This window comes from Ostrinia nubilalis, chromosome 21, assembly GCF_963855985.1.
Source record: "Ostrinia nubilalis chromosome 21, ilOstNubi1.1, whole genome shotgun sequence".
Lineage (NCBI taxonomy): Eukaryota > Metazoa > Arthropoda > Insecta > Lepidoptera > Crambidae > Ostrinia > Ostrinia nubilalis.
Genome location: NC_087108.1, coordinates 11,948,180 through 12,236,537, shown reverse-complemented (window position 1 = coordinate 12,236,537; position 288,358 = coordinate 11,948,180). Strand labels below are relative to the sequence as shown.

General features: G+C 37.5%; 2 protein-coding genes across 2 annotated transcripts; both read left to right on the top strand.

The window, feature by feature from the left end:
• The first annotated feature begins 140,281 nt into the window (after positions 1-140,281).
• LOC135082500 (nuclear pore complex protein Nup88-like) lies at positions 140,282-242,326 on the top strand. Its single transcript, XM_063977297.1, has 3 exons — positions 140,282-140,548; positions 241,516-241,685; positions 242,155-242,326. Exons 1-3 carry the CDS (start codon positions 140,333-140,335, stop codon positions 242,324-242,326), a joined length of 558 nt encoding a protein of 185 aa, XP_063833367.1. The 5' UTR covers positions 140,282-140,332.
• Positions 242,327-242,667: 341 nt separating this feature from the next.
• Positions 242,668-287,986, top strand: LOC135082499 (nucleoporin 88-like). Its single transcript, XM_063977296.1, has 5 exons — positions 242,668-242,768; positions 243,239-243,355; positions 285,948-286,061; positions 286,925-287,137; positions 287,563-287,986. The coding sequence occupies exons 1-5, from the start codon at positions 242,668-242,670 to the stop codon at positions 287,984-287,986; spliced, it is 969 nt and encodes a 322-aa protein (XP_063833366.1).
• The last annotated feature ends 372 nt before the right edge of the window (positions 287,987-288,358 follow it).

Here is a 288,358-nt window from a genome sequence, read left to right as displayed (position 1 = left end):
TCTATACAAAAAGCACTGTTTATCGTCATCATCATTTCAGCCATAGGACGTCCACTGCTGAACCAAGGCCTCCTCCCCATATGCTTTCCATGTTGCCTGGTTGGTAGCGGCCTGCGTCCAGCGCCTTCCTGCTACTTTTATGATGTTGTCGGTCCACCTTTTTTTAGATTTTTTTAAGAACCTTTAGAATTAAGTCGCCATTTTTGAGTTTTTTTTTTTTTTGTAAAAAAATACACTATAGTTGGTTCCCTCCTGCACACCCCTCTCCAAACCTAATACAGATAAATGTAGTCGGGAGGAGGGATTTTTGATGCGGGAGGGCTCACAACTATTTATATTGAATTTGTTATGTTTGCCTGGAATTTATTATTTCGCGTTTGCTACTCGATTTCGCATATCCATCTCGAGGTATTTCTTTATGTTTCTCCCTTTTCGACTCGACTTACGGACGTGGATTGACGCCAATAATTTTGAATGATTAAATGATTGAGTAGGGTTCTTGACAGTATTTTTGTTTCAGTTAGGCCCAGTTTTTTTTATTAATAGTTAAAATAACTAATTGTTAATTTTTGCAACTAATGGTTAAATATTAACAAAATGTAAACTAAGGCTCAGTTGCATCACCTAACTTTAACGGTAACTATGACGATAACCGGTGCTTTTTATATGGAGTTTGGCCGATTTTTGACGTTTGTCAAAGTTAAAGTAAGATGGTGCAACCAAGCCTTATAGTTTAAAAATGTACTAAAAGTCAAGCTAACCATTGTTCGAAAAACATTTTTTTTTATATTTAGGTAACCACTAGTCATTTGACATCTGTCAAATTTGACTATTGGTTACTTTAACCACGAATCAAAAAACTGGGCCTTAAACTCATTTCGATACTTCAAAATTATTGAGAAATCGTCTATTTGGAGTGAAGACAGTCTTGTGTCTAACGACCGTATTCACAAACGATGCTTGCTTAAGTGAAGCAGAAAATCGAACGCATAGCGTTGAATAGAGAGAGCTCCGTGATTGGTCCGTGTGTGACCCCGTGCGTCCACGTGCACTGTGAGACCTCATTGTAATACTTATTTTTGAATACGAGCGTAAATAAGTATGTAGCGTCTATAGGACAATTTATGTAATTAATGTTTAAATAATGTAATTATCATTGTGATTGATAATATTAAATGTAATTTCAAAGAAAGAGTTACAAGGAATACCCAAGCAACATGCCATAAGCCACAATATAAACTTACTTAGGTATGAATTATAATATGCAAATATTAAATTGACAGTTAAAACCGACGTCATTAAGGCACTCAGAAATCATTGATTTCTATAGTAATGTAGTCTAGTCTAATTTAACAGTTTTGAAGTGCTTTATTCCGGCTTGTTATTGACGCAATGAATTGCTTCTTTATGAGTTCTTGTTACTTTTAATTTTTTAACATCCTTTATTCATATTTTTTCCAACAACAATGTCCTTTTATAAAAAAGGGAAACCTGTCATTGGCTATACTATCAGTCTGAATCTTATAACTAACACTTTCATTGTATCGCTGTTGGTTTCTATAAATAAATAAATGAATAAAATAAAAATAAAATATGGCTCCTAAGTATAGAATAAAAGATTGTTTTGACGTCATCGACTAGTCCTAGACTCGTTTCCACAGACCGTACATTTAATTAGCTCTCCTACATTTCTCCGAAGAAAATTGAACATAAAAGAAGCGAGATGACCAACCTGTTCTGCCCATTCCGCTCACGTCCGCAGAGATTCTCTCCGCTTCCCTCCGCTATCCTTCAAACCGCCGGAATTCGTCACTTTTATACCTTTATATTTACCTAGGCACGCGTAAGAGCCGATACATAGAGCTATGAAAACCTCAGAGCGCGCATTTTCCAAAAAAATTACACGTCAGTCTTCGTTCGTTCGTTTGTTCGTTTCAGCCGAAAGACGTCTACTGCTGGACAAAGGCCTCCCTCAAGGATTTCCACGAAGACCGATCCTGCACCGCTCGCATCCAGGCACCTCCCTCGACGTTCACCAGATCGTCGGTCCACCTAGTGGGAGGCCTGCCCACGCTACGTTTTCCGGCTCGTGGTCGCCACTCAAGAACTTTCCTGCCCCAGCGGCCATCAGCTCTATGAGCTATGTGCCCCGCCCCAGTGGGCGACACCAGTGGCAGTATAGACTGACTGACGACGTGGCAGTCCACGTCGTCAGTCAGTCTATATTTTAGAAACAAATGAAATATTTCATCATTATCATCACCCTGTCAGCCACAAGACCTCCGTTTTTATTCAATAAATAAATAAACAGACAAACAGACGGACAGACAGACAAAAACAAATACGTGGCTTCTATTCCAGAACCTTGCTGCCCCATAGTTGTCAGTTCTGCATGCTTTATGCCCATAGATTGGTCTCCATAATGTTTAAAACCAAACAATTTCTTCTTATTTTTCAATGGAATTTTGTTCCTCTTAACCTAATACCCTATCTTTCCATCGGAACCTCGTGAATTTCAGTTTTTCCCAGTTATGACACATAAAGTATTTAGTATCCTATTTTTGGTACTTCCCAATTTAAAAGGCGTCCACTTGAAACACTTGATCGATTTTTCGATAAGATAACGGTTCTCAAACTTAACGTCACCGATCGTTGACATTAAGTTTGACATTAGATTTCGACGACATCAATGTCAAGGGAATCCCATGTACAGTTCTTTCCCACGGTAGAAAATATGTGTCATTCATTTCCGTAGTTTGAATAAGGCGTCAACAGAAATATGACTTTCACCAATATCATTTCAGACTATGGCAAGTTGGCAACATTGCTAGACGTAAGTCTTACCCAAGGAGCACCATAAATCACTATCTACCGACGAGCCAACTTTCTTTGAGACTTTGGTCTTCGGTGCATCAAGTGGGTAGGGCTATTTAAACAAAGCTTTTTACAAGCTTTTGTCTTCAAATGATCTGTGTTCCTATTAAACATACTATTTAGTTCACCAATCTGTGTAAAAAGGTATAGGATTTTCCACAACCAACGGGTGAGTAATAAAATTTGCCATTAAAAGAATGCATTGCTGACTCATGTCAGTCGCATGATAATACAAAAATGGCATCGGTGAGTAGTAAATAAAATTTTCACTTGTTTTAATTCAAACAATAAATTATAGATGCGGGTTAATTTAGCCCTAAAGTGCAACTTTGACTCAACAAAAAAGTATTGAAATCGAGCAAACTATCTTGCAACTAACTAAAAATAAAAGGCGTCAGTAACTCTATCTAACATTGTCGAGCTATGTCGTTTAACTTCATTGCTATGAAGAGGCGGAAAATTAAATCCTTTTTATTTTGGGGCAAAGTCTCCCCTAGAACTCGGAACTAATCCAGATTTTTCTAAACACCTCTTTTTGACCTCAAAAATTTTTGTAAGCAACTTCACCTAGCTAAAGTTACCTGCAATATTTGTAAACACTTTTTGACACCAAAAAAAAAAAATTACTGGACGATTCTATTTGACTATAAGTCTATCCGAAATAAGAGATACGACAGCACGTAGTAGGCATTCGCAAGGGCACGTTGTATGCTTTATGGTCGGATTGTGGGCACTTTACGAGCGAAGCCGCGGGGCGCGACTAGCGGCCTAATGAAGTCTCATGTGCATTCGGCGAAGTGTGGAAAAATGAACGTGCAAGCATTTAAATAATAATAGCATTGTATGATAGTAGTGTGGACAGGCCACTAGGTGTACCAACGATCTGATGAAGGTCGTGGGAAGTACCAGGATGTGGGCAGTGCAGGACCGATTGCTATGGAAATCCTTTGTCCAACAGTGAACGTCATTTGGCGTAAACATGTTTAAACATTTATGTATGTCGAATAACCATTTATTGATTTATTTATTTATATTAACCGGCAGACAGTGGTGACTGAGTTTGTTGCGGCGCTTCTTCTCAGCACTTGCCAAATGTTGGTCTCGAAGTGCTTGGTAGGGTAAAAAGATTATGAGACATGTAGAGGCTCCTTAAGAGCAAAATATTTGACGATTTGTAAGTATTATTTATATACAAATAAAGTTTTGACTTTTGACTTTGACTCTCTCATAATAGTAATCTATTACGAGTACTGTACATAGGAATTGTTTCTCACATGGGAATTAATAAAGAAAACGCGATTAAGCAAAAATTTCACGGCGAAAATTACAGATTTTCTTACAAAGACCCTTTTGAATCGGTTTATTTATTTATATTAGGAATACCAGGGTTAACATAATTACTTATTTTCGTTTGTTTCAGCCAAAAGACGCAAAGACGCTGGACAAAGGCCTCCCCCAAGGTTTTCCACAATGAACGGTCCTGCGCTGCCCGCATCCAGGCTCTTCCCGCGACCTTTACCAGATCTATTTTATCTTTATCTACGAGTATGTTAGATTACTTATTTTACATTGATTGAAATGATCTAAATACACATTTTAGATTGGAACGAAGAAGACTACTATTGTTCAAAGCACGCAAGGGATGGTAGGGATATCAGCTGTCTTACAAATCACCCCATACAATCAAACCAATACAAACTCCTCAAGAAAAGGCAATACAAAAATCCAAATCAAATCACCTTGAAGCTTTTGCACGACGAATTTAATTTAGATAACATCGTCCAAAATAACAAACGGGGCAACCAATTCCATATCACTTAGGGCAACTCTTATAGGGAGCATCCATTTCCATACATGCGTAAGACAGAGAGAACAGACAGCTCAATTTGTATGAAAATAGATATTTAATATGTATTGCTAATGCATAAAGATAATGTTCTTGTATCTAAAGCCAAAATATGCCTATAGTTCAATTTATTTTAATGGTATACACTATACAGTACTATCGTATATTATACGTTCGTAGCGCGTAACGCTGTTGTATGAATTTATACATATTTAATTCTTTACTTAAGATTGTTAATGAAGAAAATTTACTTAATTTTTTTTATTAATTGTTCTACATTTTATACAAGCGTGTGCATTTTAGTTTAAAATGACAATATCTGATACAAAAGTCCTACTAACCGACTTCACTCAATTTGTTTGGATTTTTAAATACCAATCTCTATAGGACAGTAATACTCGTAGTTCACCTATTTCACTGTACTGTATGAGCACCGCTGCGGCACAGTCTCACTATTTGCATAGAGGAACTTAGCGAATCCTACAAGAATTAACACTGTGGGAAACTGTTATGAAAGACGTCAGAAGACTGGCTTTTATTTCTACCCTACGTCCACATGTCTCGCCTCAGGCCCGCGACACTCGGCAGCGATCCGCACAAATTGAGACCAAATGCCACAAATTACGTTTGATTTTATTTCACAATTTCTTTCCGATTGTATCGACTGAGACTGACGTATGTGGGGCGATGATCAAGCAGAAAGATGTCCAAACTGTAGGGGAAAAGGTAGAGTTTTAAGTGTTCATGGAGTTCGCAGAAATTTTTTTGGATTCTTGAAAACATAGGGATGAATTTGTTAGATAAACATGTGTTTAAGATATCAACAAAATTTCTCTCTCGCCACTCTTGTAGCAGAGTTTTTGCTTACACTGTGTAGGTTTGTTGGCGACACGACAACAAGATGATTAAGAAGGGAAATTCAAATACAAAAACTCAAAATACAATATTATCGGGTAGCAAAACGTACTTAACTCTTTTTGAAAGCTTTATTGGTGACTAGCGGCCGCCCGCGACTTCGTACGCGTGGATCCCGTTTTTCATACGTCATAACATCTACCTGCATGCCTGGGCTGTGCGTTGATAGATCACTGTCAGTCAGTCAGTCAGTCAGTCACCTTTGAGTTTTGTATATTTAGATTTTATTCCGCTTAGTACCAGTAGAGGAGACATGATTATTTCCTATTTTCTTCTGATTGATTTTATTGCGTTTCCCATAACGCATGTAAGGACGTACTTAGGAGTTTTAATGGCATGAATTAGATATAGGCGTCACGTAAAGATGATCATATTCCAAGCAACCTCAAATGATATGCCATTGATCTTTACTAGGTTACAAAACCACCACCTACCTGATACGACTAACTGGGTACGACTAACCATTGTAGAATATTTAGTAATGTACGATACAAGATTTGCAATACCCTTACAGGGTCATAAGTTGAGACTTTAAGTTTAAGATCACCACCTATGTACACTTATGAAGCAATAAATGATTATGATAAGTACTCACGAACTAAGAAGACAAATATACGATAAAAGGCTCATCCTCCTCCTGATACGAACTCAAATCGATTTAAAATTTGGACAATCTTCGGTGTTTTTACCCGAATTTTCTTCCCTTACCCAAACATCAGTCTAATGTTCGATCCATGGTGTCAGACCTCGAGGGCCTTAACGACGTGTTGCCAATGTGCAGATAAACGGGTGCGATTGTACCCTAATGGTGCTGGTTAACTTGTGTATGGTAATGGATGCTACATGTTTGGTGGTAGGGTGAAAATAATGGGGTTTTTGAGCAGTTTACATTCGAAAAAGTATCAATCTAGGTAGATTTTTTTGGACAGAAAGAAGCTTTTGGCCTGCATCTCACCTCATGGAAAGTGATGGTTAGGCCGAAGGTGGAAGCGAGCTTCACCCAGAATCCTCAACCACAGAGAACTGGCTATCTTACCCACAACTGCCGGAACACAACAATGCTTTCATTGCCGTTATTTTATTTTATTTTATTATTATTATGGCAACACACTAACGCCCGTATTCAAAAACGATGCTTGCTTAAGTGAAGCAACAAAACGAACGCACAGCGTTGAATAGAGCTCTGTGATTGGTTCATGTGTCACCCTGTACTTGTACGCCCATACTGTGAGACCTCATAGTAATGTTTGTGAAAACGGGCGTTGCTTCTCTGTCTCAAGCAGGTGGTATGTAAAAAGACTTTGAAAAATACTAATTCTAGTCTTAAGAGCCACTTAATTTTTCTACTAAAATAAACTTTGATAGATCTTTTTCTCTACATATCACAGTTACTAGTTATTCAACGAACAGGCATGCACAGTTAGACAATCCGCGCTCGCATTCCAGAATATAACTAAATCTTACTCAGATAACTATGGAATAAATTCCAGCGAAAGCTCGCATCTCGTAAAAGCAAGTTTCCGCATCGGAAGTAACCCGAGTTCGAAATTCAAATTCGAAAAATACGCTCCTTTCCGCTTCCGGCGTTTGATTTCTCCCGTGATACGACGTTTCCTCTAGTGCAATATTTGTGATCGCAACTCGCGTTGAGGTCAGTGCGTTTGCTGCACTTCGTTAAAAAAACAACCAAAAAAGTTTTTTATATTCATTTTATTTAATTTAACACTAATCTTTTTTTAATCACTTAAATAGAAATTCTGGCTTCAAAATGTGCACATAGGTATACACGTTCCAATATTTCACCCATCGACTCGGGATATTATTTTATTGAATGGCCACTGATTACTCATAATTAGCTCTTATGCTTATCAGAAATGTGTAAATATAAAAATACAGTAATAAAATCGCATAACCACCCGCTGAAAAAAAAATCAGTCCCTTAGCTGGCTGGCTGGGATAATTATATTGTTTGAGTGTCCTTTTTATGCGTCTTAAATTATTATTGTTATGTTTCCGTTTCGTGTCAATTAAAAAATATTCTATCCTATACTTATCTATATCCTTGAAGAATTTGACACATGACACAACCGTGGCATGGCTTGGCGTCACTAATATGAGTATTAGAATAAAATATGACATCAGAATGGTATCAAATCTTTTGTCTTTCACGGAAATGCTCACAAGGACGCAGCCTGGCACCGTTTGCCTACACACGCCTTTAACAACGAGACATTGGGTTTGAAAATTGCAAAATTATATCCTTCATAAATCTATGCTCCGAGCATACTTTGTTGGAGGAGGGAGATGGGAATATACGATAAGATGAGGGTAGAAAGAGAGAGGCTGCTCAGTTTGATCGGTGAATATTATGTAAGTTGCAATCTACGAGTATTACATTTAACACTGCAGTATAGAATTGAAGCTTGTTTGTTACTTGGAACTTTATTTTATTTTAAGTTGTTTATATCGTTTTATTTTTAAAGTCAAAGATTAACACATTCCTTGTCCTCATTGTCCACTGTTCGTTCGATTCTTCAACCAAAAAACGTCCACTGCTGGGCAAATTCTGCTCCCAAGGATTTTCACAATGACTGGTAGTGCGCTGCCCGCATCCAGGTACTTCCCGCGGCCTTCACCAGATCGTCTGTCCACCTAGTGGGAGACCTGGTCACACTACGTCACCGGCCCGTGGTCGCCACTCAGGAACTTTTCCGCACCAACGGCAATCAGCTCTAAGAGCTATGATGACCTTTTTATATTATCCACTGTACCTTATTATATTTCGATGGATATAGCTGATTTCTGAGAAACATTGCTCTAGAATTTAAAAAGGCCTTGCAATCTACGTACCAAAGTAAAATTATTTTTCTTCTTGTCGTATAAACCCACTCAGTGTCAGCCCAAAACTCTGCTACAAGAGTGGCGTTGTCAGTAGCATTCATTAAATCTTCCTGCGTGCAGTTGTTTGAGCACACACGACATCATATGCAAAATTGGTAACTTGTTTTACATAGTTCAACAAGTTTAAAGTCACAAGACTCAGTAAACAAAACCAAAAATATTCTCAAAAGCAAGCTAATATTATTATGAAAGAAAAGAAATATTCTCAATATGAGATATCCATAAAAATACAATATCCAACACCGTCTTCACAAAGTGTCTAACATTTCAATATCCACCCCACGTATTAAATGTTGCATGCATTAAAATTTATACTCCCTCAATCTATTGATATCTCAATTTTATTGGGAGCCTGTGAGATGTACCATTTTTCTCTGTAATCGTTTCCGTGCCTTATGGTTTGTGAATTTTTATTTTTTACCCCATAATTTTGTGGGTGGCACAATGTTGCTTTGATATTGGGGTACGAAATTGGATATTGAAGATCGTTTGCAAACGATTAGGCTTTTTATTTATTGTGATACAACGAAGGGAAATCAATATCTTGTAGGTAGGTATAATACGAATTGTTATTGCGATTTTTGCATATAAAACAGTAACTAGGAGTAAAACTATCTAAATCTGGTGTGACGTCAATGTAGTAAAACCGAAAAACTACATTTAAAACCTTTACTACATAATATAAGGGTACTACAAGTTCGTTTCAGCCAAATGACGTCTACTGCTGGACAAAGGTCTCCCAAGGATTTCCATAACTACCGGTCCTACGCTGCCCGCATCCAGGCTCTTCCCGCGACCTTTACCAGATCGTCGGTCCATCTAGTAGGGGACCTGCCCACGCTACGTCTTCCGGCCCGTGGTCGCGAGCTTTTCTGCCCTAGCGGCCATTAGCTCTACGAGCTAACAAACACCTACAAATAAATGTGGCGCTGTTGAAAAAAAAAAAGACTTTAATTTATTATCTCAGCTTATGTAGCTCTATGAGCAAACTTCTGACGCTTACGTCTCTACAAATACTAACGCCCGTATTCACAAACGATGCTTGCTTAAGTGAAGCAGCAAATCGAACGCACAGCGTTGAATAGAGCTCTGTGATTGATTCGGAAAACCACCCACAAGGTGGACTGAAAACATCATAAAGGTAGCAGGAAGGCGCTGGACGCAGGCCGTTACCAACCGGGCAACATGGAAAGTATTGGGGGAGGCCTATGATCAGCAGTGGACGTCCTATGGCTGAGATGATGATGATGATTTTGATGATGATTGGTTCGTGTGTCACCCTGTGCGTCCACCGCACTGTGAGACCTCATAGTAATGTTTGTGAATAAGGGTGTAAGTGTGTGTCTCTGTCTCTGTGGTCTAGTGGCTAGACCACCTACTTCAGACGCAGAGGTCCCGGGTTCGATTCCCAGTGGGGGCAGATTTTTCTGTTCGGGTTGGTTGGTGGTAGGGCTTGTTCTTAGTCCGCCTGGCTAGCTACCACCATCTTACCTAAGTCTGTCGCCATAACAACAATGTTAACAGCATTGTTGTGTTCCGCCAGTTAGAGGTAAGATAGCCAGTTCCTCCGTGGTTAAGGATTCCGGGTGAAACTCGCTTCCACCTTCGGCCTGATCATCACTTACCATCAGGTGAGATACAGGCCAAGAGCTTCCTCGTTGTGGAAAAAAAAAGTAAGTATATGATCAAATAAAAAAGAAAAACATCTGACAATACAATTTCCTCAATTCAAATCCTTCTTAACATGTGATTTTATTGCTATATCTTTGAAGGATCGGTATTATTCGCTGGATTGAGCCAATTTGGCTTCAACAATCGCTTCGTCGTTTTTTATTCGATACACATCTGTGGGGGATGAAGATTGGATGTTCTTTTGAACGCGAATCGGCGTCTAGTTATTTGCGAATGTTTTGTATGTTTTTATTTTCAGTTAATGGCATCACAGTCAAATACGAAATTCAAAAAGCGTTTTTTCCTAACCTCGGTTAGCTTACGGTGCCAAATTATTTAGTGAATTAAAATAATATGTACTAAAAGACGTATAAAAATATAAATGCTTCAATATCCTAATTAAACTAAAATAAGGTCGACGTCCACCCCACACAAAACGTCTTTCGGCTGAAATGAACGAACGAACGAAGATTTGTTAATTGGTATCTTTCGAGGAGTCGAACCCTGGACTGCTAAACCGAGAGGTTTTCACTCACTTACCACCACTGACCGGTAATAAAGATCACGTAAGGTCCAATCTACTTATAACATTACATTATTACTCAAAAGCCCTTCATTATACTTAATTCAATTTTGTTAATAACTTGGATCTTTTAATAACTTTAAATACCGACTGTTTCCCTAACTAGCCTAACTGTGACCTAACTTTTTCTCAATGTCAAATTGACACGTATATTATATTATTATCTCCATCCATAGCCTTTTCTATAGCAATAAGTATTAACATACCAACGCGAAATCGGTTTATATCCGTCGCGTACAGTCGCGCCCGCGAATTCGTCATCTAATACCGCGTCGTATAAAAACGCGATAAATCACTAGTACTTATCCCGCCGAACGCCGCCCGCCGCCCGCCTGTCGATACAACGCGTGACAAATTCAACACTTGAGTGCGCGACGTTGTTTTATTGTCGGCTTAATTCTAGTGTGATCTATAACACCCGAAGGGGTTTTTTTAGCAAAAAACAATAAAAAAAAACAAAGTGAAGGAACCAAAAAACATAAAATGTTTTTTGGTGCCTTCACTTTGTTTTACGTTAACACTTTGTTTAACGTTAATTATATTCTGCATACGATTAGTTTTATTTTGTAGCTCAGCTGTATTTATAGTACATATTAAGACCTTTAAACATTTTGGTTAATCCATTTTTTATCGCACATTAGGTAGGTAACAAGAAGTTAGCTACTTAAAAGTAACTTAACAATTTTTGTTTAAAATTTTTTACTAATTATTTTACGACATAAATATAGTAACCAATAATAAGAAAAAAAGTACTACTTTTTGAGATGAAGCGTATAACTTGTACCACATTTTTTCCTTCGTATCGAAGTTTAAACTTCTTTTTCCGAGTAATGTATTCCGGATGTGATCGGTAGGATTTACATACATTTAGTAATGTTTGGATGCGCCAATGCAAACAGATCTTTGTTGAAACTATTGGATACATTAATTCTAATACAGGGTGGCCCACAAAGAAATTCACTTTTGAAAATTCAAGGAAAAAAATTCTGTGTAAATTTGTAGAACTTTATTCATCACAATTCAAAGAAAATTAAATGAAATTTATTTTTAAATTTACCTTCATTAAATTACATCGTCCAGGAGATTTCCTTGACGCTTACAACATTCGATCAACATACATCAAAATCTTGAAATGCTTTCGTTAGAATTACATCGAAACCTATTTTCAATTTTTTGCCGAATGTTCAGCTTCAGTTGCTGCATGGTTGTTAGATTATAAAAATATACTCTATTCTTAAGGTAACACCACAAAAAGGAGTTTTCTGGAGTGAGATCAGGGCTTCCTGGTGGCCAGGAGATGTCACCCCTGCCTGAAATATTTTTTTTTGTGGGAACATGTCTCTTATTGAAATGCTCTCATTTGAAGTGTGACACGTAGCCCCATCTTGATGAAACCAAGTGCTCCTGTCATAGCCTTGCGAATCTTGCCACTTTGAAATCAAAAAGCTTTTCAGCATGTCAGTATAGCGCTCTCAAAAATTAATCATCCTTTCGATGCAACAAACCAATTAAGCAGGTGTGAAATCTCATTGCCACTAAGAAGCCCTAATCTCATTCCAGCAGACTTCTGTTTTGGGGTTACATTATGAGCAGAGTATACTTTAAAAATCCACAAACTCTGCAGCATTTATCCATCCTGAATCCATTTCAAGGTAATTCTTACGAAAGTTTTCCAAAATGTTTATATATGTTGACCGAATGTTGTAAACGTCAAGGGAATCACATGTACGATCAAATTAAAAAAAGAAAGTAAATTTAAAAATAAATTGCATGAAATTTCCTTTAAATTACGATAGTTAAAGTTCTACAAAAATTTACAGTTTTAGTTTCCTTAAATTTCCAAAAGTGAACTTTCTTCTGGGCCACCCTGTATTATTTATTCTTCAAAATTACTGATTATTTAAAAACGTGACTTGAAAACTGCTCCTCCTAACCCAACTTTAATTCAGTTAAAGTTTAATACAGATAATTTTCTTAATTCTTTTCAGCCAATTGACTTCCATGCTAAACATTTATTTTATTAAATACTCTTTATTAATTAAAATATTTTATTTGTTCCTGATAAATGGCAGGTTATTTTTAAATAATAAAAACAGTCCAACTGTATTCCGCGAATACAAAAGATGTCAAAGATGCCTTTCTAAATACAATTAGATAGGTAAGTGCTATAAATAGATTTTAATACGTAAAGTAAATACATATTGTATTATTATTACTGATGGGATTGCTACCATGTAGGTAGGTACCTTAATTTTGAGTTTCCGATATTTCGGCACTGTTGCAAGCGCCATGGTCACAGAGTAACTGAGGAAACTTGCGGGTGAGATGTTATGGGCAGACATGTACATAGCAAACCCGTCAGTAATAATAATTATTATGATAGTGACCATGAAAGTTTAAAACAATACATATTGTATTGTTGTCTTTTCTTTTTTTTTTTTAAAAAAACTACCACATCGCTGCATTCGTACATCGCTCGCACGCTCTGGGATGATATACTACGCACCGCGGCTTTGCTTATTGAGACGTGAATGGATGAAATATCGGGCCGACTGTACTCTGATCCGGTGATAAATATGTGCGAATGTACCGGTCTTAGCGGCCCGGGTGGAGAATTTTAAAACGGTAACGCTTTTTAGGGTTATAGGCTGTTGATGGTTTGAAGGAGTAGGTATTTTTGGAGCTTTTTAAAGAAATAGATACGTTGAAGTTTGAAGCCACGATAGCCGAACGGTGAAGGGGTCGGACTGGCCGACTCGTGATCCAGGGAACGCGGGTTCGAATCCCGTCCCCGCTCGACTATCTATACTAATCTATACTACTAATATTATTAATGCGAAAGTAACTCAGTCTGTCTGTCTTGCTTTCACGCCTAAACCACTGAACCGATTTTGATGAAATTTGGCAAAGAGATAGTTTGAGTCCCGGGAAAGGACATAGGGTAGTTTTTATCCCGGTTTTTGAAACAGGGACGCACGCCATAAAGTTTTTCTGTGACAGACAAAATTCAACGCGGGCGAAGCCGCGGGCGGAATGCTAGTTGTGGTATATAAGATTACCAAAATCAGCATTAGTTATCCAAATAGAGTCAATAATGATCAAGTTTTATATTTGTCATTAAATAACTGACTTACAAAACCGTTTAGTTATTAGGAAATCTACAGCGATAATTTATGTAGACAAGATGCACTTATTTTTTAAAATTAATACTTGTAGCATTACTGATTTCTACACCTTCTATGCAGGTCATAATACTCGTAGCAAATGAAGTCACGAGATTCTGACATAGCTAAATCATTATCTCGTTCAATTTACAAAAAAAATCATGCTCGTCATTAACTGCCCAAAATTGCATAATTAAAAGCATAAAAAACAAAACATAACAAATAATTCCGCCTTAAAAGCGTGGTCAAAGCCTTCTCGGTCATTATGGCGGCCAAACAAACTGTGACACTGTCATAAAACCTCTCACAAAGGAAGCCTTCGAATTTTGCAATTTAGAGATCCTTGCGAGGATAGAAAACCCAAAAAGTTGGCTTCTATAACTAAAACATAACGAGATACCCTATTAAATACTATTGGAAACATTTTTTTTATCCACAAAGAGGAAACTCTTGGCCTGTATCTCACCTGATGGTAAGTGACGATCAGGTCGAAGGTGGAAGCGAGCTTCACCCGGAATCCTCAACCACGGAGGAACTGGCTATCTTACCTCTAACTGCCGGAACACAACAATGCTGTTAACATTGTTGTTATGGTGTGATTTAAAATGAAATGGACTTTTAACTATAACTTTATGATCGTGTTTTTTCCTTGTTACAGATCTATTCAGACCATCATCGTCAAGAAAAGGTAAGCATTTAACTTTTTTTGATCATACACTTGTTAAAATGTCTTACTAAAAAGTTAAGTAATCATTTACCATTTTTTTCATCGCACAGTAAAATAAGCGGTAGCAGTATCAAAACTTATTGATGAAATCAATAAAAATATTTTAGAAATTTAGTCCTTTACCTTAGTTACTTAATTAATAGCTTATTATGAATGTGATTGTATAGTTGTGTAGTGTTTTAACTAGACGGAACCCCAAGACATTATCTGTCTAGCACACTTAACTGTATTTTTACGGTAGATGGCATTCTGGTACTCCAGAGTTTTTAATATAAACCGCATAATAAATAGGTTAACATTCGCCTTATGAAGGGAAAACCCATTAACGAGAGGCAAATGTATCAGGGGGCATATTCTGGAGGAACTAAAGTCGACCGTAATGTTTACGAGTACTTTAGACAATTGTGGTGGTAGAAAATTGTGAGTGAATACTTTGTTTACTTTTAACTGCTTCAACGATAAACATTTTGACCTTAGGGATCTTTCAAATAAGACGTTGAGTCGGACATCAGTTGCGTCCTGCAACTGATGTCCGAATACACGCGTACACGAACAAATTATGACAACTGCGTTGGAATAAGAAAAATCAATTTTCTACCAACAATAAATCGTTTCCAATTGGATCCTTTGCTACGTTTTGTGTTTGTATTCTCAAAATAATTATTACTTACATAAAGTCAAATTCAAATGAAGTAATGAGAAAATGATTTCCTGACTACAAAATCCACTGAATTACAAAAACGAAGTCACCACTACTGTACTACAGACTCAAATCATTTTCTCCAACGAACGTTCAACGATAAAAATTTTCGCACACGATAAATACCGCACAATACAAAAATACTCTTCCAAATATTGCGTAAACAGCCAAGATCTCCGCGACAAAATAAAATATCTATTACTATTAAGGGTAATGATCACCGTCTTAAACATGACTTAATATCAGTTGGGAAAAAAATTTGCCTCATCAAAATGACGCCGCTGTTTTTTTCTGCGGAATTTATGATTTCGCATACATTAAGGGGCCTACGTAGTGAGGTCTCTGTGTACAGTCTACACAGCCATAGGGACTGTGTGTTTTAAGATATCACAGGTTTAGTTTAACATCTGCATTTCTAATCTAATCTAAGTGCCTTGTCGTGGATAGGTATGGTTTTTATTTTGCTCAAAAGACAATTTGATTTAGTTTAGAATTTTTTACAGCACATCACAGACTACACATTTTCATTGCAAAATCGCCTCTAATACTAAGGACATAAACAGTTATCGTGATTAGCTTGACGTGCCATCTTCTGTACTCATGATTCATGATTAGGTATAGAAAATAATGTGTGTTGTTCATGCACATTTTTTTAATCAAATCCGGGCAGTAGTTCTGTATGTAATCCCCCAATTGCGCTATTAGGTTTTATGAGTTAAAATTTTAAACCAGATGTAGTGTTTTGAATTCACTTAAGTGTCTACTAGTTGTATTTTTTTGATAACTTCTGTTTACGTAGGACCCTTAATTTTCGCAGGCGACATTCCGCGTAATCGACAAAATGGGAATAGCGAATGAGTTTGGTGATAAGCGCTTTTGTGATGTATCGGGCGGTGACGTGTTTTGTTGATTTATTGTGCCATCTCGTTTTGTTGTTACAAATAAGGGTAATTTTTTACGTAAGAAACAGCAGTGTAATACTGATTGTGTGATTATTCCTCATCAGTTGTTATGTAACAAGTTAGTTGACTAAAAAAATAAGAAAAAGAAGTTAGTTGACGAACCTAGAACGGGACTATTCTCACCTCTTGTTCCCACCGCTGCAACTCCTGTGTAGCCAGGATCTTCAGCTTGACCGCCATAAAAACCCAACCAATGAAAATGAAAAATGAAAATGAAAATGAAATATTTTATTCAGCGACACAGAACAACATCAAAAATATTAAAATATTTAACAAAATTAAAGAGAGTAGGTAATGTGCGTGTCACCGAAACGTTATCCACTCAGCATCATGTCGAGGTGTCGTAAGGGACACCACGACCCTGGTCTTCCGTGGATACTCGGAGTCAATGAAAGTCAAGTTTGTCCCGAGGGAAAGTTAAACTGTTAGTTGACGAACCTAGTGTCAGACTAAAGCTGCTACACCTAGACGTTTGTGCTTTTTAAAGCACAGATCAGTCAACTAGCACAAGCGAGCTATATTTCAGCTGTTTTAAATGTGGATAGGATGTGTATAATAACTTCAAAATGGGCCTTATACTACATCATTAATTATCAAAGTAAATCACCTGCTTCATTCATCCAGCCACCACCAGTTTTCTTCTTAGCTATGGTTGTCAGTCCATCGAGTGAAACGTGTCCTGGTTCTCATGATTAATTGGAAAGTAGAGTTTTTAAAATAACTCAATAATATTAAAAATTATAACCTAGGCGATATCTCGCATTTCTCACATATTACAACTATCCAAATTTCTACATAATATGTACGTACACCTTGACATGCCATCATCTGTAGGAACATCGGAAAATGAGAAATGATTCCTGAAATAACATTCAAACGAAACTGAACGTCGGGGTGTATCAAATGGAAAAAATAATGACATAAGGGCGACCGCTAACGATGCTAGTTCTCGAACAGCCGTTTGTCATCCGTCCGCGGGGCACCTACATGCTTCAATAGTGTAATTTGGACGGTCTGCAAAAAAGGTTTGAGAGAATTTGACCGAATACTTACTAAGAACGGACTATGTGTACTTTTAGATCAAATATTATTATTTTATTTTGCATATTATTCTTTGTTGCGTGTTTTTTTTTCTGAAAAGAAGAACATTTATTTTCTACACCTCCTTTGGTAACGTAAAAGGCGATTAACCTTTAACCGACGAGGTGCGGTCCCACAGACCGCTCCGGTTTTTGAAATTTCTGGATTGCAATGTTCTACTTACTCCCGTGTCCCGAGCGTCTCAGTACCTTCGAGTTTAGTTGCCCAAACGCCATTACAGGTAGTGGTTACATCGACGAGGGCAGTTTTAATAAGATAATTCGATTTAAAGTTCAACAGCGGTCTGTGGGACCGCACGTCGCAGACTACGTGACATTTTTGTGCCATACTGAAATTGGCGTTTTTGTTTTAGACGACTAATTTTTCGTATAAATGATGGATCCTGGGCCACCACAACCTAGGAAAAGACATTTCCTAATGATATATTGATATTTGAACATAATATTATGTAAAAGATGGTAGTCTGTAAAAAAATACCGCGAAACGGGTGGTAAAGCAAACAGTGACATGTATTCTAGGCTCTGACATGCCAAAAAGACGTACATTTTAGTCCACCTAAATTGAAAACGAAATTATCTCACAGGTGTTACCTATGCATTCCGAAAATGCTTGTCATGCGGTAAAAAAAATGTCCTGATTTTGCCTGATGTTTACCCTACGTCAATTTTTTTTTTGTGCATGTAATTTACGTGTCATTTATTTTTATTTTATTCAAGTTCACTATATTTAGGAAGGAGTATAGTTTTTCTTGCTTTGATTAAAATTTACAAGTTATATAGGTATTATTGAGCTCTAGTGTAATTTCAATGAAATTAAGGGTCAAAAAAGTTTAAGCCATATTTAAATAAAAAATATACATTGATTCCTCGCAAATTATACGTATGTTTATTTGTAATACTATAATGTTCTCAAAAAATATAAAACCAATATACTTTTATACAAAAAAAGATAACTTTTTGAGTAAACAGTATAGCGGTCCCACAGACCGCACGTCGCAGACGGCGTGACAAAAAAATCACGTCGTCGGTTAAAGGTTAAGGGTCATATACGAATATTAGTCTGGCGAGCATATAGGGTGTATAGGCCAAATTCTCCATTTTGGTACCTTTAGTAAATTAGAGAGTCCTGCAGTGGACAATAAATGACCTGACAATGATGATTTATTATTATTTTCTTGTTACATGATTGATGCAAGTAGAAAAACAATTTTGTAGCACAAATATAAAGTTTTACGTAGCTATTTTTATTGATTTATAAATTTTCTCACAAACTTTTCAAAAAGTTTAGTAGTTAAAACACTATCTACAAGTTTTTTCTTGACTTACTTTACTTGACTTAAGGTCTTATGTCCCCTATATGGGGCAGAGGGCCTCCACAACAGTCCTCCATCGCGTTCGGTCTTGAGCTTCGCGTTTGATCTCGCTCCAAGTCTTGCCGATCTTCTTCGCCTCGTCTGCTGCGCCGCCAAGTTTTCTTGGGGTGACCATTAAGTTTTTTCTTAAAGATACTTAAATTGTATTCCATTAATCTGCTGACCGTACAAGCGTGGAAAAAGTAGCAAAAGTTTGATCATTATCGAGAGCCACCGTCTTAATCGACGGGAAAACATCTCTGTTTATGCCGACCGTACACGCTCCTCTACTAATGGAGCCTAACAGAATAATAACAAAATCGCGTTATTTTCATTAAATACAAAATAGCCACTTTTTTATTGCCAGCCTGGATTAGCAAGCTGAATTGGCAATGGGCAGGGCACATAGTACGCAGAACTGACGGCCGATGGGGCAGCAAGGGTCGAGCGGAGACCATGAACTAGAAAACGTAGCGGGACCTCATAAAGGTAGCAGAAAGGCGCTGGATGCAGGCCGCTACCAACCGGTCATTAATTGAAATCATTGGCCTATGTTCAGCAGTGGACGTCCTATGGTTGAAATGATGTTGATGATGATGAGCTAGTTTTTATTTTTGACATTGACTTCAGTCTTAGCGTGCAAAAATCATCAGTCTGGTGGGTACATTCTCGTTTCAGCCATGACGTCCACTGACGAATAATTTCCCACCTTCCCTTCCCAATAATTTCCAGACCCATCCGGTATCATGAAATTCTCTATTCCATGCATGGCTTTTAAAAGTTAATAAATCTATATAAAATGCACAAAAAAAAATGGTACTAATATGGTATGGGGTGGTACGAATCTGAAGAGTTTATTTTTTCTTTGCTTGAACGCACTAATCTGAAGAACTACTAGTCCGATTTGAAAAAAATATTTTTGTTGGATAGCCCATTTATTGAGGAAGGCTTTAGGCTACATAACATCACCCTACATCCAATAGGGGCGGGGCAGTAAAGAAAAATATTTCAAAAACGGGGATATTATTCGAATTATTTTCACGCGTACGAAGTCAAATGTTATAAAAGCTACTTCTCTCATAGTAGGGGCCTCAATAAAAGCTTTAGCTACTAAATAATTTATAGGGCGAACTTTGCTATTGTTTTTCGTTATAATTGGTACCAAAGACAAGGAACTCGCTTAGGAAACTTTTGGAGATCAGAGACAAACATGTATCATCTATGGTGCGGTAGCTTTATAAAAGCTTTCCATGGTCGTTAAAGTTTTGATATTGTTTTAGTTTATTGGAAAATAATTATCCATCGTTTATTTATATCGTTCATTTAGATCATCATTGATCATCATCATTTCAGCCATAGGACGTCCACTGCTGAACATAGGCCTCCCCCATGTTCAGCCGTAGATGTGAATGCTTTCCATGTTGATCGATTGGTAGCGGCCTGCGTCCAGCGCTTCCCTGCTACCTTTACGATGTCGTCTGTCCACCTTGTAGGTGGACGTTCATTTAGATGCTTATTTTTAATGTACAGACTAGCTTACCAGGCGAACTTCATCAGATTCCTATGTCCATCAGAAATCATTAGGATTTTAATGGTGAAAACTTTTTTAATCGGTCCAGTAGTTTCGGAGCCTTATAAGATGAGTATTGTTTACGGTACTACGTTATTGGTATATTAATTACAACTAGAACTTATTTGACTTTTCTTCTTAGAGACACACACACCACACGATGCTAAGTAAAAGCTCACAAATGAAAATTCCACAATTAAATGACACAAAAAATAGTTCGAATTTCCACCCTCTGGTTGTAACCACACATTAACGGGTTAACCCCAGCTTAACCGCGTACGCAAATAGGCGAATCAATTTAACCCCCCACAGGTGTGTCGCTGTCAATTTTAATAAACGACCGCACCTGCAACGATTATGTTTGATGGGGTTGACTTTTAACCCTTTTTTTAAATGTGGAAGTCTTCAATTAAGTTACAGGTTTAGTAATACTGTCAAAAAAGTTTTTTTTGTAAATTATTTAAGATAAGGAATAAAACCTTAATACTATGCAGTGGATTCTAAATGAATGACCTAAAATGAATGATGGTTTCCACTCGACTGCACCAGAAAGAGGGTTATTGAAGAAATATTTGTACACTTGGTAACATATTTCTTTTTTCACAAACTTCTAGTTTATGTAGTGTTAAATAAAAATGATTATTTGGTGCCAACAAAAAAAAAGCTCAGTCTCAGCTACCCCAGTATGAAAGTGTAACACAGACGGACACTAGTATTTTGCGGACACCATGGGAGAAGTGTGGACTATTTATCACATTCACTTTTTAATTCTTCGTTCTTTCGTTTCAGCTAAATGATATCCCTGCTGGACAAAGGACTCCCCCAAGGATTTCCTTACCGACCGATCCTGCGCAGCTGCGCTGCCCGCATCCAGGCTCTTCCTGCGACCTTCACCATATCGTTGGTCCACCTAGTGGGAGGCCTGCCCACGCTACGACTTCCAGCCTGTGGTCGCCACTCGAGAACTTTTCTGCCCCAACGGCCATCGTGTCTACGTGCTATGTTGGCTATATGCCCCGCCCACTGCCACTTGATTTTAACAATTCTGCGAGCTATGTCGATGACTTTGGTTCTCCTCCTTTTAAAACTAAGTAAAGTACCAAATAATAATATGAAGATGAATAAAATCCATAATAACTAAATTGACCATCCTAAAAACAGAGTTAGTTCACAGACATGACGTTGATCCCAAAGCGACCAAAACATCATTAGCAACAGGCCATTAACTGCCCTAGTTTGAATACTTCGAATAACTATCTATATTCAACCCTGAATAGGTTGAAACAACAAAACACCAATTTCCGCGGGACCGTTTGCACCAATCGGTCGCATTATCAGCTGTTAACCCTTACGATGAAGCAATTACCCATCGCGGCCACGCATAATGGGTTAAGTCAGTGGCACTCAAAGTTTTGTCACCAGTGTGCTTACAATGAGTTTCTCGCTAGCGTTTGCGTAAAAAATTACATAAAATAAGAAAGCTACAGATCAGAGTATTGACGTAAATTGCAATAATTTTGATGAAAAATGACGCCCACTTTTGCACAAAAATATGTGTGCTGCTGTGTAAGATGCAGTTTTATAATTTCAGTACTAGCTAAGCAATGTTTTATTAAACTAGGTGTAATAAGGCATTAAATCTAATTTAGCTGCCTGCTCCTGAAATATTGCTCTTCAAATGTTTCGTCGCTGATTTAATCCAGAATATTTAATAACGGTTTTATTTCTCTATTTTTCTCCTTTTTATTTTGATAAATGCTCTTAAAAACCGTGCTCTATGATTTTTTTTGTCCTTTTTACAAAATAAGATTTTTTTTAAACTGATGTTACTCTTCAAAACTATTATCCCTATGCTCATCAGTTTGAGAACCAATGTATTTTGTTAACTATTGACTAAAGCACGCGATAGGTCGCATTTGATATCATTTGTTGTGATCCTGGTGGAGTTAATGGTTATAGATTAACGACTTTTAATGGAATAAGTGATGGTTTGTGCGGGAAAAGGGTTAACAGTGATTTGGGAATCGGTATTATTAGAAGTTAGAACTGAATGATAAGTATGATTATTACTTGTTAAGGCACAAGAAAAAACTTTAACTCTGTAACGTTTTTCTTTGAATTTTCCCATCCAAAAAAAAGGTGTTAGATGAAACAACTTTTATTTAATAGACCCTAGATTATACCTATCTACAAATCAGTCTATATACAAGTTTAACCTATAAACGACAAAAACAAAAACTGAAAGTCCTTATAGGTAACTTACTGAGTTTTTTCCGTCACTTCTATTTAACATAAGTAAGCCACATGTTGGTAGAACAAGTTATATTTGGAAAGTATTAAATGTCCTACATAGGTACTAATAAAAAAATGCATTTGGCTTTGTACTTTCTTCTTATCTTTTGAGAAAGATTGAAAAAGATTATGAGACATGTAGAAGCTCCTTAAGAGCAAAATGACGATTTGTAAGAACTATTTATTAGTCTAAACAAATAAAGAAATTTTTACTTTGACTTTGACTTTGGATCCTAACAGTCAAGAAAAACTTATGAAAAGTGCCGAACAGAAACGCCAAACGATGAAATCTATATTTATAAACTCGAAAGGTCACTGATTGCTGACTGACTCACTCACTCATCACGAAATCTCACAAACTACAAGTGCTAGGAGTCTCAAATTTTGCATGGGGGTTCCTTTTAGAACGTAGGTGCTTACTAAGAACGGGTTTTACGAAACTCCACCCCTAAGGGGGTAAAACGCGGGTGGCCGCTAGTAATACTTATAACCTGCCTGTACTGTACGCTACCGGCACAAAAAATGTACCTACCTGTAAGAATTTTATTTTGGACTTGTCAAACTTTACATAGTTCACCGTAATATATGATGGTAAAGGCAAACTACGGCTCGTCAAGAGTCCAGGTGCAAACACACTGATGTTAAATATTACAGGGCGCGTGAGGGCCCCCGGGCTACATATTTCAACACGTTCGACCTAACTATGACGTAAAGGACTAAGAAGTATTGAATGTGGCATTTATACACACCTTCATTTACATAAAATCGTCATCTGTATGTTTCCCAAATCTAAATACATCCTATTCCTATTCCTACTATCTACTATATAAAAATAAGTCGGGTTTTCCTCCCTGACGCTATTACTCCAGAACGCACGAACCGATTTCCACGGTTTTGCATACGTTGGAAAGGTCTCGGGCTCCGTGAGGTTTATAGCAAAGAAAATTCGGGAAAAGGGGGTAAAACAGGATCCACGCGTACGAAGTCGCGGGCGGCCGCTAGTAATATTATAAATGCGAAAGTTTGTGTGGATGTCTGGATGTCTGGATGTTTGTTACTCTTTCACGCAAAAACTAATGAACGGATTTTGATGAAACTTTGTAGTATTATTGATAACCCAGAATAACATATAGGCTATAATTTATGACGATATGTGACAAAATAAATAAATAAGACGTGGGTAAAAAGCGCCATCTATCGTCATTGGTTAAAATCTACTGCGCTGGACAAAAATTTTTGAGGTTCGTAAATGTAAGCCGTGAAACACCATCTATCAACATCATTAGTAATTAAACGAGATCCACGCGTAGTCGCGGGCGGCCGCTAGTATTAAATAAATAATAATTATTTTGCCGCATCCACATCTAGTCCCTTCTTCGATCCAAGTAACTGACCCAATAGTGGACACTTTTGGGCACTCTAATAAATATTTATTCGCTCATATTGTTTGGGCCGCCAAATTATAACGTAGCCCCTTTAATTAGCCTTTAATTATACAATTTATATGTTTACTTGGGATCTGGGATAGTAAAAATTGTTTGGATTAAGTTTCAAACCCTCAGATAACATACAAATTGTTTGTATTTAATTATGGTACGTGTTAATTTACAATCAAACTGAGATTGTTTTGGTTTGCCTTAATTTTTTGGATGATGGTCATCTTATTTACTGACCCAGCGAACTTTGTACCGCCTGTATTCATCAGAAATAATTTATATATTAAAACTTTGATGCACATAAACCACGGTACATAAGGCAAACTTAATGCCATTCGACATTCTCCTCCAGTCAACCTTAGGGCCAAACTGAGATTAGAATAATGTAGGATTCTAATCATTATGAAAGATTAATTTAGTTTCGGGGCTTATTCAATACAAACAAACAATATTATCTTTCCTCTGTATGTATTATTTGTAGATAATAAAGAGGAAGCTCATGGCTTAAACCTATCTAAATAATTTATAAATAAAAATATTATTAATCACGTGATGAAAGTAACTAACGCCCGTGTTCACAAACAATGTCTGCTTTGAAGCAGCAAATCGAACACACAGCGTTGAATAGAGCTCTGTGATTGGTTTGCGTGTCACTGTGAGACCTCATAGTAATGTTTGTGAATACGGACGATAATTACTGAATCCAAAAAAGAGTTAGGATTTTTCCACTCTTTTTCACCCCGACTCTCAATACCAGCTCGTTAATCTCGATCAGGCAAAATATGACGTCAAAAACAACATGGCGTCAAAAGGGAAACCCGAAAATGTGGCTAAACCCGTATTTCACTTAGTCCTTTCTAATTGAGGGATATATTGGCACATTTTTCGCGCCACCGAATGATGGAGTCGGAAAACAAAAACAATATGTGTGCTGGTGTGAGTGGGGATGCGGTAACTGTGTTGTGGATGTATAGTTTTATCATAGGGATAGCAGCTTTTTAATAAATTGTCTTCGAAATGACTGAAAAAAATTTAAGTGTATAATTATTTAAAACAGGTGTATTTTTGTTACAGTTTTTCTAAATATTACCTTTTCGAAAAGTAATTAAAGTCCTACTTCAATAATACACACAATTTCATTAGCATTTTTTATTTTATAGATTTACCTTTATAATAAAACAACACAATAAGTAGCAACAAAAGCAACAGTGAATACGTTCGGTACTAAAACTGTTTATATTATTTTTAAATTCCCATCAAATCAAACAGTCCTATAATCCAAGTTTTTCAACTTATAAATTGTTTTTTTTTTTTAATTTGATACCAGTTACTGCGTTCGTCATCTAGGTACACAAACACAACCATTACGAGCTATCGAAAATGCGAGTGATAGGTAAAATGCGAACGCGCTAATGCTTCATCGAGCTGTGCTCGTACAGTGTACGCGACTGACAAAAATTTAGGAAATATTTTTTTATGTGATAGGTGGCAGACGAGCAGAAGATACGTCGTTATTACAATACAGTGCTTAGTTTCCAATATTTTTTTTAATTTAAAAGCAATCAATGAGTGAATATGCCCGCAGATTAGCTTGAGTGGATTTTAGTTTGTCTTGAATAAAATTGCATAATAGGTAATTATGTGTTTAATACGGGACTATTCCCACCTCTCGTTCCCACCACTGCAACTCCTGTGTAGCCAGGATCTACAGCTTGACCGCCACAAAAACCCAACCAATGAAGGTCAAGTTTGTCCCGGGGGAAAGTTAAACTGTCATTGGACCCGCAACGAAATTAATCAGAAGAACATAGAAGGAGTCAGTAATTATGTATTTGCTTGCATCCCCCATTTCACTAACTTTGAGTTTATTCTTTCCGCTAAAATATATAGACATAGAAGAAGGATATTAAACTACCTATTACCCCCTCCTAGCCTGTCTTCATTTTAACCTAGGCGCAGACCACCAACTTTTAGTTGGCTGATAGTTGGGCCCGATTTTATTTTGTATGAAGAATCGGCCGATACCAAATCGATGTAATGTGCGCACTTTCATACATCTCCATACTGTTAACAACCCGACCCAACTATTGGCCAACTAAAATAATAATAAATAATAAATAAATAGTTTATTTCCAAACCATAACACTTATACAGCTTAAAATCTTAATCACATTAATTAACAAACTTCGTGTTTAAGCAAAGCAAGTTGTTCCCCTGACCTTCAATGGGAATTCTTACAATGTTCTAAGTTAAAAGGCGGTGGCCTGCGCCTAGGCTAAATGGGTAAAATTTTTGTGTTTTACAAAAATGGTCTGGTATGGCGAAGTTTACTCATAATAACTTTGCGTAATCTCTTACTAAATGGATGTCTAAAATATTTTTTTGTTTTTTTTCTCTATAAAACCAATTTTATTCTCATTTGTCCCCACATCTGTACATTTTCCCCTCGCCGCCGCATAAATCGCCATTAGTCGAGTGCGCGGGCGTGCCAACAGAAGACCCGCTGATTTATCGGCCGCATCAATAACGCTGAAGATGCGAGATACGGCATCGATAAGAGCGTATTGATTTATTAGAAAAACTCTTCAGTTTTCGCGCAGTTGCCGCGTTTCTGTTTTGGGCAGTGAGGTTTTGTTGTGGTCTGATATGATATCTTTGTTGGATACTTTTATCGATATGATATTGCATAAATTATTAATAAAAGGAAAACTATTTCAAGCAAAATTTTTACTGGTCTCTTACTGCAACAGCTCTTATTCATTGAAGTGCCTACTTACTGTTATTTAATGCATGAAGTACCTAATTCATTATATCTACTAATGTATACATTTGTCCAACAAACGTGTTTATTATACAAACTATTGGCTACACAGTACAGTCAATCGCATAGCATCCGCGCCGGTGTAATCGCCCGTGACTCCCCAACTTATAGCAATGGTACCCCACTTCTGTAGGGTAGTTTTAGGTTATTGGTTGTTTCGGTGCTAACACGACGGTGTAGCTAGTTTAGTTCCCCACAAATTTGGAAGGGGCAGAGCTAAATTGAAGGTGCAAAAGTTGTTTCTGAATTTTCTTTGTTCGAAAATTGTGTGTTGGTGTAGTTTGGAAATTGTGTCAATTGTGATTAGATCGCTTGATTTGATTATTGTGGAAAAATCGCTAAGCTAAGTGACAGTGTCAATGAGGCCCCCTCGATCTGGTCAGCGTGAAGAGTGTTGACTAAATCATCCATTTTCCTCCGGAAAATTAGGGTCTAAAATGAAATGGCAGTGTTGGGGCATGTAGTTCGTTGAACTGATGATCGTTGGGTTACAACAGTTCTCAAGCAGCTCAGGACCGATTATTTATGATTGTTTATTAATCAAAGAGGTCCAGAAGCTTATGAGTTCAATTATTTTATAAGACAAACTAAGTAGAAATAAACCAACCGCATTAGAATTTTGACTCTACATAATTATTTTTTTGTTTTGTTTTGTATTTAGATACGAGCGTCACTGAGAATCGAACCAAACTTCAAGTCAACGTAATAGTTGATTCGATTTTCCACACCGCCACCCCTTATTCAATATGTCCGATCCGCCCTTATGGCTCGTCGATTGTGTCGGAACACGCCAAACAATAATCAGTCGGGATCAATCAGCAGTCGCCACTCATTTGTGAACTTGTCTGAGCATATCTTCCAGCTTTCCCGACCTTGGGTTACTACTAGCTCTTTCGCCTAAGGCGAAAAGTAATTCTAAGAAGTGTTAAATAAATAAATATCCTTGGACACTGCGCCTTTAGTCCCAAACTAAGCAAAGCTTGTACTAGCTTAAGAAATACGATTAAGAATCGGAGTTCCTTCATCTTCATATCAGGTAGGTACTACCTCAATTGCTCAATTACCTATTCTGTAACGCCTCTGGGTCTGCGGGTGTCTATGGGCGACGGTAATCGCTTACCATCAGGTGATCCGTCTGCTCGTTTGCCTCCTGTCACATAAAAAAAAAACTACTTCTTTGCTCTACCTGGGAATTGAATCCATCATACCAAAGAGCAAAAGTCCTTAACATTAAGATTATTAAGTACCTACGAGTATAATTGAATTTTTAATCATCATTATCGTCATTATTTCAGCCAGACATCCACTGCTGAACATAGGTCTCCCCCAATGCTTTCCATGTTGACTGGTTGGTAGCGGCCTGCGTCCAGCGCCTTCCTCCTACCTTTATGATGTCGATGGTCCACCTTGTGGATGGACGTCCCACGCTGCGTTTTCCTCACTCCAGAACCTTGCTGTCTCATCGGCCGTCAGTTCTGCGTACTATGAATTCTGTTTTCTTTTAACGATCTATAATTACAGTTTATTTTCCACCCCAAGTACCTACTACGAAGACTCTCATTTCGCATGACTTAAAAATATTATTCGCAATACAAAACTCACGTCAGTCTGTCTGTTGCCAATGATCTATACGTCCCACTCGAGCAAAATGACAGCGGAGAGCATTCAATCTTTCAACCGCCATAATTATCGTCAGATATCCTCTTCGAGGCGGGACCGAGATATCAGGATGGCTGGAAACGTCAAAAAAATAAACTCCATAACGTGCCATAAACATTGAAGCCACGATAGTTGAATGATGAAGACACAAGCATATTTAGCTTAGTATGAGGGGCTAACGGGCAGAATTCTTTAAAAAAATCTAAACAACGTTTAAATCATTTCTAGGATAGCAAATACGATGGACAGTCTAAGACTGGGTTGCACCATCTTACTTTAACTTTGACAAACGTCAAAAATCTGTCAAACTCCATACAAAATACACCGGTTATCGTCAAAGTTACGGTCAAAGTTAGGTGGTGGGTGCAACTCATCCGAAGTCCACACCAGCGCGTTGTTATATCATAGATGTGCCGGTATGCACAATACTTAATCTCTTCATATCTTATCTTGATCACGTTTACAGTGTCAGCACATTTATCACGTATAGTGCTGATTCTGTGACGTCATTTACCTTTAATCTATATCGTATAAATAGTCACGCAGTTCGCGTTAATAAACAGACATATAGCAGAGACTAACTACAACCCGTGTCTCATTCATACGGTCTCCCAACATGGCATAAATTGGTGACCCCGACGACGAACCGGACGAAGAAGATGATCCCGACGAAGTTGCCACAAATTGGTGATCCCGACGAAGAAAAAGATCCCGACGAAGTTGGCACAAATTATCGTGCATGCATGAGCATTTTACTACTTAGGTACTTGATTAGCTTCCAAAAAAAAAATACATTTACATGTAAAATGTTGTCAAGACGATACCATAACTGGGTTGCTCACATTGTAAAAATTTATCAGATCTTATTTATGGCCAAGCTTTTGACTCTAAAGCTAAATTTTATACAGTCGGCCGTTTGGTGTAGTGGTTCGAAACGGACTACTATTCCGGAGGTAGCGGGTTCGATTCCCGCACAGTAATTTGTGGGCATGAACATATTTGTTTGTATTGGACTGGGTGTTTTCTATACAGTGTGAGTCACGTTAAAGTGTACATATGAAAGTAGATGAAACTAGACCTATTTTTATCAACAAAAAAGAGGTCAAAAATTTTTTGTTTTTTTTTAATTTTTTATAGAATTTTTTTTTTTCCAATTACTTATTGTAAAGAAAACGTAATAACTTTTAATCTAAGCGGTATATCCTGATAAAATAAAAACAGTAATAATGCTAAATAACAGGCAATACAAAAAAAATACATAAAATACGCGACTGTGCGACGCGCGCCCGCAATGAGAGTGCGAGCGCGACAGCAACATAATTACGCGCGAGCGATAAGGATGGGTAGCTTGGGGTCATTGGACAAAATTCTACGTGCTCACGGACCAGGCTTTATAGAATGCCAATGCCATGCCACATCCAGCGATTCTACCTCACCCCCAGGTGTGCCCAACCCTCGGGTTCTCTTGAAAAAGTCTCAATAACTCGTCGCGCGGAACGCGAATGACATCGTTAGTAGGAGTGGCGTGAAGAAAAGGCACACTATCTACATGGTGCTGCGCTTCCTATCGGAAGATACAGGGTGGGTGGGAAAATGGAGAAATGAATGAAATAAAAAGTACTGAGGAAGCAGCACAAGAAACTCAGTCACTATTGTCAACAGCAGTGTGTTTACCATGAGTTTATATTAAACTAGCGTCCGCCCGCGACTTCGTATGCTTGGACCCGGTTTTACCCCCTAAGGGTTGAATTTTGGGAAATCCCGTCTTATTGAGCACCTACGTTCTAAAAGGAACCCCCATGCAATATTTGAGACTCCTAGCACTTGTAGTTTCTGAGATTTCGTGATGAGTGAGTGAGTGAGTCAGTCAGTCAGTCAGTGACCTTTCGCTTTTATAGATATACTCGCTAGCAGCTGCGAAAAAATATATGACTTATAATAAAGTGTCCCTAGCGATTACTTTCAAGAACTAAAATCCTCATAGATTTTTTCACTCTCTATAGCGATTTTGTGTAGTGTAGGGAAGCTTATGGTAAACCTACAGAACTCAGTCATTATAGAAAGTTGTTATGTCTTAAACTCAACAGCAATTTTACAATTTATATTATGGTAGAAAACATTACATTAGAGATACTAGATAATAATATATTAGACACTAGCTTTCCGCCCGCGGCTTCGCCCGCGTGGAATTTTGTCTGTCACAGAAAAACTTTATCGCGCGCGTCCCTGTTTCAAAAACCGGGATAAAAACTATCCTATGTTCTTTCCCGGGACTCAAACTATCTCTATGCCAAATTTCATCAAAATCGGTTGCGAGGTTTAAGCGGGAAAGCGTAACAGACAGACAGACAGACAGAGTTACTTTCGCATTTATAATATTAGTTGGGATAGTTGGGATTTATTGTAAAAAGTCACCACAATCATATTTTTATTTAATTCACTCTTATTGATTATGGATTTAATTATAATTATGCAGTTCCAATTTCAATGCTATCCATCCATAAACTCGTAACAAAATAAATTCCACATTTCCCAACACCCTGTACATAAAGTATTGGGTAGATAATAACAGCATTTCGTACAAAAACTCCGCGGATGTCATTTCGTGGACTTACCGAAACTTACCTTGCTATTTCCACTTTCCACCCCCAGTCTTAAGGTTCAATTTCCCTTGGCACACCCTTGGCTAGTCAAGTGTGAGTACTAGACGTGATCATGCATCACTCGTCGAGGAGTACCGAGGTATTTTGTAAGGTTTCTGCCCCAATGATGGAGATTTTAATAAGGAATCAATCTAAAGTGGTTTGAGTCGATCGATGAAGTAGGCACTTGGAAGTTAAGTGATACACACTTGATGAAAACAATGTTATTTGCAATAAATACGGTAATACTAGTGTTTTGAATGAAGTGCTCGTTCGATGAAGTATCTAGTTACTTGGAAATTAAAGTGATACATGATAACAACAATATTGATTATAAAATTTTCTGTAAAATTAATTTGGTATTGTTTTTATTTTGAGAAGCTGAAAGTTTTTTTTTATCCATAACGAGGAAGCTCTTGGCCTGTATGCCTGTATCTCGCCTGATGGTAAGTGATGATCAGGCCGAAGGTGGAAGCGAGCTTCACCCGGAATCCCCAACCACGGAGGAACTGGCTATCTTACCTCTAACTGTCGAAACACAACAATGCTGAACACACAACAATGTTGTCGTTCGATGAAGTAGGCACTTGGTCGACCATAATTACAGAAATATAATTTTCACAAAACTTGGAACCAGCCTACTCTATCGCGGTTTTATTTCTGAACGTATCCAGTTTGACTCCACCAAATAAAGTACGACATGAGGAACAGTTTGTATCGGAAACTTAAATTGTAATTTTTATAAAAGTTTTCATACGGATCCTTAACTTTTTGATAAATATTCTATCGCCTTTGTTCATCAGGGATAATGTAAGATTCTAATGATAAAAGAATTTTTCAAATCGGTCCAGTAACTACTGGACCGATAGGCTCTGAAATTCAGAGCCTATTCAATGCAATCAAACAATCAAATCTTTCATCTATTAATGTCATTAGACTTACACAGATTAGATTAATTAATTGACTAGTAATTGAATAGCGTGAGTTCACAAGAATAGGTACTTAACATAGACAGTTTAATATCTCTTTCACTGGATCTAATCATAATGCATTACGAAATTGTCATTTTCAGTATGTATAGTAGGATAGTTGTCTTCAAGTACACATGTAGAGCACAGCATAGATTCCGTAGCGTGTCGTACGCACGTCTGTGTCAAGGTTGGTTCAGGTCGCCATTGCATACGTGCATTAGGAGCGCTGCTTAGGGACACTGGAAGCGACATACTTTAAACAATTTCTTTAAAATATTTGTCTCTAACAGAAAATTTATTATAACACTAGCGGTCGCCCGCGACTTCGTACGCGTGGATCCCGTTTTACCCCCTGCAGATTTTTTCATACAAATGTTTTTTCCCGCTAACTCCCGTTCCCGTGGGAATTTTGCAATATCCTGTTGTAACTAAGCTTTAAGTTTACTAAGATACCTGCATGCCAAATTTCAAGCGTCTAACTTAAGCGGTTTAGATTTTTCATACAAAAGGATTTTCCCGCTAATTCCCGATCCCGTGGGAATTCCTAAGTATACTATAACCTGCCCAGGAGTACGAAAAATAATTGTACCAAGTTTCGTTAAAATCCGTCGAGTAGTTTTTGTTTCTATAAGGAACATACAGAAGGACAGACAGACAGACAGACAGACAAAAATTTTACTGATTGCATTTTTGACATCAGTATCGATCACTAATCACCCCCTGATAGTTATTTTGAAAATATATTTCATGTACAGAATTGACTTCTCTACAGATTTATTATAAGTATAGATAAACCACTGAGGAAAATACTAATTGTGAATGTACCTACTTTGAACTCGCTGCTTTATATCAAACCCTAGTGGTTTTTAAAGCTATCTAAATGTAATTGTCCCAATGTACTGTATTTTTAGTTGTTAAATGAATTTAAAAAAAAAAAAGAAATTTTTGTATGTTTTGTTCTTTGTACATTAATTGTAGGTATACTTAAACTATGATATTAAATACAATTGTTTTTAAAATCGCTTCCTTAGCTCCAGAGATTACCTACGAGGTTCGTAATGTCGTCATTAGTAACAAACTAAGCAGAGTTTGTGAATGAAACGTTTTATTTACGCAGTCAAATTCCACTTGGTGGTTTCCGTGATCTTCATGATTGTAGGAATCACAGAAGCTGCAAACATGCATGTTATAGGTTTTTAGTTGAAAAAAAAAACATTTTAATTGAGTAATAACTATGTAAATAGATACCAAATAACTGCATGAAGGAAGATTTAATGAAGGCTAGTGACAACGCCACTCTTGTAACAGAGTTTTGGGCTGACGCTGTGTAGGTTTGTTGTCGAAACGACAAGAAGAAAAAGATTGACTAATATCTCTACCTTCACAAAGTATAAAATGAACTCTTTTCTGCACATTATAAATGTCTATTCTGACAGTTCCAGTACATCCTCGTATGTCTTCGAAGACAGTTGCCTGCCGTAATGGGGCGATAATGGCGGCGCTTCCGTGTCATAGCGACGCTAAATGACTACTTAGCCGGACTGGAATAGAACTGCAAGGCCTTTGTGAGTCTAGATTTATATGTCGTCTATTTCCTAAACCACTTGTGACTGATTTATATGCTTTGGGTGAAGGATAAAATAATGCCAGTCTTATTACAAAGCTATCTACAGAGAAAGTAGCTGAAATATGCTCTGAATAAAGATAAAATAACGCTGACGTTTTTTGGGCCCAAAAAAATTCACGTTTTTAGTATAATTTAGGACTTATTAACCGACTAGGTGGACCGACGATCTGGTGAAGGTCGCCGGAGGTGCCTGGATGCGAGCGGCGCAGGACCGGTGTTTGTGGAAATCCTTGAGGGAGGCCTTTGTCCAGAAGTGGACGTCTTTCGGCTAGAACGAACGAACGAGGACTTATTAAATTTTCGTGTGTAGTTACTTAATATTTTTATTGCTTCCAGAATGTAGTACCTACATTTTCGTTACAGGTTGAGTTGATACTAAATTACTGGACAGATAGCATAATGTTTATCCATAGTTACAGCTTGGCCACAGATAGGACTTATTAACCGACTAGGTGGACCGACGATCTGGTGAAGGTCGCCGGAGGTGCCTGGATGCGAGCGGCGCAGGACCGGTGTTTGTGGAAATCCTTGAGGGAGGCCTTTGTCCAGAAGTGGACGTCTTTCGGCTAGAACGAACGAACGAGGACTTATTAAATTTTCGTGTGTAGTTACTTAATATTTTTATTGCTTCCAGAATGTAGTACCTACATTTTCGTTACAGGTTGAGTTGATACTAAATTACTGGGCAGATAGCATAATGTTTATCCATAGTTACAGCTTGGCCACAGATTAGAATCTAGTAATTCAAAAAGGTCTTGTTTGACCAAACAATTATTGACCAGATTTTTTTTCTCACAATGATTTCGACGTATTCATTTTTCAGTAACAAAACAGAGCTTTTGTGACTGACATCAAAATAGAACGATTCCTCAAAGGGGCATATCAGATTTAACTTCACGATTCCAACAACCATCCATTAACCCTTGGCTGAACGGTTTTCCATGCAATTCACTTTAACGATCAGCCTTCCAATCACTGCATTTCGCACGCTTCAGTTACAAATCAGCCTGTCATACCGAATTCCCGAAAACAATTCCAGCTGATTTCGATAAATAGTCGTCCATTTTGTCTGTCTGTCTTCCTGCAGTGGCGTGACGGTAGTTAGTAATTTTGCTTGAAACATAAAAGTGAAATAGCATTCTGAAATATGGGCACAATGGAGATAGGTGTAGTAGAATACCTTTGTGGAAGGAAATACGCCTAAACTATTGATTTAACAAAAAGGTTATGTAGACATCAAAAATAGGAAATTTTCTCTAGTTTTAATTTTCCTAAGAATGTTTTATCAAAAAAATAATCCGAAAGGATTTATTTGAAATAATTAACTTTTTTAAAAAATAAAACCGACTTCAAATGCGTGAACACAAAAAAAAACTAAAAATTGAAAATATTGCGTATAAAAAAGTTCATCCCCAATTTTCCACCCTTGGGGGTGAAATATTTTCTTCAAATTCGCATGAAACCACCCTTTTGATAATACCTATTCAACAAAAAAATAATCGTTCAAATTGATTTATAATCGGCGGAGATATTGCGTATAAAAAAGTTCATCCCCAATTTTCCACCCTTGGGGGTTGTTTTTTCTATTATTAAATTTAAATGGGACCACCCTTGAGGTATTACCTATACGCCGAAAAAAGATTTGTTCAAATCGGTTCATAATTGGCGGAGTTATCGCGTAACAAACATAGAAAAAAAAAAAACATACGGGTCGAATTGAGAACCTCCTCCTTTTTTGAAGTCGGTTGAAAAACTGCCACTAGGCAGCATTTTTCCAATATGGTGGCCGCCGCGGCGACGATAGGAGGTCGCAAAGTTGAAATTCGGAAAGAGCACATCGAAATCTATACGTAAATACAAATTTTCATTATTGACTCCCGGAAAACTTTCCAGGTAACCATATTATTTTGTACCAAATGACTGGACTATAAATAGAATACAGTTTTTTGGCGGCCAGTATCGCGCAATAAATGAGACATGCGCGAGCGACCGCAGAAATATGTAAAAAGAAATAGAAATCTATGTTTATCTACATTATTAACGATTTGATCTGATAGAGATTGTTCTCACACTTTTGACTGGAGAGCCTCTACAATGCTCCTATCAACTTTTTTTAATTGTGATCCTACTGAATTGACTTGAATTGTGCCATTGCATTTTAGACTCAGATTTGAAACTAATAAAACATTGATTAGCTTTCACTGGGGCTGAAATTGCCGAATCGATGCACGTCAAGCACGAGTAATAAGGTCACGGTACAACCTTCCGTCGTCTCTAACTATGCAAGTGGGTGTACACTGACGGTCAACGAATTGGATTACTTGAAATTTTCGTGAAACTTATTACGTTACGAACTTATTAAATTTTGAAATAAAAACTTTTAATAAAAAAATTATACATTAAAACGAATAGTACTGGAATTAACTTCCTGCTTCTGTCTTTCCCGAACATTACAATCCGGGCCTTTCAAGGCGAGAGTGAATAGGCACTTAACAGGGCAGATAAATGTACCATCCTAGACTGCATCTCGCTTAACACCAGGTGCGATTGCGATCAAATACCTACCTTGTTATGCATAAAAAAATATTCGGGTATAAAATAATATAAGTGCAAGTCAAGCCGGCAAAGCGCAAATTTTTCATGATATAAAAATGCTTTTTCAAAAACGGACTACGATCATTGAAGATGTTGAGCTTCATAATCATCATCATCAATGAGGTGATTTAGTCTCCAATGCATAACCCTCTCGAATTTACCATTGGTAAATCGAGGATTAAGCTTCTTCTTCTTCTTTCTTCTTATCTTGTTACGCGGGGTTGACTTTCCTACCTAATCATTCATCATCATCATTTTAGCCATAGGACGTCCACTGCTGAACATAGGCCTCCCCCAATGATTCCATAATGGCCGGTTGGTAGCGGCCTGCATCCAGCGCCTTCCTGCTACCTTTATGAGCTCGTCCTAACTTTCGCCGCCATTTATTTCTATCTCGAACGTCTTGTTCTTGGTGAGCTTATTCACAAACATTACAATGAGGTCTCACAGTGCGCGTGGGCGCAAACGAACCAATCACAGAGCTCTATTCAACGCTGTGCGTTCGATTTGCTGCTTCACTTAAACAAGCATCGTTTTGTAATACCTACGGGTGTTAATTTACTGCTCTTTAAAATTAGTCATCCAAGTCTGTACACCCGGTGCCCTAAACCGAAAAGTCGAAACGCTATCGGAGCGTGATCGACACGCGATGGCGACGCGGGCATGCAATAACATCGACTGCACCGCGGATGCCGGCAGCAATTGATTAACTGCAGCTTTGGGTGGGAGTGTGGAGAGCACTTTCGTATTTCATAATAATTTTTTCATCGTTCGTTCGTTTCAGCCGAATGACGCCCACTGTTGAACAAAGGCCTTCCCCAAGGATTTCCACAAACACCGGTCCTGCGCCGCCCGCATCCAGTCACCTCCCGCGACCTTCACCGGATCGTTGGTCCACCTAGTGGGAGGTTATTTCATCATTCATCAACATTTCAGCCACAAGGACGTCTACTGCTGAACATAAGCCTTCCTATGTTCTGCAGTATCGGTTGGTAGCGAACTGCATCTAGTGCCTTCCTGCTACCTTTATGAGTTCGTTGGCCCACCTTACGGGTGGACGTCTCTCGATGCGCTTTCCATTATTAGCTTGCCACTATTTTAGGTCCTTAAAAACACATCTACAGGCTACATTGTATTACTTAAACTGGCACACCTTCTGTGCCTTTATTAATTTTCTACAACAATGACATACTCGTAAAAGACATAGGTTTTTAAAAGGCCGTAATTTTGAAATCAAAAGATATAAGACATAATGTTTTTGACTTTTTCTTCCAAAGTCTCTCTCCACACTTTCCTAGCCGAACAAAGCGAGCATTCAAGGAATGCCCGCGACAGTTGCACTTCTTATCTGGTATTGGAGCGTATATTTTTACTGATACAGGTGACCTTACCACGATTTATGTCGTAGGGCACCTAGTTTATGGGGGTTTATGGCTGGAGAATGCAGAATGAGGAATGGCGTATGATTACGGATTTGTGCTGACCTTTGTGACAGTTTGTTGGATCTATTCAGCTTTGTTGAGGTCTGGGCTGAATTCATTAAGAAATGGAGTACTTTGAACAAGGTTTGATTTCTAGTTTTCTGAATTTTCGAAGTTTTACTACTAGTCGATGTCCTAAGAATTTAAATTCATCAAATTTTAAGAAATATGGTGGATTGGTTTGCTTGTCAATCGGCATCGTAATGATAAAGTGATCGGACGATTCTAAATATTTCAAATATCAATTCCAACCGAAAAAGTTTGAGAAAAAACATTAATGAATCGTTATAAAGTTGAGCATAATTATTTGACATGTTATTTTTACGTTACATAACAAAGCCTCTTTTATATGTATGAGACCTTTGATAGGAGACCTCTAATTTATCACTAAACTTCCCAATAATAATTTTAAATTAATAATTTACCGTTATCTCTATGTCTATATGTTATAACGGTCGTTCGGTAACCGATCTTAGGTTCCGTTTCCTGAGTTTCCTTTTCAAATTAAATTCCAATGACCTTCGCAGATAAGTTTCAGTTAGATTTGTATAAGGAATCTGTGGATACCGAATCAATTTAAAGTGCGTACTTGTTTAAATTTATTAATAGCCCGATTAATTAACTATCCGCCGACAAATCGCAAGTCTGTGGGGACTCTTAATGCAAAGTCGTATTTGTCCAAAAGCGAAAATGATCAACCCCAAAGGACCAAGCTCGCATTTGTCTGCCTACCCGCCTTTATTGGGCCTGTTGGTCACTTCGGAATCCGCGCTATTTATTTATTGTACCGCTGCACTGGCGAGGAGAAAAGTGTCTAGTGGTTTTACTACGGTTTTCTCTAAGGACTACTCTGGAAAAGTTATATTGACACTGTTGAAAGATATACAGTTAGGGTATTAAATAAAATAGAAAATCTAATTCCAGAGATTTAACTAAAGATAAATGTAAAATTTTTAGGAGGCGACGCCTTTGTCCAGCAGTGGACGTCAATTTGCTGAAACGAACGAAATGTAAAATTGAAAATTATACTTGTGAAAAAAAACAAACCTCGCTTTCATTGCGATCTAATTACATCTAGTTTCCAAAAGGACAATTAGAACTTACTTAGTGCAAAAAAAAGTCAAATCATGCTATAGGGTAACTCAACAAAGTTTTTAGCGATTTTAGAATATTTACAGCTCTTCTTCCTCGTCAAATAATTATGTTTTTTTATAAAGGGGGTAAGCTATAATATGGGACGTGTTTATGCGCCCTAGAAAGGGCCTAAGTACTAAATAAATTATTTGATTTGATTTGATAAAACTTTAGTAGAATAAAAACTTGTTTCTCAATGGAACCGGGAGAACAAACTAGTTAATAAAATAGCACTTCTGTGCGTGCCAGTACCCTGAAGTATATTAAACGTGGGTGGAGGCGACTGTCCGCCGACATTTGGTTTTTATACACCGATACTTTGTCGCATTCCCTGAGACTTTTGTATATTACACTGTGTGTAGAGCTAGGATACCGATAGATAGGGTCAATCAATTTATCTCAAACTCTAGCCTGAATGTTTTTTCATCGCACAGGCCGAAACCTCTATTGAAAATAGAGAAAAATAAACCGGAAATTAAGATAGAAGAAAAAATAAGTTTAATACCAGTACGGACGACGCCGCGAGATCATCAGTGTGCATGTTAAGTTTATACTGTGACTTTTCAACAAAGCTATGACCAGCTGGGCTAGCATGCGCACCGTGATATATTCTTATGGACGTCAAAATGTATGGGCAAAATCGATAAAATGGCGTGATAACCGCTTATCGCGGATTTATGGATTTTTTGTTAAAACTCAATCGTCTTCATTATCAAAATATTAAAAACTAGCGGCCGCCCGCGACTTCGTACGCGTAGACCTCGTTTTACCCCCGATAGATATCATGTTGATAGATGGCGCTTCACGGCTTCCCCCGCATGAATATTTACGAACGTCAAAAACAGTAGTTTGTCCAGCGCTGTAGATTTTAACCAATGACGATAGATGGCGCTTTTTAGACACGTCTTATTTATTTATTGAAATTTATTTGTCACATATCGTCATAAATTATAGCCTATATGTTAATCTGGGTTATAAACAATAATACTGTAAAGTTAAAACAAAATCCGTTCAGTAGTTTTTGCGTGAAAGAGTAACAAACATCCAGACATCCAGATATCATGACATCCAGACATCCAAACTTTCGCCTTTATAATATTATATAGTAGGAAGAAGTAACTAAGTAATTAGATAGTATGAAATGTGTATTTCACTTGTCCCCCTTTAAAAACCGTGATGAAAATCATCCCGCTGACACGAGCACAATAAATTTCACGCAGGTAAAGCAGCGGGCATAATGTAGCATGTTGTTAAAAGGCCCTTCTCTTCAGTTATCGAAATAGTCTTAATATAATTTAATATTACAAATTATACTAAAAAATGTCCTTCCTGTCTATTCATTCATAGTCCTACATTCCTCACAGTCAGTCCAACTAATAAGCTTACTCCAATAAATCCACCATAATGTGGTCCCACTGTTATTGATTCCTCTAATTTCACTCCGTCTTCCTGTTTACCCTGGATTCACTTAGCAGCCGGGGTAAACAGCGGTCATAAAGGGAGAATTATCGATGGTATGGGTGAATAACTACCTGAATAACTAGGAAAAAGATGGGGATTTTTCTGTGGAGATAAACGGGGTATAGTTTAAAATGACAATTCTGTCAATAATATTGTCTCAACTTTGTGATCAATACCTATTTGAGACGCGTACAAGGGCCCTAAAATTTTCCTTTATTTGTAAGGATTTTAAATTGAAAAATCAAGGGCAAGATTATTTATAAAATGATCTTGAAAAGTCCAAATAATGCTATCCGGGCATTCAGAGGTTAATAGCTCTTGACAGATACGCATTACAAAAACTGCTGCATTATTCAACTTTGACAATCAAAGTTTAACCAGAATCCGACCAGTAGTTTTTGTTTGAAGGGTTTAACATAATTTCGATTCTAACCAACTTAAAAATAGTATTTGAAATAGGTGCCTCTTATTAAATTTAAAAAAAGATACAATTAACTTGGACTAGGTAATGAAAGGTTCCATTGACATAAAAAACGAGATGTTGCAAACAAACAACCAATCCTACACTTTCCAGCCCAAAATAAATACATCGAGAACGATAAACATTTGGAACGGCCGAAACATACAGGGTGCGGCATAAAATCAGCATTAATTCGTGCGCGCGACGTAGGTAACTGCCACTCTATTGAACAGCCTGTATAATGCTTATGGCGCTTAATCGACTGCAGCTTTCAATTGGGCCAATGGATGGTGTTTACTTGTATGTGTGTTTTGTGAGTTATGTACAGTGAACTTCCACTGGAAGCTTTATTTTTCATTTAATAACTTCTCATAATTCATTAAGTTGAATAAAAAATCTGTAATATCAACAACATAATTACAATATTATGGGTTACATTAGATTCAAGCGGCAGACATCGCCAACCTAAAAAAACGATCAGAAGGCAGTATTAATAATTAATTAAAAATTGTTGTAAGGGTGTTAAACCGAATAACTCATAGCATCCATTGATATTTTAAGCTTTTAATAAACAAATGTGAAGTTTTTTTTTATTTACAACGACAAAGCTCTTGGCCTGCATCTCATCTGATGGAAAGTGATGATCAGGCCGAAAGTGAAAGCATGCTTCACCCAAATCCTCCATAGAAGAATGGGTACTACCTAAAATAATGGCTGTCACTATACATTTCTGATTAGGTCCGAGTAATATTATTTGTAATTGACTATTATTTTTCAATAATAACCTTACATAAATAGTAATACATTGTACCTATCGTCTTTCAATTGTTTCAGTCTACGTTCTTCCCTATTTTGATTAAATTTAATCACATATTAATTTAAAAAAACACTCCATTTCAAAGTGCCACCGCCTACTCATTCGATAACCTCGCTCACAAATTAATGGCAAAAATCTGTTAATACTACCATGACGTCATGATTGACGTGTCATCACATTAACTCCCCTCCACCCAGTCAATTCCAGGATAATTGTGAAGCGGCAAAGGCTATCAAATGAATTTTATATGAATTGATGCGTTTTCATTTCGGTTGTTGTTTGTTGCCAGTCGAATGTGATGTTTGTGATTTTTATACACCGTCCAATCCATGGCTATGGTATTTACGCTCGTATTCACAAACGATGCTTGCTTAAGTGAAGCAGAAAATCGAACGCACAGCGTTGATTAGAGCTCTGTTATTGGTTCGTGTGTCACCCTGTGGGTCCACGCGCACTGTGAGACCTCATAGTAATTTGTTGCTGTCAAAACGGTTTAGAAGATCTTGCTAAACTCTACACTTACTCGTACTTCCTACTAATATAATATGCGCGTATGTGAAAGTTTTTTACTATAAATGAATAGAGGAATGAATGGATGTTTCTAATCGCTTAAATCACTAAAACGATTTTGGTGTTTGAGACACAGGAAAAAACATAGGTTAGCTTTTATCCCAGTTTGCCGAACAAGGAGACTTTCTATGATATTCATGTGAGCGAAGCTGCTGTAAGTAACCTATCTAAAGCCAGCTCGAACACTCACTGCGGGCGCGCGTTGCACAGTCGCGACAGCAACATAATTACGCGCGAGCGATAAGGATGGGTAGCTTGGGGTCATTGGACAAAATTCTTTGTGCTCACGGACCAGGCTTTATGTGGTTATTACAAGTAATAATGATCACATAGGTAAGCTCTTTATCAACCAACTTTCGGAAGAAGATCAATTGTCTATTATCACCACAACCCAAAGGAATAACACAAACACACTTTCACCTCAACAAAAAAAGAGGAAATCCTCATTTATAAGGAAAGCTATGTTATCGGGAGGCGATGAGAGCAATGAGGAAAACTCGGCGAATAATAAAAACTAATACCGCCCCCCATTAACAGTTGTCGGCGATCGGCAATACGGAGAAGCGTTAGCACATGTCGGCAGATAGTGGCGCCACAGTCAAAGAGAAAGGTAACACATGTTCGCACTAGTTCATACATTAGTAGGTACAGGACATGCGTATAAAATGAAATCGATGAGCAAAAGATGCCCTACATTATGCCATGTTTTACCGCAAAAAAAATGATAAACTACAATTTTGTAGTTCGCTGACAGTTCAAATACAATATGTTTGGTCTTCAAATTATTATTATAATGTTTATTATTTCTAGTTTTTAAATCATCAATCAAAATTAATTGCTAAAATGTAATTTCAATGTCAAGACAGAAATGGGTATCCGAACAACATGAGACCCATGTTTGATACATGTATTCCAATTCTTATACATATTATGTATCTATGCATGCAGAATCTTATTTGGGCATTAGCATGCGCTAATTTTTTTTTACCTTACAACACCAAGCAATATTTTGGTTCTTTTTGTGGAACAACAAGGTAACTAAGGGCCTACTAATAACAAATTAATAAATAGCTTCTTCTCAGCACTGGCCCATTTATTGTCCCGAAGCAGTGGTAGGGTTAATATTGGGACCTGTAAAAGCGCTTTTTTAAAGCCCATTTGCAAAAATAAATGAATTTTATTATAAATTTTAATTTTATTTTAATATTCGTAACGACCGGATTATTTACTTTTCTATATTTTGACTATGGTGCAATGAACACCACAGCTACTCCCTTAGGAAAATATTGAACCTTATTGCTTGGAGCAAAGTTACAGATTAACTAATAGTTATATGACCGAAAGATCCTTTGTTGCCGCACAAGACATTGGGCACATGTGGCTTGATACACATATTGAAATTAGTAAATAAATTACAAATATTGAATTAATTTATTGAAATAATTTAGATTAGCAAGCTGAAGTGGCAATGGGTATTGGGTAGGGCACATAGTACGCAGAACTGACGGCCGATGGGAAAGCAAGGTATTTAGTGAAGGTAACGTACCTGGACGTCCTATGCTGAGATGATGATGATGATTATGATGAACGTACCTGAAACCGTAGTTTGAGACGTCCACCTACAAGTTGGACAGACGACCTCATAAAGGTAGCAGGAAGGTGCTGGATGCAGGCCACTCCATCAACCGATGAATTTAAAAATCATTGGAGGAGGCTTACGTTCAGTAGTGCATGTTTTATGACTGATGAAATGATGATGAAGATGATGATCATCTTATACATTTTTTTAAAATAAATAATAATAAAAATAAATATCCTTGGACATTAATTTACACTGCGCTTCTAGTCCCAAACTAAGCAAAGCTTGTACTATGGGTACTAGACAACGGATATAAACATACTTAAATACTTTTTTTTTTGTAAATACATACATAATATTATACATAGAAAACACCCAGTCCAATACAAACAAATATGTTCATGCACACAAATATTATTTTGTACTGTGCGGGAATCGAACCCGCTACCCCCGGAATAGTAGTCCATTTCGAACCACTACACCAAACGGCCGACAAGTTTGTTTAATATTTTTGTGTTCCTGAAAAAAACTCGAATTTTCTCAGATTTTCATAATTTATTCATAATTATTCGCGGCCATAAGATCGAGGGTTCCATTTAGTACGGAACCCGGTTATGACGACAGCAGCTATCACGCCCCACGTGTATTACAAGCCTCAAGCGGTTTAAGTACAGTCGGACAAGAGGAAATGTTAACATTCTATGAGGAAAAAAAGTTTAAATATCTGTAGTAGGAAGTGATTATGCTTTCATTATTTTAGGCTAGCATTAGAATAAATTTCAATAGCATAGGGATGTTTTATTTGATACATGATTTGTAACAACAAACGAAGTTTTTATAATATTTTTTTTATCCACTATTGAAGAGTTTTTTCCCCAATCTCGTCTTACACTAAATCTAGTTGTACCTAGTCAAGGTTAACATAATCCTTTATTATGCTGAAAACCAATCTTATTGCCTTGAGAAGGCATAGTTCCTGGCTATTATTACAGAAAGATAACGAAACCGTCCGTTAAATAACTGCAAAACACTAGAAACAGGCCCATGTTGCGCGAACATCAATAGGTAGGTACCTCTGCTTTTCATTCTATCACTGGTATGATACTGGTCTGTGTGATATAACCCACCACCACCCATGGTTCTTCCTGCCTCACGGCGTACGAACCGAATCTCGGGAGAGCGCGCGGGTACTTGCTCTGGGCTCTTTTCCCCGGGCGCTTTGCTTGACTCCCTACAAATTTCTCTGATCCATGTCCCTTCTCATATTCAATTCTCCCCCTTCTGGGGCTTGACACCACAAATACGGTACTTCGCGTCGGGCTGCTATCGTTGATAAATGTCATCACTTCTTCTCATAATTTCGCCTGATTGTGTGCCAGGAGTGCGCGAACTCACGCAGCGCGATCCAGATACTGCGACTACTCCTGTGAGGTCCTGGTGATAAACAGGTCCTTGCTCGGCTTTCCGTATCGCATCCAGCATTTTCTGTCGAGCTTCTAGGTCTTTGTGATATGTCGCCCCAAAGTGGTGGTAGGGCAAGTAAGCTATATTTGGGCTGTGTATAAGTGTCCTAAAAGCCAACACACTTTGAGGCCATGCTGCCAGTTGGTGTCTTGTGTAGTCAACATTTATTTTTACAGATTAGCGTTAGCCCCTCGTACTAAGCTGAATATGCTTGTATCAAGAGTCGGCCAGTCCGACCCCTACACCGATCGACTATCGTGACTTCTGATTGACTTACAACTTTTTGTTTAAAAAAATGTTCTTGAAAATGCGTCCGAGTGTACACCGGGCGGTCACAATGCAAACAAAAGGGCAATCCCAGCGCGCACAAATCTTAATCTTAGCATTCATTATGGGAACAAAATGGCGAACCTGAATTTATTCTAGGCAACCTCGCCCGACGCGTTTTATGAACTCCGGGTAGCTTCACTCGGTTTAAATTATTATTTAAATTTGAATTTTTATTAGTGCCCTTTTTAGGGCACTTACATTTATATTTGTCCCAAATAATGGTTTGCCCTATCACTATGGTACAACACTAGTAAGTCTTAAAATTAGTTTTCAAAAATTAAACTTGTAATTCATGGATTTCATGAAATTCAGATATTTAGTTATTTTCTTATTTATCGACTAATCAACCAAAATCTTATTTATGAGGCTGCACCTAGTACGGATCAAGATCTAAAATAATTTTAAAATTACATCATTTGCTAAAAAAACGATATAAATAAAAAAATACCATAAAAGTTAATAAAAGTCCCAATTTAAACTAGTGTTCAGCGCTAAAAGTTTTAGGTAACGCAGCGGTCAGAACAAATGATCAGAAAGTGAAAAATCGTAATAAAGATAGAATGTCCAACATTGAACCGTGCGTCCCAGCTATGAAATTGTCAGGAGGGCGCTCCTATCAATATTGGATTATTAGTTCGTTTTTTATTTTTGCCACTTGAAGTTTCAAAATCGTTGGACGTTAAATCTCAATTCCCACCTAAACAAAAGTTCAAAAATCTAAAACATGTTTAATTAACCTCCCCAAGAATCAAACCCGCACCAACAACAATTTACTCCACATGAGTTAAAACATTTCCATTCCGCACAATACACCTGGCGTAGCGATCGCGCCCCACCGAAGGAATATTACCAGATTGGCCCGGGGCATTTTTAATTTTCCCCGGAATCACCTAGCCTTGCCTTTTTCTCTTTGCCTTAATAAGACAGTGGCTCTAAGGGGTAATTTTATTGATTAACTTCGGTATTTTTGAGATAAGAATAATTTTATGGAGATTTTTTGGGGACATTTTGGGGTTGGATGGGAAATATTTTGTTTTAGGTTTAGCAATTATGCGTATAAAAGGCCTATTTGCAGTGGATGTTTTATGCTTGCAATGATGATGATGATGACGATAGAAGTCCCAAAGTTTAAGTGCCATATCTTTATGATTAACGTGAGAGTAATAATGAAATTATGGTAATGATATTGGAATCATAGTGTTAAAAATACGTGACTCAAAAGGACTTAAAGTTAGAATGGTTTGGAGATTTCAATCGCTAGATCGCAGTAGATACGGTAGTACTGTAACTAAATTTTTATAAAAATGTGTGAAAACGTCAATTTTAAATAATACCAAGGCTGGGTTGCACCATAATACTTTAGCTGTAACTACCATAACGGGTGTTTTTGAATGGAGTTTGACAGACTTTTGACGTTTGTTGCAGTTAAAGTAAGAAGGTGCAACCCAGCCTTAAATATTGGAGTAGGCACTCATTGTTTTAAAAGTAAATATAATACTATAACCATTTGTAGTTATCCATCATTCTATAGCTCTTACTATAATTAGTTCTTCATCAATCATAATATCCATAATCATAATCATAATTTCGTGACCGGCAAAACTAAATCCTCTTACACAGCAATAAAAGTGTTGCAGTACCCTTAATCTAAATAAGATGGGCCCATCAATACAACGTACAGCCTTCGAAATGGATGTCTCATCAGGAGTTTTACGACATATAAAAATAATGACACCCTGTATTTTATGATTATACTCATAATTATTATTATGAGCCATAGCTGCTTGTCTGTAAATAAGGAAGTGTGATGGGAATCGAAGGGGATTGCTTGGCTTGTTTTGGTTTTAGTGGGGCAATGACTACGGAATAGCCCCCATCATAGAGGAAAAGCTATATTATTATCTTAGTAACTAATAGTTATCACATTCTGTTGAAATTTTAATTTCAGTATGATTAATTATAGGAATGGGTTGAAAGTAAACTGATGCAATGAGCACATTGGATTTCTCTTATACCTGTGTTTTTTAAAGGGATGCCAACGATTTAAATTTCACTCTGTAGTATAGTAACTGCATGAGTGGTTACTTATTTATTTATTTATTTATTTATTTATTCATTCATTCATTCATTCATTCATTCATTCATTCATTCATTCATTCATTCATTCATTCATTCATTCATTCATTCATTCATTCATTCATTCATTCATTCATTCATTCATTCATTCATTCATTCATTCATTCATTCATTCATTCATTCATTCATTCATTCATTTATTTATTTATTTATTTATTTGAACACCAACAAGGTTACATTGAGGCTTCACAAAAGTAACTATAAAAAATGACACTTGTTAAATGCAAACTTAATTATAGGTGAAAACATCATGCGTTAGAGACTAAAGCAACAGCAATTAGGGGTTAAAAACTGAAAATATTTAATATGGTGTAAAGAAGTCCCTATGCTTGTTCAAATCGGTGAGATTTGTCCAAGCATGTGGACTTGTATTTACGTAAACTAAGGAAAAAAAATATCAACATTAACATTATTGGACCTAGACAGAGCATTGTATTGATTAAACATTCTATTTAAAGGGGAAAACAGACCTAGATTTGATTTGGAGCTCCTGGTCGCAAACAAGTTGTATCGGGATATCCTAGGCAACTTATAGGGAACGTTTAGATTAACTTTTGAGAGCAGGTTAGGGCAGTCAAAAGCACCGTTGACCAATTTGTATAAAATCGAATTATCAAGTTACTCGTCAGTTGCGTGAAGCTGATTTAATGGGCTTCTCACCATGGTGTGTGATACTGCTAGTTAAGAATCCAGAAAGATGTAGATAGGTACAGTGTTATTTTGTGGCCCAAACTTTAAAAAAACGAACAGTAGCGAGCCACCACACATGTAATGCTCACTCGCCTTCGTGAATTGGAACAACTATAACTCAATTGTCTTACTGAGTAGTGTTACCTATCCATCAATATCAACCTTTAACAACTGTTTGATCCCTGCCATTATCCCTTTTTCACAAAATAGATAGTACCAGAAGTAGTACTTCATTTTACATACGCACACAGACGCGTCTCAAGCGGGCGGCATTCGCTCGCACTGGTTTAGACTGGTTTGTGATTATTGGCGATATCGTATCCGAAAGCGTTGTCTATGCATGTATGCGTGTGCTCCTCCTGCTCCTATCTATTTTGTTCCTTTTTTTCAGCAAGTAGTTCCAAAGCCACTACACTTGTAATTGATTCGGTGTCTGGTGGGGCCACAGAGCGCGCGTTATCCGGCCCAATAACAGCGGATGTGTTTACGGGCCCAACTACGATTGCTATTAGCTGGTGCGGATGTGCGAAATACTGTTGGAAGTGGATGTGGTATTTAAGAACAGACTATTAAACAATATGGGAGATGAGCCCGAATTCCATAAACTTGTGTCTCTGCTTATAAAAGTCAAAATTCATTAGAAAACTTCGACGGTTTTGGTTAACTGTCCCATTTAGTCTGTCCTTTTTTGGATTAACCCTTGAAAAATATCAGAAGATTCTTTGACACTTCCTTCTTTATGTAAAAGTAAACAAATAAACTAAGCCAACTAAAACAATATAAAATGATGTGTTCGTAACGTAATGAGGTTAGTCAAATGAAACAAAACATCATCATGAAGTCCGTATGAAGTGCCACATTCTTATTGAAACTCAAGGCAGAGGAAGTTTTTTTTTATTATTCATCATCATCATCATCATTTCAGCCAATGGACGTCCACTGTTGAACATAGGCCACCCCCAATGACTTCCACATCGCACAGTTGGTAGCGGCCTGCATCCAGCGGCTTCCTGCTACCTTTATCAGGTCATCGGTCCACCTTGTGGGTGGACGTCCCACGCTGCCTTTTCCGGTACGTGGCCTCCACTCCAGAACCTTGCTGCCCCACCTGCCGTCAGTTCTGCGTCCTATGTGCCCTGCCCATTGCCACTTCAGCTTGCTAATCATCTATTATTACCCACTTGAATAAACATAATATAACTGAAGATTTTTCTTTCTTATTATCTCGAAAAGTGAATAGAGTGCCAGTTAAGTGCAAAAAAGATAATTAGACTTGCCATATCCATAACCTCCAATATTTCGCACCTCAACGCAATCGACCATATCTTCGTGGAGCACGTAAACACGGTTGCGATCGTAAAAGAAAATGCGTCCGACTGTACAGTGCTCCTCAAATACACCGCCAACTTAAGCTCTAAGCTGAAGACTTAAGGTTCATCCATCTATAGTTGTTTTAATGTGGTTGTACACCGCAAATTGTGGACAATGTATCGATCACTTGCGTGTTCCGACGAACGTTCCCACTTTTCTGTTTGCTTGATGGTGGAACAAACGTTAATAATTAAGGAACTTCTAACTATATACGTTTATTTTTTTCTAATACTTACACTCGGTTGAATTATGATTATTGGCTATCAGATGATCCATCTGCTCGTTTACCTCCTGTCCTCCATAAAAAAAAGATAGTGACGTCATCAGCGTTTCGCCAAACATAATCTATAGAAGGATCGCGTCATGACAGCTCTTAAAACCTACTTGAATAAAATACATACATAGATATAAATAATACAGTAGATACATTTTCTCCGGTTCATGGCCACATAGTAGAGTTTATATGAAAATTATTTTGTATGGCAATACAAGCTGATGACGTCACTATTTTGCCAAATCAGTCAATCTTTGCATTTTCAGTTTCAGAGCAACTGAAAATCTTTTACAGTTGATTGAAAACTTATTGATTTTTTGAGCATTCTTTACTTGCCTAGCTCGCACTCTACCCCGATACTTTTCAGCACCTTTTTCAGTGATTGCCAAATAACGTCCACTGCTGGACAAAGGCCTCCCCCAAAGATTTCTACAACGACCGGTCCTGCACTGCCGGCATCCAGGTGCTTTCCGCGACCTTCACCAGTCTATAGGTCCTAGTCCCCTAGATGGGGCAGAGGGCGTCCACAACAGTCCTCCATCGCGTTCGGTCTTGAGCTTCGCGTTTGATCTCGCTCCAAGTCTTGCCGATCTTCTTCACCTCGTCCGCTACAGTGCGCCGCCAAGTTTGCCTGGGGCGACCAGTCTATGTATAATAAGTAGTAAATAGTAATAACCTAGTATCTATCACTCATTTCTTCTTTATAATCTATAATCGAGTAACTGAAGTTTTCCTATTATAAGTATAACGATGGATACCGTTGATCTTGAGTCGGGAGCGCGATAAAATGCGCGTCGGTTGGCGCCGTAATTTATGCTGCGACACGAACTATAGCGTTTTAACTCCTTCTGAGGAGAGGCCTGGTGGCGAAACCGGGTAAGTTATGAACGAAATTTGAATTTGGACAGATAACTTATTTTTAAAGCATGAATAGTTAGGTAATTATTGAAAGCTTCCGTGTCATTTTAGCACGGTAAATCAAACGGGTACAGCTTGGCGTGCACGCAATCAACTATTTATTACACAATTTGCTTACAAACTTACCATCAGGTGATCTGTCTGCTCGTTTGCCTCCTGTCCCATAAAAAAAATATTTCTCGTTCGTAAATCAAACCAAACACTAGGTGTTCTTCATTTGATTAATCTAGCATTCTAGGAAAAATTTAGTGGTTAAAACGGTTACAGATCAAATCAAATCAAAAATATTTTATTCAATTTAGACCACTAGTGGCACTTATGAACGTCAAAATATAGTAATTAAAAAAAGGTAGCCCTTATGGAGCACTTTACATCTCTACTTATCTTTTGGGCCCTACCAGCGCTTCGAGACAAACATTATGGCAAGTGCTGAGAAGAAACGCCGATTTGGACACAGTTAACCAAAGAACTCTTTTATGACTCAAAATTCAACAAATCAATGAATTACGAGCCTCACAGCCAAAATGATTATCTCTCTGGTTACAGTCATAGTCTTTGATAGTAACTCATGACACCTCTTTATAGAAAAAAAGAATACTTACAAAATTTGGAAAAAAAAAGCAAAAAAAGTGATTTTCAAAAACATTTCTTTGTGACTTACCACCTTTCCCACCTCAGCCTCACTGGCGATCCAGCTTATCCGAAGCCAAAAAGTGTACAGTCACGCCCCGCCCTCCCCGCGGCGGCTAACTTCATAAGACTATGAATTTAAATACGTTACTCGATGTCAAAGGGTCTCGCTGCATCTATTAGGGGTTCTAAAATGGCGCTGGACCAAAATAAGACGTTGCCAATGTTACCATGGCAACCTTTTTTTAAAAAGAAAACATTTTTTTTGTTTTTGTTAGATAGCGAATTTTTTTTCGCCAAAGTCAGCCTTCATCTAATTCAATTTAAAATAATTTTGACACGTGCATATCACCTAAAGAATCCTTTTGGATTCAAAACTAAGACTCATCATAATGACTACCCGTGGTGGTCTATTAAACCAATCAGCCTTTAACTTAACTTTAACCACTTGTTAAAAAACATTCATAAAAATTATATAAAAGTGCTTTTTTAAAGCCTATTTGCAGATATGAATGAGTTTTATGAGTTTTTTATGAGTTTTATACATTTATCGTATCCAAGTAAAAAAGTAAGCTGTTGTAGTTGTATGTACCAGTTGTACGTCCGCTGCTGGAAAAGGGCCTCCACACCGAGGATGCTCCTGCGCTGCTCGCGTCCAGGTACTTTCCTCGACCCTAATAATCTAAGTAACTGTTAGGTATGAGTAAAATATACAAATCACAATTATAGGTAACGTTACATCCATTAGGCAGAGTAAAACAAGTTAGATTAAAAGTCCGTTTCAAAGCGCGTTCTTAGCGCCCATTCGTCCACGAACTTTTCTTATCAACGACGACGGATTGTTGGCACAGCGCGTAAAAATATTCGGAACACGGTCTCTTAGCTAATGTTTGTTAATTGGAACCCTTCGACTTGACTCCATTTGAGACCCGTCGAGGTCGAAATTATACAAGTTTTACGTTTTTGATCGAGAAAGTGAGACTTTAAATAAATAAATAGCTTTAGACTAAGAGCTGGTGAACGCCAGACCTACTTAGTAACTTCTTGATTCACCAACATTATACTTATCCTATATTGGGAGCATACGCTGACAAACTTTCAGCTTTTATAAAATGACGTAGGTCTGGCGTTCACTAGCTCTTAGTCTATTAGTTAATACTATAAATAGTCCCGAACTAAGCAAAGCTTGTAGATACTATGGGCACCAGATAACGGATATAAACAAATATACCATACCTTACAGATTTTTAGACACTTTAATAATATGAAAAAACACAATTCAATTAACGCCACAAACCATGATGTCTATAAGTACAGTCGACAGCACGTCAACGTAAACACTGTGGTATCTTACGTAGTAGCGATAAGGGCGACTTTGCAACGAAAATGTATAGCCTGATGTGCTGTCGTCTGTACATACATATTTAAATACCTATGTAGTCTATGCAAATAAAGAAATTTTGACTTTGAATTTGACTGGCTATCTTACCTCCATTTGCTCAAACACAAATGCCCCTGTTTCCTCGTAGTCCTATTAATTTGTCTTACTAGTAAGACCATCAGAAAGTCTAGTTCCTCGTGGCCCTATTATTGATAATCACATAACATTGTTGTTAATTCGACAGACAAAGGTAAGGTTTCCAATTGAAAAAAGGTTCTTTCACAACATATTAAGCATGTTAACAAATCGTTTACCTTGTATTGCTACACAAACGGGCAGTAGCGTAATTAAGTTAGGGAGGAACCGAACATCGTAAGACATCAGTGCCAGCCCTAAAGACAGTAAAGGGCAGCTCTGACCCTTTTCGAAGACCACTGTGACTTTGGACGTGAAACAAAAAGAAATGTTCGTTCGTTCGTTCGTTTCTGCCGAAAGACGTCCACTGCTGGACAAAGGCCTCCCCCAAGGATTTCCACAAAGACCGGTCCTGCGCCGCTCGCATCCAGGAACCTCCCGCGACCTTCACCAGATCGTCGGTCCACCTAGTGTGAGGCCTGCCCACGCTACGTCTTCCGGCTCGTGGTCGCCACTCAAGAACTTTCCTGCCCCAGCGGACATCAGCTATACGAGCTATGTGCCATGTAAAAAGAAATGATTCTGATGTATTCTTCTACCGTGTGTGATAATAGTGCATTAAAGTCCTTTAAGCCAAGAGTCAGGCTTGAGAATCTAATTTGTGAAATAGAATAAAGAATTTGAATTTGAATTGCTTCATACGTGAAATAGTTAGTTGCTACTTCAAAGCATTGAAAGAAATGGTGGAATTCGTGAACAAAGCTCTTTCTATAATTTTGTAAGCTGTCTGTATTAGACACTATATTTTTTTCTTTAGCTTTACAGTTTAGGATTTTGAAATCTTGCCGTATATTATTTTGGAAACTTACAAATACGCATTTGTGGAACGAAATAGAAAAGAGACAATACGTAATTTCTTAAAAAGGCCTTGAAACCCCATTAAGTCCAAATAACTGTAAAATTCTATTTTATTTGCTTCAGAATCCAACCAAACACCCAGCTCCAAACTTCGAGTGGTCGCTCGCAGCGTTCATATTAGCAAAAAGGCATGAGGGTGTTTTCCGCTTGGTTAGGTGATCTCACGGGCAATTGAGCAGAGGGACAATGATAGTTATCGGCCACGCCATTTTGAACCTTCGATATTTGGATGACCTTAGGGAAGGCTTTAAAAATGTTACGCGAACAATGGTTGGATAGTTGGTTTGAGTTGAAGCCTTTTGGAGCCAACCTTTATTTCAAAACGTATTTGGCATCTCTCTAAATATTAAAAGCTAATCATTTTTGATAATAATATGCAGTCATCTAGGCTATACCTATGTACCTACTTCTTTCATAAAAACTTATTTGCTTTACCTATTACTATGAAAAAAGTTTAAGAAAGATTTTTACGGGTAAAAGGTGTCTTTTGTAACATTGGTTTAAATCAATGGAATTAGTTCGAATTTATCCCTTTTCCATGAAACTTTAAACAGAATTATTGTGTTCTAATACTTATACTACTGTCGTTGGGCCAGAAAAGTTCTCGAGTGGCGACCACCGGCCTGCAGACGTAGCGTGGGCATGCCCCCCACTAGGTGGACCGACGATCTGGTGAAGGTCGCTGGCAGAAGAAAGGATGCGAGTAGCATAGGACCGGTCGCTATGGAATTCCGTGAGGGAGGCCTTTGTCCAGCAGTGGACGTCACTTGGCTGAAATGATCGAACGTATATTACTGTATTGGACCCAAAAAAGTATGTAAACTACAGTTTTGTACTATCATACGTAAAACTAGATATATTTGTACTCCCAATCTACAATTAACTACCGAGCCGTTAACATCACAAATTGAAAGCCGCAACGACAACCGATACACCGATATACAGGGTGTTTTATATCGGAGGGCGGGTTTTACGAGCACCCTGTAATTGGGAATGACCGCTGTACCGACCGGCTGCAATTATGGCTGAATGGCTTTGGATGTTGTTTTCATCTGTCGTTAATAGTTCGGTTTTAATGATAGTTCTGGCTGTTTGCGTTTGAATTAGTTTTTTGGTGGAAAATTGTGGTTTTGAATAATAAAAAGGAAACTAAGTATATTCTGTAATCCTTATGCATCCACTGCCAGCACTTCTTGAGGTCGTCGGTCCATCGAGCTGAGGATCATTTTACACTAACTTTACAGAGACATAGTCTTCGCTAAAGAACTCTTTATTCAGTTTTTTATTCAGTCCTCAGGCCCTTTCCAGGGCGCGTGTACATGTCTCAAATAGCTTATCTAGGTACCACCACTTCGAGTCCACTTCGGGCGGGACAACATATGGGCTGTTGCAGAGAAGAAGTGGCGGAAGAAACTCACGCACGTATTCACAAATATTACTATAAGGTCTCACAGTGCACGTGGACGCACAGGATCACACACGAACCAATCACAGAGCTCTATTAAACGCTGTGCGTTCGATTTTCTAACTACTTCACTTAAGCAAGCATCGTTTGTGAATTTGGGTATAAGTTTTCTGTCACATCTTCTCAGCACCAGCCCATAATGCTGTCCCGAAATGATGATGGACGCCACGCGCACTGTGAGACCTCATAGTAATGTTTGTGATTGCGGGCTTGAGAAACTAGCTCAGTCACCTTTGTCAGCCTCTTTTTCAATCAAATACAATAAATACTTACATTAAATAAGATATAATAAGCAAACTACCAACGTGAACGTTTCTAAAATGGCAGCCAGGGCCGGCGCCTGCGCTGTCACGCGCCATCGCCATCGCTCTCTTTATCGCGGAAACCATGTTTTAATCAAATAAAATGATTTGATTTGAAAGTCAGAGTTTTTATTCAATACTTAGGCTCTTTCCAGGGTGCTTATAAACGCCCAAATAGCTTTTTTTTATCTCCAGCCGAAATTGCCGGTTGCACAAATAGCTTACCCTATCACCACTCCGGGACAACATTATGGGCTGGTGCTGAGAAGATGTGACAGAAGGCTTACACCCGTATTCTCAAACGATGCTTGCTTAAGTGACGCAGCAAATCGAACGCACAACGTTGAATAGAGCTCTGTGACTGGTTCTTGTGTGACCCTGTGCGTCCACGCGCATTTTGAGACCTCTTAGTAATATTTGTAAATGCGGGCTTGGGAAACTAACGCCCGTATTCAGAAACGATGCTTGCTTAAGTGACGCAGCAAATCGAACGCACAACGTTGAATAGAGCTCTGTGATTGGTGTGTATGACCCTGTGCGTCCACGCGCATTGTGAGACCTCATAGTAATATTTGTGAATGTGGGCTTGAGAAACTAACTCAGTCACCTTTGTCAGCCTCTTTTTCAATCAAATACAATTATGTATATGTTACTGTAAAAGCTCGAATTGCAGTAAATCCTAAGATATTCCAGTAAAACCTAAGATCTACCAATTCCTAATGGTAAATGTCCCAAAAGGTTTGCGATTCGAACTCTTACCACCATTTCGTTGGTAAATCTTAGGATTTACATTAATGGCACGGTAAATGATGAAAACAAAACATGTCATTTGTATTTCTTTGTTAAATTCCAAATAGAGAACTACTGATTCAGTTAGATAGATATGATAGAGATTGAGATATTCAGAGATATATACGTTATTAGGGTTCCGTAGCCAAAGTGCAAAAAACGGAACCCTTATAGATTCGTCATGTCTGTCTGTCCGTCTGTCCGTCCGTATGTCACAGCCATTTTTTTCCGAAACTTTAAGAGCTATACTGTTGAAACTTGGTAGGTAGATGTATTCTGTGAACCACATTAAGATTTTGATGCAAAAATAAAAATAAAATAAAAATATTCGGGGCTCCCCATACTTAGAACTGAAACTCAAAAATTTCTTCTTCAACTTCTAAAATAAGAAAATGAAAAATCTAAAAAAAACATATCATCTTCTTTTCATGTCGACAACAAACCTACACAGTGCCAGGTCAGCCCAAAACTCCGCCACAAGAGTGATACATAACATTATTATAAAAACTACCAACGAAAATTGTTTTGAACGAAATCTAGTAAGTAGTTTTTTTTTAATACCTCGTAAATCGTAAACCGCTTATTACCGCGTAATATTTCATACAAATAACTTAATAAAAAAAAAACATAAATCAATGGTACGGAACCCTTTGTGCGCGAGTCCGACACGCACTTGGCCGGTTTTTCAAAATAATTTAAATACTTAAGTTGGTATTAGTTTGTACTTATTACTATCATATAACCTTTATAATACATTATATTATCTGTGATAATACTATGTACCTGTTTTGTCTAATACTTAGTTGATTAAAGTAAGTAATTAATAATTACTCATTGTTTTATTCCTAAAACCAACATTTACCAGCTGACAGAGGTAAAACCTAGCATATACTAAATACGAATGGTAAAAGCTCGAAAAAATCGACGTATTTTCAGAAATACTTACATTTACCAACTCATGTCGTAAATCCTAAGACTTACACTTAAATCTTAAGATTAACCGTAGTTCGAGCTTTTACAGTAACATATACACTAATACACTTACACTAGCTTTCCGCCCGCGGCTTTGCCCGCGTGGAAATTTGTCTGTCACATAAAAACTTTATCGCGCGCGTGGCTTCAAAAACCGGGATAAAAACTATGCCAAACATTAAAATCGGTTCAGTGGTTTAGGCGTGAAAGCAAGACAGACAGACAGACAGAGTTACTTTCGCATTTATAAAATTAGTATAGATTAAATAAGATGTAATAAGCAAACTTCGTACGTGAACGTTTCTAAAATGGCAGCCAGGGCCGGCGCCTGCGCTGTCACGCGCCATCGCCATCGCTCTCTTTATCGCGGGAAAAAATTGCGGCCGCGACAAGTTCCTGACCATAAATTCATTAGACAGTGCCGACATTTTTTTAAACTCACGTCCGAGTTAGCTTTGGAATGGATAGAGCGGGCAGGCAGGAAAAATTGTTACTTCTTACTTAAAGTAAAGTAAAGTAAAGGCAACCTACAATTTTGAAAAGATAAATTCCTGTATTCAGCAATGAAATGTTTACCTGAAGCCGGATTTATATCTGTCTGACGTGTAGTATTGTGTCGTGACGCATCAGAGGGCATAGTGTGAGTTTTCATCAAACGCGCTCACTAGTGAGCGAGTCAAAAAATGACATTAAATGTATGACGGATTGTAGCGCCCCTAGCAGGAAATGTTCAAAAACTGAAATTTTCATACATTTGATGAAATCTCACACTCAGCCCACTAAACAGAATCGGTTTTATACAATTAGTATGCGACACATCAGAAGCCATCATGACATGACATGACATAACACTCTAGTTTAAATGCTGTCATAATAAACATATGAAACTGATTCCGTTCAGATGCGTCATGTCAGACAAATATATGAATCTAGCTTAAATCTTGATTCTCAGTCCCATCATAGAGAGGTTTTTAAAAAGACAGCCATGCCATCTTTGTTTCATCAAGAAAATGTAACTGTAATAAATGCCCTTGTCTATGCCACCCTACTCTACCTAGTCGCCGAGATGAGAGAGCGGTTAAAACCGCCCACTATATCATAATTTATTTATTCTGATGACCTCCCAGTCCGGCCCTGCGCTAATATATATATTACGTTTTCAAAACACCCCACTGTATTTTTACTCTCATTTACAATATGGCACCGCTTTATCTCCTGTTGTATGTCCTTTTTTTGGTTGTAATTAAAAATATTATAGGTATTTATTGCTCGCGGAGGCCATTTGGTTTGTTTATTTGAAGCCCTAATCGTTCCATGTTTACATTAATTAGCTATACTTTAGCACTGTTCCGCGGGTTTATGGCCGATATAAATTTCCAACGGGACTTCGTAATTGAGCATTTTTTGGGAATTTTTAAGATATTTAATTTTTTCCCCGCGAAGAATTAGGATAATGTCCTTAATCACGTGGTGTAATTGCCGAATTTGTTCTGGTTACTAATGTCGAGATAATACAAGCTTTAAAACAAGAAAAATATTTTAGTAAACTTAATTCATTCAATTAGATTCAAGTAGTGCATTAACTTACTGAACTTGAACATGAACATTAAGTGCTCTCAATCGTTTCCTGGACCAAAACCCAAAATGTGACGTATTTGCAGAGGGGTGGAGTACGTTACTAGCAGAATGTTTGGGTTACTGTGAAAATAATCGCATCTGATTTATGTACTTTTCCTAAATTAAGTTAAGTTAAATTGTTTTTAATTACTTAAATGTTATTCTGAGCTTTGTTACGTCTTGTTTGAATAGTGTAATTGGTACTACCGTTCTATTCATGAATAAATAAATAAATAGAAATAAATAAATGAAAATAGAACTTAAAAAAAACTGTTACACTAAAAAAATAAAAATGTTTCATAACTTATGTTTAGATAAACTGATATTTGCCCGTCACACAGAAATTAAACTCTTTAAAAGAGTTTTCTTGTTATAACAAAACTATTTTATAAAATAATTCAGCTATAAACCGTGTAATAATTATAGCATCCTAAAGTGTGCATATTTTTGTCTACACAATGCCAATTCCTCTCAACAGAAGAAATTATTTTAGATTTGCTTTAAATCAACACAAGCTTGTGGTACTACGTAATAACTTCTATTACCAATAGTTAATTAATTGATAGTTTATATTCCATCTTGCATCGTTAGCTGGGTTATCAGGCAAGTTATTATAAGCTAACGAACACTAACGGTTTGATCTTGTATCGTGGGCAAACACGAGGAGATACGAAGGCGGCCGCTGGTCTGATTGCACCCAAAGGCTATTACTGACTATCTCGTACGCTGGTGTACTGCGAACGAGAGGTGTTGATACTTCGTTCATTCATTTCAGCCAATTGACGTCCATTGCTGGACAAAGGCCTCCTCCAAGGTTTTCCACAATGAACGGTTGATACTTGATAAACAAAAATTTGTATGAATAAAATGAACCATTTGTCGAGAAAACTTACGAATAGAATTGTCATGTAAGATTAGGTGTAGACAAATGAATGGTGAGAAGACGAAAGAGTCGTCATACTTGTAAACAAATTAGATACTGTTTCAATATTGTTATGGGATCAAAAAGGTCTGGAAATGTTATGAATGGATGAAGATCGCATTATAAAATGGCTATTGACAATAATAGGTACTAGTAATATAATAGCAGAGCACATCTATAATTATAGATGTGCTCTGCTATTATATTACTATAACCAATAGTTAATTAATGCTGATTATAATCAAACTAAGATTGAAAGTAGAAGAATCTAAACTGGTTGGGGTATGGTAAAAATCATGTTTAGTGTGAGTGCTATAAACAAAACTTAAGTTAAATAGTCTTTAATTAAGTAAAAAAGTATCCTAGGATTCTCAAAGGAAACCAAACTTCCTTCAAGTATCAATCTGCACTGGTCGAACTACACCGTAGGATGCAAACTCGTGACCCAAATGTTGTGATAGCTCCCAATAACAGCCTGGGGCGGTCAATTATTGCCGTTATTAATTAAATGGGACTTACCTGACGCTCCCTTACTTGCTCCTTAATATACACGAAATTTGCAGGCTGGAATGTCTGGAATTGGTTGGATATGAGCTAGCAGGCTCTGGAATAGCCAATCTAGGCTGAAAATTCTGGGTAGTTTGAGATGGTATGCTTCCATGTTACACTTCGGTCGTGTGTTGTGTTAAATACAACATATTAAATTAAATATAAAATGTATGAAATTTGCATTAAAATATGGATAAAATGTATTAAAATAAAACAACTTTTTTTAATCTGTCAAAATGAAGTGTAGAATTTATTTATTTTATAATAGAAGAAAAATAAAAGGTATAAAACCTCTTTGTTAGTTTCCAACATGTTGTAGAATATTAATATCCCATTTGAAATATTTAGTTGAAATGGTTAGATTCGTTCTTGGCAGTCAGTCCAGTAATGATTATACTACTAAATAATATCTTACTAAATAATCCATAACTAACTCTTTACAAAAAATATTTTGCATTTTTAACTTAATTCAACTGTTTTTTAACATTTTGTTGATTTGAAATGTACATGTCAAATAAGATGCTTTACAAGTGGTTAATAAATTAGTAAATAATCTGTGTTATCCAACTCCATTGAAGGGAAGACACAAAATACCCCAAAGAGTCAACACGTTTCTATTTCTTAAACTTCATAAGAAAATGCATCACTTTCTCCACTTCCATTTCATACCATTATCTTTTTAATTTATTATCAACTAGCTTTCCGCCCGCAACTTCGCCCGCGTGGAATTTTGTCTGTCACATAAAAACCTTATCGTGCGTGTCCCTGTTTCAAAACCCGGGACAAAAACTATCCTATGTTCTTTCCCGGGAATCAAACTATCTCTATGCCAAATTTCATCAAAATCGGTTCAGTGGTTTGGGCGTGAAAGCAAGACAGACAGAGTTACTTTCGCCTTTTTATTAGTATAGATAACCGCCTTTATCTATGGCTGAAAGAAACATCGTCGCCAAACCCTTAAAAATCACAAATGAATTATAATATCAGCAAACCTTTCTACTCGATATTCCACAAGATAAACGTACCAAGTGGAACAGAAAGAGAAAGAACCTAATCTATGGGACCCGCATCCAGGCAGACGACACAGTGGAACAATATACAGTAGCGCCAGTCGAATTTGTATTGAACTTGAAACAAAAAAGGACAAAAAAATTTATCATGGTCTATAACCCCTTATGTTTAGCTTTATTTAGTCTACAATGTCCTAGTCAACTTAAAACATATCACAATTTAAAACAAAACTTACTTTGTTTGTGTCTCACTCACTGCACTTTATATTTTTGACAGCGTATATTTACAAATTCTAAACCAAAACATTTTTTTATTAATAAAACACCCGTCTAGGTAGAAAGTTACTGTTTGTTTAGAAAATTTCTTGAGTGGCGACTACTGATATTACCGGAAGATGTAGTGTGGGCAGGCCTCCCACAAGGTGTACCGACGATCTGGTAAAGATCGCGGGATATACATTGATACAGGCAGTGCAGTTGGAGCAGTAAAGTTCTCGAGTGGCGACCACGGGCTGGAAGACGTAGCGTGGGCAGGTCTCCTACTAGGTGGACCGACGATCTGGTAAAGGTCGCGGGAAGAGCCTGGATGCGGGCTGCGTAGGACCGTGCATTGTGGAAAGCCTTGGAGGAGGCCTTTGTCCAGCAGTGACGACCGAACGAACGAACAGGCAGTGCAGGACCGGTCGTTGTAGAAATCCATGGGCATAATCCTTTGTCCAGCAGTGGACGGCATTTGACTGAAACGAACGAAGTAGGCACTGTTTAGTTACTCATTATAAATATTTTATTGATAAAACACTGCATAATTATAAATACTTTTTCTTTGAGTACGAAATAAACCTACTGCTCTAGTTCCACTGTGTCATGGATCACCAACTGAACCGTGGGACGATTAAAAATGTTATCTAAGAAAAATGGCGGCTGTGAAATCGAGCCCGGGTAATATAATTACGAGAGCAGTGGAAGGGTTGCTCGAGGGCTAATATTTTAAAGTTCTGTTTGGCTTGCGGATTAGAGGTGCTTTGAATATTTTGAGGTTTTTTATCTTTAAAAAAAGATTTAAAATACATCTCCATAAGTCTAAGGTTTTTCTTATTAGTTTCTCACTAATTAACTTGTCGATATTTTTTTTACATAATCATAAGATTGTATTAATTTTCTTCGAATAAGTAGGTGTAAGTACACAGGGTGGCACTGGTGGGTCAAACAAATGGGATTTCAAATCTTCTTAAAAAACCTTTTCATGCAAATTGTAATCAGTTGGGGACGCAAATTTTTTGAGAATATTCATATTGGTTCTGTAGGAAAGCTGTAAAAATACGGTGATAAGATCGTCGGTGAAGATATCGTCATCATCATAGGTCATTTCGTCTCCACTCCACTACAACAACACGACCCTCTACAACTCTGCAAATTGAAGATTGTCTACACTCCTCAAATCAAATCAAATTAAATTAAAACAAATCAAAAATAAAAAAAAACTCATTAAAACTCATTAAAACTCTTTTATTTCTGTAAATAGGCTTAAAAAAAAGCACTTTTACACGTCCCAGTATTAACCCTACCACTGCTTCAGGATAATAAATGGGCCAGTGCTGAGAAGAAGCAGCGCAAGAAACTCAGTCACTATTGTCAGCCTCTTTTTCAAAGGTTTACATGCTTTAAAATATACAAAATTATAAATATTTATGCGAGCTAGGCAGTAACGTATCCCAAACATTTTTATCTTTTAAATTATCATCGATCAATCAATATTTTATTACAACACTAACGTCAAAATATAGTAAATAAAAAAAAGGTAGCCCTTATGGGGCACTTTACATGTCTCCTTATCTTTTGGGCCCTACCAGCGCTTCGAAACAAACATAATATGGCAAGTGCTGAGAAGAAACACGCTGTCCAAACCGGTTGTTCAGTCTCACCCAAAACTACTTATAACATTCTTCAAAAAATGACAGCATATAAAATCCACTGCCCTTCATTAATAATAATAAATGCGTGTACCCAAAAAGATTCTCCCCACAACAAGAATCTCTCTTAATTATAATTATTTTAATATGCAAATAATCATAATAAAATTCCGTTGCTTTCGTTGTTTTTGTTGGAAGGGCTTATTGGGTTATACTTAATTATATTTAGAAGGCGAAGGGCGAGTTTTGTACCTGCTTATGCCTTAATTTTTATTTATGTGGATTAGGGACTGCATATTTTAATTATGAGTATCTTTGTGCCCTTAAATAAGGACGGTCGATAGGGTTATGTTATTGTTAATTGAGTGAATTTGCCTAATATAGTCAAGAAAGGTTGCAGTCATTTTACAGTTGGATTAAAAGCTTTTCAGCGATTATTTGAATGGTGTGAGATATTATCGAGTTGGAGTTTTCTTTTTCAAATAATAATTATGTATAGGTAACTGTTTGTTACATAGCCCGGAAAATAGTACCTATTTAATCATACGTCGATTTGATCTTATGTATAATGATTGTTATTTTGCAGTAAAAATGTAAAGTTAGCATGTGCTAACAACACTGCTGTTCTAAGGCTTTTGATAGAATCTAGTCGTCGGTGTCAACAAATAGAAGGTGAAGTAAGTTTATCGATGGTCATATAAAGAACATTTCAGTAAGCTTGTACTCAATACAACAATATAAGAATAAATGCTGCTGTCTTTCCTGAACACTATAATCCGGGCCTTTTCAAGGCGAGAGTGAATAGGCACTGACAGGGCAAATATGTACCTACCATCCTAGACTGCATCTCACTTAACATCAGGTGCGGAGGGATTGCGGTCAAATACCTGCCTTGTCTTGCATAAAAATAATACGATTTTGGATCCAATTCACCACACCACACCATTCCGGTCACTAAAATTTTTATCTTACTTTAAAAAAGTTGCATATAAAAACTTAGGTTTCTGGATTTACTTTAGGCAAACGGCTCCATAAATTGACAACATCCTCATATTACGTGGAATATTTTTCCCCATTTTTCTCGCTCTGGCAACACAAAAAAGCCGTAGCTATTAAGTAACATTCAAAGGATTCGCAAATACCCACCTTTAGGACCCACATAAATTACATTAAAATATAAATTAACACGATCACACTATGGGGAAAAAATAAAAAAATACATCCCTAATTTCAATTCAATGCGAAAAAAATTAAAGCTCAAATTTGTTTGCAGGTAGGTTTCAACCGTAAACTGCCTTCGTTAGGTCCTTTTGATCATTTGGAGTTAATTAAGCCCATAGGTTGTTTGAATAAAAAGTCGATTTTTAAGCGAAAATATCTTTTTGCTTTCAATACAAACTTTTTTTCTTTAATTGACTTGATTCGGATTTTCAGCTAGGTATCTTTTTGTTTTTTTTTTAATATTTCATAAAACTTAATTAGTGTTAGATGAAAAATTAAGGTGGTATCAGTATTACGAAGTTTTACGATGCCAGTTTGTGTCACTATAGGTTATAAATAAAAGTAATTAGTTATGTGTACTATCTGTCACTTAACAAAAGCTGCCATAACTTTGTAAGCTTCTTCAAAGCAAGTAAGCACTACCGACACCCTATATAAAGACAACAAGCCTTAATACAACAAAAATATCCCTCAAACCAAATAAAGTATCGACAAAAAATATCCGCGAACGCCGTAACAAGAAACAAACAAATCAGAGAAGAATTCCCAAGACAACCCTTGCAAGGGTTGGAAGAAGAGGACAATCAGATCATATAATAGATATATTTTGCCCACCAGGCCTCCGTAACATGATATACTGCGAATAAATCGGTCGTGACGAGTCTCTTGGGCGTGTTTACCATCGACGGGTCGAACAGACCCGAAGATTTTTTTCGGAATGTGGAAAGTTGCGCGGAATCGAGAGGGTTGAGGCGAGTGTTCGATTGTTTGTGAACGTAGTATGACAGTTACTGGTTTAAGGGCATAAAAACCAACTTTTTTCAGAAGATTTCAATTAAGTTTCTGATTTTTTTGTAAAGATACACCTTCAAATTGTCATACAAAATCACCTTAATATATTTAAAAACTACCTACGTATTTGCTAATTCTGTCCTTTACTAAGAACTCTGAATACAACCTCATCAGTGATTAGTGATTGACTTCTGAATAATAATTTGACAATTATTAGACTTTCCTAAAGGTTCGATTTCCATATGAGACAAACAGAAACTTATGCCCGTTTTCACCATCAATCCCTATTTTTTCTGTGACCCCTATGGTAACACTTAACAAGCATTTTGTTTTCATAGGGGTTACTTAAAAATTAGGGTTTGCTGATGAAAACAGGTATACCTTAGATCTCTAATTCTATTAGTATGGTCTGAACATAAGTTATGTACCTACTTGCTTGACTGTCTGAAAGTAAATACGAGTAGGTATGATTTTGAACATCGAAGAGCTGAGTTTTGTCTAATGTTAAATTCCACAAAATAGAAGAAAAGATTTATTCTAATTTATTTTTTATTACTTAAATCTGTAAAAAGAAAACAAACTGTAGCTTTATCCAGCTCTATTTTTCTGAAATCAAATAAAGCCACTGAAAATACAACTCGATTGCTATCGATGTCATAAAAGTGTCCATATCCTGGAATCGCTCGCCCGGGGCGCGAACTACTCGCACGATAAAATATAAAATATGATCGGAACATCTCCAGAGAATGTCGAATATTTTGTATTCAGCACAATATAGTGGCTAATACAGTTCGCCCTTTGGAAGTGAGAGAAATATGGAGAAAAAATATTTTGATACGAATCTGTGAATCTGTGTTAGATTTTGTAAGATCTAAATTGTACTCTTTTATGCTTTTATGCTTGTATTATTTGTGCCAATCTAATGAAGACTCTATTAATTAAAAAATAAACTTTTTTTTTATTATATTACAGTATCTTGTATAATTATCGAAAGAACCATTTAATGACATAACGAAAACTTTTATATTAATTTTAAGAAAATATTTAATTTTTAAAGAGTTACTTACTTAGCATTTACAGATTTTTATTTGAATTGAGATTGAAAATTCAATTAATTATTTTATGTATTCGTATGTACATATAACGTACGTTTTTATAATAATTGGAACGACTTATGAGTATGTAGAATGCCTATGTTATTTTATTCATAATAACACGAAACTAATAAATAAAACGAAACGAATAACTAGCGCAGAAGTTTTTAATTATTGAGAAAAGAGGTGTAAATGTCGTATACACCAAAGAATGCGGCAATCCTGAGTTTAATTATGCCTTCATAAATTAACTACCTATGGGGATCATTATCACTTCTTTAAAACGCGTACATACTACGACAACTTTTGAAAAATTGCGATTTTTACATCACTATATTTCTTTAGTAGGTATTTATAATAAAATCATGTTAACATAAAATTAATAATAAAATAAAAATCATTTATTTTCAGACAAAAGTAGTCCATATTTTGGTTAGTAACAATTAGGTCTTCGAGACTATGTTAGTAGAATTAGTAACATAAGTTTTGACTAAGGGTGAAGCAAAGAATAATGAATATTTTTGATACTTAAGATATTACAAAAATTCAGTCGCAACACAAAGTATTAATTACGAGACTATTACTTATTTTGTGGTTAACAAACTAGATATCTTCATAATAATAATTCAGGTTCATAATGACCGATAAAACTTTGTAATATGTAATATATTTACGTATGAATTTTGTTTACGTCATTTTTGGTAATCAATACACGCCCGGTCTGTAACACAAATTTTATTTTGATCAGTTTGTCCTAAAGTACTACTTACTTTAAAGTCTGCATAAACCTTGCTTGTAAAAAGAAACAGCATTAGAGTCTCTGTTTCAGTCGATTTTTACCATATCCTTTCCCAAAGTGAATTGACTTTTACTACAATTTATAAGTTACCATCAAAACCCTTTACCTCCACAGTCGGTTAAAACAATACTCCAAAAGTGAACGCACAGCGCCCGCGGCCCCGACAATAATACGTGACGCATAAATCCTTGGAATGGAGCAATTCCAGATTCCAGAGGATCGGAAAAAGGACCGCCTGGAAGAACGGTCGATACGTGTCGCTGGAACTATGCTTTGGTATAGTTGTTTTATTAGGCAGAGGGTTTTGCTAGTGGTAGACAAAGGATGGTTTTCTGAAAGGGGATAGATTTTTGGATTGGAATTAAAAACTCTTTGGATTTCTATAAAGAATAAGTCATTATTCCACGCGGACGAAGTCGCGGGCATAGCTAGTAATGAATATGTCACCGTAAAATTGTGAATTCCGTCAGATTATAATCTGACGTAGTTAAATTACAATCTAACCTAACCTAAACCCACTGTTAGTTAGCAATCTAACGCGTTATATTATAAACTGACATAGTGACACAAGCATATTTAGCTTAGTACGAGGGGCTAACGGGAGTATTAGTAATTTGTGTAATAACAAATTACTAATAATCTTTAAAAAAAAAAAAAAAAAACAAAAAAAAAAAAAAAAGGATTTCACAATTTCACGTTGACAAATACACTCAACATCAAATAAATCGCACCTTCCGCGACGCGAACTTTAAAGATTTTCTTCTGACACAATTATGGTACCCCAACAATATTGGTGTAATTTGAAAGCCGAATAAATATCCTTAAAGAAAAATACATTTCATTTCTAAATAAATGATTAACATATACCATAAATGTGACTTGAAAATAGACCTCACTTTGCTCTCACCTCTGGGATCAATTAGACCAATTTTTATGGTTATAAAACCAAATAAAGATCTCACGTGTCCTCTTTAACAGATGGATAGTGATTAATCCCAACTTAACAGTTTTATAGTCATAAAAAATGGCTATAGCGTAACTACCTATTTTTTGAAGAAGTGACTCTGGATCCTTGTAAAGACACATTTTTGGGGTAAAAACCTTTCCTTTAATGAAATGAAGTTTAGAACTAGGCTTTCAAATGGTACCAATGTTGGTGGGAAGTGGGGATGCATACGTTTGATAAGTGCTTGTCGCGGGAGGTGCGATTTATTTGATGCCGAGTGTATAATATTTGCTCGCTAGCGGAGTAAAATGGTAGGATTAGTCGATATCAGTTTTTGCTTCAGGCCTTAATATGACGGACAAAAGTTTTTGCTTCAGGCCTTAATAAAATTCTACTGCCTCAGGTGGGTTACACCTTGTTAACTTTGAAATTAACTAATAAAAAACAACCTGTTTATTTACCTAGAGCCTATGCGTGGGTGATTACCGGTGTTATAGACAATCCATCAAAAACTGTACAAAGCGAAGCAGAAGGTAATTTGTGTTTTCTACAATAACCAGGTTTAAATCTTACGTTTCAAACTTCATGTAGATAGAGGTTAATTTACATAAATTATTCATAACATAGGCAAATAGGTCATCACAGTGTTCAACAAGACCGACTTTAAAAGTATTTCACAGAAGTAAACGTTGAACATTAATTTCATCAAACATGCATAGTCGTAGCATTGCTACGATGCTACATCGTAGTCGACTACGACAACGCATTCGTAGATACCGTAGTTGACTGACTACGAAATTACGTAGTCCAGTAGCTACGACGTATCCAATACATTTCTAATTTCCTGATTCTAGATTCCTGTTATGTTAAAAATGTAACTGAATTTGATTTATTATTAGGAAGATTAACAGTGTTTTAATGTGTGATTAACAGTGTTCATAAGTGCCACTAGTGGTAAAAAATGAATAGAATATTTTAGATTTTGATTTGATTTTAAACGATGAAAAATAGTCACTTGAAAATAAGTTGAAATCGAAATCATGGAGATATTTAATTATGTTTATCTGTTATTTAGAGTATTTCTACTATTTTATGTGATTTGTCTTAGGAAATTGTCGTTTTAGCCATAGGACGTCCAAGGCCATCCTTGATGATTTCCACAATGGCCAGTCCTGCGTCGCCCGTATCCAAATGCTTCCCGCTACCTTCACTAGATCATCGATCCATCAATTAGATTTTTTATTATTTATTACACTTGACTGTAGTAGGTATAATATTAAAACCATTTAATTTTCAAAAGAACCTGCAACAAAACTGAGCCGTTTTCTTTAAAACTTTTTATATTTTGAACCAAATGGGGAATCATTTAACAAAAACATTATTTTTTACCAAAAAGACAAATTATTCAAATTATCGTTCGTATCTCCTTAGTATTTATTACCCAAAGCATTTAATGCTACAAACACAATACAGTTTCTCTTGCACGGTGACAGAGGTAATTTTCCCTAAATACTGGAAAAAAATAATTCCCACACATGCATCAAAATGTCTCTTGCGTGGATCGTGACATATTTATGAGTGTTTTTTACCTTTATACTTAGGGATCCGATGGTAAATGAATACTGTAAAAAATTCCTTATTTTATTGCCCATTTCATACCTATAAGAAACTTTACTTAGTTTAGGACCAAGTCACGCAGTGTAAAAAGTCTAAAGATAAGAAACAATTCACTGAATGGGTTCTATTGGTTATCAAGGTGTAAATATTGAAAGTGCAGTGATGAATGGTAGGAAAACAAAATGACCGTTTTTGGACAAAATCGTTTCACAACTACATCTAATGACTTAAGCCTTAAACCAATTTTTGAAACTTTTTAATAAAATGGTCACAGCATCTCCTTTTCACCGGTTACCATAATATTATTTCAGAAAATTTTTGGCTCCAGGTTGCTGTCATTTTGCTTTTCATCTATACTAATATTATAAATGCGAAAGTCTGTCTGTCTTGCTTTCACGCCTAAACCACTGAACCGATTTTGATGAAATTTGGCACAGAGATAGTTTGAGTCCCGGGAAAGGACATAGGATAGTTTTTATCCCGGCTTTTGAAACAGTGACGCGCGCGATAAAGTTTTTCTGTGACAGACAAAATTCCACGCGGGCGAAGCCGCGGGCGGAAAAATTACTTAGTGTTGTACCCACTTCTCTTATTTTACAGCCAATACCATAAAAACGGTTAAAAATACTCACTGCTTATTTGCGTGACACAGTAAGAGCAATTGATACTTTTCGACGGAACCCTTCCCAGGTCTCGCGTTCGCCCTTCACGTATAGTTATTTATGTGCGACCATAAATACGTCTTCACCTACCCTCGGATACGGCGATAAATAATTGTGAGCCGGAATACTTTTAATAGCAAATGTTTTGTGGGACGACTGTACGAGTAGCTGTGTTTGTATCAATTAGATGTATACAGAGAAGAAAAACCAGGAAGGAATAGGTATCTGAAGCAAATAGAGAGAGAGTTAAGGTTCAGCCATACCAACGCGATCACACGCGCTCAGCCGGCGTGCAGCGATGGCGATCAGACTTAAATGCACATTGATCGCCATCGCTGCACGCCGGCTGCCTTTACGCCCGTATTCACAATCATTACTATGAGGTCTCACAGTGCGCGTGGACGCGCAGGGTGACACACGAATCAATCACAGAGCTCTATTCAATGCTGTGCGATCGATTTGCTGCTTCATTAAGTGAAGCAGCATGCAAGCATCGTTTGTATACGGGCGTTAGCACTGGCCCATTTATTGTCCTGAAGCAGTGGTAGGGTTAATACTGGGACGTGTAAAAGTGCTTTTTTAAAGCCTACTTACAGAAATAAATGAGTTTTACTGAGTTTTTTTTACTGAGTTTTACCGAGTTATTGCATACCCCAAGTTCAGTTATATCATTATAATCAGCATCCCCATCATCTGTCCAGTGAGGTTTATTTTTTATTCTTTATTTGATTTGGGGGGCTTTTATCCACACGGATAATATGTCAGCCCCAAAAAAGGTTAGTGGTGCCCAGAAGGCTGGCAGCGTTTCCGCGTTGAGTTCAGTTCAGTTAAAATCCTTTGATACTCAGGTAAAACCATCTTGAAATAATGACCAAATGAATTAGGCAATTAGGAGAATAAGAAAATGTTTATAGATTCGTAGTTTTCATTATATTCAAAGGAATTTGAAGTAGTTAATGAGATTAACACCCGTATTCACAAACGATGCTTGTTTAAGTGAAGCAGCAAATCGAACGCACAGCGTGTTATCCTGTGCGTACATGCGCACTGTGAGACCTCATAGCAATGTTTGTGAATACGGACGTAAGTTTACTGTACACCAGCCAGTGCTATAGGCATTACTAGATTAATTTCAGGATGAGTATTATTCAATAATCTAATCAATAAAACCCCGTCTGTATGTAGACTCTGCCTCATTTATTGCATTTATCTTGTATTCTGAGGTAGCCATTTCACATGCAAGGAAAACACAACTTGTCTGTTACAAGTTTATCAACCGTCCCCTGACCAAACAAAATAGACTAACGCCCGTATTCACAAACATTACTATGAGGTCTCACAGTGCGCGTGCACAGGTCACACACGAATCAATCACAGAGCTCTATTCAACGCTGTGCATTCGATTTGCTGCTTCACGCAAGCATCGTTTGTGAATACGGTCGTAAACTACATTCAATTAAAAATAATTATATTTAAAAATTAACAGAATCTTGTTTTGTATCTCAAAGCAAAACCTCAGTTCTCATTAAAAAACCTACTTAACGCGACACACAGCATTTTTAATTACCAATCTTGAAAGTCAATTACGAGCCACTTACTTAGAGTGAACCTCAAACAACGAATATAATTTTAATTCTGGAGACTCACACAGGGCCTCATTAGGGGTCGTAATAAACAATAACTGGTAGATATTAAATAACTCAATTCGTTTCTAATTTGCCGACAATTGTTTCCGACAAAGGCATCGCACGAACGAGTGCTCGCGAGTATGAAGGAAGTCGGCAGCTAGGGGGCTGAGGGGTGGGACGATAGCGATATATCGATAAAAATATTAATAGTTCTGTAATCCTTTTAGGAATAGAATAATTTCAATATCATACATCCAAACCACATCCGATGGTAAACCATATCAACTACATTTGCCATTTTGGTTCAAATTAAACAAACTATGTAGGTATACTTACTGATATTATAGTCTTGAAGAGGATTTTAGACTAAGTAAAAAAAATCTTTCTCTTTCTTTCAATATTATCGATTTAGCTAAGTAATGCAAGTATGATAAAAGTGATATTCAAAAAGCGCAGTTATAATCGCATAAACTGCTTGAGACATAAATACCTTTTCTTATAAAATCAGGCTAATCAATCAAATCAAAACTTCGATTGTCGTCATTCCACCAGCTCGCGTTTTCCTCTTTTTTAATCGGGGCCTCTTCAAAGTGAAAGTGAATAGGTATTTACAGGGCTGGTATGTAGGTAACAACATCCTTGTTAGGGTCCTAACGAATATTAGTACAAATGAAATAGCGGACTGTATAAAAATAGGTTGCTGTATTCTCGCCAGCCTAATTTACATGAAATTATCAGAGTACGCGGTATTCGTGCGACGACGGTGGTGTCCCAAGGCGAGTGTGTGAGCCGAGCGCATCCGATGATGACGCTGTCGGCACGAGGTGACGATAGTCATCGTACGCTGCTCGCACGCTACATAAAAAAAAAAAGTTGCAGATTCACAGAGAACTCACTTAGTTTTAAGCTACATGTATTAAAATAAGGCTGTTTGTTTTTTCTTTAATAAAGATAAATAAATAAATAAAAGTCTTATTCTCAGACGTAATTTTCTTCTTCCTCTACATGAACATCGATACCACATCGTCCCAACCCTAACCCAACAAAGCAAACGCCATTGCCAGTGGCGCTGTCGGGGCGGTGCGCCGATGCGTTCATAATATTTCATTTATTCATAATAAATTATAATCACGTATACTCCTGCGATGTGACGCTGCTTCTGCGGTGAACGGCAATTAGACGACTGAGGGAATCTAAGATTAAGACGGTAGTTTCAGAAAAAATAGTTTACTAGAAGAAATTAAGTTGGAGATTAATTTTATTACGCTAAAAGTAAACACTGCCTTCAAGTACCTAATTTATAGACATCTATCAACTGTATAGTCTAACTGTTTTGAATGGGCCGTATGGATCTATATCCAAAGCCTTAAAACTTCTAATAAAAAAAAAACGATTTTGAAATGTCAAGTGGCAAAAATCAAAAACTAACAACCCAGTATTGATTTTAGCGCCTTCCTTTAAATGGCATTATTATATGGTTGTCTAACGTGGCAATAATCGGAACTAATAATCCAGCCTATTGACAATGTCATAGCTGGAATGGTTCGGACGGACATTTCTAGCGACTTTATGATTGAATTTCTGCCTGTCATAAAAAGTATTCATTTAAGCAATAAATCCTTCAAACGCTGGGCCGAAAGTAACCTACGAGTATGTTTGAGCCTCTAAATCCAATAAAACTATACATATCAAATAATATTTAATTGGTTCAGCAGTTAAAGCGGAAAAAGTTACCTTTGCATTTAAAATTAGTATCGAGGTATGGATGGATAATGATGCTTAAAGATGATGCTAGTTCATATCGTTTCAGTTAACGTTTAAAACAGTACCTAGCATTTATAACGCCCGTATTCACAAACATTACTATGAGGTCTCACAGTGCGCGTGGACGCACAGGGTGACACAAGAACCAATCACAAAGCTCTATTCAACGTTGTGCGTTCGATTTGCTGCTTGACTTAAGCAGGCATCGTTTGTGGATACCGGCGTAAGTGTCTGAAAGAATGTCAATGATGTAAGGATGTCTGATCAATTTTGTGTTTCATCCTATGTACCGTGTTTCATGTAATAAACAATTTGAATTTGAATTTGAATTTGATGTGACAGACAGTCTTCATGTGTGACCACCTTATTTTCAGATTACCGTCCATCCCATACAACTGACTAACAAAATTAATTAATCGACTCAGAATTTAAATTTCAAAAGTCACCAGCACCACCCAGTGAAGTTCTATCCACTTTTCCCCAAGACCCCCTTCCTGCGGATGTGGCAGTAACTCTGAGCATTGTCCCCGGCCTCCTCAAGGAGCCGCGAGTTGGTACGTCCCATTGTCCCCTATGATATATAGCCCCGACTACTCCTTTGGAGTTGGTATTCGACGATTTTTGCGGGTAATACAATGTTTACGACTTCCGGTGTAACTTCGATTTGACGGTGAGGGTAGGGTTGATACGGCATTCGTTTTTTAAATTATACAAGCTGACAGCTTCTGACCGCGGTTTCGCTCGTGGAGTTTCATCTTCTTACTGTATTTGCTTGTGGATTTCGGTTTTAAGGCCGTATCAAATGCTTGAGTCCCGATGAAAAACATTATTACAAAAAGGATAAATGATACTAAATTTATATGTCGTGGATAAAGATTTATTATTGCAACCTAAGATACCATCTATGTCTTTACAAAATATTTGATAGGTACTATGTATTATGATTTATGATTAATGAGATGCACTAAGTGAAAATAGATAGTTTTATTTTACAATGTTAGTAGGAACACATTATCTTAAATTACATTCACTCATTAAAAAAAATATACTTTTATACTATTTATACTTTATACTAAATTATAAATGCGAAAGTAACTCTGTCTGCCTGTCTCTCTTGCTTTCACACCTAAACCACTGAACGGATTTTGATGAAATTTAGCATAGAGATGGTTTGAGTCCCGGGAAAGGACATAGGATAGTTTTTATCCCGGTTTTTGAAACAGGGACGCGCGTGATAAAGTTTTTCTGTGACAGAAAAAATTCAACGCGGGCGAAGCCGCGGGCGAGAAGCTAGTAAACAATAAATGGATATGTTAAATAATTTAATTGATTAATAAACGATTACTAATCAACAGCTCATATTCCAAGTCATCAGAATAATAGTGACGTGAATACAATTTATAAAAAGTATTCAATAATAAATTTTTATAAAATGTATCCTCAGTTAATTTTTGCTACAACATTCTTGCATCTACTACTTCTGCAATAGTAAAGAATGGTATTATCAAATGATGCCAACCCTACTCGTTACTCAAGAATAATGCAACAATCGTCGGCCGTAAATTAAGAAAGTATGTTAGAAGATGGTAATGCCTCTCCAGAAGTTGGAAGAATACATATTTCGGGTGTGAATTCCGAAAACAATGTTGTTTATGGCATTGTATCTCAAGTTTTACTACATTATAATAGTATTCCAGCTTAGCTGAACACAATGAACTTACAGCCGTAAATTAAGGAAATATTTTCAGTCGGATTTCATAAAAATATACTGAAACATATTTTTAACCACATCAACGGGACTATTCCCACCTCTCGTTCCCACCGCTGCAACTGCTATGTAACCAGGATATACAACTTAACCGCCAACAAAAACCAAACCAGTGATGGTCAAGTTTTTCCCTGGGGAAAGTTAACTGAACGAAATTAATCAGAATAACATAGGAGGAGTTCGAAGTTTAACCACATCAGAGAAACTTTATGCCTGCATCTCACCTGATGGAAAGTGATAATCAGAAGAGGCCGAAGGTGATCTAGCTTCAACCTGGAAGTCTCAACCACAGAGGAACAGGCTATCTTACTTATTACTACCGGAACACTATTGTTATGGCGACAGATTTAAGAAGCTATCCAAGCAGATTTGCAACAATCAAACCGAGCAGAAATTTTGCTCTCTCTGGGAATCGAGCCCGGGACCCCTGAGTTTCAGACAAATGGTCGTTACAGACAGAGGTAGTTAATTTATAAAATGTTTGAGTTAAAAAGGAAATAAATTGCTAATGACTGATAGATTATTGACCTGTTCAAGCAAGCTAACCCAAACTAAAAAACTAACGAATAAAAGATCCTTAACATTAATTTTGATCCAAACATAATATTATTCTATTCCATCCTACTTATTATCTATTATCAATAATATTTATCACAACTGCTACAAGCCTCTGAAATATAATGTACAGTCTGAGACGCGTACCGCCATCTAGCGGGGAGTAGAATTACTAAACATGAACTTGTAGCTCTCTACGAATTTTATTCTTAGTAAAGTTGCTTGCTTCAAAGTTTAATTATGGTAGTAGGTAATGATAAATTGTATAATTTGTATACTTATTGAAAAAGTGTATTCGATACTACGGGATTTTCTACGAATTGCTACGGAATCTACGAATCGTAGTCGTATGACTGACTACGAAACTATGATTGCTATGAGTGTGGCTACGAGCTACGAAATTTATTTGCTTTAAATGATTGAAGATCTTATGAAATTATGTAATTAAAATTATTGTTGATTTATTGACATAATACTAATGAGTGTTCAATGTTCATAGTCAACAAGAATGAATAAATAAATAATCTAAATAAATTACATTGTTAACGAATAGTTTAAAGAAATAAATAAATAACATTGTTGCATGCGCCTAAAAATAAATAAACTTACAATATTAGACTGAATAGTTTCACTTGTACAAAATTTTACGGCTTTTGTCTCAGACTTTTGTGTTGCTATAAAAAACTGTGCATAAAACGAGCCAATCACAAAGGATAGATATGAAATACTATAAATTTAAACTCACGAGTATATCTCATTGCATCCCCTTTTTACGAGAACTAAAAATTAACCCACAAAAGTTTGCAAACGCAGAGTCAAAAACCTAGCAACTTCCCTCGCCAACCCCTTAACGCAATTAATGAAGTTGAAAATATAAATAATAATAAAATGTCGTCGTGGCTTAATATGAAAGCTGTGTTCACTATAATGGATAAAGGAAGTGATATTTATTACAACATCGCCTCCTCATTATAAAATTAGTGCTCTTTGTGTATTCGTTATCTCGAGGAAGGATTTTATGGTGTTCTTTTAAGTTGATTTGCAGGACTAGTGCATGTGAAAACTTACTCTTTTGCTAAAATAAAGTCTTAATTAAGTAATGTAATCTAAATATATGTATACAACTCAAAGGTAACTGACTGCCTTACTGACTGACTGACATAGATCTATCAACGCACAGCCCAAACCACTGGACGGATCTGGCTGAAATTTGGCATGCAGGTAGATGCTATGACGTAGGCATCCGCTAAGAAAGGATTTTACGAAACTCCACCCCTAAGGGGATAAAACAGGATCCACGCGTACGAAGTCGCCGGCGGCCGCTACCTAGTTATTAATGTTAGCTTACAATTGGACTACCGTATAGCTTGGTAGCGTTGTTCGAATTGTTGAAGGTTATGCATTTAAAGTCAGATTTATAGATATTAATTTTAAATTATCATTATTTTACTTAATGGCTATACACTGCTCGACGGATGCGTCTCCCAAGGACAGCACAATGTTCTTCTTCGCTTTTTTCATACTAATTAATTTTTATAAATATTTTCCATGCGAGAACGATTTAATTTATGATAATATAGTTAGGTTCTAGACCGATGTCTTAGTTCAACCAATCAATATTTTTAAGGACTGTATTCTAAAACTGTCATATCCTGTTCACGTTTAACCCAGTTTGGGCAGTTCTAATGAATTAAAACTGCATACGTTTTATCCTTTTCATTACATCATTTCATTATACGTCCTTAAATAAAAAATACATTCTTTAATATTTTAACACCAAACTAACAGCGCGCTATTTAACTCCAAACTAAGTAAATCTTGAACTACTTTCCATCTAAAATTGCGTTTATGTGGTACGGTTAGCACCTAGACCATTACAAATAGTAACTATGTTCATTGTTCATGCACATAAAATAAACGTAACTACCTATTATTAGTGTCGATTGAACCCTTATAAATCTCTGACATACTTCAGTCTGCTAACCACTTCGCCTGGCAACTTTCACAATTCTATCGACAGGTGATTTTTCCACATAATTCCTTATAAAACATCACATGTGGGAGTTTTACGGTATCAGTCTCGTCTTGAAAGAAGACAGCCGACCACGCCCACTCACCTATCGGAATGGTATCGGTTCGATTCTGCGCAGTGACGCGATTGTGTTTTGTGAATCTGCCTTTCAATAACGTCTTTCCCACGGTAACATCCCGTTTTTTGCAGGATCCTGTTTGTTTAGTAGTAATACGTGTTTCTTCACGCGAGCATCCCGTTTGCAGTGTCCCGAAAAAACCGAACGGTTCGAATTTGGAATTCGAATTTCAGACACATTATTATCTGTTCACACGACAGTCCTGTTTTGCGGTATCCTGTGTTATTAGATCCCGCAAAACTGGATAGCCGTTGGAAAGAGCTCTTAGCTGTAAAAACTTTTTTCAGGTTTTTGAGCAAAATCTACAGTTTGTTGTCACTATATGGGTTCGTTAATGTGATGGGCATTGATTGACTGCCAAGAAACACCAGTGGCTTAATATTTCATGTCTTGAACGATGAATGATTTTATAAAAATCCATTTTACTTTCACATTTCTTTTCAGTATTATTTCCATTCTAAAAAGACCTAAGTATTTAGAGTAAACCAAACTCCTTCGCAACCACAACTTAGCCATTGATTTGACACAGACACAGCAAAGAAGCAAAAGGATTAACATATTTTTATCTATAACTTTACTCAAAAGTTGTCAAGTTTTTGTATCATTTTCTTGTAAAGTCGTAATCATATTTAACTATTGTTAACGTACGATCGTTAACTCAACCTTTACATAGGAAGTAGGTGGTTGTTTTCACTTTAACCTTACTTCTTGCATCTTCACTTTCATTTTAAGTGGTGAGATGAAAATTAAATAGGTAGTAGGTATTATTACTTGCCTATACTTGTAATACAATTAAAAGTTATAAAAGCTGTCGCGTCTTCAATGAATGATTCTTTTCAGTTTATTTGTAACCCACATTGTGCAATAGTATAGCCAATCAAGTACTCGTAATTAAAATAGTTGACGATTTGTGAAATGTGAGTTGTGATTATAATTTGAGTAAATGGAAGTCACATAATATTATTCGTCAATTTGACAACAGATATCATGGTCCATAAGTTGTATTCTTTCTTAACTAGACGATCAATAAGAGCGGACAAATAACCTTGCGTTCCATTCTCATCTATATCTACACTGCACCTATCTACCAAAACCTTCCCAATATAAAACTGCACAGGCCGTTAACTTCCAAACGCCCACCCGATCAGACACATCCCACATCGATAGGCGTATCGATAGCTATCGATATACCGATAACCACGCCCCACGTGAGAAAAAACTTGGCTCGAGCGCGCATGTCCGATCGTCGATCGGTTGCTTCGAGAACGGGCTAGCGCGACCTTTGACCGACGCTGGTGATTTATGTCCGCGCGACGCTGCACCCGCGTCGTGGATGCTATTGCGAGTATTTTAACGCGATAGTGTAACGGGAATGGCATTGTTTTAAGGATTACAATTTTAAGTTTGTAATATTTGCAATGTAAATAACAGTTGTAAAAATTTCAGAATTATTTTCTGTGGTGAAGGTAGAGCCATAGGAATTCAATGCACTTTATGAAAATTTAAAGGCATTTCACTCAATGAGAGATGAGACACCAGCTGTTGATAAGCAAAATTGCTGATAATGCCGTTGAACCACAATGCTATGATTCTATACTAAAAGTAAATCCCAAGGCACGGCACAATTATTTAGCCACCTGGCCTGATGGTTAGTGTAGATTGCAAATACTAGACTATAACGCCAGCTGATGTTACGGATTCGAATCGGGGTAGTAGTAAAGTAGGTACTGAATACTTACATCTTCAGCAGTCGTGTATGATAATAGTACATTTATTTATTTATTTATTTATACTTCAGCACACAAAGTAACAAATGCACTGTGGCGGACTTAATGCCGGATGGCATTCTCTGCCAGTCAACCACGGGTCATGCAGAAAGAGTAAGGCGGTGCAAAAAATTTACATTTTTGATAATAAACCTACTTACATAAGATTACATAAAATAAATAACATAATACAAATAAATATAATAGACATACACATAAATACATAAACATATAATAATATTATAGATTATAGTACATCATGTCCATCTACTTAAATATACTTACGAGTAGGTATGTCTGTAAACTTATCTCCCTAATAAAAGTTGCAGTAGAAGTTGAAGTACTGATTGATTTTTAAAGAAGTGACACAGATATTCTTTAATCACATAAGTACACTTATTTAATTAACAACAAACTTAAAATATAGTCCTTGCAGTAACCGTTTGTTGTAATTAGTATAAAAAGGTTTAATCGCTATGTGTATTAAGTAGCTAAGTTACTACGCAGTCATTTGTTCACAACGGCTTCTCGTTTGCCTCCTATCACATAAAAAAAAAAAGAAAATTAAATCATTCCAAATTCAAATCACCCCAACATAATTAAAAAACTGGTTGGTCAGTTTCGAACAGAATCTTTTTCTTTTAAATTCAAAATTGGAACGCTCCGCCCGTCAGGCCAGTGACCGGCGGCCGCTGCGCGCAGTTATTGGGTATCGAGTATCGATTGGTTTCCAATCAGCCAATGGGAGAGGGCCCGACACGCCTGCCCACACACGCCTACCGCAAGTTATGCGAGATATTTCTTGGGGTATATCGGATGGTTTAAGAATTGGGATGCTGTGTGGTTGTGCTGAGACGGTAGAGGTTGTATTGATATAACTTGCTTTTAAACTTTAACTCTAAGGCTAAACCGACAGTAAATTAATACCGTTTTTTATGAAATCATGGTGTTCAGCACTTAACATACAGCTCTATTTGCAACTGTAAACCTGAAAATTTTATAGCTTATTATACTCTTAAGACTGTCAAGTTGATTCAAGTTAGCAATAACTGTTAATCGAATTTTATTTAAATAAAGATTGTCAAGTTGATTTAAGCCAGCAATGTGTAATCAAAGAATGTTATGTATGAACCGAAGTGGAGGCAAATGACACCATTTTAATCTGTGTGGCCCACTTAGGAATCAAACCTGGAACCTTCCAACTCTAATCCTAATGCATATCTTGTCGTTTAGACCAAAACAAACATTCATAAATAAAACTTCAACCGATCAATATCAGCTTATCTCTGATTATTAATAAAGCATCCCCAAACTGAGAGACAATGAAATTTTTCATTAAAAATTAAGCATTCATACAATGGCCGCCAACAATAGTCGCCGAGTGGATCGGACAAACTAATTATTTTCCATCGTCCGTTTTATCTATATTTTCTTTTCGTTTAAAGGATAAAAATAATTACAAGATAAAAGATATTTCCTCCGACGGAGTTTTTTTCTGTTGTCCCTCGTTTTTTCGAAGCGTTTTTTCGTTTCTCGGCGATCCGTCTCTAGCTCATTGTCATCGGCGGTCGTTTGAATAGAGAGGACATTCTTATTTTATTAAAATTAAGTTAAGTATTCGGTTTTTAATCCACGGCAAAATTGTGTTCCTTTCTCATACTACTTAAGTATTATAGTAACTTTGTCTAGCAGTGGACGTCATTTGGCTGAAACGAATTTCTTTCAGGAGATCCTTAAGAGAACTTAAATGACCAAAATAGCCCACAGATATGACAAACTTAAGTTGCAGTGGACCGGGCAGATTATCTAGCTCGTCTCACTCAGTGGACCGATGATCGGGTGAAGATTACGGAAAGCACCTGGATATGGGCAGCGCAGAATTAGTCATTGTGAAAAAACTTGAGGGCCTTTGTCCAGCAGTGAACGACTAGTGCCTACCATACTATAAAAATAAAAAGTAGGTAGCTACCTACAGGGTTGTCACTGGACACAAAAGATGACTATTATTACACATATTACTGAATGTCCATGAAGGAGACCGATTGCATTATTTTATACAATATAAAAAAACCTACAGGGTTATAGAAAAACATCACCTCTCTCTCTCTCGCATCTCGCAGGGCAACATTTATTTTACTACTTTCGAAACCTCGTTGGGTATCTTTTCTCATCTAATTTATTTATTTAAAACTTATATGCATATAAAACACAGTACACAACGCGAACATAATTTGTATAAATACAATAAAAAATCCAAAAACTTAGCCACACTAAGACCACCTTGCTGTTAATTCAATTCCTGGCCATACTAATTAACCCGCTCTTTGCGAACCGTAATAAGCGCCAAATGAACGTTAGAGACAACTCTTTCGTGCCCCGTTTGTAAATAAACACATTGGAGGGTTAATTCTTGTTTAATACTTAGGTACTTTCAGTCACAATATGTATGTATCTTCAAACCGCCTTTCTTTGAAGCTGGAAAGTAGGTACTTAAGTATTAAATAAACCTAGATACTTGCAAGCCTCAATAAGTCCATTATTGTCGCAGAACCAATAAAAATTCTCGAATGTACACCACATTTTGGCAAACGTAAAAGTAGTGTTGGCCGCACTTTACTTGACCAAAAATCATGCAATAAGCTGTCAGATACAAATAAATAAACCTCTTTTATATAATTACCACTATAAAAATCAATTATTGTCCTTCATAAAAATAATTAACGATGAATGTAATAATTTTCTATGTATGTAGTCCTTTGTCCAATAAAACATTCATTATAAATCTCTCCTTTCCATATTTTGAGTTCACTTTTTCGTACATAAGATTCCTTAATAATTTTAATTCAATTAAACGTATGTACATCATTATCTCGGACATCCCAAACTAAAAGGCTTTTTCGTTTCCAAATGATTAAAACGCTTTGAAAGCAAAGCTCATCCGCAACACCTAATTACGGTTCACGCTTGACTACCTCATACGGGCTCCTAATTAACACTAAAAAACGCCTAAAACAAACACTAAGTTGTCGACAAATGGCACCTGCCCGCATCAAAGTTCGAACCCTTTGGGTCATTATGACCCTGCCCCACCGGCCATCTTAATCAACCCTTCAAAGGACAATCGGCCGACTTGACCCCAGGGGGTTAGGCCGAAATGGCCGAACTAATTATTGTTATACACCATTATTAGTGAGTTTTCGGACGGTCAATATTTTATGTTTTCATTTGTAGGGTTGGGCTGATATTGTGTTATTAGGATCGGGGATTGTGAGTAGGTGACCGAATCGGACCTCAGTTTTGATTGCTACTTAATATTTGACCCATGATTACTGTAGAATACAGAACAGTTTTTTGTTTTAACTTCTTAATTTAATCCCAATATTAGTTTACGATGTACCTTGTAATGTTGAAATTCAATAAAGAATAATTGCAATAAAAAACCATGTAAGTTTTAGTTTCAGTGCGTCCTGGTCTTGTCAAATCAATAAAAACTTTGCATTTTACTCGAATAATAATTGTTGTGTTTTTTAAGTTTCTTAACTTGTATATCAGTCTTAATACTTAATTGATATTTATTTCCAATAATAATATAATTTACTCATTTAATTAAAGTAAATTCGAATCCATTTCTTAGTTACTAATAAAATTGTAGGTACTTTACCCTAATGAATAAATGGTTATTATTATGAATCATTCGTTAATAACTCTATTAATGAATAATGCTCACATAATAATATCTCTATCAAACAAGTCCATTATCCAACCAAAGCTCCTAGATCAAAAGGCCCCAATTGTTAAACAATCAAAATCCAACCCCTTAAAAATCCCCACTTATCGTTAGTCCAGTAATAGTCACATGGTAATCTCAAGGAGGGTCCTTTCGGTTTACTGTCCGGCCCTGCTGATATCTTTACGATATCCGGTCGGTCTGATGGACCGACGTGCGCCAGGGATGGATTTAGGGTTAGAGAAATACATTTTCGAAATAATTCGTACTATTCTATCCTGAACGTCTTGTCAGCATGAGTAATGTAATGTTACCTTGGTAAGGGTTGCCTACTTCTGTTCGTAAGTTGTTACTTCAGAACAGTGTACCTACCATGAGTTTACGTTAGGTGTGCTCGCTTGCGAGTACGTCAAAAATCTCTATGAAGATTTTGTTTCTTGAAAGTAGCCGCTAGGGGCGCTGCAGAATATGTCATACAAATTAATGTCATTTTTTTGCGCAGTCGCTAGCGAGCTCACCTAACGTAAACTCATGGTAAGCCTACAGATAGTTCGATTTTCATTAGATCGAACACGATGATTCTACTTGGATGGCTTAATCCATCGATGTTTTTTAAATGCAATGAATACCTATGAATGCGAAATGCCTGGTTTTGAAAAACCCCACACCGATATTTAGGAAATTAATTCGAACAATTATTATTCTTACTTTTTTCTGAACTCGAATGACTGTGTCAATTAATCTAAGTAGGTTTTTAGAGATATCATAGCGTTTAGATACGATACGTTCCTATATCACGTTACTGAGCCATTTGCTGTTCCTAATATAAAGCAAAAAAAAATCTAATTTGCTAAAAAAGTAGCGAGAAAAGGAGAAGGAATAGATTGAATGCGGTTAATAAAACAATAAAATAACAAGTGAGTTAACTAAATATTGTCTTCGAGTCCATCCCTGTAAATCCAATGGGCTGGACATGGCGAATTTAATTGCGATCCGTTGAAGTGCGCAATGGGGGCCGAAACAGTTTGGGTAGTGTGCTCGCCGCTTTATGCCGGGTGTGGGTGCACCTTTACTTTAAGTTTTATTGTTGTTGGCGGCTATTGGGTGGCTAACGCCTTCGGGTATTGGTTAGAGGCATCACTTTTGACTTTGTTTATTCATTTGAAATAATTAAATATAGAGTGAAGGACCGGGTTTGTCACAGGTTCTTTGACTAATTTAAAAGTTAGCTAATTAGAAGAATAAACGAACTTAAAGATTTCTTAGCAATAATTAAGAAAACAATAGTATTTCTCATCGAGATATGTCATTACTTATTTCGAGCTCCATTGCGGTTGAAAACCTTTAATTTCTATGACTTGACCTGTATAAGTTTAAAATTGGCTATCAAAAGTATTTACAACAAAATACAAAAAGTACACTAATTATGTAGAATGTAGATGATTCTGTGCTTAATTAGATTTCAGCCTTCGAAATGCTAATTATACAAGTAGATAAGTTTGTATTAATTATGTTAAATAATTAATGTATCGTCATTTAACAGGTCCTGCTCGGTGGTAATTAAAACAAAAATCATAAAAAATCTAAGTTGATTCCAACTAACGATAAAAAAATTGGTAAAACAAAACCCTGTTTATTAAGACTCCTCCATCGATCGGGGCAATCCCAACTCGTTCACACAAAGGGATCAGAACGGGGTTGTTTGTAGAATCAAGCCGTTAGATAAAAAAGACAATCAGCAAGGCCTTTGTCCCTTTATTTTTTCTTAATTTCAACTTGATCCCAATCAGGAGTAAATTATAATGGGGAGTTAACTAAAGAATGTCCCTTGTTGTATTGTCTTCGCTGATTTCTTTTTTTCGTTTGTTAAGGGATCATTGGTACTTGTATAGAGATGTTAATCAGATATTGTGATTTTATACACATTATTTTTTTGACAAATGCCAAAGATTATTTATGACACATTAATCATTATAGTCCTTATGTATAAACTTAACGAGAAAACACAATATTTCTGTATTTCTGTTAAAAACATTCTATAACCACCAACAAAACTCTTGGTCATCCAACTGTATCTTCAAACTTTTATTTAAGTATTGGTTTAATTATGCAGAAAAAACAGCTCAATTTTTGCAAATGCAGAAGTTTTTGTAAAAAAAACTGCCTATTACGACAGTTTTTTTTTTTTTTTTAAGCAAACACTAGTGTTAAGTTTTTTGGCAATGACTGTTCGTAAAATAACATATTTTCAAAAAATCAAATAAGGTTTCGTGAAGTTTGTCCACAGCTATTACATAACCAGTGTCTAGTAATTAGTTATTATCTACTAAGATATTGCCTTATCACACCAAACCACCCACTGTCACACCTTCAACTCTATATCCATCCGCAAATATCAAAAATTTTCCGGCGCCCGCTTCGTTTCCTCGCTTCAAGTTTAAATTAACTTTTTTTCGCCTTTTTTGTTTATCGGCAGCCATCTTAACCCTTCTTGTCTATCGGAGGAATTGACAACGATCTTGAGGCAGGCGGTGCAAAATTGAATTTTTATCGAGATGTACATTTTTGCGCGCGGCGGTTTAATGGTTGATCACAATGGCGCCTTTGAAATTCAGGCCTTTTAATGAATACATTTAATGATCTGGATGTATTTCGTTTGTTTTTCTTTTGGGTGAAAAGGTTTTTCGTGTAAGCTTTGAAAGCTTTCAAAAAAAATATTCAGTCCGATTTGTATTTAATTGGGGCCGATCACTCGCACTGTAACGGATGGAGATGAAAGTAAATAAAAAAGTGTAATAGTTATTTCGAAAAGTATTTTTAATGTGTCATCTATTCTTGAAAACTAAAGAGCATAAAAATTGCAACCTAAATAACACTATTGGTTGTATTACAGTGACTTGACCAATGGTAATGAAGAATTATAATCCAATATAATGTTATTTATTAAACTTGACACTGGTTTAATCAAATGTAGCCATAACATAATGAAGTATTTTTAGACATGCAAACAATGAGAACTTATTAAACCTTTTATTAATCCAGGAGATTGTATTAAAAGGATACACAATTACTCCATACTAAGTCATAGGCTAGTCTTCATACGTAGAATAAATATCAGTCTTCATGTGTAGTGAAGATTAAAGAATAAATATCAACTAAGGAACCCTAAAACTCTAGTTCTGCCAGCAAAAATAACACGAACTAAATCCGGTAACAATATCAGTCAGAAAACTATGGCAGATAAAAATATCCGCGTGGTATTGTCGTGCCTTAATTACGGCCCAGTGGCGCCCTTTGCGCTAATTGAAGCCCCATCCGGTGTTTTTGTACCGGTACTATTGTAGGCGAGGAGACAGGCTTGAGTGTTCACACGATTGAGGCAGGCCGTGATGGTTTACAGCTTACAATTTGGACGTTAAAAGCTAAAGCAAAGTAGGTTACGTCTAGAGCATAGGCCTATGTAGTTGTAATAGGTGAGGATTTGATTAATTAATTAAACTTATTCTTAGGAAATTCAAAGATATAAGTAGAAACTAAACAAAAAACTTCATAAAGAAATTGTTGTGTCCTGATTGCTACAAAATGAAAAACTCGTTTTTAAAAGAACGTCTGTTCTATTCTAAGAGACCTTATGAATGCAGGATAGGTTCGGTCTAGTATAAAAAATAATAACAACAAGCATTTTTATAGAGCTTGAGGAACTAGGGTATAATTAGGATTAGTTCAATAACATTTTTGTACAGCTTATTTTCATCAAACAGTGACATAATGTTTTACTGGTCGTTGTATGACTTAATAACTTAACTTTCAGGCTCTTGGACTAGACAAGAGCATTTAATATGAACAGTCAATTAGGGATGAGTTGATGTTTTGTGAAGTTACTGTTTTTTCAGCGCTACATTCATTTACAGATTAGTTGGATTATCCTTCAAGTTGTGACGTCACTTGACAAACTATAGCTATGCATGATGTAAATAAGTGGAAAACTAAAACAAATAATTATTTAGATGCGCGCCGCGATAAGCAGTTATCACGCCATTTTATCGATTTTGCCCATACATTTTGACGTCGATAAAAGTTATCACGGCGCGCATCTTAGGCCTACAGGAAATTTTAGTTTCTCATTTTCCTTTCATTTCTACTTAATGACAAAACAAAAATTTTAATTCTCTACTTTTTAAAATTTAGAAGAATTTGAACATTCTCATGTGGTAATTCGAATTCATTTATGATTCTTTGTCTATAAAAAGCGACAATGATCACAAACATCATTGCTAACCCAATTATTACTAGAAAGATACAATACATGAATCATCACGAGATAGAAAACCTCCAGCTGTTTAAACTTTTAACCATGCTATGAGTCAAGAATACAATAATCAGAGGCTTACACCCAAACCGCGGATCTTCATTTGAACCAAGATTTAGGTCAAACGGTAGCTAATTTCGGAAAACTGTCGAACAGGCAATCGCCCCGTGGTTATCGCTAAAAACGCCGAAGTCTGAGACGTCACTACTCGGCCGCAGACGTCTTATCCGCGCGATTTGAATAATTTTTACATTTAAAATCATTCGCAACGACAACATCCAAAGGGTAACCACTCTGAATCGCGACCATTGCGAAGAGATAAGGAGAAGTCTCGGATTGGAGACGTGGGGGGTGAGAGACGAGCGGATTTATCTTTTGCATCAAGTATCGGCAGCCTTAAAAGACAATGGCTGGATAGAAAATGCAGGAGGCTTAGTAGCGCTCCTTGGTGGAGGCCTATGTTTAGCACTGGACTGACATTACATTAGCAATGAAGACATGATCTTCCGCTTATTTCATCCGTTTGAGAACTAATTAATTTGACCTTTCTTCGGTTTTACGACAGACAAAACCTTATAGTGCTACAAAACACTCATAAATAATAGATTTTTTAAAATCTATTTACCTAATTCAAATGTATTTCTATTTTATTCCAGGATTTATGAAGACCAAGCAACAGGAGAAGGATGGGGCTCAGCAACGGCAGCATCGATGGATTTAGGTAAGTTTCTGATGCACTCTATTAAAACTTTGATAATGGCTTGTTCCCACGGCAATCCAGTATTCAATCCAGTAATACAGGACCCCACAAAACTGGACTGTCGTGTGAACACGACTGTAATAACAGTTCCTGCAACAAACGTGTTGTATTCGTGGGAACAGTCCGTAACATCAATAGAATTTCTTCGAGAAACCTTTTTGAAACCCCGCTCGTCGCTCCCCACTCACGACTCACCCCAAATAAATTCCGAGTGATTCTTTTAATACGGATTTTAAGCAGATTTTCTGTGGAATAAGTAAAAACGAATCCGTCAGTCCGCTAAAGGTTTAAGTCGGTTTGTGAATATTTATAAGTTTTTCTATTATTTTATTAAGCTTTACGGGATTTCGTGGCTTTTATTTTAATGGTTCTATAGATTTTAATTTGAATCTCGCTTCTCTTTATTTAAATTCTATAGAATTTGAATCTGAATGCCTAAGTATTTTGGGTTTAAATATTTTTGGCATTCGCTTGAGTTCTATCAACTTATATCTAAGTTGTTAGGTATCACTTAAAGAAAGTACTAGTAATTGTCCTTTTTAAGTAACTGTGTTTTCTAGAAAATTGCAATTACTCGTAAATTTGACTTGACTACAACTTATAATCTTTATGGTAACATACTTGCATTAAAAAATGTCAAGAGTCATAAACCTTTCCATGATTGACAAAAAAAGTAGGTCACTAAAATTACAATCCAAGAGTATACTATACGGCACAACATTTATGCCATTTAAATGCCCAATGTATTCTTTTTACTTTAGTTTATAGTAGCCTCATAGTTTTAAGTTTAGATATTATCAAGTCGCTTCCTTATCGTACTTCGCACACACATCATTAATGTCAATAACCCACAAATAAAACCCACCATATTGTGAACCTCATGAGCGTAGCCAATATCAGTTATATTGCTAATTGCTTCCCCCCTACCCCCCACTAGTGCACTATTTAGCTGAATAGTCGATGCAGCCCTCGGCGGAGCGGTGCTGAAAAGCTTTTAATATCAAATGAACCGAAAATTGGTACGTGTCAAACGGCATTATTAGGGGGAACTGTGTAGAGATGTTTTAACGTCGAATAGTGTTAGTTTAATAGTTATCTTTGCGGGTAGATAAACGCCACTTTTAATTCAAATTCAAATTATTTATTTGCAGAATGTGGTACATTAGATGTTAAATGGCGAGGTTATATTAAAGTTATTGACAGATCTGCAATCTCTGTTTAACAAATTAGGGTAAGCAGTGTTCTTTAAAATTAACTAGGTACACATGATTTTAATAGCCCTTTTTGAAAGCGTGATTAGCGAATAAGCCTTCAAACTATCTCTAAATTACGGTCATAGAAACTTTATCTGGTTTTTGTATTCATGAAAAACCTTCACTAAAATCTATTATGATTAAATTAAAATTTAAAGATTTTTTGTCTCAATATAAAAATCATGAAAATAGCTAGGTACAGGTAAGGAATGGATTTCAAAACGCATAATTACTTTACATTTATTTTTACCTATAACAAACTCGTATGAAATTCACTCTGCACTTTCAATTTCAAATCTGAAACTGTCCTTACGAAGTTTTTGTAACGTTTTTCCTGAACTAACGAATGTTATTAAATATAAGATAGTATTACCAGCTCTATCAACATCCCAGAATCAGTCGCCAGCGCCACCCAGCTGAATAATTATCATACTTGTAGGCGCGTAATTAGGCATTATAGTGATGTGATGAGTTTTACCGTGCTGCGGGCCTGTCTTCATTACTAGACACTAGTGCTGCAAGGTCAGTCCATCGTTAGTGTTGTAGTTAGTTAGTGCGGGATTGAAGCAGGAGTGTAGGTAATTTAGGTGTTATGATGCTTTAAAGCCTGGAAAACTGGGGCTTAATGGATGGCAAACAAACTAGACTAAGGTGTTTTAGTGTCAAGTTTACAGTGCCTGGTACCTTCTATACTAAATCGGTGTAATGTACAGTCGCGGAATGAAAAGGTTCGTCACCTTAGTGTCGGTTTTCGCTTGCACTAGGTACTGTAAGAGTCAAACCTGCCAACATAACCGTGCAAGAAACAGTGCTGCTAACATTTAAATAAATGTGACGTTTGCTAACGAAGAAGGTTTTGCTTATTTTTCTGTCCCATCAGTGCAATGTTACAAAATGTATTTTTTAATAGAAATAATAATGGCAGGTTGAACCAACAAGAAGGTTTTAGTTTATCAATCATAAAAATCTTCTTGACAAGATAAATGTCAAACAACTTTAATCTGAATAATTTTGAACTTTACTACTGACTAACAGTTAAAGATTATATTGTCTAACTCGAGATTTTTCTGTAACATAGTTTCAAAAGGTAATATGTGCTCGCGATTCGTTGAAGGAATCAATTTGAAAACTGACGAACCTTTTCATTCCGCGACTGTACATACATGTCCTTACTGATTATCAGGTCAACCAAAATTGGCCGACAAAAAGTTTGTAGTCTATACTCAAAGACTTGAATGTCACGCTACTGATAAATAAGGGTTTACTACTACAGACAATTTTCAATGTGTAAAAAGATGGTACTTACTTTAAAGGCAGAACCTAGGTCAAAAATTAGTAAAATTGAACTATTTTTTTACCTAGGTTCTGCCTTTAAAGTAAGTACCATCTTTTGTATTGAATAGACATTTTCAGGGCCCAATATTTCTCGCGATAGGTGCATGCAGTGTCCTTACCGAACATATATGTAGATGGTGAGATATTAACTCTCATAAATATTAAGTCATCGGGTAATTTAGTCTCCACTACAAGAGCACGCCCCTCTAACTTACCAGAGGCAAATGGAGGATTTGACCTACACTTCCCAAGCTAGCGACATTGGGAAGGCCTGAAGTTCGCATATTTGTCCCATTCATCTTTAAAGCTTCAACCACACCAACGCGACTTGTCAATCCTGTCATTGGCCTATGATCGCGCCGGTGGCGCTCTGCACGCGTTGGTGTGGTTGAACCATTACAATATCCATGGAAAGAGTCCGCCATCATCATCATCATCATCTCAGCCATAGGATATATCCACTGCTGAACATAGGCCTCCCCCAATGCTTTCCATGTTACCCGGTTGTAGCGGCCTGCGTCCAGCGCTTTCCTGCTACCTTTACGATGTCGTCGGTCCACCTTGTGGGTGGACTTCCCACGCTGCGTTTTCCGGTACGCGGCCTCCACTCCAGAACCTTGCTGCCCCATCGGCCGTCAGTTCTGCGTACTATGTGCCCTGCCCATTGCCACTTCAGCTTGCTAATCCGTCGGGCTATGTCAGCGACTTTAGTTCGTTTACGGATCTCCTCATTTCTGAGTCCGTCAGTTATCAGAATCTTCTCGAAAACCTACTAAGAGTATATCCGTGTCCATATTTATCCAGCAGAATAGTTCCTCGGATTGAACTTCAAAATAAACCCACCAATCCAAACTTCGTCACAGTTCAAGTTCTCACCTAATTAACTCAAAAACGCTTCCACGATTTCAATTATAATTACTTTGCGTAACGAGCTCCCGTAATGCGTTACGCAGTTTTGAAAATTTGATAACTTTATCCAAATTGGTAGGTCGTACAGCACGTTAGGGAAATCTCTGGCCGCCATTATAGTCGCGAGGAGATGCGTTGACAGTGCTAATGTCGGCGATGCCGCACCTTGCTTGGCGAGGAGCCAGGAATTTGTGGACCTGGCTCTTTGTAGAGCCTATTAAAATATTGTATAAATTCTTAGCATTATTGATTAGTTGAGAAAAAGACACCAGCCTGGCAAAGCTGTCATTTCTTTAAAACACATTCGTTCGTTTCAGGCAAATGACGTCCACTCCTGGTCAAAGGGCTCCCTTAAGGGTTTCCATAACGAACGGTCCTACGCTGCCGCATCCAGGTTCTTCCCGCAAATACATATTTAAATTATTAATTAAAGCAGATGCTGAACTCCTTTAGTTATTTTTTATAGGGCGAATTAATAACAAATCTTAAGAACCACCACAGATTCTTTAGGAACCAAAAAAGTATTAGAGCCCAGTGCAAATAAAAGGCGAAGCCGAAGACCGAGTGATAGCTCGAATCCCCAGAATCTCCATAGATTTGTTTCTATTGCATCTAAAAAGCACAAACGCCTGTCAGTCAGGGATGGTTATCGTTTGTCACTACACACTTTCACCCCATGTAATTTTTGTGAGGCCGAGCACCGCGTTGGGCGAATCAAAACCGCCGCATCCTCCGTTTCCCTCCTCCCAGGCCACCGTAGCAAAGAGCCGCCCATAATTCAGGTAGGTACACGAGTACCTTTCAGTGACAACTGACAAATGGATTCAATGACAGAAAGATATTTGTAACGTCATACTTGGCGAAACTACCGCATCCACTGTTTCCCTCCTCCGCGGTCGCTGTAGCAAAGAGCGGCCCAGAGTTAAGGTACACGAGTGCCCTTAAGTGACAACTGGCAGATGGATTTTTGCTGTAGCCCTCAATTAGCGATCCTATCAGGATCCGTGCCACTAGGGGTTGCAAGTCCCGGTACCAAGGAGTGTTACTGAATTCCCGGTACCAGGTCTAAGCCAGTACCGGGAAAACCGGGAAATTCGGGAATTTCGGTACCCACGTGAATGGTTATTATTTATTAAAACAAATTACCTAATTTGTACGTAATTTTAATAAAAATGTAAATAGGTTAACAAAAATATTAAACTTTTTCTGTTCAGTTCAATTGGTTTGTTACCTTAATAATAAATCAGTCCAAACAGTTACACTACACGACAAAACTAGTTATAAATGCCTATTAAAAATCATAACCGCAATATTCATAAAAAGCAACAATCGTTTAATCAACCTATTTTAGTTAAAATATGTTTTCTCACTTTCTATCAATGTCAAATACTGGCAGCGACAAGAGTTAGAGTAGGCGCACACCGTTGATTTTTAGTTGGCCGATAGTTATGCCCGATTTTAATTTGTATGAAGAATCGGCCAAATCGAATCGGCGTAGTGTGAGCACTCCCATACATGCCCATACTGATCAACTGCCCGTCTACTACTACTACTACATCTATAAGATGTTGGCGAGCTACTTCTCTGGACGCCGGGTTGGCCTGATCGCGGGTAGCCGGGTATTGTGGAAGGTCTCCACCATGGGGTGTCCGCAGGGATCCGTGCTCGGACCAACACTGTGGAACGTCCTGATGGACGACTTGCTGCGATTGCCAATGCCAGGGGGGGTTAGCATGGTGGCTTACGCCGATGACGTCACCATTTTGATCGAGGCAAACTCGAGGGCTGCCATAGAAGCAGCGGCCGCCGAGACCCTAAGTCTGGTGACCGACTGGGGCGTCCGTAACAGACTGGGCTTTTCCCCTGCCAAGTCATCCACGATGACGATCAGGGGAAAACTCCAGAGACCCCCAGTCATTCGCTTCGGAGGTGCGTCGATCCGCTCAGTGAACGTCGCAACCGTGCTCGGCGTGGCAATCGACAGCAGTCTCCTGTTCTCGATGCATGCGCAAGGGATCGTAGATCGCGCGGCCAAATGCTTCGGGAAGATGTCGCGTGTGTCGGCGTCTTCCTGGGGCATTCGTTAACCAGGCCTTCGCATTTTGTACCAGGGCACTTTTGTTGCAACCCTTGCGTATGCAGCGGCATGCTGGTACGAGCGCCTCTCGGTACAGTCCATGCGCACCACTATTCTCCGGGGGCAGCGGCCTGCACTGGTGCTACTGACCAAAGCTTATCGGTCGGTCAGCACAGCCGCGCTCCCGGTGCTTGCTGGCGTATTACCCGCGGACTTGGAAGTTTCTCGCGCTGGCATGACGGACGTGGCCCGCAGGGACACGCCCAGGGACACGATGGGCAGACGGAAACGAGAAATTTTGGAGTCGGTGCTGGATACTTGGCAGACCAGATGGGAGGGGGAGACGAAGGGTCGCGAGCTCTTCCAATTCTTCCCCGACGTGGCTGGGAGACTCGGCATGCGCTGGGTCGTACCAGATTATGTTACTTCCCAGATACTTACGGGGCATGGGTGCTTTAACAAGCGCCTGTGCGATATGCGTCTCCGGACCGCCGCGGAATGCGAATGTGGGGAACGTGAAGAGGACAGGCACCACGTTCTGTGGTCCTGCCCTTTGTACGAAGACTTACGCCAAGCTCTGCTTCAGGGAATCGTGCTCGAGAGACCCGGACCTGCCTGGTACTCCGATCTCGTCTCTTCGAAGGCGAACTTCGCCCGGCTGCGCGAATTTGCGTACGGCTGGCATAGGAGGAGGACCGCTAGCGCTGCACGGCACCAGATGGTGTCATCCGTGGAGTGATTGTCAGGCCCCAGAAGGGGGAGAACTGTACTATAGGGACAAGGACGTAGAAAAATAACTTGTAGGGAGTCAAGAAGTGTGGCGCGGTGGAGTGCATTCTGCCCTAGGCAGCCGCAATTCCGCGCACACCTCCCGCGATTCGGCCAGTATAACCGCAAGGTTGGTATGGCCATGGGTGGTGGTGGGTTGATCAACTGCCCGACTAAACTATCGGCCGACGAAAAATCAACGGTGTGCGCCTACTCTTAGGGACAAAACATAAATTAACTAAATTAGGTTTATAAAAAAACACGCTGTTGAAAGAAATAATAAGTAGTATCTAAGTACAATCAGATAAAACAATCAGTCTTAAAAGGATAGTAATGAATTACGAACATTATTAATATTTTTTCATTTGTTGATAGTGTGTACGTAAAAAGATGATGGCATCTAGTCAAAAAATTGTTATTCAAAAATAAATTATTGAAGTCCCGAAAGTACCGAAAGTCCCGGGAATTGCATCGTCAGTACCGGAACTAGATAAAGGATTAGATTATCGGGAATTCCCGGGAAAAATGAGTACCGGGATTTCCCGGGAGCAAACCCTACGTGCCACCCAAGTTTCTGCGTTTGGGAGGCTTAAATTCATTAGTAGTGCTAGGATGAGATCTGGGACAAAAAGTGGGCTCTTGTAATGAGAAAGTTTGGGCTCTGAAGGATAGTCAAAATGTTATGTAGGGATGTGTGTCACATAGTCACATATAAAATGACGACTAACGTCCTGTAGCTGTAGGTATTTTGTTAAATGACTGTTATACGAGTATTATGTTATTTTCGAAAAAGTGACAGAGTTCGCATGTAAACGAATAGATGTAGGTATAAATAGTATAAATCAGTATGTCGTAAGTAGGCAAACGTATCCAAATATACTGAAATATTTCTAAAAACCTGTAAATTATACTTATACTATGTAAACAAAGCAAACAGATATGTTTAATCAATGCCTCTGGCACAGTAAGTAGTCGAGTTCTCAACCATCTAATAAAATCATTCATCAATAAAATCTCGACTAACTGTTGTTTTAACGTTAAAAAAAGCAATCCAATTAATAAACAAACTTACTTTAAGCGACCCTATTCATAACTCTCACTTAAATAAAGAGCGTTGGCATAAAGTTTTATGAAAAAGTGCCATTAAAATTGTGAATTATTTGTGTTTATAAATAACATTAATTCGCACCTTGCGCCGGAGTTTCGAACATTAATAGCTGACGTCTTCCCGAGTTGCTGGATTAATAAAATGTGACTGTCACACTTCTTAATTAATAGCACTTTCTGAAGAAAACAATATCATTTTATTAGCATAGCTGTAAAGGGGAGTATTCACGCTACGACTTTTCAGCGGCTATGTCAGCCGCCAAGATATCTTTTAAACTTTTATATTGTCAAAATACGAATATGCTTCATAATTATGTTTGTCACTAAAGCGGTCAGTTTAAGCTGAATATACTTAGATTTCCAAAGAACACCACATCACTCTTGGCTATTTGAATTTAGCAAATAATTTACCAAGGCTGCGTTGCACCACCTTACTTTAACAGTATTAACTGTTACGATAACCGGTGTATTTTGTATGGAGTTTGACAGATTTTTGACGTTTGTCAAAGTTAAATTAAGATGGTGCAACCCAGCCTAAAAGTAAATAGTCAAAGTGGCAATACACTGAGTCGGGGACGTTTTGGGCACAAAGTGTCTTTTGCTTACTTGTATGTTCCATTTGAAATAAATTTGTACCAAACTAACAATTTTTATTAAACTTTTATGGATTTACCAATCATCGTCAATTCTACCTTAAAAAAATCTAAAGACTTCACAACAAAACAGTCAGACAAAATACTTTAAAAAGATGTGTCTTTCTTTCAACAAAATTTAATGTGCACGCCCCTTAACCCGAGCCCTAAATAAACCCGCCGATGACAAGTTGTACAAAACTTCGAGTTTCGCAGTTAACGCCGTTTTTGCCCAAAGTTTTTTGCCCAGCGCTGGGCGGATTGATACATGAAGCTATTAAGCACACTTGGGATGTTGCTGTTTTGTTATGATTGCCCGCCCCGGCTTTTATCGCTGTAAAAAGATAATTATAAGCTTCTTTTGAACTTGTGTTCTTTTTTAATGTTTCCTATTTGGTTTTCATGATAATAAAGGTTAATAAAACATACTTAGCTTGCAAGTGAGGTTGTTGTTCTTGTGTTTTTGTTTTGTTTGAAGTGAGAAAATTTGACTGGCATTCTATCCTATCAAGGCAGAAATATTGCTCTCTCAGAGTGAGAACAATGTACCTTAATTATGTTTTACTAACTACTTTGATATGTTACTAAATATTTCAGCCATACGTTTTAATCTCATCTTGAAACTTATTTCTCCATCGTTTCGTTATTCTTCTAATTTATTGAATTTCTTCTGAGACACATTTTATTTCGATATAGAGTGTATGATCCTAAGGTGAACTTAATTGTCAAAATAACCTCAAAACTATACTTAGCTATATCTTTTGTATCTTTAGGCTCAGAACTTCAAGCATTTTAGGTTAATTGGAGAATAATGTGACCGTATAGTATACTAAGGGTTTCACTCTGGAAATCAATTCCTAAATTATTATTATATTCTTTCACAAACAATGGAATAGAGGAACAAGTAAACATTCCATACAAGGCGCTAATTTACAAGTAGCATCGCAAAAACTTCGAACGTTCGTTCGCGATTCACCCCAAACTAATAACGCGTTTATCACCATAATTCACCCCTGCTAATTCTTCCCCACACCTGGCCATTGCATAACTTTACATTCTTTATCGTTATGACAAATTTTGCATTTTATAACTTTGATAAACAATAGGGGGATGAAGAGATCTTTAGGAATATTTGCCGCAACGATGGCAATAATCTAAATATACATAACTCAAAGGTGACTGACTGACTGACATAGTGATCTATCAACGCACAGCCCAAACCACTGGACGGATCGGGCTGAAATTTGCCATGCATTTAGATGTCATGACGTAGGCATATAAGAAAGGATTTTACGAAACTCCACCTCTAAGGGGGTAAAACTGGATCCACGCGTACGAAGTCACGGGCGGCCGCTAGTAACTAATATGATTTGTTTGTTCGATGTAATAACTTGCTATAGTAGTGTTGGCTATCTCAATCTTCAATCAAGGTAAGTATTGAGATCATCCTTATTATTCACGTATTACCCAAGATTATGTAACTAAAGCCACAGAGGCAAGTTACTTCCTGAAATGAAACACTCTTGTAGGTTGTTCTAACTTGTATTTCAGCACCACTGATTTACACAATTCCGACATTATGACGTCATCTTAATAGTACCTCTTGCTTTGAACGCTCAAATCGAACTGACTGTCCAGCGGCATGCCAGCGATAAGGTAACTTCCCCTTCCATCAGTGAAAGTCGACCGGTTCAAAACGACTTATCGACGGCATGCTCCGGAACTAGTCAAATGCAATACTTATTTCATAATTAGCTGTTTTCTTAATTTTTAAAATACTAAAATGTATACAATAAAAATCTAAAATAATTAAATTAAATAATAAATATGAAATAATTGGATTTAATACAAAATAAATTCTAAAATCATTCTAATGTCTGCAAAATGCCTAGGAAGTAATCAAATAAAGTATTTTAATTTAATAATGGGTTTTTGGGTTCTTCTAAAATACAATACAAATACTAAAATTGTTGCAATAACTATTTAAAAGTAACCAATAATCGTATAAAATACAATATAAATTCTAAAATCATTACATTCGGCCATCCGACACTGTGATGCCTCCCGGCATTCACGTCTAATAAGGATTTATTCTAAAATCATTAATATTACTTTTCAAACAATATTACAATATGAAGCATATATATAGTAGAATGATAAACAATTCTATGACAACTTGTTAACAAGTGTTTTAACATTAATAATGCATTTTAGAAACTATTCTTCATATTAAACCAGTAACAAAATGTTAAGGGAGAAAAATCTTGTAGGCACTTATACACACTATACATTTTCACCTAATCTATATTATTCGTAATGACTTATTTTATAACCAATAACGGATATTTGCATGAAATTCAGATATTAATCTTTTTACTTTATAATTTTCTCAAAGCTACCATATCGAATATATTGGAAACTTCTCTTTTTAAATCCAAATTTTTATTTCACATAAATACACGTCCATTAGATGTTAGTACATAATCAATTTAATTACAGTGTATCTTGCCATGACTGCCATGTGAAAGTTATTAAGTTTATAAGAACATGTCAAAACGTTAATATTAAGTATATCCAATTATATCCATTTGTAACCGTAATCTGGCAAATAATGAATTGTGGTCACGATTTATGATTAACACTAAAGGCACTATCGTCAGAATTATGTATTCCTAAGGCCTTAACATAATTTTCTTCTTTACAAATTTTCCAAGTTTTTGAAACCAATAGGTACAATTACAGTGTCCTTATATTATGTGTTTCTGAATGTCTGTGATGCTCGATTTCATCACGATAAGCGCAACATATTTGCCATCTAGCTGTACGTGGGACCACTAAAAATAATTTGATAACCTTACTGTATCTGCTATTTGAAGAGATTACGATGTTTGGATGGGTTGTCGTCAGATTCTATGACTGAATTTTGGTATTTGGACTATTCGCGGAACTAAATTTCTTCTCCTTTTTTTTAACGTGGTTCTTAAGGCAGCATAACCAGTAGAAACTTTTAAGTCGTAAAAGACATACCTTTTTTTTTTGCACACACACCACAGCTAGTGTCTCTAACTCATAGAAGTTGTCTTTCATTGAAGATGTCTTTCCTCAGGGGTCGTCTGTCTGTGGGTCGACTAAAGTAAGTGACTGCTACAGAACTTTGAAGACTTTTCTCTTTATCATCAAGATCTGACTTAAATATGATTTAGAGTCCTGAATAATATTGATAATCATAGCATTGGATCAAGTTAGTCATCTATGGTTTTCTGAACCCTTTTCCCTTTTGTAATGAGATAAGTGGTAATGGTGGTATTTGCACATTCTTTTTCATCCTGACATCAAAGACTGCACGTGTACGTCCTATCTCAGTCAGATTTATAGCAATACAATCGCGATAATTTCACAAAAGAGTATAAAGCTTATCTAACTAACCAGAACATGTCGGAACTAAGTCCGGGCTTAGTCATAATATCAGCTCTATCGAGAGTATCCATAGCTGAGGGGTCTTTTACAATTCGATTTACATGACATATTGGACATGCTCCAAAATGCATTGAAGTAGCTATTAAAATATTTGCTTTAAGTGTTATTGGACTAGGAGACAAATTACCAAAAACGATTTCACCTTTGCCGTTGTGAATTAAAAAGGCTCTTTTAAACACCCGGTACTTGGCCCCCTGTTTAATTTACATACATAACATACAAAACAAACAACTGTCACAAACAAAATTCCACGCGGAAGAACCCTCGGCGGAAAGCTATTCGCATTATAAAATATCACTTGAAAATATAGAACCGCCTAAGGCGGGAATCGAACCCACGGCCTTAAGCTCGCCAGGTGTCAAGTTATTTTAAAAATTTAAATCGAAAGGCAACTGTAAACGCCAGAAACTATCCTCTGTAAAACTAGAAATTTATGTTAACTGGTATTCACTTGTGTCCGTCATTTTCGTGGCTCTCGAAAATATTCTGACCAGGAATTTTATAGAATGTCAGTATTCAAAACCGTGAGAAATTGCAGTTGCGTGAAGTTTTGACCAATAGACGTGTTGACACCGCCAGTTAATTGACGTACTTTTAAAAACTGTTAAATCAAACTCCCATAGATTTCGTATGGCACGACAAGCAAGTGACGTCGCTATTTTGTGAATTTAATCAAACTACTTTTCTTAATTACAATCCGACCAAAAATGATAATTTACAGGTCATTTCAGATTAATTAAGCTTTCAAGATCAGAATGTCTTTAATAAATTGTAATATCGAATCAATATCGGTGTCAAATCGTCCATTGTCAGTGAAGTCTGCTATACATCATCAATCACTAACACTTCTATAACAGCGTCAATCTCATCAACATTTTTGTTTATATTAGCTCTATACTTAGAGGTATGACTGATGATTGACCACAACTTTTACAATTGGAATTGATATTGAAATGATCTGCCAAACTATACTTAGTTTCAGCATCGGTTTTGCGTCAACAAGTGCACTCACTACCAACACTTAAAAGGATTTTTCATTTACCAAAACAGTCTCATAGATTTTTTTGTCATAAAAATAATTACGTAAACTGTTCATCCTTTCAAGTAGCAGGATTCAAAATTTCCTCTAACAGACGTCCGTAGTTCTCTTAGCTAAGCCAATTGACTTTTGCAATGTCTAAGTCAAAGACAAAATTCTCTTATTTGCATTAGCTATTATAATAGCGCTCACAAAATTGTCATAAAATGAAAGACTACTAAAAGAAAAACTTTAAACTTCTGCTCATTATGGAACCTTGACGTTTCATATCTTTTGCTCTACCAAAAAAATGACTAACCTATGAAACCTTGGTACAGGTACTAAGTTCTTTTTATAGTTACAAATTGCATGACTTTTTTTTTATGACTTCTTACAGTAATATAATACCTATTGTGTTTATTTGAGCTCGCTAACTGATGTAGTTCTTTGAGAAAACTAAATTAGAAGAAAAAGCTTAATTCAACTAGAAACTACCTATCTAGGTCAGACTAATGTAATCAGAGGTCAGAATAATTCGAAATATATTTTTGAAGTGGAATTATAGATCTATAGACAAGATATTGTACTTGGCAAAAGAACCTACCGAAAGTCCGAACCGACGACAATTTTAAAATAAACGAATCATTAATTAATTCACTTTACTTGTGTAAAAATATTTAAAAAAATATTTTTTTTTTTTAGCACATTTACTTTAACGTTAATTTAAACGTTATAATCGAATACTTTATCATTACCTTTAATTATTACTATTAAAGATTTACTACATAAGCTAATATTCCCATTTTACTGTAGGTATGCGTAATATTTCATAATGTGTGCGCAATAAAAAAAAAACTACCAATAAAAAAATAGGCACTTTTCTTCACTAGAGTCTACCAGAAATTTTACGAACCTCATGTGGCACTGCTCTTTCAGTAGAGCTGGAAGAAGATGAGCTCCTTCGCGTATTTTTCTTCAACCTTGGCCCCATAGAAGACGATCGTGGTGGCGCCTTCTTACTGGACGACGACGACAACTTCGTCCGCTTAGCACGCTTATTTCATCGTCAGCTGACGGGTGTCCCTGGCGGCATACGAGCTCCATCTTCAGTAGTCGTTGTACTCAACTGTGAAATAAAGTACTCGACGAAATAAACTGTGTCTGACCAGCATCAACTCAACATCATATGGAAGCTATGTTCATGTTATATTAAGCAAAAGTTTGATTTGTGTCTTTTCCAAAAATCTAAATCTCAAAAAATAAATCTAAAAAATCTTTTGTTTGACAATTAATATTATGCTCCCTGAGCAAAGTGTAGTAAAATACCATTGTGACATGTTTCTATTATACATAATTATGCATCACAAATAAAGATTTTGTATTTATACTTGTATTTTATTCAGTGCGACCTTCACACACAACTCATGTGACAACTGGACGGCTTGCTTGTTATGTCAGTAATAGAAGGCTTTTCATTCTAGAGACTATCCTAAACAATGGGGCCCTTAAGGCGCATCTAGCCTGATAAACTGGAGGCGCGTCTAGCCTCGTCATACTCAGTCATAGTCCAAGGCGCATGTAGCCTGATGAAACTGGAGGCACGTCTAGCCTCGTTATACTAAGTCACAGTCATAGTCCAAGGCACATCTAGCCTAATAAACTGGAGGCGCGTCTAGCCTCGTTATATTTAGTCATATTCAAAAGCGCATCTAGCCTGATAAACTGGAGGAGTGTCTAGCCTCGTCATAGTTCATAGTCATAGTTATAGTTATAGTCAAAGTCAAAGTCAAAGCCAAAGTCAAAATATCTTTATTTGTTTAGTAGACTAATTAATAGCACTTACAAATCGTCAAATATTTTGCTCATAAGGAGCCTCTACATGTCTCATACTTAGTCATAGTCAATGGGGCATCTAGCCTGATAAACTGGAGGCACGTCTAGCCTCGTTATACTAAGTCATAGCCATAGTCTAAGGCGCATCTAGCCTTATAACCTGGAGGCGCGTCTAGCCTCGATATACTAAGTCAGTCATGGTCATAGTCATAGTCATAGTCTAAGGCGCATCTAGCCTTGTTATACTTAGTCATAGTCAAAGGCGCATCTAGCCTGGTAAACTGGAGGCGCGTCTAGCCTCGTTATACTAAGTCTTAGTCATGGTCAAAGTCATAGTCATAGTCTAAGGCGCATCTAGCCTATTAAACTGGAGGCGCGTCTAGCCTCGTTGTACTGAGTCATAGTCAAAGGCGCATCTAGCCTCGTTGTACTGAGTCATAGTCAAAGGCGCATCTAGCCTTGTAATACTTAGTCATAGTCAAAGGCGCATCTAGCCTTGTTATACTTAGTCATAGTCAAAGGCGCATCTAGCCTTGTTATACTAAGTCTTAGTCATGGTCAAAGTCATAGTCATAGTCTAAGGCGCATCTAGCCTATTAAACTGGAGGCGCGTCTAGCCTCGTTGTACTGAGTCATAGTCCAAGGCGCATCTAGCCTTGTAATACTTAGTCATAGTCTAAGGCGCATCTAGCCTATTAAACTGGAGGCGCGTCTAGCCTCGTTGTACTGAGTCATAGTCCAAGGCGCATCTAGCCTTGTAATACTTAGTCATAGTCAAAGGCGCATCTAGCCTGATAAACTGGAGGTGCGTCTAACCTTGTTATACTAAGTCTTAGTCATGGTCATAGTCATGGTCATAGTCATGGTCATAGTCATAGTCTTAGTCATAGTCTAAGGCGCATCTAGCCTGATAAACTGAAGGCGCGTCTAGCCTCGTTTTTAAAAATAACTATTTCATGCATTAAACGAAATATTCATACGTTTTTCTACTTGAACTTTTAAAATCAATTACTTTTTAACCAAATAAATAAAAACGTACCTTATGAGCTGTAGATCACGTACCACTTCTGAGTTGAAATGAAACACTCTTGTAGGTTGTTCTAACTTGTATTTCAGCACCACTGATTTACACAATTCCGACATTATGACGTCATCTTAATAGTACCTCTTGCTTTGAACGCTCAAATCGAACTGACTGTCCAGCGGCATGCCAGCGATAAGGTAACTTCCCCTTCCATCAGTGAAAGTCGACCGGTTCAAAACGACTTATCGACGGCATGCTCCGGAACTAGTCAAATGCAATACTTATTTCATAATTAGCTGTTTTCTTAATTTTTAAAATACTAAAATGTATACAATAAAAATCTAAAATAATTAAATTAAATAATAAATATGAAATAATTGGATTTAATACAAAATAAATTCTAAAATCATTCTAATGTCTGCAAAATGCCTAGGAAGTAATCAAATAAAGTATTTTAATTTAATAATGGGTTTTTGGGTTCTTCTAAAATACAATACAAATACTAAAATTGTTGCAATAACTATTTAAAAGTAACCAATAATCGTATAAAATACAATATAAATTCTAAAATCATTACATTCCTAAAGACCAAACACACACAGCTTGCTCTACCACCAATTCTTATCAATATAATCAGCAATGTAAAAAGCTAATAAAGTGTAGAAAAGAATTGATTTTTACCCGACTGCGCCAGAAGGAGCGTTTATTGTTAATTAATGAAAGGGCAAGAAACATTTGAAGACAAGGAATTTAAATGTATAAAAACCTATTCAAAGGTATAATTTATATATCTTTAGGTACATTTTATTTAACTAAAAAAAATCTACAACCATGCAACACATCTTTATAAGATTTTAGTAAGGTAATCAAATTGCTTATTCAAAATTTGCAGCAACAAGACTTTCTAATTAAAACTTGTCGGAAATTCAAATACTCGACTTAGACACCTTTTTGACGTGACCATACTTTGTAACAGACATATTTCAGTGATGCAAAATAAAATCAAACTTGTACTGTCGTACCCCAACTACCTTACTCGATTTGCATAAATAAACACTTAAAATTCCACACCGCCCCTCCTGAACTTTATTAGAGATATCTTGGCGATAACTTCGCAAAATATAAATAAAATGACAATAGAATAATTACATAACAAACGCGGGGGTTAACCCTTTAGGTTTTAAAGGAAGCCGACATAAAAGTGCATTTGCATGGAGAACGCATAAATGTGGTTGATGATCTGAACGATCGAAGTTTCTGTTTTTAATTTAAAATAAAGGGGTTTAAGATTATGGTGCCATATCCAACTAAATAATGTGATATTTTGTGTAATTCTATGGTGCTATTTTCGACTGTAGGTACCTACTTAAAACTCTGTAGTCAATTTGCCACAAGTGCATAATATTATGTTTGGTTAGATCTGAAACTGTATTAAGGGATACCAAAAAGTTTTCAAATTTTGATGAAAACCAAATCTCATTTAATTCAATTTATTTTAAACTCGTTGTCTGTGAACAAGGCATTTTGGACATTTTGAAAAAGTAGCAACTCTTTCCATAGTTTAACAAAACCTAACCTAAACAAAAAGCTGCAGATTTTCGATCTACTTACGATGGTAAAAGTTTTTATTGTTTATGTGATTATTTTAATTCCTTATTACTACACGTACCTATTTTGGTTGCGGGCAGCGCAGGACCGTTCATTGTGGAAAACCTTGAGAGAGGCCTTTGTCCAGCAGTGGACGTCATTTGGCTGAAACGAACGAACAGTGAACACATATTTTTAACAATCCCAAGATATCATAAGCATTAGCAATTAGAAACAAGCTCCTGTCCATCCATCCAATATGAGTAGGTACTTACTATTTACGTACGAATTTTTGCACCAACACCACTGGGCAAGTGTATCACGCTGTGTGTCTTCGACAATGAGTTTCTGTCATCTCTGTAATATTGTTGTTGACTCCAACTCGGCTCATATTGGACAAGTTTGTCGCGGGCCTCCGAGCGAGGCTTGTGTGCTTGGTATGAACTTACATCATTAATGTTCGATTGACCACTGAATTATTATAGTTTTGAATGGTATTTTGCTTTTGCGGCTAAAATTTTACATTGTGCTTCGTTTTAGCTAAATGACATCCACTGCTGGACAAATGCCAAGGATTTCCACAAAGACCGGTCCTACGCCGCCCGCATCCAGGCACCAGATCGTCGGTTCACCTAGTGGGAGGCCTGCCCACACGTCTACATCTTCCGGTTCGTGGTCGCCACTCGATTATCTTAATTTATTTTTTCTTATTATAAAGTGATATATTTGGTTATGAATCAAGTCGATTGAAAATTACAATTTATCATCTCATTTGAAGAATAAACTCCGATTTTTTATTTCCAAAATCATCTCCCACACCACACCTGCGTGATTTCCATCTTCAAAGCTTTGAACTTCAAACTCTGACCGTCCTTTGATCCAAAGACAAATGCCTATTGCTAATTACTCCACACACATCATTATGCTTGTTTGAGTAATAACTGGAACTAACCGGTTTACCTCTGAGTCAATACAGGTCAGTAACTCGCGGGGTAAATATACACCACCTTCGCCTGTTTCTTGGTACGGTGGCCATGATTTGTGGAGTTATGAAGATAAAGAAAGACAAAGTGAATTCTCAGATTCCTATACTGAGCTGAACAAATTCCAGGCAGGCAGGCAGGCAAGCGAGCAAGCGAGTGAGCAAGCGAGTGAGCAAGCAAACGAGCGAGCAATCAAGCAAGCAAGCAGGCAAGCAATCATGCAGGCATGCAACATACAAATTTCTTCTTCTTCTTTGTCCTAGCCATTTCTCATTATTTTGACTCGGCTCTTCTCTTTCTTCGGCGCCAGGACAGTCTGTCCAGGGTTGACGGCACATTTGTTTGGCCAAGAAAAACTTTCTTGAGGTTAATTGTAAAATTATTCTGTTTCCTTCTCCAGGATACGTGGTCACCCTACCCATCATCTCAAAAGGAGCAACTTGGCTGCCCCAACAGGGCCACTTCAAGGGTTATTGTTTGATCTGCACTAATCAATCCAGGGCCACACTTGAAACTCCGTGTTTGGATTAGGGATTCATTAGGGAACACCTCGACGTGTTGGGGTTTCGAGAGTAAACTTTGGGGAAAGGTTTTAAAATGCGATTACTTGATTTTTTTGGCTCAAGTTTAAATGTGCAGGACTCTGGGTAGAAATGCTGTCCATTGATATTAAATTGCAATAGTTAAAGTTCTACAAAAATATACAGTTTTTGTTTCCTTGAATTTTCAAAAGTGCATTCCTTTCTGGGCCAACCTGTATAATGTGAAAGTCTGTAAGGATAGATGAACGGCTGAATGTTTCTTACTCTTTTAACGCAAAAATATGCTTACTAAAAGAGATTTCACTCAACTACAGTTATACCTTCAAGGTGACAAAGTTATTTGGAACTTTTCTTCAATTCCGTACCACATGTCAGATGGTCTGAAAAGGTGTTGCTTGACCACATCGATAGTACACCGTGTTTGCGTCCAGCGACCATCCCGCGGGTATTCAGCTGCACAAATGTTGACCAACATTCAACTGGGGGATGCTGCGTTTGAAAACGCAAGTTTACTGACACAGACTCAACTGAATGTAGTCCAGGGATATTTTGAAAGTCATTATAGGGTCATTCCACCGGCCAAGAAAATCACGTGTCCGGGGCCAAAAAGTACCCGAATATCATTATATTTTATTAACAAATATTTTTATCTAATAGTATAACTTTGGTTCTTGTTGTTAAACCACAGAGATAGTTAATAATAGTTAATTGAGTAATTAAAAAAAAATTGTAAGTCATCAAAAAATGATTACCACGACGTGTCCGCGCTCCCGATTTCAGAACAAATTTGCTCGTATAAATTAATCCGTTATTATTACCGCTTTCAATGCTTATGTAATCGATTACTGATTAAATAAACATTGATAAATTAAATACGATATAACTATATCACTAAAAGGTTTTGTAAAATAACTATTTGAAGTTGTGTCCGGGCGTTAACAGTGATTACCCCGACACGTCGCTAATATGCGCCTACATCCCTAGCTACGCAATTTAGAAACGAGCTCTATCCTCCCCCGTGAACCTTTAGTGGTGGCCTGCGTGCCGAGGTGACCGGTAATGCAACTCGTCGCAGGATTTCGGAGTTATCGAGATAAGAATATGATTACCCCGACCTTGGTTCAGTGCACGATTGATTTACTCTATCCTGTTTTTTTAGGTTTCTTTACATGGAAAGTTCTTGAGAATGTACAGGAATAATGGTCCATGTAACCGCATTTTTGTGTATTAAAACATATGGGATTCAACTTACAGATTGGGCAGGGCTCAGGATAAACCTTAATTTTTTGACTACCCCGACCTTGATTACCCCGACTTTTGTCACCGAGTAATCAATAATACTGTAATTTTACTAATGAATGATTAACTAAATAACGTTTAATAAGCAAAATTACCCTTTACTAATATGAAATCCTATCTCCTATTAATACATAATATTATCCCTCAAAATTGGCAAGACCCCTGGACTCGACCTTATCACCGCTGAAATGCTGTAAGCCGATGTAAACTCCGCCGTTAACGTCCTGATACCTGTCTTCTAAAACATCTGGGTGGAAGAGGAAGTTCCAGACGACTGGCATAAGGGGCTTCTAATTATTGTGCCGAAAAAAGGGTAAAGCAAGGGTATCAGTACCGGAAGACCCAAGAGATGCGATCTGGAGTGAGGAATTGCACAATGTTGGTGCAGAGGATGTCCAACGAGTCCACAATTTCACTTACCTCGGGAGCATCGTTTCAGAGCCTGGAGGTACCGAAGAGGACATCACTTCGCGCATTGCCAAGGCCAGAGCTACCTTCGCACAACTTCGAGCCGTATGGCAGTCACGGAAATTGACCCAAGCAAGATCAAAATATTCGGGTCCAACGTCAAACCAGTTCTGCTCTATGGGCGTGAAACGTGGAAGGTCACTAAGGTTATCTCGCACCAGCTGCAGATCTTCTTCAGCCGCTGTCTTCGCCGAATTCTCCAAAATCTTCAAACGACGAACTTTTGGAACGCTGCCACGAAATACCGATCGTTCAGCAGAATAAACGCTGCAAGTGGAACTGGATCGGCCACACTCTCCGAAGGGACCCCGATCACATCCCCAAGCAGGCTCTAGATTGGAACCCCCAGGGAAAATGCAAACATGGTCGCGCCAAAAAAACATAGCGGCGCACTGTTAAGACTTGGAGCGAGATCAAACGCGAAGCTCAAGACCGGATGCGATGGAGGACTGTTGTGGACGCCTTCTGTCCCATATAGGAGACATAGGACATTGAGTCACTAATATTATATGTATAATGTATATGTATGTTTTTTACTCTTTTACGCAACACTACTTAACAGATTTTGTTGAAACTTTACAATATTGTCGTTTATACATCAAAATAACAAATGGCTAGTTATAATAACATTTATTTTACCTTAACTTAAAAAAAACCTTAGAAAATAAAATATTTTGTTTTATTTTTGATTACTCTGACTCCCAACTTTGATTACCCCGACCATGAAAATTTTGATGTCGCATAACTTTTTATTCCTGCTTGCTACAGATGGGCCAATATAAAAAATATGCTCGTAATAATGTTTATTTTGAAATGTTTTACCTAAACTTACTCTAAATTCAAAAATAAAAAAGGTCGGGGTAATCAACAAAATAATCCAGATCCGGAGAATGACCGTATAGCTCCAGCGTCCAGTAGAATCGAGGCCTTCAAAGACAAAAGTCAGTCAACCGCTAGTTGATGTAACAGATCCATGTAGTTTTTAACCGACTACAAAAAAAGGAGGAGGTTCTCAATTCGACTGTGAAAGAGCTGACATTCCTAATCTCCAATTTCCCGGTATACTTTATTATGTTCAATTTTTACCTCTGATTTCACTGCATTTTGGTAGGACTTGGAGGAGGCTTTAATTTGTTATTATGTTTTCAGAGCATGTGGCATGTAAACTTACCGTAGGTAACTTAAAGTGCATCTATTTACTTAGTTAGATAGGACCTAGAAGTATTCGATTTATTAGATCAAAACGATTAGAAACGTACCTATTTAAAAATCTCATCACAAATCAATTTCACTCTACGAGTTGCTCGTTTAACACTAATCTATGGCACCTAGATTTCCCATGAACCAACATACCTAAAGGTGAACGCAGCACAGCGGCGAGCTGTAATGATGCCTATTGACTACGGTCAGAGCATTGAAAGAAACGTCTCGCGGTCAGTGTACACACCGCCTAATGGCCCGTATTCATGCGCCCTCTCTCACTATTACAAATCGTATTGCGCATGCAGAGAGAAATCTTTGATATATAAATGAGGGTCTGTTTATAGCTAGCACACACTGTTTATGACATTGCAATCGGAAAGTTATGAATGGTAGAAAAGGTTTTTGAAAGTCATTTCCTGCTAAGTTAGAAAAGTTTTTTCTTACAATAAAGGCTAGGCTAAATGATGATACGTAAAAGAATTTGAAAAGGATCTGTTTTTTTGTTATCTTTCAAACTTATAGCCCAATCAAATTAGCAGAAAATAATTGGGGTATTTTTTCATTAACATTGCAGGTACTAAGGGTGAAGATTCCATTTCAAGTGCAGATTGTAGTTTATTGGTAGTTCACAATTTGACATATAATGAATATTATTATTATATAAGGAGAACCAAAGTGACCGACATAGCTCGCAGAATTGCTAAAACCAAGTGGCAGTGGGCGGGGCACATAGCTCGTAGAGACGATGGCCGTTGGGGCAGAAAAGTTCTCGAGTGGCGACCACGGGCTGGAAGACGTAGCGTGGGCAGGCCTCCTACTAGGTGGACCGACGATCTCATAAAGGTCGCGGGAAGAGCCTGGATGCGGGCAGCGCAGGACCGTGCATTGTGGAAAACCTTGGAGGAGGCCTTTGTCCAGCAGTGGACGTCATTTGGCTGAAACGAACGAACGAACGAACGAATATTATTTCTTATTCTTATTCTTCTAAATCTTGGTTGAACATACATTTAAAATATTGCAAACACTCCTAACGTATTGATATATTTTAAAAAGTAATCAAGTTTTCAATAATTTAAGCAAATCTTTTTCTTCTTTAATCACGCCTATCCCCGTAAAACCAGGTCAGCTTTCATTGTTTAAATAAACAATCAAGTAAAATATCAACTGCTCGTTTGCCTCCTTTGGCATAAAAAAACCGTGCATTTCAATATTCACCATGTACTTATCATGATTTACAAAACACTATCAAAATACCAGACATCACACTCACAAAACATCATTAGCTCATTCACAATTCAATTCAATAAGTTCAGCAATTTAACGTTACAAAAAACTAGGGGAGACCATGAAGTTGTTAATTAACCAACATGCCATCTCATCATTAACCCCTCTGTTTTCAATAAGCGTAATCAACTTTCCCCATAACGAAACAATCGGCTAACATCGGTCGTCGGCGAATCGTGCGCACTATCGGCGCCGTTAAAGCGAAGCTGACAGCCGCACATTATTCGATGGGTACGCCCAAATTTTCCATCAAACATATGACGATGTTTGTGGCATAAGAGATCAGCGTTTTTCTATACTATAGTCTGGTCGCCGAGCACATAGAATTTCGTCCAATGACCCCAAGCTACCCATCCTTATAGATGCGTCTGCGAGCGCGACAGCAATATTATTAAAACGAAAGTTTGTGGAGTTTGATGGATGTACATTGTACATATATTATTTCTTTGCGCAAAATCTACTGTAAGTACAGATCTTAGAGAAAGCTGTAGTTACTTTTTTTATATCAATTCTGATGTCGTAAGAGTAAGAGGCGACTAGGGGAAAAAATATACAACATTTCGAAACTGTCTGGCCAGTGTGTGGGCCAAATATTTTGGCCCTCTGGTAGACTATAAGCCTGTAAGTGAATAATATCCTGATGATGAGACTAAAATCTTTTAATCACGAAAGTTTACTTTTGTAAAGAATATTACCTAATTTGTAAAGCATAAGTTACTAAAATTTTGACTAAGCTTATGTTAGAATAATTCAGGGGTCGACGAGAATCGAATCCTGACTCAAGATTCGACAGTCCGATGCCAACATCGTTGGGCTTTAATTATCGCCTCAAATGACCTAAATAGGTATACTTTTTCTTTACTCGCTGTCTCTTGTCATAAAATCCCCCATGTCACACGCCAACCGCACCCACTATAGGCTGGTGGTATGCAAATATAGAACATAAAGGTAATATATAGTGATAGCGTGGTAATTAATAAAATATGCCCAACGTTATTATTATTAGTGGGCGCGAGCGACGTGATTGTTTTGTTCTACTTGTGAGGGTGTGTTTATTTTTGTGACCTTATAAGGTTTATTTGATGATCTTAGATTTTGCGTTTAAGGATCAGTTACAGAATCCAGGTTAAACCAGGATTCAGCTCTATCCTGAAATGGACCATCTCAGTCTTCATTTAAGAAACACTTGGTATCTTCTCCACAATTTTCTAAAGACAGTCCTTAATTGATTCAAAATTATTCAGTCTAAAAGTTTCTAATAGGTACACATTCAATTTCCAAAATCAAAATATTGTTTAATTGGTCCGAAAGCTCACATGGTACGAATTAAAGTTCTCGAGTGGCGACCACGGGCTGGAAGACGTAGCGTGGGCAGGCTTCCTACTAGGTGGACCGACGATCTCGTAAAGGTCGCGGGAAGAGCCTGGATGCGGGCAGCGCAGGACCGTGCATTGTGGAAAACCTTGGAGGAGGCCTTTGTCCAGCAGTGGACGTCATTTGGCTGAAACGAACGAACGAATTAAAGTATGCATGATGATCACAGAGTTATTTCTTTGAATTTTACTAATTTTAAGTTTTACAAAATGTAAGTTATTTTTCGATGTGTAAGCATACATGACAAACATACATTACTATTAAAATTTCAATTATTGGACACATAAACACCACCCATCCCATTTCGGACCACACCTACTGCTTATCTTGCCATCATAAAATATTTAGTCCAATACTAAAATCCGGCACGCGAAATCCAAACACACTAAACAAGTTATAACACATTACAATCAACCATTACGAGTATTTACATAACGCAAGAATTCACAGTGGCTCCATGTCTAACAATTACAGTCAAACATATTCATTCGAAAAAAACTATCATATATACTATAAAAAAAAGTATATAAGTAGTATATCCGTTAAGCTAGCACCCATAACACAAGCATTAAGGCCGGGTAGCAGAGAAAATAGCGAAAATGAGGTTTTCATTTTTCATTTTTGAGGTACTAAACAGTAAAATTAAAGGCTAAGATTTTTTTTGGGCATAGTTGAGGATATTTTCTAGGGCTATTAACGGATGGAAACACGATTTAATGAAGTTGACTCGATAGAATAAATTCCCAAAGTTACCTCTATTCGTTTTCTATTTATGGTTTTATTTTTTAAATAAGCGATTTCAGATTCTGAATCTTTTACTAAACTAAAGTTCAGAAATAACTTGAGGGCTTTTAACGGATGAAATTTTTATATTGCGTCTTATTTAGTTACTATGTTAAAAAATGTGGAAAAAATCGCCCATGATGGCTTGGACAATCTCAATCAGTCGCGCGGTGGCGCTTACGGAGGACGGACGCGTGTCAGTTTTTTGGTCGTGACAGTTCGCGATTTGTCAATATTTTTGACAATGATGACTTTGATGAGTCACAGTATAATAATATCAGTGTTACTGGAGAAAGCTAAAATTTTTGATAATTAAGAATTATGAATTTTGTCTACCTATTGAAATTTAAATCGTTGGCATCCTTTTAAACTAAGACTCTACTCATGATACATAGTACATTCCTCAAATATGAGACAAAACCAATGACTTAAAATTACATTTTAATAGTTAGGTACTACATACAATCGTCTTACACTCTTTAGAAGAGCACACTGACACAAATAAATAATAAAAAATTAGGTCAAATATAGGGGCAGCTGCACGTCACTGAAAGACGATTCTGTTTACTCGGCATCTGGGCTGGAGAACATGAATCCTTGCTTACAGATGCAGATGTAAATAGAGTTTATAACTGGACAAATTTTACATGAAATGTTTAACAGAAATCAGTTAAAAGACACATACATGGAATACCAATAAGGTTGCGGAGGATAAACTAGCGGCCGCCCGTGACTTCGTTTTACCCCCGTTAGATATGATGTTTTACCTCGTTGTTGAAAGATGGCGTTTCACGGCTTCCCCCGAATGAATATTTACGAACGTCATACCGTAGTTTGTCCAGTGCTGTAGATTTTAACCAATGACGATAGATGGCGCTTTTTAGACACGTCTTATTTATTTATTGAAATTTATTTGCCACATATCGTCATAATGTTAATCAAACAAACAATAACTGTAAAGTTTCAACAAAATCCGTTCAGTAGTTTTTGCGTGAAATAGTAACAAACATCCAGACATCATGACATCCAGACATCCAAACTTTCGCCTTTATAATATTAGTAGGATATTTCACAATCCAAACTAATATTTACTGTTTAGCATTTACTTACATTAAATATTAGTTTGGATTGTGAAATATTTAAAATAAAAAAAAGAATAAAACAAAATAGGGTTTCAAATTACCTATCTATGTATATCTAATATTATAAAGAGGTAAAGTTTGTGTGTTTGTATATTTGTTAAATTGTAAGGGGTAATCTCGGGATCTACTGAACCGATTTAAAAAAAATCTTTTACCAATAGAAAGCCACATTATATCTTAGTGTAATAGGTTATATAAAAACCGAAAAATTCCACGCGGGCGAAGCGGCGGGCGGAAAGCTAGTTTATTTATAATTATGTAAGAGCATAATTATTAAAGTCGAAGTCAAACATTCTTTATTTGTGTGGACCTATATTAACGAGAGATTACAAGGCGTCAAATATTTCAAGATAAAAATTAAAAACTATAATATAAAGCTGAATTTTGCTCTCATGGAGCCTTTACCTACTCTGACAAATTAAGACTTAGAGAAGAAACTTATAATAAAACTATTTAACTGTTCTGCAATGAAAAGCTTGATCGGGTACAACACCTCAAGTTATTGCAGAACTTGATTTCATTAAAAGACTCCGAATATCAAATCGCTTAGGTATCTAAAGTCAAACGATTCTGAAATGTCAAGTGGCATAAAGTTGGGACTAATGAATAACCCATTAAGATAGTAGCGCCCTCCTGTCAATGGCATACCTGGAACGATAGAGTATTGGACAACTAATAAAATGCTTTTTCCTAAATGACTCACGGATATCGTAGAGACCTGAAAGTTGGAAGGTGTGTTCTTTGTATGACGTAGGCATCTCATAAGAAAAGATTTTCCGAAATGGGGTCATGAAATGAAGGGGGTGAAAAAGGGGGCAAAGTTTGTATGGGGCAAAGTGATTCCTTGGTTCAATCTACTTGAAATTTAGCTTAACACAAGGAATTGTTAAGCTAAATTAAAAAATATAATTCATGAAAGACGTGTGGAACGGGTAAAAAGTAATTTTGGCAGTCATTTTCTTCGAAGTTGATATCAATACTACTTAGTGCCTTTGATTTAATTACTTTTTATTTTTACAAGTGTTTGAAAACTCCATGTCAGATTGTGTTCAATGTCAAGTGAAATCTCAAATTGAAAAGACAATGCCGGAAATTGGCGTCTTTTTTTTTTCGCGCGGCCATCGATCATACCTTGTTTTTTGATTACAAAATAGTGTAATAAACCAAACTTACTATGACATGTATACCTCTAAACTCAGTCTGAACAGAGTTAAGAGCATCAGAAGTTTGATGATTTTCATACTAGATTTGCTGTTTGCGCGCAAGTTTTGTAAGAAATTGCAACAAAATAATGACATTGTATGTGTAAACAAACAATACCATCCATTAAAAGTTCCAGACGTCAGTATGCAGCAGAATCAGCGCAATAAAAAAATAGCGCAATATTTTGTTGCAATTTCTTACAAAACTTGCGCGCAAAAAGCAAATCTAGTATGAAAATCATTAAACTTCTAATGCTCGTAACTCAGTTCAGACTGAGTTTAGAGGTATACATGCCATAGTAAGTTTGGTTTATTACACTATTTTGTGATCAAAAATCAAAGTTTGGTCGATGGCCGCGCGAAAAAAAAAAGACGCCACCTTCCATACAAAATCTGGCATTGCCATTTCTCAATCTCAATAAGGAGACTCTGTATTTATTCCTAGAATTCCTTAACACCGTCAAATTACCCTTTCGAATTCAAGACAGTGCAGTTTCCCATCAGTCTGCTTCGTAATGACTATAAACAAAGCTCAAAGTCAAACTCTAGGGACTTTGTTTAACTCCCATGAGTGCACAGTACGCAGGTAACCGCGTGTGATGCTCATAGTAATTTTCGATACAGAACCCCGTACATACGTCATACAAATTATAGAAAGAAAACACCCAGACCAAATATGTTTCTGCAATATTACTACGATATATTTATTTATTAATAAACAAAGAGACTGAACAAAATTGATGCGTGTACTGATTAATGTTATTAACCACATGCAAAGCTTCGTGAATTGCAAGAACTATAATTTATTATCCAAGCTCTAAATAATCGCTACTAAGAGTAACTTAACATAAAATGTTTTTCCAATCGCTCAAGCTCCTACGGGCCTACCGATAGGTCGGGTGACGTAATCTTGAAATTCTTTAAGCCGGCGCAGAACTTCCAGAAGGTCGGGCGACGCCACGGCCACTTTGAACCGTGTTTACTTCTGCAGTTATATTTTATATTTATTCGATTCTAGAATATATTCCCAAAAAATCTGTAAGGTGTTTCAATTTGTATCACTTGGATATGATTTGTATTAGAAAGTGTTGTGAGTGTGACGCTTGAAGGGAAACAAGTCAACCCAACCTAACCAACTGCGTATTTCTATACTGTGTAGCTGGAAATTGTGGCGGGAGCTCTTTGGCGCGCTGTCTTCGGCGAAGAATTGCGCGCGCAGATTTTGACAGCGCGAAATACCTACTTTAGCAGAAATACCAAGCCTTAAGTTGCTTACTTTGGGGCTAGCTGGCGCTGTGTGAAATTGTCCAAAGATTTATCATCTCAGGTGAGACTAGCTAGAATATAACCTTTTGCTTGTGAAAAAACTGCTCCATCCAATGAATTAAGTTCAATAATTTTAATAAGCAATAATAAACTTCCTTCTTACAATAATAACAAAGCGAGACCTAAGAAAAAATTAAATCAATTTAAGTTTTTCCAAAACCGGTAAAGTTTTAGATGAATATTTTGACGGATTGACATACCATACAAAATTCTATGTGTTCCTATAAAAATATTAAATGTTTTAAAGAAAGTATCAGGTAAGCTTTAATACACGCTCTATGTTTGGCTTTTTTCCGTACACCAAATATCAAACCTAACATAATATTTCAATGGATTTGAAGAGAAGTAGGATAGTCCGGTGAATCTACTGTCCTTCTCTACATCATTTCATATTTATGAGGGACAAACGACTTTTATTAATAACATTGAATGTCGCATGTAGAGCAACAATTATCAAACGAATTTCGCCCGTGACATGCCCTCCATTTTGGTTTAACGATTTTCACTAAATAAATACCAACAAAATTATTACTTTACCAGATTATTGTACAGAAATTAGCGGCGTTTCCTGAAATTTTTAGGTCAATTATAGTCGTTTACAAATCGTTTCATTCTTTAAATTAACTGTTTTACGTTATTTAGTTCAAGGTATTATTTACGTACGAGTTACTTTTGTGAAGTAAAAGTAAAAAAGTCTCTACCATCACTTGTATGTACACATCCCAATAATATTTGACCCCAGCGGAATTCGAATCCACGAAGCATGCCTTTACGACAACAGAAGGCTAACCATTAAGCCATATAAAAACATCGCTGCAATAAAAAATAGAATCCCGACATAATATAATAACCTCACGCTAGTCAATAAACCTGAAATATCACATAAGTGATAATATTCGTATGAATATTATGAATATTTTGTTTTCATTAAGCTGAGGTCAATCGGGAGTGGTCAGATTACTATTCACGATGATAACTGTAAGGCGGTCACTTCATTTTGGTCACTCTCTCTCTACGTTTGACAAGACTAGATATCCATGGATATGACATTGAAGAAGATGGTATTTCGGTTCGTTCATTCGTTCGTATCAGCCAATGTTGTCCGCTGCTGGACAGAGGCCTCCCAAGGATTTCCAGGTACAGGACTATTCCTACCTGTTGTTCTCGCCACTGCAACTCCTGTCTAGCCAGGATCCACAACTTGCAGTGAAGGTCAAGTTTGTCCCGAAGAAAAGAGTCATTGCCGAACTTAAACTTCGAACTCCTCCTATTTTCTTCTGATTAATTTCAGGTAGGAGGTGTTTCAGTAATCAGACAGACCAAAAGGTAACATTTATTAATACTTGGATCTATCACACCGAGCGACGGTTCCCTAGTGATCAACTTACACATATCAAATATACATTTAAATCTATTACGAAAATGAAATGTGCCCCACAGTGACTTCACAGATGGTTATCAGCACAATTACTGGCATTCCAGGCCGCGCCTACGCATGTTTTGATTTTACATATTAGTGGAACAATGATATAGCGTTAAAAGTTATTATTTCGATGAAAGGGTTTGATTAACAAGTACGGTAATTGATTACAAATGTAGTAGGTAAATAATTATGCCGGTCTTTTTGAGAAGATAAATAAAATAAATAAATGAATATCCTTGGATATTTACACTGCGCTTCTAGTCCCAAACTAAGCAAAGTTGTTAACACTTGACAGTTCAGTACATTAGATTAAAAACTACAGACAGCAGACAAACAGACAGACAGACGGACGGACGGATAGACAGACAGAGACAGACAGACAGACACAGACAGACAGACACAGACAGACAGACACAGACAGACAGACACAGACAGACAGACACAGACAGACAGACACAGACAGACAGACACAGACAGACAGACAGACGGACGGACGGACGGATAGACAGACAGACAGACAGACAGACAGACACAGACAGACACAGACAGACAGATACAGACAGACAGACAGACACAGACAGACAGACACAGACAGACAGACTAATTAAGTCGGTCAATATCAGTTTCATATCATGATTTGTTAAGTAGGTACTATGATTAATCAGTGTTTGTATCCTTATTTGGACTTAAGTAAAACTGAGTTCCAAATCAGACAACCTCAGTTGCTTACTAATTTATATTTCCCCAGTTTTCTCAGTAAAATACGAAAAGTCAGAACACAAATTTATCTTACAAGAAAACCATTTCAATATTGAGAGCTATGATACGTGTACCGAGATCCATACGATGAGTGTACCAACTTATTCTGCTGTTTCTTTGGACTTTATTACTAGGAACATAGGGGTTGTTTTGAAATGTGTTGATGCTGTATAAAATTGTAAAAAGGTTTAATGAGATATAAAATATTCAAAAAGACGTACGTCAAGTGATTTTTTTCGTCGCATGTCATTCGCTTTGAGACTCATAATAGGGGGTTAAACATTAATGAAGGAACACACATGTCTGGAGGGTTAAATTTTTGAAATCAGATCGGAGATGTTTGTATGTTTGATATTAAACATTATGATAATAATATATTAAGACTGTGCACCAGCTTACTTTGACCGTAACTATAATCGTAACCGGTGTTTTTGTATAGAGATTGACAGATTTTTAACGTTTGGTAAAGTTTAAGTAAGATGGTGCAATCCAAACTTCACGCAAAAACTACTGAACGGATTTTGATGAAACTTTACAGTATTATTGCTTATACATAGTACATCAGAATAACATATAGATGTAATTTGTGACATACTGAATTTTATGTGGGCGAAGCCACGGGCATTAATTAGTTTAAACCTTAATTAAGTCGATAATTATGCTTATTAATTTTACACATTAGATAAATTCATAGACTCATTTAGTAGAGTTTTTGAACTTTCTATGTACTATCGGCAACAGTGTTAACTGCCCATTGCCAGTTATGTCATCTCGTTTTATCGCAAAGAATCGCCATTTGATTAGAGCGAGAGCAAAAACGGAAATGGATAGTTAACAGTGTGGCCGTGTGTACCTAAACCAGCACTCTACTTCAACGATACAGTATATTATAGAGACTTTGATATTATTTTCACGATTCCAAAGCTAGCTGACCACAATATCCCATCTCTGCATCTCAGCATTTCACAGTTCACGAGTTGCCCAAATAAAATACATATTCCTTCCATTTTTCAAACCTCTAATACTCGGAAGATAACTCATTGAGGGTAATCCGGCGCATACAGTGGCAAAAACGACGGTTGTATTACGTGTTGGAGTCTCTATGGAGCAACTATGGTGCAATAGCATCTAAGTACTAACCCTATAAAGTTTCAATTTTATTTCCTGTGACTTTTCGTAAACGAACGACAGCATCGCTACTAACGCACGTTAGTCGCATTTGCAACGCACTACCGAAGCGATTCCAACGCGCTACTAACGCGCTACTAACGCGCTACAGCAGCGCGACTGCATCGCTACAAAAAGGGCCCTAACAATTATCTATATATTACAAAAGTCCAATTTATCACGTGATAAATCCTATTGGCGTTCCTACTTAAACCAATGAATGTTGAAAGTTTTTCAGGCATCAGTGAAACTTGTAGATTCAAAAATAGATACTAATTACACTGCACAACAAAATTGCAACTTTTGGCTGATGATTGACTTTTATTACATGATGTTTACTAATTTGACGTCGCTAATTCTGAATCTGCCGTCCATTTTTTCGTAGCAGCTCTTGTTTACGTGTTATAGCTTTCGCTCAAAAATTGCTAAATTACAGTCTTAATAATTCGCCTACAGTTAAAAAAATACTATGTTTTCTTTGTATAATTTAATATAGTAGCATTAAGAAGTGTTTGTGTGAATGATCTAAATCAATTTTGTTTCATTTACAAATATTAGTTTGGGGACCCAGTGGAAATGAAAGATAAGCCTTAAATTCCGCAAAAGGCGTAGAAAAGATGCGTTGAGTTTTTACGTTTATAAACAAATAAGAATATGTGTAGACGAAACCGCTATGATCTGAAAGGAACCCTTGAACCATCGCGACGACTGTTATTTTTATTTTTGAACAAAAATGGTATTAACCAAAAAATATTGAACTAAATGGTAATTCCTTGCATACGTTTGGCATGTAGACGTCTTTTCAACCCTAAGAAGTCACCTAAACCTCATGTTGATACTTCACATGAGGATTTTGAGGCGAAAACTGTCAGTGTGGGAGAGACTTTGAATGTGACCCGAAATTTTCAAAACCATGTAGCCAAGATGGTTTAAACGATCGTTTTAGAGATTTAGGATTTTCAAGTCTTCCGAAAAGACATAGATGAGTTATTTTGGCATTTTAATTTTTTTTTTGGAAAATCCGAAAAAAATCTTACTATTCTTACACATCGAACAACGTATGAGTTACTTACAAACATGTTTTTTTGGTTGGATGTAATATAAACATCGAATTACACTCTCTTCGCAATCACCTGAACAATTTTATCACAACTCTTAAGGATCTAAGTGAAGAACATGGCGAGCAAATCCACCAGGGCCTTCGTACGATAGAGGGACGCTATCAGGGCCACTGGAATGCACACATGATGGCTGACTGCTGTTGAATCATTCAGAAGAGCTGTCTGCCTTCAGCATCAGCAAGGAAGTCAAATAAAAGAAAGTTTTTTCAACTTAACAACTTCATAAAATAGGATCATCTCTAAAAAAAAGAATGTTTTTTTACAAAAAGACCCAAGTGTCATATTTTTTAACCAGAGCTGATACAGATATTTCAATCACAGATTTGAAATCGTCATTAAAAATTGGACTAATATCATGTAACATAACCCAATCATCAGAAATGCTGTTGTGCAGTGTTATTATTTTTTATCCACAACAAGGAAGCTCTTGGCCTGCATCGCACCTAATGAAAATATTAGAATACGAATCTACAGAAAATGCAGTGTAGTGCAGTGAAATAATTAGACATACCTACTCGTATCTGGCGAAAAGTACTTATTTTATTTCAAATGATGATGATGATGATCCATCCGACCGATTTCGGCCATGGCGACCACTCCACTCCTAGCTGTCTTGGCGGCGCTGGTGTGCCCGAAGATAGCTATTTCAAATACTACATTGTCTGACCCCCAGCTAATTGAGCTAATATCCATAGCAATAGTGACGTACGTAATACATGGCTTGGTCTTCGGGCGCGCTCGTCTCGGCATCGGTCGTTCATTTTTGATGAGGAATCTTTTGATAGCTCCCTCCATGCCCCCTGCAGCTCCGATAATGCGTGGCACACACTGCTGGTAAGGTTGGACAGCATTTGGGTGAGATAACACGAGAATTGGGCTAGTAAGTGCCTGCAAAATTGATTCTAATGTGTTAATGAGCAAATTAGTTTGTTACGGCTTTTTTTTAAAATAACTTTATCTTACTTTATTGGGCCCTATCAGCTCTTTAAGACAAACTTAATATAGCATGTTTGTCTTGTAGCGTTGGTAGAGCCTAAAAGATAAGGAGACATGTAAGGAGTCCCTCAAGGGCTACCCTCTTTAATTTATTTTGACATTCTTAAGTACCAAATGTTATACTAAATTGAAAATGACATTTCATTTCATTGGTTAAGTGCTTTTAAGATCTTTCTAGTTATATCTGAGGTATTTTTTTTCTGATTTGATCATATTATCTGTAATAATTTAACAGAAGGTTAAAGACTACCAACCAACTACCAGCGGTCGACTTAATATCGCTGAAAAGGTTCCTGAGCATTCGCTTATTTGCTTGCCATTCTTCCCCACCGTGTGTCAGATGCAAAAACACCGTACGCCAGCGGTTTGTATTGAAATTTTTGAATATGCCAACACTCGAGGATCCGCTGTGGAGTGTATCCGAATTTCGGCGTAATTATACAACCGGCGGGGTTTTATCTCAAGAGATAGTGCATGCCGTGGATTTGTCTGCAATTTTTGTAGCATTTTAATGCACCAAAAACAAAAAAAAAACATATTCGCACAGATGGTAACAACGTACTCTTTTACTGTCTTCATATCTCTGTTAGATAAAATAACACAATGTGTTTTAGCATTTTCAATAAATAGTTGGTTTTCAAAATGTAATTTTTATTGATAAGTAGAAACTTTTAATTACTAGGTACCTACTTGCCACTAAAAGCAACTCGTGAATTCAGAACTGAGATTAATTAATTAATCTATATTCACTTTGATTCTTCTTAACTACAGTTTTTCAATAGCAAAAATACCTAGGTCTGATCAATGAACTATTCAAAAAAGTTTTTAATATTTCCATTTACATTTAAAATCTGTTTATTTCAGCCATGTTGACACAATTTGAATGAAAACTGAGTTTAAACACACGTTTAATTTCTTGCTTCCCACAAAAGAGTTCTTCGAATTCGGACCGTTTATTCCACAAATACACGTAAATATTTCACCACTCAAATATCCCTGTATTTCAACTTACTAAAATAATTTAGTTCTGTAAACAAACATTCAAAAAGTGGTATACAGGGTGGAAGCGATAAGTGATCTCACTCGATTATTTCTAAATTAACAAGATATCGAAAAACTGGTTACTGTTCCTTTTTTTTATTTACTATATTTTTACGTTCATAAGTGCCACTTGTGGTCTAAATTGAATAAAATAAGTATTTTTGATTTTGATTTTGAAAGTGCTGCACGAGCTCTATCAAACTATTAGCTAAAAACATCAAATTTTCGGATAGATCCAGTTTATTATGTTATCTATTTATTGATACTGTTAGATAGAGTTCATGAAGCATTTTAAGGATCAGTACCCAGTTTTTCGACATATTGTATAGTTTAATTATTTAGAGATAATCGAGTGAGATCACTTATCGCTTCCACCCTGTATTTGAGAGCTTCCGTGTATGAAGGCCCCCAGCGATTGCCTACCGCGTGCATAGGTTTTGCCTGTCAGTTTATGCATTACATTTCTTTTGCATCTGTCAGTTCTTCGCCTAATTGGAGCCCAGGAGTATCGGCCATTGCAATTATTCCAATTTCGGATATGGAAGTGGGAAGAAACAATTTGTGGGAATGGTAGTGGATAAGATGAGAATTGTTTGCAGTTTAATGCAATGTGTACTTTAGAATGTCATGTTCGTTAAAGCATGTCTCTATGTTTAACTGTTGAACCAATATTGACGTTAAGATTATACTTACTTAAATTCTTAACAGTTGAAGTACTTAATCAAAATACATATATGTCGTAGAATATTGATTGTCATGTAATTACTTAGTAATCATTTTAATAAAACCAAATAATAATAACAGCATTAATTTTAAATGTAATAAATTATAATTTGATTTATTGTAAATGTCTAGTTATGTTATAAAATAGTTTGCAGTAAGTAAAAGGAGTTGTATTGACCGTACCGAGACAGGTCGGGCGCTACCTGCTAGCCGGTTTGGGTGGGGATGGCTGTATAAAAGAACGAGCACGACCGTAGTCGTGGCATTCTGGCCTCACCCGCCGCTCGGTATTGTTGTCTCGGTCCTGTGTGTGAGACTGCTCGAATATTATTATTGTTATTATTGTATTCTTACCGAAATACAACAATCTATAGTGTTAAAACTATACATCGTTTTATTTAACTTCCTGGTGAAACATAATGTCCTGCCCCTTCTGACCGTTTCTCCGACATATATATAAATGCGAGTAAAGTCCCCTTTACCTTTACAAAATAGTCGTATTGAAAACATTGATAAAACTCTTATACCATCACATTTTAAATAATTTAGTAACGTGCTCACAATACTCCAAGATTTCGACCTTACGTCTGTGCAAATAAAAATGCACCACAATGCATGATACTGGCATAAAACAAAGATGCAATCCTCCAACCTCCTTCCGAAAAAAAAGCTGTCAACGCGAGAAAGGCGCGAAAATGGGCTCTAAACTTTGACAGCTAAGGTTTTGAGGTTATGTTTTGGCGGCAACTCTTTATTTAAAATTCAAAGAAACAATATCGGGTGTGCATATTCTATCCTATCCGCAGACGTCAAGATACTTTACGAGCGCGCTGGGAAATACGACAGTTTCTCGTTTTTGAAAACGGGCGGAACAAAAAGTTGGCGTTGAGAATTTATTATACGGGTGCGGACGCCATTTTTTAATCACGCGTGAGTGTTGCCAGCGCAACTAGCAGGTAATTTATTGTGATTATGTTGAACAGCTTTATTTTCTTTATTCATTTAATAACGTAATGCGAAATTAACTCTGTCTATCTCTCTTTCACGCCTAAACAACTGGACCGATTTTGATGAAATTTAGCATAGAGATAGTTTGAGTCCCGGGAAAGGACATAGGATAGTTTTTATCCCAGTTTTTTTGTGACAAACAAAATTCCACGCGGACGAAGCCGCGGGCGAAAAGCTAATTTATTATATGGATGGAAATTCATAAATGTGTACCTACATGGGCAATAATTTATTGACAAGATTAATAAACCTGAAAAAAGGAGTAGTTAGTTGGTACCATAGGCACATCGGTATTTATGTAACATCTAAAGTTCTCTGCGTATTGTAGCAACTTATGTCTGTCAGAAAATACACAAGGTTTTCCTTTTCGTATTTTTTTTTTTTGCAGAAATTATTCACGAAAAATAGTAATATCGACTCTCAAATCGCAATCCAAGCCCTCAAACCGCTCAAGACTGACATATTTTTTTAATATTTCCCCAAACATAATATTACCTTACAAATCGCAATAAAAGCGCACCCAATCAAAACGATACAGCCAAATATTTGAAGTATCGGACAAAAGACGCCAAATATTTGAGGTACCGGACAAAAAACCCTGGAATAGCCTCGAGGGCGTTGTAACAATCTGACCCCATGTCCGCGTGTTTTACATCGGAATTAGGGATGTAATGGAGTGAGTAACCCTATTCGAAACTATTGGATATCCGAATCAAAAAGGAATAAACATATCCGATATGTTTTGGCAAATTATCTGCGGGTGTTTATGGGCGACGGTAATCACTTACCATCAGGTGATCCGTCTGCTCGTTTGCCTCCTGTCACAAAAAAAAAGAGTGGAACGAATAGTGGTACTTCGTTATCCGGTGCTGCCTTTTTAGGTAAGAAGGTATTAAGACTATTAATTCAGCAAAAGACCATAAACTGATTTATGTACTTGCTCGTAGGCGTCCCCTAGTAAGTCCCCCGTAGCGCCACAGAGCATGGTTTTAATAAGCTACTGACTGCCAGCTATCTTCATGTGGCAGTCCGTCTATTGAGAAGGGGATAGATTTCTATACTACGATTGCCAAAACGCGGTCTTCACTCACATCTTTAGAGCACTTTCACATTAGGCCGTTAGTAGCGCGGCAGCGGCGTTTTTGTAATGTTAATATGTAGGCATCAGCTGTCACATAGTATGAAATTTTCTGCTAAATCGCCTAAATGCGAAAGCGCTCTTAATCGACTGATTATACATATTTTATTAACATGTCAACAAATATATCTGCTAGTAATTTACATTTTTAATAGAGACTATAGAAAACTGATATCCGTATCCGAACAATACCCATCACTATTGCAATAGCATTCAATAAATGCCAAAGGGCCGTGTCAAGAGCTGTCCAAACCCACGGTCATGTTTACACCCAAAGAAATCTGTTTATTGAATAAGTCGAGTTGCGACGATGGGGTTGTTTCTATGGGAATCTTGGAGATCCCTTTAAGATGTTCGGTGTTGAATGTTAAGGGTTGGTTTCCATAAACTCTTAATTCTGTTTTGAATTTTTCTGACTTCAGCGCTTACTACTTAGGTGTGTCATATCATATATCAAAGCGCTGATTGTTAATTAAATAATTTGATAATCAGTTACTGTAAAATGTGGATTGATTGATGAACATTACATTTTAGTCCTTCCATTGTATTTATACATTTTTTAATCGAAGTATTAAAAGATCACAAAATTGTTGATAAGTTTAGCTGGCTGGGTTTTTGATTAAAAAATAATTGTCTAATTAAATTTTAAAATTAAGAGGGATAGGGCACTGCATAATAATAAGTAAGTAAATAAACACGTCACAAATAAAAACATATTTTCAAAATTCCTCCACTATCTTCCCGAAGCATTCAACACTCCTGAATTGAATGGGAGCATAGACTAAACTGCGCCATAGAGTACGCGCCATAGACCCGCGCCATAGACAACCAGCCATTGTCTATAGCTACACGAGTCGAGGGATCTCTTAATGATTGCTCTCCATACAAACTTCGCGAGTAAGTGGTTGAATGACAAATTAAAAAGTGGAAATTGTGAAGGGTTTTCGTGTTTTTGATTCGAGTATATCTCTTTGCTTGTTATTTTCACCCTTAGGCCCAGAACCGACGGTGAAACGCAACTGCAACGAAACTGCAACTGCTAGTTACTTTTGAGTTGCATCTAAGTTTCTGCCATAGCGTCCGTTGAGAGACCACACATGACGCGACCAGTTTGAAACTTTCAGTTTCAGTTTCATTCATCAGAATCATCACAAAGTTGCAGTTTCGTTGCAGTTGCGTTTCACCGTCTGTTCTGGGCCTTACTGAAATAATGCAGAGAAAAGTATTTATAGTCTTTTTCACGTAAGATGATCCGTATGACACTTCAAGGTTATCCATATTACGCATACAACATATTATTATGCAGAATATTTTTTAAAAAATATTTGTATTTTATTAGCAATATAATAAAAAAAAATTAACTACTTGTCTTGAAATATATAGTAAAATCTGAGTCTATTGATTATATTTTAATTAAATACGATGTAAAAATATTTTCAACCGACTTCATTTATTTAATGTACGCAATGTGTGAAACGGAATAGATTTAGTGCTGGGGTATTTCTTGTATAATACAATCGATTATTTCCGCGGTTCATTAATCGATTGCAGTGAATACTTAGTTATTAAAAACATCACAAAAATCAACTATATTTTTCGATTATTGACTGTAATAAACGCATTGAAAATAAATTAATAGTTTTTAATTTAAAGAAACAGAACCAGTACTTTTTAGGAATCGTTTTTTGAACACGAACCATGAAATTTGAATATTATCAATAAAAAATTGTTACAATAATATTTGTAATTAAAAAAAACATGTTTTTTGTTAAATAACACCTAAACAAAATAATTCTCTAAAAGTAGGTTTTACTAACTCTTCGAAAAAAATCGATAGATAAATCGCTATGGTTTAGTTATGTGACATCTCTAAATCTTTCAAACTCCAAACGTCATAGGGATCATCTTAGGTGAAAAAGACTATAGTAATTAATTTCGCCTTCTTCATACTTGTCGATAACGTCATGGGGTGCTGGTATTTTTATTTCATTGACTGTAGCTAACTTAACTGCCCAGTCATTTTATAAAATATTCTAGACCCCGCCAAAACCACTAAACTGCTGTTTTGTTAATGTTTAGTATAGTTCAATATTATTTGCGATTTTTTATACTACTTAGAAATACTTACGAGTACCTAGGTATGCTTAAAAAATAAAATTTCTCTGTAGCAGCTTAGATCCTAAAGCATAATGCCCTGTCTCAATATACTTATTCCATCTCACCATCATCATTATTTCAGCCAATGGCAATCCCCAGTGACGTAATGTAACAAACACAAAGTCACAAAGCGCACGATCTCCCGCTTTTTTCGTCCAGTCACCAACACATCTTTTAGAATCTAGGTCATCAATCAGTATCGAAGCAATATTCCTTAGTGAAAAAATAATGTAATCAGAACTTTACACTAAGGTCCCTTTTGACGCAAACATACACCTATTCACCCGAAACTAAGCACACAAATCAGGAAGCATCTTCATTCATCCATCCCATATCGGACCACTCCTCCTATTGTCCAAGATGGAGGCCATAGATAAACATAATCAACTTACATCCTCGTCATAAGTAAAGGCCGGCCTAGATTAAATTTATGCGCCCTAAAATAATTAATTCCCTTTAACTTCATTAAGAAACCCGCATAGGTGTAATTACAATGAGCCGAGGAATCTTAATTGTCGAATTGAAGTTGGGAATACGGTATGCAAGTTCGTTCAACATCTGTCCAACTTGTTTGTTCTGTGAAAGAAAGGAAGGAAGGAAAAGCTTTAAAACTACAACCAAATCTCGATTAAAAATTAGCGATAGTGAAGGGTATCTATTTTACACTAAATAATTCTAAGGCCCATATCAAAATTAATCAAGAATAGAGAGATATTTATTTGCATCACCATAATGTAACATCTTAGGGTAGATAAGGCTTAAAGCTAAATAGTTCATTATGGACCCTGCCGGGCACAGTGAGAATGAGTCAAGAGCAGATCGAAACCTGCAATTATTCTTAGAATTGAAATAAAATAGAACCTTATGCTTAAGTTTCAATAAACTGTGCTTTGGGTCGTATTATGGTCTTTGGTGGGTTACGTATTTAAAAAAAAACACATGCATTTTGCTCTAGTAACAGTATCTAGTTAACTTGTGTGTGTCAAAAAAATCGACCTAAAATCTAAAATTAATAATGGTACGAGTAATATAAACCTGGATAAAATAATGGTCCTATTATATCTTCGTCAAGGAACTTTAACGCTTGTACATTGCTCGCCATCCTTACCACCTGTGTGTCACCTCACATAACACCACCGGGCGTTATTCAAGATCGCATAATGGGATGAATATATGGGCTACAGTCGGTCAGGGGGCATCACGCCACAACAATAAGATGTAATAATGCCTTACCGTTAGGGACACCATACTTCCCAAACAACTGGGACCCTTATGGGGACCTATTCTGCAAAATAATTATGATAAAAAATTTAAAAATGAAAACCTGCTTCAAAAAAAAAGATCTGAAATCGAATTGTGTTCTTTTAAGAAATTTTTGAATACGATATTGTTTTTAGTTGTATTTCGTTCGTTTCTTCAATTAAAGGACGTCCATTGCTGGACAGAAACTTCCCTCAAGGAGGTTATCATCAAAGTGCTTCCCATGACCTTTACTAGATGACCGTCCACATAGTGGGCTCTCTACCTGCTGCAGACTGCTTTTCCCCATTCTCACCAAGACGCTGCTTCTTTTTAAGCAGTTGTAATAAGTGCTATTTGCAACAGCTACGGGTAATTTGATGTGCTATTTTTCCAGATCAAGTCTCCCTTCGCCCTCCAGACTAGGTGCCCCTACCAGTTAATGTTTACCAGTGATCCTTGGACAAGTACTCTCACACAACGAAAGTAGTTTTAATAAGTCCGATGCGAGATAAGTTTGATGTGCTGTCACGAGTATGTCTCCCTACGCCCTTCGGACCTGGTGCCCCTACCAGTTATTCTATCGAGCACAACTGCATCTTAAGTACTTAGTTATAATAAGTAATTGCTTTGTAACAGTCATTTGAAGTTTGATGTGCTGTCGCCAGTACAAGTTTCTCTATGCTCTTTGGGCTAGGTGTCCCTATCAGTTATTGTTCACACCGCGATCCTTGTTCAAATACTTACAAGTAGCATAATCTGTAAAGTAATTTCAATATGTGCCAATTTCGTACAGTTAAGAGTGTGTACTTATCAGTAACTTGATGTGCTGTCGCCAGTACAAGTCGCCTTACAGCCTTTGGATTTGGTGTCTCTACCAGTTAAAGTTCACACCGTCATCCATGTTCAATTACAATATATCGAGCATAACCGCATCTGAAGTAGTTGCAACAGCTATGAGTAATTTGGTGCACTGTCGCCAGTACAAGTCTCCCTTTACATTACACTTGAAAATTTCGATTAGTTCATCCAGTGTCTAAGTAGCTCAGTTGGAAGAGCAGTCGCCCGGCAAGCGGAAGGTCGTGGGTTCAAATCCCGCCTTAGGCAGTTCGATTTTTTCAAGTTATTTATAACCCGCGTGGAATTTTGTCTGTCACAGAAAAACTTTATCGCGCGCGTCCCTGTTTCAAAAACCGGGATAAAAACTATCCTATGTCCATTCCCGGGACTCAAACTATGTCCCTGCCAAATTTCATCGAAATCGGTTGCGAGGTTTAAGCGGGAAAGCGTAACAGACAGACAGACAGACAGAGTTACTTTCGCATTTATAATATTATAAGTTGGGAATAAGTTGGGATTGGGATTTTCAAAAAAGTCTCCCTTTACCCTTCAAACCTGGTGTCCCTACCAGTTATTGTTCACACCGTGATCCTTGGACAAAGACTTACCTCTTCGGTTTAGTGGCTAAGCGCGCAAAGCCGGGTCGTTCGACTATTGTTGTTTTAATTAATAACGTATGTAATCATAGATGGATGCCGTCATTGTCTTGTGATTGTTAATGTGGGTATTGTTGTGGGCTTGCCAGTTTGTGTTGACCGACCAAGGAGTTGAACCTAACACAACTGCTCATGAAACTCATTTGTTTTTGCAAGCTTTTAAAAAGCACTTTGACACGTCCCAGTATTAACCCTACCACTGATTCGGGGCAATAAATGGGCCAGTGCTGAGAAGAAGCAGCACAAGTAACTCAGTCACTTTTGTCAGCTTTCTATCAGTGGTGTCAGTTTGTTGCGGCGCTTCTTCTCAGCAGCACTTGCCAAAATAATGTTGGTCTCGAAGCGCTGGTAGGGCAAAAAGATTATGAAACACGTGAAGGCAAAAGCAAAACTTTTAAGATTTTTTTGTTTTATCCTTTTTTTTATTGTTTTATTTAAATATTTGGCGTTTTGTAAGCTCTATTTTTAATAGTCCATGCAAATTGAGGAACTTTAACTATCTTTTAAATTCCAAAATACTTACCTCTGTTCCTAAATATTGTATGGGATTCGTCAATTATTACACACCTAAAATCTTGGTTTTCAATGTCAACTACTTTAGTAGGTAGGTACCTAAGATAAACTTATAGGTTTAAGTTAGGAGTGGTTCAACACAATCAGTTCATCATTCAAATTATCGAGAAGGTTTTAATAGCTGCCAAGACATGGCTTAATCAAATGTTCCTACCACAATCGAACTAGATTACAACCTGAGATTTACTTAACTAGACCTAAGACTAAATACTTTTTAACAAATAAACAAAATTATTTGTGAATTTACGTGTCCCTCCTAGGAATTAAACCCAGGACCTCAGAGTAACTCTTAACAACTTGTAAATAGTTTACGTTAGAACGAATTACCGCCTGCGAATGCAATCCCACTATCCAAGGCACCAATCTGTCTCCGCTCCAACAAATGGATAAAAATCAACCGCGCTTGTGGGTAGTAAGAGAAATGCGCTGCGGATAATGAAGTATTCATCCTGCATCCCGGGAATCCCCGGGGAATGTGTCAATGGAAACAAATAGGGTGGTTGACCCAGTAGTTGACCAGGTTGTTGAACACTTGCGGCATGGAGTGTCGATATTAAGGTTTCTTGCCATTATGTCTTTTATTTTATGATGGACATGTTATCGGTATTGTTACAAATCAAGTTTTCATAATTATTTAATAGCATTTATACCATGTAGGTTTAGGTTATAAAAAAATATTAGGTATACCTCTAGTGATTCTACTTCTGTATAGAGACGCACACCAGACTAGGTACACTTAAGATCGTATTTTTATCGCAAAATAGTAAATACTTACTTAGTACAACTACACTAACTACGAGATTAAACTACCTAAGTAGTCTGGTAAACTTAGGAAACTAAATAAATACTTGATTGATACATGCTTATTTTTAAAAAAATTCAAAAATGGTAGATCAAACGACAGACTGCCTCAAAATCCGAGCTTAACAACATTCTCCCATAATATCTAACATAAACCATAGATAAATGGAAGTCTACTCGAGCGTTCGTAGTCCTTTCGGTCCGACTCGTTCGAAATGAGAAAAGTTTCAAACAAAATCCACTGTTGACGAGTCAATATTAACTACAAACCAGCAAATTTACAGGTGCACCAACAGATTTCTATTTCTATCCTTATACCTAAGAGCATAAGAGTTGGTTAATGCATTTGGATTGTGTGGGAAGTTGGTTGAACGCCGATAAAGTTTTTCTAATAAGGTCGGTGATGTGTCGGGTCTATGCGGTTTTGTTGCATCGCTTTTATCGCTGGCCAGTATCATTGAAAGTGAAAAAATTCAAAAATATCACTGGCAGCTAAAGAAAAAACGAACTTCAGTTGTTTTTTACCAATTCACTAAATAAACAAATTGACACCACTCCCCAATAATTCGAAATCACAACTTTTCTAAAAAGACACTTCATTCTGGTCTTAAAAACTTAATTGATTTTAAATTACCTGTAAATTGCGATTTTTGGTCGCATTGTAATTTAAAAAAGTAGTTTGAGTTGACAAAATAGTGACGTCACTTGCTTGTAGTGCCATACAAAATCTATGGGAGAGTTCCGTTTTGACAGATTTAAAAAGTAGGTACGTCAATTGATTGGTGGTGTCAACATGTCTAATATAGATGAACTACACTGAACTGTCCTTTATTTGACACTGACAGAGGGGCCACCGTCAATAGCGGATCGCTAGTTCCGACTTTTGCCACGGTGAAAACCATATGAGGAGTTCCGTAAACGAACCAAAGTCGCTGACATAGCCCGACGGATTAGCAAGCTGAAGTGGCAATGGGCAGGGCACATAGTACGCAGAACTGACGGCCGATGGGGCAGAAAGGTTCTGGAATGGAGGCCGCGTACCGGAAAACGCAGCATGGGACGTCCACCTACAAGGTGGACCGACGACATCGTAAAGGTAGCAGGGAAGCGCTGGACGCAGGCCGCTACCAATCGATCAACATGGAAAGCATTGGGGGAGGCCTATGTTCAGCAGTGGACGTCCTATGGCTGAAATGATGATGATGATGATGATGAAAACCATATAGTTGCACGAAGATGGTGGCGCCCTTCTGTCAATGTCGTCGGTGGGACATTTCAGTGTAGTTCATCTATATCTTACAACACGTCGCAACTGTTTTTTTTTTTCTTCATGTAAATTCAAATTTTCATTCAAAAAGTAGGTATTTTATGAAAAGGTTCAAACTCTACTCTCGTACATACCAATGTTTGCTTAAACAATTAACAATTTTTTTAACTTAGATATAAAATGCTTTACAATCACATCCGAGTCCTCAGAATCGATCCCGCGAACCTGTTGACAAAAACGGGCCAATCCCACAATCCGCACTCGCTCAACGCCAACGCCAATCCGGGCCGGTTTAAACAAACAAGAATTAAATTACAAGATACACGTACGAAAATCTCGGAAAACGTAATTTATCGCCGCCTATACACTGGTTTATTTATAAGAAAGCACTGTGCTCAGGGAGATGAAATTACGTGATACCATTGCGAATCAAAGTGAAATATAACGCTCGGGTCGGAACAATACATTTGCGGTGCGGGATTAAAAATTGCTGAGCTTGTGTGCTTGATCGATTAAAAGCGATTAAATTGTGTACCTAGGCATCTTAATTGTCGTTTTCACACTTAATCATTGACGTGACAAATATTTTTAATCTTTATTACAGACAGTCAGAAAATACAAAGGTAAATCTACCTATATTCGGCCTGTCTGTATAATTGGCATTGGTCTGCATTATTGTACCAAAGCAGTGGTGTAAAGAGACGTGTAAAAACGCTTTTTACCCGACTGCGCCAGAAGGAGGGTTATGTTATTAAGAATAATTTACTTCTGACTTTTATCGACATTAAGCCGATTGCACAAAACCTTGAGAGTTAACTATTACGTAACACACAGTTACTCTATCGTAATTTAATAAACCGTATGTATGATACTGCAGTCTCGGGTAGTCAATAAAGCAGCCGGTATCTCGAGCCGGGCTGTGTGCTCGTAAATACGAGCTATACGAGCTCGTGTGCTCGAGCTGATTATTTACTGTGTATAGCGAACGTTTTTGGCGTAAACTCAGAATTAACGGTCAGCCTAGTTTTCAAATCGAATTTCTAGATGTTACCCGCGCAAAAAAATCTTATACTTGAACATAAGGTTCTATTTGATTGCGTAAAATAAATGATTGAACTAGTGTTGGGCGGTCGCATAAATCGATATTAAATTAGGCAGAGCTACAGTGCTTAATCGATGAAAATCAATGTTTACCTAAACGGAATTTAAGTTCTAATGACTATTTACTTCAAAGTCCATCTATTTATATAAATTAGTCTTACAAAAAAAACCTTAACGACTTGCCATTTTGTTTAATATTGGAACCAATCACATCAGCTTAACTGTTGTAGCTCACCTGGGAATACCCTATAATACCATTGGCAGACTGCAGATCGTCGTTTCATACATTGCACCATAACTCGAAAATATTACTTTTTCTGCGAAAACAGGCTCAATCCGCGGAAGTTTCCATCAAACGGCGTGATCAATGTCAAAACAGCGAGGCCTGAATAAAGTATAAGGCTGAGTACAAGCGCGCTGTAATGCTATTGATAAATTCGCCAGCGTCTCACATGATATTACTGGCGCGATACACCCCCGATCTATTATTATGCCGGGCAGGTCGCAGTATGAATTGCGCAGGGCTATCAACAAGTTTTGGTGAGTACCTATTCTTCTTAAAACCGAGTCAACTAGGTCGTTTTCAAAAATAATGTTGGTCAATAAGTGTTTCATTCGTTTTAGAAAACGAATCATCCGGAAACACAAATTTACCTTATGTCATTTTTGACTATGGAATTATAAGTGTGTATAAGTGGTGTGAAGGACAGCCGCTCGGGCGTGCGGAAATAAGAAAAACCTTCGGTTAAAATGAAGATGTATTCCTGCAAAATATGCCCACAACGGCTATCAAAAACAAAACTTCAAACTAAAACCTAAACAAAAGGTAACAAAAGTAATAAAAAAAGTATAAAAAACATAGACAATATAAAAAAGAGGTTGGTCCACCAATCGGTTCCCAACAAGTGGTAATACCAACAAAATCATGAGTCACATCAATACCTACTTTAATTTTTGGTTTATCATGAACATGATGATTCTGATTATTTATGTCATGGGTAACAGCCTGTGTGATCTCAATTCTTCGGAAAGTCTGAAAAAGTTGACCCCTAACAAAAAAAATAACTTTTAACGATGCATTAAGTAGTTTTTCTTTATTTTTTTGGACCTGGGAAATTGGGTTGAATAAGCCCATACCTACACAGACAAAACAATGTAAGGTATGGGTACAAAAATTTTTTCCACCAGCGACAGCCCTACCCTAGATCCTTTAGGGACGCCACCGATGACTTGTCATTAATAACGACAGCGGAAATGTATCAAAAGGTGACGCGTGTCCCTCCGTCTGTCCCGTCCTTATTTATGATGCGACAAACAATATTTATTTTGTCCCATAGATACCTTACACCATTAGCGGTGCGTATTGTTTTTGCGGGTCGAGAATGTTTGGTTTTTGTTCTTTGTGGCTGTTGTATAAGTATATTAGGTTATGTGTTGAACTTGAATGGGTAAAGGTTACGGGATTAATTTTCATCTCTATGACAGCAGTTTCTCAGACTCAGAAATGACCGATGGCAGGATGAGTTTGAAATTTTTGTAATAGGTATTATTTGAAACTGGTGAGTAAAAAATGAATTGAAATATTCACATAAAACGTGAGTGGACTTCTTACTGGGAAGGCTTCCTACTAGGTGTAGCGACGATCTGCTAAATGTCGCGGGAAGAACCTGGATGCGTGCAGCACAGGACCGTTCATTATGGAAAGTCTTAGGGGAGGCCTTTGTCCAGCAGTTGACGTCATTTGTCTGAAACTGAGTCTCTGTAAGGATAACAACAAGCTGACTGAACTTGAGTTTCTTTTACCACTTATATCACCAGTGACCTTCAGTGGAAGTTACCAAGATGTCCTGAAGTGGCAACGTTTAGTACTTTTTCCTATTCACACAGAATAGGAAAACTCTAGCAATGTCATTATTAATATTGAGTGTGTAAAGAACGTCCTAATTAAGCTACAAAAGTTATATCGTAACGGGATAAAGCGAGTTAGATGAGGCAGATTAAGAAGAAGTTATCCTAACATGTGGATCATTCTACTTTTAAGTAGTCCACGTACTTACATCGTATTTTTTCAATTCGCACTTTTTACTTCCATTTTCCTGTCTGCTATTCCCAAGCTGGCTTGAGAAAATAATAGATAGCCGGTGGAACTATTGTAACAGTAATTGGGGTACGTCTCGCGGGATGCAGACGGTGACGGGTGACGTATGGCGATATTGTGGAAATTGTGCCATATTTGGTACGCGACAGACATTGGACCACCTTTCGATGACAAATGGAAGGACGTTTGGACGTTTCTTCCATTAATTTTGATGGAATTGATTAAATTCGGATGTAACGCCATATTGCAGCATGATTGTATGAATGAAAATGTCTTTGACACATTGTAGGTAACTTTGAACCCATAGTTTCTTTATTAATTTAGTTTAAAAATACTATTTTTAATTTATTTCAACTTGTAATAATATAAAAAATATACAAGATCACAACTCTTTTTTTTACGGTTGTTTAAGTTGTGAACACTGAAACAACAACATTTAGTATCAGATTTTATACTTAAGCCACCGTTATTATTATTATTAACAACGAATGAATTTTCTGAAATGATAATAAGTACGTTCTTAGCAGCACAATGGTTTAAAACCATTATTTCCAAGACCAAGGCTTCAAATGGTTAACATCCAGTACCTACTTTTCTCAACACCTATACAAGTCCACATCCACACAGCGTTCCCACGCCCACACTCATAAAGACGTATGCCCGAATTCGGCCACCTAAATCCGGCATCATCCCTACCTAAACAAAACCAATACCGCCGCCTATAAATCCAAGAGAACGTCCAAAACACTTCAAGTGTCTTAACCACACGGTACGTATATCCATATGTTAGCCAAGAAAGGGTTAAGCAAATGCTACCTGTGCCCCCCGCCCCCCTCGGGTGGATTTACACCCCTCATTTGTTTGCGATGACCCCCAAGCACTATCTTGCGAAGGTTGTGTCTTGCTATCGTCTTGGGCTTAGGCTGGGCTTACATTATTATTTTCGGTGTAAAGCGGAATTTCTTGTGTTGAACATTTTCATGTCCAGGGAATAATTTAAAAAATGTAATCACCAATTGATCAAATAGACATAACAAACTAAGGTGCAGATCGGTTTATTTCAGGGTATAAGAACTTATAAAACACTATAAACCCCATTTGCTAGACACTGCCTTACTTACCACACATCCTTGATACTCAAGTTCATTCACCAGCTAGGTATAACATAAAATTAATTGTTAAATCTTGAATTAACTAAGTTAACAGGACCACAAACTGATACATAACATTTTTATTTATCAACTGAAAGTTTCTGAAATTTTAAAATCTTATCGAAACTTTTACTCATAGACTTAGAAGAAGTAGGTAAGAAGTGCGGGTAAAGTGTTTTTCTTAAAAGTGTTAAAAAAACACAGCCCCCACACCTTATAAATAAAATTTCTCCAAACTTCGTCCTCCCGGGAGCAATGTAACCACGTCCTAAACTGACGCGTTAACGTACAAGTATCGCGTGGCCGTTTTAATATTAAGCCCGTTCGCGATATTTACGCGCGGTATTAGCGCCCGGCCCATTACTGGTGCACTTACCCTAACGCTTTTTGCTAAGATTGGAAGCATGCGATGGCACTTCAAATTTTGTTCAGCTTAATTTATAAGTGAGTTGAGGAGGTGCAAAGGTAAGTGCGATACATTTTTTATTGTAAGTTTTTTAGGCCAGGTAGGTAGTTTATGTAGGTAAGAAAGGAATTATACCTATGACAAGAAACTTAGCATTTTTATAAAATACAACTAATTAAATACCTATTAGTTACTTATTGATTCACGCTTCTCAAATATTCAGCGATTATTAAACTAGAATAGAAGAGAGACAATTGCCAACCAAGTCGATGGTTTTTTATTCAACATTTTTTGGCCGCTAGATATTATTTTAAATACACACACCAACCGCGACAGGTGAATTTAAATAAAAGCTTGTAAAATAACTAAGGGAGTGCCTCCGCTGCCGTCCGGTCGAACCTGAACTAATCAACAAGCCACGTCATTGTTTTAATAGAATAACTGTAAAATTATTATCATTTATGTATTTTAATTTATTAAAAAAACCTTACGTTATTTAATCTTTTTTTATTTTATCTATCAAATTAAAACGTATTGAAATAATGCAAAAACGAAACGCAATGACAGCTTGAACACTTGGAATGATACGAACGTAGCGCTATAATCACATTGATAATTTTAACAAAATTATACTTTAAACCCTTGACATAAGAGTCTCAATGTGTTAGTTTCAATTTCATCCGCACATCTTTTTTGCCGCCATTAGCCGTGCCTCTGAACTGTCAGTGAGTGAAGTGTCAAAAGTTGTAAAATTGTTGATTCCAAAACAATACATTTTTATCTTTTCGCGATGGATTCGAACCGTCTTTATGAAAGTAAATTAGCCGACGATGAAACATTTAAGGCTTTTAGAGAAGGCTTGGCTGAAAATCCTAGTGGGAAGTTGCGAAATTTGATTGAACTAAAGGACGATGTAGTGTTCTTTTGGAGTCCTGTAGAATGCTGTTTTTTGTGCTTGAATTTGAATCAGTTCGATGAGTTTGAAGTTTTGGACACTCCTTACCAGGTACAGCAGACATGCTTTTTATAATTTTGTAGTTTAGGTGTTGAATGCCGGCTGGTGAAAAAAATGTTTATTTGAGGTTATGTTGACATATTGTAGACACTTTTATTTCTTGTTGGAAGGTACCAAGTGCTATCGTGAGACATTTATGCACATTTACTTAATTACACCATCTCACCATATTCTAAGCCTAGGCGCAGACCACCAACTTTTTGTCAGCCTTTAGTTTAGTCAGGCAGTTAATCAGTATGGTCATGTATGAAAGTGTGCACTTTACACCGATTTAGTGGTCGGTCGATTCTTCATTCAAATTAGAATTGGCTCATTTATCGGCCAACTAAAAGTTGGTGGTCTGCGCCTAGCTAACAGAGAAACTGCTAGCAGTGGAGTAGATGTAACCAATTTAACTACTGTCAACATCTCGTTGCAAATTATTGATGGATAAAATAACGCCACTAAGTGGATATCTTTAGCTAAGTAATTTTATCTTTTTAAATATTTAACTTTCCTTCTTCCTCTTATTATTGTGTCGACTACAAAATTATACAGTGTCAGTCCAAAACTCCGCTACAAGAGTGGTGTTGTCATTCATTAAATCCTGCTAAAACCGAAAACTATCCTTGTGAGAGCAGTAATCCAAGTCAATGATGTTTTATTAGATTTGTTTCACAGAAAATCATTGAAGCTTAAACAAATTATTGGAAATATTTTTATTTATTTATTTATTTAAAACAAGTTACATAGCATTTCCAAATATTAATGATAACTATTGACGGTGTCACAAAAACCAGTTTTGGTTTTACTGTGCACCGCTGATTCGACATCAGACTAAAATATTTTACTTAAATATTTTACTGCGCGCGAGTACCACTCCAGCCGATCATTATGATGACGCGGTGCTATCATGTCTTGTTAGCTCACACGGGGTGATTTTTTTGCGTTTTATCGGATAGAAATAATTTTCATTAATTTAAGTGATTCTTTGTTTTATGTTTTTGATGTAATTACATAATAAATATAGTATAGATATAGTATTTAGGGCTTTCTCTGATAATTTTAATTCCATACTTATTTTTAAAGAATCGAGAACTACTTTGGTTTTTGATGTCAAGATTTATTCAGCGACACAAACCAATTGGATTGATTGGAACCAAACATTGATTCCAATTTAGTTTCTAGTCCTACATGTGGATTTATAATTTAGTTTCAATTCATAAGATGAGGCAACAATGACTAATCCTTTTGTCGGTGATATGTATTTGATGCCTCTGACTGCATTTGTGAATCTCGTTTTTTTATCTTTCATTTTATTACTTCATTTTTACACAGTTGGGTTTTTTGTTTTTTTCTAATAATTTTAAAATCATACACATACATACAATCATTGCATTTATCATGATTTTTGTTGTTACAGGTAAGTGAAGTTTTGCCACTTGTTGCTCTAGCAGCTTTGCTATGGTGTGAATAGGTAAGTTAATTGTTTCTGACATTCAGTTTTTAGATGCTCGCCAAGCAAACAAGTGGACTAGGTTGATCTGAATAATTATTTAGTTACTTACTTACTTTGTTGGATCCAAAACATACTATGAGATTTCTATAATTTTGTGATTGCTATGTAATTTTATATAGATTTAGCTTTCCGCCCGCGGCTTCGCCCGCGTGCAATTTCGTTTGTTAAATTTTCCTGAATTTTCTTTGCTATAAACCTTACGGAGCCCGAGACCTTTCCAACGAATGCAAAACCGTGGAAATCGGTTCGTGCGTTCTGGAGTTATAGCGTCAGGAAGAGAAACCCGACTTATTTTTATATAGTAGATAATTATCATTATTAACATGCCTAACTACTTAAAAGCTAATAAGTATAATTATTGTGTCAAATATGTGTTGCTCTTGCCTTTGCCGCAAAAACTAAACGGATGAAATTTTACAATATTATTGTTCATGCATTAAAATAACATAAGCTGTAATTTATTACGATACTAGCTTTCCGCTCGCGGCTTCGCCCGCGTGCAATTTCGTCTGTAAAACTTTACGCGCGCGTCCCTGTTTCAAAAACCGGGATAAAAACTATCCTATATTCTTGACCGGGACTCAAACTATCTCTATTCCAAATTTCATCAAAATCGGTTGAGTGGTTTAGTCGTGAAAGCGACACAGACAGACAGAAAAGTTACTTTCGCACTTATAATACATATTAGTAGGGACTTAGTGATTGAATTTTTCTGCGACAAATCGAATTTTAAGCGGACACAGCCGTGGACAAAAACGTGGACGAATACGTCAATAAAATAAATCGATGGTATAAATAATTATGCAATTCCAATTTCATTTCTCTCACAAATAAGACTAGTAAACAATGACGAACGACGAACGACGAAAATAAACAATGTCAATAGTACACGAACATAACTTATGTTCGTGTACTATTGACATTGTTTATTTTATTTTATTTATTTAGGACAACCAACAAGACAGACACAAGTTCAAGCATTTATTTTGTCTTAGGACTGGGTGCTATCTTAGGTGCTTAGTTAAAAACTTTGAATTACAATACAATGTCCCATTTATTATCCTGAAACAGTGGTAGGGTTAATACTGGGATGTGTAAAAGTGCTTTTTAAAAGCCTATTTGCAAAAATAAATGAGTTTTATGAGTTTTTAATCGTAAAAAAGTCTGTTAAAAATCCGTTAACGCCAAACTCAGAAAACGCTCCCAACTGAACCTGAAAGCCCATACCCAGAGCGATACAATCCTGAACCGAACAAAACAATATCGGCCCCCAATTAACCGAGCCTAACTTTTCAAGGATCATAAAACGTCTTAATCCAGTTAACACAAGCCAATTCCCATCCATCTTGGAACAATGGACACGCAACACCATTGGAAAGAGCTCGATTTACTCCGCCCCCATTAATCTCACTTGAACGTTACCGCAGAATTAATTATCCTTTGACCATACGATTTAATGGGCTTCCTGAGGGACCCTGAGGTTTCCGATTAAATCACTACTTCTCATTGGCCGATTTATAGTGACCACTGTATCCCGGACGTAAGGGGGTCAGGAAAGGGTGAGATGACGTGTTCTTAAGGACTAATTATTATTGCTGTGATTCGCTTGGGCAGCGGTCATCTTGTTTCTCCAGATTGACATTAACGAGAAAATGGTCTTGTTTCTGTTCTGCAACGCCCGTCTGAAATTACACTTTAATTTTCTTCAATACAACTAGCCAGATAACTAGTAAGTACCTTCTATTTCGTTAGATATCCTAATCTGAAGCTTACTAAAAGTCATTTCTATTTGAATCGATCGGACATTGTGTTTTTTCGGTCAACCTACACGAATATTTGATTCAAATGATTGTTTGCCGATTATAAAGTAAGATACTGTTTTAATTCACATTTAGCCTAGGCGCAGACCACCGACTTTTAGTTGGCCGATAGTGGGGTCGGGCTGTTAATCAGTATGGATATATGTGTTACGGTCAAAGTGATAAATGTGAAAATTATGAATAATCGCCGGTTATTATGAATAATTACCGCATGATTTGGTAAATGTGATTAATATGAGATCATTTATGTGTGTATAAAACTAAATAGGCGGCTTAGGGGTGGCCCAAGGGCCACCCCCGCCGCACCTTAACCTATTTTTCACTTTAAATCAAAACATTATGTTATGGGCATCATGGAAAAGTAATATTATGCAAAAAACATTCCAAACTCATTATGCCAAATTATATTAATTTAAGATATCAAAACGTTCAAAAATTTTGGCTGTACAAGAGCACGTACACAAGATGTTGTTCTCTTTTATGATATTTGTTAGTACTAAGGTTGAATGATTAAATAATCACTGTTAAATGTTATTAATTTATCACTTTTACCGCGACTGTCGGTAATTATTCATAATAACCGGTTATTATTCATAATTTTCAATTTATCACATTAACCGTAACATATGCACATGTATGAAAATTTGCACATTATTCAGATTTGGTGTCGAACGATTCTTCATGCTTTGAATTTAAAGGCGGTTGAAGATTAATTTACTGAAACAAACGACAAAGACATTCAATGTCACCCTGTTTTTCGACTTCGATTATTTTCACTAGTTTCTTCTAAAGATTTTCCTAGTTAATGCCGTAGTAAGTCAGCTAGCGGTTAGTCCGCCCGGATTCATCCGGGCGAATTTATCGCATCGCGGGCCGGATCCCCCGCCCGGGCCGATTGTTAATCTGAACTTAGGTGTACTTTTCACCTTGCGAGCCAAGGCGCCCCTAAATTTGGACGAATGTGCCACTTACAGGCTGATCTTGCAGGAGTTTGACCACTGCTTAATTGGGTCTGGGCACGATTGGAACGTTTGGGGTCGCGTTTTATTGCCCAAAATTTTGGGAGAGCAGATATTGTACCGTTGGGCTCTGCTTCAATTTCAACGGCATGTCTTGAGTTTTATTTTAGATTGAAGTTCGCATAGTTGGATCCATCTCAATTACTAAATGGTTCCTGATATGAGTTTGTGTTGTGTGGACAATTTTGAGCTAAATAATGTCATCGGTAGGTTCGTGCTTAACATTTATCGATAATTTATTTATCTTTTTAATAGCAATCGTTAAAAATCTGATCTAGCCAACAGTTTTATTGTATTGAAATCGATAAAGATGACATCCACGAATTAGGTACATGGTGTGTTAAATTCAGTAAAACTAACAAAACTACAAACAAAAGCGCGTTAATCTCGTCATCTCGTTCACATCCAACAAACTCCGCGTCCACGATTCCACCAGAATCTAATTTATCAAAACTAGCGAAACCCGCAAAGGCTCGCGTTTAAACCGTAATCTGTGTGTCTGCCAATTAACCTGGACCACCTCGGCACATAAATGCAAAGCAAATATTGTCACAATTACCAGATAGCATCAGCCTGTAAACACGTAGCCGAAGATTGGTGCCCTTCGGCGGGTGTCTCAAGCGAGGCCTTGCCGGCCGTTTGGGGGCTGGTGCAAGAGAGAAGAGTCCGCAAAAAATCACTCTTGGTTCATCAGAACCCACGAGTTTCGGGTCAGATGCACCCCGTCATAAAATTTTTAGAAAATTTTGGATATGTCACCGGAAAATAACAAGACTCGTAAGTTGATAAATTTTCTAGGTAGTTGATCAACTCTCGGAAAATAATAAACGGCAGTTGAAATGTACTATTTAACGCATTGAATTTTAGCTAATTGGTCAACTTACGGTACCTAGCCGTAATTTAATAATTAACTATATTGCTACAAGTAAAATCATCCACAAATGGGCCAATCGTTGCCCAGTGTACTATTTGACGGTACACTATTATCCGTCACTTAATACACTTTTCTCTGATTGGTCGACAGCATTAATTATAAGCATTTAGCAAGTGTTTATTCATAGAGTTACAAACACTTAGATATGTTGTTTTAATATTTATTATATTTTAGAGATAGGGATATTAAAGTTCGCCTAAGCTATACATATAGTTAAATAAATGAAAAATGTTTAAAAAAATATATTGGAGCTCAGAGTTTTATTATTGTTAGTTATATTAATATTAATAATAATAATTATTACAATCAGTCTGAATATCTAATATTTGTATTCCTATTTTACTTATTACTACATGTTAATAATTTATGGCATCTAGAGTTACACAAAACTTTGGCTTTTTTGCAATTACACCTGTTACTTACACACTGTTTATTTTTAAAGTCTTCGCAATGAGGATCAGTACTGTTGTAGAAAATTCAATAAAACTAGTATCTACGTTAATCTTTAAGACATAAGAAAGATATATCTTTTTGAATTATCCAAATCGGACCATTACTTACGAAGATATTAAGTAATAAACATAGACCGTTTTTGCCGCTAAAAGTCAACGTACGCAGGGCCGCGTGACGTCACTATATCCGAATCGAGCGCAGCCGGCGTACTATTGGGATGGAAAATATTTTTTTCCAGCTAAACTATCAGTTTTAGAAAAAAACTTTTAATAACATTTATTCATCAAAATAAAGTAACCTATCGACCAGTAATTTTTTAAAATAAAAATTGTGAAAAATAAGTATCGCTATGTCCAAAAACCACATTTTCATAGGATTCGATGCAATGCGGAGACGCGGTTGGGGTGAGTGTAACTTAATGATTGTTTGTATTGAACATAATAATACATAATATGATGCTAATAATACCCAGTTTCTGGCCTGGAGGGGGGGGGGGGGGATAAGTCATACCCAGCTTATAGCCTGGGGGGAGGGGCAAGCCTTACCCAGCTTCTGGGCTTGGTGGGAGGGGGAGAGAGGCAAGTCATACCCAGTTTCTGGCCTGGGGGGGGGGGGGGGGGTAAGTCATACCCAGCTTCTGGCCGAGGGGGAGTCATACCTAGCTTATGCTTATGGACTGGGGGAAGGGACTAGCCTTACCCAGCTTCTGGCCTGGGGGAGGGGGGGGGGGTCAAGTCATAACCAGTTTTCTATGGGCTGGGGGGAGGGGCTAGCCTTACCCAGCTTCTGGCCTGGGGGGAGGGGGGAAGTCAAGTCATACCCAGTTTCTGGCCTGGGGGGGGGGGTATGTAATACTCAGCTTCTGGCCGAGGGGGAGTCATACCCAGCTTCTAGGCTAAGATTAAATACATTTCCAGGAGGGAGCAGCTGTCCGTTCCTGCAGCAGCTGGCCCGCCCATGGGAACGGCGAATAGATAGGTAGGTACGTAGGTTTAACTCAGAAAAACTAAATAACAGGTAGGTATTGCGTGTACATCGAAATGATCTTCATAGCAATGTCTTAGAGCCTAGGCAGAGTGTATCTGCCTCAGCTATACCTACCTTATTGTTAGAAGTAAATAAATTAATACTTATACATTTTTATATTTTACTTGGAAGAAGATATGACTCTAACAACACTTATGAACACTTTATTTGAATAAATCGCCAAATATACCACCGCAGAGACCCCAATCGCGTCTCTGCGTTCCATTGAACCGTATGAGCGTATGGATTTTTTGCGTTATTTTTCACAATTTCTATTTTTAAAAATTACCTATCGATAGCTTACTTTATTCTGATGAATAAATGTCATTACAAGTTTTTCTCTAAAACTGATAGTTTGGCTAGAAAAAAATATTTTCTATCCACGCAGTACGCCGACAGCGTTCGGATCGGATATAATGACGTCATCGTCCCCGCGCCGGGCGGTCAGTGAACTTTTTTAGTAATTTGGCCATAACTTCGTCAATTTTTGTCGTAGAACAAAAATTTTTGGACTGTGTATTAAGGATTTCTTAGCCCTATAAATCTGCATTCACAGCTAAAAATCGAAATGATCCTCATTAGAGGGTCTGCAGTGAAGCCGAAATGACCTGATGTTGATTACTATATCCGAATCGAGCGCAGCCGGCGTACTATTGGGATGGAAAATATTTTTTTCCAGCTAAACTATCAGTTTTAGAAAAAAACTTTTAATAACATTTATTCATCAAAATAAAGTAACCTATCGACCAGTAATTTTTTAAAATAAAAATTGTGAAAAATAAGTATCGCTATGTCCAAAAACCACATTTTCATAGGATTCGATGCAATGCGGAGACGCGGTTGGGGTGAGTGTAACTTAATGATTGTTTGTATTGAACATAATAATACATAATATGATGCTAATAATACCCAGTTTCTGGCCTGGAGGGGGGGGGGATAAGTCATACCCAGCTTATAGCCTGGGGGGAGGGGCAAGCCTTACCCAGCTTCTGGGCTTGGTGGGAGGGGGAGAGAGGCAAGTCATACCCAGTTTCTGGCCTGGGGGGGGGGGGGGGTAAGTCATACCCAGCTTCTGGCCGAGGGGGAGTCATACCTAGCTTATGCTTATGGACTGGGGGAAGGGACTAGCCTTACCCAGCTTCTGGCCTGGGGGAGGGGGGGGGGGTCAAGTCATAACCAGTTTTCTATGGGCTGGGGGGAGGGGCTAGCCTTACCCAGCTTCTGGCCGAGGGGGAGTCATACCTAGCTTATGCTTATGGACTGGGGGAAGGGACTAGCCTTACCCAGCTTCTGGCCTGGGGGAGGGGGGGGGGGTCAAGTCATAACCAGTTTTCTATGGGCTGGGGGGAGGGGCTAGCCTTACCCAGCTTCTGGCCTGGGGGGAGGGGGGAAGTCAAGTCATACCCAGCTTCTGGCCGAGGGGGAGTCATACCCAGCTTCTAGGCTAAGATTAAATAGATTTCCAGGAGGGAGCAGCTGTCCGTTCCTGCAGCAGCTGGCCCGCCCATGGGAACGGCGAATAGATAGGTAGGTACGTAGGTTTAACTCAGAAAAACTAAATAACAGGTAGGTATTGCGTGTACATCGAAATGATCTTCATATCAATGTCTTAGAGCCTAGGCAGAGTGTATCTGCCTCAGCTATACCTACCTTATTGTTAGAAGTAAATAAATTAATACTTATACATTTTTATATTTTACTTGGAAGAAGATATGACTCTAACAACACTTATGAACACTTTATTTGAATAAATCGCCAAATATACCACCGCAGAGACCCCAATCGCGTCTCTGCGTTCCATTGAACCGTATGAGCGTATGGATTTTTTGCGTTATTTTTCACAATTTCTATTTTTAAAAATTACCTATCGATAGCTTACTTTATTCTGATGAATAAATGTCATTACAAGTTTTTCTCTAAAACTGATAGTTTGGCTAGAAAAAAATATTTTCTATCCACGCAGTACGCCGACAGCGTTCGGATCGGATATAATGACGTCATCGTCCCCGCGCCGGGCGGTCAGTGAACTTTTTTAGTAATTTGGCCATAACTTCGTCAATTTTTGTCGTAGAACAAAAATTTTTGGACTGTGTATTAAGGATTTCTTAGCCCTATAAATCTGCATTCACAGCTAAAAATCGAAATGATCCTCATTGCATTGTTTTATTCCTTGTCCACCGAATGACGAACATTTTGGATTTTTTCACTTGTCCACTGAGTTTTTTTATTTTCTGTACATAGCCAACTGTAGTACTTTTGTAACACTGCATCAAAGTGTTCTCGATCGACAAAACTAGTATTGCTCACTGATTGTCCGTTTATTTCTACCACTACAGACTCCATTTCACTCCTCATAAATAAAATGACGCGTTATAATGAAAATTATTACCAAACAAAACAACAATTGCTAATTTTACTACTGTAAATAAAGAAAAATAAGTACGGACTAGATAGCCGGGTGGCGGGGAGCGGTATAAAAGCACGTGAGTCTTTTAACCAATCAACGTACACTTTGCCTTTGTCGGATAATTTAACGGCAAGACGCCGTAAATTAATCAACTTACTAAAATACATACGTTAAATAGTACATTTCAACTGCCGTTTATTATTTTCCGAGAGTTGATCAACTACCCAGAAAATTGATCAACTTACGAGTCTTGTTATTTTCCGGTGACAGATATACATTTAAATTTTTTTTTTCCATTAAATGGGTTCATTTACAATGCAATCTAACCCTAATGGAGGTTGCAAAAGCGAAGTATGATAAAGCGATATTGCCTAGAAGAAGCATATTTATTTTCATATTGAAGTTCTTATGGGTGTAATAATTCAGGAGCTCTGACGTCGGCAGGGATTCCACTCTTTGGCTGTATGCGCTATTTATTTATTTATTTATTTATTTGAACACCAACAAGGTTACCTATAAAATATGTTACATCGCTCTTCAATCTTACTAATGATAGTATCTCAAGTCTGAGTGTGCTGAAAATATGGAAAGAGAACCTTACCAGATGTGTAAAATAGATGCCAACTTACTGAAAATAGATGAATTTTACGATTGACTTCCAATGTTGGCAGTTGGAACATGGGTGAAGATCATTAAAAACTTCACACAAAAGTTTGAACAGCAGCAACAACAAACTGTGTATCGTTCGTTCGTTTCAGCCAAATGACGTCCACTGCTGGACAAAGGCCTCCCCCAAGGTTTTCCATAATGGACGGTCCTGTTGAAATGAACGGAAGTGTTGCTTACAGCAAGCAAATTTTGACCTGATGTTCTTATTTGCTATAATTTTTTTAAGCATACTTTTCCAAAAGTCGCTGCCCGCTCCTCGTCCAAAACTAGCTCTTTAAGACGTTTTCCTCGGAGCCTTAAGATCGTTTTATTACCAACCCGGATGGACTTCTGGGATGGATGGTGGGGAATGTAAATTTACTGTACGGAACCGGACGCGAGGAGGTGAGCATCGGATTGTTTTGTTTTTGGTTGTACGGCATTAAGGAGGACTGGATGTTACACCGTTGTGTAGTTTCGCTAGTTGGTTTGATTGGCCAATAACAGTTTTGTTTGTTTTATTATGTTAGGGGATGTGGAACAAATTCACTGCAAGCTTGTCTTCTGCCTGAAATACATTTTTACAAACACTCATGTCAGCTTACTTCTTTCTTTGCCAAGGTTTTTGAACAAGAAAATAATTGTTAGATTCGATCGAAGTATCAACCTATCAACTCTACCTAATATCTTCGGATAAAGTGAAAGTTGTTTTCGATTCGCAAAACTATAATTTCGTTACTGTCCGGTGTGACGGCCAGCCTTTATTACCGGTCCCCCGAAAGCACTCCCGATCGAAACGAAACTTTAATTCCAGCACACGGGGTCCAAATTCACACGGTCCCCATTTCGGGGGGTTTCTTAAGACGCTCGCGTGTTCGCGGGCATTTCATGCCTTTGTTTGGACGTGTTAGATCGATGTACCTAATGTATGTGGATCGAAACGCACTGCCTCTGGGTTTAATTTGCCGTCTGTCCATTTGTTACGATTGTTCGTGTATTTATTGCGGCATGTAGATTGGTTCAAGTTGTTTGGCGATGTGTCTTGTAAGTTGGCCGATTGGATTTAAGTTATCGTGTCCCAGGCGTGTCGGTTTAATTACGTGATAGTTAGGGACTTTGTTGCTATGTTCAGACTGTTTTTATTTCATTTTTACGCTAATGTTGGTTTTAAAATACGGTTTTCTGACTTTTCTATTGTGATTAACTGTGCTAGAATGTGCATCTTGAGTTCTTCAAACTTCAGTTTTAATGACAACTTTTGTAAAGTATTTACTTTTAAAATTAAATCATTTTACTGTCGTCAAAAGCAAGTAGAAGAAAATATTTCATAACAGATGTACCTGATACCTACAACATCGGAACTAGCGTTGAAAAATTGTGCATAACAGAACTTACATTGTTAATATCCTCGCCTTGTCTTGTAACTATCGTCTTAGTTAGTCCTTAATTAAAATTATACACGGTAGCCGCAACATGATGCCACATTGGAAGTAGATATGGTAGGTGCGTTACACTACACCTTCTGGCAGAATTCAATGAGTAGAACAGAAAAGGAGTCTAACAACTTACAGTACCTTGCTGACTAGTTCTTTTTCAGTTTCTTGGTCTTAGTATTTTAGATACACGTCTTTTAACCGCATAACCACTCCATCATTAGATCCGATTTTAAAACTTGGTTTTTAAGGGTATTATGGAGGGTTATCGGTGTTAGTTAACTACCTAATTCTACACTCAATATCAAATAAACCGCACCTTCCGCGACGCGAACTTTAAAGATTTTCTTCTGACGCAATTATGGTATCCCAACAATATTGGTGTTATTTGAAAGCCCAATAAATAAGCTTAACTTAAAATACATTTCATTTCTAAATAAGTGATTAACATATACCATAAATGTGACTTGAAAATAGACCTCACTTTGGGCTCACCTCTGGGATCAATTAGACCAATTTTTATGGTTATAAAACCAAATAAAGATCTCACGTGTCCTCTTTAACAGATGGATAGCGATTAATCCCAACTTAACAGTTTTATAGTCATAAAAAATGGCTATAGCGTAACTACCTATTTTTTGAAGAAGTGACTCTGGATCCTTGTAAAGACACATTTTTCCTTTAATGAAATGAAGTTTATAACTAGGCTTTCAAATGGTACCAATGTTGGTGGGAAGTGAGGATGCATACGTTTGATAAGTGCTTGTCGCGGGAGGTGCGATTTATTTGATGCCGAGTGTAGTAGCAGTGATATGACTCAGTGATTTATAAGTACTTTTGGGATTCAGTGATTATACTGCATGTATCTTTACTGTAACGAAACTTAATAACAACGCTATCAAAGTTCTTCCGCACATCGCACGTCTATTCTCTTGTATCGATAGTTGGTCCTTCGTGGCCGGATTAGTGGCCCAAAAGGATTGGCCTAAGGCAAATTTTCCCTTATTTGGGGAACCCGATTGAGCTCCTTTGGGACAGGTGCGGGGCTTCCTTTTAATTAATAATGTCTTGATAGTGTACGAGAGGATCTAACAGAATCAATGGCTTAGGCTTTGATTTCGTAAACTTAAGTAGACAGTAAGATAAAGCTTGTCTTTATACTGAAGTGAACAGTGTGATGTATTACATTTTGAATAGCATCTAAAACTTGCATTATTTACGCTCGAATTACAATCATGGTACGAGATACTAGACAATTGATTTTTCCAAATTCATCTCTCAGGGCATATGAAACTGTATTATGTAATTCTGCCATTTGATACTAAGACCAACACACAAATACACAACAGATAAGTCCCACGTAATATCCAGAATGCAATGCGAAGCCCGAACTAATATTAGCATTAACCAACACGAAGATACGTACGTCTACACGACCATCAAACTATTCACTTAACCCATCGACGAATATTACACACAATGGTCTTAATAACATCGCAAGATAAACAAGTCCCTCCGAGACAATATATCTCGTCCCTCCGTAACGAACTAGCCGAATTAGCTGCACATTGCTGACGTCATAAGTTATTAGTATCTCAAGTGTATTGTCTGATACGCCAATAGTTGGAGGAATTGCTTTGTGAGGAGTTTGAAGCTGTGTACATTCAAGTAAGACTGATATCAAAATGTTTCCCAATTCTAAGCTAACTTTCTTAACTTTACCTAATTCCATATTCTTCATTTCTAATTGATGATTTATTCTGATTAGAAATACTCACTTATTTGTATTCCTTAAGCCCATTAAGTCATTAGTCATAAGCCATTTTAGTATTTTACCGTCTCTTCGTGTGCTATAAAGGCTTTGGTGGTATGCTAAAAGGGGCTAATTAGCCAAAAATAACTGTCGTTGAAATTCCGAGACTCTTGAAAACGATTTGAAACTCTTGAACGAATTTCGTTGTCGATCTCTTTATGGCAAACAAAACTATTAAAATTGATGAAATCCAAGGATTTGGATTGTTTCCATCTTCCTTGTAGCTACTTAGTATCCATTTCGGTTATGCACGAACCAAAATTGCATATCGCATGCCCAACCTCCTTTCCACAGTTTAAGACGTCTAAGATGGACGCCCATTCCCGCCCCTCAGGTGAAGTACATGTACAGACCACATCAAGCTAAACGATACATACATCTTAAGTGCTTGTATTAAGAGCTATTTGAAATTATAGTCTTGAAAGTACACATTAACTTGTCATGTAAATCCGATGGTTGTTTGATCGGCTGCGGTCAGCGTCTTATGAAGTTTAGTTTGATTACATTACAGAGATGTTCGTTCATTCATAAGTGCCACCGGTGGCCAAAATTGAATAAAATATTTTGATTTTGATTGAGTGTGTGATATCACTCTTTTCGTTTTAGCGGCTTAGAACTTTTATCCACATTTCCTAATATTTCCATTAAATAGAAAATAGATCGAAATGTGTCTCATTCGCAGCTGCGCTACCATTTACAAAAGGTTACTTTAGCTGTAATTAGGTAGCGAAAAAGTCTTCTATGCATACAGAAACAGCGACACAGCATAGATTTTTTAAATTAAATGTTTGCGCCTCAGACTAGCAGATCAGGTTCAGCTGGGATAGGTAGTACTCGTACTCAAATGAATAATTTTATATTTGAATTTAGACTATAACGTTTATTTGACGTTTACAATGGTAATCGAATGAAAGTTAATAAGTTAAGTAATGAAGTAAGTAAACGAAATTTATGTCATCGCGTTTTATACATGGAGGACAGCGCCATCTATCGGAGTACCGAAGAACTGTGCGGCACCGGTCGATGTATGTCTTGCTTAATCTGTGACGTGTCGTTTCTCCTCCAGTTGCCGCTGGATGGCGTTAGTGTTAACATATGGTTAACATAATAGTTGCATAATATTGATGGTAAAAGTATTGATCTAAAAAGTTCAAAATTGCGCAATGATATTGAATTTCCATGGGCAGCATATTCTTGTTATTTTCTTCTATTTAGTTATTTAATTTTTAGCGTTAAGAGTCTTAAAGTTAAATTTCTTCTATTTCATTATATTACAAAATTTCATTTCTGTGCAGTTATTCTGTATTTTTATAACATCTTAAGGATTCAAAATCTCCATCTTGACATAGACCGTCTTGCACTTCCCCGCTGCACTGAGCCTTTAAAATAAACAGAAACACAGCCGGTTCAAATTACAATTTATTTAAACCGCACACTTTTTCATCAAGTGCGCTAGAATCGCGTTCAGTTCGCCGCGTTGCACTTGCAGATCCAAAATGGCGTCATGTAAAACGTACATCGCGACAGAATACTTGAGACTCGTTCTTTTCCCGCCTCCGAGTGTCGTTGGCGGCATTAAATCTTAATAAAACCCGTCATGCATTGCGATGGAGCCCTTTGATTTCTCAGTTGGCAAACCGCGTCTCCTCATATCAAAGAAAATCACAACTCTTTTCATTGCACGCCGATAGAATGTTCACAAAGACCACCTTAATTGATCCCCCCATTTCTCCCTACTACTTTTGAAATGGCGATGCGGGCGACATTGTTCATAGCCCGGGTTCTGATATGATTATTTTCGTGTTTACACCGCTTGAGCAGTTGTATGTTATGTCTGTGTCTCGGTTTGCAAACATTGATCGGATTAATTAACTAATTAGCTGGTAATGGTATGGTGGAGGAAAGTTAATGAAAAACTACCAAAGATAAAATGGTAATTTTAAAGTTACCTATCCAAATATTGCTTTTCCAGTAAACTTGAATAATTTATATTTTCAGTTTGTTATCTATTGGAACTTTGGAAGAAAGTACGCTTATTTAATATAGGAATATGATGACATTAGGTTTGTCGCGTATGATCTGTCATGTCTTGTGTGTTATTAGATGTCTTTAAAATGTTTCCAAACATCATTTTCTCAACATAGAGTTACAGTTCATGTATATTATCCTACATCATATCAGCATAGCGATTAACGTCTGTATGACACACACGCGCAACAATATCCAGCCAGCTTTAGCAGAACGCAAACATAGTTTGAATTCCACGTACGAACCCCAAAACCGTCCAAAGGGGAGATGAGGAATGCAATCCAAGGGACCTGAATAGAGTGGACAGTGTGCTTCAATTTACTAATACAAATAGCGCGACTTGGCCCTCGGCAACGGCTTTCAAAGAATCTATTGTTCGCAACCCCGAATCGCGGTCTCGATTATTGAAAAGAAAACACACTCATCTATATTTTAAATAATGATCAGGGGGACAATCGGGCGCCTTGATGGATTGTGCAGTATACGCTGCCCTTTGTAAGGTTGTCACCTTTGTGAATTTTCGATAAGGAATAATTGGTGTACACGATGTCCTGAGCTTTTGTTGGCTCATTATTTCGGGATGACAAATTGACGGACGTTTGTCTTCCGTTTTGATGGGCGGGATGGGCCGCGTTAGTTCATTACACGCGAAAGAATCATGAAATAATTTATCAATTTAGATAGAAGCTGGAATATATTAACATAGCGTCATAGCTTATCACCAACAACAAATTCTTGCGGCACTATCACAGGCTACTTCCAAATTCCGAAAGATGCCTAGCGGCTGTATCTAGGTCCTCAAAGCGAGGGCAATTACCCAGATCCCGGACACAACAGAGCACAATGGACGCTCGAGGGCGCCGTAACGAGTCCGCTGCTGGCGTCGTAATGATGGGTGGCCTTCATTAGCTGCACCTTTGCATGGCTTGACGTAATGAGCGACGTATCGAAGTGACAATGTAAACATGTGCTGGAGGTCAAGGAGTTTTTATTGTTTCCTTCTACGACATGTGGACACATTTTGATTGGAAACATTTTTATCATATGGAAGCTGTTTGATAAAATCACGCCGAGGGCGCCATAACGTCTCCTCTTCATCACCTCACGCCTATCATTTATCTATTGCGATCTAAAGTGACCATAAAGGAGTATACTTATTTACTCCACAACACAAATAGTCGAACTTAATACGTGACACAAACATAATTTGCTACGAGATTTGAAGTAAGAATTGCAAAAAAACGCCAGCCGCCTTTTAGCCAGACAGCAGCAATATGTGCCATCACATGCCTTCTCCACCATCTAATATATTCTCTAACGCGTGCCCCGTAATAAACTGCGACCGATGTCATGGCGTGTTTATAATAGATTTAATAGCGTCCCACATTTGCTTATTGTTCCTTAAGATGCCTCACGTCGTCCCTTGAACAGGTAATGATGTAATTTATCGCCACTAAACTCCGCTGAAGACGCGAGGACAAAGAGTCTAATAGTCGTGCGGTGGATGCCGGGGATCCTATTAATGGGCAATAATTTGATAGTTGGATAGTTAGAGAATTGCAAGATGATAGATAATGGTGAGACCTCTTAAGACGTCATTTACATGAACGTTAAAGAGAGTGTGTTTAGGGATAACTGCCATTTCATCGCTCGGATTAATGGCATTGGAGGAGATATAGAGATAAGATTAGGTATTTGGTATTTAATATTAATCTGCTTAAAACAATCACAGCGAACTTCTGAAGACATAGTAACTGATATTATAGTCTGTTAAAAAAAAACGCTTAATACACAGTCAAACACATTCAACATCCATCCATGACTGAGGTATAAATTATGTCTATCAAAGCTCTTTGTAGGATTAGAACGGCAACTGGTTTTGTTGTCTTGGTGTAACTAACTGAATACATACATTATTGTTTGCATCCTAGACTGCATCTCATTTAACACCAGGTGCGATTGCGGACAAATACCTGCCTTGTCTTGCATAAAAAAAATTGAAATATTAGTGATTTATTTGAAGCTACATAATCCTGCTGAATAAAAGTTCTCGTTATTTTATCAGTCAGTATTTTATCTACAAATATTTCTCGACTTTTGAATTTACATTATGCCCTCTTCGACTTGAATTCAAGCTATTTTAGCATTTCCACTCTTCCAATTACAGTTCACAAAACTAAAATGCGACAAGTTATTTCCCAGTTGCAGACTGAATAGAATTCGAGACTTAATAAAATCAAAATGTAACACGAGGGGGTGGGGAGACGACTGACGTCTACAAGTGCCCACCATCTTGAAGTCAACAATGGACTCACGACTTGGTCTTTGCGTTGCACCGTTATTAAAATCTCGTGAAACAATCGACTCGAAAGCGCACTTCCGTAGGCTATGTACAGACTATGAGTCGAGTCGTTTCGAGTCTAATAACGCCAATAGAACCCTTCTCTCTTCCCCTGTTTGAGTACACCAATTAAATTGTTTCAATTCAACATTCGATAAATATTATGATGGACCCAATAATGATCCCTGTAGGACACCTTGTCGATTTCATCGAAGCATGTCTTCGATGTATGTTCTTTCGCTATTATTGTTAATGGATTTTTGAACCATTTATATTTTTTTTATTTTTACATATTTTGCAAATAAAAATATGTTCAAATATGAACATATTTTGCAAATAAAAATATGTTCAAATATGAACCTGCAGTCAATGCATGGAATTAATACAGAGGCAATGCCGATGACGGCTCCGAACGATCATTACGGGATAATTATCTTGCCACTTCACAGGAACTGAAGGGTTCCCCACTCGGAAATCTGATTCTTTCTGTTTCTCCCAACGGAAGCCGGGATTTTTCGAAATAACGTTTTTGAATTGAATATGAAGTTGTAGTAATTTGATATAATTTCGAGACCGATACAAGTGCGACTTGAAACTTTTGAGTATGCGAAAAATGTAACAACATTTCTCAAGATATTGGAAAGCGAGTCGAGAGTTTTTAAGCTGACTGAAGTTAATTTATTTTGCTTTGCCCGAAGTCTGAAAGAGAAATATCGCAAAAAAGCTATCGCGAGCGATTCTGGGCTATGCTAGTTCTCTAACATAATTAAAACCTCCCGATGCCGCCCCCACTGATTTAAATGAGTCTGTTCTTTAATAGACGTTGCAATTAAATGTTTTATTGAATGAAAAACAATTATGTATGATTGTGAATAATGATTGCACTAATTAAAACCAAAATAAGCTTTATGCGTTTTTGTATTTGGTCAGAGTTTTATTATATTAATGTTAGATTGGCTTTCTAACAGAGTATATGAATTTATGATTTCGTTTGGCACCCGTTCAAGGTAATATTAACGGTCATCGACACCGGACGTCTAATTGGTCCACCTGTATTGTGTGCCTTTGGTGAACACTTTTAATGTTCTTTAAGCCATATTGGTTTAGTCAAAATTGATCTTTTTTTGACGAGGCGAAGACTCTTTTTTCTTCTTTCATTAAGTTTTTATCGCGCTGCAATTTAAATAAAATCTTTATTTTTCCGAAATACATCATCATTAACTTGAACATGAGAAATGATTAGCACATTCAAAACTGTTCAGCAGGTAAAGCATGAAAACAAAATGAACAGACAGACACAATTGCTTACCGTAAAAATATTCGAAGTATTGGTACTGACATAAACTTTCATGCTAACTGCAGCAAACGAATCGACTTCCAAAGACCTTTCAGAAACAACCGTTATTACAAGCAGCCGGCCCGCTCTCAAAAAGCAAAACCTTACAGATTAATTTACAATTCACATTAATTAATATTCGTTGTAACAATAGTTTTATTTGCTCTGCTCGCCCGTGCACCCAACAAAGAGTTCCAACGTTATTTTCTATACAATTGTCGAGTTTAATTTGGTACGAAATCCTCTACGGGTAGGTAGTTGTTAAATAGTGCAACAATAGATGTGGCCAGTACTTCATTAATGATGTATCCTTTCGGCTTCGGACCTTTGCTTTTGTGATCTTTGTGTTAAGTAGAAACGAGTGTTTGATTGTTGTTTTATTATGCGCGGGTGGTTACTCGTCTCGATTCTATGAATCCACCTTTACTTGTTTACATTGTGCATAGTATATGCTCGTGGCACTGGACGTCTTAGAAACACCTACTGGTTGAATAACTGATCGTGAAAGGGTCAAAAAGGGTGCTCGAATTAAGGAAAGTAAAATCATTCTGATAGGTTTTCATTTTAAATTAACAAAATAGTATTTTAAACGATTGCCTATCTATACAATGCTGTAAAGACGTAATAAAGGGATAGATACAGCAGCATTAATTTTATGTCAAGGTAAGCAAATGGTGTTTTCGTTGAAATTAGTGAGTACATGCAATTTTAGTCCCTACTTTATTGTCTACCTATATGCTTCGTACTAGCCTTCAAAAAGGATTTGAGTTTTTAGGGCAGACACGTGTAATATAATAGAATTCCATGATAGAATTTTCAGCGTCACTCTGGAACCCTTTTACATCGAAACACCATAGCTAAATAGTTCATGTCACTCGTTTCTCTTACAATGCATTGCATCGAAAACGAGGAACGCTAACGTGCGAGCGTGCAAAAGTTAGCGTTTCACGAAACGTCTGAGTTCCCCGTCAGTGCCGTCCGATTGTTGACACGTTTCACATCAACAGTTACATCTCATATCATCATCAAATAAACTCATTCTAAACCAGAAGTTTGTTTGTATAATGAATGAATATCAGTATTCAGAAACCGTTGGTGCGTATAATCTCGTGCGGGCAAAATTTTAGGCATGTACGTGGAACAATGTTTGCTCACAAGCAAAGCTCGGACCTCTCGCGCGTAAAATTACTATCACCTCCACCTTAGGTAAATATGTCGGCAAGAAATTCGCTTTGAACCCTTTCGGCCCTTTGTTGTTGAACTAAAACTATTCTCAGTTAATCCCTGGATAAACAGTGCTTGTTAATAAATTAACGTGTTATTAATATATGTTACTGTGACCCTATGGTTGGCAGGTGTCCCTGCAGGCTCCGTTCTGTATTCTGTTTCGCAACAAAGGTATGGGTAAGAAACGCTAATTTTGGGTCAACTGTAAATATTGTAGCTATTCCTCTTTTTGGTACGTTGTTAATAAGTAAGGATACAGTTGAGTGACGTGTTTGTTTTCTGAATGGTATTGTGTTTTGGATATCTTTGATATCTCGTGTGTTTCACTTTCGAGCGAGCGTTTGATCATTTATTAAACAGTTTATTATGACAACTTCGTTAATTGCTTCGTTTAGCAAATTAATCAGACTTTGTGAATTTTAAATGCCTGTCACACTATTCAGTGCTTGTTGATAGGGTTCATTATTACATGTGAGATATCACAACGTGATTTCAACCTTGTAGTTCGCTTATTGGTAAATCTTAATCTCTAAAACCAATATTTTTTAAAGAGAGTTCAAATTTTATCCAGTCACACACATGAGTCGATTTAACGTCAGATCGATTAATGAAGAGACCAGAATTCGTACAAGTTACCAGTTAATCAGATCTGACTCAAACTTGACGCATGTCAGTGCCACGATCAAAGTCGCCCAACGGAGTGTCCAATACTATCTCGATGACGTCACCGTCAGAACCGTTTACAATTACCATCGCCCAATAAGACGGGCAATATCCCCGCTGGGGTGATATTGCCCTCAACTAATCCGTCGAAATCTTTTCATCCTCGAATATATCCTAATAAATAGAAAGAAAAACTCGGTCAGAGGATCCGGGGAGGGTACTAAGTGAGTGCTTTACGTCATATCCGAAATCCCGGTATAGTGGGTCCAGCAAAGCCGGCGGTGTTCGATGGTCCGCGCTCGTCGCGATCTCAGTAATAGCAATAGCTTTGTATTAAAGCCGCTGCGAAGACGTCTTTGGGGGCGGCGCTAGTTGCTGGAGATAGCGGGTGGTGTACAGACGACGGTATATCTAAAAAAGCTATTGAAAATGAAAATCAAAATACTTTTATTCTTCTTCTTTTCGTGTCGACAACAAACCTACACAGTGTCAGCCCAAAACTCCGCCACTAGAGTGGCGTTGTCAGCAGCACTCATCAAATCCTCCTGAGTGCAGTTGCTTGGGCACTCAGGGCACGAGCACGACATCAGGTGCTTCATCGACTGGGGAACAAAACCGAAATACTTTTATTAAATAAACACTTTACAATTACAAAATATGTGCCGCTCTCGAATAATGTTAACCTGTGTAACGAGAGTCAGGCTCCTCCTGAAAAACATAGTCTAAATCAGTGTTTATTAAAAAGCTGTATAACCTGAAAAAGGTTATGTTCCAAATCTGCAAAGCAACTTTGTAGTAAGGATGCAGGTCATGAAACCGTTCAGTATTTTTAGACTGATACATTAACTGGATGAAGTGCCCCCAAGGCTTTAAACTACTCGTCTGAATTTGTCTACCGATTTTTCTTTCTTTGGTACGATTAAGGTAAAATAATAATGACACATAAATTCTATAAACTTAATTATGTTACTCGATAGATCAGTAGCAGTAAAGTTTTATTTCTTGTTTGAAAATTATAAATAACTAGCTGACCCGGCGAACTTTGTTCCGCCTTAATGGCAATAAATAACGAGATAAAAAGTATCCTATGTCCTTCTCCTGGCTCTAAACTACCTCCCTGACAATTTTCAGCTAAATCGGTTCAGCCGTTCTTGAGTTATAAGTGGAGTAACTAACACGACTTTCTTTTATATATATAGAAGATATGTCAACGTGAAATTGGGATCTCCGTCAGTTTCTAATATAACGCGTGAGATTGTAAACTAACAGTGGGTTAGGTTAGGTTAGATTGTAATCTAACTACGTCAGATTATAATCTAACGGAATTCACAATTTTACGGTGACATATACAGGGTGTCCCGTAATGTAACGTCAAGCCGGAACTGGGTGTTGAGGCAAGTTATGCTGGTTATCAGAAAAATATAAAAAAAAATCTATGTGGCATATTTTTAAAATAATGGGCATTTAAAAAAAAAACAAAAATTTCTACTCCAGGTGACGGTCTTTTTACTCGTGTTGCCACAAATCTTCACTTTTTCCAAATTTTTTTTTTGTTATGTAACCCTGAATAATGCTTCTCTAAATTGTTATCAAAATTACAAAACCAGCTGCTCCAACTTGGATGAAAAAAATACATTATACCCAAAAAAATTTTGCCTAGTTTAAACTGACTGTACTGAAAAAAAAATTGTACTACGCGAGTGTGGCAAGTGACGTCATAATTTGGCGCATTTAGTAAGGATTCCAAAATGGTATAACACTTGGTAAATTCTTGCTGTAATTGTCGACAATTTTTGGTTTTTTGGAAATAATCCCATTTTTAACTTTATCTACCTTGGTTAAAAATTATTATTCTAATGTGCCCAAAATTCAAGTTTCTGGCTTAAATGAGGTGGAGAAGCCATTTTAAAAGGTATGAGCGGGACGGAGAGGGCCATCTTACCAAGCAGGGATGTTATGGATATCCGTAACCGTAGTTATTTAATTTTTTAGCGTTAAGAGTCGCATCTCAAACTAATTTGAAAATTTTTTCAAGTTATTTATAATTTTCAAATCCGTAACCGTAACCGAAACTATCGGATATCCGAAATAAAAAAATATCCTTAACCGTAACCCAAACTGATTCAAAAGTTACGGATAGTTTCGGATAAAGGCGGAGTCTAAGGGTACAATTATTCCAAACTGCAAAACTCTATAAAATCTGCAGTATACACGCCGCAGCAGCAATGCCGCGCTGCCGATTTCATAGAGTTTTGCAGTTTGCGGTCTGCGGCCCGTCTTGGAATTGTACCTTAAATCTTAATATTTGTTACCAACTTGTCTGGCATTCCCTGGCACCATCTAATATGCCAGCCTGTTTAACCTTTATCATACATAGGTGTCGTCTTAGTTGGTACATAAAGTAGCTATGTGGGTCACGCAGCATCTTGCTATTTGAATTATACCTACATTTTTGAAATTCTAATAATTCCGTAACCGAAATTATCCGAAACTTTCGGATAATCTGAAATGATTTCATATCCGTGACCGTAACCGAAACCGGTATAATATTATTCTAATATCCGTAACCGTATCCATAACCGAAACTTCATATCCTTATTATCCCTGTTACCAAGTACCTACAAGTGCAGGCAGAGCAGGTAGTAACGGCGCGCACGCACGGGTGACTTTTGTCACAGTATGTCAACTACTAATTACTGTCATGGTGACAAAAGTTTCTGTGACTGACTGTACGGTAGTCAGTCACAGAAACTTGAATTTTGGGCACATTAGAATAATAATTTTTAACCAAGGTAGATAAAGTTAAAAACGGGATTATTTCCAAAAAACCAAAAATTGTCGACAATTACAGCAAGAATTTACCAAGTGTTATACCATTTTGGAATCCTTACTAAATGCGCCAAATTATGACGTCACATGCCACACTTGCGTAGTACTTTTTTTTTTCAGTACAGTCAGTTTAAACTAGACAAAATTTTTATTTTGAAAATTTTTTTGGGAATAATGTATTTTTTTTATCCAAGCTGGAGCAGCTGGTTTTGTAATTTTGATAACAATTTAGAGAAGCATTATTCAGGGTTACATAACAAAAAAAAAAATTTGGAATAAGTGAAGATTTGTGGCAACACGAGTAAAAAGACCGTCACCTGGAGTAGACATTTTTGATTTTTTATAAATGCCCATTATTTTGAAAATATGCCACATAGATTTTTTTTTATATTTTTCTGATAACCAGCATAACTTGCCTCAACACCCAGTTCCGGCTTGACGTTACATTACGGGACACCCTGTATAAGACTTGAAAAAATCGAACTGCCTATAAGGCGGGAATTGATTGAACCCACGACCTTCCGCTTGCCGGGCGACTGCTCTTCCAACTGAGCTACTTAGACACTGGATGAAAAAAAATTTCAAGTGTAATACGCTGTTACGGCCAGCATTTTTATTTCTTGTGCTCAGAAAACAAATTCAAGCTATCCCGCTCGCCGCTCCCACTTGCGCCGCCAGTTATATCGGCGTGGCTTAGCGCTTTTTCATCAATCCTGCTTTATTACGGTGGATTCGCTTTTGTCTACGTCCGGATGCCAGTCATTTAGCCTGACCGCGCCAGTCTCTATTACACCCATCCGATTCCATTCGTATCTGTCGCCGGGGACCGCCCGAGATCCGTCTTCGGACGTCATGTACCCATTTACGGTTTTCGGACGTGTTACGTACCTTTTTTCTTTCTTTTTAAGCCACTTGACGTATAACCAGCAATTCCCGCTTGTTTTCTGCTTGCCAATTTTTAAGGGGATTACCCATAAGCTCTGGACGATCACGTCTTCACAGCTGCCCTCTATTTACGAGGCAATATTTTATGGAATATTGAGTAAAGTGCCCTTTAATCTACTAATATAATAGGGTTTTAGTGGATTCTTCCCCGCGCCCAATTGTATTTCGCTTTCTTATTGTCGCTGGACAGTGCCGGGTTTTAATACAGGAGATTATTGTCGTGTATCGTATAGTATCTTAGGTCTATAAATAATAGTGTTTCCTGGATTATTATTTCGCTCTATTATGTGTGTGATTTACGGGATATTATCTATCTATTTCGTATTAGGTTGTATTTTCCGTGAGTTTCATAAATTACTTATGTTTTTTCTTATTTTCTTCTTGATCTAGCTCTACATGTCTACATTGACCATCAACTTAGGTGTTTTTGTTTGTTCTACGTAGAAAATAACTTTATCCAAAGTGACAAAACATAACAATAGGCGTGGGTGTGACACATTCAAATTACAAGTCAGCAAATAAAAACATTGATTGGTGTTTCTATGTATAAAATTCATATTAAACATTTGGCAATTAATCTTTTGTCGATTACGTGAAAATCTTTGACTGTTGAGAAACTAGAAACAATATGGGGCTCACCGGTCCATGTCATTTAATGTTTTAAGTAACTGAATCAGCTCTATACTTAACTAATGACTATCGCCCGTATTCACAAACATTACTATGAGGTCTCTAGGCGCGTGTGGATGCACAGGGTGTCACATGAACCAATCACAGAGCTCTATTCAACGCTGTGCGTTCGATTTGCTGCGTCACTTAAACAAGCATCGTTTGTGAATACGGATTACGGGTGTATGTATAGTAAACTACTTACAGCTTCATTCTACAGACGACACAGTAATCTTATCATTACACAATACAATAAGTAACGATCCAAAAAATAATTGCAATCCCCTTTTCCTTCCGATAGTATCGCTGGCAGCGTGCCCACTGTAATGGGATTAAATCATGCGACATTAGTGTCCGCCCGCGGTGCCATAAATAATCTTCCTTTTATTAAACACCGCGAGATAAATGATTATAGACTCCTCTGTCCCCTTGGAGTGCAGAGTACTTAGGCGGTAGAGGCCGTGAATGCAAGAGTGAATAGGCACTTACAGGGCAGATATGTACCATCCTACACTACATCTCACTTAACACCAAGTGCGATTGCGGTCAAATACCTGCCTTGTTATGCATAAAAAAGTGAGATTTTTGACAGCGACAAGCGGCGGACGAAGTTTGAGGGGAGACCTTAGGTCTGGTTCGGTCGCATCTGGTAAAACAGTAAGAGTTATCAATAAAACCTGACTCCCGGCTTCAGAATTAAGATTTTTGCTCTGGTAGGAACGTTCGTTGCACTAGGGATAGTTCAACTTTTAGACTTAGCAAGAATCAAAGAGCGTGCTTAAGTGAAAGTTAAGCGAGGACATCAGCTAATCTAAATCAAAACTTAACTAATGTTAAGTACTTTATACAAACACAGATATCATCAAAATGTTTCTTCACATTGTTTCCTTGCCTTGACTTGGTCTTGTTCAAAGATTTTTTTAGAAGAAAGAAGAATTTTAACAAGTATGTACTCCGTTCTGCTATCGCTTGTAAGATCCAATGTTAGTCGGCCGTTTGGTGTAGTGTTACGAAACGGACTACTATTCTGGAGTTAGCAGGTTCGATTCCCGCACAGTACAAACATTTGTGTGCATGAACATATTTGTTTGTATTGGACTGGGTGTTTTCTATGTATAATAAGTATGTATTTACAAAAAAAAAGTATTTAAGTATGTTTATATCCGTTGTTTAGTATCCATAGTACAAGCTTTGCTTAGTTTGGGACTAGAAGCGCAGTGTAAAATGTCCAAGTGATATTTATTTATTATTATTTACCATATTCAGCAAAAAAACCATGTCATTTCAAGACCCAAAAGGTTTCTTCGTTCACCATTAACCATCAATATAAAGTGCAGTCTAAACCGCCATATTGTCTGCACCCCAGATCGTCGCATGATCTACGTGGACGATGCTGCGGTTTTCAAGACCATTCCTTTTTGTTCGCTCGCGTGCTGGGGGACTGTTTGTCGTTTGTTTTTCGGCTATTGGGTTTACTTTCAGTGATATTAATGGCTTTGGAATAATTTTGTCTTTAATATCGGTATATTTTGGGCTTAGTTTTGTATAACTTAAAAAAATGTTTTATTTTTTCTATCCTCTGACGGATCGGGCTAAAATTTGGCATGCAGGTAGATGTTATAACGTAGGCATCCGCTAAGAAAGGATTTTACGAAACTCTACCCCTAAGGGGGTAAAACGGGATCCACGCGTACGAAGTCGCGGGCGGCCGCTAGTTGAATATTAGTATAGAGCCAATCCTATCTACGCCTTAATTGATTTTCTCGTATTCTTGTAGCATTAGGCAGGTATATAAAAGTACCTTACTTCTACCTACAGCTTAATTAATCGACTCGTATTCTTGCGAGTTCTTAGAGCGTGTAATGATCACGTTGTTTGTGCAGCATATTGACAAATTGCGTGGCCTAATCGAACGCGTCGCGCCCGCGGCTCGGGCCCGCTAATGGTATTACCTTTATTAATCATTTGCCATTCGCTACTCGTCTTGTGTGTGTTTGTCAAACTTTTGTTGTTGGCTGTTCTAACGCTTGCGATAATACTTACTTTCACATGGTAAATGAGGTATCATCACAACCACCTCTCACCTCTCCTCTTTTACATTAGGGATGCAATAAATTATTGAGGGGTCGCATTAAAAAACATGGTTTATGCACTAAAAACATACCTCGATTATGGCGAAGCGAAAACCACGCATCTACATTAATGTTTCTATTTATTAAAGCAAACTTACCCAACTCATAATATAGCACACTGCTTCACCGTATCTTTTATACCTAATGCACATAACTAAGTTATAGAGGGCCCAATTTCTTTCTAACGGAACATTCCTCGTGTACCCAAACAAGTGTCTTTCCTTTTTTTTTTTTTTTCAAATATACTTAATCAAAAGTGAAGAAACTCCTACCAATAGATAGCGAAGCTCATTTCTTTTTATTGGTCTAGCTAGACTGTCATTTGTTTGCGATAAATGCCAAGCCGCCAACACGAATGCAACAAACCAGTAGCTTCTTCTTGAAAAGAAGCAGCGTTTTTTGGTCTTCCAAATGATCATTTGTTGCATAATTTATTATGTTGACTGATTTATACCAGTATCGAATGTTTGAGCACCGCTGTCATCTGTCCAGTATTGTCACCTACTCGGCACAGGAAAGATATTTGATTAGCCACCGGCCGCTAGGGGCTTGGGGAATTCACAAACAATCCGTATACGAGCTGACTGGATGTGGCCGACAAAACTATTTGAGGTAAAATAACATTTAATGCAAGTAATATAAAGTATTTTGTCTGACAAATTAATGCCGTTTTAGCACCTCACGCTCATTAACTTGTGTAGATTTTATTGAACCAGTAAAGAAATATGTAATTTTAGTTTTTTTTTAAATACTTACTCTATTTTGAAAATGTATTATTAGTCCCATATCGGTTTGTTATATAAGATTTTAAACTTTCGCGTTTCATCAATAAACGTCGCCTTAAGTCTTACTATTTTAATTACTTCCACTTCAGGACAATCAGTAGGCTATTGCTGAGAGCAACTGCTAAAGCTGGTCAATTTCAAACGAGTTTATATTTCCTTTTATCGCTATTTCAAGTCACCACTATTATTCCATAACATCCAGTTTTCTACCTCCTCGTCCCTCCCCACACATTACAGGCCATCCCACACCGCGCTGTCCTGGGAAATATTTTTAAATAATCCGATACTGATACAAGGGGACGCTGTGACATGTCTGACGACGTGACGGCAATAACTTGTCCCGTTTGAGTGATTGTACGCCTGTAATTGGCTGGATGTCTTAAGATGTGTTCCAGGATTCTGTTTGCCTTTGGGAAATAAGAAAATTGGATAGGATTGAATTTAAGTATAAGTTATCGATGGTATGAAGACAAACTTTATTAAATACGCAACATTTGGATGCAATACTGCAGCTGGTCTGGAATGGAACGCGACAGTTTAAAAGTTTAGGGTACTTAAACGTTTTTTGCGTATCATTATTCATTTCGTAGACTACGAGACATTTGCTTGCTACAATTCGTACTACGAACACTACGGCTACTACAAGCGTGGTTTCGTAAGGCCCAGAACGGACGGTGAAACGCAACTGCAACGAAACTCAGCTGTTTTGACCAATCATATAGCAGAATCGAAGAAGCGCGTCTGTATTGGAGACGTTAGAAGTTACCGTAATCGGGGCACTGGGCCTAACAGTTTTGTAGTTTCATAACCAAATGCTACATCGTCACATTACTACGACTAAGCTACGGGATGAATCGTACGAACTCTACGGCTGTTACGAATCCGTGTAGTTTCGTAGCAGATTTGTAGTTTCATAACCAGTGCTACATCGTACCATTACTACGGTCTACGACTAAGCTACGAGATGAATCGTACGAACACTACGGCTGCTACGAACGCGTGTAGTTCTGTAGCAGATTTGTAGTCATAACCAAGTGCTACATCGTAACATTACTACGACTAAGCTACAGGTTGAATCGTACGAACACTACGAATACGTGTAGTACCTACCGTAGCAAATTTGTAGTTTAACCAAGTGGGTGATACATTACTACGACTACAGCTACGGGATCAATCGTACGAACACTACGGCTGCTACGAATGGGTGTAGTGTCGTAGCGTAGCAGATTTGTAGTTTCGTAACGCAAGTGCTATATTGTAGCAGTACTACGGCTACGGCATGTCGTAGTCTCGTAGTTAAGCAAGCGAGTCTACATGAAAATTTTATTCTGAATAGACTTTAGTTATTCACATATTTGTACAGACAACTGGACATCTTATGTAGTTGCAATTAAAGCGATTTTGCAACAAAAATTGAAACTAGCTAGTTCATTATTAAGTTTTCACTCACTAAAACCGCCTAGATTCCCTCAAAAAAAGCAAGAATCAAAATGATTCATGCATTCACATAATGATTTATGTCACACACGACAAGCCCATATAATTTATTTCACAATTTACATACATTGTTATTCACCGGCCACCGCGATATCGAGTGAGCAATTTCATTAGAAAGCATTAATTTAAACATCAATTAATATTACCGTTTGACGGGTTTCGAGGCGCGGCTACCGGCTCCGTATGATAGTAATTAGCAGGTCTATTAACGACTAATTGGTTTTAGGTATTAGGTAATTGTTTGTAAGCCGTAATTAAGGGATTGTAGGGTAGTTTCTTGATTATCGATATCTGTCGTGGATATCCGAACTAATCATCAATGTTTTGATTGATTGTATCTTCAGAATTCCTACTAATATTATAAATGCAAAAGTAACCCTGTCTGTCTGTCTCTGTCGCTTTCACGCCTAAACCACTGAACCGATTTTAATGAAGTTAAGCGGGTTAAGTTAAGCGGGAAAGGACATAGGGTAGTTTTTATCCCAGTTTTTGAAAAAGGGATGCGCACGATAACCTTTTTACTGTCACAGACAAAATTCCACGCGGGTGAAGCCGCGTGCGGTAAGCTAGTACTTAGTGTATAAGTGCCTTGAATAGGGTCTACATACTAATTAATATATCAATATAATAGGTATCTTTTAAGGAAATAAGTTATTGATAAGGTTCTTAAACAGACTTTATGGCACCCGAAAATAATACCTCTATAGTCGAATAAATGAAACTCACTAACAAAAAGGTAAGGCTAAGCTTTATCATAGATACTAAATAATAGACAAAAAAAGTAATCAAATCAGAAAAACTTATTTCTAAAATGTGTACACAGTCATTTGCATATGACATTTTAAGCAATATGCATGTTCTGAACGCAGACAAAGCGCTAAGTACACACACCGCAAAAAAGCTAGAAATTATGCCATCTCATGTTTGTAATAGGTGCTAATTTGCCACAAAAAAATTGTAATCTGATGTGCCGTTGACTGTACAAAACATAGAGATTTAGAGAGATGCCAACTAATGCGCTAGTTCGGAACTCAGTGTCGCATTACAAATTCACACAGACTAAGAAAAATATGTGCTCATTATTCACTGCGGTATCAGTACTCAACGATCGAATAATCTTTAGTACCTACTACGCAAGCAATGTAAACTGTTTACACTATGACGTCGCTGCTGTCATCATTGCTTTCACGAGCAACGTGTTCTGTTTTTGGGCATATTGCTGCGACACCGGCCGGCCCCGCCCCCTTGTCACATCTCCCTTTAGTTTCTGTGATCTGTGATACAAAACAACAAAAACACCGAACCCGTTTTTCACAAAATCTAAACCTTAGCTTAGCAATTCCTCGTTTTATCTTTCCACACAGTCCATTATTAGCGTCCACCATATTTTTGTAATTCCCACCCGGCTCTTATTTTGCGAGCGAACTTAGCAAAGAGAATGCTATTATTATTAATTATAATTATTACGCCGAAAAACTGCATGCACGGTCTACAAACAACGTATCGCGCGTGATTCCGCTGCATATTAGATTTAATGGCGCGACTCGAATGTTTTAATCACGGTAGTGAGGCGTGCACACGAGCTGAGCGAGCGAAAGTTTACATTTTTTATTTGGATAAGTTTGAGGTGCTGATTATTAATAAATACTCTGAAATTATGAAACAGTACATAAATATCACCGTGCCAAATGGTGGCTGCTTATCTTTTATCATCATGACATGCCAGAGAGCATGCCAAGACAATGGTCTTCCGCGAGAACGCATTATATTCTGTAGGATGGTTATCATGAGCGCGCATAATTTTTTTTTATTATGACCGTGAAGTGTAGAATATTAATTAATTCGTCTTGCACACTTTAATAAATAGCTTGTAATTGACATGTAGATACACCAAGCAAATATAGCTATTTATTTAACTTAATCCAGTTTAATATTTTGACGATAATTATTCAATATTTTTAAATTAAATATCATACAAATGTTGGTGATCTGACAACGCCAATCTCGTAGCAGACTTTTGAGCTGACACTATGTAAGTTTGTTGTTAATACGATAAGAAGAAGAATAAATATTAGGAACTTCTCGAAATATAAACAGTAATTTCCTAAATTGCAATCACACCCAAACGAGCTAAAAAAAGCGCCTTTTCCCGACAGTGTGCACCCAGCCCAAAGCTCGCTCCCGACTTCGCTTAGCGAATAAAGATATCTATATTCATTAAAATTTAAAACGCGAGCGGGTTATAAGATTCAAAAGGAGGGCGAGTCGCACCTTCGTATGTTCACATTTGATGTGTGTTCAGTGGGCTCCTTAGTCGCAAGACCGTTATAGAAGTAAGATTTGAGTTCTAGCTGTTAAAATTCTTCAAATCACGCTTTTATCCCAACTGCTAAGTACCAGCAGCTGTCAATCCCATCAGCTGTTAGTCATAACAGCTGTCTGTTATAGACAAACAAAAATTCGTGCAATCGCTTCACGGAGCATAGCAACTATGTAGAAAAAGAAGCGAGTGCGCGAGCCATTCATTTTTACTTTAACAATAAAATTGAAGTTATTATTCTGATAATAATAAGGCGCTGGATGCAGGTTTCTTTACGAGATCGAATCAGAAATGAGGAGATCCGTAAACCAACTAAAGTCGCTGAAATAGCCCGACGGATTAGCAAGCTAAAGTGGCAATGGGCAGAGCACATAGTACGCAGAACTGACGGCCGATAGGGCAGCAAGGTTCTGGAGTGGAGGCCGCGTACCAGAAAACGCAGCGTGGGACGTCCACCCACAAGGTGGACCGACGACATCATAAAGGTAGCAAGAAGGCGCTAGACGCAGGCCGCTACCAACCGGGCAACATGGAAAGCATTGGGGGAGGCCTATGTTCAGCAGTGGACGTCCTATGGCTGAGATGATGATGATGATGATGATGATGATGATGGATGCAGGCAGCCACCAACTGGCCTTTGTGAAAATCGTTGGGGGAGACCTCTGTTCAGCAGTGGACGTCCTATGGCTGGAGTACTTAGTGTTTATGTACCAAAAATAAAATTTAGTAATTTAAGTTTACTGACTTTGATGTCATGAAATAAATTACTGAAAAATCATCACGTTTCAGCATCAGAAGACAGAAACCTTACCAAATTACTAGTCTTATTTGCCTGGGTACACTTAGTCACTTACTTACTACTTTCTTACTACACTCTCTCCACCTACCTCCACTGTGGTATAGTTATTAACAATTTAAGTTTATTACAGTTTTAATTTTACGCCCGCGTGTTACGCGATGCGGGATGTCAAACGGTGAGGTGATTAGGATGAACTCTTGAGTCTGAGGGTAGGTGTGTGACGTGCAAATGTGGGTATAAAAGATTTGAAGTGTGTATTTGAAGGAAATCTTCGATGGTCGTTTGTTGTTGATTAAAAAGTTTTTGTGGGCTTCTTCTTTTTAACGCGAAATACTAATTTTAATTTGTATTTAAATTGGGCCTGAAAATATGAATGAGGTGATCGCACATTACGTTTATTTCCTGTCCAATTATTGCCATTAAAGTTTTAGGCAGTTGGGGGTCGCTGGCTACCTTCATTTCCTATCCAATCATTGTCATTATAGTTTTAAGCGATTGCGGGTGACTGGCTGTAGTATTCACCTAAGGAGCGCCACAGAACACTGACATGTTCTCCAGCCTTTTCAAACCATCTAATCAGCTACTTTTCAATCCACTTACATCTTCTTGTGGTCGTCTGTTTATCGAGTTGGAATCGTCAAACATTAATTATGTCAGATTAGAAATGCTTATGTGAATATGTGTAAAAAAAAGTGTTATTTATGTCATCAACTAATTACAAAAGATCATCAACAAAAATACTCACTATATCATATTTCGAGCCGTGTTACTACAATCATACTTCACCCCTTTCGATAGAGATCACCGAACCACAAACCCCATAGTAGCTTCCGATCCGCCAGATCCCCAAATTTCCGTTTAATTTTTCCACCTCGCCCCAAACAATAGCAATTACGATTCATAATCACGCACCCGTCATTACACCACCGTTTTATCTGGAGACGCAGCAACCCTTTACGTCTAATCGAGAATTATATCCTGTAATAAAATTCTTTAATCAAAGAAAACCTCCGAGCCCATTCCAGGAGCGCACACGTCGCCGCCTAGTCGTTACAACGAATATTTACATACATGTGTCATTACACCCCCTACCCCCATCATAATTAAGGGTATAGCGGAATCTTAGCGTCATATTACGCGAACGTAACGGTATCCTTTTAGAAAATTGTAACAACACTGTCATTAGACGCGCCCCCAAATAATCACCTCGGAAATTTGCCTCCCGAAAGTTTGCCCGTGTTAAAATATCGCTGCTAAAGAAGCTAAGAGCACACACGAAACTTAAATGTGAAATATCCTCTAATGAATCAGACAATATTTTAAGGCGTGGGAGGCAATAAAAACACCCCCGCCCGCTAATGTATACCAACACTTTGTCTCTTTAGGGACGGGGTGATTTGTGTAAATAAATATCGATGTGGACACTAGATAAGGCTCTTAAGACTCGGCTTATCGATAAGTTATTCCGGTTGTTTATGTGCTGTGATTTCTGTTGTGGAAGGGTTTGTACTTGATTGTTTTTGTAACGTATAACGTTGTTTGTTTCAGGTAAGATTTGATTATTGTTTTAAGTGGAGGTGAACTCAAGTATTGGTCATCACATCATTATGTTTAAAGCAGGTAAGTGATATTTTTCAGGATAAATAATTCCCAACAAAGCTGCTAAACATTGTTGTTTTTATTTTTTATTAACTATTGCTTATCGCCACGACATAATTTTAAATTATGTCGCGTGGCACTTGAAATAACATAACATATTAATTTAGTTTAATTCAAGTGTAGCCTTATAATTCGTATGATATAATATCTCGTTCGATGATATAATAAAGAGTTCAAAATAAAATAAAAAAGTACTTACTCGATACTTTCACCTGATAAAGTAACATCGATAAAATGTTAACTCATAAAGGCTTTTGCCACCTCTACCCATTTGGTCATGTTCTCAGTGGGGGGTTACCCCGATCTCGTCATGGTACTGCTTGACGCAGCTCAGAATTTAGCTAAATACCGAAGCTTTACTTACCTTTTGACCTATATACTTTAAGGAAGCCAGTGATCGAATTATCAGCCAAGAGTAGTTATTTAACTGTCACTTACTACTAAACTTTAAAAAAATACCAATTGAAATTGTTGTGTGCCTACTTATTTTTAATTAACTTGATTAAATTATTTTTTTTATCCTCTGGCTTATTTTTTTTTTCGTAATTCATCAGTCATTTGCGATTGGTTAACAATCTATCATCCGAGAATGTCACAAGTCAATGAAATCGATAGCCTGTCGATATTATCGACACCATCACCATCCCTAAACTGGTCACGCCAGTTTCCGCAGCTCCTCAGCTGGGGCCTGTAAATACCGAATTGTTCATTAGCAGAGACTTATTCAAGTTATTAACATCGTAACCTTGGCTTCGACGCGAACGGCCGTGTCCGCTTCTGAATAACTTCATGCATAGCAAGTGAAAATAACCAGAGATTATAGCGAATAGATTATATTATCCACCATCTTATCTGAAGTATCCTTGCTCGGAAACAGGCAGATTATCAGGGTGATATAAAATTATCAATATTAAACTAACCAAATCCAAGAGTTAAGTATTGAACACTGAGGCAAAAAGAGAAAATACCTACAACTAGCAAGTCGAATCAAACGAATATAAAATTGGCTTTGACGCGAATCATGGCTTCTGAATAACTTCATGCATAGCAAGTGAAAATGACCAAGGGTTATAATAATATCTTAAAGTGTATTCAAGATATAAAGAAGTATCTAGCTCAAAAAGTAGGCGGATTGTCAAGTGGAGTTAACAATATTAAATTAACCAGATCCAAGAATTAACTAATGTACGGTGAGTCAAAAACTAAAATACATGGAACTCGTGGCCGTGTCCGCTTCGGATTCGGAATAACTTGCGAAAACTAAATGCGAAAGTAACTATGTCTGTATCGCTTTCACGCCTAAACCACTGAACCGATTTTGATGAAGTTTGATATAGAAATAGTTTGAGTCCCGAGAAAGTACATAGGATAGTTTTTATCCCGATTTTTGAAAACAAAATTTCACACGGGCGAAGCCGCGGTCAGAAAACTAGTAAATCATACATGGTGCGGGCTGCGTTTATTTTAACCTGACCATAGACAGCATGTAATGGGATAGTGTGTCAAATCCTTTAACATGCAGGTTGCAGTTACTTTTTGTCTCATTGTTTATCAGAGAAATCTTACTGTGGTTATATTTCCACCCACACATCTTTTTCCACACCAAATCTTCCCTTCCCATTAGCCCGACCCCGAGTTCCCCTAACATCACAATCTGTACAAGTGCACCAACTTGATCCAATCATCCGAAGTCATTGGAGTTCCGAAGTAGACCTCAGGAGGACGTTTTGTGGTCTACACTCGCGACGAGGCCTACAACAGTTCGGTATTGCTGGTGGAGTTTCGGGAATACGGGCTGGGGGAATGACGAGCTCGTGATCGAACATGATTCAATATTTAAGTTACTTACATTTGGTGAATTATTAAGTCCTACATCTTGTAGAATGCTTATTCTAGTAGTTTTTTATAAAATGAACAAAGTAAACTTAGATACTTTCAGTTCTAGGTAGAAACCTTCTCATCATCATTATCATTTCAGCCATAGGACGTCCACTGCTGAACATAGGCCTCCCCCAATGCTTTCCATGTTGATCGATTGGTGGATCAAGAAACCTTCTCTGTCATCCCTAATTTAAAACGAGATTTATGGAATGAAATAACTTCGAAGTTTAAGTAGTACAAAATTCAAGATACAGTTGAATTTGAAATGCGATTGATATGAAATCTTGATCTTCGTGATGAACCAAGACAAAAATGTGTTGTTAACAGGCAAATACATCCAATAAAGAACATTGATAATCGAGGAAAAAGTGCAAAAAATCCATAAGTAACTAGTGAAGCCATTTATATTTGTAATGGAGTGGTGAATGGTAAATACGGTCGTAAATATTATTTGTTCGTTGTTACCTAGCTAGTAGATACGTGGTTCCAGAAACTGATTTTGAATCTGTCACGAATGTTACTTTCTCTGGTCCTCAAACTGCCAAGAATTCTTTTTTTTACTTGTTATCCCTCACATCCATGTGTCTCAAGTAAACAGACAACAGTTTGAGACGCGATGATTTATTGATTCCAAAGGCGACCGGGGCGCGAGATAGCTCCCGTTTTAATTATGATCCGGCTAATTGTGTTGGGGAACGCATATTTGTTCACCTCCGACTCGACGTACAGACGGCACGAGCTATGGCATATTAAGTAGTTGGAATAGAGGCGATTTTGTAACAAAAAAGTCTGATGTGTGGTAGATTGTACCTTGTAAGAACCCGTTTCGTACTTGAGGAATGTTTTGAGGTTTGTGTAGGGTTGATTTGTATTTTACATTTGTTTTGATTTGAATGCGGTCATAGCAAAATATATTTTTCTCTTCAAAAAGTAACTGGAAATGTTACTATACTGAAACAAATTTGAGTGTTTAACATTGCCATTCATTGCTGGAATCTTCATTGGGCGCTACATTCTCTGCTAAGTGCAACTTTAGCTTGTTCGTCATTGACTTTTTTCTACTAATAAATAAGCGAAATCTTATACAAACCGCCGAAGATATTTTTATGTCGCACGCGCCGAGCAACGTTCTACAGTTTTACTGTGATTTAACTTTCTTATGAGCCCCAAAACTATTTAAGCCTTAATTTTAAATATTGTACTGGGACATATCTACCTATCTATCTAAATATAATTCAAAGGTGACTGACTGACGGACATAGTTATCTATCGACGCACAGCCCAAACTACTGGACGGATCAGGCTGAAATTTAGCATGCAGGTAGATGTTATGACGTAGGCATCCGCTAAGAAAGGATTTTACGAAACTCCACCCCTAAGGGGTAAAACGGGATCCACGCGTACGAATTCGCGGGCGGCCGCTAGTTACAGATATGTATAGGGAAAAGTATGTATTGCATTGCACCATTTCAATGCCGCAAAAAGTCATAATCAAAGATACCAATTACCGCACCGCTCGCTAAGAGTCGTGCGATCGACAAGGGCCATCCCTCCCGCGTTTTAACGCGTGGTTAACGCGGATCGCGATTGTAAACAGCATAGGGCGTAGTCACAGTAATTATCATTTTATTTTATTTTTAAACTATCTGAATTTAAACTGAAAAAATACATATATCATAAAAGAGCTCCAATCCAAGAAATATTTAAATATTATGTCATTTTATATTGTGTTTACGTTTGAAACCCTGTAACATGTGGAAGTCTAATAAGAAAAAATAATAATGGAGTTGGGTAATCCAGGAGCGTCTTTCCATTCTATACATAGCCAGAACGCAAGGGTGTGAAACTAATCGAGTATAGTTTGGATATGACTTTTTTTACTAAGCTCCTCCAAACTATACACGACCAGTACGCATACGCTGCGTACTGCTCGCGTATACTTTGTAGTGACTTAGGTCAATTATCTTCCTCCAAAATATACATCGCCAGTACGCATACGGACTAATCATGTATGTATTGTAATAAGTGCGTGATTACAATTTATACGCGAGTAGTTGCATGCTAGTCATTTTGACTTATTGACCTATCTTTCTATTACATACTAGCTTTCCGCCCGCGGCTTCGCTCGCGTGGAATTTTGTCTGTTACAGAAAAACCATTCTCGAGTTTTAATCAGAGTAACGAACATCAATTCATTTTTATTTATATAGATAGATTAATTCATATCTGCGTGTCTACTTTAAACATTGAATCATCTTACGACACGTGTCATTGTTTTGATAAAGGATTTTTTGGTGTTTCTTATTCTGCCATAGAAAAGATATTTGTTTTGGGGCTGATATTTCACCAATTGTAGGTATGGAAATATGTCAAAATGATTTTGTTCTTGAGATAAAAGTTAATAAATAAAATAAATAATAAATAAATATCCTTAGACATTTTACACTGCGCTTCTAGTCCCAAACTAAGCAAAGCTTGTACTATGGGTACTAGACAACGGATATAAACATAATTAAACACTTTTTTTTGTAAATACATACTTATTATACATAGAAAACACCCAGTCCAATACAAACAAATATGTTCATGCACACAAATGTTTGTACTGTGCGGGAATCGAACCCGCTACCACTTCGAACCACTACACCAAACGGCCGACAATACAAACCTAGCATTTAAAGTCTCGCATAATATTGTATTTAATGCGCGTTGAACTTTCTTCTCTCACTCTCTCTCATATTAATTAAATTGTTATTTAATTTGAAATCTACCTAATCAATTTAATTTCAAAAACCACTTACAATAGTTTTAAAAATCTAGATTTATTATAGATTCAGTAAAATAATAATATTTTATGTAATAATATCAAATAAATGTAATTTTAAATATAGTTCCATATTTTACTGAATTTTACTAAATCAATATCAACTAAACACACTCTAGTCAAGTGTAAGTGGTGTAGTAGAAACTAATCGAGTATAGTTTGGAGATGACTTTTTTTACTAAGCTCCTCCAAACTATACACGATCAGTACGCAAAATTCGTGTATAGTTTGGAGTCACAGATTTACAAACAGGCACTCCGAAATATACACGAGCAGTTTCCTATGGGTGCGTTCTGGCCATGTATAGAACGGAAAGACGCAACCCAGGATCCCATATTGTATACCTTTTTACCTAAATAAGAGAAATAATTATTTAGGGCATTAATTTCTAAGTTGGAAAACTTCCATGTTCATGTTCTTCAAACTTTCATGTTCCTATTATTATTATTTTGCATTCAAGTGTGAACAGCGCCTAAGTATTACCTCTCCCTCGCCCAGGTGCCTCATTAGGCCGACAAAAGTGTTACCTCAAAGGCCGTGAAGTGCGTTTGATTTTTGCAGCGCCCCCTCATTGGACATTTTAAACGGTTAACACATCAACGATTGCAATTGAAACGTTTTAAATAAAAAACGAGAATTATAACGAGCGTGTGACGTTTGAACACGGTCAGGCAGACGGTTTAGAACCTTAAAATCTCAATTATAAAACAAACATAAAAATATTATAAGGCCGTTCGATAAATCTGTCGAATGATTCTAAATTGCTTGCCTGATATAAAATAGGTATACAGTGTGAGTCACGTTAAAGTGTACATATGAAAATAGATGAAACTAGACCTATTTTTATCGACAAAAAAGAGGTCAAAAATTTTTTGAGATTTTTTTTAAATTTTTTATAGATTTTTTTTTCTTCCAATTACTTATTGTAAAGAAAACGTAATAACTTTTAAACTAAGCGGTATATCCTGATAAAATAAAAACAGTAATAATGCTTAATAACAGGCAATACTAAAAAAATACATAGAATACACAAAAAATGCCAACAAATAATAAAAAATGATTATTTTGAAAAAAATCTGCTTTTAAATTCGTGTTTTTTTGGTTATTTGATAAATTTCTCCAAAAAATGCCCCTATAACAGGTGGTTTTTATTACTTTGTATTATTCTCTATCGTATTACCTTCGTAAAATCAAAAATCGCATGTCTCTATCCCTATCACAACGTTTGCAATGATCGTTTGAACTAAGCCTCTCCGGGCGCGCCATTCAACGCTTCGTTAACAACGAAACTGAAAATGGCTCTAGATTTGTAATTTTGATAAATACAAGTTAGATTTGAAATAAAAACAAAAGATTTCGAAGTAAAATAAGCATTTTAGTTAAAATTAAAATTGTCTCTACCTGTAGCGGAGAATAATGTTGTGGCAGGCCTTTGTTCAAACGATCATAGCAAATGTTGTGATAGCGATAGAGACATGCGATTTTTGGTTTTACGAAGGTAATACGATAGAGAATAATACAAAGTAATAAAAACCACCTGTTATAGGGGCATTTTTTGGAGAAATTTATCAAGTAACAAAAAACACGAATTAAAAAGCAGATTTTTAAAAAAAAGTATCATTTTTTATTATTTGTTGGCATTTTTTGTGTATTTTATGTATTTTTTTAGTATTGCCTATTATTTAGCATTATTACTGTTTTTATTTTATCAGGATATACCGCTTAGTTTAAAAGTTATTACGTTTTCTTTACAATAAGTAATTGGAAGAAAAAAAATCTTTGATTATTTAAAAAAAAATCTCAAAAATTTTTTGACCTCTTTTTTGTCGATAAAAATAGGTCTAGTTTCATCTAATTTCATATGTACTATCGGGGACTCTTCCGCCTGACCACTTTGTAGAAATTTTAGCGTAAGCGCATCGCTCCGGTCACGTGCTCACCCCGTCTCTAATTGGTTACGCATTTTACTATATTTTTACTACGACCAATAAGAGACAATCAGGGCTTAGGTTGCAATACGAAATGCCATTGTGCACTTTATTGTCATACGGTTAAGGTTTAAAACGAAATGTTTCTTGTTCTTCAATCTTTCTTAGTTTTAGGCTGAGTTGCACCACCTAAATTTGACCGTAACTATAACGGTAACCGGTGCTTTTTGTATGGAGTTTGACATAATTTTGACGTTTGTTAAAGTTAAAGTAAGATGGTGCAACTCAGCCTTAGAATTTTAATAATAGAATTTGGTTACAAACAAATAGATATGTATTTTTTTTAATATTGTGTTTTTATACGAGGTCTGTCTGCTTTTTGCTTTGGCGATCTGTCGACATAATATTCTCTCCTTTGTTTTTTTGTGAAGTTTCGTGATCAATAACCGATTGATTTGTGTTGACCCGTGTTAGTAATTGGACTGTTTGATTGCCTTTTTATTGACCTCCGCTCGATTACTGAACCATGCCTCTCAAAATAATTCTTATATTTACTTACAAACTTATCTATACATTGTTAACTGTTTAAGTATTATTTAGTTTGAAGTTTAATTGTTATTGATTTAAGACCTTGTGTAAAGACACAATGTGCAATAAAAAATTGAATTTGAAATAAAACTAACTTAATATTATAATATTTACGATAACCAATTACCTGGATCATTGCTACCTAGTGCAATATTTATATTAAATTTTAATAACGTAGATAAGTGTTTCTTTAAAACGGAAAACAAAATATGCATTAAAAATAAATAGAAACCTATTATAAGTTTTTATTTACATTCAAGGATTTAAGAAAGTTATAGCCAGATCTTACAATAATTGTTTTTAAGCCACAAATATTCCTTAACTCTTTACTAATTAATTCAATAACATATTGTTTTAAATTATAAGTTCCGAATAAATTAAATACCTATTAAATAAGTAAAATTCGAAAGTAACTGTATGATTTTGTATTTCTCGCCCTAACTAGCTAAACTAATATCATGAGATTTACACTCATAATATCAACAATAATTGTAGAAAAGGCTACTTTTTTCTCGGGAAATTGCATAGTTACCTCGGAATGTGCGATAGCAATTTTGTGACCCGAGCGGGCAATCGCTAGTTCAAATTTTACACGAAGCCTCATATAATATTTTGTAGCGATTCTTTATTGGGTTTCAAATTGACTAAAATGCGACGTTGCCAAACGAGCGCTACGGATGCGGGTAATAAGCAATACTCAATCCTAAATGCTTTACATAGAGCTTGGTTTGCTAGGGCAAACATCTACAGTGGTGCGCCGACGCTGCTTGGACCCGAAACATGAATGAACGGGGGCGGAGCATAATCGAGCGTGTGTGTGCAAACAATTTAGGCCCTTAAGGTGTCAAGGCGTTCGAGTCCCCGATAGTACACTTTAACGTGACTCACACTGTATTGTAAACAAATTGTCATGATAGAGTCCAACTTTCTTCACAGTTTCAAACAAATATTTTGTTAAGTTTTAGGGCAAGATCCATTTGACTGAAGATAAAATATCTATGTAACGATCACAAAGACGTAGAGTTCTTATTTTGTGGCTTTAATGATAAAGTACAGATAAATTAAATGATAATCATTTTATACTATTAGTATCATGCTGAAATACCTTCTCTTCCAAATGTTATACAATTTAAATAAAATGTCCAGCGCCTAAAATTTGAATTTCTTATCTCACCAAATTCGACACAGTCAAACGCGCAAAATGTAACGCCAATTCCAACTTGCAAGCGCCAAGATCGTCTATCCAAGTATCAAGATATCTCGAACGGAGTAACGGCACTTTTAGAGGGGGGCTATTATTTGCAACCGCGAAATTTATCGAGCAATATCAGCTAAGTAACAACGCACGAAATGCCCAATTAAAATATTAATTACTTGAGTTGTGACACTACGCGGCAGGTGGGGGGATGGGATATTGACTGGTTGTGGAAAGTTTTGGTGCAGTGGAACTGATGTTTTAATGAAAGATAAAAAAATCAATGATTGCAGTAGTTTTAAAATGTGACTGACATAGGGCGAACAGATGTTACATTACCAACCTCCAAAGAAATTCTGTAGGCATAGGCGCATAGCTAGGCAGCTATGACTACTACAGACAAAATCTGCTCTTGGCATTCTAATGAACTTTCCTTTCAAATACAGAATAAGTTTCTATATGACTGAGCGAAATTAATTTTTAATCACAGTTCATCTACCTATTATTAACCGATTGAGTCCCAGACGGCATTAATTAATGTCATAACAATTGATTATCTATTGTGTCTAGATTCGCGGAGCTTGAAGGATTAAGGTAAATGTTCTGTATTCCTTGGTATTGATTTTCATAACTATCCAACTGTCAAATACCTATAGAAAGCCTTTTAAAAACCTCGCTAGAAATAAAACTCGCTACTCCATAAAGATCCCGCAAACACCGATCCAACTCAAACAACTTACAACCTCAGTTAACCCTTAACAGGATTACCGCACCTCGTCCTCACCGCGTCTTCAAACAAAGAAATCCTTAAACAAACCGATTACCCCTCAGCACTAAATATTAAGTGTTAATAATGTCTGAGACACCCCAAGGATCAAAAATTCAACGGCTCGTCCCCAAAAGGGGTTGTCGATTCTCAAAGTCGCTACCCCCTCCGCGTATCGATATTAATGTCTTAACTTCCAAAATTCGCCGTTTAAAAGATCCGAAACCGTTTTGTCGTGGATTAGATTGCCGTTTTATTGGTTTTGCCAAATATGCCGAGGTTCGATGGGGTGGGAAGTTAATTAATCTTAACCCTTTTATAGATGCTTTGAAGGAAAAGCTGCTGAAAAACTGATGTAAATCGGAGAAATTGGACCTAGCAGTCAATTTATGCAACGATAAAGGAATAAAGACAATTTCGATGAAAGTGCCACACGTGTCATGGATTGTAGGAATGTAATAATGTTTTTTCATCGAATATTAGTTTTCCGAAGTTGCGGTGGGTTTTATAATGTCAAATACATACTAACATTGTTCATATCGATAGATGCTCTAGTGCTATTCGTGCAAGTGCTATTTGAACGGGTGCTCAAAGTGGAATACGTCGATCTTAAAAATAGTTACAAATTCCTTGTACCTTATCTTTAAGTAGCTTTTTAACGAAAAGCGGTCAACATTGCTAACGCGACTTTAAATAGCTAGTACATAAAATAAGCATTTGTCCTTTGTCCAGCAGTGGACGTCATTTGGCTGAAACGAACGAACATAAAATAAGAATTGACTCAACATTTTTGTCGATACCTCCGTAAGACACATAAAATTATATAAGTTGTATTTGCACTAAAAACATACCACTACAGTCAGAAAATATTGTGATCTAGGACATAAGGGTCAACATAAATATTTGAATTATAACTTTTGAGTTTCCACTATGGTTTCACAGTACACACCCCGCGTAACCCACATAGGCGGGCGTGTTTAAAATTTATTCGTAATCAACCGTTCTATCAAGTTACCCCAATTCCCGACACCTTAATGAACTCAATCAATAACTAATGCAATGAGAAGCCGTAATTAAAACTGCTCCCGCGACATTTGCATATGAAAACCTTTATAATTGATCATTCACGAGATCCCCTGTCGGTTCGATGAAGACAATGGGGGGTGGGGGGGCTAAACAAATTAGGCCTCAGGAAAACAGACAGAAATAAAGCATCTGCTGTATTGGGGCGGGATGTATGGAAGGATGTTTTGTGTTTACTTTTCTATTACTTCATATTTTTATTTGATGGCACTCAAAAATATTAAAAAATATGGTTTAAATACATGTCGCACCCTTAATAATGAATGGGCACAACTCCAAAATTCAGTTTTTTGGGAAAAGCCAAAAAACCAATCGGCGGATCGCGGTTTTCTACATAATTGGCTCTAAAATCTTTATTTTATCAGCTACAACTTTCAAATTAGGCATACTTCATCACTGGTATCTGTTATATAGTTTGACATAAGACATTTTTGAAAATATTGATTATGAGTATTTAAAAAAATTGTTTAAAAAAATATTTCAAAGTTAGGCCTTTATTTTACTATTTCTGTTGTTGTGATTTTGGGTATTACTTGTACTTGTGCCCATCTAATCCTTAGGCTGAATTGTTTTATATGGCATATTCCCTAATATTGCTCTCTAATATTTAAAAATAAGTGTATTATTCGATTTTTATATTGATTTACGCCCAATAACATTGGGGACAGTTATTGTGCGGTATAGTAGCTTATAGCCAATTCCGTATAAGAGTAGGGTGCTGAATACTAGAAAATTATTAGATATGTCGAATTACATTAAAATAAACACTATTAGCTATTTCTCTGAGAAAACCGAAATGAAAATACTAATTTTATGCATTCAAAATATTTTTACTTAGATAGATAGGGACTCTTACCCTATAAAAAATATGCTTTTCATCAAATAAAGAAAAAACCTACAAAAACTTTTTCTGTAAGGTTTTCTGTTATGGATTTGTTCAGGATAATCACTTATTAAAGTCCAACAGCCAGTACCTTGGTATCTTTTTTCCACTATCCTGCTGTCCTGGTGGAAGGAACCGTTCTCCTTGTCCCTTACTATAATCACCCACATTATGTGGGAATCAGTTCAAATGGCTATTGTAAAAAATACAATTTAATACTCAAATTGGCGTGTGTAATTTTTGAAGGATTTTAGCAACCAATTTCGAACACAAGAATATCCATTCTGGTGTTCTAACATTCCCCAAATAATATTTTACTACTAAAGCACCTTAGCCATGCTTCAGATTCAATTTGTGTTATATGGTTTACAAATACAGTCTTTTATAAGACCACGGATTTGCAGTCCATCGAAGATAGCTGCTTTTAATTTTTCCGTACTCATCATCATTTTGCTTTTGATCATTTTAGTGATTAGAAAGCTCACATATCTTTGGCCCTCCAAATAGAAGCCCTTTACGTCCTGCTTGACTTCAGTATTGCAAAGAGTCTAGGTACACAAGGTTTACGACGATATTGGACACCCAATATTTATTATTTTGTACAATTTTTATCCCAAAGTATGCTTGGTTTGTTATCACAAACTCCGTGATCTTTTTTCTTTGCTTTTGTGTACAATATTTGCCACATATTAATAAAAACTGTTAGTGGTGTTAACACAAGATTTCATTACGAACTCATATTTTTTAAGACAAAAAGCACTTTAGAACTTAGCTGATCAGTAAAATTGTAGTAACTTAATACGTAAAAAGATAATTTTAAAATAAATTCGATGTATCCTCAGTCCTCAGAATCTGAGTGATTAATTAGCATCAATTTATGTGACCGTAATAAATTAATGAATAATATTATAATTAAAAATTATAACACTATCATATTAAAGTAATTCACCTTTTGGCTGACTAGTGCGTTTATTCAGAAAATAAACAAAGATAAAAGCCAACCCGAGCCCCGAGCGAACGTTAATAGCCTTAACACGTAGGTATGTCTCTTATTTTATTAATCATTAGTTTATTTGTCGGGAAGTATTTCATAACCACCGCTTTATTTCTTAACATCGCGATAAAACATTCTAAAGGCTCCTAATCAACCAATAGGTATGAAAATTAATACCAAGAAGCAAATTACTTTTATAGGAGAGTTGTAAATTTAACTACAAACACCCATCCATGGTCCGCCTAACTAAAGTTAAAGTTATATTTTATAATTTTCTATGATTAACGGGACTTTATCAATGTAATAAAAATGAAAATGTAACATATTATTAGAAATATAAGGAATTAATTAGTCTTAGCTCACTAACACTTACTTAAAAGTTTGTCACACAAAGGCACAACTCCAAATTGGACCACAGTCGCGGGGGCCGGATTCGACAAATATCGGCATGTCTCTGATTCAGCCCTTCTAGCGGGAAGATAGACGAAAGTATGGAAGGGGCACAAAATGTAGAACTCTTTTATCTGATCATTGTTTTCGATTTCTGTGAAAGCCATCTTGTAGAACTTACGAAAATGTGCCTCTCTAGTACAAAAAGTAAAAAACCAAAAATTTTGAGTTGTGCCCCTATATTATTAAGGGTGCGATGTGTTATACTATGGAATATCTTTCTTATTTTAAACTTTATACTATGAAAAATTCTAAATAAATATTCCCTTTTATCACTTTTCAAAGTAACTTTTTTTTAGTTCGGAGGACAAACCAAATAAACTAACAACTTGGTAATGATGATTGACCTGATTTGATTGCTCAATCAATAAACAATAACTACAGATACAATCCCATATAAATGAAAAGTCTTGTATGATTGGATTTTGGAAATAATTTTCATACGTGTGAATTCACAAGCACACAGAAGACATAAATTAAAAATCTGATTATTCTCTCTATGCACACTCCATATTGTACCTACCTCACGATACCATGTCTGCCTTTCCAGAATGTGGCTACAGAACGAGCGTTTCGCAGTTTAATCAAATATTTTGGTGCTGAACCACTGTACAAGACAGCTTTTGCAAATTTCTATTTCGGTTTGGCAGGTATTTTCCATTTATCATATCGACTGTGTCGACTACTCTAACCTTCCATAATCAATGCCATTCATTACAATAAAATGAAATATTTCCTGAACTATTTTCACTTCTCGTTCCCACAGCTTCAACTCCAATATAACCAGGATCTACAACTTGACCGCCAATAAAACCCAGCAACTAATAGTCATGTGATAATATACTTATCATTTCAGCCCTAGGAAGTCCACGCAACGTCCAATGATTTTCAGATTGGCTGGTTCTTTCGGTATGACATTGCTGTTTGGCCTGCATCCAGCGCCTTCTTGCAGCCTTTATAAGGTCATCCACCTTGTGGGTAGTGAAAAACCTCTATTTGCCTGGACTAATTGTTTTAGTTACTTGCAAATCTTCAATTGCTTTTAAGGACCCTTTATATGCCTCATTATTCTTTGCCCTACCAGCCTTACCAGCTAGTAATAACAATAAATAAAGCATTGACTAACAATCTAGTTGTATGGCCCCACAAGCAGACGGTGTCTGCAGCACTCCGTCCCGACGCCAGCGGCGACGCTTCTAGAGCGTCACTCGTGAAACATTCATACCGCAGTTTTATACGGGGTCGTGCGATGACGGATTTGACGCGAGTGTTGTATCTGTTTCTTGCTACGGCGATTTGGGTGGGGGTGGATGTAAAATTAATGGTGCACAGGCACACCATACGATAAATATACATCAATGTGTAATCCACATTAAATTAGTAATATGATGTGACAAAGTTTCAAAGGCAAGAAAAAGGCATCCTTATTAGGTCATCACTATACATAGGTACTTCAGCATTTCAAATTATAAATATGACAAATCTGACTAAATAAAAGTTAAGAAACTCATATTTAATCTTGAAAGGTGTTTGGAGTACTTAATCACATTTTTTCGTAAAAGTTCTTAAAAGAAATCCCTTTTGAATTTGAATTTGAATTTTTCGAAAACTACCAAAAATTTTACGAAAGCTTTAGAAGTGTATTAACAACATGTTTATCATCAACATTATCATCATCATTATGTCCAAAACTTTCTAAAGTTTCAACTACAACATTAACATTCTCAATACACCCATTAAACAGAGTTAAACAATAGGAATCTATCACGGTAACCACTTGAGGGCTCATTCAAGGGAGTCTATTTGGTCCCCATAAATTGCCAAGGGTCTCCGATAAGACCTTATCGAGTTGTTAAGGGCAATATCGGCCCGATGATAGTGCCCTGTGGCAGAACGGCGGTTAATCAAACCTATTTTGGTTGAAATTGACTTCAAATTGTTAACTTGGATGTTAAGCAAGTTAGTAGCGGTGGAGATAGGTTTTCCACACCATTGACTGTGGATTTGATTCACTATTTCATAAGTTAATTTTATGGGCAAATTTCAATCGTTGCTTATCTAAAGGCTATCACAATAGCTATAAAACCCTTACTCACAAAAATAATACATAATAAGCTATTATTAAAGCACAAAACATATTTGCGAATCCACGAGTCACAAACACGGTAAACATCAAAGAAAATCAATTAAAAGCATGTTTACGGCAATCGCATTAGGGGCGCAAATGTACAAGCAGAACTCCAAATAAACATTCCGTTTAGGAGAAAACTTTGCATAATAAACGCCCGGTCTCAACCATTCAATAGTCTGGAATTCGCCCGATACATCTATTAGGACCGCGCCGAACCCTTAGCCGAAGTTATCGCCGACCGCGACCAATAAACACGAAACAGAATTTAATTTACACACAAACGTACACAAATACATACATATTTTCGTCGAAATAATACGACAGTAGTAATTGAATCGGCCTCCGGCGAACTCCGGGGCAGGTCGTTAACGTTCTTGAGGGTGCTCAGTACCGTTGTACCCTAGATATGCACTAGAATGCTTGTACAAAACAAACGTGCGACGGAGACGCGACTACACAATCGGCAATTAGACAGACAGAGACAGCGGTAATAGAAAGTGTTTATTATAAACAAAGGATGGAGTCTTATTGGTACTGCCGTTTTAATAGAGAATTGGACACCCGTGGGTGAAAATTTCACCTCGGAAGATATACAAATTGTTAGGGTGGGTAATGCCGATGTTTAGACGGAGGCGATTTCGCTCTGAGCGTATTAAGAAGTCCTTTGATGTTTTGCGGTCCAAACGTTTGGGTTTGACCAGTTAATTAAATGTAGATCGTATCTGGTAGACGTGTGTCCGCCTTGATCGTGCCACGGATTAGATGCTTTGAAATTTTTGATAAATTAATCCGCAGATAAACGGCGCTCGTTATGTCTGGAATTGTAAGCTGATTTGTTTATGTTTTTAATGCTGTTGAGCACAAATCTCGGATGATGAGGATATGAACTTATACGGGGAAGGGTAAAAAACCTTTTTTGAAATGCATTATCGTATATCAATATTATTAGTTTGATTCAAATAGGACGTTAAAGTTTAGTGTTTTGAATGAGTTCGATGACAATGTTGAGTCATCTTTAATCCTGTCAATAATATCTTTATCAAACAACGTAATAAGGATAAGAAATGTAACACATTTTTCCCATTGTCGGATTAGCAGAATTGCCATCGATTCATCAGACAAATAAAGAGTGCCCTCGTCGCCCTGATACAGGAAAAATAATGGACTCAATCGCTTCCGAACCACTCTAGTGCCGTCAAACAGCGATTGTCGGCATTGAACGATGGGGGCGTCAAAACACCGTAGGGTCGACATCCGATCCATCATAATGCCTATTTCGCACACCCAGCACCAGTTTACCAGAACCCCCCATCATTGGAACATTTCTTAGCCTTCCCTGATGGAGCAAGAGATCAAGGTACCCTGGACACGTTTTTGATGAAATTATTTTCACTACTGGTACAGGCTGACGTTTCGATCTGCTTCGAGATGGATTAATTTGATTATGGGCCAACAGATGTTTCTGGTTATTAAACGGTGAAAATGGAAACATCGGTGTATGTGAGATTACATATTAACACACTAGTTGACGAACTTTAGGATGAGATATTTTTGTGATTTACCTACTTAAACTTATTTGTAAGAGAATTTACACTTGGTGAATTTTGAATAGTTTCAAAATTTTAGTAATGTTTGGTTTGTAGACGGATGAGTTGTATAATTGCGGAACTTTGCAAACTTTCTCGTAATTTGTTTATGTCAAAATCTGATAAAACTTTAGTTCAGTTAACCGCCTCTGTGGTCTAGTGGTAAGACCACCTGCTTCAGACGCAGAGGTCCCGGGTTCGATTCCAAGTGGGGGCAGATTTTTCTGTTCGGTTTGGTTGGTGGTAGGGCTTGTTCTAAGTCCGCCTGGCTAGCTACCACCATCTTACCTAAGTCTGTCGCCATAACAACAATGTTAACAGCATTGTTGTGTTCCGGCAGTTAGAGGTAAGATAGCCAGTTCCTCCGTGGTTGAGGATTCCGGGTGAAGCTCGCTTCCACCTTCGGCCTGATCATCACTTACCATCAGGTGAGATACAGGCCAAGAGCTTCCTCGTTGTGGATAAAAAAAAAAAAAAAGTTCATGTGTAAAATTGACAAATTAATTAACCTTAATTACATATTTCACCTGGCAATATTACAATAGATAAATGGTCCCATTCCTCGCAAAATCAATTAGTTTTTGCAGCGGCCCGATCCCGATGCTATCGCCCGAAATATTCTCCTCGGCCATTCAATTTTCTAGCCCATTTCCGAATAGTATAATTAAATTTGTCCGATCTGAGTTCCCGGGGGACCATTAAATTTCAGCCTTTGCCCGTTTGCATCAAATGGGATCCTAATGCCGTAATGCTTGATTACGATTTCTTGTGGTCTTTCTTGAGATTTGTAGGACTTGGCCATGGAGATTTATGGAGAGCTCATGGTTTAGTGGTTTGATGGCAGATTATGTTCTGCGTGATAATATTGACGAAATATTTTTCTGTCTGTAATACAACTTTATACGGGAGCTGTTTACCCTGAATTGTCTATGGGCGGTGATAATCACTTACCATCTGGTGATACGTTTGCTCGTTAGCCTCCTGTCCCATAAACCTATCTACCTACTTAAAGCCTGCTTCATTCCCTCCAATGATTAGACAATAAGTATAATTAATACTGACGTTCATTTATGTTTCGTGACACATAAGTAGATTTTATAGAACCTTAAAAAACTTTTATTTTATTAATAACCTCGCTAGACTAAACTACTGTGGATTTATCTTTTTTGCATTTGCTGTTGAGAGTTTTCGTGGAAGGTAGCTTGAAGGTACACTACTAGAAAATATCAAACTTTTATTTTATTAATAACCTCGCTAGACTAAACTACTGTGGATTTATCTTTTTTGCATTTGCTGTTGAGAGTTTTCGTGGAAGGTAGCTTGAAGGTACACTACTAGAAAATATCCAAAATCCAAATGATATATTATTTTAAAGTGAAGACTTAATTATTAATTAATAATTACTCACTTATTTTTAATTAAAATTTTGTTAGCTATAAAATTAAAATAATTAATTTATACCTACACTATGTTTTAATAACGCCGAAATACTCTGACCGATCTCAAGTCTGAATTCCCCAAATACCTCCAAAACTGCAATCTAAGATTGAAGGAATCCCCGCTAATTGTAGGTGCACCGTCTTCCAGGATTGAAGGCATCCCGGGCAATTGCCTAATAACTCTGCGGCGGGGCTGCAATCAAACGCATCCCGGGTGCTTGCGGCCGCGCCTAAGAGCTGCTATACGACCTTAGGCTGTAGAGTGAAGTAATCGTAGACTAACATAAATTATTAAGGATAGTTCAGCTTTCCAGAAAAATACGAGTGTTTGCGGCCAAGAGCTGCTATAGCACCCTAGGCTGTATAGTGAAATAGGTACTCATAAACTAACATAAAATCATTCATAGTTCAGCTCTCCGGAAAAATGTTTTGGCAAAAATATCAATGATACTTTTTAAGGACCTAATCAAACCCTACTTGATGGACTAACGACCTCAAAGGAGATGTAAATTTTCGGCCGTTTGGTGTAGTGGTTCAGAACGGACTACTATGCCGAGAGGTCCCGGGTTCGATTCCCGGCCGGGCAGAAATTGAAATTATGAATTTTAATTTCTGTGACGGGTCTGGGTGTGACTATGTATAATATGTATGTATTTAAAAAAAAAGTATATAAGTAGTATATCCGTTAAGCTAGCACCCATAACACAAGCATTAAGTTGCTTACTTTGGGGCTAGCTGGCGCTGTGTGAAATTGTCCAAAGATTTATTTATTTATTTATAATTATGGCATTGACTGTATAAAAAACAGGATGTCATGCAATAGCCCGGGCAATTGCCTAATAACTCTGCGGCGGGGCTGCAATCAAACGCATCCCGAGTGCTTGCGGCCGCGCCTAAGAGCTGCTATAGCACCTTAGGCTGTATAGGTAGTGAAGTAAACTGACATTAATTATTAAAGATAGGGTAGATCAGCTTCCCAAAAAATATAAGGGAAATAATAATTATAGTTTTTTTATAAGAAAATGGTTTGTAGGTGCCTAATAAGACCCCACTCGAAAGATGGACGTCAACAATGAAATGAAAACAGGAGCCTTCCTTGATCAAAAACAAGGAAATCATGTTCTTCGGCACTCCTAGTCTGAGATTACATCCAGGAGTGTACACACGACATCACATCAGGTTACCCATTTTTGTTGCAAACTCGCCCCTATTACTACAACTGCACAAGAACTCACAGTGCTTACCTTGACGTGCCGTCGTCTGTACAAGACATGAGCTAAATTACTGCTTTTAATCTTATGAAAGTAAAGAGTTATTCTTTTTATAACCCATCATCTTAAAATTATGTTAAAACGTACGCCTAAAATATCCACCGGTATCTTAATTTACAGTAGCTTCAATGCAACAAGCCCCTTCCCATATTTTATAGACATCCAACTGAGATGATACCTAGCTGATTAAGACTCTCCCCATTACCGGCTGTATCACCCATCTCATATTCCGGGATCCCCAAAGAGTTCCTACTAATAATCAAATTCAACAATGAAGTCACACCTTCAAACTAGTGCTGTGCTGGTGTCGATGATATGAATGTCGACAAGTTTTATTATACTAGGTAGAGAGGAAAAAAGAAAATTTTAAGAGTATGAAATTGATTAATTGCATTTAGTTGTGCTAAAAAGCCACCACATAGCCCTAGCCACCAACTTTGCCTAAAATAAACTGAAGTTTTTGTCGGTCAACCAGGTTTAACTGAAATTGTTTAAAGTATTGATAGTTAACGTTACTCCTACTCTAATTTCTAATCATTAACTCTTTTTATTTCGCCAGCAGTAATAAAGGTAGCTCACCTTTATTATTTATTTAGAGACGTTTATAAGTGTCAAAAATATTGTTCTAAATTGAATAAATATTTTTTAATTTGCAATAAGAACCAGTCATTGGGGGAGGCCTATGTTCAGCAGTGGACGTCCTGTGGCTGAAATGATGATGATGATGATGAATAAGAACCAGGATATCGTCGTACCTAACGGGGATCCATGCAATTAAACCTTTTCAAAAAAATGTTATTCAAGAGTTTTCGATACAATCGATATCATAACTACTCTAAAGACGCACACATCACTACCTTACACGGGACGTAGTACCGCACTCCGTCTATTATTTTTCGGCGAATAATAAAATAAATGGCTCTCCCTTTTTCATCAGTGCAGTAATCCGCGCGTCGTGGGCCTGTTTTATTCGGAGTCGTCCCGGCAATATATCTGCATATACATCGGCTCTCAGGTCTTGGTCATAGACTAGGATGAGAGAAGGTAGCGTCTATGGTAGACTTTTGTTACCTACTATGTTTATCTCCTAGGCAAAGTTGCCGTTGCACTGGAGGGAAGTCGAACCTTAACTTCGAACTCCTATGTTCTTCTGATTAATTTCGTTCCAATGATAGTTTAACTTTCCCCCGGGATAAACTTGACCTTCACTGGTTGGGTTATTGGCGGTCAAGCTGTAGATCCTGACTACACAGGAGTTGCAGCAGTGGGAACGAGAGATGGGAATAGTCTTGTAGGCAGAGTTGCCGCAAGACTAGATAGAGTTATTTCAATAATAAATGTATAATAATTAAGATAAAAGAATCACTGTAATCATAGTTACATTAATATTTATTGAATAATTGAATAGATATCAAATGACATTCAACAAGTTGCCCTAAAAGGGGTTTTCATTTGACCATTGTTAATGGCTAAAGGCCATGAGTGAGAAATGAGGATATGCTTCAGTAGAAGTTCTTTTGGACTTTAAAGAAATAACTAAGACAATGGCTTATATAGTTATTTGAAGTTAGTACATATACGATAAGTAATTTAGTTGGTTTTATTAAAACAAAAAAGTACCTGTGCCTAAATTCTAACTGTTTGTCTTCCATAATTTAATTGCATTACCTCCAAGTAGACGTCCCAAAGAAATTGACGTCGAGTATTCTCCGAAAACGGTTCTAAATTTTTAATTCCCGTTCCATCCCACAGGGAATGTGCGTCTATAGAATAAATTCTTACACATTTTTAACTTCTTAAAAATATGTACCCTCTCTCTCCCTGATCTTTGCGGGATAACCTGGCGCAATTGAAATGTTTATAGATACAATAATACTCGGGATCAATGCCGCCGGTGATGCTGTTTAATTTATTTTTCCGGGACGGCTGTGGGAGTTACAGCCGTATTTGGGTGTTTGCTAAGACTGTTGGGTGTTTGGTGAGAAGGTGGATTAGGTGTCTGATGGTTAGTTGACGGAATTTTTACTTGTTTTTCCGGATAAAGTTCTTGTAAACTTTAGCTCGTAGCTTTGGCACTTGTCTATGTTACGTATGTGCTGATGTTAAAAATCGTGATCCCATAATTTGGAATGATGGCCATATGTAGAGGAATATTGTAACGAGGCTGTTACGACTCCAAATTTTGCTTGAGTCTCTATAGTTTCGGCATGGTGACATACTCGAAAAAGTTACATATTATCATTAAGCTCTTACACATGCATACTTCTCAAAATCAGCACTTTTCTTCTGCCAAATTTTCATATTGATTACCTATACGATTACATATTCTGTTTTATTAATACAATCTTAAATCACCCTGCTTCTATATCTTCAGAATATGCATACCTCATAACCTTTTCTCCCAATACAAGCATAATTTAAAAAACTAATTCCAAAACTCAATTTCCCGCAAAAACACACGGCCCCTATTCGGATCACACAACATTGTTGCCACACAATAAAGGTCTTTCTTCCGGATGTTTGTGTGATGATTATCGATTGAGTCAGTTTACAAGTCGTGGAGGCTGATAATGTCGGGATACAGGTACGGGGGTGTGTAAAGAGTGGTTTGTACTGTGACAGTGTTGCTGTAGGTGTGAAAAATGTTTCTGTTGCGGAAAACTATGGTTGATTGTAAATTATTGATTTAAAAAGGTTTGACCTATTTTCTGGTCACCTTTGGATCCTTTACTTTTTTTCTTTCTTTCTTTACCGAGCGTTTTCACCATCCTCTCTCTCTTTCTGAAAAACATTTTGTTCGAATGCTTAATCTTCAAGGGTTCTTCAAGTTGCTACCACTAACCAATAATTCCAAAAAACACTTCTTACATAGGGGAGAGTTCGGTATATTGTACCGCCGGGTAAATTGTACCACCCTCATATTTCGTAAAGTATTTATTGAATGTCTGTAATTGCAACACTCAGCGATACACAACTAAAATCAATTAATATCGGCCATGTGGTTTTTGCCGTGACAACAAACACGTGTGTTTTATTTTGAAAAGTATTTTTACATTGTTTTCAAGTAACTTTTGACAATACATGTTTAGATTGTAATTTTGTTAAATTTAATCACAGGGTGTTTCTAATATATTATTTAGAAGCGTAAATTAGTGTGGATTATAATTATTTGAAACATTTTTCGGTATTTATAAGCTATATTTTTTAACGATTTTTTAAAAGCACTATCACCTAGTCGGCTAAATTGTACCACATCAAGTTGTATGGAACTTTACCAAAGGATTTTGAAATTTTTTTTAGTAAATCATATTTTGAAGTTATAATAGCGTAGTTATGTTTGACTAACAATAAATGAAAGCAAAAGACTGGCAAAGTAGATTAGGTACAAGTGTGCGTTACGATAATTGGAATTACTAAACTTATACTCAAAATCGTGATAACGTGTAAAACAATATCGATTGTCTATGTTATTAACTACAGTTCCTCTTCGTTTCCTAATTTGTTAAGAATGTGTCGTATAATATTTTGCCATAGTTTTTTTTAAAGGCTTGAAATTTATTGAAATCCAATTTAGTAACCCTGTGGTACAAATTATCGAACCGGTTGGCTAAATTGGACCGAAGCTCTGAACTCGTACTTTGTTGATTTGTGCTAATTATACAACAATCATGTTAATTAATATTTATGAAATAGTAAGTTGAATAATGTATCTTTTATTATATACCATGGACATTAGCAAAAACAAAAGAAAACTATGTGTAAAATGGGATTGAAAAAAACTGGTCCAAATTAGCGGACTCTCCCTTATAAATAATTTTGGTCTAGCCCTGAAAACCAAGTTCGTTTTTAAAAGTTTAAGTTAGTTTAGTAAAATTCGTTTTTACTTAGTTCGGAAATCATTAAAAGTTTGTCAACAAAATTCGCGACTAGTGTCGTCATGGTTTCCCTTTGCTATACAAAACTGTGGAAAGTCACATTAATGAAGTTCCATGCATCTAACCAAATACAAGCAACTAGAAACCGGTGTAAACATCTCTACAAAGTTCCCAAAGTCCCCCAACCGTGCGTTTTTCGTGGGGTATTATCAATTATTAAACATCAGCATGGAAATAGCACCCCGGAGTCCGTCGGCATCCCGGTATACATCCCGGTATATATTGCGTACTTGTATTAAATATTCCCGGATTATGGGAGCCGGCTTCGGCGCCCGTGAAATGGTTTTCGGTTTTGTGCAAGTTATTAGCTGGATTTGCATGTTTTTGATTTATTGTGCTTTTTTTGGGGGTTGAGTCTTCGAGACATTGGCGGGTGTTTCGATGGGTAATTTGGAGAATGATTGTTTTTGCACGCATTTCTTTAAAGCAATGTGGTGAAGATAGTTATCGAAATGTAGAGTCATCATCTCAGCCATAGGACGTCCACTGCTAAACATAGGCCTCCCCCAATGCTTTCCATGTTGCCCGGTTGGTAGCGGCCTGCGTCCAGCGCCTTCCTGCTACCTTTATGATGTCGTCGTCACCATGTGGGACACCATAAATGTAGAGTAAGATAAGAAAATGTTAATATGCTCCATGGCAAATAAAAAGAAAGGAATCTTTTTAGAACTTGTTCGTAATAACATTGAGTAGTTACAAAGTTTATAATAACGAAGACAACATTACTATGTAGATCCCACTAAAGTTACAACGTCCATTTTTGTGACAATCCAATAATAATATGCATAAGTAAAAATATTATTAATTTTAATAATCTATTCTTTACTATGTCAGAAACGGAGTAATATGAAAATTGCATAAAAAAATCCGCTACTAATAAAAAGTAAAATCTCTACCTATTTTATCTTTCGTAGTACCAGCCCCGTTTAAAAATCCTTGACAACATTTTCCTCGAATCCCGTCTAATGAAGCGAATAATTAGCATAAAATTCGTAACATGTACGCACCAATATTATAAATAATGATAAAAATACGAGAACATAACATTGTTAAAGCATACAAGTGCCTTGTTAGACGGTACAACGTGCGCTCGGCAAAAATTGCGCGGATTAAATATTTTTCGTATCGTCAGTCAGCTTAATAAGCTACAAGATATGTCTCATTTGACGTGTAGGACGGATGCCATTACGTGTCAGAGTTGCTATTGCTTTTAAGACAGATTTTTCAATCGTCTGATAACTTCTGGAGATAAAGGCTGAGTTTTACCAACTAACTTTAACCGTAACTATAACAATAACCGGTGTTTTATGGACTTTGACAAAGTTAAAGTAAGATGATGCAACTCCGCCTGAATGACAGTTGACAGTTTCAGTATGAGAAATATGATAAAATGACAAGTCATTAGTTAAAAGCCTTGTTTTATTATAAGTTTTTGTTAAATTTCTTTTTGCCCATATCTTAAAAGTTGTACCCGTTACACAAAGTTCGAAGTCAAGCCTCAAGTGTACATATACATAACGTAAACTTAAGGCTTTTAGTCAGATACCTTGTACTTGAGTTACCTAACAAAAACTAAGGCTGAGTTGCACCACCTAACTTTGACCGTAACTATAACGATAACTAGTGTTTTTTTGTATGGAGTTTGACAGATTTTCGACGTTTGTCAAAGTTGAAGTAAGATGGTGCAAAGAGCAGTGACGTAACAATGAAGTTCGAACTGGTTAATTTAATGTTTTGCATTACAAATTGGTTACATGAGCGTCCATGATAGTCAAGTGTACATTTGTACAAGTCTTTGAAAGAACCAAAACAATATTGAAATGAGGAAAAATATATATCATTTCCATGAACTACACTATCTGTACTCTATTCCTGTCATAAATGAACTTAAAAATAACTTATAATTTACACAACAAACGCTCATTTACAACGACAATAATTTTGATACCACTAAAACAGCGTAATCTTAAGCAATCCTTTACCAGCCCATAAACAATCAAACACCTTACTTACGAAACAAAACAAAGGCATCAGAATTCCTATCGGATACTCGTTATCTGCTTTAACAATACGTAATAAAACCACCGTGTACCTTAATTACGACAATTATTCAATGCGAACCGCTATCGGCAGTTATAAAATCAGGGGGTAGGGGGGAGCCTCATTATGGGGGGTTGTACAAGGAAAAAACTGACGACGCTGAATGATGTTTGGATGACAATGGTATCGCGCGGTTGGTTACTGGTTGACTGACATTTAGGTCTGTGCTGGTTACATTATTGACGTTTTTGACCAAATTCTAAACAGTAGAAATAAAGAAAAGTATCAAAGTCTTGGACGAATAAACCACTGGACACGAAACCTACAAGATTTCTAAGGAAATACGATCAACCACTTTTTGCGGGGGGAGAGGTTTGACAATTGTCAAATAATGACATTTAGTGCTGGGAAAAGATCGTAAATTTTTATCGATAGTTATGTAAATGAATGAATGAATGAACCTAACGAGATAAATGAATTATGGATTGATTTAATATTGAAAGTTTCTTTAATTGAAAGACTATAATTAATTATTGTATCGTGTTTATTATAGTGCCATTGGTAAATCATAGGTACAAATAATATTACAAATTATTCATATAGGTAGGTAACTAGGTGAAATATTTTTTTGCTGTGTTATCATTATCAAATTCGTAAAGCAATAAACAAGTAATATTCTGTTACGATCGACTGCTAACTAGCTTTTGGTCTCAACAAATCTTATAATCTGTCTCACGTCACGGACAAAAGTTTCATCAATAGCCTATTTCTATACATTTCATAAAACACAATTTGATAACATTATGACAATGTATTGCTTTGTAGCGCTTGCAGTACGGATGCACTATCTGAGATTATTTAATTCTTATCTAATGTTGTTGATATTCTTATGTTTAGGTCATTCGAGAAGACCTCCCAGTACTTATTTCGGTTTTGAAGACGGCGTTTCCGCTGTAAGCTGGATATTATCTTTGGTCGAAGATGTGTACACAGGGTACCTATCCTGTTGATGAGGGGTATTTCTTTTAGGGTTTTGTGCAGTATCGCGGAATATCCTGTCTCCTTGTTTTGCTTTCATAGATCGTTTCCTTTAAGTCTTAGAGTGGGTGCTTGTGCTTCCTCCTGAATAATGAGGTCTAAATGTCTGAGATTCAGAAAGAAGTCAAGTGATGCCGATAGAGTGGTTCTCATACAACCCGTGGCCGCTATGTTTGCTAGGCACTATGCATGTTGTCGATATGACTCGCCCAGTTCAATTTGTTGTCAAGGGAGATGCTCAGATATTTCACCTGTGTTGGTTTTGTTTTGAAAAGTTCAGTGGCCTAATTCACGTATCTTGACAGTCAAGATCTCTCTGATGTTCAGAAGTCGTCCCATTGAAAAACAGTTGATGACAGGATGGACCAAATCAAGTTCCAACCACCCCGGTATTTCACTAAACGTGAGGGGATGACACGGATCTAAAAGGTTCCACCTCGGTATTGCATACCGAAAATAAAACCTGTTGATAAAATAAAAAATAATAATAATATGTAATCGTAAATGATCATCAAAATCATAAATATTTTATTCAAATTTGACCAGTGTTTTGGCACTTATGAATGTCAAAGATAACTTTAAAAAAACCGACCAAGTGCGTGTCGGGCGGGGGCCACGCGTAATGTAGGGTTCCGTAGTTGTTGTCCGTCGTTAACACAATATATTTTAGAAGCAAGCAATTACTTCATCTAAAGTAACTTTTTGTATTTTCTTCTAAGGAATTTTTATTAGTTAAGTATAATACATGAGTCAAATGACTATTACTCCTAAACTAACTGATGTATCTTAACCGTTATAGTTTTCCTTGAAAGTTCATAAAATAAATTATTATTATGAATTTTCCCAGATTTTTCAAGCTAACGGTTTAGTTTTTAGAGGGGACTCGAAAAAAAATTGGCACTTTAAACTTTAATAATTTGCAAACAGATCTCTAAATGGAAAAATAGCCTTAGAAACCCCTAAGCAATTTTAAAAGACTTGTCCAACGATATCCCACACGATGAGGTAGAAGATAAAAAAAATTCACCCCCACTTTACATGTACCTACCCCTAGATGTAAAGCAACTAGCTACCGTAATATTTTTTTTTTTCAAAATTTTATCTTACTGTTTTATCGGCGTGATTAATATACATACCTCCACAAAATTATAGCTCTCTAGTGCCAATAGTTTCCAAGCAAAACCTCGGACAGACAGACATAGCAAAACTATAAGGGTTCCTTGTCAGGACTACGGAACCCTAAAAAAGGTAGCCCTTTAGGGCACTTTATATGTCTCCTTATCTTTTGAGCCATACCAGTTACACAATTTGAACCATAAATGTTTTGTGTCTACTGATATTTTGGTGAATTAGTTGACTTTTAAGATAAAATATCTAATAAAATTTGATAATGATTGTACTTACAAATTTAGGCAAATTCAATGTAGGTATAGAATCTTTGTGCAGTTTTCTCTGTTTCGTAGAATTGGCATTGTAGCATTCTTCCGCAAAATGAATGCTACAAATGCAGTGGTTTTTAGTTGAAATCCACGTATTTTGTCTTCTGACTGCCTCTATCCACTTTCTCCTTCTATTTGGATCCACTGGAAATCTAAAATTAATTTGAATAATTTCAGTTTCAGTTTGTTTGGTATATCGATAAACTTATCGACATTTTTCAAGCCTTTTACGTCATAAAAAATGAGATGTGAATGAATGAATGAAACCTATAATCCAACCAAATTAAATATGCTACATGTTTTAAGCATTTACATGTACAATGAGTACTTTTTAAAATGACGTAATCATATTTTGTTTACATATCAAATTTTATTTATTTTACGAAAAAATAGCTACTGTAATAGATTTAAAATTATTAAAATGTACTTACGCGTGATAAGAAACATTTCTTGTGTGACCGGAATAATTTTTGCAATAAAGTACGGCGCATTTACCCATTTTTCGTGATATTTTTACTCTTCGAGAGCTCGCGTCATACTGACAAAGTGACAACCTGACAACATTTACCATGGCTAATTTAGCCTTGGTAAGTGCTAGCGGGGTAAAGACGAAAACGTCACTCGTTACGCGTCCAGTGGTTTATTCGTCCAAGATCAAAGTTCATTGGTAAAATGGTTAATATAAAAAATAATTTTCCCCCACCCGGAAGATTTTTGGAGAACACATTCTGTATTACACTAGTCTACAAAGGAGTTTATACAGTTCAACTTATACAAAACAATAATAAAAACTACTGTATTAAGAATGGCCCTAACTTTAATTGTGTGATACACACTTTCTTTTAAATTTCATAAGTGAGTGATAAACAATTGTTTAGGGATTAAATACCGCTTTAAATACAATAAGTAGTTATGTTTTCAATAATTTTTTTTAATATTAGTTTTTAGGCAAAAATACATCGATTTTAATTTCCAAAAACGACCCATATAATTATAAATAAATGTCCATTACTAGTTGCACAAACGGCTAAAGAAAACTTTTAGGTCTGTAAACTATGTGATTATATTTTTTCCTCCTCTAGCACGTGTCACAAATGTAACATAACTGTAGCAGCGACTAGCAAGGCGTGAATAACGTATTCACGTGTACACGCTCATTACGAATTCATTGAGCAAGCAACGGGTCTCGGAGGCCAATTTACAAGTTTTTGGAATCCTTTACAAGATCAAAATCAAGTAACGTTCAAATAACACAAATTAAACATCTTGTTAGTTCACAATAAGAGTAGGCGCACACCGTTGATTTTTAGTTGGCCGATAGTTGTGCTCGATTTTAAATTGTATGAAGAATCGGCCAAATTCAGAACCTTACAAATATGTACTTAACGACGGAAAAATCTAAATCTAATGCAGAATTTAGCCAATAAAGACGGGAAAATCTATATTTATATCGACAAACGCTTTCCCCAACGATATCTACGATGACCAGTATTTCTTTGCCTGCATCCAAGTGCTTTTCTCGACCTTCACTGGATCGTCTGTCCACGGAGAGGGAGGCTACTCGTCTCGGCACGAAGTCCGCGAAATTTATAGTTGACGAACACTCCTATATTGTCTATGGTAACTGATAAAATATATTTTGGTTACATGATTTGAAGTTATTTTAGCAACCGCACTGCCAGTTGTTCGTTACTCAATTTTTATTTTAAGCAACTTGTCTAATAGCTTTAATTTCTTTGTTTTTGGCGAGCTAACTAACAGCTTGTTTAGTAGTATGCCTAATTAGAAACATTTGTATTTGGGCAAGATATTTGACGTACAAAGTCTATTGCCCTGCTAATATGAACATTGGCTTTTGCCTTCTCAATCCGGCACCCACGTCAGCGCCAGACGGCCGGCCGATCAAAGGACTATCGCCAGTTGACTTGGCTGGATCCACGCGAAGTTCACTGAGTCAGGCTACAGGTTGAATGATCAGCCGACTGTGATAATTTGGCAAAAGTAGTTGGCTTATTTAGTCAAAGAGTCAATTAAATTATTTAAAGATCCAATAGCATTTTCAGCTAAGAAAGGTGAAGCTACATTGGTTGGTACACAATTACACAATGTTTCGAGAACTTGGCATACAATAATATTCGATCATACTGTCAAAGAGATGCCCCGTCATTTGAAATTCAATAATGCAATAACAAGATACAGTTTTATAAATATTTTGGCACCTTAAGTGTCTGTAACCTACTTATGATTTTTGTACTATCATATGGGTTCATCCACTGGACGCAGGTCGCCAACCGGTCAACATGGAAATCATTGGGAGAATCCTATGTTCCGCAGTGGATGTCCTATGGCTACAATGATAATATCCAAATTATTTTATTGCAACCTACTATCGTTGTTTTTCCTGATCCACACTAACATCTACTTGGTTTTGTATTTCTTGATCTATACTAAAACTACTTTCTTTTGTGTCATTTAGTAGGCATACAAAGTTGGATTCTCATTTATCTCTCATCAGTGTCTCGCCTTAGTTATTCAATTACCCGCACTTAGCGCCCAACGGCCCGTCTAATGGTGGCTCGTAATTAAAAAACCTCAATCGATCCCCGATGCGGTTATCTCTCATTTTTCCATCTTCGCCACAGTTAATGGGGCGCGCACCACCCCGCTTCCTGGTGGCACCCTCAGTTTTATGTTTTCCATTAATGAAGATAGCTCTAGGCTGATCTTGATCAAGTTGTAGGGTGGGTTTCAATTTTGAAATCTGCCTTTGTGTGTCATTAACATTGTTGGAGACACGGAACGTCGGATTTTATGGCGGGTATGTAAAAATTAATTTGGTTAAAAGCAATTTGCTTGGGAGATTTTCAAGTGATTTGGTGACTGATCCAAAAATGATTAGATTTTAATCGCCAAGATATTGTTTTTTTTTAAACAACTGATATTGCTTGACTCTAAAAAAATATAGTGCCCTATTGCTACATAATGTAAGCGGGCTTTAAACCTTACAATATTCCTACCTACTTGCTTTTAAGTCTTAATTTTTGCCATTAGATACATAACAAAACGATTGCCCATCTCGTAAAAGAAAAAACATCATTGAAAAGTATGAAGATACCTAGATTCAACTATCATAAACATTGTGCCCTACTGCGCGAGAACGAAAAACAAACGAAGCAATAATTTTAAATAATTGAAACATCCCAATAGCGACCTGATTACCAAAGATCGCCGATCCCCCCACTGAGAGCGGCCATTCAAATCAGATATAGCGCCATTTCTTGCACGTTTGAATTACAAATCGGAAGGCCGTTTCTTTTTGGGATTTAAATTCGGGACCCCCCTCCCAAATTGCCGGTTTGATTGCCATTTTAATGCCCCCTCGTCCTCTAAGATTATCCGTGGCTATGGTATTACTGATGCAATGAGGCAAGTCTCTTGCTTTCCGTACTAAGTGCTTAGCCCTTGGGTGTGAGTGTGACCATGGTGCTAGAAGGAAATCTGATTAGTCATGTCATGTGACATTGAATACATTTTAAATGTATATCGATGTTGCGTTGTTATTCGGTCTGCTTCCAAAGCTAACGGCCAACTTAGGGGCATGACCGTCGACAGGTTTATAGAAAGAGCACACTTATTGTTCTAGAGCCGTATTTTTAAGGTATTAGAGTTTTTAAATCTCACCCGCAATCGCATAAACCGTGAATGAAATTGTTCGTTACAAATCCCTATTTGGATCGTTTCATTGATTACGACAATCCAATCTTCATTTTTAGCTTGTCCGAAAAGAAAAATGATTGCGCTACAATATTGGTTCAATTTCTCTATTTTAGTATGTATTTCAGCCTACACGACTTTTTTCGTAGATTTTACGCGTATAACTTGCGTTGGCATGAAGACCAATCATTGAGTCACGGTCGATTAAAAGAAACTTATTTCAAAAACGTTAACTTTCTCGCTATAGCCATTGTTATTTCCGTTTGATCTTGCTTAATTAGCGGCAAACAGAATAGATTATTAGCTGCTATGCTCCGTAATTAGAGGAAGCGTCGGAGTCATCGATGAGCCGCCGAACGGTGACGTGTTAAGTACATCGGACAGTTTGGACAGTTTTAATCATTGGATACCCATAACTGGTGTTGGATTTGATTAGTACGGACGAACCGCCTCTGTTGTCTTGTGATCTAGTGGTAAGACCACCTGCTTCAGACGCAGAGGTCCCAGATTCGATTCCCAGTGGGTGCAGATTTTTTCTGTTCGGTTTGGTTGGTGGTAGGGCTTGTTCTAAGTCCGCCTGGCTAGCTACCACCATCTTAATTAAGTCTGTCGCCATAACAACAATGTTAACGTCATTGTTGTAACATTGTTGTGGATAAAAAAAGAACAATATAATAAGTATGTTTTTGCAACAGAAATAGTTTTGTTATGTGTTGTCTACTGTACTAGACACAAATAGGTTATTAGCTGCTGTGCTCCGTAATTAGTAGCGTTGGAGCCATCGATTAGGCGCCGGACGGTGATGTGTTAAGGACATCGGACAGTTTTCATTGGTTCTGATTGGTACTTTAGGCAGGACATCAAGACACACTGTGTAATAAGCACGTTTTTGAAACAAAAAGTTTTTCGTTATGTTCTGTCAACTGTAACTACTTAAATATAAAATTGTAAACTAGCCAGATTTGAGAAAATAAGTTCAAACAAAGGTATGATTGGTGAGCGATTCATTCCAAAATAAATCTCGAGTTTGAGCCTAATATAAAAGCTATTCAAACCTCCTCCAGGTAAATCTTTCACCAAAATCTCTACAATAAAATAATCTACCGTTCCTTTCCAGACTTCCTAAAAACCAAGATTAGCTCCAAAAAAGTCACTGAACGGCCTCCACAAAGTTTTTTATTGAAAATTTTCCATCCACTCCAACTTCCCGTGAATCTAGTTAAAAAATTCCCGAACACTTCAGAGGCGTTTGAGCGACACGATCCTATTACCTCATCTTTATTTTAGGAACGTGCCAATAATTAAAGATATTTTTGAAGTTAAACCGATCGGGTCCCCGGAGGAGTATTATCGCCCGGCCAAGGTGAAGGGGGAGAGGGGGCTGATGGCATTTTTTTCCAAGTCGTCAGATAGATTGGATGACACTCGATCTCCCCAAGAGGACGAAATTAAAACGGTGGCGATGAGCCGAGCAGAACGACCCCGGAATTATTTTCCGTTGAGTGATTCTAGTCCATAAAATTTCTGATTGATCAATTCATCCGGTGTTTCCATTCCTCCTTAATGAAGAGCACGTTCGGACATTTTTTCGTTCCCCCGACTCTATTTTTCCGGCTGTTTTCGCTTTAGTGATGTTTTATTAATTTTTCTCCCCAGTTTGCGCTTTTTTGACCGGGCGCCGATAGTCGAAAACAGATTCGAGGCGATTTGAATGGCGATTAGGGTCGCCTGTTCGCCGGTTTTGTTTTCGATGTCGTTTTGGTTATCGGCTTCTGCGGTTTGCCGTGTTATGGAATGATTTTTCGACTTTTTTGATCCCCGTAAACGATTGTAACCTTTTGCTCCCAATTTGGAATCAATTCATGACTTTAGCTCCTTTGACTCTTGATATTTTTTATGTTTCTGATATTTATCAGTTCTCTACCCGTAATTGTACAAGTAGGTACAGTCTTTTCAAAGGTTACCTATTACGTTGCACAGACTAATAGTAAGATAGCATCCCCTTTGATTTATCACATTAGTAATATCGATAATATTATTCGAGTAGGCATATTGTTACGCTAGTTCGGAGAGTCCTGCATCTGCAGTAGCGTATAGAGATTCGCAATCGTAACCTCCCAAGGATTTAAGTAAAATTAACGAATTTTTGTTTTGTTTTTAATCAAACTATAATAATAATCTCCCATCCATCTCTGGAGTTGCGCCGATACGGGCGAACACCTCGCCGGCCCGCTAACAATTTAATTTACTAGGCACCTAACTTCGACCGATAAGCGTACATTCCGCCCCGCCCCCCTCTACGGAAATTTTCACGGGCCATCTAAAAACAAATTAATAAAAAGAGGGCAAGTGTGAGAGTTCCGCAGCGGATCACTTATCGTTATTAAACATCATATTTTATAGACTCACTAAATAATTTCATTTTGCTCTCTTTTTTCTTTGATCAGGCACAGAAAAGAAGCACCAAATCATTATGTCCTTGCACAAAGTATAATTCATCAGACTCCTTACACATTTTACACGGACTCAAATTAATTAAGATCTGGAGATAAAACGGATGTATGTAACATACTGATTTACACCTACTCTAAATACTTTTATTGTAAACATACCTATACAATACATATTCATACACGCAAATATTTTTGGAGGGATTGAACCTGCTACATCTGGCGTAATAGCCAAGTTATTTTCCACCTGGGCCAAAATCGTCCGTGGATTCATGCTTAATATATAAGGTGTTATTTTTTGTACTGATCATACTTTACCAACGCATCTAATAAAATCATACAAATACAACCCAAGTGTTTTTAAAAAAAAATTCAGGCTAGTTTTCGAGTAAAACGACAAAGAATGTTTCGAAAAAAATAAAAAATAAATCATCCTTTGAGCGCGGTGAGTATTCGTTTGTACGCACTATCGTAGTAGCCGGCCGAGGGCAACGACCACTGCCACGTGCCGCGCCGCGTGAGTCGGCCATATTGATATCGCTGCCAGTCGCTCCGCGCCCACAGCCCGCGCCGAGCCGCCGATCGGCATGCGGGAGCGCAACAACATAAATAATCGTCCCAGTCCGTCCAATCCGCCCAAACGTATTGCAGTGTATGTGTGATTTATTACAATGCCGCGCTTGATCAATAACAAAACGCAGGTGAAATTATGTTTCGGGCACACTAACTGGCCGACGAGAAACATTGACGAGTCGAAAACCTTCATACCTTGCTTGTTTGGAGCCGCGCAGCGCTTCAGGGAGCGCAGCCGTATCCTGACTTGACGAGATTCCGTGCGCTTCGAGGACGAAGTTCTGGATTTCAATTTCAATCACCGGCACAGTGCTGGCGGTACCCAGATGCGAGCGCCGCAGACGGCGGCTTTTGCGTAAAAATACGGAATGCCTTATCAAGGAGTTGTTGCCAGAGGGCCACGACCGCGACCTAGTTCTATCGATGGTTATTGCGGAAGTCTACCTAGGTACATACCTACAGTGTGATTTGGACAGATGAGTTCTTGTTTACGCGAAAGGGACTTTTTCCGTAAAAAAGTTAGTGCGCGAATTGTGAATACAACATCCGACGTGGTGTCTAGTGAACAGCAAGCAAGTGTGCAGCCCGAAAGCATTACCTCAATTCGATCGTGGCTAGATTAGACAGTGCAAGACAGTGTTTACGTGAACATTCAACAAAGGCTTGACGTTCAAAATGTATTGTGATTAGTGTAATAATAACCTAGGAACTTTAAATAACAACATTCAAAATAGGTAAATGTGTGAATAAGTAAAATCAATGAATCTAAAGTGTGATGGCAAATCATAATTTAGGAATTAAAACCAGGAAAATTGATCAGTGAGTTTTATTTACAACACCTATTCATATTCAATATTAGGGTGCATTTCCACTGAAGCGAAGCGAAGTAGTAATAGGTATGTACCTATCAATTTTTTATTACGTCTCTAAATAAATTGCGTAGGCATTACGAAACCGTAGATATTGAATTCCAATTTCTATCCTATTTTAAATTTCTAGTTTAACGCGGATGATTCGCCTCGGTTCGTTGGAAAAGTCCCCCGCTATTACACTAATGAAAATACACTTATTTACCTACTTATGTAGCTAGATTTTGTTTCTCCCAGCGCGTAGTACCTATTAACATGACGTAACATCGTACATACTCATGAGTGATAATTTTTGGTAACGTAGGTTTAGTGTAATCTAACCTTTATGTGTGTGAACGTTGAATGAATGCGCGCGGCCATTGTTCGTACTCGTATGAATGAAATGAGTAAAGAAAGAGAGAGAGGCAGTGAGTGAAGACAGGATGGTTGTAAAAATAATATCTTTTTTTTGTTAGGAAAAGTAAAAACAAAAACTAGCCTGATTTTTTTTTTAAAAACACTTGGGTTGTATGTGTATGATTTTATTAGATGCGTTGGTAAAGTATGATCAGTACAAAAAATAACACCTTATATTTAAGATGTAAGCAAAATCAATCAACAAAAACCAAAGGTCCACCGCACCCCAACCAACCCTAAAAGCTCCAAGTAAAAAATCGCACGCTCGACTAATAAACGCGATGTTCGCTAATTCATCATTGTTTTTCACTAATAAAAACACGACAAAAACACATCCTCTCCTCAGAAGTGTCCTCCCAGGGAGGGCTCGGGCGGAGGGGGCATCGCGTATACTTGCGAAATGTCCGTTCTTTGATTTTTTTGGGTCGACAAATTTTGCATTCATTACCATACTTATGACTTTGCACTGGGCTCCAAATTATGTTTTTTGCTGTACACAAGTCAAAGGGAAATTGTCAGCTCCGATGCTTGTATTTTAGATGAAACTAATTTGCCTTTAGAACGGCTGAAATCGGTTCAGTGGTTATGAAAATGCCGCTCCTCCTTTTTGGTAACGATGTTTGTGATTAGACGGTGGGATTTTTTTAATGAATACAAATTTTTAGCATCCAAAGTAATGAAAAAAATATTAGTAGGCTTACCCTTTGCTGAGACCGATCTCGGATGAATCAAAACTGTCTTTGGAGGAGTAAAATTAATCATCATCATCATCTCAGCCATAGGATGTCCACTGCTGAACATAGGCCTCCCCCAATGCTTACCATGTTGCCTGGTTGGTAGCGGCCTGCGTAAAAAAAACTAAAATTTTCTTTTATACAAACAATTTTATTACAGGAAATCTTTTTTAAATAAACTTAAAGCGTGTAACACACTATTCTCGTTACATCAAGCGGAACTTACACTACACTAAACACGTTCAATGTTCATAGTTATAAAGCAGCGCTTACACTGGGCTAAGGAGAGTCCCCCCAGGTGCCAGCCAATTTCCGGTGCAGCTCATTCTGCTAATTTTCATATTAACGAACATGTCTAGTCTAGTCTAGACCGAAACTCGAAGGCGATATGATGAGGGGTGTAAATGGTGGGACCTTTCTTAGGATTTTTTATTGTTCTAGTTGAAACAAAGTTTATTAGAGAAATAAGGATTTGTTTCCGATAAAATCGTCAATGTTTTTAATTTGCAGAATTTGATACCTTCAATATCTAAATTAATTGCTTACCTCTTAGTTATGGCCTGCCAGTTTGCTAGTGTTTAATTTATTTAAGGAACACAAACAGTTAATAGTACAAACTTTCTTAACTCTAATACATTTTAAGTCTCACATCTAACACTTACACAGATAACATGTGTCCACAACACTTACAGCAAATATTTTTTTAAATTTAACCTACTTAGAGTATCTATAAATTGCGTCAAACTGAACATAAAATATACTCTTCAGATCACTTTGGTTACTTTAGAATTAGATCATCGTTGATCGAGTTAAAAAAATCTTGAGACAGTTCAAGTTCGTTTCAATATCTACCATATATCCTATAATTTACGAAATTGCGATACCCTCGAAAAGGGCAAGCAAATGATGATGACAAAACAAACTTTAAAGAGGAACATTCACAAACCAAAAGCATACGCCATAGTATAAAGTAAATAGAAAGGTATCTGCAAATATAACTTAGATCTTCGTTATCATTTGGAAAACCGTCTAGCTAGAACAAATAATATTCGTGTAGTAATAACATTCGTATCTCTTTTGTACACATGCGTTTTTCTAGGCTTTAGTATAGTCTACATAATAATTTCCAGTCGGTATTCAAAATATCTTGACATAACTATATCGTGTATGAATATCATCATTATCTTTTCGGCCATTGGACGTCTACTGCTGAACATAGGCCCAATGCTTTCCAATTTTCCATATACGTGTACGAATATGATGATAATTAATCCGACAGATTTAGGTCAACTTCGACTACTAACTGTCTTGGCAGCATTGGTGCGCCGTAAAATAAAGCATGAAGTCTGTACGAGTAGGTATACCTATATTTTGATTGTCGACACAGTGGGACTACTCCGAAACGTTGTTTACGTAGTTTCGTGTCTATCTATCACCGTCGCTCGTGCTGGCTTCTCGCTTTGCGCAACAGGGATGGCAACATTCGAAACATCAGATAATGTTTTTCGGAGTAACCCCGCAGATCTACTCTTCCCTTTTACTACGACCACACCGAACCTTATAAATGAACGTCCATACTTCTACGAAACAACAAGCTGTAAACTCGTAATGTCCGAACTTGTCACTCGATCAGCGAGGGATTTTACGAGCGTCCCCGGTTATTAAGAGCAAGGGATAATGGATCCCGATCCGTCGGACAATGCTTTGGCCGCGCGACGCACGCGTTTCATTAAAACCAACAATGAGGGTAATGGGCGGTGTGGTTTCTTCAAATACAACCGTTTGCGGCTTCGATCAGGCAGTAAAAAATGCTGTATGCGTGTCATAAATATTCAATTTTGACGAGGCTTCTCCAGCTCGCCTTATAAAGCAATTTTTTAAGCCTGAAGAACTTCAATATATTATGGTCATTATGTCATAGGTATGCCTGACTGTTCTGACTGTTGATTCATAAATAAATGCTCGTAAGTCTAGCTCATTTTAGTAGGAATCGCGTGGATCACTGATTGAAGAGGTCACTTAGTTGATCCGGATGCTTCATATCAAACTTACATCTCCAAAAAATAAGATAAAAGGGTGTAATGAATCCCGATCCGTCGGATAATGCTTCAGATTGGCATGCGGGAGTCCTATAATCCCAGAAAAATCTGACTTAGTGGTTTCTATAAAAAGGTCAAAATTAGATTGGTCAGAAACCAGAGTTACAGTATTCCATGCCAAAGTAGTTATCAATTCTTAAACAAAAAGACAAACCAAAGGTTCCACATTTATAACGGAGTAAAAATTCGTTGCCTAATCGTATAAAGCCCTGAATCATCCCAAGCATTTCGAGACAAAAGAGAAATTGATTCAATTCCCCAAATTGCTTCCATTTATTTCTTTTATTGATCTAATTCCAACTTGAATATGCATTAAAATACGTAAGAACGTTAAAAATAAGCGCTTCGTTACTGGTCCCATTCAATTTTAACGACGTCGTATACTCACCTTTGATGTTAATCTATAATGCAGGCTCGATCTCCCGATAAATAACGAATCAACAAACAAAGGACGGAAAAAAGAGGGGGGAGAGGGATTTCTACCCCCCATAATTTCATTATTTGCGACTATGATACAGTCGGAGAAATACAGACAGTCCAAGAACTCCTATGAGCTAAGATATTCTGCTGAAAAGGCTTAAGTGTTTTGAAAGCGTTAGAATGCCAAATCGAATATTTTTATACAATCACATATTATAATGCTAATCATTTTTTACATTTTATTACAGATCAAGTTTCATCGGCTGCATACAGATTGTGTGCTTACATCATTTTTCTATTAGGGCCCCTAACCTACGAGATACGATCCCTAAGTTAGGGCACCTAAAGGCCATGGGTGAGATTTAGTTTTCTTCTTTTCTGAGACATGTTGCTCAGGAAACCTGTACACAATCATCTTAAAGATAAATTATATTACAATAATATGATGATTAAAAGGGCTTGCTGTTTTCCTCCAGGCTGTGACTATGGTCACTTTAAAATATCCGCAATCTATGGAACGGTGGCCGTTAAAGCTAGTCTTTGTTTGTCGGTTATCTTTTTCGTTTTATAAGCCCGGTATTGAAGAGGAATATTTAATATTTTGCGGTGAAGCTCCGGCGGCTCATGGCTTTTAATATTTGGTTTTTAAATGATTTTATTAACTAGCCATCCGATCTATTTACTGGTTATCAATTAGTAGAGATATTGACTGTCGCCAACACAAAATAATGTTGTAGATGTCTATTAGTGAAAAGTTTACGAGTCTTGGCAAGCCTTTATTTAGACTCACCATCGCAAGTAATTTAGCAGCTTTACATAAAAGTTTAACAACGTAAGTAAGGTAAAGTGCCGTTAAAACTACAAGAGTTTGAATTTGACGTAGTCGCAAAATACGTTTTTTTTTTCCAAAAGTATGTATCATGCAGCTTATGACAGTCCTAGTTCAGCCACTGCTGGTCAAAGAGCTCAATCTCCCAACTACTGCCAGATATTTTTTAAGATCTTGAGATTAGTAATTGAATCACTGAAATTTAGAGAATTACCTCCCCATCCGAAATCAATAAGTCAGACTCCATTTTACATTACTCCATAACTCAGGGCGCGCATCCGACCGTCGCATCTCCGAGAAAAACGTTTTCCCATAACGTTTACACAGAAAAATTGCTTTCCCACGGCGCAAAAGTCGTAAGCGCCATCCGAGATACAGTGCAAATACTTGCAGCAGGGACGCTCTGCACCGCATAGCTCTCTGCTCATTAAAATGTCTATGAGCCTTTGAGGGATCGTAACCGTATCAACTCGAGGAGGTCTATCCGCATCGTAACGTAAACGCCTCGCCTCGCGGTCGCGGATGACAGCGCGCGAAAGGGGATACGATGTTGATCCCTTTCAGAGTTGATAAGTCTGCTATGACCTTAAGACATCGTTGTAGCGCTTTTTATTTGTAAGACTGCTACAGGAACATCCCGTTTCAGCAAAATGACGTCCACTGCTGGACAAAGGTCTCTCCCAATGATTTCCACAACAACGATGTGAACATGTTTTTATGAAAATTCATACTACGTACCAAAGTTTAGTTCTTTTTTAACTCGGTCCGAGCGACCTTCAATGGAGTAACTTTAATTTTCTAAAATGTCGATACCTACCTTGATTGAACCTTTTATTTCAAGAAACTTGTGAAACTAAACTACCTAGGTATTGTGCCATTGAGCTGAAAAAGCCAGTACATTTAAAATAGTATTAGGGTTAAAACACTGAATATTATTATATGATCAAACGAACTTACCAAGTGAAGTTCGATCTGAATTATCCTGTTTTCGCCGAAGAGATTTATTTTACCGTGTAGTACCCCTGTACGACAAGCCAATCCGCACACAATATTCAGCGTAGTAGTAGTAAAAAACAAAAGAGCGGGCAACCCCACCCCTACCACGCTGTGGGCTCGGTGTCCGAGCGGTCTCATTATATTTAGAGAAGAGATGACATTGACGTTTACCTCCAGGGAGGAAGATATAGAAATCTTCGGGTTGGGAGGGACCTTAAATCTCTTCGGCGAAAACAGGATAATTCAGATCGAACTTCACTTGGTAAGTTCGTTTGATCATATAATTATCCTGTTTTCGCCTCCGAGATTTATTTTACCGTGTAGATGTTTAGAGCATGGATCAATGTCCATGTTAAATGGTTAAGAGAGTAAATGTCAATGTACTAAATACATAATAAAGCAATATTTTTGTATTATAATCGTATTGCATCACTTATTCATAACAATAACAAGTATCACGGTCTCAACAAGATTTTGTTCATTATAGAGTATTATTATTATACATTTATTTGTACTTCTATTAACTGTTAAGTACGACTACTGATTGTAAAAAGTTGCCAAGACAGTTGACAGAGCATCCTGTCTATCCAGCACACTGGCTAATTGTGTCAACGTTGACAGCGGCGCAAACCGCAGGCAATACTGCCGCGTGTCGCGTGCTGTGTGGGCCGAACACCCTCGTGTCGACACTCCTTTCCTATATTTATCCAGTTTCATCTCAGAACTGAGCTTGACGACGGTAGTGTTTAACACCGAATCGATCACAGTGATTGCAAGGCTAACACTCTGATTGTTGTAAAACATAAGCTCGCTTGCATTTTAATTAAATAAATAAATAATGTGGTTAATTAAAACTTATTAATTTATTTGGATACAGTTTGACCAGTATTCCAAAACAGTATTAATTTGGATTCCAAGTAACACTGTTGCGAGGAAAAAGTTTGGTTTCTATTTAATAGCACCTTTTAATAGCATCTTTTGATTCTTGAAACCTGACCTATAAATTATATTATTTATTTAAATAATTATATATTTCAATAAATTATATGATTTCACTAACGATATTGCTAAGCGGTGGTTATTTAATGTTATTATAGGATGCACCCGACTTTAGAATATGCTAAGAAAATAGAGTAAGGTAGGTACAATGATGTAATTGAGCATTGTAAAAATATTTATTTGTCAGTCATTTGGTGTAGTGGTTTCGAAACGGACTACTATGCCGAGAGGTCCCGGGTTCGATCCCCGGCCGGGCAGAAATTGAATTGATACATTTTAATTTCTGTGATGGGTCTAGGTGTTACTATGTATAATAATATGTACTTATGTATATAAAAACGGTATTTAAGTATGTTTATATCCGTTGTCTAGGACCCATAGCTTTGCTCAGTTTGGGACTAGGAGCGTAGTGTAAAATGTCGAAGGAAGGATATTTATTTATTATTTGCGGAGTGTATAGCGGAGTCTGGTACGTTTTGTTTGATCCACGACTGCCAAATACAAAACTCACTGCCAAAGAAAGGTAAGCTTAAATGGGCAATATGGTACTACTGATGTACCTGTTGCCCCAGCATTCTATTTTTTTTTTATTTTTTTTTATTTATTTATTTTTTTAGTGAAAAAACGTATTAACGTCTAAAAAAAAAATGGTCGCCATTCTAAGGCGAATTAATTGGAATTAATTCATGTTAATCGTGTAGAAATCTCTACACCAGACGATAAAATATGAATTATGACTAAATATCAAACAAAGTTCAAGAAACAAAAAATAGGTTTATGTCATGTACTGAAACCAAAGCGTCTAACATTTTCTGAGACAATATGGAACCAAGCTCCTACTCCGTGTCTTTATTCAGACACCTTGATTCAGTCAGCTTCAGTATTATGACTGTGATGATTGAATTTTTATAATCATGCTAAAAAAAAAATAACAAAATACTAATTCTCAATTTATACTTCATAGAAAGGGAAGAAAGACTCATTCATTATTATGAGTTTGTGGCAGCGTTATCGATTCGTAAAATAATATCGCATTATTTTTTGGTATTATTAAAAAATGTCCTTAATCTAAACTAAAGGTTACAAGTAGTGGTAGTACTGGTAGGTACCTACATAATACATAGTTTATTTTATGTGATTGATTCGTTCTTTGACTGACCAAAGTCCACTAGTCCGGTTGTTATTACAAGCGGCCCGATTTCTTTTTTGATGCGTCAATAATTTTCTATTACATTGATTACAATGTAATTATTATTGTGTTATATTTATAAAGGCATAGTTATTATCGCTTTAACGCATAATAAGGTACTTTGCTTGTCTAAAAGATTTAGCAAGATAAGAAATGATTCAATGTATTTCATGATGTCGCATCTCTTCTTATGAGAATTATAACGTTATAACATAAATAATCTATACGAACCAATTGTAAAACAGTACATGGAGTTAAAACTGACCTCTTTTTTTTTTTTTTTTAGTAAATAAATAATAATAATGATGATGAAGCCTTACTTTGTAAGACTATCAATAGTATTATTAGCATTAATCATACATTGATTAGTAGGTACAAACCTACATAATAATGTTTTTCCAATACAAGAAAAAATGACGTCATCTTATGTACCGATACCGATACAGTTTAAGGAAGCTCTTAGATTTTATCTATTATTTATAGATACAAGCTGGTGAGACGTCATGAATAAAAAAAATAAACTTTGTAAAAATATCAGGGCTAAAGAAAGGCCGCAAAGAGACAAACAAAAATGTTGCCTGTTTGTTCAGATACAAAACAAACATCCGTTAAAATAAGACCATAATTCTATTTGCTTTTCAGTGGCTATCGTGTTTATGTAATAAACATATATTAATAAGTTTCTTTAAACCATAAATGAATCTTTTGTTAAAAGTTTAATTGCGGTTAAAATATCATCCCTTTTGAAGTGCTTAAACCACATAAACTTTGTTTAGCATCTTATATAAACGCTATCTAAGTCCACCATCTAGGAACATTTTTTTTTTTTTTTAACAAGTGGGTAATCTCAGAATGTACTCGTGTCGACGGATGCGATTAAGAATATTCTTAATATCAACGTCTCTGCGCCGACGTGTATAATTATTTTTTATGTATAATTAATTATGTTTACTCGCATGGTTATGATGATTATGAAAAAAATCATCTGGGTTCGAATCGGGAATCGAATAGGTATCTCGGTACAATAAATTCTGTAACCGGATATTAGGTACATTGCATTTAAAATAAAAATATTTTAAGCGGCCAGCACATACCTGTACATAGATGGCGCGTCGTCTAGGGACGCGGGTTACCTTGGTGTTCTGGTCGGTCTTTAATGGCGCTTCCCGCGTTGCGCTGGCAGCGCTGGGTATGCGGCGGCGGCGGCGCGGCGCTGCGGCGTAAATAACGGCGCCTGCGCTTGTGGAAGGCGGCGTGGTTGCGCCGCGGGCGGGTGATAGGTCTTAGCCCATCATACCATACAGCAGGGCGTAGCTTGTCGGTACGGCCTCTGTATAAAGCCTCGATTCACACAGTTATGCGAACGGCTAAAGCTTAAATTATAGGTATATTCAGTGCAGCAGCCTGGATTAGTTGTCATATCAAATAAATACCTCTTTTCCCGTTTTAGAGGATTATAATGAGTTATAGTTGTCGACCGTCGATGTAATTGGTCGACCGACCGGAAATGTAGAAAGATCTTTGTAAGTTTCCAACAAAAAAATGTGAGACTGATAAGTACTCACAATCACAATGTCAGTTAATATGAGTCGTTGCATAGAAAAAACGACATATTGTCATACTTCATTATATAAAGTAGGCATTTATTTCCACTTCGACTCGGTTCGGTCAACAAACCGGCCTAAGGTTTATTTAGGATCTTTTATTCTGACCTTATAATAGCAAGTAATGAATCTACATAAATGCACTTTGAATTTTGATCTGATACTTATTTCTTTCTTACTAGCCTTTGTATTTAGACCAATATCGATTGGTGTAATGTATAAAAATACGAAACAACAAAATTATTCAGTTACCCTTTGTAGCATTGAACAATGTGTATGGCCACAGGGTCATCGGTCGTTATAAAAGCAGGCGGAGGCTCGACTGGGGCGAGTGCGTCCGCGGCGCCGCACAGTAGTTTGATTTTAAAAAAAGGTGGACATACGATCGAAAGTCATAATTTCACCAAAACAAAAATTGTTTTGGATAGCATTTTGAATGCTGATCAACATTTGTCATTATGCATTTTTCGATTATACGAGCCTTTCATGCTTAAAAAAAATATGACAAGAAAATTTGTATGGAGAAAAATCTTTTTTATTTTTTTTCTGGCTACTGTTGCAAACTGTAGCGGTCAAACCTTATGTAGTCGTAAGTACCTATGGTGCCTAACATTACTACATAAATACTTTTTGCGGGCACGCGCGGCGAAGCGAGTAATGGACATGCAAAATTTTAAATATTTTTATTTATTCATTATTGATTTTAATGCACTTAAAGTAATTATTAATAGATAAATATACTTAGTCTAACTTACTACAGCCCCCTATTACCTCATTTCACGCTAAAACCTTTCAAACTAGAACCTAAGTTTGTAGGTACTAGGTAGTCTAAGTTGTTTTTATTGTCATTATAATATTCACTACTGGTCTACTGGTTATCGTTTAAGATAGATTAGGGAGATATCAACCCTTTACCTAGGTATATACCTACTTCTTGGCACTTATAATACCGACAAACATGATTAAAAAAAGTCTTCAAGCAAGAACCCTTGACTTCAATGGTTATGAAAGATTTTTTTAACTTTCTAGAGTAGTCCTGAATAAATCCTAAAATCATTTTGACTGTCATAATCGATTACAGTAGGTAGTGGGTTCAGTAAGGGTTTCAACCCATATAGTAAACAATACATTTTTATGGCTCTCCATTCAGTTAGTCAAATAATTCCATCATAAATGGAAATATCCGTAACCCTCTTCTACACATTATTCATCATCCATCATCATTTCAACCATAGAACGTCCACTGCTGAACATAGGCCTCCCCCAATGATTTCCACAATGGCCGCTTGGTGGTGCCCTGCATCCAGCGCCTTCCTGCTACCTTTATGAGGTCGTCGGTCCACCTTGTGGGTGGACGTCCTACGCTGCGCTTCCCGGTACGTGGCCTCCACTCCAGAACCTTGCTGCCCCATCGGCCATTAGTTCTGCGTACTATGTGCCCTGCCCATTGTCACTTTAGCTTGCTAATCCGTTGGGCTATGTCAACGTCTTTGGCTCGTTTACTGATCTCCTCCTCATTTCTGATTCGATCTTGTAAAGAAACACCGAGCATAGCCCTCTCCATAGCACGTTGTGCAATTTTGAGCTTATTTATAAGGCTTATATTGAGAGGCCACGTTTCCGAGCCGTATTGCCACACATTATTGCAGATCCATTATGTACACCTCTACCTATAGTTTTATATGCCAGCTAACGTACACAAAAACTACTGATACATGGTGCAGATAATGTGATAACATTTTGGTGTACTGCAAACCTGTCTATTGGATTCTTTCGGAAAAAGTAAGTATGTGAGTGACTTTGATTATTTTGAACACTCTGATCAAGATAAGTGAATAGCTCAAATATCTTTTTTTGATTGTTTTTCGAACGAAGATAATAATTGAAGACATGAATGGAAGAAGGTGATAAATGTCGGATTTCAGATTTTTTTCAGTTCGATGATTGGGTAAAGGTACGCTTTATGCTTTATGTTTGAGGCTACTTATAAAGGTGTTATGTACGTTATCTTTTAAGACGAAGGGAAAGAAACTTACACCTCTTTAAAGGAGCCAAAAAAAAAAGAATATTTTTGCGAAAGTATAAGACTATTCAACAGAAGAACTGGAAATTACAGTTCTATCAAAATTGAAACTATCCCGCTACCTACTGTAATCGATTATGACAGTCAAAATGATTTAAGGATCTATTCAGGACTACTCTAGAAAGTTAAACAATCTTTCATAACCATTGAAGTCAAGGGTTCTTGCTTGAAGACTTTTTTTAATCATGTTTGTCGGTATTATAAGTGCCAAGAAGTAGGTATATACCTAGGTAAAGGGTTGATATCTCCCTAATCTATCTTAAACGATAACCAGTAGACCAGTAGTGAATATTATAATGACAATAAAAACAACTTAGACTCCCTAGTACCTACAAACATAGGTTCTAGTTTAAAAGGTTTTAGCGTGAAATGAGGTAATAGGGGGCTGTAGTAAGTTAGACTAAGTATATTTATCTATTAATAATTACTTTAAGTGCATTAAAATCAATAATGAATAAATAAAAATATTTAAAATTTTGCATGTCCATTACTTGCTTCGCCGCGCGTGCCCGCAAAAAGTATTTATGTAGTAATGTTAGGCACCATAGGTACTTACGACTACATAAGGTTTGACCGCTACAGTTTGCAACAGTAGCCAGAAAAAAAATAAAAAAGATTTTTCTCCATACAAATTTTCTTGTCATATTTTTTTTAAGCATGAAAGGCTCGTTTTATCGAAAAATGCATAATGACAAATGTTGATCAGCATTCAAAATGCTATCCAAAACAATTTTTGTTTTGGTGAAATTATGACTTTCGATCGTATGTCCACCTATTTTTAAAATCAAACTACTGTGCGCCGGGTCATCATGCTCCAAGACGGTTGATGGTTCATAAGGTGTAAGGCCAAGAAGGCAAGCTCTTAATGTGGGTAGTTTCGTACAAACGCAACATTTTTCTGTATGAGCTCATTATGTTCTGTTTTTACGGCTTTTAAAAATGGCCGAAAAGAAGATACTTAACTCGTAAAAGTGAATAATTTTACAATACCTGGCTATCTCGGTAGTTAATATCTCGTTTTTACTCGCTAGAGCAAAAAACGGCTACTGGTTAAAGAATAACCGAACATAAAGTGGCTGCTGGTTAATATCTCGTATTAACGCTACTGGTTAAAAAATGACCCGCAAAAATGACCGAATATAAAGTGGTTGCTGGTTAATATCTCGTATTAACTCGCTAGAGCAGAAAATGGCTACTGGGTAACATCTCGCATTACCTCGGAGAAAAAAATGGCTACTGGGTAACATCTCGCATTACCTCGGAGCAAAAGAATGGCTACTGGGTAACATCTCGCATTACCTCGGAGCAAAAAATGGCTACTGGTTAACATCGCGCGTTAACTTGGAGCTAAAAATGGGTCAAAGTTACGCGTCGTGTCACAACGCTTATAATAAAAATGTACGAGCACTTGCACAAAATAGTTGTTACAACCAACCTTGTGTTGGGTCTAATTCTCGTCACTACACTGCACAACTTAAAATAATTACGTTTTTTGTCGGTAAAAACGTCCTGGTGACGTCACTTAAGCATTTTTCTTATACTGCGTGCGGTCGTTGCGCGTGCGCACAAAGGAATGAGACCGCTCGGACACCGAGCCCACAGCGTGGTAGGGGTGGGGTTGCCCGCTCTTTTGTTTTTTACTACTACTACGCTGAATATTGTGTGCGGATTGGCTTGTCGTACAGGGGTACTACACGGTAAAATAAATCTCGGAGGCGAAAACAGGATAATTGTAAACCAGCATTGATTAAAAAGGATTCAATTAGGAACCTACTTGGAGCATTTTTTATGTTCCCAAGTCTTTCTGCCCCTCGCTAACTTGCGTTCAAGCAAACCCACTTACGCTCTTTAGCTTCTGCGGCGCGCATAATGGCTCACTTTGACTTACTAGATGGAATTTTTAATGCAATAATTTCGATAATTTATCGCTAGATAGCGGCTCTTTGTGTTGGGGCGGCGGCTCAAATTGGTTTTCTTTTTATCAGCAAACATTAGAGTGGCTACCCGATTGACCTCCGGCTGTGGGGACACACTGCTTCGGGGGTGGCTGAGCCATTTACTAGCTCATTATTGCTGAATCTTTGTTTAGACCTCCATTGCGTATTGCATATGTTATAATGCTCGTCAGACACGTGTCAAGATGTGTACACAAATGTGTACAGCAAAGTTTGATACTTAGCAAATACGACCTCCCACACACCGTTTCGCAAATATGTGGGAGTATTTATAGTTGTGCCCTTTGAGAGGCCAAAAATCCGTCAAATGAGAGGCAAATGCGAAACATTTGCACAAAGTTAAATAATTTGCAATTTATTTGACTCGCATAGTTTTTGTGCATCTTTAATAACGTTCACACGTGTCTGTGTGCGTCTTAAGAGAATGACTTTCGATTCTTCTTCTTTTATAGGAGGGAGGTCAGATTTTATAAATCTCTATAGGAGTATAAGCCACGCTACGACCTCATGCAGGCCGCTACCAACCGGGCAACGTGGAAGTCATTGGGGGAGGCCTATGTTCAGCAGTGGACGTCCTGTGGCTGAAATGTGGATGGTGGTATCCACAGGGATCAAATGTCACGGCTTTATTGGCCCTTCAAAACGCGGAATATAACTTACTTGTCAAATAATCAGGTTTGCATCAACCTGATTGTTCTGCCTACATAACATATTTGGTAGAGCCTAGGCGCAGACCACAGACTTTTTGTCGGCCGATAGTTCTGTCGGGCTGTTAATCAGTATGGATATGTATGAAAGTGCGCACATTGGATCGGCCGATTCTTCATACAAATTAGAATCGGGCCCAACTATCGTCCGACTAAAAGTCTTTAGCTGCGAAGAGTCAAAAACTTAAAGTATAGTCCACGGAGACTCTTAAATTGATCGCAGCGACAAAATAGAAGTCAATAGATGTGTAAGCCATCGTCTCTACGAGCTATGTGCCCCGCCCACTGCCACCTGATCTCAGCAATTCTGCGAGCTATGTCGGTTACTTTGGTTCTCCTGCGGATCTCCTCATTTCTGATTCGATCACGCAAAGAAACTCCGAGCATAGCCCAGGGGAAGGAAAGTTCTCGAGTGGCGACCACGGGCTGGAAGACGTAGCGTGGGCAGGCCTCCTACTAGGTGGACCGACGATCTGGTAAAGGTCGCGGGAAGAGCCTGGATGCGGGCAGCGCAGGACCGTTCATTGTGGAAAACCTTGGGGGAGGCCTTTGTCCAGCAGTGGACGTCATTTGGCTGAAAAGAAGAAGAAGAAGAAGAAGAAGATGTGTAAGAAATACTCATGAGACCATTCTTACTCGGTCCTCCGAATACAATTCCTATGGTGCCCGTATCAAGTATCAACTATTGTAGCTTGACCGCAATAAACCCAACCAGTACGGGTTGAGCTTGTCCCTAAGGATGTTACCGCAACAAAATTAATCAGAAGAATAGGTGTTCGAAGTTTAAAATTAGATGTCTAGCAAGTACAAAACGGAACACATGTCGTAATCATTCACAAGCTGAAATGACTTGCCGAAATCTGTCATTGCACTCGCTACAAAGTTTTTAATTTTAAATATGTCCTACACTGAACTTGAACCGTCCCAACTATGACATTATCAGGAGGGGGCGCTACTGTCAATACTGGATTATTAGTGCCAATTATTACCACGTTGGACAACCATAATTATTATGACATTTACAGGAGGGCGCTACTATCAATAGTTGTTAGTTTTTAATTTTTGCTACTTGACGTTTCAAAATCGTTGGAATTATTATGACATTTACAGGAGGGCGCTACTATCAATAGTTGTTAGTTTTTAATTTTTGCTACTTGACGTTTCAAAATCGTTGGACTAAGTACCTTTAAGAGAGTTAATCAAAGTTTTTCCTATCTGCTATTACCAAAAACATTACAGTGTCCATTACCGTATGTCGCTACCGCCTAGCTTTCAATTTCAAAGTGACACTTTGAGGTTCCGTAGGCGTAATTAAATACGTGACGTCATTTAGCGATGGCCTCTCTCGGTAATTCGCGAAAATGGAAAGATAAGCGACCAGTTTGTTCTGCTTTTTTATTATTCAAAATGACAGATAAGGGTGAGTGGTCGTTTTTTTGAGAAAAAAACGTACTCTTCAATTTGGATGGTATTATATTGTTATACACAGATCTACTAGCCTAGGATAGGCGCCATTTTATCGTTTTATAGAGGCATTTTATCGATTTTAAATGATTACATTACATTTGTCGTCTAAAGTTGACGATAAGATTATAGTGACGTGCATCCTAGGGCATATTGGGAAACAGGCTGGATTATTTGCCTATTCCCAAATAAATTTAGGGGTAACTTATTCAGAAAATAAAGTTATTATAAAGTGTTTTTTGAATACATAGTAAAGGTAATTGTTGACGAAATTCGTTCTAAGTTTTCTAAGCCTCACAGCAATACAAATGCAGTAAAAGATGTTAAAACAATCCTCTTATAAAGTACTCCCTTAACTTTAAGAATGTGTTTTTATATCGTCCCATGCGAGTAAATATGGCGCCGTATTAACGATAAGCAGTTTAATATTAAACGATGTTGAGTGCAAACTACCGATACCCGATGTTGGAACGGTGCCCGCTCTCGGCCGCCTCGCCTGGATTTGCGCTTTGGGAATATTATAATGCTCATATGGATTTTATGGGGATATTAGCTCATTTGTCGTTCTAATAAGGTTTTTTCCCTATGTGACTCATCATTTCAGCCACAGGACGTCTACTGCTGAACATAGGCCTTCCCCAAATGCCAAATGACTTCCACATCGCACGGTTCGTAGCGGCCTGCATCCAGCGCCTTCCTGCTACCTTTATCTGGTCGTCGGTATACCTTGTGGGTGGACGTCCCATGCTGCGTTTTCCGGTACTTACAATAGGTTGTTAGGTTTAGAAGCTTTCAACTCAATATTGCAGTCAATCGCAGTCCATTGCCAGACGTAAGCATCCAAAGAATATTTCCATCAGCTGCTTAGCTATTATTGTTTATATTGTTTGCCGAGACGGGGTCTGGCCAATGAATGGTCTTAAGTTTTGACTACCTATGGCAAAGACAACAATTAGGGCTGATTTTTCAATCGTTGGATAACTTAATGCTGAAGAATAAGTTTGGCACATTGACACATTTAGTATGAGAAATATTATGTCAAAATTATAATTAAATTATTCAGTTAAAAGTTATCTGACGATTGAAAAATCAGCCCTTAATCAAATTCGATGGATAAATTAGCGTGATTGTTAGAAGCATTTTATACAGGAAGCAAAAACCTTCCTAATTTATCAGTTATAGCCTTAAGAATTAATAAATTCACCCAAACTTACGCGCTTCACCAATTCAAACAAAGATCAAGCCCTGATAATACGTGCTTATTTGCACGTAACGTGCATGTTATAACTTTCCCCGATTACAAGAGCAGTCCCCAAATATGAATAGACAGCATAAAGAACGCTATACAGCTGGCTTGCGGCCAGGCCCGCCCTTATCGGTTCTAAATATTAGCCATTGTGCAGCTTAGCTTTACAATCGTTCTTGTACAGCGCTGCTTAGTTCATAAATTAGTAATGTTTAGTTGCTGAAATATTTAAGTAGCTGATTGTGATCATCAAAGTAAATTTGTGTTACTATGGGAACAACAAATAAAAAGTTAAGTTTAAGTCACTGTTAGAGAGCCATTATGCAGCATAGAGCTTAACAATCGTTCTTGTCGTTGCTTAGGCTGAGTTGCACCAACTTACTTTGACTGTAACTTTAACAACAACCGGTACTTTTTGTATGGAGTTTGACAGATTTTTGACGTTTGTTAAAGTCAAAATAAGATGGTGCAACTCAGCCTTAGTTCATAAATTGATGACAGGACTTAGTTACTGCATTTTACCTACCATGGGAACAACATTAAAACAGCTTTCAGTCAAGAAGTTTGAGATGCGTGGTTGTATTTCTCAAAAAATCTTTTTTGTCCATTCAGATTTGGAGACTCCAATTTGATAAGTGAGTGAATTCTTGAAATACAGATTCGCGTTCGCATATTTCTCTTCGAGCAATGCAAAGAAAAATGAATTCCCATCTCGCAAATTCACGGTAATAATCCCCCAATACACCCGATACGCACCTACCGGCGAACTTTTCATTTCATCCAGCAAACTTTTAATCTCAAAGTGCCCGTGAAAGAAAAATGGAGGCGTTAAGAAAATCGCCAACGCCACCTATTATCAACTTGAACAATTCTCAAACTCGAAATCTTAACCCGTCTTACGCGATCTGGGGTCGATCTTACCCCCTGGGGTTACGATTCCCTTTTGCGTAACAACATAGATGTCGCTTACGTCGCGTTCCTAAGACGGATTGTTACAGAAGAGTCATAAAAAGTAAGATATTAATGTATCGCGGGAGGCATTAGACGGTGCCCGGATCGATTTCTATGCATAAAAAATGCTAATGGTCCACAGAGGCGCGTTGGGCGAGTTGGTGATTTATGCGAGTTGCCAACTATAAGGTTCGATGTTCTTTGAGGACAGGTGGAGGATGGTTGATAACGAGCTGGAGTTAATGATGGTGACTGTGTGTTTCAAACTTTTTAGGGAATTTCCGATGATTCTGGGTTACCTGAAAATGTGTAGGTTTAAGCAGATAAGTATGTATTTTATATGTACATAAAGGTAATCAGTTTCGTTCGTTCGTCTCAGCCAAATAAAGTCCAGTGGTGAAAAAAACTCAACGATTTCCACAAAATAATATCCAAAGGTGAGGTACGAGTAGGTAAGTAATCCACATTCAAATATATGTCGGAGCGTAACGAATGGCACTGTCTGTTTGACGTTGTCAACTGTCAGAATTCGGTCACAGATTATGTCATTCACTTTAACGATTATGCTTAGAGAATTTTTTTAGTTGCCAACTACTTTCTTAGTGCGGAACGTCAAGCGGTTAGCTTGAGTGAGGTCGCTACTGGGCTGGCAACACTTTAGTTTGGTTAGGTTGGCACTATTGTTTCGATCATGGCAGCCAACTGAAGGGAGGTAACTTTAGAGGGTTTTGAGCGGGCACGAGCCCACTTTTTGATGGAGCAGCGGTACAGTTAATTTGGTCAGCCAGCCCCGTAACGAACTCACTACGTATCCGAAGATAATCCACGTGCATCATTGTAATCGCGTTACCTATTTTTGAGTTTGGTGTTGGAAGTAATTATTACACGCCCATACGACCTACCTGTGGTTTTATTTTGAAGAAATCTGCAATGGAAGACCCTGAAAACAACGAGCCTCCATTCCATCCTCCTACATCAGAATTGGGATTGGAAAACACCACGCCACAAGATTCAAGCCGTGAAGACAGCGATAGAAAATGGCAGCAGCTACTCGAGCAACAAAATCGAAACTTCCTGACGCTTGTTAGAGCAATGAAGACGCCATCTACTTCAAGTGAGCTGTGCCTACCCGAATTTAATCCGGAGAAATCAAATGTAGACGCAAGAGCATGGATTTCTACTGCGGATTTGTGCATCAATACCGAACACTGTCAAGGCGCTCAGCTAATGGTAGCTTTGAGTCGTGCATTGAAGGGTCAAGCTTCTACGTGGCTGGCGACAGTGTCTTTTCCTGGAATGACGTGGAGTGATTTCAAGGAGCTGTTTGTACAAAGGTATGATTGCCCAGAAACTACCGCTTCGTTTTTGATAAATTTAAACGATAGCAAGCCTAAAGAAAATGAGTGCCTCGCTACCTACGCTGCATCACTGATGACTTCAATTATGTCAAGATGGAAGAATTTGACGACTGAACAGCTTGCCGTTGCTACAGTTTTGGCGCATGTTTCCCGTTTTGATCAACGTGTTCAACGATTGTCGTTTACAACTGAAGTGACTACGCGAAATCAACTTCAACAAGAGCTGAAGGCCGTCTCATTCCTCAAGCGGAAAGCCTCCTGCAATGAATTCACTGGTCCTGACCACAAGAGAAGAAATACTTCTGGCCCATCTACCTCCATAAAATGCTTCTATTGTGGGAAACTGGGTCACAAGTCTACGGTGTGTTTGTCAAGAAGACGCGACCAGCGGAGACCTGAAGAGCGATCGAGTTCCCAGAAAGAAGACAACATAAAGAAGACACTGCTGCCTGGAACGAAGCCTGCTGTCACCTGCTTCCACTGCCAGGGACAAGGCCACTACGTGTCCAACTGTCCCATGCGGCGCAGCACCGGCGGAGCCAACGCAGACAAGGAGAAGCGGGTCGACCTTTGCACCGTGGGTGCGCCCAGTGGAACCTTACGTCATCAAGGTGAGCAGTTTCCATTTTACTATGATTCTGGTGCAGAATGTTCTTTAATTAAGGAATCAGTTGCTTCGAAATTTAGTGGTAGAAGATTTGATAATACTGTGACTATGACAGGAATAGGGCAAACTTCTGTGCACTCTGTCAATCAAATACTTTCCGTCGTTGACATCGATGGCATAAATTTAGAGATTCTTTTCCATGTCCTCCCTGACTATTGTTTGCGACATGATATTATGATAGGACGCGAAATTCTCGAACAAAGAGTGGCTGTTCACATGTCTCCTGAAAAGCTGGTTTTTGCGAATGTTCGCGTTATCGAATCATGCGAGGTTGAGTCTGGTAAGGGAATTGACTTTGATATTCTGGATACTGATGTGGCGCTGCAGGAGAAAGGTCAGTTAATTGACATCCTGAAGTCTTTTGAGGATTCTTTTGCGGAAGGTGTTCCAAGGCGACGTGCTGATGCTGAGCCAATGCAGATACGTCTCAAGGACCCTCATAAGACTGTCAACAGACGCCCCTATCGGCTGAGTCCCCAGGAGCGGCAGGTAGTTCGAGGTAAAGTACAGGAGCTGCTTGACGCAAACGTAATTCGCCCTAGTTCATCGCCATTTGCCAGCCCGATCCTCCTGGTCAAGAAGAAGGACAATTCTGACAGAATGTGCGTGGACTATCGTGAGCTAAATGACAACACCGTGCCCGACAGATTCCCGTTGCCGTTGATATCCGACCAAATCGCAAGGCTGCATGGAGGTCAGTATTTTTCAGTTTTGGCGGTTGTCAACGCAGTAAAGCATTTTAGGCATTACCTGCATGGCCGAAAGTTTCTTGTAGTGACAGACTGTAGTTCCCTTCAGATGACTCGCAAAAAGCTGGACTTGACCCCACGCGTCCACAGATGGTGGGCGTTCTTACAAAGTTTCGACTTCGACATTGTTCATCGTGGAGGGAAGCTCATGTCTCATGCTGACTTCCTATCTAGAAATTCCATAACACCAGCCACCACAGACAAAGGTACGTTCCAAAAGGTAGAACCGAAGCGCATTGACATAACTGAGTTGACTAACAACTGGCTCCTGGCGGAACAACAAAAAGACGGTGAGATTTCCAAATTAGTGACTGACCTGAACGACAATAAGCTTTCCAACGACGTTGCAAGGACATACGAATTACGGTCAGGTGTGCTGTACCGTAAAGTTCAACGCAGAGGTAAGACCCGTTGCCTCCCTATCATTCCCCGCTCACTACGTTGGTCAATCATCAACAATGTGCACGAAGGGCTCATGCACATTGGATGGGAAAAGACCTTGGAGAAGGCGTACGAGATGTATTGGTTCGAGCATATGTCCAAGTACGTAAGGCGTTTTGTCGAGAATTGCGTGACATGTAGGGTCTCGAAGTCACGCTCAGGTAAAGTTCAGGCGGAAATGCACCCTATCCCAAAAGTGGCTATCCCGTGGCACACAGTACATATTGACGCAACTGGTAAGCTGAGTGGGAAGAACGATAAGAAAGAGTACGTGTTTGTTCTCATCGATGCGTTTACCAAGTATGTATTGCTGCGACACACCTTACATATCGACTCTTCTAGCAGTATCAAGGCCCTAAAAGACAGTGTCTCACTATTTGGTGCACCGACGAGGATTATCGCTGACCAAGGACGCTGTTTTGCTAGTCGAGACTTCAAAGAATATTGTGATTCGGTAAATATAAAGCTCCATCTGATAGCGACTGGTAGCTCAAGAGCTAACGGTCAAGTTGAACGAGTTATGAGCACCCTCAAAAACCTTCTCACAGCCGCAGAAACCAGCAACAGGTCATGGCAGGATGCTCTACCTGAAGTCCAACTGGCACTAAATTGCACCCAGAACCGTGTGACGAAGGCTAGCCCGTTGGAGCTTCTAATAGGTAAGGTTGCCCGACCTCTAGAAATTATGTTGGCTGATGACGTTGAGCCTGAAGTTGACATTGATCAGGCAAGGGTTGAAGCAGTTCAAAGCGTGGAACAAGCTGCTGAGTATGACAAGGTACGTTTCGATAGTACTAAGGCTAAACTAAAACCTTTCGTGGTTGGGGATTTCGTTCTTCTGCAAAATGAAGAGCGAAATCAGACTAAACTTGACCCGAAGTACAAAGGTCTTTTTAAAGTCACTGAAGTCCTTGAGGGAGATCGCTACATTCTGAAGTCGCTAAACTCAAATCGCACTTACAAATATGCACACGATAGGTTACGCAAAATGCCTGAGAATACTAGTGCCATTGATGACAACGACTCTGAGTCTGACTCAATAACTGCCGAATAGCACTTTGTTTTGTTTTTTTTATTTGCTATGATTGCGAGTGATTTTTTTTTAAGGAATGACTATCAGACGCCAGATGTAGGTTGTCTTGAGTCATTATCAGACGCCGGATAGAGGTTGTCTTGAATGACTATCAGACGCCAGATGCAGGTTGTCTTGAGTCATTATCAGACGCCTGATAGTGGTTGTCTTGAATAACTATCAGACGCCGAGTGAAGGTTGTCTTGAGTTATGATCAGGCGCCAGATGGTGGTTGTCTTGAATAACTATCAGACGCCGAGCGAAGGTTGTCTTGAGTTATTATCAGACGCCAGTTTGAGGCTGTCTTGGATGTATTATCAGACGCCAGTTTGAGGCTGTCTTGGATGTATTATCAGACGCCAGTTTGAGGCTGTCTTGGATGTAATATCAGACGTCATTTGGAGGCTGTCTCGAATGTTTATGTCAGACACCGGATATCAGAGTTTATTTTTGTTGTTACCTATGTCTAATACAAAGTCGATTGATATCTTTCGTATGCGAAGTGTAATGATTATCGTAGTTTAAGGAATTGTTATACTGAGGATGTTCCTATGTGGCCAACCCGACTATATAATTCTAACTAGATTTTAGTACGCTTACTTTGGTCAGGTTGACCGAGCAAATGAGAGCATTTACTTTGCAAGTTTTTTTTGTCTTTTCAGATAACTCACACGAGGTCGTGTGAGAAGTCAGGACGGCCGTGTCGGAGCGTAACGAATGGCACTGTCTGTTTGACGTTGTCAACTGTCAGAATTCGGTCACAGATTATGTCATTCACTTTAACGATTATGCTTAGAGAATTTTTTTAGTTGCCAACTACTTTCTTAGTGCGGAACGTCAAGCGGTTAGCTTGAGTGAGGTCGCTACTGGGCTGGCAACACTTTAGTTTGGTTAGGTTGGCACTATTGTTTCGATCATGGCAGCCAACTGAAGGGAGGTAACTTTAGAGGGTTTTGAGCGGGCACGAGCCCACTTTTTGATGGAGCAGCGGTACAGTTAATTTGGTCAGCCAGCCCCGTAACGAACTCACTACGTATCCGAAGATAATCCACGTGCATCATTGTAATCGCGTTACCTATTTTTGAGTTTGGTGTTGGAAGTAATTATTACACGCCCATACGACCTACCTGTGGTTTTATTTTGAAGAAATCTGCAATGGAAGACCCTGAAAACAACGAGCCTCCATTCCATCCTCCTACATATAGTTTGCCCTACCACCATCTCGAGGCAGTATATCGGCTGGTGCTGTGATGTGGCGGAAGACTGTCACTGAGTTTCACAGCATTTTATTTATTACAGGATAATATACAGCAAAATTAAATACTTATCACTTATTCCAAGTCTCAATTTTTTAAAAGTAATAAAAGTATTGCCCGCTGGTACTTAACTTACCTGAAGGTTCAAGTTACAGCCTTGCAACTCAATTCGTTCTCGAGTTACTTTTAAATCGTTTCACTAACCGGTCAACGTTAAACTAGGTTCATCCCGACAGTTATCCTATCACGGGAATAAATTTCCAGTTTGTTACTGGCCTGTAAATGACTTTAGCAAAGAAAAAAGTTACTAGATGTCCCTTTTTTAAATCAGTGTCCATACAGCCTGATATGTTTAGCGCAAAATAATTTACAAATGTTACTGGCCAGTGAATGAAAGTAGTCAGTAGCTGTGACTTTCTTAACTTGGTGTTCCTTTTTAGGGTTCCGTATTCGAAATTGGGTATCATTAAGGGCGAAGGTCGTAAACTATACAGCCAGATATTTTGCGCCAATTTTTCACACCAACGTGATATTCGAAGGACCAAAAACAAAATTAAAAAGAAAACGATGCCAAAAAATCCTGATTGCCTCCATTCCAAAGCAATCCATTACTTATACAGGCCTCCCCGCAATAAAAATACGATTTATATACGGAAATAAATTCCACCTCTCTATAGGCGGGAATTATTAATTTCCGTTTAACGACGTCACACGGCTCGGGACGGGACTTCTAGCGCCATCTCGTGTGTAGTAGACGAACTAATGTCGTGATTCTTCGACTTTGTACTTTTAATGAGTTTTTCTTCCTGCCTATGAATATTTAGTTTATTGATATGTTTTATTCGTTTTGATTTTTCAAAAATCTTACATATTTGTAATAATTAGGGACTTGCTAAAAATATGTCAGGTAAACGTTCTGGATTTTAGGAATCGGGTCAACTCATTATGTTTAAAGTAGATTTTTTTCAGTAGGTATATTAAGTAGATGCATTTTAGTAACCAACGGTTTTTTATGTTCATTCTAGGCTTGCTTAGGAGTAACGATTAGTGTAAATACTTGTCAAACTTTTACACAATACATGACAGTGAAATCGAAATTTTCCAATATGTAAGAAGTCTACCTATGACTTGGAAGAGTAATCTACGATATCACAACTTATAAAATGGTGTTGATTTAAAAAAAATCCATAACACTTAAATCATATTAGATATTATGGATTGGTGCTCAAATTAGTTGCAAAAAAGCTTCCATCCAACTTCCCAGCGAAAAAAATAATAACCCTTAAACCTTCCGAAATTGAGATACAAAAAAGATACCAAACAAATTAATTACAATTACAAATAAAAAGCCGCAGCCCAAATATATTATATGTAATCGCGTCATTAATATTCGCGTCGTGGACGAATTAAAAATATATCCAAACAATGGTTCCGATGCGAACTGCTAGCAACGGTCACGTATACAAAATGGCGCAAAAGTACGTCTGTCCGGAACACCGATCGCGGAGATTTTTAGGGTTCGCTTTTACAATTGTTTTGTTAATCTAGGTTTGGTTTAAAATATGGGGAAAATATGTTTTCATGGTTGTTAGTTTGATAAAAATTGCTGGAGACTTAAAGAAAACTACAATCTTCGAACCCTAAGATAATACTCTATTATCGATCACTGTCGCATCTCACATCCTTGTCTTATATTAGACGTACACTAATTTACTTACTTAGGCTGGGTTGTACCATCTTACTTTAACTTTGACAATCCAAAAACACCGGTTATCGTTAAAGTCACAGTCAAAGTTACGTGGTGCAACTAAGCCTTAGTTTATAGATCCTAACTTTGCACTAGGTTTGTCTTCATAGAATATTATCTACTCGTATGTAGCAGCGACAAAATGTTTTTCTAGGTTTTTATGCTTTTTAATGTCTATATCATCTTGTTGCAGTAGTTCTTTTATCACTCTTTACAAAAGGGCATCAAAAGGAAATCGAAAATGGAAACTCACTAATTAATTATACAGAACCCACCGAACCCTCTCATCTCGCGTCTAACCGCTTTTTTTATCGCGATACACGAACGCACGCGGGCGGAATATTTTAATTTTTATATTATTTTATTAAATATGGAAAAATAACCCTACCACAACCGACCGACTCCAGAAGACCCACCTAGCGTTATTGTGCTCAGCTTAACCGCGTGTGTATCTCGAATTTTAATATCGTATACGCTAATCCAACCCGCCCTTATTTTTATTGTGCTTTCGCATTATTTGCATATATAATTTATTTTGTTTTATGCCTTTATTCCGTAAGTGTAATTAAGTTAGGCGACCGCACCGCCTCACAGGCATGATCTAATCAACGCTGTTTGAACGTTTCGGACATCCTAAAGATATTAAATGTTATGTTTATGCAACGGAGGTGACAATTTGAATAATAAATAAAGAATTATGCGAAAAGGCATTGCAATTCAAACACACGCTGAAGCTGAATCTGAAGAAATTATTAACCGAGGAAATATTTAAAAAATCAAAAGCTTTGACTCTCGTATTTCTCGAGTATTAATCCAACTGAATCGGTTGAACAGGGTGAATTAGCTATAATTAAAAAATAAAGAAGACCACGGGCCGGAAAACATATTGTGGATGAGCCGGAAAACGTATTGTGGATGGGCCAGAAAACGTATTGTGGACGAACCGGGGGCACTAGATGGAACGACGATCTGGTGAAGGTTGCGGGAAACACCTGGATGCGGGAAGCACAGGACCTGTCGTGATGGAAACCCTTTGTCCAGCTGTGGACGTCATTTGGCTGAAACAAAGAAAATCATAATAATATACACTCGTCTATTAGACCATGTCCGAAGTTTTTGGTTCAATATTCATTAGAAGTAACTAGAAGAGTTACTTTGTACGAGTAGTTTTATCTTTTAGTTCAACAACGAAATTTCTTTTATTATCACGCAAATAAGGAACTACGTTGCAACTTTTTTTACTTATTAGGTAATCTGCAAATGTAATATTTGGCAAGATGTCATGCTTATTATTACCGAATCAAGGATAAATATTTACTTGATTGGGGTTGTAAAACAGACAAAAAGAGTAACTCCTTGGTCAGTGCTTATGGCGTATACTCAACTTGACAGAAATATTTTGTTCTTTCAATATCCAAAATCCTTTTTATTACCGTACTAGCTGTGCCCGCGACTTCGTACGTGCGAAAATAGTTTGAATAATATTTCCCGTTTTTGACTGTTGGGTGATGTTAAATAGCCTAAAGCCTTCCTCAATAATTAGGCTATCCAACACAAAAAGATCTGACCTAATTCCTGAGATGAATAGCGCATTCAAGCAAGCAAACAAACAACAAACTCTTCAGCTTTATAATATTAGTAGTATAACAAAGGCTAAGAACGAGGACTGTGGCACAGAATAAGTAATAGTACAGGTACAGAAGGATTACTCCGCAAGACGATTTAAATAAATGCGAGTCTTGCTACGACGCGATACAGTGGAATTCAGCTCGCACAGCACTACGTACCTACAATTTTATTCGCCTACAAGTTTTGTCTCTTTCTATCGCGTGCCTCTGAACTCTTCTTACGCTGTTAGGGTTGCTGTCTAGTGAAAAAATAATTAATCTACTTATTTGTAATGAGGTACGTATGTAGGTAAGTATGCATTCATTATGGAAAACCTTGGGAGAGGCCTTTGTCCAGCAGTGGACGTCATTTGGTTGAAACAAACGAACGAATTCTGAGCAGTAGTCATGGTAGGTTAGGTTCTTATACTATCCTAAGAATTATTGATTACCTACATGGCCAACATACCTTTCAGCATCTTTGGGAAGCGAAAAAAAAAGATAAATCCGGTAGATTTCTTTTCGAATTTTAACACCCGAACGCCGCACAATATTTCTTTCTCTTTATGTCCATTTTTAAATAATACTTCGATCATAGAATTATAATCATACTACAACGCACGCCAGCGTCTTGACGGGCGCGCGCGTGACACTCGACTGATATAATACCCGCCGGCGGGGCGCTTCGCTGTAGGTAATTATCGGATGTACCGCGCGGAGTGAGCCAGGCCTGACTGTGGTAGACGACAAATTCAAATAAAATAAACTCCTGTAAAAAGAAACCCAACAAACTTCTTGTCCATCCATCCAAAGTTACAGCTTCTAAATTGCTATACATAATAATATGCACATCGAATGTACCCCAAATTGTATCCTCCATATCATTTCATAGGTAATATACAATAGACCGTAATACTGTCGTATCTCTAGTACGTTTCCAGAACATTACCCGTGGATTCGAACCGCCTCGTAAGTCATATTGTGAACTGTTACAATGTATATTGTAATGTAATAAGGCATTAGTGTACAGTCCAAAGCACATGGAATTTTACATTTTTGTCGCAAAGTATCTAAGTATTACTACTTCATAGATCCCACTGTTAGTTAGATTTGTAGTCCCTCAAATTCCTTGTCCACTAATTATGAATCTGTCGGTTTAAATTTGATTTTATGACTCCGAAGATTTGTTTCGTCAGTGACTTGATAGATTTGACATTTGAATACTTGAATAAAGATACTCAAGTGTTCAAACACAAGACATAATACTTTATCTCCCTAAAGGTAGATTCGACCAAACAAAAGTAAATATTAATCTCAGAATAAATTCTCAGTTTTGACATATTTCCCATACTGAAACTGTCAATGTGCCAGTTATACCAGGAGTTATTCTCGGATAAAAGTTTGGTCGAATCGGGCTTAACTCGCGTTTAAAATTCCTACACACTACCTGCCAATTGTTTCTTCCGCCATTAGGTACTCACTCAGCATATGCCGATATTTTCTCCCTAAGTGATGATTTGTTGTTAGGTGACATGCCTACTTACCTGGATAAGAGTCCAATAAACATTGTAACATGATAATTACACACGCCGATATCAACCTTTCCTGTAGAGCCGTCGATTCATAAAACCGTTCATAACAATCCCAAATATTCTTTTGTACTCCTTTCAGAAACCCAATCGCACCGTAACTTCCTTCCATCCCACACACATTATTTAACCACGCAAATCCAACCCTGCCAGATGCAATTGGCTCAATTTTCAGTCGATTAGGGTTGAAACAAAGCGGCCGCGGGTTGAGGAATAACGCTGCATTAGCGAGCGATTATCGAAAAGAATCGAAGTGCGTTAACCCTGTCGGGATCCGACCCCTAAGCTGTGTGGGGGCTCAGTTTCAGCGGATGAGAAATGAAATTGAGCCTTTTCAGGACTTTACGGGATTACATTTACATCGTTTCAGCTCAGAGATCACACCTTCTTTGACACACTTCAAGAACAGGTGAACTAGGAATTAAAGTTTAAATAAATAAATAAACTAGATAGGTAGGTTCTATAATTTTGGTGTAAAAAAATATTGTCTTACAGTAACTGGACTTTTAGGAATTAGCACGAAAAAAGTAGTTTGTTTGAAAATGCTTGATCTTGAGCCATTTTCGTTTTTAGAGATAACTTGGGACCGGGACAAACTTGTTCTTTACTGGTTAAGTTGTATAAGCAGCCAAACTCTAAACAAGTAATGGGAACGAAGGGTTCCCGTTGAGGAAGAAAATCTTATAGCATATTTAAGTCTTTCCATCTGATGATGGTAGGAGAAGACTGATGTTTTCTGTTACCCATCTGCCCATAGTACCTTGCTGAGATTGAGATTAAATGGCGTTGTATAAAGGATGCCCAAGGATGCATTTTTTACTTTATTCGCTATCATCAAGTCCCCACTTCCTAATTCGCGCGCTGCGGCTGCCGCCGGCATTAATTCTGGAGACGGAGCCGACAGCCCAACTGTGGTCCGCGCCGAACGATAATGGCTCCCAATTCCTACCCATAGTACCTTTGTTTAATTTTATACTATAGTCCGGTCGCCGAGCACGTAGAATGTCGTCCAATGACCCCAAGCTACCCATCCTTATCGCTCGCGCGTATTTATATTGCTGTCGCGACGGACGACTGATGGGTAGCTTGAAGTCATTGGACGAAATTCTTCGTGCTCAGCGACCGGGCTTTAGATGGGGTCAACAAAGCTTTATTTTTATTCATAAAATCCGCCATAACTGAGTCCCCACTTTCCCACTTCCTAATTCGCGCGCTGCGGTGGCCGCCGGCATTAATTCTGGAGACGGAGCCGACAGCCCAACTGTGGTCCGCGCCGAACGATAATGGCTCCCAATTTCACACCTCGCAGGATTCTTTTGCAGCATACATTGTGAGCTTTTAATTTGGTTTGTTAGAGAGAAATTGATTTGATTATACCTATTCTGTTTTCAAACATTTATGATGGTCGCGATGCGATGCGATTGATTCTGATCTCAGCATTGGCCCATTTGTTGACCCGAAGCAGTGGTCAAAAATCAAAATCAAAAATATTTTATACCTAGAAAGTAGTCACTCACCGCCCATTCAGACAGTGCTAGTTTAGGTTAAATTTAACAAATAACATACGTATTAGTTTAATTAGATTAGTGGTAGATTTAAAGTAATATTGGGACGTGTAAAAGAGCTTTTTATAAGCCTACTTTCAAAATAACCTAATTCGAATTCACCTCTAGCATCCACGATTGTCACTCGTGTGTTGCCTAGCCAGGATGTAGAATCTGATAGGTTGTAGTTTTAAGATTAAGCGAAAACTCACGTCAATCCCAAGGGAAAGTATAATTAGAAGATAATAGTGAGAATTCGCTGAGCTTTAGTACGAAGCATAGTTGGATAAGTTATCTTATTAAAATCATTTTAGTTCCTATCACGTGATATATTAATTAAGATTCGAATGTAATGTAAATTACTTATTAATTCGACGATAACAATACAAAAATTCCAGGAAATTCCATTTAATTTCATCATAGCAGGCAATCCATAACCGCGTAGCGGCCGATCCAACTATCCTCAAGAAAATATGATTAAGAAACTTTTTTAATCAATAAAAGGAACAAAAAGGTGGAGGATCCGCTTCTCGCTTCCGGAGCTTTTTAGAGATCCCCTGATTGAATATGAAAACAGAATCGTTGAAATTAATTACTGTTAAATATAAATAGTATTCCTGAAATTGATCTTCCATGAAAGCAACACTGTAAATAAAACAGTTTTGTATTATGCAACATTGTAAAATTTTGATACATTAAATTGCGTAACATATCGAGTAAATTGTAAAACTTATTTGTGGTAACTAGACCTAACAAGTCGTTGCCAAAATAAAAGACAAAGAAGACCTAGACTGCATGAACTGCATCTTACTTAACTTTAGATGCGATTGCAGCCAACCTGCCTTGTTCTACATTGAAAAAACCTTCAAAAGAACATCAAACGTCGCGTCGCCAGCAGTTTACTTCCAGCGTGACGTCAAGAGGCATGATCCTTTATAGGGATCTGTTTGCTCCAGTATTCAATGACCATTACCATAGACTTACTTCTCTAATGTCCTGCAAATATGAACCAAATATGAACCCAGAACCTTCTCTCACACCACCTCGCCTACAGAACCCTGGTACCACTTGCCGCAACCACTTGGTTTATTTTATTTTGCCTTATTTCTCGTTACTCGGCCCTCTCTGACGTCACACTTATAATCATTTACCGTTTGACGGGACGCTGCCGCGTATTTTTAAAGGAAATTGAAAAACTTGTCTTGATCGTCGGGTGTGAAATCGCTATGCACGATATAATTTGCTGTTATAAGCTTGTTAGCGACAAGGGAAACTTTGACACTTTGATCTTTTAGTGAGAGATTTGTCCTAAATATCTTCAAAGTAAACGTCTTGAAATATTAATCAATAATGTCAAACACATAGGCTGGGTTGCACAATCTTAGTTTAACTATAACAAACTTCAAAAGTCTGTCAAATAGGCACTTTATGTACCATCCTAGACTGTATCTTACTTAACCTTGTCCTGCATAAAAAAAACTCCATACTAAAAATACCGGTTATGGTTATAGCTACGGTTAAAAATTCAGGTGGTGCAACTCAGCCTTAAAACCTTGTGTGTACTTGTTCTTTTATTACCTTACTCATCATCACTTATGTTTTCCTTATTAAAGTCCTAGCCCAATAACTTTTCTTCCCTTTCTTGCAGAACATTCAATAAGGGCTAGTGCTAAAATGGAAACACTGGATGATTCTTAATTTAGCTTTTTAATTATCTAGCTGTTTCTACACCCAAAAAAATGTTTTTAATATGCGCTAATTTAATGGAGTTTATAGTTTATACACCAAACCCGCCGACATGAGTCTTATTTTTTTTTACCCGACTTGGTGTGTAGGTTCCATAAGTAACAAAACTGGTCTCTAACTCCATTTTCCATAAACCCTCTTTTTGATTACAGAAACTCCACCTCCACTCGCCACCAGCGTTCCAAGTGGAAAGGATCAAGGGCAGCAACTGCGGCAGCAGGATGTGCGTGTGGGGCTCCAAGGGAGTCACTGTCATGGAGCTCCCGGCGCGGTGGGGCCGCTCGGGCTTGTTCGAGTCGGGCAACTACTCCATACTGTGCAAGTAAGTGGCTTGTTTCCCTAGGACTGCTCAACCCTTACTGGCTTAATAGCCCCGCAATTATCTGGCTAAGGAACAGCCTGACTTCACAGAAGAACTCATGACATCAGCATCTTAGGGCTATATTTCACCGGGACACCATGGCGGCGCAACCAGTCGCCGCTACCAACAAAATGTATGCAGCTTTGCGCAACCAAACGGACACCAGGTGAGTAACTGTCTATAGAGCTGTATACATTTTGTTGGTAGCGGCGACTGGTTGCGCCGCCATGGTGTCCCGGTGAAATATAGCCCTTAGACTTTTGATGTTAAGTGGGACACAAAATGGAGTCTAGTTTGGGAACAGCTTCCGTTCACAGTAGAAAGGATCAAGGGCAGCAACTGTAGCAGCAGGATGTGCATTGGCTAAGGAACAGCCTGCCTTCACAAGCACCAGCTTCATATACTCTTGGAGTTATGTGGGACACAAAAGGGGTCTCGCTTTGCAACAGCCTCCGTTCACGGTAGAAAGGATCAAGGGCAGCAACTGCGGCAGCAGGATGTGCGTGTGGGGCTCCAAGGGAGTCACTGTCATGGAGCTCCCGGCGCGGTGGGGTCGCTCGGGCTTGTTCGAGTCGGGCAACTACTCCATACTGTGCAAGTAAGTGTTTTTTTTTCATCTTGATAAGACAGTTAGCTATCCTCCGGGACTGCTCATACTTCACTGGCTTGTTAGCCCCATATCTGGCTAAGGAAGAGCTGGACTTCATAAAAGAACAGGTTGACATCAGCAACTTTTGATATTGACGTTGTGAGGGAGACAAAAGGGCGTTCCCAGTAGAAAGGATCAAGCAGCAGGATGTGCGTTGGCTAAGGAACAGCCTGCCTTCACAAGCACCAGCTTCATAATACTCTTGGTGTTATTTTGGACACAAAATGGTGTCTCGCCTGGGAATAGACTGCGTTCCCAGGAGAAAGGATCAAGGGCAGCAACTGCGGCAGCAGGATGTGCGTGTGGGGCTCCAAGGGAGTCACTGTCATGGAGCTCCCGGCGCGGTGGGGCCGCTCGGGCCTGTTCGAGTCGGGCAACTACTCCATCCTGTGCAAGTAAGTGGTCTTTATATCTGGCTAGCTCCGTATCTGGCTAAGGAACAACCTGACTTCATAAAAAAACAGCTTGACATCAGCAACTTAGACTGTTGGATGTTATGTGAGACACAAAAAGGGGTCATCGTGAAGTCTAATCAGCATATTGCAGTTTGTTTACATCTGGATAAGACAGTTAGCTATCCCCCGGGACTGCTCAACCTTCACTGGCTTGTTAGCCCCGTATCTGGCTAAGGAAGAGCTGGACTTCATAAAAGGACAGGTTGACATCAGCAACTTTTAATATTGACGTTGTGAGGGACACAAAAGGGCGTTTCCAGCAGAATGGATCAAGCAGCAGGATGTGCGTTGGTTGAAGAACAACCTGCCTTCACAAGCTCCAGCTTCATATACTCTTGGTGTTATGTGGGACACAAATAGGGTCTAGTTTGGGAACAGCCTCCTTTTATAGTAGAAAGGATCAAGGGCAGCAACTGCGGCAGCAGGATGTGCGTGTGGGGCTCCAAGGGAGTCCCTGTCATGGAGCTCCCGGCGCGGTGGGGCCGCTCGGGCCTGTTCGAGTCGGGCAACTACTCCATCCTGTGCAAGTAAGTGGCTTGTTTCCCTAGGACTACTCAACCCTCACTGGCTTAATAGCCCCGCAATTATCTGGCTAAGGAACAGCCTGACTTCACAGAAGAACTCATGACATCAGCATCTTAGGGCTATATTTCACCGGGACACCATGGCGGCGCAACCAGTCGCCGCTACCAACAAAATGTATGCAGCTTTGCGCAACCAAACGGACACCAGGTGAGTAACTCTCTATAGAGCTGTATACATTTTGTTGGTAGCGGCGTCTGGTTGCGCCGCCATGGTGTCCCGGTAAAATATAGCCCTTAGGCTTTTGATGTTAAGTGGGACACAAAATGGGGTCTAGTTTGGGAACAGCCTCCGTTCACAGTAGAAATGATCAAGGTCAGCAACTGTAGCAGCAGGATGTGCATTGGCTAAGCGGTGGGGCCGCTCGGGCCTGTTCGAGTCGGGCAACTACTCAATCCTGTGCAAGTAAGTGGCTTGTTTATTGTTATATCATCCTGTTAAGCGTCTTACCTTCACCTACTTCCACGGTGGAACGGGTTAATAAGGAATAAAGAACACTAGCAACTTATCCTGTGCAGTTAAGTGGTGGTTTTCAACTTGCTAAGGAACAGCCTGCCTTCATACCGGGTCGACATCAGCAACTTAGACTGTTGAATTTCGTGCGGGATACAGGTAGTGAAGATTGATCAGCGTATCGCAGTTTGCACTGAGCCTTCTCATGACCAGTGTTAGGCGTCAAATGTTTTAAATAATTCCAATAGTCAAACAGATCCGAGTTTTTGAATTTACAGATTCAGTTCCAGGTGCAGTTTAGGACCTAGAAAGTCCTTAAGACTTCCGATTCCATGGTCTTTTTTTTACAAATTGCATCAGACCTTCAAGACTAAAATAGCGTTAAAGATACATAGTGTAGAAATCAAAGGAACCTACGAACAATCAGCCAGCTAGTTAATTAAAGGCGTTATTGTCGCAGACGGACGGCAAACAGATCGCCCTGCGCAAACAGCTGTCTCATAGGAACTGACGTGCAGACATCGATTTACAAGGTACAAATAAGAAGCTGATGGTTTAAAGATTATCTTTATCGCTTCATTTACCTAAATGGAAAGAAAGAAGTCGAAAACCCAATCAATCACAGTTTACAGTCAATAATGATAATCATTAGAACAAATCATTGAAAGTTTAGATCTTTCTTAACGTTTTGAAATAACATAATTTAACGTAGAAGTTAGTTTCTTAAGGGCAGCCAAAAGTTCCAATAAGTAGAGGTAGTCAAAAAGATGATGTATCCCCAATACTTACTCACACTTAATGTGTAAGTAAAAAAAATCTTAAATTCATTAATATCAATTGACGATCGGTCAAAAGAGAGATGCAGGTTATGGCGCGAGAGAGCTGATCTCCCCTGCCCTTTTGTTCCTATGTCCGAAAGTCTCCACCTGGACATGAGCTCCCCTGGCTTACCTGGAAGTCTTTAAATAGACTTCGGACGCAGGTTGGCCGTAGTAAGGACAATCTGGTCAGGTGGGGATTCTTGAATGGCTCAAACATGCGGGTGTGGATTTGTTCCCCAGTCGATGAAGCACATGATGTCGGATGATGAGGATTTAATGAATGCTGCTGACAACGCCACTCTTGTAGCGGAGTTTTGGGGTAACACTGTGTAGTGTAGGTTTGTTGTCGGCACGATAAGAAGAAGAATAATATCAATTGATAAAATTTTCCTATAAGTAAGTACATTAACTATTCAACGCCCTCGTTTTTCTTCCTTACAAGTTCTCGTGTTATAATTAACTAGAAATTTCCTTTACAAATCCCTCGTCATCTTTAGATTAACTTTACTAATTTCGAATGCAAAATCTTCGAGACGTCAAAGTTGGCTGCGAAGTCAAACTAACTGCGGCATTAGCGTATTATCCATAAAACTAATATAAGCCATAAAACGTGAAGACGCTTAATCGTTTATAATGGTACAGTTACACTGGAAGATACGATTCCGATTCGACTGATTAGTCCAGACACATCGCTAGATACAGAGCAATGAAGATTCGGTTCTTCGCTAAGATTGAGTAATGTACCAGTCACAAGCTGTGTGAGAAGTCTATCAAATGCTGGTGAAGGAATCCTGTCAAAAACGTATACCATGTTTGTGACGTCAGCGAAGTGTTCACCCATACGATAGAACAATACTATAAAATTGTAAACTGCGAGAATTTATAGGTCCACAATCAAATATCAAAACGAGACGTAGTAGAATTTGAACTTGAATGCCAATAGATTTTCAATTGTGACTGGTTTCTCCGCAGCATAGACACTGATATTTGATTGTCATTTTTCTCTTACTAACTCCTAGTTTTCTGATCTCTGCTGATTACTACTCATTTCTAGATTTAAGTAGATAGCTGATAGCAGCAATCTATCTTACTCTTATAACAATGTTGTAACGTATGTAGTAACATCCAAATCGTGAGACCACCCCACGACATCCCCACGACTCCAATCCTACCGTATCAGTTCACCTCGCAGACTTATGATAATGGCAGCTAAAGGCTCGGCTCGGCGCGCCGGTTAGTATTAATCCCCACAACTAATATTAGCAATAAACAGCCCCTTTCGGCTAATTATGCTAAGATGTTGGGAGTTGCCGTCTGCACTCGGATCACAGTTGCGAGTTGCAGGCTACGTGGACGATCTTGCGAGCCACAGAGTAAAGTTTTGCAGTACAAGATAATAGTAAATCTTTTTTTAAGGTTTCCAGTTCGAGAATTAAAAATATTATCTACGTTCATCGTTTCAGCCAATGACGTCCACGGCTGGACAAAAGCCACCCAAAAGATTTCCATAACGATCGGTTCTGCGACTAGGTGACCGACGATCTGGTAAAGTTCGCGGAAAGTACCCGGATGAAAATAGTTTGCTAAGGTAATTAAAATATCATCGATGTAAGCATTATCATACATAATTACCATAAAATTAACAAGCTCTCATTATTAGTGGAAAATACCCATTCATAATTATTTCCACACTTCTAATTGCGAGAGTACTGTACGAGATAAATAATGATTTGATTAAATTAGGAGTTCTAAATGACTACTAAAAATTAAAAGGATCTACTAAATGCATATTTTACAAACAGTTATCCTTTGAAAGCATCCGCGCTCGATATTTATTGAATTATAATATACTTAATTAGACAAGTACTTCTACGAGATACGTTTATCTTACAAGCCAAGACTTTTTTCAACTTTGTACTTTGAAACTAAAATTTTAATCTTCGCAAATCTCTCCGCTTACCGGGATTGTTCGGACTTTTTACAGGATCCAACTTTGCGGGAACGAGTTTGCGAAGATCATTAATGATGTTGTAAGGTCGATGTTTATTTGCAGCTCTCACCTTGCAAAAGCTTGGGTATCTTCTGATATTTTGCCTATTTGTTCAGAATTCTTGGAAGAAGGAACATACTCAGAAAATCTGCCGGTGATTATGTATTGTTGAATGTTAAAACTGATTAGATTTATTAATGGCTAATCACTATGATTACATAAGCTACTCGTGTAGAGTCTCAAACGCAGGGAACCGTTAATTCTATCCCAATTTTGAAATTAAAATAAGTAATCCCTATTTTATGCCTCTTGTAGGCCTAGGATGCGCGCCACGATAAACTTTTATTGCGGCATTTTATCGACTTTACGCGATAAGCCCCATACGTTTGTCATCTAAAATCGTTGACAAGAGTTAATCATGCCGCACATCCTAGCCCGGCTGGTAACTATTCCTGTCAAAAACTGTTATACTTATCCGTATTTAATCATCCATCGTTTTATTTTCAATTCCCCAATCTATCGGCGGATACAATAAAAACTGAAACAAAGTCCAATTTAATCAACAAGACACAGTTTAAGACATTACTCACGGTTCCCACACCACCACCATCGGTACAAGCCAATCTGAATGCACAAATCCAAAAACATTATCCCACCCCCGAAGCCCGTCTGGATGCGGGCAAATCTTCGAATTAATTTTACTGCGGAAATATGCAAATTCGGAGATATAGCCGCCTAATAACATGTACAAAAGAGTGGTGACTCGAGAGCGAAAACTGTAGAGTATGCGCGTGTTGACGTTGGCAATGTTTTCTGCCTAAGGAGAACGAGCCTCTCGGAAGACAATGATTTTTTATTTCAACTATAGGCAGCGAATTGTCCATCAGAATCGCACCTCACGGTGCTATCTTGGGTTGTAATTAACGTGCGTAGTAGTAGATGCCCATTCAATACATATTTTGTAGACGAAATAGTGAATACCTGGAATAGATATATGGCGGTAAAGCTATGTATCTAAACATACTTTGTTTAAACTTTCCTAAATCATGAAATTACGTTTTACAAAAAATTTAAAATTATGCAACACATAAATTAATAACATCATAAATTCATCATAGATTCTTACTCAAATTCATTGCCTTGAAAGTCAGTCAGTTAAGTGAAACGTGAGATTGTAATTTCTCCCAGTATTCATGTATTTACTTTTCCTAAACTTTATTCAAAGAAACCCAAGCTACTTTTAAATGATCTTATTAACTTTCAAACAACAGCCTAGTCTGCGAAGATTGCAATCTAGACCATAATCTTTGACTTAATCGTTACCTCCGGCTAACATTATAGCCACTTCGAGGAGCTTAATAGGTAACGAAATTTACCGTGATAGTAGAAAATACATGCTTGGTGCCCTGCCTTGGATTTATCAGAAGACACCAGGTGTTTGGTCTCATAAGGTACCCTTATTCATATTAAAATTTTCATCGCCATAAATTAATCAAACGGTGCTACTTCTATGTAAAATATTAAACGTATAAGAACTCTTTCTTTCGTTTGTTTGTGCATGACTGATCTTTTAACCAAAGATTCCAGAAACCAAATATCCATCATGTTATTTGTTTTCACTATCACTCGTTAAAGAAATCATATTCTTTCATCAATAGACCCTCTATTAAACTTCAAAATGAAGTTATAATGGCATCAAAAACTACACCCATAAAATCATCTCGTCAAAACCGATCCGAACAAAGTTGGTATGAGCAATTTGTGCTAGCCACAAGCAAACATAAAGGGCGACAGATAGCGATGTACTAGATAATCCTTTGACCGACCGGGACGCAAACCAAATGATCCCGTAAGACTCAATTACTGGGTTACCCTGATTTACCCACCAACGATCCAATTTGTAAACGGTGCCCGATCGGAGAAAACTATCCACGGAATAGCACAGACAAAAATCAACTCTACTCGCAAGACATTCAATTCAATTCCCGTCCCCATTCTGGGAGCATCACGTTCCAAGTCGATATTGCCTAGTCATGCGAGTGATGACCATAGAAAATCGTCTATGTACAATTTGGACCGTAAGAACAGAATCTGATGGTTCAAATTCGGGGGATCATTTGGAGGAATCGGACGCTACGACCTGAACCCCAATTATAGGCCACAAACTATTTTATCTAACACCCGTGTGACAACACTAATCTTATTAGAATCTATTGGAATCGAAAGCCGAGCAGCAGGGTAGGGTGCCCGAGACGTAAATTCTATCATTAGGGGATGCTTTACTTGGTTACAAGGAAAAACATAACTTGGGATCTTCGGCAGTAAAGGAACTTGCGATTTAAGTTGCAAGTCTCATTCCTTTATTACGTGAAGTTCAACTGATGAGTCAAGTTACTGATAATTACGTCTTCTATAATTATAATTTTTAATTACAATTTTTAATTACAAAATTACCGTGGTTTGTATTTTTGTCGCTAAAAATCATATCAATCAAAATAACACTGACTATGAAAGTGTAAGTTCCATTTGATTTTATTTTGAATAGCTGTTCTAAAGATAGTATTGGCCTACCCCTTCCACGTCTGACCACCGCCGAAAAGAATTTGAATCAAAAGGAATAAGTAGTTGCGTTGGAATGTTAATAGTATTTTGACCAATTTAAGGTATTTATTGGACTCGAATAAGAATCATAAATTCAACCAGGAGCATCCTTTTTCACAATTTATCATTTAATTCGGATAAACTTTTTTCCTTTCTTTAAATTCCATTTTTGTCAATTTCAACCTCCCTTACTGTCTCGACTTGATTAAATCCGTATTAGTCACTAACCACACGTGTGTCTTATAATCCCGGGCCCCGGGTTTTAAGACGTTTCCGGGAGCGCTCAATCCCGATCGAGATTGATTCGTCGGGATACGGGACGCGTGGTGCGGGTTCGAATCCCAATTTGGCGGTTAATCCACAACGGGCTGACGCCTCCGGGGACCCCTCAGATGGATGGGTGGGTGCTGTTAAGACGAAAGTTGCGGTTTTTGATTGGATACGTTGGTTTTAAGGATATTTGATCGTATTGTGGCAATTGTGTGATGTCCATTATAATAAATGTATCTTTCTTTCTTTCTTTGTTTCTTACTTTCTTTCTTTCTTTCTTTCAATTGTGTTGTATTTTTGTTAATTTATTTGAAAAATCTTGAGTTTCTTACTAATAGTGAGAGCATACTTAGAAACTGTTCCACTGAATCATGTGCTGTTGCATAAACAGCGGTTGCGTAACGAAGATGTCTCCATCATCCTATATTTGACAACCATTAAATGCGTGTTCAAAAATTGTCCTTCTCATTTCTTCCTAGGCCTTAGTACGCGATTTCTTATACAGCTTGCATTAAAAAGAAAAGAATAGAAATACTTTATATTATTATTGATTCGGCCCAAAAGTATCTCTAACCATACTACCTAAGTACGAGTACGTCTACTACTTTTACTCTATCATGAAGCAAACAAAATCCTCCCAATTACAATATTTGGGTCCAAACGTCTTGATCAAAGACCGCAAACACGGATATCCAAACTGCCGTGTTTGCCGGACATCGGTCGTCAGTGTAAACACGGTGGACCAACAAGGGGCGCACTATCTTGCAGCTTGTTGCGTCATTGTTACATTAGTAGTAGTGGTCTCTACTTAATCTGCATTTAAGTTTATGATTGCAATATACTATGTGTTTGTAAGGACGGTTCCCGCAGAAGTACATCTGCTTGTTCTATTATGTTCTGGCTATTGGACAAATTGTGAATTACCTACATACAATTTGTTAATTTCTCATGTAAGTGACTTACATACATGTTGATCTCACTCGATTATTGTTTAAACTATGCAAGATATTTTAAAACTGATTAGTGATCCTGAAAGCACTTCACAAACTCCATCCAACGATATGAATAATAGATTACAGAATAAACTGGATCTATCCGAAAATTGATGTTTCCAGCTTCCATACATTTAGTACAGTTACACAATACCTCACAGTCACTCTAGAAGAGAGATAGAAAGAATATCGATCTCATTATGAAAACAAAGAATTTATAAGAACTAATTCTCTACATGACTTCTCGAATATTATATGCATTTATTGGAAATTCGCAATATTATAAAAATCTCAAACAGTGAAGCTGTTAACTGTCCTAGTTAAAAACGGTCTCCAAATATTAACCTATTGTAAATATTGTAATATCTACCAAATGAACTTTGTCTGCCGAAAAACGTATGAAACATTCCTCGTGAAATAACAAAAAACCTATTCCACGACACCGCCATCAAACAGCATACTAATGTTAATACATTCCACCGAGGATTCTTCTCACGGCCACGCTTAAGCATCGTAATCGTCCCCATTGAGTCCGCACCGCACAGATTTGCGGGTAGATTTCACAAGAATCCCTTTTTTATCCCTCACCTTGCTACCCTCCCCTTAGCCGGACTACGTATCGATGCCAAATTGGGGTGCTCCTTACAAGGGTTAAGGATTCCGAACATCTTGTAAGGGGCAATTTTATTGAATGTTGATTTTTTTCAGCTTTGTCATTGAACCCTTTTGGGAAGATTTCAATCGGTAAAGGTTCAAAGCCAAAAAGGCAAAGATTGAGTGGACTTTTTATTGCCAAAGAAGTTGTGCTTTTGATGTTGATGGTTTAAGACAAGTGGAATCTTAGAATACCGTTTGATTACTTCGCCTATTATGTGACTTAATTAGGTTGTTCTTTCTTATTGGTCATCCGAGTTGATTCACGTCCCAAATATTGCCGTACCACTACGCTACGCTTGCAAATGTTTTCAGTAATTAAGAATACAGCAACAAAACCAACCTTGGTCAGCCAAAGTCATGTAACTTTGTTTTCAAAGCACCAAACGGATAGGTATCATTTATCACGGCCCATACAAATTAAACTACGCCGCACACTAAACCGGGCAAAACGAAAAACCGAAATAAACCGGAGACAAAACTCCACCAATAACGCACGGGAGTTAGTTCTGTTAAGCAATTAACGGGCCGCAATCCGCCGGTTTAATTCCGAAGCAGCCTGCAATAAACGAAACACGACCGTGGCCATCCACCGAAAGGGAATGTGATGAAAAAGGCACGATGTCCACACACACTTGAGAAGAACCAACGGAATTACCGGCGGCGGTCGCGGTCCGCCCGCGTAATATCATTCCATGCGAGTCTTGAAAACGAAATTAAATTTTGCATGAAATGAAACAAAATACAAAGAAAGTGGGCTTACAAAGGCAAACTGGCGCCCAACGCGGTGTTGGCGCCCAACATGGTGGCCGCTGAGGTTAGTTACACCGACTTATCGCTCCACGGGCCGAGTATAATTTGTTTCTAATCATATTAAGGTTTTATTCACCGCTTCTTTGTGGCGTCCGTCTGCTAGTGTGAGATTTAATATAATTACCTTTTTTGCTTAGGCTGTCGTTGTTTACAGAGCCTTTGCAAATTGGAAGTTAAACAAATTTTGACGTTACTTTATTGTATTAGTTTTTCATCTTAAGGCTTGGTATTTCTGCTAAAGTAGGTATTTCGCGCTGTCAAAATCTGCGCGCGCAATACTTCGCCGAAGACAGCGCGCCAAAGAGCTCTCGCGGCTACACAGTATAGAAATACGCTGTTTAGAAATACGCAGTTGGTTAGGTTAGGTTGACTTCCTTCCGTTCAAGCGTCACACTCACAGCACTTTTTAATACAAATCATATCCAAGTGATACAAATAAAAACAACTTTCAAAATTTTTGGGAATATATTTTAGAATCGAATAAATATAGAATATAACTGCCAAAGTAAACACGGTTCAAAGAGGCGTGGCGTCACCCGACCTTCCGGAAGTTCCGCGCCGGCTAAAAGAATTTCAAGATTACGTCACCCGACCTATCGGTAGATCCTCGGGAGCTTGAGCGATTGGAAAAACATTTTATGATCAGTTACTCGTAGTAGCGATTATTTAGAGCTTGGATAATAAATTATAGTTGTTGCAATTCACAAAGCTTTGCATGTGGTTAATTACATCAATCAGTACACGCATCAATTTTGTTCAGTCTTTTTGTTTATTAATAAATAAAAATATCATACTAAATAAAATTGCATACATATTTGTTTGTATTAGTCTGAGTGTTTTCTTTCCATAATTTATGTATAACGTTTGTACGGGGCTCTGTATCGAAAATCACTATGAGCAATAAGCATCACACACGGTTACCTGGAGTGCACTACCGCAGCAAAAAGCTTGCCATCTTAAATGAACGGTATAATATCGAGGTTTCGTCAGTACAGTTGCGAACAAAGGTGTTTGTGTAGTGTAGTTGAGTTGAGAGGTCAGATTATTGAAATAATAAAACGAACATTTTATTTTTTAAATACATTTTAAAAATAATTTACATTACAGATAACAATGAGAGGATGACATTGCAAGGTGGTGCCAGTCCAGTCTTAAATCCGTTGATATATGCTGCATCTGCCATGTTTTTAGCTAAAAGATTCTTCTATCTTGCAGTTTAGACTTTTATTACACCTTGCACACCTTGGTCAAAACCACTTTTAACTGATTTTTGCAGTCAAACTGGTTTTGACCGATTATGAGGTGGTCCCTGTCCCTGACAAGACAGAAATTTGGTAAAATGGTCCCTCATGACTTAAAGGTTAAGAACCACTGCTCTAGAGACTCAAAACTACAAGGATACACATGAACTCCAGTTTTAAATTCGTTGATATCTGCTGCATCTGCCATGTTTTTGGCTATAATATTCTTCTATCTTACGGCTTAGACCTTTAGCTACAGACCTTAGACAGTATTTTTGTGAAAATTCTTACGCATGGTGGAGGAAGGGACGCTCTAGACACTCAAGTCTACAAGGAGTCACATGAACTCCAGTTTTAAATCCGTTGACATCTGCTGCATCTGCCATCTTTTTGGCTAGAAGATTCTTCTATCTTGCAGCTTAGACCTTTAGCTACAGACCTTAGACAGTATTTTTGTGAAAATTCTTACGCATGGTGGAGGAAGGGACGCTCTAGAGACTCAAGTCTACAAGGAGTCATATGAACTTCAGTTTTAAATCCGTTGACATCTGCTGCATCTGCCATCTTTTTGGCTAGAAGATTCTTCTATCTTACAGCTTAGACCTTTAGCTACAGACCTTAGACAGTATTTTTTATTATTTATTTGTGTCAGTGTGCTCTTCTAAAGAGTGTAAGACGATTGTATGTAGGTACTATTAAAATGTAATTTTAACTCATTGGTTTTGTCTCATATTTGAGGAATGTACTATGTATCATGAGTAGAGTCTTCGTTTAAAAGGATGCGAACGATTTAAATTTCAATAGGTAGACAAAATTGATAATTTTTAATTATCAAAAATTTAAGCTTTCTCCAGTAACACTGATATTATTATACTGTGACTCATCAAAGTCATCATTGTCAAAAATATTGACAAATCGCGAACTGTCACGGCCAAAAAACTGACACGCGTCCGTCCTCCGTAAGCGCCACCGCGCGACTGATTGAGATTGTCCAAGCCGTCATGGACGATTTTTTCCACATTTTTTAACATAGTAACTAAATAAGACGCATTAAAAAAATTTCATCCGTTAAAAGCCCTCAAGTTATTTCTGAACTTTAGTTTAGTAAAAGATTTAGAATCTCAAATCGCTTATTTTAAAAATAAAACCATAAATAGAAAACGAATAGAGGTAACTTTGGGAATTTATTCTATCGAGTCAACTTCATCAAATCGTGTTTCCATCCGTTAATAGCCCTAGAAAATATCCTCAACTATGCCCAATAAAAATCTTAGCCTTTAATTTTACTGTTTAGTACCTCAAAAATGAAAAATGAAAACCTCATTTTCGCCATTTTCTCTGCTACCCGGCCTTAATTATGAATTCAAATTATGCTTTGATGCTGTGTTTGTATTCTATTGAAAATTATTTTTTGAATCGTCTAATTAGTTCAGGAACGTGGGCAAACTTCGTTTTGTACAGTAATTGTAATAAAAAATAAATTCACTTACGTCATTTGCGAAAACGTCTGTAGATTTGAATTCCTAAATAGAGATTTTTATCAAAACGCAAGCAACGTCCATTCCTTTAATATAAAATTCTGTATTTGAACATGAAGAATTCCGCTTCAAACTACGCGAACAAAAATGCTTCACAATTCGTTGCCTATGCAACTTTTATCTCGAAAGGGTATGTAACACGTTTGCAATATTCATCTGAATAATTGTAATAAGCAGATTTTGCGAGATGCTTAGAAAGCCCGAACAGCCAGGGCCGTATTAATATTATCACATATCCGGACCGACCAGAGCTCACTGGAAGAATTTTTAATGCTATGCTTTAATTATTTTGCCGTCGGCGAGGGCCGGACTTAGTTCCATTGACATTAGAGAATTCATTTTTGCTCGCGTCCGCGCCTACTGCGTAAATTATTAAGTCGGTTGCCGAAAAGTGGAAATTTCTGAGATCGCTGTGTTTCGAGTGACGTATTTATGAGTGTGCGGATTTCGTAGGGTCATATGTACATAATGAAGGCAGGTAATTAACGGGCCGTGTTCAATTAATAATGGAGCGGTGAGGTTAGTGTTTGGTCATTTTGTGACTGCCAGAATTTTGATACATAATTTCCAATATAATTGTTCATGTTCATGCTATTTTAATTTAATCGACCCCATCATCGTTATTCTTCAATTAGTATTGAAATTCCTTTCATCCAAGTCTCATAGTTTCAAGTTCTTCAAGTCTATTTTCTCTAAACGTGGTGTGTCCTTGGATCGGGTATTGTTTAAACTATAGTTTAAAGGTAACTCTACAATAAATTGTTATATTCCTTTAATTAGCTGACATTTATTTTCATCGAAGTTTTTAGACCACACTTATTACTTAGAATTCAGGGTTTCACAAATGGACCAGACATGTATGTGCCTAGCGCTTGGATTTAACTGTGACCAAAAGCATAAACCGCCACAAGACACGTGCCCGTTCCTTGCTAGGAACAAATAGGGGTGCCGGTAAAACCGCAACGTCACGGTGTCGTGTGCAAGCCTCGGTGGACGCAACGCGTTGCAAGATTTCAAAACTGAAACGGGGCTACAATTCAGACCCATATGGCAATTGTACCTTAATGTAGAGACGTTGAATCCAAAGAAATTTCAAATACCCATCACCAAAATTAAACCCATAGAACCCCAAGAAAATTTGCAAGTGACACATCTTCTGGACCAGCTTGAGACCTCTTGGTTTGCTGACTTTTTTTCAAATGTTAGTCGGTTAAAGCACAAAATTATATAGAGATTATAGCACTGTCTTTATTTGGCAAGATTCCGATGTTCATGTTTTCATGTCTATTATAAATTAACTTGCTACCTATCAATCAATATAATCATGCAAAACGCCTAACGAAGTAGCGCTGCTTGTCGGCGCTATCAAAGCGGTCGGCGCAGATCAAACGGCGCACATAGGTAGATTTCAATGATTTAGGCGGCCAAAAATATTTTTTGCTTGAAATTAGTTATAAGTACAAAATTAAATTAAAATAAACCATTTTTGACTGATTTCTTTTATTATTAATGATAATAAAACATTTTTTCACTTAAATATAGAAATTTAAAAAAAATGTATATTAAAAAGTTTCATTTTTATCATTGATACCCCATCGTGTGTGGTATCGTTGGATAGGTCATTTAAAATGACTTAGGGGTTTCTAAGACTATTTTTTGATTTAGTGATCCGTTTGCAAAATATTAAAGTTTAAAGTGATAATTTTTTTTTCGAAAATGGCGTCCCCCCCTCTAAAAACTAAAGTGGTGGTTTGAAAAACCTGGAAAAATTCATAATAATAGTGCTTTTCATGAACTTTTAAGGAAAACTATGACTGTTAAGATAGACCAGTTAGTTCAAGAGTAATAGTCGTTTAACTCGTGTAAAATTTCATACTTAATAAAAAATCCTTAGAAGAAAATATTAAAAGTGACTTTAGATGAAGTAATTGCTTGCTTATGAAATATATTATGGTAACGACTGACAACTACGGAACCCTACACTGCGCTTGGAACGACACGCACTTGGCAAATTTTTGTATTTTTATAAAATAACAATAAGTAGGTAGGTATATCAATCTCACTTTGAGAGCATTCCTCATTGGGTCACTACTTGCTACTTGGCTTGGCAGACATCAACATTTCCATTGTTTCAGGAAGGAATGCTTTGCGAGAAGGTCTTATTGTGTCTCCTGGAGCTGATCAAGGGGTCTGATGTTAATACAAGCCTATCTACATTGCGTTTGTTAGAATTTTGGGCATTAATCATTTGTAAATTGGGAAATATTAATGTATTAAAGCAGATTCTTTAATTAATAAAGTTACCACAAAAAGAAGAATAATAAGCAAAATCTAGCATAAAATACTTTACGTTATATTCCTATCATATCGTATTATACCGTGGAAATATATAGGACTATAATAGATACTGTAGTTTAATAAATAAGCAAGTTCCAAATTAAAAATCCAATTATAAATTCAAATGGTTTATTCAGTATAAAGCCCTTTTCCAGGGCACTTATACACGTCCCAAATATAGCTTGCCCTACCACCACTTCGGGACAAAATGGGCTGGTGCTGAGAAGAAGTGGCGGAAGAAACTCAGTCACCTTTGTTAGCCTCTTTTTCAACCAGTTACAATTTATAACTTATATAAAAATGAGTAATCTAGCAGTAATTACGTCTTATTTATTATTAACATTTTGACGGTATTTTGTATAACCAGTATTTATAATCAAACACACAGAACACAAGTTCTAAGTTAGGTTACGTTAAGACTTAGGTTTAGGTTAGGTTAGGTTTAGGTTTAGGTTAGGTTACGACTTAGGTTTTGTACCATAACATAACCGGCAACTATAAGCATTGTCCTTCTTTATACTGGTCATCAAACTACCGACCCGACCCCGTGGCATGTCACCATCAATTGGCCAGGTGTCAATATAATAGGCCTGGCGCAGCCACATAGCCACGTGTTAATACAATATCACAATAATACAATACAATTACACAACAAGCATAATAATAGTACCAATAAACAATGTATACTTAACTTTGGTCAGCAATCAGCATCACCTCAAAGATCCGTTCAGACTGCCTCTCAATGAGAAATTCCATCTATTTATACCCACATTCTCCCTCTTTACTCGACTCCGATTGGTCGGCTTAAAACGACCAATCAGAACAGTCGACCAATCAGAGCACAGGATTTTATAACTATTTGTATTCGGAAGCGGAAGTTGGAGTTTCTCATTTTACAATATATCATAAACAGGATTATAATACTTTTTATATTTAGAATCCGAGATCTAAATTAAATTCTCAATTATTAAGAAACCAGAAACCTTACAATAAATTCTTGTTACGATTTGTATAAATCTAAATTTTAATGTCACTTAATATGGCGGCTGTGCAATGTTTTGTGTGTGTAGTGTTTAACAAGTTAAATAGTGTACCAATTCTACATATTTACTATGGAATATTAATGTGAATCAGGTATGTAGATACATATATTCTAACACGGCCATACTGACATGTACTTCGTTCTCGAAGTACTTTTCGATTTTATAAAAACAATACAGTGTTTACATTATAATTATTCAAATGTGAATTAGCCTGATGTATAACTACAGGAATAGCCACAGGCATTAAGCCATAAGTATTTAACCACAGGCACAGCCACAGCCACAGGCACAGCCACAGGCACGGCCACAGGCACGGCCACAGCCACAGCCACAAGTATTTAGCCACAGGCACAGCCACAGGCACAAGTATTTAGCCACAGGCACAAATATTTAGCCACAGGCACAAGTATTTAGCCACAGGCACAGCCACAGGCACAGCCACGGGCACAGCCACGGGCACAGCCACAGGCACAGCCACAGGCAGAGTTTCTTATTGAACATTATATTTGCGTTTGGCACATACATAATAATTACCAATTATAAAATACCACAATCGCTCTGTCAGCCCTGACATCTATCAATCATTTCCTTGGGCCAATACCGCTAATTTTCTTATGAAACTATAATTAACACTAATTTTCATTCCTCTCAGAGCAAAACAATTAGGTATATTATAAATATTGACTCTATGCAATATTATTACTTGAATTAAAAATAAAATAAAGTCCTAAAACTTCTTTCATCAATGGTTTTGGGACACGTACCTAAGTATACCAAATCACCTACTTGCAATGTTAATATTGTCTCGAAAAGCCTTGTAAAGGAAACTGAAACCATTTCATACAAAATTGGACCCCTATCTAAGGAGACAAAAATGATATCTAATAATATCTTAAAATTACCAGACCCTTACTAAAAATTGTGCCGAATTTAGCAATAATAATATGTATGCAGAGTTATTTAAAAGTTTTGAAAAAGGGAGGTTAAGTAATAGATAAACAATCTATAGTTAACTAGTAGCCTGATCATAATTTGAAAAAATGTTTCCTGTTTAATAATATCATGTTTTTTTTTTCATTTCTATTCTAGCTACTAACAAGGAAGAGATTGTCCAAGAACAATACGAAATGCAATAACATCAGCTATCATCGACAGCTATCAGGGCACTGACGAAAAGAGATATATATTTTTTTACACGATTGTTTTGTGTTTAGTCATTAATTGTCATTTAAGTAGCTTTCATTTAAAATGGTTTGAATATAATTACATTTTGTTTTAATCGATTGTACTTGTCCATCAAAAATATTCTTATTTCTCCTTTCCCAGAAAGAAAGTTGAACTGTTTTTATTTTGGTTATTTATTTAAGATGATTAAAAAAGATGTGAGATGGTATATTTGTTGACAATAACTAAAGAAAATTGTACTAGTGACAAATCCTCATGAGGTTAAATGAAGTGAAATTGTACCAGTGACAAATCCTCTCATGAATTAAATTATAGTATCAACACAAGTACCGATAAAATCGCCGAGGTAATTCAACTAGATACTAATAATAAACACATTTTCTTCATTATTAAACCAATGCCTTAAAAGGTACAACTACACCGACTCCAGGGTATAATTTTTTTCAAAGTGAGCGTTATAATCTCATCAAAATAAAGAAAATTGAAACGCCTTTCTTTATGCGGTATATTCAATAACAAGTACTAAAAAAAATTAATGGCCTTATTTATATTATCATTAGGGCCGTTTAAATAAGTGAATCGGCAGATTGTCTACGATTTGCATTTTGGCATTATTCAAAATATTTATCTAAGGTAGGTTGTTTTCAAAGATATATTACCTATTGGTGTTAATGTGGGAACAAAGTTGTGGAATATACAAATATTAAGAGAACATAAATGATTATGGTATAATCGTGTATAGTAGTGTTTGTTTATATTGCTATTCCTTTCTAATACATCAATGTATAATAATTATCGAATATGTCCATCATTAAACGGTTATTGTGTATAATTGTGTATTTGTCTCAATGCTGCAATTTAGCAAACAAGGTTGTAAAAAACCTATAGACTTTGAAATAGTATTGTTATTTTATTGTTAAATTTTTCATAATACGTTCGGCCAATCTGACATTTAATTACAATTATTGTGTTGGATATGTGTCAGAGACAGTACAAATACTACGCTCCACTTGATGGATGTACCGGTAGTCATGTAATGAACCAAGTGTTTTTAATAGTAGAAGTAAACTAAATTTAGGAAAACCATTAACCAAAATTAGGATTATGTCTACAACCTTCCGTGGATTTTATGAGTTGGAACGGCATGAAAAGTTAACACAGCAGACTACAGAAGAGAAAGGATAAAACGCCAAGAGATTAGAAGAAAAGACTTGTCGAATAGAATACAACAAAAAGGAAAAACTAATAAGAAAGAATACCTAGGGGCGGTGAGATGTTCTTACGGAAAAAAAAAGAAGAAAAAAAATATAGCGTAGTGGATCATGCTAATATTTTTGTAGAGTTGAATTTGAAATTTAACTTTACTAGCCTATTTCATCAGTTATAATATTTTTTTTCAAATGTATTGTAATATTGCAATAGAATTAGAGTTTAAATTGTATTTATTTAGTAGGTATGTAACTATGTGAAAAATTTATATCAAAACTATTTTTTTTTTATGCTTTCTTACACAATGTATTTTGATTATTGAAATAAATGTCTTATGCGTTGTCTTTTCAATCCGACGAAATAGCCCTCCCATTTAGGACCATGGTGACCTTCCATGCAAGTTAAACAACACTGTCATACTCTACACTGCTAATTAGACTTCTATTAAAAAGATTTACTACTAGTATAATTTTGCTCTGAGAGACGTATCTTAGGTTTGATATAACTCGCTGTGAACTACAATGATATCAATCCAGATAGGTGTTACAGGTTCTCGACTTAATATACATAATATACTAAAAAAAAGCCCTAAAGGGCCTTACCGGCCTTCGCGATGGTCGCCAAGCTGCTTCATCCAAACTCCGTCGATCGTTCTTCGATGTCCATCACCTTTCTGCACCGTTGTCGCTGGTTGTTGACTCGATGACTTGCAGCGCCGAGTTTTCATCAGGTCTTCGATTCGGGAAAACAGCATCTTATTCGGTTTTGAGGTCTATCCGGAGAGCAGGTGCCATTCTGAAACTTAGACAAGGAAGTATTAGCAAAAACGCTCGAATCCCACTTCTGATGTTAGAATTTTGGGCATTAATCATTTGTAAATTGGGAAATATTAATGTATTAAAGCAGATTCTTTAATTAATAAAGTTACCACAAAAAGAAGAATAATAAGCAAAATCTAGCATAAAATACTTTACGTTATATTCCTATCATATCGTATTATACCGTGGAAATATATAGGACTATAATAGATACTGTAGTTTAATAAATAAGCAAGTTCCAAATTAAAAATCCAATTATAAATTCAAATGGTTTATTCAGTATAAAGCCCTTTTCCAGGGCACTTATACACGTCCCAAATATAGCTTGCCCTACCACCACTTCGGGACAAAATGGGCTGGTGCTGAGAAGAAGTGGCGGAAGAAACTCAGTCACCTTTGTTAGCCTCTTTTTCAACCAGTTACAATTTATAACTTATATAAAAATGAGTAATCTAGCAGTAATTACGTCTTATTTATTATTAACATTTTGACGGTATTTTGTATAACCAGTATTTATAATCAAACACACAGAACACAAGTTCTAAGTTAGGTTACGTTAAGACTTAGGTTTAGGTTAGGTTAGGTTTAGGTTTAGGTTAGGTTACGACTTAGGTTTTGTACCATAACATAACCGGCAACTATAAGCATTGTCCTTCTTTATACTGGTCATCAAACTACCGACCCGACCCCGTGGCATGTCACCATCAATTGGCCAGGTGTCAATATAATAGGCCTGGCGCAGCCACATAGCCACGTGTTAATACAATATCACAATAATACAATACAATTACACAACAAGCATAATAATAGTACCAATAAACAATGTATACTTAACTTTGGTCAGCAATCAGCATCACCTCAAAGATCCGTTCAGACTGCCTCTCAATGAGAAATTCCATCTATTTATACCCACATTCTCCCTCTTTACTCGACTCCGATTGGTCGGCTTAAAACGACCAATCAGAACAGTCGACCAATCAGAGCACAGGATTTTATAACTATTTGTATTCGGAAGCGGAAGTTGGAGTTTCTCATTTTACAATATATCATAAACAGGATTATAATACTTTTTATATTTAGAATCCGAGATCTAAATTAAATTCTCAATTATTAAGAAACCAGAAACCTTACAATAAATTCTTGTTACGATTTGTATAAATCTAAATTTTAATGTCACTTAATATGGCGGCTGTGCAATGTTTTGTGTGTGTAGTGTTTAACAAGTTAAATAGTGTACCAATTCTACATATTTACTATGGAATATTAATGTGAATCAGGTATGTAGATACATATATTCTAACACGTTCCTTTCTAGAAAACTTTCTAGCAAAGTTAAGCCGATATGACCGGAAATGCTTGTTCGGGGCTTCTGCGGCTTTTTTTTAAAAAACACTTCTTCATGTTTATTGGCTTTCATCCACCTCTTCTTGAATTAGCTTTTCACATAAGAAGAACTTTGCTTCAAACTCTTTTCAGCATTTTCTGTGTCTCCATAACGACTCAAAAGAAAATATTCATAAAAATCAAGTTTATCACTGAAACTTGGTAAATTTTGCCTTTGTATCTGGTCAAATAAGTAATTCCGAGTAACTACTTTAGTACCCGAGGCACCAGACAGGCCTAAAATAAAAAGTAAATGGATTTAATACAAAGTAGCAATAAAATGATATTTTGCTCAATTTTTTCTCCAAATCTTCAAATGCTGTTAATTTAAAAAAGCGCGGGTTTCCGCGGCAAATTTTTTTGCAGATTTTAAGAACAATATGTAAACTATTAAAAAATAAAGAAATTATTGCTCGGACGGACCCTGAAGTTAGTTAAACGACCACTTTAAAATAAAAAATACAAAAAAAACTCATTTCTGATACAGCTATCTTTGACAATTTTTAAATATATTTAGGAAAACAAAAACTAAGTAAATTACTGTTAAAAAACATAGGCTCTATCCTTAATTATCGCAATCCACCACTGTTACTCGAAAACAATGGTTTTAAAAATAAATATGCAATTTACAAAAGTTGTAAGTTTAAGAGCGCCCGAAAACAAATACCTACACGTTAAGCGAACTATCGCATTCAGACTACTCTAGAGGGTAGATTTGCGCTCGTTGAACATTGAAAAAGGTACCATGGTATTCCTGGAAGTGTGTACTACCCGCGTACATGGTTTATTTTTCAATAGATTGATTTTGGAAAAGTGGGTTTTGGCCGCCTAAATCGTTGAAATCTACGTATGTGCGGCGATGCTCACCTTCGATCTTGCCGTGGTGTGGCCGTCGCCTTTTCGGTTCTGTACATATTTTAGATGAAAACAAAATAAAAAGTCAAGAAGCATTGATTAGACCCACTAGGATAAGAGAAAATCAGAAAAGTTTAAGACAGTCGTATTAAAATTATTAATGCCAATAGGCTCGTTTCCTAAAAAAAATTTTTAGTCCGTCAATTTTAATACAAAATAAAATTTTATAAAAAAAAATAAAACCGACTCCAAAAAACCTACACTAAAACGTAGAAAAATAATTACTAATTACCTACTTATTTATTAGGACGAATTATTAATATTTATGTAGGTATACCATGATTGATACTTCTGGAGTCGGTGCCAAGATTATGAAACATGTAAAGTTTGCCTGCACCGACTCCAAAAGTATCAATCATGGTATACCTACATAAATATTAATAATTCGTCCTAATAAATAAGTAGGTAATTAGTAATTATTTTTCTACGTTTTAGTGTAGGTTTTTTGGAGTCGGTTTTATTTTTTTTTATAAAATTTTACTTATTTCTTGCTTTTTAGTTAACTAATTATTACCTTGATGTTACCACTGAAGGTAGGCAGCACTGAGACCAAAAAAAATTGGTTCATAATCGGCGGAGATATTGCGTATAAAAAAGTTCATCCCCAATTTTCCACCCTTGGGGATGAAATATTTTCTTCACATTCGCATGAAACCACCCTTTTGATAATACCTATTCAACAAAAAAATAATCGTTCAAATTGGTTTATAATCGGCGGAGATATTGCGTATAAAAAAGTTCATCCCCAATTATCCACCCTTGGGGGTTGTTTTTTTTATTATTCAATTTAAATGGGACCACCCTTGAGGTATTACCTATACGCCGAAAAAAGATTTGTTCAAATCGGTTCATAATTGGCGGAGTTATCGCGTAACAAACATAGGAAAAAAAAAAAAAAAAAAAAAAACATACGGGTCGAATTGAGAACCTCCTCCTTTTTTGAAGTCGGTTGAATATATTGGACACGTATATTTTTAGTTGTCAATCAAACAAATATGTAGTTACAACGTTATAGTGCGTTGAAGTTCCGCGCGACGTCACAAAGTGCTGCACTCTTACGCACTCACTGACGTCACGGGCCTTTTCTTTAGAACTTGGGCACGCTTTATCTCTTTACATTTTCATTAGTTTTCAACCGACTTCAAAAAAGGAGGAGGTTCTCAATTCGACCCGTATGTTTTTTTTCTATGTTTGTTACGCGATAACTCCGCCAATTATGAACCGATTTGAACAAATCTTTTTTCGGCGTATAGATAATACCTCAAGGGTGGTCCCATTTAAATTTAATAATAGAAAAAACAACCCCCAAGGGTGGAAAATTGGGGATGAACTTTTTTATTCGCAATATCTCCGCCGATTATAAATCAATTTGAACGATTATTTTTTTGTTGAATAGGTATTATCATAAGGGTGGTTTCATGCGAATTTGAAGAAAATATTTCACCCCCAAGGGTGGAAAATTGGGGATGAACTTTTTTATACGCAATATTTTTAATTTTTAGATTTTTTTTGTGTTCACGCATTTGAAGTCGGTTTTATTTTTTTAAAAAGTTAATTATAAAAAGTGATAAATACGTATCGAGTAGTTTTTGATAAGATAACTGACGATCTAATTAAAACTTGCTTTTTTACCCAGGAAACATCCCTATTGTCTAATTAGAGGTCAGAGGCCCACAAAACCTAATGAGAAATATTTTTTTTGCATTGAAAAATCACCATCCGACATCATTTCTTTTCTTTTTTTAATCATAAGTGCTAATGCTCTACCTAATTACAACCCTTAGGCTTAGTAAAAAAAAGTATTTCCCTAAATACATATTTTTTTGTTTTTACATTAGAAGTAAGTACCTACACCATCCAATGATTCCTGTAGCCGGTAAGTAGCAACAATCAGGCGCGAGCGGGTTCATTAAGGGCCAGTGGAGGGTGCGCCTTATCCAATATTTATTAACTTATTTCAAAGAAAATCGTATAATTAACACCGTGGCCCCTGCAACCACCCCAGGATATTATGTGCCTACAGCCGTTATCTCGTTAGCGCCTGCCTATTTGTAAACATAAATAAATGTATATTGATGACTTATCGGACTTATCTTCTGACGATATGAAATCATATCCCAACTATTAATATTATAAATGCGAAAGTAACTCTGTCTGTCTGTCTGTCTGTTACGCTTTCCCGCTTAAACCTCGCAACCGATTTTGATGAAATTTGGCATAGAGATAGTTTGAGTCCCGGGAAAGAACATAGGATAGTTTTTATCCCGGTTTTTGAAACAGGGACGCGCGCGATAAAGTTTTTCTGTGACAGACAAAATTCCACGCGGGCGAAGCCGCGGGCGGAAAGCTAGTTTAAAATAAAATAAAAGAACTTAGATTTTATGAAGAATTTTTTAGATTACGAAGTAAATAGAATTGAGAATTAACATTATTTAAAAAATGTAGACCTCTAAACAACGCACAAAGTTTATTCTAAATCAGAATCTTTATTTGCGTAAAAACATGGTAGGTACATGAAGAATGAAGATGTTACAGAATTCTCTAGAATAAGCAGTCTGTTAAGCGAATTACAAGACCAGTCATCAATTTAAAATGAAATACCATAAGCTGACCAAATAATGTAATCAGTAATAATGACTTCAATATCACTGTCATTCCTTCCTTCGATGTTAATAAATCCTTCATTCCAACATTTCCAACCACCACACTGTCAGGTTGTTGTAAGAACTCACATTTAGGCGACTTTAGCAGCGCGTCATACGCGCGACAGACGCGCTGCCGATAATTTCATACTATGTGACAGCGGATGCATGCCTTCACATACAAAAACGCACGCGTCGCTCTTCTAACGCCCTAATGTGAAAGCGCTCTAACGACATTACTTCAATGTCCGCTATAGAACCAGCAAATAAAAGCCAAACCTTTATTAAAATGACACTCGGATCACGGTTCTGGCGTCGCGGAGTAATTGCAAAGTCGCCGAAAACCATCCCGCCGATTGTCAATTCCGCACCGCCGTTACTCACTCACAATTAGTATTCAGTCGAGCTCCTTACACGTTGGCAAGTTAATGAGAGAGTGTCGTCGTATTTTTGAAATTCAGACCCTTTGAAACGATGTACGAAAATATGTTAATGCGCCCTGTGGAGCGGGTGTGCGCAAAATTGATTAAGGTGCGGCTGAGACGGTCCGGCTTTGAGATGTGATGCTAAAAATAATTATATTCTACATATCTGTTTTGGTATAACACCTGAATAGATTTGACAGTTATGTTGAGCTGGAGGACATCTCCGACTGTGGAAAAAATCCCTTTCTACTTGACACTGGATGAAATTAATCAAATTGTCTTTGCAGTTAGTAGAAAATCTAGAAAGGCTTGACAACAACTCAGAAGCAAATGACTGTTCTTCTCTTTGATGAAATTGATTTCTGACATAAGAAGCAAATTCAACGTTCACTCACATTTTCCTTAAAAATAAATATGTACTTAGAACAGGAAAGACAATATATTAGTGAGGATCAAATCTAACCTTTGAAGACTTTATCAGGCACCTTTCTCTTACTTGTTCGGCAATGGGGTAAAACTGTCACGTAATATTCAATAAAATTACACTACCAAAATGACTATCAGTCTATTTCCACATCAGGTCTATCAAACGCGTGTCAATTCCGATACAAGTGTTCATAAGTCAAACCAGCCCTCTGCCATACATAATTGATACGGTTCATTTGCATCGCAAATCGGAAAAGAACCGCGATGATCATCCCTGAATTAGCCTGATGCTGCTAGTGATGTCCGGAATCGATTGTGTTCACAATCGATAGAATATTGAAATTCTGATTTGGAAGTTAATGACAGTGTATGGCGCTGGAATTGACCAAAACTCCCTAAGTAACTTAGGTGAACAGCCATCAATAACTATGATTAAAAAGATCCACCAAAAATCAAAAGCAATCCAAGCATCGATTCCAGAATCCAGATTCAATAATTGTGTCACATCATTGTGCGACATTTATAGTAAAATCAGAAGCCACATCGAGTCCAGTTACCTACTCGATTAAAGGAACCTCACAAATCGAATCGAATCTGCCACAAAATACGTACAACACCACATCTCACCGCATCTTGCCATTCACGTTTTACGATCAACATTCATTGTTTTTGCGCTCGTCACACTGCGGGGGCAGATTCGGATCGACATTTCGTATAAGAGCCTGTAAAAACTCCATACGTCACTCCCAAATAACCAACTCCACCTCCCAAGGACAAGAAACATGCAATACCACCTCTATGGACCACGGAATAAAGACGATCAGATATCGGAGATGTGTCAGACGAAATGCATCGTTAGTTTTGCTAAAGGATACAAGCACGGGATATACGCCTGAATTATTTAGATGGCAATCGTGCGTCCGTATTCTGATCGCTTTTCTCATCGGAATCCTCTACACCTCGCCTTATCTCACTCCTATCGGTCTGGGAGGAAAGGGACAAACTCCGTTTTTAAAAGGGGCTGTTTTGTAATATTCAAAGCATGTGTTATGGAAGTGATGTTCTAATACGCTGGGGTTACGTGTATTTGAATGTTGGTTTAGTATTCTTTTGAATAATACACGCCTATTAACTTCGACGCCGCCAGAATGTTAGGGAGGAATGGAAATGGCCGTTTCAGGAGTACCTACAGGCTTTCTCATTATTGGAACTCGTTACTGGAAGTACAATTCCATTTGATGAATCGCCCTGAAACAAATGAGCAACCTTTTTGTAATTCCAAGAATCCGATATAGTATAATAATTACAAAGGCTGATCTGTCGAAAAAATTCACTTTCCTCCTTGTGAATGATCGCAGAAAACATCATTAATTAAGCTCCTTCTAAAAGGAAAGTCACTCGAAGATACTTATCTCCAAATGAGTGAAAACGTCGTCTACTAAAAACAAATTCCCTTAATCAGACATCTGAATAAACAGAAAGTTTATCTGCAAAGCTTAATAAAACCCGACTGAACAAAATTACAGCAAATTAACACCTATCCGGTACAATTCCGTGTAGCTGTCGAACGAAAGACTGCAAGACATTTTTCCCAAGCCCGGCTGCCCAGGCCGGGCTCCGTAAATTAAAATGTGAATAATTAACACAGAGCCACCCCTCTCCCCCCACCCCTCACACACCACCCAGATGTATTAGTTTTAAGCTCGCCGTGTGCGATTTTAGGGTGGCTCCAACTCGAAGGTGGATGACGTTTGGCTCTGTAATCGCTTGGCAGAATTTTTAATTCCCCAACCAATGGCGCACCGCGCTTTGTATAACTGCAAGCGAATCTGTGTCGTAACGATCGGTAGTTTGCAGTAGTTGAAATATTCTCATCTGGACGGGTGAATGTGAATTATTCAATGGCAGTTTCGTTTTTAACGACTTCAAAAGGAGCTTTGTATTCGGTCGGGTCATTTGGTTGTAAATTAGTATCATATTTATGGAAAATGGCTATTACGCTTTGTCAAGCTTGCTCGGGAGCTAGTTTATAATATTCGGATGGAAAATGGGAAGAAAAATCTTCGTTATCTCACAATGGATGGGATTTGAAAAGTTCTTGCACCCGCAAAAATATGTCGGGCTTTCGAATCACCAACTTTGGAATTTATTAGCATCATCAATTACATACCTGTCGAGATATACCATCTTCTTTCCTTAGGGTTCATGTGTTCTAGTGGTCGTCTGTTCTATTATACTTTTTGGCTGTAACAGCCTTTGGATGAGAACCAGTTACCATGATGTACTGCTTAACTTGCTTTCGAAATTACATAGGTACGATGACCATATAAAAGTACTATTAAAGCTCACGCAAACAGTAGTAGGTACTGTGATGCTAGCTTACTCTTTGTTTGGCAGTAAAACATTATCATAGTTCGTTCGTTCGTTCGTTTCAGCCGAAAGACGTCCACGTCATAGTATATGGTGCTTATTAGACCATAGTATTGCGCACTACTGACACGCGTTCTTTTTCGATAAGGCTTAGTGTCTTTTAGCCTTCTGACGATGATCCGAATGCAAATTAATGTAATTTTTGTCCAATGAATGCAAAAACAGTGTTCTCTCAAATCCCATCAACACATCCCAAACGCCAATCATAATCCAATATTAATCAGCGGTGCGCCGAACGGGGCGCGGACAAATGAACCAATCGCTTACGTGATGATGACAATCGTAATCAACAACACAAAAAGCCAATCGCACGCACATAACTAATTCAATTTGCGTGTTGCCAGCCAGGGTTGTGTAGGTAGAGGCTTAGTTGAGGAAATTTTATGTCTTTTAGCAAAATTTCACAAGTAGGTTACGTTCCTGGAGAAATCTTCTTGACCATTTATTGTCTTGAAGCAGTGGTAAAGTTAAAATCCCATCAAAAACAATACTTGTCAAAAAAACCAAGTCTCGCAACTCAGTTGTTCTACGGTAAAAAGTTGTGAGATCCATGTAATACCAAGTCCAGGCCAGGAAATCTTTAACGTTTTACATAAATATACAGGGTGTTAGGTAAATGGGTATATGAGCCGACACTAGCCCATGTTAACATGGTCATATAAATGGTATGGTGAAGTCAGAAAATTGATATCTTCATTTTAATTATTTTATTTTTCATACAAATCGGATTTTATAAAATTTATTTTGTACGAAAATTAAAAAAATTAAAATGATGATATCAAATTTCTGACTTCACCATACCATTTATATGACCATGTTAACATGGGCTAGTGTCGGCTCATATACCCATTTACCTAACACCCTGTATTGACTTGGCCATCGCACTAAATAATTTAATTTACACGTGTTTTCATGCGATGGCCAAGTCAATATTTATGTAAAACGTTAAAGATTTCCTGGCCTGGACTTGGTATTACATGGATCTCACAACTTTTTACCGTAGAACAACTGAGTTGCGAGACTTGGTTTTTTTGACAAGTATTGTTTTTGATGGGATCTCATTTCTTTTTGTATTTTGTAGACAGCAGTTATGTATCTAGAAAACTGGACCGAAATTGAAAAATTTTACTCGACTTGGCGGTTGCACTACCGTGCCCCCAAATCTCATTTCTTTTTGTATTTTGTAGACAGCAGTTATGTATCTAGAAAACTGGACCGAAATTGAAAAATTTTACTCGACTTGGCGGTTGCACTACCGTGCCCCCAAATATTTTAGTTTTTCCTTGATTCATACACCAAACACTACTTATATTCCAAATTTGAAGCTTCTAGGTCTGCTAGAAGTGCCTTAGAGTTTTGATGATCGGTGAGTCAGTGAGTGACAAAATTAAGTAACTTTGACCCGTTATAATTCTTAAACTACTGGTTCAAATTGAATGAAATTTTAAATATACCGTGTCTTTACAATGCCTGCATAGCTAATGAAAATTCAGCCTTCTAGTTTTATCCACAACGAAGTTACAGGCAGTCGAAAATGGCCTGAATTGCTTCGAGAAAAGGATGGTACGGCCGTGCCGCTTTTTTGCTCGACTTGGTGGGGGCACTGCCGTGCCCCCAGATAATACTGGGACGTGTAAGAGCACTTTCAAAAGCCTATTTGAAGAAAAAAGCTACTTTTGTGACTTAAAATGTATTCTAGAAAGTACTGGGAATATTTCAATTTCGGAGTTTACAAACGATTCCATTTTGCCCTACGATTACTTTTCTAATGCCATTCGGTTTGTCGCACACCCCTGACCAGGTGAATTCCGGCGTCGGACGTACAATATTGATCACCGTTATCCCGGTTCGGCGATTTGCGGAAAAACTCCGCCGCATCGGGATACGGTCAATTATTAAAGGTGAGGGCACGCGCCGTGGGATAGGGAGCTGGATGTGGCTGGCGAATGTGGGTCAGGAGTAATTGTGAGCTAGTAGGTATTTGTTGCAGAAACCATGGTTTACAGTTTATGACTATAATAATTAAATCTTCGTAAGATGTCGATCCTGATTCTGATATTATGACTTTTTTAACTCATGTCTCCTTCCTCATTTCACTTTAGCAGTAATAGCAGTAAGTACTAGGTTCCAAAAAGACACGTTTCTTATGATGATGATCCTAGCTATTGAACTATAGAAGCAGGCTTACAGACAAATATAAGCAAGATAACACTTTTTTTCATTTCACTTAGAACTGGCTACTTCTGACTTTATTTTACCACTAACAAACAAACACCTGATGACTTGATCACGCGCTTCCATCGTCTCTAAGTCCTTGTACTGCGCGTGAAAAATGTTGTTGTTTCCGCCGAGCCGTAAAGCTGGAGTCAGTTTGCGCCGGGATGTTTTACGGGCCTCGAGGAATAGATCTGTTTCTATTTGCCGAGACGTTCTAGAATGGGATCAGTGCCGGATTAGCCACGTAGCAAGAGTAGCAAATGCTACGGTCCCCGCGAATTTGGGGGCCCCGCGCTCCAAAGCCTGTCTGACCGAAATAAAAAAAGATTAATTTAGATAGGAGCGTAAAATATCTTGCATTAGGCTATGCTTTACTTTCACTTGAAAATCTAAAACTCGATTTCATCACGTTAAATCATAAAAATAAGTAGGTAGGTATTTTACGAACTTTTTAACGTGAATGTTTGTTCTCTAATAGGCCAGTAGAATTAAACACAAAAATGAATTAAATCTGAAACAATTCCTACTAAAGATTTTAGTGCTTTAATGGCTTCATTAGTTGCCATATAAAGACTCTCCTAGGTTTTCGACTTCGACGGAGTTGTGCTTAAGTGGTGGGGGCCCCCGAAAGGGGCGCTTTTTCGGTTTTCCGGTTATACCGCGTAAAGGGCTTACCCTATCAAAAAGTGGTCTTCCTGACGGTTGAAGGGCATTTAATCCTGCATTAAATAAGACAAAATATATATGTTTTGAACAAACCGTTCTCGTGCAAATGTTCGGCAAAGTAGAAAATATGTGTATAACCCTCTCCACGTCCAATGGCGCTACCCGCAGGCTTCCAAGTCTTGAAAAGGAGCGCCTCAACCAGTGTAACCCTATCAAGGCTTACGAGTTACGATTTTTCCTACTTTGCCGAATATTTGCACGAGAACGGTTTGTCCAAAACGTATGAATTTGGTATTATTTAATGCAGAATTAAATGCCCTTCAACCGTCAGGAAGACCACTTTTCGATAGGGTAAGTCCTTTACGCGATATAACCGGAAAACATAAAAAGCGCCCCTTTCGGGGGCCCCCCACCACTTAAGCACAACTCCGTCGAAGTCGAAAACCTAGGAGAGTCTTAATGGGCAACCAATGAAGCCATTAAAGCGATAAAATCTTTTGTAGGACTTATTTCCGATTTAAAATGTAATTCTTCTACTGGCCTATAATGTTTAATTATAATCGATATAATATGTATTTAGACTAGCATCTATACAGGGTGTTGATTTCAATCCTCGCCATATTTATTTAGGTGATCTATTATGACTTATATAAACGCATTATCCACCAAAAAAAAAAATTACAAACTAAAGTAGAATTTTTAGCGAATATTTTCCGTGCGACATCAACTGTACTGTGGCTCTTAATACTGCAATACGCTTCAACTGCGGCACCCATCGAGCTACGCGGATCGCTCGCTTATCATGTCTGATAGTCTACTGAAGGAAGCCACGTAAAATAGGTAGTGTAAATAGGTATTTTTGTTTGACTAACTAAAGTTAAAGTTCGTTTTAAATTAGTTTGCTGTTTCCTATGTGTGTGTGTGTGTGTATTGGAGCGTACCTACGCGCTTTCCGCCACTACCTACCGCAATCGCGGGAGTATTTTGTACACAAAATTACCAGATTATTTACTCCCTACATTAAAAAAAACACATTCCTTTAAGTTTAGAACTAGGTACCTACTCACCGATGCGACTTCAGATGCGTTTCTACGTGCCCTCCCGTAACAGTAAACCATGTTTACGTACTCACGAGCACTGTACGTATGGTTTGGCATCTTCCTAACACTCACTCACTATTATTACACTCACTATCACACTTTCACACACTAAATACTCAAAACCGCACGAGAAAACAATCAAAAATCGCAAATTTGCAATTAGAAAAGTGCATTCGATGAAATACGTCCATCGAATGTCGTCGTGAATCGGTAGTTATCGTTATTCTTCATTTTCAACTAGTTTACGTAATTTTTAACATCAGAAAAGTTTAATTTCGTCAGTTTAGTACAGGAAATCTATCAACGAATGAGAATGTAAAAGCGGCGGGAAAAATACTTTGTTTAATCTTTGTGAACTAAAGATTCGTCCTATCATTAATGCTCTTAAAGCAAGCTTTCAAAACACTCAAATGCAAATGATTTGTAGATCTTTAATTACTAATCGTTATTATTAAAACGATAAGAATATCAATAAATTTTGGTAGTTATTTCGTGTAATGAAATTACATTCATTTAAACTAATCCCGAACATGATGATGAATTATTTTATGTAAGTTATGAAGAATGGAAGTCTAACCTGAACCTAACTAACATTCGTTCAGGGTATTTAAATTAAACGCCGATAGAAATGAAATTACGTTATTACGGTAGTAGGAAGTAATAAGTACTAGAAAACAGTTATCAAGCAGAGAGGAAGAGAAAAGTTGAAGTTACAAGGCAAGAAATAAGAAAATAGCGATTGAGTACTAGGTATTCTAAATACGAGCTAGATTTCGCGGAGCGTGCGCGCGGCCTCTCTGCGTGGAAAGCAAAATCGGACTGATGAACAGAGAAAATCGATGATCCACGATTGAGCGCCGGCCGCCCGATGACGCCCGAAACACGAAGATGGGGAAGTACCTATTCCGTGCGAGCCCGATGTCCGTGCCGCGTGCGAGCAGTACTTTTGAATGATAAGTAGGTACAAGCTTATCACACACATAAAAGCATGGTTTAATTAAAAAATAATAATAATGTAGGTTCTGTAAAAAAAATTATTTTGCGGAAGGAAGCAAATTCGTGTAAAAGGTTTTTTTTATTAATTAAAGAGTACTTAATTAGTTTTTAGAACAACAAATAAACTCGTAACATGATAAGGTGTAAGTAACTAATTTACTCATTACATTTTTAGGGTAGATTTGGATTAAGCTCTGTCCAGTAGTCGTCTTTGAACTCACAGCTGATTGTGGCTGATAGTTGACTGACTCATGGGCGAGCGCGGGTAGTGGGGAGCGGGACGGGGGGCGCAGCGCTTGCCCGGGTCACCGGGTACCTATTACACAGCGCGCCGTTTGCGTTGGGGGACTATTCTGCACTGTAGTGGTCGATTATGGAAATCGTAGATATTTAAAAAATAATAATAAAAAATTTGGAAGTCAGTTTTTTTGCTGATTCGTGATCAGAATAAGCTACTTAATCTACTCCCTAAATATGGCGGGTATTGAAATCAACACCCTGTAGATACCACATTTCTACCCTTCAAGCGGCCAGATTATTATTATTTTTTTTTCTATAGGTATACATTTATTTTATGAGTTTACGTAGGTAGCCGAGATTATACTTTTTTAATCGATTTTAATATAATATCGATTATCAATATATCGAGAAAACAGGCGAACTATTTAAAATTGATTAATTCAGTCACGATCCAATCTACTATAGTTGGTTGATTTATTATAAAATATAGATTCATTTTATGAGTGATTATAGCTAACCTTTTTAAAATAATTTTAATTTAGCTAGTGACGGTAGATTAAGAGCAAGGTGTTTTAGAGTCTCAAGTAAAAAAGCGGATAATTAAAAAATGAGTTTTACTATTATTTAACAAAAAACGTATGACAAAAGATCATTTTACAAACAACGTTTGAAAAACTAATCATTTTAAAAAACTTTTAATAAATAATTCTTTAGAATCGTGTTTTCCAAACTTAGAAATTGCCTTGCGCATTTACATGTCTCTCATGATCACTAACTGCAGTGGCGAACGTTCTTTTTCAACATTAAAACGTATTAAAAATGAATTAAGGAACACGATGGGACAAAAACGTCTTAATCATCTTACTTTGCTGAATATAGAGCATGATTTGCTTAAAGAAGTTGATATTGAAAGTGTTATCTCTAAATTTGCCCACATTAAATCAAGAAAAGTTCATTTGTAACAGTTTTGTTTCATTTAATACCCTAAACTTGAGAACCTAAAGCAAACCAAGGGCCCCTTGATAGAAATTTGCTACAGGCCCCGCGCTGGCTTAATCCGGCACTGAATGGGATATACATTGTATAGTTCAAGTTGACTAAAGGTGGAAAGCATTCAATGAGGACGAAGATATACCTTGTTGGATGTAATTAAGAACGTCTCTACTACGCTACCCAACATAATTTCATCGTGTTTAATAATAATTGACGAATTGTTTGTTCCGGTGTTTCTTCTCAGCACTTGCCATTATGTTTGTCTCGAAGCGCTGGTAGAACCCAAAAGATAAGGAGACATGTAAAGTGCCCCATAAGGGCTACCTTTTTTTATAATCTTAATAAGTACTTTTGATTTGATTGGGAATTGAATGCCAACATGTATGTATGTACGGGTAATGGAGGAGTATGTAAAGCATGTCTACTTTTGCATTTAATGTCTCATTGGTATCAGCAACTTTACAACAATCTTAAGTCCCCTACTTATTTGTTAGATTGAGATTTGAACTAAAAATCGCGCACTGTTATGAGCTCGTTAGTAGTTAATAACTTCCAAAAAATCGACAATGTCACAACTCACCTCTCTGTCTCGGGTATGGATGCGAAAGACGTAGCTTACAGTAGACAAACCAGCAGACTTAGAACTTCTATGAGAAGAAAATAATATATCCCTTTTGTACGAGTGCCTTTCCTAGTCGCCAATTCCCTGGTCCATCATCCTTTACGACCAAGTGTCCCTGCCTTTTCACCTCGATAATGAAAACAACGTAATGCCAACCTCAAACGCGACCCTTTCCAACTTATTGACGATATGTCATCCCCTTAAAAGCAAACGATGTTCACATCCCTCATCCCTCAATCTCCCAGAATCCATGTGGCCCCTAACAGCTTCCCTTATTTAGAGTGCATTCTGCAATTAAAAACGAAACGTACATTGTATCCCTGACGGACATAGACAAAAATTCATCAGCGAATATAAGTAGTAGCCAACTCCTCGCATATAAATAAAGCTGATGCGTCGCCCCCGGGGAGTGGTATGCATATATTAAACGTCACGCACAAAAATAGAATAAATTAATAATCCTATTTTACTATTCAAAATCCACCCTACATTTTCTAACTCTATAAATTAGTACCAGTGTAACTCGAATAGAATCGGTTCGAGTATGTCCATTTTAAAGAGGTTTATTTATGACACCTAATTTATTCCTTTGGAAAATCTGTTTTGTGAGTTTTAAGACGGATAACTTTTTTAGTTCAATATAATTAAAATCTTAACAATTTTAATTGTATTTTTCTTTTGACACTGTTAATTATTTTCAATAGCTAATTCAGTTACCTGTATCCTTGACTTTGCATAGGTAATAATCATAATCAATTCTACCAAAAAAAATTACCAGGTTCTTCGCTAATCTTAGTCATCATCATCATTTCAACCATAGGACGTCCGCTGAACATAAGCCTCCCCCAATGATTTCCATGTTGATCGGTTGGTAGCGGCCTGCGTCCAGCGCCTTCCTGCTACCTTTATGATGTCGTCAATCCACCTTGTGGGTGGACGTCCCACGCTGCGATTCCTCTTAGTAAAGAAAATATTATTATTGATTTAAACTCTGTTGATTTGAAATTTTCCGTTAAACGGTAGAAAGATTTCGCGAACCAATAGTAGCTCGCCGTCCGTTTCGTCCGTCAGTACGACCGCTCAAAATTGCCACCGTATATAATATTCGGTGTTTTTTAATTAAAACAGTGGCCACGGCCGATCGTGGCCCTTGTTCTGCCCAATTTTTTATCGCGTTTGTAAATATATCGTAAATCGTGCGCGTTTATTGACTGACCCGTATTGGGACCGGTTGAATTTTTTGGCTTTACATTTTTAACAATTATAAATAACGGGCCTGGGTGTGCGATAATTTTGCATAGATAATGTATGGGTGTTAAAATTGCGTTTTGGTTATATTTAATCGAGGATGTAGAGCCGTTGAAAGACGTAACCTGTTGGTCATAATGTCGGTTGTTATAAAAATCAACATCTAATCATGAAAGAAAAATTTCAAGAAGACTCGAATAGTCAGAGCAAAGAAAATTTCTCATTACCTAGGTATCATGAATCTACTAGTATTTATTTACTGAGTAAGTGAACTACATCTCAGAAAGAATAATTTATACAGAACAGTAGATATTCTTATTCGATTTTATTCGAACTGTGTTACATTTTCTACAAGTATTATCCACTTGGCCATATCACATGATCTTTCCATAGCAAGTCCTAACACTTCTGCTTTATTTGGATATTTGTATTGTTGAAAGAAAGTAATATAGGTTATCCCTTTAAAATTGTGTTGCATTACCATAAATCTGTATTGTAACGTCGGTTTACATTTTTTACAATGGAGATTGATTCGCGAAATCTATTCACATCCACGCGTCGCTAATCCCATTTGTTTTACATTGAATAAACCTTAATGATCGCCCTCGTCAATGTAAATCAAAGCGGGCCCGTCATCGCACACATTTATTGGCGTTAGAAAAGCACCCAATCATCGGCGCCCGTCCATTGTTCCCGCAAATAATCGTAAATTCCGAACGGACAAAATATAATAAATTGCCGATGAGATCTGCGCGAACACTTCAACAATGCACCGATTTGCGAACAACAATTCTAATCCACACCCCTATTCCCAAGGACTAAGAACAAAAATTGGATGAAAATACAGCTATTGGGCCGCAGCAAAATCTCCGGCCAGTCTATATTTGCACACCGAACCCTTTGTTGGCCGCTTTTTTCGGTTGTTTCCGCGTACAAGCTGATAGAACACGTTTTTCGAATCATTAAACAGTTTCGACCGCGTCCGCGGTTGGCGGGAAAAAGGAATGGCCGAAAAAAAAGGAATAGAAATTTTTACACCGAGCAGTGGCCCGGAGTGATCGTTGTTTCGCCACGATAAAGCTGTGCGCGGATAAAGGAATGTTGAGCCAGCGGATTGTTTGGATTCTTTGGTTATCGATTAAAGGGTTAAAGAATTAAGTCTATTAGGAGTAGGAGCAGTGATTATATCTGGAATATGGCAATGAAAACAAAAAAGAAATGAGTAATACTGACTTAAGTATTTAGTAGAACTGCTGACATGTATTGTTTTCATGATTTCTAGCTGTGTGACGGTACATAGATTATTATCTCATATTAACAAGACAGATAAAAGTCAGTTCAACTATCAAAACCACTTGAGCGCAGTATTCGGATCGCAACCGACCCGATACCTCACGTGACATCGACACCCATCGTTTAGCTCTTGACACTTTGCAAGTTGCACTTTCTGCCGTGAGAAAGACCGATTCAGGTAAATGTTACATGTAATGAATGAGGGAAAATGGTCATCATTAATGCTTTTTTCACATGACTTAAAACTTAACATTCCAATTTGTTTTTTAAATTATTAATGCAACAAACAGTCATCTATCTATAGGAACAAGTTTAACATAAATATTGAGCTTTTACAATATCTAAAATTAGTGTCATCTCCAGAAATAGACACAATAGGCGTTAAACAAAAACTGCGTTTTTCATCCCTTCCAATACTTAACACATAGAAAAGTGAGTTTTTCCTGTCCATCTGATGGGTGAGCGTGGACTGCAAGGATTAATGGCATTCGTCTCTAATTAATGTGCGCACACGCTCCTAGGAGAACGTTCGAGTCCCCCCACTAGTAGTTTTTGTGGTTTATTTATAAATTACAGTAGAATCTCGATTATCCGGACTTCGATTATCCGGATATCCGATTATCCGGACTCATTCTTCATGCTTTCTAATTACTGATTCAGGATCTGGACCCATAAAAACCGAAGGCGCCGCCACCGTAACATGATACGGACGTCTTTTTGGTTCATTGTTAAAAGAAATGGATGACCAATGCAATGGTCTAAAATTTAGATTTTTAGTCTCTAAAATGATGTATTGAAAACCCTTTCTATTGTAAAAAGTTAATTATTGTTTGATTTTACTTTGAAATCGATTATCCGGATTTTCGATTATCCGGACCACCCCTGGTTTTAATTGATCCGGATAATCGGGATTCTACTGTATTTACTTCAATTCCTTGGTTTGTCCAATGTAAAATAGAATAGAAAACGTTTATTTTGCTGCCACATGGAAACGCATACATACACAAAACAGTAAAAATTACAGAATCATTAAAAAAATAAATAATCGGTAAAATTACTTATTAGGCGGCGTTGCAGCAGCAAAAAGGTCCCCGTCTCAGCTTTTGTCTATGTGTTAAGTTCCAAATTCCTAATAGAGTGGTTTAATCTTCTATTACCGATTTAGTGTCATTTTACAGGAACCTAACTGTCCCATAAAGTTACCATATCACGACGTAGGTGAACTAATTAGTTTTTGATTTATTTAGGGAATCTTTTACATTATTAACGTTAATTACGCTATTCTATGGACCAGTGAGAAGCTTTTCGTCGGCTGTTGCTTATTTTTACAGATTTGCTCTTTTTAGTGCTATCTTATTCTAGAACATTTTTTTTTTGCTCATGGTGGATATGGCAGCCTAAAATCTTAAAAATCTACATCCAAGTAAGAAGCAATATCGAACATTACAAAATTTTGGATAAAATACCACCGTGTAACCAAATCCAAGATATATTACGGTTCCGATGTCCTATTGAGCCCTCTTCAGGTCCCATTAAACTTTTTTCGAATTTTATTGTACGGAAGATATTGTTCTTCTTGTTGCGCCCCAATGTATTGGAGTTATTATTTTAACTGTACTACGCGTGAGTTGACTGTTATGAATATCAATTGGATGTTTTTATTTTGGAGGAATAAATTACCTTATACCTATAAATAAATACTAGCTATATTTACCACAACAACTTCATATGAACTTTTTGTAAAAATGGTATCTTAACCATTAGAGTTAAGCAATCACTTCAATTATTTGACTTAATTTAAGCATCACTACTATATCTGTCAAAAATTCAGTTCCCAACGCAACATTATCTCGACACTTATGTAAGCTATGTTGATGATATACCCAAGTGTCAGCATTTGGGGCATTCTTTAAATTCACAAGCAATTTAATATAACTGACTGACAGGTATGTTTTGTTTAAATCACTTACTTTTTACAAAGCATGTCACGTGTTTGTAAAGTCGAAATTTTGTAATAAGAGATTAAAAATCCCCCAATGCCTCCCCTTACCGAACCGTCATTTATGAAATTTGCCAAAAAGAAAGTTAATTACGACCAAGTCGCAACCATCGATCACGCGATGAAAAGATCCAAAGATCTGCATCGAACGATCGCAACAATCAATTTTCATTTGCGACAAAAAACCGAAAGAAAGGGCACAGATGGCAGCAATTTTTTAATCGCAAGGAGAATGCTCGCAGTCGGTCACAGACAAATACCCCATAATTAATGATCCGAACACTTTTATTTTATCTACCATACCAATAGCAGGGAAGGAAGCCACAAACAAAACAGTGAGCGGGTGTCGAACGAAAGGAGAATTTATCATGTAGACGGAGAGACAGCACGACCGCCAATGTCCATTTGGATAATGCCCAACGCGATTAAAAATATAAAAATACCCCACCACCCGCAGGGGGAGGATTTGACGGAGGACACCGCGCTGAGGACACAAAAGGATTATAAATGAGAAGGAATTTTAGATAATATTTGTACGTTGGATGTGGATTGTAATGTTGGCGAGATCGCCCTCCCCCGAGCGGGAGTCGCCTTCCGCGATCCTAATGACTGTTTGTATCAATTTGTTAGTATTGTATTTGAATATTTTCGTACGTTCGTTACGATTTTAATCCCCTGTGGTCGGCGGGATCGATGCTTTTTGTTTAATATTTCTCTGTTCGCGTTTTTATTTTAAATTCGTTTGATCGTGGCGCCGTTGATTAAAGGCGTTGTTGGACTTTTTTCAGCGATATACGGAACTGCGGCTTTTCGTTGCGCTCGTCCTTTTGCCTCGCACTTGCCTATTGGGCGCTCTTTTATTTCTGCTCGGGCTTCTGCATCTGAAATCCTCGTTTGGGACGTGTAAATACAAGTTATTTTCTTTTCTTATAGCCCTTTTTTCGATGTTTGCTTAATTCTCCGGTTTGAAACGAGACGTGTGCTCTGGCGATAGTACAAAGGGGTCGAAAAACATGAAAATGTATTTCATCGTCATAATTAATACGTTTTTTTTTCGTGGATTTTAAAAACGAAGGATGAATCCGAATGAGCTCGCCGAGAAAAGAATAACACCGGACCGCGACACAGAGTGTTTTCAATTCATTATCTCGAAAACAAAAATTTCATTAGCCCCGGAGATTTCCTTTTTAAATTTAATTATTCATATTTAAATTAAACAAAATATAATAGAGGCCAGCTTAAAAAAGCGGCTTTATCGTATCATATTTTATTAACCAAATTTATAATTCTGCGCCGATTCGAGTAAATCCTGACCAGGGGTCCGAGGGAGATATTTATGAATGCCAAGCAGAAAAATCCACAATAATATTTCAGGGTGGACGTCCGGTCTTTACTTCCCCCCTGATCTATTTAAAAAAGAGGCCCGGAAGGACAAAAGGGCGGGTCGTAAAAAAACTGGACACGTATAGAGGTTGCGGCCGGCGCCCGGCTTTGTCTGATTCTTATTTTTTACCGGATCGGAACGTTTTTTATCGGTTTTGTTCCGGAGACAGTGGAGTCGCCTCTAATGCCCATTTGTAATTTTATTTTGGGATGCCTTTTTCGTCCGTGGGATGACCGGCTCTTTAAGAGTGATTTATGCATCGTTTTAATGGATAACACCGAGCATTTACATAGGCACATGTATTTTTTGAGGTGAGACGTGAACAAAACTGGATTTATTTGGCCACAACAACAACTAGACATCTAATCTAATTCCGTAATCTTTCTCATTCTTTTGCAATCTTATGCTTGAGGCGACTCATAGAGTTAGCTACCAAAATGTAACATGCCGCAAAATAGCATTAAAAATATATTTTTATTACTTAAATCTTATAAACTGACAAGTCCAGAACTAATAATACATCCCTATAACAAAATGGCAAACACTATACTAAAAACAATATTAATATTCATGAACACAAAATAGGCTAGATGACAAAATTTCAATTATTTGTCCGTCAGACAGATAATTAGAAAATATTAGACTCATATTTTTTATTTTCTTTCATAATTAAATAATAACAGTGCTACATCGAGTTGAAATGGCGCGATACGAGTAGTTTTTACTCAAAAGTGACGTCACGCGACATTTCAACTCAATATAATACTGTAATTATTCGATTATGGAAAAAAATTAAAAATATGAGTCTAATATTTTCTTATTCTCTGTCTGACGGACTAAATAAAATTCTATTTCATTACCCAGTCATCATCCCTATTCTGCAATCTTTGATCAAATCATGACTGCAAATGACAAAAACTTTACCAAGAAAACCTATTCCGGACAGTCCCTATTAAAAACAAAGTCCTTCATTAGTTTCAATAAGTGTAATGCAAGTGACCTTAATTCAGTAGGGTAGATAACGAATTCGGCGTGCACATTCCGCATGCAATCGGGGCTAATCGCGTTGAGCCGGATCGAGTTTACATCGCGCGTCCGCTAATTCGCTGCCCCAATTCTGGATTGAATCGTCGACGTATATCAGGAATTCAGGAACGTTGGTCAGCTGAGCTGGACCTATTTTTGATTTTTTTATTAGTGTAGGGAATTTTAGAACAAACGACTTGTACAGTGTCAGCGTCAAATAGGTAGTTCGTGACACCCAAAGTGCCCAAAAAGTTGACAACACAACCTTATTCCAATTGTAACAAAGACGTGATGCGAACTTTTCGCTACTTTGAGCGTCTCGAACTATGTGACGCTAAGTGTACATACGAGTAGCAATGAAAGTATAATGATTTCGACCAGCTCGATTTTATGACAAACTGTTAAACAACATTTGCCAAATATTTGTTTATGTTTCTACCTAACGTTGTAGAGATAAGTTCCTTAATTAATTCGAAAAAGTTCGTGGTTTAATAACCATCCTGGGTGTGACAGTAGTTTCAAGGATATTGCTCTAATGTTGCCGACAGGTAAGGATACCGGACGATAGCGTCAAAGCAAACCAACCAAGTTGCAGTTAAAGGATTGAAGGAAACACCATCTAATTGTTACTGTTTTTGTGCATAGAAAATCAACCAACCCTTAAATTGATATCCGAATGGATCACATTAGTATTACACAGTCCACGTTACACGGTTTTGTCTGCCCGTCATCAGCATACGCATCCGCCTAACAAAGCACACACGGGCATAACTGAAAAATTATGAAAAAAGCCACCCGCGATAGCAGCAAGGAAGTGAACCCGCCCCGGGGGCAGGTGGTTTTTAGAATATAACCCATTATCATCGGTAAAAACCGGGCATCCATTACGGCTGATAAATACGGCAAAGATCCGCTCGCCCTTAGATAATAATTTGATTACGCAGGTTTGGTTTTTTGCGGGAAGAATTAATCGCTCGGGATGCGGTTTTGGATGTGTGTTTCCAGTTTTCTTTTGTTTTCAACCGATTTTAGGGATGGACGACCGTTTGTCTGGGGTGTTAAATTTTTTTCTTATTTTCCGGTTCATATTTTAATGACCAATGAACAGGAATCACCCTATTAATTTTTTTTTTCTTTATTTTATTTCCTTGAACATTTTTTTTTCGATTTAATTTCATTTTGATCAATAAGAATAAGAATGTACTTATTCTTTCCCTAAGAAATAAGGATAGATGTTTTTAGTGTTTGATGGACTGTCATATCTAACTGACGCATTAAAGCATTAAAACACCAATACAAATCTGTCATAAATGTTAGACATGTTTTAGAGCACGTTTCGAAAAATATTTAATTGATATTCTGATATGCTTTGCATAATACTTATGCCTAATAAATAATGCAAATAATGTTCAATGCTTCTTAAAGTTATCAGTATGTATCGATATGTAACTGACTTTAAGAAATAATATCATTCGCGGCCGCTCATTTCCTAAAGCCACCAGCGCTACATCAGACAACAGCGCCCAGCGTCCAGTCGCTAATCGCATTCCGGGCTACGGCGCGCTAATTCGACGGGTAATGCAATAACTATCACTCAACTGACAATAATACTAAACTGCTGATATGCGATGACGCAATTACGCGACCGGTTTGAATTGATTTGATGTGCCTCGATTTTAATCAGCGTAACAATTTCTAGTTCATCAATGACATTAACATGTTAGCGTAATTTAAAGTATCTCATATGGTAATATGGTATTAGAGGAAAATGTTTGTTGAATATGATAAAAAACAAATGAGCTAAGTAAAATGGTATTGAGTAAGGTTCTTTATCAAATGAATTTAAAGTTCATTATTAGGACAAAATCCTTGGGGTTGGCCTTTGTACATCAGTGGACGTCATTTGGGTGAAACGAACGGTACCTACTGATACTCAAAATGAATTCATATTTTATCCACTGAAGATAGTTGGGTAATTGTTATACTCGCGAGTCAGAACGGTCAGTAATGCGGAGCGTGAAGTCTCGCGGGCTCCGTTTGACGCGTATCGGCCTGCATACTTGATGGCTTAATTGGATTGCACTGTAAATGTTGCGGTGCGGTGTCTTTTACGCGTCAGTGGTATTAACTTATGCTGATTTAATAAATACGAAAGTTAATTTAGAGTTACTTTTACATCTAGAAGTTTATCAGTAGTATATAGTTTTGTTAAGTTTATCATAACGGATAGGCTTAATTGATGGGGCCTTAAAGAAAGACACATGTTACCTGACATTTTGTCGTAAAAATCACTGTTTCTAATGTAAGCGATATGAAAATCTGTTTGATAGAGAGATAACATAGAAATGTAGCCAGTTTGATACGTGATCAACGCGCAAAGTAGTAAAATAAAGGCGCCCACAACTAAATACGGAGCTTGATACGATACGAAGGCTGTTGCGATGATTTGATCTGGAAATAATTGTTACATATCAGTCAATATTACGGATCCGGCTATGTGGCCAGGGTAGATCCTGGCTTTCCCACCTAAATAACTCTTATTTCAAGTTTATCTCTTGTCTTTCCAGGAGTGCCACGCTTGACGAGAGGTTCCTGTACTCGCAAACTGAAGTGAGGAGTGTGCAATGGCATCCTACGTCGCTGTCGCGGCTTCTTGTCTTGGTCTCCGACAATACTTTGAGGTGTGTGATGCTATATTTGTTTATTCTTTAATGTTTTAATTTTCATACTCGTAAGATAAACTTAATGCCTTGTGGTGGCACTCTCTGTTTAGATGTGTTTTTATAGTAAAATTTATATAATATACAGGGTGTTAGGTAAATGGGTATATGAGCCGACACTAGCCCATGTTAACATGGTCATATAAATGGTATGGTGAAGTCAGAAAATTGATATCTTCATTTTAACTATTTTAATTTTCATACAAATCGGAATTTGTAAAATTTATTTTGTATGAAAATTAAAAAAATTAAAATCATGATACCAAATTTCTGACTTCACCATACCATTTATATGCCTATGTTAACATGGGCTAGTGTCGGCTCATATACCCATTTACCTAACACCCGGTAGATAACTTGGTTCTATTGTGAAAGAATTCTTTGTCATTTTTGTAAGCTAAGTATCAGTTTTTGTAACTGCTCTATCATCATCAACAGCCCTTTACAGTCCACTGCTGGACTATGAGCCTCCTCCACTATAGTGGAGGTTAGAGCAGTAACTGCTCTAGCTTTCGATTATTATAAATACTTACAACTTTTAAAAAACCTTGAGAAAGAAGCTGACAAAGTAACTTAATTTCACGCTCTGCTTCTTCTCAGTACTGGCTCAAATTACCTAAAGTATTAGACGGGTCTATGTTATGGTTAGAGTTTGCCCTGAAAATGTCTGATAACTCATGCCTGGATCATAGTTTTCAGGGTGTAAGTTCGGGGTAGGGAATTCCACATAAATCACATAATTGATACAAGATATAAGTTTTATTTATTATTATGGTCTAATACTTCTCTAGTATTATTAACTAAATACCACGAACATTTTCCAGGCTCTACAACGTAGCAGTAAAGACAGGGCCCAAGCTGGTCAAAGTGATCACCATAGGCCCGAAGCCCCACGGCCTGTTAGCTGGCCGGACCTTCCTAGACAGCCTAGGGGATACGGCCGTGGACTTCACCCCTACTCCTGACTCGGAACACATCCTCATACTGAGGGGAAACGGCGATGTGTACATGATGCCGTGCGACATAGAAGCCATGAGGTAAGTTTTCTAGAGTTTTGTTGCGGCCGTGAATTTCGCCCTCACTTCTGACTCCGAGCATACTCCTCATGCTGAGAGGAAACGGCAATGTGTACATGATGCCGTTTGACATAGAAGGCATGAGGTAATCTTTTTATTTTCACCAGTATCTGTGACTTCAGATTCAGACATGAGTAGTGTTATCACATCATTACAACATCGTGTATCGTGATGCTTGACCGTCTCTAATTTACCAGAGATAAATGGAAAATCTGGCCTATACTCACCACGCTGACCATATGGTTTGCGCAGTTCTGGATGTTCGCATATTATTTTATCCTTTTATCGCCCTTTGCGACATCCTCGGAAAGAGTGGGAGTAATCTGACGAAACCACGCGGTTATTGTATTTCTATAAAATTTATAAATAACTTTGTATATTTCCAGCTCCAACCAGCCAAAGATCACCGGTCCCTTAGCCATGTATCCTCCAGCAGACGACAACTACGGCACCGACTCGTGTTCCATCATAGCGCTGGGCAGCCCCGACGCGCCACCTGTAGTGGTGGTAGCTACCTGCTCCGCTGCCTTGTACCACTGCCTGCTTCTGCCCCATGTGAGTGACATGTGTATTTCCAACTCCAACCAGCCAAAGATCACCGGTCCCCTAGCCATGTATCCTCCAGCAGACGACAACTACGGCACCGACTCGTGCTCCATCATAGCGCTGGGCAGCCCCGACGCGCCGCCTGTAGTGGTGGTGGCTACCTGCTCGGCTGCCTTGTACCACTGCCTCCTGCTGCCCCATGTGAGTGATATGTTGTACCCTGTGCAGAGATGGACCATCATGGGGGTGGATAAGGCCCCGTGATCAGTCTGCACAAGACACTTCCATAGCGGCGATGTGTATCTGTCCGCTAGGGTCCTCAGAATGCTGTTGCGACCCTGGTAATCAGGGATACAGATTACTTGCGTATTATGGCGCTAAACCCGTCTGTTTGGTGACTCTAGTAGCCGTGTCCCCCCATCCACTGTAGTGGCCTTCTCCCCCTAGCCACTATACGACTCCACACTGACAGCCCCGCTTGTAGTGGTGGTGGCTACCTGCTCCGCTGCCTTTGTACCATTGTCTCCTGCTACCTCACGTGAGTCGCTCTAGTGGCCGTGTCCCCCAGCCATTACACGACTCTCCATAGTAGAGCTGGCAGCCCCGACGCGCCGCCTATCGTGGTGGTGGCCACAA

Bases quoted from the DNA above. Each gene is read 5' to 3' on its own strand.
- LOC135082500 (XM_063977297.1), top strand. From the start codon at position 140,333: ATGGATTCGAACCGTCTTTATGAAAGTAAATTAGCCGACGATGAAACA. The intron at 140,549-241,515 runs GTACAGCAGACA...TTTTGATTACAG, and splicing joins TTTTGGACACTCCTTACCAG to AAACTCCACCTCCACTCGCC. The intron at 241,686-242,154 runs GTAAGTGGCTTG...GGGACACAAAAG, and splicing joins AACTACTCCATACTGTGCAA to GGGTCTCGCTTTGCAACAGC.
- LOC135082499 (XM_063977296.1), top strand. From the start codon at position 242,668: ATGTGCGTGTGGGGCTCCAAGGGAGTCACTGTCATGGAGCTCCCGGCG. The intron at 242,769-243,238 runs GTAAGTGGTCTT...GATCAAGGGCAG, and splicing joins AACTACTCCATCCTGTGCAA to CAACTGCGGCAGCAGGATGT. The intron at 286,062-286,924 runs GTGTGTGATGCT...AACATTTTCCAG, and splicing joins GTCTCCGACAATACTTTGAG to GCTCTACAACGTAGCAGTAA.